The sequence below is a fragment of the Notolabrus celidotus genome, chromosome 11 (assembly GCF_009762535.1).
Source record: "Notolabrus celidotus isolate fNotCel1 chromosome 11, fNotCel1.pri, whole genome shotgun sequence".
NCBI lineage: Eukaryota > Metazoa > Chordata > Actinopteri > Labriformes > Labridae > Notolabrus > Notolabrus celidotus.
In genome coordinates, this window is record NC_048282.1 from 19952666 (window position 1) to 20196458 (window position 243793).

General features: G+C 39.9%; 10 protein-coding genes, 1 long non-coding RNA gene and 3 other non-coding genes across 17 annotated transcripts in view; 6 read left to right on the forward strand and 8 right to left on the reverse strand.

Annotated features, from left to right (window-relative positions):
- Positions 1-59012, reverse strand: part of LOC117821822 (chemokine-like protein TAFA-2) — a 99382-nt gene extending 40370 nt beyond the window's left edge. The window contains exons 1-2 of the mRNA XM_034696336.1: positions 58502-59012; positions 6434-6534 (exon numbers count right to left, since the gene is read on the reverse strand). Of these exons, the coding sequence (XP_034552227.1) occupies positions 6434-6533 (100 nt within the window). The 5' untranslated portion in view covers position 6534; positions 58502-59012. The remainder of the gene's footprint in view (positions 1-6433; positions 6535-58501) is intronic.
- Positions 59013-80900: 21888 nt separating this feature from the next.
- On the forward strand, positions 80901-110179 carry LOC117822078 (rho-related GTP-binding protein RhoA-D). The gene is made up of 5 exons (XM_034696706.1): positions 80901-81032; positions 95800-95955; positions 104745-104865; positions 106664-106794; positions 108162-110179. The coding sequence occupies exons 2-5, from the start codon at positions 95800-95802 to the stop codon at positions 108333-108335; spliced, it is 582 nt and encodes a 193-aa protein (XP_034552597.1). The 5' UTR covers positions 80901-81032; the 3' UTR covers positions 108336-110179.
- Positions 110180-110226: 47 nt separating this feature from the next.
- On the reverse strand, positions 110227-121425 carry LOC117822077 (putative helicase mov-10-B.2). 2 transcript variants are annotated; one of them, XM_034696705.1, is made up of 24 exons: positions 121405-121425; positions 121026-121126; positions 120847-120949; positions 119616-119797; positions 119246-119342; positions 118974-119115; positions 118595-118844; positions 118398-118508; positions 117631-117811; positions 117380-117522; positions 117078-117254; positions 116502-116614; positions 116167-116363; positions 115836-115933; positions 115600-115697; positions 115413-115511; positions 115188-115290; positions 114968-115085; positions 113550-113738; positions 113367-113438; positions 113163-113288; positions 112991-113079; positions 112749-112861; positions 110227-112650 (listed from the first exon to the last, which is right to left on the reverse strand). In XM_034696705.1, exons 1-24 carry the CDS (start codon positions 121408-121410, stop codon positions 112589-112591), a joined length of 2970 nt encoding a protein of 989 aa, XP_034552596.1. In that variant the 5' UTR covers positions 121411-121425; the 3' UTR covers positions 110227-112588. The 2 variants fall into 2 exon arrangements, with proteins under 2 accessions (XP_034552596.1, XP_034552595.1); XM_034696704.1 differs by lacking the exon at positions 121405-121425 and having other exon boundaries at positions 121026-121290.
- A 4350-nt stretch (positions 121426-125775) lies between these two features.
- Positions 125776-137523, reverse strand: LOC117822144 (putative helicase mov-10-B.1). The gene is made up of 22 exons (XM_034696809.1): positions 137357-137523; positions 134706-134915; positions 134151-134244; positions 133802-133949; positions 131886-132108; positions 131652-131741; positions 131227-131377; positions 130974-131128; positions 130338-130499; positions 130104-130213; positions 129800-130008; positions 129396-129499; positions 129014-129111; positions 128832-128930; positions 128097-128202; positions 127857-127974; positions 127587-127778; positions 126662-126730; positions 126444-126569; positions 126205-126293; positions 126010-126111; positions 125776-125882 (listed from the first exon to the last, which is right to left on the reverse strand). Exons 2-22 carry the CDS (start codon positions 134900-134902, stop codon positions 125873-125875), a joined length of 2652 nt encoding a protein of 883 aa, XP_034552700.1. The 5' UTR covers positions 134903-134915; positions 137357-137523; the 3' UTR covers positions 125776-125872.
- A 5623-nt stretch (positions 137524-143146) lies between these two features.
- Positions 143147-208077, forward strand: LOC117822020. Its single transcript, XR_004633109.1, has 5 exons — positions 143147-143348; positions 204664-204820; positions 205722-205884; positions 206543-206822; positions 207122-208077. It is a non-coding gene; the product is annotated as an uncharacterized LOC117822020 (long non-coding RNA).
- On the reverse strand, positions 154482-173188 carry LOC117822019 (protein Wnt-2b-A). Its single transcript, XM_034696620.1, has 5 exons — positions 172556-173188; positions 168796-169016; positions 164434-164711; positions 161797-162061; positions 154482-155731 (listed from the first exon to the last, which is right to left on the reverse strand). Exons 1-5 carry the CDS (start codon positions 172735-172737, stop codon positions 155502-155504), a joined length of 1176 nt encoding a protein of 391 aa, XP_034552511.1. The 5' UTR covers positions 172738-173188; the 3' UTR covers positions 154482-155501.
- A 285-nt stretch (positions 208078-208362) lies between the features above and the next one.
- Positions 208363-208435, reverse strand: trnaf-gaa. The gene has a single exon. It is a non-coding gene; the product is annotated as a tRNA-Phe (tRNA).
- Positions 208436-210136: 1701 nt separating this feature from the next.
- On the reverse strand, positions 210137-211775 carry ebp (EBP cholestenol delta-isomerase). Of its 2 annotated transcripts, none has more exons than XM_034695934.1 (5): positions 211616-211775; positions 211068-211380; positions 210946-210982; positions 210728-210858; positions 210137-210633 (listed from the first exon to the last, which is right to left on the reverse strand). In XM_034695934.1, exons 2-5 carry the CDS (start codon positions 211378-211380, stop codon positions 210413-210415), a joined length of 702 nt encoding a protein of 233 aa, XP_034551825.1. In that variant the 5' UTR covers positions 211616-211775; the 3' UTR covers positions 210137-210412. The 2 variants fall into 2 exon arrangements, with proteins under 2 accessions (XP_034551825.1, XP_034551824.1); XM_034695933.1 differs by having other exon boundaries at positions 211068-211383; positions 211616-211774.
- A 1233-nt stretch (positions 211776-213008) lies between these two features.
- On the reverse strand, positions 213009-213080 carry trnah-gug. Its single transcript has one exon. It is a non-coding gene; the product is annotated as a tRNA-His (tRNA).
- Positions 213081-213447: 367 nt separating this feature from the next.
- On the forward strand, positions 213448-213519 carry trnae-uuc. Its single transcript has one exon. It is a non-coding gene; the product is annotated as a tRNA-Glu (tRNA).
- Positions 213520-214547: 1028 nt separating this feature from the next.
- ccdc115 (coiled-coil domain containing 115) lies at positions 214548-217529 on the forward strand. The gene is made up of 5 exons (XM_034695831.1): positions 214548-214851; positions 215299-215402; positions 215491-215603; positions 215703-215894; positions 217156-217529. Exons 1-5 carry the CDS (start codon positions 214732-214734, stop codon positions 217281-217283), a joined length of 657 nt encoding a protein of 218 aa, XP_034551722.1. The 5' UTR covers positions 214548-214731; the 3' UTR covers positions 217284-217529.
- Positions 217530-217678: 149 nt separating this feature from the next.
- Positions 217679-222938, forward strand: si:dkey-109j17.5 (zinc finger BED domain-containing protein 4). Of its 2 annotated transcripts, XM_034695830.1 has the most exons (6): positions 217679-218794; positions 219799-220056; positions 220187-220446; positions 220543-220663; positions 220796-221143; positions 221516-222938. In XM_034695830.1, the coding sequence occupies exons 1-6, from the start codon at positions 218645-218647 to the stop codon at positions 222362-222364; spliced, it is 1986 nt and encodes a 661-aa protein (XP_034551721.1). In that variant the 5' UTR covers positions 217679-218644; the 3' UTR covers positions 222365-222938. The 2 variants fall into 2 exon arrangements, with proteins under 2 accessions (XP_034551721.1, XP_034551719.1); XM_034695828.1 differs by having other exon boundaries at positions 220543-221143.
- A 1006-nt stretch (positions 222939-223944) lies between these two features.
- Positions 223945-230890, forward strand: apobec2b (apolipoprotein B mRNA editing enzyme, catalytic polypeptide-like 2b). Its single transcript, XM_034695833.1, has 4 exons — positions 223945-225341; positions 226265-226445; positions 229749-230100; positions 230200-230890. The coding sequence occupies exons 1-3, from the start codon at positions 225031-225033 to the stop codon at positions 230088-230090; spliced, it is 834 nt and encodes a 277-aa protein (XP_034551724.1). The 5' UTR covers positions 223945-225030; the 3' UTR covers positions 230091-230100; positions 230200-230890.
- Positions 230278-243296, reverse strand: LOC117821505 (titin). Its single transcript, XM_034695832.1, has 19 exons — positions 243213-243296; positions 243082-243120; positions 241919-241981; positions 240673-240963; positions 240313-240579; positions 239947-240234; positions 238243-238497; positions 236246-236536; positions 234802-235074; positions 234347-234613; positions 233865-234164; positions 233241-233513; positions 233039-233153; positions 232776-232930; positions 232585-232686; positions 232092-232157; positions 231805-231864; positions 231619-231687; positions 230278-231499 (listed from the first exon to the last, which is right to left on the reverse strand). Exons 1-19 carry the CDS (start codon positions 243289-243291, stop codon positions 231435-231437), a joined length of 3318 nt encoding a protein of 1105 aa, XP_034551723.1. The 5' UTR covers positions 243292-243296; the 3' UTR covers positions 230278-231434.
- Between the last annotated feature and the right edge of the window lie 497 nt (positions 243297-243793).

The window sequence follows — 243793 nt, forward strand, 5'->3', positions numbered from 1 at the left end:
ATAGAAGGAAGTGAAGAGAGGATGAAAATCTTTCTGCACCATCTGTAAAAACATTCAGCGAAAATACAACTTGAACCATTAAACTGTGGACTGTCAGATCAATAAACTTTAAACAAATTGAGCATGCAGCAAACATAAAAGCCAGCAAAGTCTATTAAGCTCTTTGTGTTTCCTGTTTTAAGGTACCCTTTAATTGCTGCTTCCATCTTTTTATCTGTATGGTTGGGTCTGTTTTAAGGCACCATCTTGTACCTGTCTTCCTTAAGGTACCCTTCAGATTATGTTTTCAACCTGTTAAATGTATGTTTAGGTCTGTTTATCTGTATGATTAGGTCTGTTTTAAGGTACCATCTTGTACCTGTCGTCCAAATATACACATGTCTGTTTTAAGGTAACCTTCAGATTCTGTTTTCAACCTTTTAAATGTATGTTCAGCTGTTTTTGGGTACCTTCTTGTGCCAATATATGTAAGTATGTTTTAAGGTACCCTTTAGTTTATGTTTTCATCTTTTCAAACATATGGACATGTCGGTTTTCAGCTAACTCTTGGGGTCTGTTTTCTTCTTTTATAAAACATTATTTGGGCTGTTTCAAGGTACCCTCTGGTTCCTGTTTTATATTTTATAAAACATAGCTAGGGCTGTTTATGGTTCCTAAGGTTCCTTTTTCTAAACAAGATTGGTTCCTTTTAAGGCACCCTTCAGTGACTGTTTACTTCTTTCCCAAAACATGGTTGAGTTTGCTTAAGGGTATTCTCTAGTGTTGGTTTTGATCTATTCTTACAGGTGGCTCGGTGTATATAAGGGTATCCTGTAGTGTCGTTTTTTGTATTTTTGATTTTTTTACTTTTAAATCCCTTTTTTCCAACATGTAGTTAGGTCTGTTGTGGGTAAACCTTTAGTGTCTTTTTCTTTAACAACATGATGGGGTGTGCTTAAAACCACCCTTTTGAGTCTGTACTCCTCTTTTAAAATTTAACATTGTGAATTGCTAATTTTTCATAATTTTTTCATAATTTTTAGGAAACCCATTATCATGTGGTTACAAATGTAAACTTAGCGATAACTTTTTTGTATCCAATGGTTGTTTGATCCAAACATCAACTCCTGATGATTTTAGCAGTCCTGATCTCCGTGTACTGAACAGCTAGAGCAGTCATTCTGAGAGGCTCATATAAGTAAACACTGGATTTGAAAGTCTGATTCATTCCATGCAATTGCTTCGGGGCACATTCAGTGGCGCCAAAGGTGTGACAAAGTGTCGGTATCTGGCAAATAGGAATGAGAACATGCTGAACTGCCTTTGCACGATCACACCTGGCCAACAGGAACAAATCAAACTCATACAAGTAGTTTTAAGTTTGGTCTTTCTGTTGATTAAATTGTTCTATTTATATTAAGAATTACTTCAGTAACTCTAAACATCAAATAACATCCAAATCAGATTTTGTTGTACATGCTTGCATATGTGTGTGCGCCTGTAAATATAATTTGGTAAGAAAAAAGGAAAAGATGTATACGTGTGTGAGTTTGTATGTGAGTGGCTGTAGTTTCTGTGTTAGAGCGAGGACCTTGAAGTGACCTAAGGGATTGTATTCAGTAATTATCTGATTACTCGCATGTGTTTCTCCCTCTCAGACAGCCTGCAACTGGATAATGCTGTAATTCCCTGATTACAACTTACTCCACAGTCAATCACCCATTAACAGCAGCAGACAGACGATACACATGCACACAAACACAGACACAATCATAAGCACGTTTTCAGCTGATATTTTCAACGCCAACACTGCTGCTGGAATTTTGAGGATAGTGTAATAAAACAATGATGAGACTTTGCTTATTGCCCTTTCACTTGGTGTTTTTTAGTGTTTTTGTTTCTCCCTGCAGCTCTCCCCAGAAAGCTCATTGATACACCTTAATGTAAAATCATTTCTATCCTCTTCCCATGTCTTTTCACCATTCTCCCATTTATGAAAAGGTTTGCCCTTGCCTTGTCAGGAATAGCTGACAGCTAGAGCAGACCTAGTCATACACAAACAGAACAAAAACAGCGTACACAGACACATAAAGCTATGGTTATAGGTACTCACACCCAGCAAGGACTCACACACAACATTTACTCACACAAAGAACCTTGTAGTCTCCCGGAAGTGATAACATTTAAGAGATTTTCAATTTCTACACAGAAGGCTGAAGGACTATTGTACTATCTTTCCAAGGTGCTGCATTCTATTTTTAAAAATGTAAGACTCTAACCCCATCAGTCATTTTCCCCTCTCAGTCATGCAGTAATGGAACATCAGTTTAAAGCAGATGTGAGATACACAGACTGTAGGAGCATCAGTGACATTACAACGCACACACTTAAACAATGACAAGCAAAGACAACAGGTTCAGATGAAGGGCAGCTGGTGCACGCCACATTCTCACGGAATGAGAGCCAAAGGCAGAGCATAACATTTTCAAGCCATCCCCACCTATCAGATTTAGTCAAAGCAAAGACAAAAGCCACCATCATCACATCTTGTTTTTCTCCTTAGGTTGTTTTTTTCTTTGTCACTTACTTATTTTTTATCATGGTAGTCACATCTTCTTTTATCATGGTCATCACATCCCTTTTTTGGTCTTTTTAAAGTAACAGTCGAAAATTGAAGAAAGATTGCTTAATGATCATGTCAGTGCACTGAGCCCAACCTCTTAGATGTGCGGATATGCATCCTGCTGCCCTTAGAGCAGGGGTTCCCAAAGAGTGGGTCGGGACCCACTGGGGAGTTGCAAGTACAAGTGGGGGGTCGTTTTTTAAAGTTATCTAAAAATAGTACATTTTACCCATTATAGTAAAAAATATCAACAAATTAGTGGACTTGAAATAAAACCTTGAAAATAGAACATGTAATAAGTTTTCTGCCTTTCTTTTTGCCAGATGACTGCTAAGTTTAGAGTTAGTGAACAGTTAATTATCAAAAGCATCACTAGCAGTAGGTTAATTCATTACAGCACAGGAAACACAGCCACATGCTCATATAGGTAGGTTAATTTTCTGCAGACCAGCTAAATGAAGCCACATTAAATCTCTTTGAGGGACAGTGGGGGTCACAAGTCTTTGGCACCTATACTTTGGGGGTCGCAGGCTGAAAAGTTTGGGAACCCCGGACTTAGAGCACCAAAGAATTACATCTTTGTCAATGCCACTGAAGTGTAGATTTAAAGTTTAGCAGACAACACCTATACCTCATAATTATCTTCAAACTCACTTTCTCTGTCACAACGTCTAATGTTTTGTCTTATGCCCTGCTCATTCCTATATTGCATGGGATTGAAACAATTTTGTTCACCAGCAGTTTGGTTATAGATGTCAGTGTTGGTTGCTCAGTCAGCCAACTGAAATATCTCAACAACTATTTCATTGCTGGTCCCATAATGTTGTATAATAATACAACCTATTACAACAGTACAACGTCTGTGCTGTTTTAATTTGGGACGTGAAGGCAGTCATTTATTGGTCGGTTGAATCCCCCTGTAGTAAAACCCGTTCATTTGTTGCATGTATGTCTCAGTTCAGCACCGACAGTACCATTACACAGAGGCTTCACCCTGGCTTACTTCAGCAGTATAAGCCTAAAAAAGAGAGCTACTTTCTTGTTATTTGTTACCATTAACAGATCTTACGTTTTCCAAATATAAAATCATGATGTAGATTTGTTAAGAGTAAAACTGTAATCTTTGTCAGGTCTGTCCTCAAGGAAAAGAAAACAAATGCTTATTTGTTATTCTGAATAATAATTTCTGATGCACTTAGCTAATTAGCTTTTGTAACACGGCGTCAAGCAGATTTGTTCCTCTAGTTGAAATGTTTGATCTGGAACAGATCATCAGATATCTGTTTTTAGAGATAAATACATTTTTGTCAGACTACCACGAATGTGAACCAGGGATGTCATTACAGTGGAATGTGTTATGCCTAATTTTGCTCTCCACATGTACTATCTTTACACCAAAGCCTGTTGATGCGTGATGGGTCAATGCTACTCAAATGACAAATGTGCTACAGACAGAAACCAGAACACTTTCCAGGCTGAGAATTCAGACCCTGAATAGATACACCATTTGTATGTGGAATCTCTATATAAAGATCACAGAGTATTAGAAATATCAATGACAAAATAAGTTTACGACAAATTAAACACTTTATGAGTTGTTAGCATAGACTGTATAAATAATGGACGTAGTATCCGTGACGTCACCCATCTGTTTCAGAGCGCTGTTTTGAAGCCAATCGACGGCGGCAGCCATATTGGAAATACGGAACTCAACCAGGCAGAGTGTGACGTAAAGAGGCGGAGTTTGAGCCTCGTTGACGTCCGGGAGTCAAGTCAGTCATGTCCTTATTTGGGCAATAAACTCGTAATCTTAATATGTGCTGAACTCGCGTTAGAAAAAAATTCACCCCCATGCAGTGTGTGTCGATAAAGAGATTAGCTACCTAGAGCCAAGCCATTTTTTGAACCAGGCTTTAAACATGTTTATTAATGCTGCAAAGATCGTCTTTTTTGAATTGGTGTCTATGTGGTTTCCTGTTTTTCTGCAGCCAGACTCAAGCGGATTCTCGATGAATTGCAGTTTATGACACTTCCGCATGGGCTTCATAGTTTGAGACTAGAGGTTGCCGCTTGGTTGTTGGTGACATTATCTTACGTTTTCATGCTATGATCGGACCTGGGATTGTTTTTTTAATTTGAATTGCTGAGGAGTGAGACATCTTACATTCTTACTATCTTTGCTGAGCGTTGGGCATGCAACACAAAGACTTGAAAGCAGCAGGTAAACAATGCATTGCACAATATATGATTGAGGAATGACACATCTCACATCCTTACTGTTTCTGCTGACTGTGGTGTAGCGCATACAGAACAGTCTGGAAACAACAGGTAAACAAAACACAGCAGCATGGCGTTGACCGATGCAGCACCACTGTGACGTAAACATTTCGAAAGCATTTGATTCAACTATGGAAAGAAAAGAGCTGCCTGTAAGATCTATGAACTGGAACTTACTTTTCATGTAAGCAAGTCAGTATTGTGTGAATGTTTGAGACGAAGGCATAGTGACATTCAACTTAACGGTCCAAAGTTAGAGCCACACTGTGTGAGTTTTACATTTAAACTTCCTCACCTTCAAACCTTTACATAATTACACTTTCTACACACACGTTTTCTCTCCTTCTCATACATCATCCCTCTCCTACCAACAAACACTAGAGCAAAAATTTACCACGCTGCACCTGTGTTTAACATGAATTAACATTTTTAATGGCATGATTTGAGTTAAATAGAGTAATGTTAAATCTTAACATTGATTACTAAACAAGAACTATTACTTTATTGTGCAATTCAGTATCCAGCTTGTTGAATAATCGGTTGGGGAATCGATGACTTGTCACCAATCAAAATAGTTCTTATTTGCAGCCCTATTATATATGGCATTGCATTGAATTGCATTTAAATTTTAGGGGTGTAACTACAAAGACGCAACTGAAAATAAGTTTCATGAATTTGCTATTAATGTAATTTACATAAAGATGGTCAAAATTATTTAAAGCATGTCACAATATATTAAAAGATGCCGCCTATGAAATGCTCATGTGGTTTCATCTCTCTCACTTTCATCAAAATCTAAACACAGAAAGCTCCAAAGTAATGTACCTGCTGTTGATGTTCATATTCCCACTGTGTGAATGTAAATAAGTGAACAGCATGACCTCAAGCGCATATTTATATACAAGAGGCAGGTGCTTGCTCTCTTACAGTCTGTTTTTCCCAGAGGATGGTAATTTTCAGCGTTACGCACAGTTGTGATCCAGAGAAGCACAGATACCCAACCTTCACACAAGAAAAGAAATGGGAAGGAGTAAGAGGGCCTCTGGGCTCAATCATGCTTGTGACTCAGCCACTTGGCCCACATGGGAGGGGGACCACACAACCAGGGATTTCTAATCCATGAGGCTCACTGCGCTCTGTCTGTCTGCGCTATAACCTACAGGCATTTCGAAGAGTCGCCCCATTCTGATAGAACTGCAAAGACATGAAAGCTCCTAAACTGAGAAGACCTTTCTTGTCGGATTACTTGTATTCCCCTTTCTTTTATTAAATAACTTTTTTGGTGTTCTTCCTGGCACACAGCCTCTGTGGTCTTGTATTTCGTTGTGAATCCGACCTCTGCATCCCCTCGGGTGGAACACGGCCTATTCACTGCAACTTTACAACACGGGGAAAGAAATTGGCTGCAAAGGCTGCCTGCAGTGGTAATCCACAATAAATCGAATACCGTAAATGTTGTACACAGACACTGACCAAGTGACAGGAATATATACTGTGCACACAAACAGACACACACACAGAGGCAAATGGACATAAACACACACGTATACATACCTATATGGCTCCTGTGTGCATGTGTGAGGGAGGCCAGACAGAGGGACAGCAGTAGACTCCACACACCTACTCCACAAATGCAAGGACCCCGTTCCCGCATTCTGCAAGAGACAAAATAACACTTGATTAGGAAATACAAATAAACAAATGGATTAGAGTTCACTGTATGATGCATGACTTTTTCAATTATGATATTTTTTAACAATGTTAGCAACATGACTTTCTGGATAGAAATATCTGTGTTTCATCCCTCTGCGCAGAATATCTGAAAAATTATTGGATGGATGTTGATAAAATTTGAACGCACAAATCATGGTTACAACAAGACGTCTAATGAGTTGAGTTATCTGTTGACCTAGCAGGTCAATATCCTTACTTATCCTATGAAATATCTTGATATCTACTGCATCGATTGGGACATTCAAGGTTCAGTGATGATGAATTCTAATAACATAGGGCTATGGTCGACTAGTCAGCAGAAAGTTTATTTCACTGAATTGACAGTACCCTGGGAGGAATCAGTGTAGGAGCTGTATGAAAGGAAAAAGCTTAGACATGAAGAAATGGCTGAAAATGAACAGGAAGAATTTAAAGTGAGGGTTTGTCCAGGTAAAGTAGGATGTATAGGGCAAGATCAACTATATTGTTACTGGGAGAACTGGGAGTGCATGGACTTTGCAAAAGACAGCAAAGGAGATGTCAGATGAAGCAAGACAGTGGAGAAGAAATAGGGGGAGAAATAATGTCAGTTTTGGGCCTAAAACAAGAGTAAGAGAAAACCGTTCATCTCCTTTTTTTTTTCTTTCTCTTATTCAACTCCTCTCATCTCCCTCATGAAAATAGGGTATGTGGAGCATGCAGCCTAACCTGGCTGGGGTCTAACCAGAGCTGACTGTTAAGCCTCTCAGAGGTGTTATGGGTCTAACTTGATGAAATACCGGTGAAAGGTGGAGCCTATTTGATAACCCCAGTGATGTACTAGCTCTTGCTGTCTGTCTATCCTCATCTATCTTCAAGCTTGGGTGTCGGGAGACATCAGGGGCCATATGTTATTTTATGTAACTTATCAGCAGAGCACAAATGTTGGGATGAAGGTGTAATAGGATGGGTTTCTTCACCGTGCACTTCTCCTTTTCATTAGAGCACAAGTAACTTGCGTTTATTCAAAATGTGTGATCCCCAAATTTTCTTATTCAAATTTTAAACTTGATTTTGAACCACCATGTTAGTGTTGTCATTGTTAGCATGTTAGCTCAGCCTCAGAGACCCACTCACATGGCTTGAGACTACAAGACTTTTGACAACCATGCTTCAGGGCTTGTTATTTTCGGAGAAAAGACAAAACTGATATTTTCACACTCACGCCCTACTTGACAAGTTAACATTGCCAAAGACAAATGATTGGAAGTAATTAGTCACTATAAACACCTTAAAATAAAACAAGGGATAGTAGCTAATAGTAAGAGAGAAATGAAGGGCAAAAAGGCAAAAGATTAGAGACTCTTCTAGCTCCAGATGAAGGACAGCTGATGCACAACACTTCACAACATTTAAGCCAAAGGCAGCACATAACATTTTCGAGCCATCACCACCTATCAGATTAAGTCAAAGCAAAGGCAAGATCCACTGTCATCACAACTCATTATTATCCTAAGGTTATTTTTTCATTGTCAGTTACTTGGTTTGGTCAAGGATGCTTGCTCACTGATCATGCCTGTTCCCCTTGGAATCTACTTCTCAGACATGGAGTTTCAAGACTCCTGCCACACCAAAGATCTGCATCTTTGTTGATGCCACCACAGTGCAGAGAACAGGGATTTCTTTTAAGCAGCCTCCTCCAAGAAAAAACATTTAAGCACTTAGCAATAGGTCCTCAAATCCTGCAGCATTTATTGATAGTAGATTGTTTTTTTAGACTCGCCTGCAAGGAAGGGTGGGCGATGTGGCAAAAATATCATGTCACAATTTGCTTGGCAGAATCACAATCTTGAATTTACCACAGCATTGACGGTCATTGTCAGCCCAGACACAGCACTGACCAGCTGCCTCGTGTGTGCAACGATGGTCCAAGAGTCAAGGCGGAGGGCGCGCCTCATATTGGACCCAGCTATATCCTCCTGTGCAATGGCCTGTAACCAATCCCTCTGATTTCTTTGTTGCTGCAGCAACTCCTGATCAATGTCATCATAAGGGTTTTTTCTGCTGGAGTTCACCAGTGTGTTTATTTGCCTCCTCCACCAAGACCTCCAACTCCATGGCTTCAAACTTCATTTTTCAGTCGGGCCACTCTGCTCTCCCAAACTCTCCATGGTGACAGCCTGTAGCACACGCAAAATCCTCATTTAAGGGCGGTCCACACCACTTCTGCACCTGTTATCACCCGCAACACGACCATAATAGCACATGCAATTGTTTTGTTTTCACACGCAATTTAGCGCTCGTTATTTGGGATCTTAGTAGATAAGGCCCTTAGTCTCAGACTCTTAATTCAAAAAATGTCATTGGGTTTTTTCTTTTCAATTGGACTCTGTCTCTGTGTTTGCTATCTTTGCGGTGCACAGCGTGTGTGTAATCTGATGCTGAGATACTTATTTTAGGTATTCTGATCAAAACTGTAATATCTCGTCCACAATTCATTCAGGGTTCACGGAAGACAAATCCAGCTAGTCTGAGTTTTAACTGAAGCTATGAGATATATCTCACAGGTGAGGTTTCTCTACATGGTTCCATAATGATGAGTCCTAACAACTTCAGAAATCATCTGACATTAAGGGAGCACAACTATGAAGTTTACGTTAATAGCTTGTTTAAAATGTCTAACAATGACTGGATGGATTTCCATGAAAAATGACAATCACGTTCTTTTTAGATTGAATTGTCCAGTTTGAGTGATACCCTGCCTGTCAGGTTTAAAATTTCTATTATTCCAGGTCCTTGGTTTAGAAATGTCTACAACATTCTCATCAGCCTCAGCTGCACTATGTCTGGTGCACATAAGCTAATATGATCACTGAAATACAGTTAACCCAGATGGCTAACACATAATACCAGCTTTTTTATGAGCATGTTATCGTTGTACTAGCAAGCACATTAGATTTTAGCTTACAGAGCAACAGAAACATACAAGCTAACATGGCTCTACAGTGTACACTCAGGCTTAAATCTTAAACAACCTAACAAGATAACTGTACATACACTCACACACTGTGTTAGTGTACCAGTCTGCTTTGGCAAAGAAAATAAAGTTACCCTGAGGCAATAACTGTTCACTGTTAACTCATTCAAACAGAAGAGGAGATAGTGAGTGACAGGCAGAGAGGATTGAAGCAATGAAAGACAGAGGATTGGAAACTATCATTACTTTAGAAACTCTGTGTAATTTTATATCTTGGCAGTTGAAAGAAAAACTTCAAAAATAGAGACGATCCAAGTTCTCTGTCTTGGCTGCCCAGTGATTAAGTTACTGCCTGAGTGTTTGTAAACTTTGATGGTTGCAAAATGATGGCATCTGTTACTGTGATGCAAACTAAAGCAGTCCAAAGCTTTTACAGCCTGCTCAGGTCTGATAAATGTCTGCAGAGGACATGCAAATTGTAAATGGGCAGTGAAACCTTATGGTAAATAATAATGAACATTTCCAATTATATAACGAGTCAAATCAAATTAATCAGTAATAAAAAACAACAACAGAAAGTAAGACTTTTAAGCAATATACTTTTAATAATTGATTTCTTTTTTTATTTAATCGTCTGGATAAGATGCAAATGATAAGTAAACACGCAAACACAAATCTCTTGTTGTGTGTTTGTGTGTCTGGAGAAACAGACAGGTGGTGAGTGGGGATGGGAATTATAATAGTGCTTTATATTCTTAGCACTATGCATGACAGAAACTTCCTCACTAGACAAACTCCTTTTGTCCACCAGGGAATCTGTGTTTTTGCAACTCTGCTTGTATACATATGTGTTAGCATGGAAATAAACAACCCGAGGAGGCAAACAAAGACTAAAACATAACAGGACTAACACTTAAAAAGCAGTTTCAGCTCAAACACGCTGTGTTGACATAAAAATTAAACAGGTTCTGAAAGTATCTGAAGTGTCTGGGGGATGGAGATTTGCTTCAAACACTTACCCAAGCTACTTGTACTAACTGCTCTAAACTCTCCACCTACATGAGTAGATAGTCTTTATATATCCTGGCAGGGGGAGCTTTCACCCAAATTGGAGTGAAGAGGATGTTGACTTACTCTTCAAAGTGTGTTTTTGTGCTCTTAAGTGCTGCATTACGAATTTTTCAGGAGGAGGCAGTCGCTACAATGAACACTCAGACTGGGACCATAATGTGCTGGTGGTCTAATAGAGTGGTTCTACATAGAAAATACAAACTCAATAAGTGGATGTGTTAAGTTGACCATAAAGCTCTTGACTGATTATGAAACAAGCTGAAATTAATACAAATGCCTCCATGACCTACAAAAGCAAACAAGATCACAAGGAAGAAGACTGACTAGGGCTAAGTTGTTCTTTTAAATTGATGGTAACCAGCGCTACTGTGTCAGTGTCAGGCAAACAACACAGCACACAGACAAGAAGTGCCTTTTTTACATGTACCTAAAAAAAAGTCAGTGAGTGATACGTTTAAGGAAGCAGGATGGTGTTTGTGTTACAGATTTACATGGCACATGCCCATGGAGGTCACTGAATACCTGATATGAAACAATATAAAGTGTACACCGTTTAGAATGGTTCCAAGAATCTAAGCCATATATGGTACAGTCTTTGCTGCTTAGAGTGGCTCCAGGAATTTGTAAGATGGGCACATAACGCGTTGTCAATGTACGACAAATTGACGTCACGAACAGAATTCGAACCTGTCGACAACCCGTGATGTGCAGATGCAGAAAGAACTTTGTGACACTGGCTTGTCCTTAGAGTAATCAGCTTATTACAAAAAAAACAGCACCAGTGTCAAACAAGCATTCCGGACTGCCTGGGAGGACGACTCAGCCAGATTGTGTCTCTCTCCCGAAGGCTGTTAGACACGTCCTTTACAGGTTTAGGTGATGTCCACAACACACACACATTTCTCTTCTCTCAACATGTGGTTTACATTAATACTGGACTCCAGCTCTGTTCATATAAGGTTGTTGACTGTCACCGTAATTTACAGGACAGGAAAGGGGCTCCCATCTTACAAATTCCTGGAGCCACTCTAAGCAGCAAAGACTACCATATATGGCTTAGATTATTGGAACCATTCTAAACAATATACGCTTCATATTGTTTCATATCAGATACTTCATCACCATAATCAACTTAATCAAAAGTAAGTATTTTCAGCTATAGGGCTATTAGGCATGGTTGGTTCGAGTGACAGGTGGATCCCAAGGCAAAGTCAGTCAACTTAACTTCCTGATGTCTGTGTAATTTGTGTATTTTATTTTCAAATTTGTACAAAGAACCTGTCCCTCTGTGTGGTTTAGTGCACTAACTGTCGGCCCAATAAGTGTGATTGTGCTTGCTATACCTGACTTGTTGTCTCATTAGCTGTACATAATTAAATTGTCAGCCATAGAGTTGGGTTTTGACTATGAGCTATACAAATCATGGACATAGTCTCTTTGACCTCACCCATTGGTTTTATGGCAAATTCTTTGGCGAATAACATATTTGAAATGCTGACTCAACCTTACTTTCAATCAAACTAGACTTTTAGGCCCCTGGCAAACAGCTGTGATGCACCTATCTGCCTATCAACTCAGCTGTGCCACTATTTATGCAAATGTATGATAAATCTTACCCTTAATTACTTTTTTAAAAGATGCATTATAAAAAAATCACAGTGTGTATGAACAAATAAGTGATCTGCATACCCAGAACCGTTTTTTTTTTTGACAGGCTGTAAACCTGTTTAATTTTGCAATATAAAAAGAAGGGCATTTAACATTGGACCGAATGGAGGTTCATTGGCTTTTGCAGACAGCCTCAAGTGGACATTTGAAGAACTGCAGTTATTTGCACTTCAGTATTGGCTTAATATTTCAACACTGAAGGCTGCTGCTTGTTTTGGACTTTTTAGATTTCAATCAACCAATCACTATTTATACAGAGCCATTTCATACTAAATGTTATTTCAATACACTTTACAAAAATAGCAGGTACATCTTCATGTCCAATCTCTCACTCCTCTCCAGCTCCACCCTTTACTAAGTATGTTCACTTCTGGCTCCAGGAAACCAACAAGGTGGCGGCAAATTGCCAATCTCAAGGTTGTAAAAGGTTGAGACTCTAATGAGTGATGTCTATTTTTAATTAAGTCTATGGGTGGGACTCTGTAATGTGTGAGAATATTTTTATGTTGCCTAATTTACTTTTCTAGCAATGACTTGAGAAGAAAAAAAAGAGCTGTAAATACTTTAGAGGAGAGATGTGATGATGTAAGTAAAACAAACCAAACTTTCCAGGTTTGTGTAAGAGTCTGTGCAGATTAGCTTGGTGTGGATAAGATTATACACACACCTGGTCGGGTCTCATTGCGAGTGCGTGCTGGTCTGTTTATTTGTGAACATGTATTTGGGCACATAGCAGCGTGCGTGCGTGTGGGTGTGTGTGAGAGCTTTGCCATGAGGAAGTGCGTGTGTGTTAAGCCCTGGCTTGACTTCTTAGCTGGCTGTGTGAGTCATCTGGCCATGCAGCCAGGCATTTCTAGAGCTTGCAGAAGCCGCAAAGCCAGACAGGCTGAGCCAAGGCTTTCTCTGGTTAGAGGGCATCAAACACACACACACACACACACACATATATATATATATATATATAAGTATTTATATATATTCTATATAGTCTGGGTTATTTTCGCTTTCGTCTTTTCTCTCATTCATCTCTCCTCCTCATCTGCATCTTCCGGATCCTCTCCCTTCTCCTATCCCTTTCCCACTGTCCGCACCTTTGCTCTGCCTGTAACAAATAATTAGCAAACAAAGCAGATACGCCGCTCGCTTCCTCCCCGGCTCATTTAGACACACAGCAGTGTTTGTGATGATGCAGTGCCACTTCATTTTGCCTTGTTGTTTGGTCTGTCTGCTGCAGAACTAGTGGGTGTGTGATATAGAAATGAACTCAGAAAGGAGCAGGGAGAGAGAGTGAGTGAATAGAGATTTTGTGTGTGTGGGTGTGTGTGAGTGTGTGTGTGTGTGTGTGTGTGTGCATGTCTGATTGCTCAGGAACACAGGGTTCTGATCAATAGCTTCTAAATGGCTCACCTCTCCTTCAGTATCAAACTCAGTGACTCATGTTCACTCACTCACTCACATGAACAAACTCACAAGCAAACGCAGCTTTCATCCTTCTTATACAAAAGGATGCTATGGCTGACTGAATGGACATGTCTGTTTTTACATGTGTTTGCATTTTGTTGCAGTTCATATGCATTGATAAAATCCCCCCCATCTGGGTGCTCTGGACGTCTCTTAATAATAATAATATTCCCTCAACTCTTTTAATCACATCAACCTGTTTGAAAAGCAGGAGGAAGCAGTATTGTGTCCTCTGACCTTGCATGATGTAGCTTTTATGAAATGAACATGGAGCTGCAAAAAGAAAAGGAGTAGCGAGAAATGGAGTTGGAGAAAGAGTGGTCTCTGATGGGTTCTGCAGTCTGTTCCATCCCTTTAATTAGTCCCATTGGAATGTCCTCACCGCTCCATCCGGCTGATCAGCTTCCCCTCTATATATATTTCCAGTCTGTAATAGTGTGTGTCGGTGTGTGTGTGTTTGTATGCATCATAGCTAAAGCTGGATGGACATCTCCCGGGCATTTTGAGATCCCCACGGTGGAGGAGAAAAATGTAGTGGCAATGCATCAATATTCAGTTTTTTCAGAGTTTCCATTCCCTGAGATATCTGCCATTCGGAGGCCTGGATGCTTGTACTCTCATTGTCAACTGCAGCAATAAAGATGAGTTTAACTTTCAGAAGATCAGATCATTTCTTAAATGAGAAAAATGAATGTGTGGGTTTAGATATCAAGAATTGGTTTTTAATTGTGTCAAGTAGAGGGGTAATTGTTTTAAGAGGACTAGTGGGTATGATAAGATGCTATTTCACACCTTACCTCTTAGCTTGGGTTTAAGAGGAACTGTCATTTGCCATTTCTTGTGTTAGGATTGGGGGTTGGAGAAGCTGTCAACCAATAAAGAACAAGTCTAAAAGCACTAGAAGAGCAGACTGAGGCTGTTTTCGAAATGGCCTGGTACATACTACCTACTAATGTAGTAGGCCTACTACATACTATGTTTGAATTTAGTATGTAGTATGACTTTTCTGTTCGATCTGTGTTGCAGCATGCTGGGCCAGGCGTCACTGAATTTCCAGTTTTGGAAAGCAGAAGTAAACAACAGCCAAGCTGATCGATGAAGTGCTTCTTTAGCATCACTGATGATTTAAAAGTTAAGAAGTGGTTTATATAGAATTTAATATTGTTCACAGCACCTAAAAACTGAGTTCCCCCCGTCAAAAAATGAAGAAAAAATAAAAAGCGGAATGAGCGCTGTGCATTATGGGAAACAGTACGCGAGGCAGACTGGTCCGATGCATACTGAGACATTTTCCCAAATCAGTAGACATCCGGGGACTTTTGCCGTACTGCAGATTTTGCTCTTTTTCACATACTACTTACTACATACTGAATTTTAGCCAAATCAGTATGTACTGCTAGTAGCCTATAGTAGGCCGTTTCGAAAACAGACTGAGTAATGTGTTAATTTTCTCTGAAAGCAATACAGGGCATGCCGTTTTTTAAGAGTAGGTAAGGTAAGTAGGTAGGATTAAGCCTAACGACAAAATATACACTACTGTTGATCCTTATGCTGACTGGGGTCTGTAGTCTATTGGTTAAGTTATTTCTCTTTTATTAGTACATGTTTGCTCATTATTGAGTATAGAGCGATGTTTTCAGTGATCAAACAAATATTTGATAACAGCAGTGTGTGCAAGCACTCAGGCTGTGCAGCAGTGATGTCATGATATAAACCTCCATTATTCTAGTTGGTAGGGTTTTTTTTCCTCACAGAAGCAATAAAAAGCAGTGTCACTCTCTTGCTTGTCACCAAATTCGTCTTAAACTTTCCAACCAATCAGTTACCTGACAGTCTGTAAAACTTGTTGTTGACACTTCCTCTATTTGCTCTGTATTGTTTAATATTTCCTTGAGTATAATTTTGTCACCATATATAAAAAACCTAGAAAAATCAAACCTGGCTCTTTTTCTTTCTAGAAATTAAAAAAACACAGACCCTCTCTGTCCCTCATTATGTGGTGCCACCACTGAGGTCATTGGTACCCTAATGGTAGCTTGCTGCGCTATGCAAAGTCGCACTATCAAAGGAAAATGGAAGATATTGTCTGATATTGTCAACAGGCAGCAAAGTAGAAAGGAGAGAACACTGAGATGATAGAAAGGATAGATGAAAGGTAAGGAGACGAGTGCATAGAAGCAAGGAAAGAACAAAAGCAAACAAGACAAGGGTGAGGGAGTGGAAAGGAGACAAAGGTCCACAGTAAGTCTATGAAGGGACTGTTTGGACGTCTTGGTAATAGAGGTGTAGAGGAACAGGTATTTGTACCGAACCGTTTCAGTATGGCACCAAAACAGTCTAGTCGTAACAGCGTTCATTCAACAGAAACATGGCATGAGTGATCCAGAACGACAATTAGCTGAAAATCAAATTATTGTATTGTATGATTTTATATACAATTTGTTCATGACAACCGCAGCCCATGAATTGTTCTAGATCAGGCTTCAATTTAAGGAAACGTGGTAGTTGGCCAAAATAACTCAGTGACGAATTGTTGGTGAGAACTTTAATATTTGTTTCTCTGCATAAACCAACACACACAGAAACCAAAAGGGACATCTTGCTATTAGAAGAGAGAATAAGCCATTCAAATTTACAAGTATGTGTGATGTGAATGTAACTTCTGTGGTGGTACAATAAACGTAATTTCCACAGCAGGGAAGGAACACAATAATATGATGATTTGTCAGAGGAAATGTGTGTATTCTTGAGTCATAATGGTTTGTTTTGTAGCCAGAGTTAGGACTGCGTCTCTCCAAACTCTAATTGCAACCTCGGGAGATTTCAGCTTGATTAGGCCTCCCTGATCCTGCCAGGAGCATGTGTAGCTATGTGTATGTGTGTATAGATATGAGTGTGTGCTTCATGTGTGTTTCATTAATGAAATCGAAAGTTTGCCCTTTGAGGATAAATTCAGTCCATGTGACCTGTGGAGAAAGCCTGTGGCTCCAAATTAAGCCTCCAATTTAACAAGCATTGTTGAAACTTAGTGCTGTGTGCGTGTGCGTGTGCGTGTGCGTGTGTGTGTGTGTGTGTGTGTGTGTGTGTGTGTGTGTGTGTGTGTCAGGGGGAAACAGTAAGGAAGATTGTAAGAAAAGGGAGAGAAAATGAGGAGTGGGAGGCTTTAGGTTCCCTCCTCGCCCATTCCCCCGGCCTCTTATCACTCGTTGACTAGTTAACCATATTCTATGACTTGAGCAGAGCGCACATCACAGACCTGACATTCACATCTTTCAAATCAGCTTTTGCCTGCCACTACTCCCACACGTGTGTCCTATCTCTCCCCCCCCTCTCTCTCTCTTTCTCTCTCTGCTCTGTCACTATCTGCCGCCCACCGTGCTAACCTGGAGAACTCGTTAGACCGCAAGGTACAATCCTGATGTCACTACAAATCCATCGTCCCTACACGACACGGCCCTCCCCCTTAAAACATCCCCAGGTCAGACACAAAAAAAGACACGCACACAAACATACAGAAACAACACACGGCTGCAGAGTCTGTCTGCTGACAGTGCACATCCAGGTGGTAAACGCAGTTGTGTTGTCTGAGCCTTTTCTATCGCCCACAAGTCCAACAGCATCAGACAATAAAGAGAAAGGGCCCTCACCTACAGGCGCAGGCTACAACATAAGCTGGCTCAACGCTGCAAAAATAACATCAAAGTCCCTCTCTCTAAAGAATACACAGCACAACGCTTTCATATTTATCTATCACATTTTGACTACACTTCAATTTTCAGCAAGGTTCTTGGGCAATAACAGAAAAAAACACTTTGAACTAAATAAACAAATGCAAAGCAGGGATCTCTCGGAGCTTTGGAATATAGGAAATATATTAAAGCAAAAATGCAAATGGCCTCCACTGCGCGCTCCCTGAGAGCGGATAGCGTCAGGCATGGGGGGAAAGCTGTGGGAGAAAAAATAATCCAGAGGGAAGAAATGGCTTCTTTAATTCAATTTCAATCCAGGCTTTTTGACTTTTTGTAGCCTCTTGGCTGGGATTATTCAAGAGTGAGATGAGCAAAGTGGAAATCCATCCAGCGCTATAAGCCTTTGTTGACAAATGTAGCTGTTGTTCTGAAGCAGCGAGAACAACAGTTCAAATTGAAACAGTTTTACACCAAAGCTCAACATTTCTGGACGAGTATTATGAGGAGCTGAGGCAGTTTAGTATGAGTGTTATCAAAGAGAGCTGGACTATAGCTCAGACACACACAGGGCTCTGCTTCTCCAGCACAGCCTAAGAGGAGTCCAATGTGTTCCCCTCAGATGACAGACAGGTGGAAGTGACCAGCAGTACAGCACTTTCTCTCTCTTTGTCCTCCCCCTCTCTCAATCTCTGTGCTGGAAAAAAAAAATTTCATCACACTGAGGTTTTTCAGAGGACCGGCACTTTATCTCATCTCCAACGCCCTCAGCTGGTATATTTAGAATGTGTACCTCCTCCCCTTCTTTTAATGTCTTTCTCCTCTGCATGACTAACACTTGTTAATTTCGTCATTATTGGTATGAATGCATTATGCGTCATTCCCCAACCTGCTCAGTATAGTGGAGTTAAATTATATTTAAAGTGTAGCTCTTTGTATTGTTCTAGCTTCTAAACTGTAGGATCAGCTATCTCTTTATAGAGATTAATTAAAGTTAAAGCACCATCAAATGACTCAGATGGTATCTTGTTTTCATTTTGGCTGATGTGCTCTGCCTCTTGCTTTCCACCAGGACCAAGTATCACAGCTCGCTAAGAGGCTAGTGGACAAACTCAGGACAAAACCCAGAATATTTTCGATCCCTTGAATCGGATCATTTGCACTTTATATATAGATACTAAAAACTCAGTAGGTGCATCACAGGTATATCTCATGTAAGTATACCACAGTTTTAAATCTGTGAGCATATTCCAGTGTTTGCCCACCAGTCAATATCGATTCATGTCCATAGACTGTATAAAATATGGACATAGGATCCGTGACGTCACCCATCTGTTTCTGAGGAGCTGTTTGAAGCCAATCGACAGCGGCAGTCATATTTCTGCTGTCGAGCGATTGCGATGTAAAGAGGCGGAGTTTGAGCCTCCTAGCCAACAGCTACAGTGTTCCCGCAGGCAGCTGTGCCTCTCATTGGAAGACTCTTAATCTCAATATCTTCCAAATTGCTGCGTTAGAAAAAAATTCACACCCCTCACAGTGTTAGCTGATCAAGAAATGAGCTATTCAGACTACACCCGTCTTTTGTACCAGGCTGTAAACATGTTTATTTCTGCCATTCATGTGTATGTGACTTCCAGTACTTCAGGAGCCAGCCTCAAGCTGATCCTGGATGAACTGCAGCTTTTAACAATTCCGCATTGGACTCATATTTTTAGACAGGAGGTTGCCGCTTGTTCATATCACCAGCAGCGGTTGTTTTTACCACAGCCAATAGGATTGGGCAAATGATAGAATAGAGGGAAATACCTGAGAAGCAGAGCTAGCATGGGCACCAAAAGTATTTTCTATTGTGTTTCATAAATCTGTGAAGAAATCTTGGACAAGTCTTTAACTCAAACTGAATATACTCTACAATTATTGGTAAAGAAAATCAAATATGTATCAGTAGCTCACAGCAGTTGAAATCAACTTAGTGATTCAGTTTATGATGCTGCCTTGGTAAAAACTTAATGAAAGTCTGTTAGAGTCCAAAAAATAATCATACTGTAAATGGTAACTTGTAAATAATAAATGAATGAATAATGAATAAATAAATGACAGCCTTTATTACCCCTGTTGGGTATAACAGTGTTTTGATCACGCTTGTTAATTAAAAATAATGTGATGAAGTTTGAGGTCACCATGCCATCAGTGACATATTTCAATATTGTTTCATTAAATCAACTCTAAGAAGAATTTCTATGTTTTAATCCTATTAAATCCACACCACGGCCGGCTCAGAGGAAACCTCGCATGTTGCTCTCTAGAGAGAATGAACTGAAATGTCCAGTGTGGACCACACACAGACACACACACCACTCTGAGAGGTTGTCCCTACAGGACAACACTCAGACACTCTGAAACCAACACACACACACACACACACACACACACACACACACACATACACACACACACACACACACACACACACACACACACATACACACACACACACACACACACACACACACACACACACACACACACACACACACTTTCCTGAAAGCATACAGTGAGCACTCAGCCGGCTCAGTAGCCAGCTTGCATGCAGTATATTTTCTAAAATCAGCCTGGTTGGGTTTAGAGACTATAGTCGTCGTCTTTTGGGAACTCCAGGAATGCTATAAGCAAACCTCATCCAGAGTTGGAGTGATTCATGTATGTCGATAGAGGACTTCCAAAGGCTGCTGGTTAAAGTTCACTGAGGGGAAAAATGTGATGAAAAAAAAGGAAAAAAAAAGAGAGAGGGAAATAGATGGAGTAGGGTTCAAGTATATCAGGAAGGTCAACAATCTACTCTCTCTGCTGCTGCTGCTGCTGCTGCTGCTGCTGCTGCTTCTGCTGCTGCTGTTGTTGCTGTTGTTGTTCCATTTTAGAGAGAAGGTGATAATAATGATACGTAGGTAATAGGGCTGGATATTGGCAAGGATCTCATGATTTAATATGTTTCATGATACATGGGTCATTGTACGTGTTGTGATACTTTGCAGTAGAGATAGACCGATAAGGTTTTTTCAGGGCCGTTACCGATACCGATTTTTAGTAGTCAAGGAGGCCGATATTTGGAGCCGATCTTCATTTGCAGTAAAAGGGGAAAAATTGGCGTCAAAATTTTGAATGATACAAACTCCAACACTTCACCCTTTTTAAATTCCTTTAAGCATATGTTTATAAAACAGCTTTTCAGATTTGCAACATGTTAAAGGTTTTTTTTTTATCTTAGACAATAAACATCTTTGTTTTAAAATTCTAACACAAAGTGCAGGGAGCTCCCAGGCTCAGCAGCATGTCTTATAAAGTTAAATGAAAACTTAAAAAATGAATAGCTCCCTAAAGTTTTCTACAGTAAATAAAGTTTTCCAAAATGTCGATATAACTGAAATGTTAATCTTTCACTTATCTTTGTTTTATGGGGGTATTTCAGTGTTTTTGAACTGGGGTTGTATGAGTTTTAAATCACTAGTAGTTGTAGGGGCCACAACAGATGCTGCAGTTGTAGGGGCCACAACAGCTCGGCCCCTGTGATGAGAAACTGCAAGGAGAAATGGAACACAACCTTGGCTACGGTTTCTGCAGACGGTGTCGTTTCTGCCACGTGATTTAGTGAATTTTGAAGGATTCCAACCCGAGCACTCACTTCTGTTTGGGTGTATGCTCTACTTGGAGTTACCTGGTGGTGTGGCTGCATCAGAGCCAAAATAAAGCGGTTTAAATTGATCTCTTATTGGCTGTCTGTTTTTTTAAAAAGGCTGATGCCGAAATGCGTCAAAATGCTGAATATCGGCGCCGATAATCGGCCAGGCCGAGAATCGGCCAGGCCGAGAATCCGTCTATCCCTACTTTGCAGTACTCTGTTGTTGAGCTCATAGACATCCTACAGAACAGGACTTAGAAAAAACATAGCACTCAGGTGATGTGAGCTTTGTGCATGTTTATTAGTTCCTTAGAGCGTATCTGCTCTATAAATAAGATCATACTCATTTGTTTTACCCCAATGTTTTCATCAGCAGCGCTAAAGACATTTTGAATTAATTTATGTATCCATGTGAGGGGCTTGGAAATTGTTACTATTCTGAAAACAAATATTGTGATTGATATTTTTGCACAGCCATTAAGTAGGTACACGTAAGTAGATGAGAGGTAGGGGTTAGTTATATGTGTCAAAGCAACTCTTTATCCCTTACAGGAAACATTAAAGAGGGGAAAAGGAGCCTGAGAGAAGCTTGAAATGTAAAGGTGCATCTAAAGAAGTACACTAGGAGGAGAGTTTCGAAACAACAATGCAGAGTTCACAACAGGGCGTCACACTGATGGCTTCAGCCCTCTCTGGTCTCATTCTGTAACTCTCATAAACTCCATGCTTCAGTCCTATTTCTCTGCCCTAAATGCATAATTTTGTAAATGAAGCATCTGCTTGGGTGGTCCCAGCGGGCCCATGTGTAACAGGCTGTGGCTGACACACACAAGGAGCCACAAACACACCACCGCACGAAAAAAAATAGTTTTGCTAATCGTCCCTAAAAATATGCACCTTTGAGGAAGAGTCTTTGAGGGAAAGGGCAGCGCTGTACAAGTTGGTAAAATGAAATATAATAAGTTGCAGAGGGATATTTGCAGGGATGTTAAAATGCTGATTCCCACAAAGACAAGGAATCAGGACACTAAAGTGGTTCGCTGCTGTGGACTGAGACAAATTGTGTATTGAGGTTTTGCTGAATTAGGACAGGCCTTTATCAAAAGTGCATTGTTCTGTGCAAGTCTGCTGCTGCTGCAGCTGCACAGATAAACGGCACACTCTGAGCTGTCAGACAAATAATAAGCTGGGAATACTGCTAAGAATCGGTTGTCAATATTTATTTGCACAACATCACTGTACGCATGAAGTCACTGTTTCTATAGTAACATAATCCTTGGTGTATCGGTATGACAATAGGAATTAAACATGATTGTGGCAGAGAGTTGGAGTGGAACCATATCAATACAAACCTGCTTCTGGGGCAGCAAAGTGTGGTTAAGGCAGCTCTGTTTTATTGTAAACACTAAACACTGTCTTAACACATTCAATTGTTGGGTTTCTTCTTCTTTTTCTTCTTATATTCACAAAAAAGAGATTAAAGTAGCTGCAGCTTTGTTGCTCATAATTAAGGAACGATTTTTCTAATTCAGGGTGCATGGATGTGTTCCCGCATCTATTCAGATCTAGAAAGAGAGAATAATGATGTCTGAGGCATGTTTCACTTCTTGATATCAACACATAACAAACAGTGTGATGCATTACAAACGTCACCTTTTCTCACACCTACACCTTCACCTTCACCTGCACACATCCTTCCTTATTGCTTTCCTATTCCACCTCTCATTCTGTTTCTCATCACTTATGCATGCTGTTTTTATACAGGTTACCATGATTTGCTGTGTGCCTATCTGTACTCTAATTGTGTGTGTGTGTGCGTGTGTGTGCGTGTGTGTGTGTGTGTGTGTGTGTGTGTGTGTGTGTGTGTGTGTGTGTGTGTGTGTGTGCGTGCATGCGTGCATGCATGCGTGTGTGTGTGTGTGTGTGTGTGTGTGTGTGTGTGTGTGTGTGTGTGTGTGTGTGTGTATGTGTGTGTGTGTGTGTGTGTGTGTGTGCATGTGTGTGTGTTGTACTAGCAACCTGCAGCCACAGATAGCAGCAGAGCAGTAATGGTGTATAACTCATCCTAATGATGCAACAGTGAAGCAGCAGGTAAGGTCAGTGCTAGATACTGTGGTGGAAGGTGAACTACCTGGACATCGCACACACAGACACACACATCTAAAACGTACACACACTCTTGGACAAACTCATGAATGAATCAATCTGAGACAAACACAGCTCCAGGCCCATAAACATTTACCCTGCCAGTCTTCATATCACTCCACATTCACCCCCCCATCTAGGCTTGCAACCCATTATTTCTTCTTGTGTCCTTTTTCTTCCCTATCCCCTCCCCCTCCTCCCTCTGTCCCAATCCCTCTGTCTCTTGGTGATATTGTTGGAGGTCAATCGACACCCTGAGGAAGCAGGTTGATGAATAGATCCATGATTACTGCCTGTAATTACAGTGTCAAATGAACTGTTAGGTGTCCAGTATGTGCAGGTTCTGTTTGTGTGTATGTGTTCTTTCCTAATGTGTGAGTCAGCTCCCCACAGATGCACTTGCAATATCAGCATACACAACAACAGATGGGCTACAGTTACACCCACAAACACACATGCAAGTCCACACACAGGCATGCAAAAAAAAATCCAAGGTATCATTTATCATCGTCTAACGAAAGCAGCACGTGCAATCAGAATATTTATAGCTGCATGCATGTTGGTGTGTGTCTGCCAGGGCTAGGCAGGTGATCTTCCAAACATTTAACCACAATACATAACGTCATAGCAAATTCCCCACAGCAGGACCCTCTTCACACTGCCAGTAAGTCCAGCAGATGAGGAGATTTGGCACACACCTCCTCACACACACAGTAACTCCCATCACAAGTTATTGCCAGCATTTCAGGATGAGCTATTGACTTATGCACACATCCCTCCATCAGACATGGTAATAGAGAGCTGCAGCCACTGGGGCAGGCACATCGGCAGCTGGGCTGGCAGGAATCGGAGGCAGACAGACGGACAAACAGTGTTTGCTTTTTCTGCTGGGTGGAATTACGTCTCCTTTTGTTTCTGTCTCACTCTTTTTACTCTGCAGCGTGATCAAATCAGGGCTTGAATCCACGGGTAAGAGGTCTTTATTAGACCTGCAGTAACTGAAATTTGGCAAGAAGAAGACACAGCTTTGCCAGATTTTTGTCTTTTATCTAATAAAGCAAACTTGTTAGCAAACAGCCTGTTATTCACACATACAGCATGCACTGAGCAGTTGTTGGAGGCATGGTTGTGACGACCCATTGTCTAACCTGCTCCCTCAGCTTGGTTTTTGGTCTCTTATAGCACCTGGAGGAATTATGTGCCTCTTCAGCTTTTAAATGTCTCACAATTCTCACCAGCTATTTCCTACTGCATCATTCTGCTGTTAGGCTCCAGACAGGTATAGTTGTAAAGTTGGTTTGTAGTCATTTTACACTGAAAACAGCAACTATTGCTGATTAAAAATCCTAATCTGCATTTCCAAACAGCATGGTGTTGGCTCCTCAGGCTTCAACTCTCCCCTAAATTGGTGCTGTTACTTCTATTGTTTGTTATAAACCATCTAGCAAAGTGTAACCACTCACTGTAGACAGGTTCCTAAGTGAAGTGTTATCTTAACACAGCTTCACATGGCTATGACTGTGATTGTCTCCAACATATGACACAGGCAAGAAATGTATATGATGCAATCTATCAAATCAGTATAGCTAAGTTTATTTTGTATCATGTGAAATGTGTAAATGTTTACTTTACATCTGTCACCCTTTGCAAAGAGGTTGCTCTTGACCCCTCAACTAAACTAATGAGTCGTGTGCAGGCTCGTAATAGATGATGGAAAAATACAAACGGTTGTTTCAAATCAAGGGACAAGAGCATAGACTGTATGAAATATGGACGTGGTATCCGTGACGTCACCCATCTGTTTCTGAAGCGCTGTTTTGAGGCCAATCGTCGTTGTCAGCCATATTGCTGCTGTCGAGCAATTGTGATGTAAAGAGACGGGCTTTGACCCTCCTAGCCAACAGTGACAGTTTTCAATCTGTCAATCAAGTCAGCTGTGCCTCTCATTGGAAGACTTGTAATCTCAATATCTTCAAAATTGCCACGTTAGAAAAAAATTCACCCCCCTCACAGTGTGAGCTGAATCGAGAAATGAGCTATCCAGACTACACTCGTGTTTTTTACCAGGCTGTAAACATGTTTATTTCTGCTGTAAAGATCGTCTTTTTTGAATTGGTGTGTATGTGGTTTCCGGTACTTCCGGAGCTAGCCTCAAGCTTCAGCATTGGACTCATATTTTTAGACCGGAGGTTGCCACTTGGAAAAGAGTCAAATTGTTCAGTGGGTTCAAGACAAAGAGTCAAAGGTCAGATTATTAAAATTAGGTGTCAACCAAGCGGCAACCTCCAGCCGTAAGAAATTAAGCTAATGCAGAGGTGCTAAAAGCTGCAGTTCCTCGACTGTCCATTCGAAGCTGGCTCCGGAAGTACCAGAAACCACATACACACCTATTCAAAATAGCCCAGCTTTACAGCACGAATAAACATGTTTACAGCCTGGTACAAAGAATGATTTTAGCTCAGTTCTCTTTTGGCACACACTATACAGGGATTAATTTTTTCATAACTCAGCAGTTTAGATGATGTTAAGATTACAAGTTTTGCATAATTAGAGGCACAGCTGACTTGACTGACAGGCGGGAACACTGAAGCTGTTAGCTGGCAACCCGCCTCTTTATCTCACACTAGCTCGACAGAAGTTAGTTTGAGTTCCGCCGAGGATAGGCTTCAGAACAGTGCTTCAGTAACAAATTGGTGATGTCACGGAAATTACGTCTATTTACTGTACAGTCTATGGTGTAAACCCAAAACACAGCACTTTTTGTGTTCATAGGAGCAGAAATAAACTGTAGTAGATCATTTTGTTTTCTGCAATCTGATTATACAGGGAAACATTTTCCTGCTCTATCACTACAAGCCGAGTGAATCATTTATACTGCTTTGCCTCTTACACCCGTGTACCTGCAAGACACATGTGCGCAAGCACATACAAACATGTTCCAGACATGCAGAACTCTGTTTACAGGGATGCACGGCATGCACAACATGAAATATTTGCATAGCCAAGCAGTGCACCTAATCAAATTCAGAGCTACTTGCAGAGGACTAATAAACATGGATACACATTCCTGCCACGTGTCAGTCTGTCTGTATGCCTATGAGAGTGTGTCTGAGTATCAATGCATGAGTATGTGTTGTATCACAAAAAGACAAGATAGCCAGTGTGTGTTTGTGTGTGTCTAGTTGGTATTCCAGAGTGGCTTGTTGTGAGTGCGGTTTCCCGCAATTCTTATCAGACTTGTGATCACAGGAAACCAGTCTCCTGAAATGGAACACATCCCTCCCTCGCTGTGCCAGGGATGCACACATACACACACACACACACACACACAGAAACACACACACACACATACACCCACACACACACACACACACACACACACACACACACACACACACACACACACACACACACACAATCATCCCTGTGTTTCTCTGCTCATGACTCGCTTCCTTTAGCCTAATTCAATCTTCAACTTATAACCCATCGCTGAAACGCACGCAGCCAAGAACATGAATGCAATTTTGAACAATGTGAGGTGAGTATGTTTGTCTTATGAATACATAAAGAGTTTTTTCCTGCTCTGAACCAGCAGAGGCATTCAGCCTAGGGATGGATAAAACAACTGCTGGCTTAGAAAAATAGAAAACAAAGAGGGAAAAAGCTTCAGCCAATACAAAGTACCATGGAGGAGAAGACGTGTTATATTCAGTGGGAAAAGTAAAGAGGTCGACATTTTGAAGATGGGTGGGTGGTGAGGAGGTGAGTTAGGAGTAGGGGGGAAAAACAGCAAATGGCTGCCAGCTTCTACTTGACTTAGCCTCTTTCACCCTGCAGTTTATTTCCTGACACTCCGGAAACGGTCTAATTGACAAGCCAGTGATGTAGTGTAGTAACTCAAAGCACATAAGCTGTGTACTCACTTTAAAGCGACGCAGCACTTCAGTAACAGCGAGGTAGATCTGCATGCTGATATGCTGAGAAATGCATCACACAGAGCAGTTCATGCAGGGGTAAAAAAGTGACGAGAAAAATACCCAGATAAGAAGAAACCGTGTTCAAAAAATCTAGCTTTCCTTCAGTCTGGGAAAATATGTCCCAGTTAGCATCCTGCTGCTCAGTTTACACGCACAGCAGCGTGCACGCTCACACGTACACACACACACACACACACACACACACACACACACACACACACACATACACACATTCTCCTGCTGCTAATGAACAGGCTGCTTTCTCACCTGGGATTTCTCACCCTATATGTTTTCCTCTCTCTCTCTCTACCTTCACTACACACCTCCTTCACTTCCTCCTGCATTCTCCTGACAGCTTCTTGTCTCCTGGGTGCAGATATTTGACATGTGCCACTCATCCTGGCACTCATACACCCACATTTCTACACAAATCATCCTAATAAACTCAGTTATGAAGTAGTAATTAAATGCAATTTGTGCTCTCTCTCGCTCCCTCTCTTCCCCCGGAAACAAACCTGTGATCTGAGGTAATGTCAGCCAGTGAATATATAATACATTAGCACAAGCCGGTACCACACCTCTTGTAACTGTGCCGTCGCCTTTGTATCTGCAAATTGGAGGAACAATTAAATCTATAATTATCCAACATCACAGGCTACCTGAAACGTGTTAATCCAAGGAATGTATTCATGTTGTTCATATTCAAGCTTGACATACACAATCCCGTCTTATTCAAATATTTGTTTCCCATCCTCTTAATCAAATTTGCATGGATTCATTTTCAGAATATTCAAAGCAGTGACTTCCCTGCCTGTGAATGACTCCTCTAAAGACTGGCAGTTTAACGCTGTATTGTGTGATGTGTGCGGTACTTGAAGCAACTAGTTATTTCTCTGCTTTTGTTGCAGGTCACAGTTGCGTTTCATCAAAGACTCAAAGCTGCAAGCCTCGGAGTCAAGGAGCCCCGACATTTTGAGGCAGACTTCAAACAGTTCATTTTTAGTCAATCATATAAGCTGTTTGTACTCGGGGGCGTTGTTCGAGCCAGGTTGAAAAACCTTTGAAAATTATCTGGTGCATGCAAATGTGTTGTACAAAAATAGAGATTAGAGTGGAAGAGAAGTGGAAACAGAGAAAGGATCATCATCAGTGATGTCTGTTAACACAAAACAAAGTAAAATCAGGTGGATGTTTAAAACCTGATCTTCAGTTCAGTAGATCTGTGACATGGGGTTTTGGGACTTGTATTAGGGACTGGTATCAGACAACATCTTCCTTTGCAGTGTTTTGATCTCTTTGTTAAACAAACTGGAATTGCTTGCAGTGAAACCTTCACTCAGAATGTAGCTTAATTTGCTTCATACGAGTAAGTGAATGAAAACATTCAAATAAACTTCTCATGTTACTTCTATAGCTAAATGCTGCCCTAATAACAAAATGCTACCTCTATTGCACCTCTGAATACTACTTGGCTAGATGCCTGGCTAACTGCAGTGAAACACATCTCTAAAAACATTGTAAAACTCTTCATAAAGTCAGTATAACATTTGATTGCTTGTTTAGATATAGTTGACAGATTAATGTAAACTTGCTGCTGCTGAATTGGTTGTTGTATAACAAGCTACAGACAGATTTGGGTTTGATCTGTGTCTTCCTTACTTTCTCTTAAAACTCTATCAGCTCTCAAGTATTAAAATTGTTTTAACTCAAATCAATACCACAGACCAGGGGTGTCAAACTCATTTCAGTTCAGGGGCCACATACAGCCCAAGTTGATCTCAAGTGGGCCGGACCATTAAAATCATAACATAATTACTAGGGCTGTCGAAATTGACGTGATAATAACGAGTTAATTCAAATTCTCCTTAACGCCACTAATTTATTTGACGTGCGATTAATGCGCGCACGTTCTGTGTATGACCCTCGGCTCGCCCCGTAGTTTGGGAAATCAGGAATCAATACAGCGGTAACATAACATTGTGGATGACAAGCAGAAATTAATAAAGAGGGTGTTTTGAATGGCAAGTTCAACTTTAAAGCACTGCCAGATGGTTCTCTGGACAAGACCAAAGTTATCTGCATTTACTGTCGATGTGACAGAGACGCATGGACAATGTGTCTGTAGTTGTGATGCATGAGCTCAATCACTTTGTGTTGTGCTTAAAAAAACAGGATGTTTAGTTAGTTGGATATTACATGGTGGTAGTGTAACGCCATAACTTGTTTAATCTCTTCGGAACTGTTAAACTTCAACAGCGTTACCTAGAAACTTAATAATTATACTTAAGGGCTGTGGGGAAGAAAGAGCACGGGACAACTTCTGCTATGCGTCCTGATGCCTTTAATGATTGTTCCTCAACATAGGACAACAGCACATCGAAGTCATGTGACACCTTCACTTCAACTAAAAACCATATCACCCTGAGCAACCTTAAAGAGGCAGTGCAATATATAAAATGGAAGTATTTCAAACTTCATTAAAGAACTCAATGATACAAATACTTAGACTAAAATAAATCTCATCTTACAGTAGTATTACTAAGTAATGTTACATTCCATTCAGGTCAAAATGCCCTTCAGCATATTTTTTGAGCATGCAGTACCTTTGATATTGTGTGGCGATTGTTCTGGACAGTATTTGTCATTGTTTTGGATTGCTGCAATAATAATAAACATGCATTTGCATAAAGCAAGCATATTTGTCCACTTCCATGTTGATAAGAGTATTACAAACTTGAAAATTATATTAATATGATATTATTTAAGGACTGAACCCTGCTGCAAACACACCAAGCACACAGGTTTCCCAGTCACCTGACACAGTAGTGCTAGTGTTAGTAGTGAAGGAGCGCACCTCTGACCCACCCACAAGTATGTTAAGCACATGCCCGATATGAGGCTCCTTTCGAAAATAGTGGATCCACCGCTTCTACATATACGTAAACTTTAGTGTTGATTGGATCTTGAAGAGCTCTAAATACTGTAAATATTATTTTTTCCCCCTCATATAAAAAAGTCCTGGAGCGCACCTCAGGTGCACTCAATCAGCCTAAGATTGTATGCGCCCCCTAGAGGACAAATTGGAAATAGCAGATACTTTTGTTGAAAAATTGAAGTAAATGTCTTCCCTGCAATTTTTCACTTTGCAAAGTCATCCCACGGGCCGGATTGGAACCTCTGGCGGGCCGGTTTTGGCCCACGGGCCGTATGTTTGCCACCCTTCCCCAGACTGTTTTAAAAAATGGATGGCAGGACAGCCAGAAAATTAGAATTAATTTGATGGGTTAGAATACCCATCAAATCAGTTTTTCTCAAACATACCTTCACTCCTGTGATTTAGTTATCTTGCTCGTGTTCATTTTTCAGATAATTTTACTCTTTATTAATTATTTGATGCCTAAAAATAGGGGACGTGACATAATGATTGACAGCACTGTTGACAAACACGTGCTCCTGCAGGTCTCTTTACCAGATAAGTAGACTACAAACACTTACAACCATGAGTGTCTGCTTCAAACAAAGACAAGGATCTGTCACACTGTAGACTGAGCCAACTTGAGGGATCATTGACGTTTCATCAGTAAGTACGATGTGTGCGATTTTTGATTGGTTAGTGGAGGGGTGTATGATGTGTAATCTGTGGCTCCACCATCCAGATCACTTCTGCCCATGCCTTGACTACAAAATATTTCACCTGTATTCTGTATGTCAGCGCCCAGGAGTAGGGTTGCAAAGGGGTGGAAAATTTCTATGGGAAGCTAAGCTGGGGAATTTTGGAAATATTCTAATTTGGAATATTTCCATGAGAATTATGGGAATTAACTGGGAATTGAGGGTAATTTAATGGAAAGGTATCATATCCAAGCATAGATATTTGTTTTGTTATAAGCAGACATCCATCCAAAATAATACAATTAAAACAGATTTATTTGTAAGTAGAACTTTATCAAGTGTTAAATATTTTATTGAACAATCAATTCTTTCACTGAAGAACAAACACATGCATGTTGAGTTAAATATTACTCATCCCGACCCAACCCAACCCATTCAAAAATTAACAAAAATACAATCCCAACAAAATCCCATTCAAAATGTTAAATGAAAAGAGCCGCTCTTCCTCCAATAAGTCCCATTCAACATGTTAAATTAAAAAAGCATCTTCCCTCAAGCTACTCAAGCCTAGCCTCTGCATTTTTGCTAAACCCTTTCAGGAAATGGGCTCTTCCTGCATCTCATGAACATCCTCCATGTCCACTTCCTCAACATCCAATTTCAACTCTTCCACTTCAGTGTCACTGTCCAGCCATGTTGAGGATGGCTCTGTGTCAAGCTGTCAGTGCATGTAGGGGGCGTGGTCTCATCAATAGCCCTGCAGTAAGCAGTGTGCTATGTGCATGTGATTGAGGAATAGCACAGATATTCACTGTACTTGCATGAAATCTGGTTGTTTTAGTCAGGATTATGCTAAACTATATTTTCCACAACTTTATTTAAGTTTCCTATTAAGAGCCAAACTTCAATTTAGTAAAATCCTGGTTTATTCCCGTTTATTCCCATTGAAAGTTTCCAACTTTGAAAATTCCCGGAATTTTGCAACCCTACCCATGAGTAGCTTTTCCTCGCTTTCTTCTTATTGGTTTTTAAGTAGCTAGCGCATCACTTAGCTTCTTTGCACCGCTGTGTGACATCCCGCTAACTTATTTTGGAATTCTGCAGCTGTCGACTTGTTCGGCCAAGTAACTGCATTCCTGTTTCCCCCTTTCATGTTATTAGCGCCACCATGTGGTGTCATGAAGAAGTGAGAGTTGTATTGACATGGAAATTTACTCAATTTATTTGATAGTGCTTACGAAAAGTGCTGTATTATCAAAATAAGAATACTGATATTTAGCCCCAGAGTATCAATACGTGCATCACACAGGTCAGGATGGTAATATATCACTGTGTGGATATTTCTTCCCACCAGTAGCACAGGCCCTGCTGTTGTTTTCTGAATGTGTTGAAAATAGCAAAGGAAAAACTCTAATGTTTTGACTTTACCATGAACTAAAATGTTACGTTTAATGTTATTTATAACATTACTTAAGCAGGATAACGTTTAGGCTTTATTCAGGGCAGACAGGGTCTTGTCTCACCCACAGGATCTGTCCCTTGCAGTTAATCTCTGAAGTTATTTATAATGTTTGGTGTTGTACTGATTTAAGCTGTGCAAGCAGTGAGAGAAGTAGAGCAATTGATGCTTCATAGTCTTTTCAGGTTGTTGGCTACATGAGGCCAGTGATTTGTTTATGAAATGATGGAGAGTTTTATTTGATTTATTGCAGCAATTGTCTGGATTTTACACATTAACAGCTCCCTTATGTTCCTGTGCGGCTGATGATAAACGGATCATTCTTCTGCTCATCTCCACACTTTACTGTCAGTTGCGAGGGACTAAGACAAAAATATATAAAATATATTCACATTTTGGATGTGCTATGTCTCTAATCTTACTATAAGAATAGATCATTTACCTGAGTTTGAGGGAAACCTTCCTCTTAGAAGACTTAAAGGGAGATTTATGTTTTTTCATTACTCCATATGCGTTTGGTGTTATGTGTTTGTGGCAAAGGACCCACATTAGGCATCAGACAGTTAAGGGAATTCCCTGCGGTGGGACTAAACGATAGCATTGCATTCCCCCTCCCTGGTTTTACAATGTAGCAGCTGTAGTTAGCTGTAGGGTGCTATCTCAGAGATAAGACTGCATCAAAAACACGAGCAGACTAACAATTAAGTGATTGCAGAGATATAAGAATTACAAGAACAGTCTGTTATTTAGCAAACAAAAAAGAGTTGGAACACAGTTTAGAGAGATGATGGTGGTCTTATTGGTGGGTGTGAATGCCGATTTGTCCGTGATTAAAACTGATCTTTCATCACAATAACACACATTCACAAACAGCGCACATGCAAAGATACACACTACCTGATTATGCCTGATTACAGACTGTTCTCATCCAGGTGTGACACCAATTCAGATGTACACGCACCCACACAGACACGCACATACACAGCAAGTGTCCTGCTGCCCCTGACAGCATATTGCCAAAATAAACAGCATCAGCCCTGTCAACATAGAGGTCTCACACTGTGAGAGAGTGACTCAGATATACACCTGGTCCTTGCACACACCTACACAAACATACACACACATTTACACACACTAGAAACACATCAGGCGATCAGAGATGTGCAGAAACACACACAGCAGGGAGAAGAGGATCAGTGGGGTAGTGATGATATAAACACAGATGCATACACCTGCTCTTTCTCTCTGTCTCTCACACACACACACACACACACGCATGCACGCACGCATGCACGCACGCACGCACACACACACACACACACACACACACACACACACACACACACACACACACAGACACACAGACAGTGAGCTCCTGACAGAGATACAGACTCTTACTGACAGGCCAGAGGACAAGTGATTTCCTGGCAGCCGTCGTCTCCTTGCCTCTTAATCCTGGCTGTAGGGGGCAGGCAGAGACGACATCTGAGACCAGTGTATGGGATCCTCTCATACCTGACCTTTAACATAGCCAGACCAGAGCAGGTAAAGGTCTACAGCTCCCCAGTGACTTGCATGGATTTGATACTTCACATAAGAGCCAGGAAGAGAGAGAGAGAAAAGAAGAGAGACAGAGCAACAGTACAAATGGAGAGTCCTTGAAAAGGAACCCGTTTCAAAGGAAAGTTGGTTCCGTGCTCTTTTTCTCAAGATCGCTGATTCAGATTCCTATTTTTCTCAATAGAGCTTTGTGCCCATGAGACGATATCAGCAAAAGCTTGAAATGGTGTGACACTTGCTGAGTATCAGCATATCCACTTGACAACACTATTTCTGGTTTGAATTGATATTCATAAACACATAAAAGGCTTTAAATGGGTCAAATAGATTGTGGTAGTTCCTGTCCTATTTGAAAGCCATTCACTACACATTGTTCCATTGTGTCAATGACATATAATTATAATAATCAGCCCAGAATCCACCACTGTGTTATCATTTAAAATGGACCATTCAGCAGTCTAGCACATGTCGTCCATGTGTTTTCAAAGTTAGAGCACTTAAAAACTGCTTCTGGTGAAGCTGCAGTCCAATGTTTATGGGGGAGGTGAAGTGAACTATCAAAGGAATACACTTTGATGGAAAGATATACAAGTAACTAAGAAGAGTGGCCTTCAAGATGGAAGCTTCAACACAAATAATCATCCTTTGAATTCAAGTAACAACAACATCAGTAACATAATTTTTTGGGAACTAAAAGTTACAGGAGAAGAAAATCTACACTCTTGCATATCTTTCCTGCTTTAAATACAAGGATTTTAGATACTCCCCGAAGGGTTCTCTAAATAAATTTTACCAGAAATGGCAGCCCTTCTTAGATTATATTGACTCCCTGTCTATTTACGCAGAAACGGACAGCTAAATGAGCACATTTTTCCCTTTCCCTTCTTTCCCTTTAACACTTCATTTATTTACCCCCCCCCCCCCCCCCCCCCCCCGCCTTTTTTTTTAAAATATTTTTAAAAAAAAATTTCTTCCATTTATTGAAGAAAAATTTAATCTGTGTCACTTGTATGTCTTTGCACTTTACCTCTGCCTCTGAAGCTTGGAGTGACTTCCACAATGCACTAACTTACTTTTCAAGTAATAATCGACTATTTCTGTGTGATCTTGCTTTCCCTAATGTATTTACATGATATTGTTATTTTGTATTTGTTTTGTTTGTTCACCCCTTATTAATGTCGGTATGAATGTGAGGTGTCTGTGTGTGAAGTGATCAGTGTCCTGGGGTGGGTGGGATCTTAAGGGTGTTTTTGTTAATGTGTTTTATAAAATCATTCACAGAACTCTGCTCCAACTGTTACGTGTCACAAAACCTACGGTGTATTTGTCTGTGCATAAAAATCCAATACAAAAACTTTGGAATAAATACAAGGATTTAATTGACTAGATAAGTATCTGCCTGTAATACTGATAGTTGGATGTGAGTGTGCCAGCTAACCCACAAAGAATTCACGAGGCACAAACCCCCTGTAATAACACAACTTTAACCACAGCTTAAGTTCAATCACGCAAGACCTCATTATGAGAGAGCAATTCTCCAGTTACCAAGTTTAGAAAATATGACTCATGAGCACTGTCTTTTGAAGATTAGACACCATTGTGACGTCATGATGGTTGGATAGTATACCTCCCCCCGATGGAGTCTAGACACAGAAGAAAGGATGCAGGATGAGCTGAGGAGCTGGACACTGATGACATGGATTGGAAGTGACTGGGGTGGAGGAGTGTTGCAACAATCAACTGACAGCAGAACAAAGGGGAAGAGATTTCAAATTTTGGCAACAGCAGGATGACTGGTCAGTAGAGGTTGAGCCTAAATCTGATTGGTTTAGAACTTGAATGAGTAGAAGTAGTCATAATTAGCAGAACAGGAAGAGACAGACTTGATAACAAAAAAAATTAATGAATGAGTGTGAAGTAGTCTTTCTGCTTGAACTTATGCTAAGTTTCATTTCAGCCAGGATAGGTGTTCCCCTTTTCAAGTGTTTGTGCTAAGCTAAACTAAAGGCTGATTTATACTTCTGCGTCTCCTTTACGCGGCAGGGGCTGACGCGGACATGAGCACCACATACTTGTGTGTCGATGTGTCCATGTCGCGCAGCAATTCTCTGCCGAAACGCTTGAGGGCAGTGTGGTCTCTCTGATAGCCAGTCGCCGGCTTCTGGCCCGCTACGATCTCTGTTTACTTTGACACAGCGATTCAGAGCGAGTTATGTTAATCTACAGCTGATACATGTTGCTGTTTATCATACAGACATGATTACATGACTAGAGAGGAGATGAAACACACGGCCAATCTGCGGCCGATGTCCGGGATCCTTGAAGTGTTGTAAATGCAGGAAACAATGCCGCCGAGCGGACCAATCACAGGGCTTGCGATCTGTGTTGATTCTATGCATAGTTACATTTTGGAGGAGGTGCACGTCAGCTACGTGCATAGGCCTCTGCGTAGGTACAGGAGCTACGTGGACCCCCGGCGTAGGCTACACCGTGGATTCGACGCAGAGGTATAAATCAGCCTTAACCCTTTGCTAGTGCTATTTGTTTATGAAACCATGTCCAATTAATATCGATGCTCTCATCTATAACTGCACTAGAAAGCTGCTGCACATTTCTCAGTATTTCTTTAGACAATGCTTTTTATTGCCAGACATGAAAATTGTAAAAAGAAAAAAAAAAAAAAGAAAAATGTTGTCATTGAGATCCCAAGTCATGTGACTGAGTATAATCCAGGGATTACTACAAATTGTCCAATATTTGACTGTCTAGAAACAGGATTGAATGGACTTTATAGTCTGGGAAAGTTGTCATGAAGTTGCATTAAGGTTAGGGTTATTCTGTTCCACCAAAGGACCTCCCATGAACACCCATCTCCACAGCCAGACAGAGGAGAAGAGAGATGAAGGGCCAGCTTTGACCTGCCACCCGTACCCATGACACCTGCTACACGGGTCAGTCAGCAAGGGGTGCCAAGTCTGTTAGAGCCAGGGTGAGCTGGGTAGCTGGTCACCAAGCAGTTTAATCTCGAACAGATTCCCACCACCTGGCTCTAATGGCACCACACCAAGCCCTGGAGCCCTCCAATCTGGCAACTCCTACTGTCACGTTGAAGAGAGTTCAACGGGAACTCTGCTGGAAAATGGATGGATGGTTGTATGGATAAATGGACCACACTATTTGCAGCTGGACATGCAGCTTATTTTTTAACCTCCTCTCTTACAGAAAACATTTTTTTACACATCATCCCCTGTATTCACCCGATCAGTCCTGCTGTGTGCTGGATACAGTCAGAGTGATGGGTGGCCTGCAGGCTACACTGTTGCTTAAGTGTATGTGAATACACGAATGTTTGCCTCAGGGGAGGATTTGCTCTTGGGTCTTTCATTACCAGTTTGCAGTCAGGCTTTTCAAATTGACACAATTCTAAGATTTCCCTTCAGCAATAAAGCATGTGGTTTGCAGTTAAATCTCCCATCTGTTGCATGAGGAGGACTTAGCATTTTGGCTTGGCTGTCTTCTTCTTTGTTGGAAATGTGTGCTGCAGAGTTGTTTTATTTCTCTGATGCAGAATGAGGTCAACAATTTACAGTTAAGCTCCACAGGGAGGCTGATTAAGAACAAAAGGAGATGCTTTCCCTCGTTTTGAAAAATAAAAACGAGTAATATTTTGTATCAAAAGTAGAACTGGCTGATCAGGATTACATAACAACAGGAATCTGTGGCAAAATCCGGACATAGAAGCAACGTTTTTCGATCCTTCAAATCCTTTACTTAGAATTTTGTCAGCCTGTGTACACACAAAAAACATGTAAATGCACTCAGACCAACTAAAGCCCTCATTGCCCTGACAAGCAAAAACTACACACATAGCTTTTTGTAGGAACTCTGTTGTAAGGATCCAATCAGTCTGCTACAGAACCTTGTCTTACAGAAATAAGCGAGATGACAAGAATCTTCATGTAATTTTAACCATCTAGTTTGTAAAAGTTTCATGATGGTAACAAGGCAACAGTGCTAAAGAGAGGTGCACACAGGAGACAAAGACGCCATTCAAACACTTGTGTTAGGTTCAGGCACTAAGACTGTTTTGTTAGGTTTGCAAAGAACAATTTGTAATTTGGGTAATAACTATTTCTCAGTTCAGAAAACAACATCATTCAACATCATTAAATTCCGTGTGGGATTAAAGTAACATTAGTGACTATAAGTAAGCAAGCACTGTATGAGACCAAAGGTCATTAATCTTCTTACTGCCCAGCGGTGTTAAATACTTGATTCTGATTGGTCAAAATCCCTTAACAACGTTAACTAATTCTCAATAGCAAAGGCGACGCAGGGGACAACCTGATCATAAACCTCATTTCAAATGAACCCCCAGAAAAGTGTGCAGCGCACTTCCCCTCTGCCTGTTGACACTGTGGCAAAAACATTAGTTAGTCTAATTAGTCTCCCACTGGCCTTGACTAAACTTAAGTGATGTGTCATGATCCAAAGCTCTGAGAGCCGATGCTTTATAGTGAATCAGAAGAGCCGGCTCGCATCTAGAGAGCTGGCTCCCATTTTTTTCTCCCAATTTTTGCTGCAGCCCATCCAAGCTGAGGCATCTGATTTTTCTCAATGACAACCTGCACTGAGGACATTAATAATGTTTGATTGAGTTTGGTTCTGGTTCTGTTTGCTTGAGTTTGGTTCTGGTTCTGTTTGCTTGAGTTTGGTTCTGGTTATGTTTGCGTGAGTTTGATTCTGGTTATGTTTTGTGGATATGTTTGCAGTTTTTTGTTAATTTGTACAATAAAAAAGTTCGATTAAAATACTAAACAAAAGTAAGAATGGTTTTGTAACAGAATAAATGCACAAAATTAGGCAATTATAAGGCTCCTCATAAAAACCCTCTACGTAAAAGGGTTTTCAACAGACAAACCATTACTTTTTGCAAAGCTAAGGTAAAACATACGGCTACAAAAGATCCTAAATTAAGAGCCGTTCGGGAGTTGAAACAGCCGGCTCTTCTTTGGGAGCCGAGTCAAAAGAGCCGGCTCTCTGAAAAGAGCCGAACTTCCCATCACTACTAAACTTGCCATTAAAGTGATCTGTGTCACATACTTAACCTAAAGTTACTCACGTAGGTAACTTTTGAAACCCATCCTACAATCTTTTTAAACTTAAAGTACTTTTGTTGCTAACACATCTACAGTCAGAAGACTCACTTCTTCTTAAAGAGGACGATATTTCTCCTGGCATTGTTTCCATGGTGCTAGCAGGTTAAATCATTTCACATATTTATGTCACACTGTATGTATGTTTTATGTAAGTCATTAGTACATTTATTAGTCAATCAGAAGGAAGAAGTTCTGAATATTCAGGCAAACAGATGACATGGAGTCTTAAAAGGTTCACAGCTCTGCAATAACTGTTGGCTTACTGTGAGGGCAAAATGAACTGGAATGAAACTCAAATCTCACACAGGCAACATAATGACACATGAAGTACTTATATATAGCAGTTTATATAGCAGAAATAATGTGTTCAATTTATGTCACGCACAGTTGCACCAAAAGAAATTGACAAATGCTGATATTACAGAGAGCTGATACAAGTGCAATTATCAGTACATACCACCTACACTTTTCTTCTGGTTTTAAAGCTTTTTTTTTAATTTAGTGTCACTACACATATTCGACTAAATTTAGTTGATTTAAATAAAGACGCGTGCAGAAACAGTAGAGGCAGTCATCACTTTCAGCATCCAGGCTCATTATGAATATCACAAAGTGCACCGTCTGATCCACTCACACTTCTGTTTGCCCACTCTCTTCTGTTTCCTCATTTGGGTGACTAATAATAGTCGACACACTTCCATGAATCATAGTTATTAAGCAGATTGAGCTGAAAAAAGAATCTCACCTAAGTCTCTTGGCTGCTTATTTTTCACAGTCTCATTGAGCAGAGTGAAATTCAAGAGTCGCACACACTCACACACACAAAGCACTCACTGGGAAGACCAACAAAACATGACTCAACATTATAACACAGCTCTGCAAATGAAGAGCTTATATTTGCGCTGCACTCATCCGCCTCTTGAAAACAGAAGGGCAGATCCGGAGAAACAGAGAAACCAGATTGCAATAGATGAAACAAGAAAGAGAGAAGCCAAGAGGCAGCTAGTCGGTAAGAGAGGAAGAGGGACAGAGGAAGAGAGAGGAATAGTTAGTAGGTGGAGACCTTGAAGAGCTTTTGTTTTTTGAACATGATGAGTTAGTGAGGCAGCACTTTGGCAGCAGCTTCAAAGCAACAAACTTTAATCAATCTTTAGAGCTTGTCCAACAGACTCACACAGAAAAGGACGTACACATGGAAGCAAGCAAGCAGATAATAACACACACTCAACAGTAGACCTTTGTTGTGAAAGGGAAAAAGTTTGGCACTTCCTCTGCATGGCAAGCTTGAAATAAGGGAGAGTCACGCTTGATACAAAGGCTGTGTGTGTGTGTGTGTGTGTGTGTGTGTGTGTGTGTGTGTGTGTGTGTGTGTGTGTGTGTGTGTGTGTGTGTGTGTGTGTGTGTGTGTGTGTGTGCAAGTGTTTGTTAGTGTGTGGCCTATGCTGTTTCTTTAATGAGCTCGGTTTACACACTTCGTTAATTGGCTAGCACAGCAAAGGAGCGTCCAAGATCTACAGACCAGTCTGCTAACACACTCCAACACACAAACACACACACACACACACACACACACACACACACACACACACACACGCATACACAGCTCAATTTCACTGTGCTTATTTATTCATGTATTAGTTAGTTTGTTCCACTAGGTTCACTTGCAGGCTGCTGTAGTAATTGCCACTATATTCTCTGCATTGATTTCCCCTCCAACTGCAACGCTCGCACACACACATACAGATACACCCAACCATGCATACACAGCCGCTGACTCCAGAGCCTTTTCCCTTGCAAATCTGCCTTTGCGTGAAACAAAACAAGGGCAAATTGTATTCTCACTCAATTTATCTATCCGTTTATCCTTTTACCTGCATTTCCCCAACATGGGCTCATTTGTATGAGCTAAAAGACAGGTGAGACAGCAAGGCTTGTAATTAAAGTATCTGTGTGGGGGAAGAGAGCGTAGTTATTTCTCTTTTCAGCACACCCCTCATCACACTGCCTGTAAAAATAGCATCAACCCCTACAATCCTGGGCAATGCTCAGTGTGCTTGCAGCTCAGGGCTTGTTTCTGGTGAGCAATAGGAGGTACAGTGGAGAGATTTTGCTGCTGCTGCACAACAAACACACACTCAGTCCGCATAGGCATTCTGGATGTGAAAGTCCATTCAAACTGGACTGTGAATATGTGTGAGAGAGCCATGCTAAACATGATTACTGATGGGAGTGGTGAATGTGTGTGTTTGTGGATATTTGTGTGTTTGTGGATATGTAGCCAGGCAGGACAGGAGGTCTGCTGGGAGAGATAACTGCTCAAATCTGTCCTCTCCTTCTCACTCACACCCTTCTGCTCAGACCTCTAAAAGCTTACCCCTAGGCTTACCCTGCACGTACACACACACATTCACACAAACCACACACACAGAATCCTCATATCAACCCTATCCCTAACTCCATTTTCAGTCTTCACAGTTTTTGCAAGTCCATCGTGGTTGTTTTTTGTTTCAGAGAGATGGACATGGAGAGACTAGAAACAGAAGGATGGACAACAAGTGCATTAGCACAGCTAGGTCCAGGCGGGGGTTTCATCTTTTAATGCTGTGCAGGCTCACACATGCATGCGCATGTATGCACATATGCACTCACTTGCACCAGCAAGCAAACACAGAGAGAGAGAGAGAGAGAGAGAGAGAGAGAGAGAGAGAGAGAGAGAAAGAGAGAGTTGTACAGGGGTCGTTAAATATTTCAACAGGATGCTCTAAAGTTGAAATTGAATTAGAATGGCACAAGAAGGCAGTGGGTTCCCTTTAAAGTGTGTCAGATCTAATGCAGCCTGCAGGTAATAATACTGTATTAGACTTCAGGGGAACTCACTCGCTGCTTTCTTCACATATTTGTATCTTTTGTTTACCCAGGATTGGCTAACTTTCAAGCTTTCCTCTGTTTGTGTAGCAGCTCCTCCTTCACTTTACCCTCTCCTCTTCCTCCCCCTGAACAAACAACTCCCCGTCAGATGGATTTTCTCTTCACCATGCCTCATTGCATTACTGTATCCCCTCTTTTCCAAACACCTTTGAGGGAGGAAAGGACCAGGCTATGTCAAGGAGATTCTTAAGATCCCCATCTCACCCTACTAGGGAAGGTACAACTGTGACCAAATCTATTCTTTAAGCAATGAAGCCCCCCCTTTTTTCCCCCTTATACACACACACACACACACACACACACACACACACACACACACACACACACACACACACACATACACATACACACCTCTGTTTTGAACGCACAACCAGAGGGCAGCACTGACACCATTATATGTGTGGCCGGAATTTTGGGCTGACACACATTTGTACCATGGACAGCTCCCTGTTTGAATCCTGCTGCACTGTTCAGCACCACGGACAGCTCTCTGCTGCAGGCGGTGCACACACAGTGACAAAGGGAGCAGTTTTCAAAGAAGAGGTCTGAGGGCCTTCAGGGACCTCATTAGTGTAGTCAGGGTTATGAAGGCTAATAGTCAGCTAATTTATCATAGTTCAGTCTGAGACTTATTCCTTCTGCGTTCAACATCTGTGGTCAAATCTCATCTGATGTCTCACCCTTTACAGAAACTATCACCTGCTCTGTTAACCTTCCCACTTGAGAAAACTCAAGAAGGATTTACAGAAATCTTTGTAAAAGGAAAAAAATATATAACGCGTTTTGTCCTCAAGGTGATGGATATCATCAACACTTCATTTTTTTTTTCCTTCCAGTGCGACTTCTGGATAATCTACTGCTGTAATCTATATAATGCAAAATCTTTAGCATGTGCACCAACATGCAGACGAAAGTCAAGGAAATGTATTATCCAAATGGTTACTTTTAAGGGCCTTACAAAGGAAACAATGTATAATGTTGACCATGTCTTGTACGGTACATCTTCCAAAGTCCTCCATAAACTGCAATACATTCAGAACTCTGCTGCACACCTCCTTACCTGCACCCGCTCCTGTGACCACATCACCCCCATCCTCCAACATCTTCATTGGCTCCCCGTCCCCTACCACATACAGTTTAAAATCCTGCTCCTCACCCACAAAGCCCTCCATCACCAGGCCCCTTCCTACCTCACTGACCTCCTCCACCATCACACTCCTTCCCGTAACCTGCGTTCCTCATATGCCAACCTCCCTGTCTCCACCTCACAGAACCAAGCACCAAACCTGGGGGGACAGAGCCTTCTCCATATCCAAAACTGCTCTGACCCTTCAGCTTTCAAATCTCTTTTAAAAACTCACCTTTTTAAGTTAGCTTTTAATTTGTGATTGTACTGTTGTTTTGTTCGATCTGTGTTCCTTGCTTGTATTGATCTTAACAGTTGTACAGTGTCTTTGAGTTTCTGAAAAGCGCTGTATAAATAAAATGCATTATTATTATTATTATTATTATTATTATTATTATTATTGTTATTATGTTCACCATTTTAATATTACATTTTGTTGCATTGACATCCGACTGCTAGTAAACTAAAGTGCTAGACAAATTTGATTAATTATTCCTGACGATGGCAGGAAGGGGATTTGAAGATGTTGTGACTCATCCTGTAAGTTATATTCACATGTGTCAATTTGCATTGCAGCTTTTTCTCAAAACCATGTTTCAACCTCATGACAGTGCATGAGGCAAAGTGGGCGGATCACATTGGGCCTCGTCAAATGTGGGATTCATCAATATAGTGTTACTTCAATTTGTTCTTACACTGCGCACAAAAATAGAACATCCTGAGACCATGCATACGCACAAATGATGACAACCAACTTTCTCAGAAAATGTAAACACATACTCTTTTAACTAAATGCATGACATATTTAAACTACTTTCAGTAAAAGAAAGGCAGAAAACTCATCACATTTTCTATTTTCAAAGTTTTATTTCAAGGTTAGCTACTATTTTTGTCAATATTTCTGTATTATAATGGGTAAAATGTACTATTTTAGACAACTTTTAAAAAAATTGTTTTCTTTAGATTAAGTCCCAGGTTGCGGGCACGCGCCTGTCAATTTAGAATGATTCTGATTTACTAATATACGCAAGGTGGTGAGAACAAAATTGGCTGTTAACCATGTGTCATGAATCCGACGGTGATTTTGCATAAGCACTTATTTTATGTGCAGAGTAAGAACATTTCTACGCATTTATTAGTGAATGAGGCCCCTTGTCTGTAGGATTTATTATCAGGGAACCACAAATGTTTATACAGACTTTTATAGCAAACCATCTTATAGTTCTTAAGACATTACAACTGATACCAAAGTGCTGCGGCTTTGTTGCCTTCTATAGAGCCATAAAGCTAGATTTGCTAAACTTGTATCTCTGCATATAGGTATTCTTTAGCCTTTACCTCTTAAGGATGAGATAAGAGCAAAACAGGAGTAGAAAACATATTGACAAAAATAATTGACAATGTCACTCCTTGTGATCGAAACCCTCTCGGTCCTTGGGCATCACAAATGAAGCTCCTCTTTGTGCCCCTCTCTGCCACAGCTGCAGCCGGCGAGAGGACACAGGGCTGGCTCAGGCTCATCACATAAAGGCAGGCGGAATGCTAATAAAGTTGGATTCAATCAAATTGAAAGCAGTCTTTTGGTAATTCATGGCTTTAAAATTAGAATTCTTGTTCTGCATTCAGAGCTCGTCCCCGGCTCTCCCACACAGCCTGAGTCTTATCCTGACTCAAACTGAAGGAATGCTGTGTTATACTGACAAAATGAATAAACCAGAGACATTTGTTTTTATTTATTCTTACAAAAGTGTAAATACTTCAAATGATACATTTCTGAATTACATTCAAAATGATACTGATTGAAATACTTGTTTTCCTTTGTGACATGATCTTTTGTTCGGAATACACTCAGGGCCCGATCTACTAAAGGTTTGCGTGTATAAAAACACGTGCAAACTTGATAGCGCGCGCAAAGCTGACTTACTAACCTGGAGCACCGAGGATTGCGTCTTTCAAATGAGCAAAATAGCACTCGCAAATCGTTTAGCGTGTTTGCCTTCATGAATATGCAGAATACATAGATCATCAGAACGCGCAAAATACTGGGAGGAGGAGATGCAAATGTAATCATTTAGCACACGCAATGTGATTTATCAAACCTGAAGCAGATAGCGTGCGGTGTTTTTGCGTCTATATTTAGTACGTTTGAAAGGCAGGTGCAAACTGGAACAGCGTTACGCACACATGGCTGCGGTCCGTAAAGCTCATCATAACATCGCTTTACAACATGCCCACAACAGTGGGGCTGACAAGTATTACTAAATGTTTTAGTCAATCAAACCAAGAGAACAAAATAATAATAATGATGATAAAACAACACAAATTCAAAGCAGTTCAGCACCACGGATAGCGACCGCATCATTCTGACACCCACTTTAACTTTTTCAACTAATGAGAGCACAGCAGGTCACTGTATCAACATCTATAAAGTTTAGTAAAATTGGCACAGCGGCTCACATGTTCACATACAAACAAAAAATCAATATGAAGTACTCGGCCTACTCACCACTGTTTGGAGGAGCCTTAAGCTCCGCGGACTTGTCCATGATGCGCTGTATGTCCATTTTCTTTGATCTGTCATTCTCAATAGATAACATGACATGTCCACTCAGTCTCTCCTGACCCACAATGCTCATCAAGGGGTTTTTAGTTAGTTTTTACTTTGAGAATGATTGCTCACTGAGCTGCGCCAGGCAGCTCTGCGGAACTCCTAATCTCGTGCTTGCAGCAGTGTGTTGGGGTGAATTAACTCAAACATGTTCCCAGTTCCATTTAAGTTGGTGAATCTTTGGGACAGTTGCTGGATGATGATATCAGGCATTAAAAACGTTCACCCGAAAGTTGCTCCCTGGGACAGTGAGGCGACTGTCTTCATCCAAGTGACGCCTAACTTTTCTAGAGCAAGAGTGGCAGACTTAGCCTCATCAAATCGCTCTCTCAACTCCATCAAAACACTGATTGCGTTTTGGAGTGGAGTAGATGCGTTTATTTTATTGGCAGCTCTTCTGTTTTTTCTCACATCATTCACCTTTTCACAGATGGCCTCCCAAATCGCATTTCTAACGCTGAGATGTCTCTGCTGGAGTTCCCCGATGTGTTTATTTCCCTCCTCCACAAAGACCTCCAACTCCATGGCTTCAAACTTCATTTACCGCTTAAGGCCACCCTGTTCTCTCAAACTCTCCATGGTGACAGCCGATAGTACACGCAAAATCCTCGTAAAATAGGGCGGTCCGCACCACTTTTGCACTTGTTATCATTTGCGCACGCAGTCTTAGTAGATCACCCGCAACACGCCCAGAAATAGCACGTGCAAAATTATAATTTGCACACGCAAATTAGCGCTCATTTTTGGGGATCTTAGTAGATCAGGCCCTCAGCTGATGTTTGTTTGCAACAGTTGATATCATCATCATCATCATCATCATCATCATCATCCCTGTTGCATGTTCCCTCATGTCATTTGTTGATTAAGTCTTGTTTTCTGGAGGCACTGAAACATGTCTTTGTTTGATTGGCCTTGGGGGCTAAGAAACACAGTCCTAGTGAACAACTGCGGCTGTTCACAAGAATATTAAGAGCATCTTTATCTGTCCACCAAATGTTTTTCTACAGAAATGCATAGACCAGTTCTCAGTGTACAAGACGACAAATAAAAAATGTAATAGCTGGATAAATGTCAGGAGTAAGGGAGCCTTAAAAAGCTGTTTATTTTTATGAAAATACTGCAGCTGAATACGTAAAACCTAGCAAAACTCAAAATTCATTTTTTGTGTGCACATGGGCATGGCTCCGGTTCTCTCCCTGTGTGTGCCCTCACAGTGCTGTGGCTAATGGCAGTGTCACAATATTAGTCATATTAGGAGCGGATTAGTGAGAGAAACCATCTTAAGAATGTGATCCCTGGGAGGGGGTGCAGCATACCGCTTGTATTACTGTCAGCTATGTCTCGCACACACACTGAGAGCCTCGCAGCCTTGCCTGCTTTCCTCAATAGGATCTGTAGAGAAACATGACACACTGAAGCGCACCACCTACCGTAGCTCATTCCCTTCTTTCACTCTGTTTTTTTTTTTTTATCTCATCTATTGGAGTGCTGGTGTGAAACATGTCTTGTAGAAAAACAGAGATGCTGCGGCTGTGTTGGAAGGTTAAGGAGTAAGGATTTGGAGTACCAGCTCTTTGCTCTTTACAAGGTGTTTCATATTACCGGGCAGACTTTGTCATTCATGGTTGAAGCCAAAGTGACAAACTTTTCTCTGACTTAAGAGCATGACTCAAATCACAAGATGTTTCTGAAAATGCAAGGCTTAGATGTGGCACTTAGTCAAACATTTTGAAGCATTTTGACAGTTCTTTAAGAGAGGTTTTAAAGTTTGAAGTTATAGATGAGTTTTTATTATCTTTACAGGGATGGCCTTTTCTGGAGCTTCTTGTTTCTCCAGCATTTACTCAATAAGAACATGTGGTACATATGAGGGCAGCAGTAGCACAGCCCATAGGGACTTGGCTTGGGAACCGGAGGGTCACTGGCTCAAGTCCCAATATGGATGGCATGTGGACTGGTGGCTGGAGAGGTGCTGGTTCACTTGCCTGGGCACTGCCTAGGTGCCATTGAGCAAGGTACCGAACCCCCAACTGCTCGGGATGCGCTGGTTGATGGCAGCATCCTCACTCTGACATCTCTCCCTATGTGCATGCCCACTGCATGTTTGTGCATAACATTGTATGTATGCCAAAAAAAACTGTGTGTGTAGCATGACCAAAAAAATTAACACGAGTGGAAAAAATGAATTTCCCCCATGGGGATTAATAAAGTAACTTTCTTCTTTCTCTCTAAAGTCCAACTACAGGGGTGGATTTACCAGGGTTGTGTAGGGTGGCAGACACCACCCTGAAAAGTGCCTTGCCACCCCAGCTGCCAAAAACATGTGGCTGATCAAAACATTTCAAGAGCATACTACAGGGCTAAACAGATTTTGAATGCTTTAGTTAACTTGCTTGATATCAGGCAGAACTAGACATAACTTCCTTACACTCAGTTCGTAATGAGTCAGGTAACTGGGTGGAGTGGACAGATTCTAAGATTTGGATCATGGCAAAAAAGAACCTTAAACACCTTATTAATTATTCACTTAAATTCATTTTCTACAACTTTCCCAAAATGTGTAACATCCGCCATGAATTATACCAAAATGGTAATCAAACTTGTATGTCTTCATTATTGTAGTTTGGTTTGAATTTCAAGTTGTAGCTCACAGGTAAAGTCACTATGTTTTACTGTTGTTTTGCCACTCCGTGGATATTTTTCTAGATCTGCACTTGCCCAACTCACAACACAAGAAACATGAACATAATTGGAGTTACGACAACATCTAAGACTGGACTCTTTGCTTGTAGAGATAAACAAAATGGTTAATTGTAGTCTGATACAGCCAATTGATTCTGAGACCACACGACAGCAGAGCCATTCAGCCTGTTGTGCCTTTAAAAACAAATGGTTTACCTGTTCGCAGCCACAACCTACAAAACTTTGAAGGACTTAGTGGCTTGGCTACAACACCCAAAATCATGTCACTCATTTATCTATTAATAGATATGAGCCTCTTCCTTGTACAGCCTTCATCTTAAACAAGTGAATGGATGTAAAACGCACAGCAGACTGCTCCCTAACACCAGTGAAACAAATGTTCATGAAGAGTGGCAGAGGAGAAAAATAACTCTTAACACAAAGCTGGTCTCTCTTTTTATATCACGCACTGTTAGAGTCATTTTAAAATTAAGTTGATTTTTTTTATCAGTGTGAAAACATTACAGAACTTAGAGCTTCAACAGCACAAAAGAAACCCTAAATGGCAAGATAGCAAAGTCAGTTAGACCCTTGTTATCTGCACTATTACACAAATTAATTGCTATGACATCCAGAAGACTTGAACCATTCAGCTGGATATGACAACCAGGTCAAGACAATACATCATATGAACGAGAAACAGGAACTACATTCAGCTTAAATGTTTAAATTTAGATAAACTATTTTTCATAACACTCCTTCTACAGTTTGAAAAGAAATGGAATAAGTAGCCAAGCTGAAGTGGTGGAGTGCATGCTCAAACACACCACAAAACTGCTCTAATTACTGCTGTGTTTGTGCTCCAGCTCAAATATACCGATCCACTGTATATAAAGCTTCATACTAAATTCATAATTGCATAATTAGATCTAATTGCATGTGCTCACGGCTTGCCTGACAACCTAATGAGGCAGCCATAAAGTAGCTACTGGTTCCACTTATATAACATAATCAAAGACTGCAAGATAAAAGGGCACACAGGCAAACACAGGCAGGCAGGCAGGCAGGCAGGCAGGCAGAGCTACATCCTAACAGAAGAGGCAGAAGAAGAAATGGTTAAAGGAAGGAAAGACAAGAGCGTCTCGTTATTCTCTGTCAACAGTGGCTCAGTTCATCAGTGACTGTGAGCGACTCAGTGGTTCACATGTCAAAGCCTTTGGGGCGTCATTTGCTCCCCACCATTGCCAAAGAAGGGACTAAGGCAAGACTTACACAAACATCCCTCAGGGGAGCAGACACTGGACACACACACACACACAAGGTCAGACTAATTATGCCGCCCTAATGACCACAGTGATGCTGTCTCGTCGTTGTTGTTGATGATGAGAAAAGCTGCAGAGCTGCAGGGCTGTATGTGTGGTTTAGCTCTGACTCCTGGCAAACAGCTCTTCCTCGCCATCACCCATAATGAGTCAGCCCCCGTCACACTGCCAAAGCTACGGAGTCTGTGTCGATGCGTTTATGACCTCGGCTATAAGTGATACCACATTTCAGCCCACACGCTAGTGGACAGTCCTGTCACTGCAGAGTCATTAGCAGAAGCTACAGCCAAGCTGAATTCCACAAATCAAACCGCTCCTTAATAAGATGCAACCTGGAAAAGCCAGGTGCTTGTTACAATGGCAACTATAGAAGTAGTAAGAGAACAAATTATAAGTTTAGCTAATATGATTTTGCAGGATCAATCATAATCTATATGTAATAAAAAACACTGTCAATAACACATTCTTACAGTCGGTATACTCGATCTGAAGGTTAAGAGTTCGATGGGAGTTTGACACTTAACCCCTAACTGCCCATGGTTGTTTTGCCAGCAGTGTGTGAATGAAGAGTAGAGAAAGCACAATATGAAACACTCCAATAACCTTTTACAGTCCAAAAAGCAAAAGTGTAGGGCAGGGTCATGAGTTAAAGTTAACACATTCACATACAGCCGGCTTCAGTGAGTAGTGAGTGCATGTAGTGAGTACAAATATCACCTGTCCTCAGAAGACAGTCAAGTCAAGTCATTTTTTATTTATATAGCCCTAAGTCACAACTCACTTTTTGCCTCAGGGGCCTTTGTATGGCACACGACACTCTATCTTTGGAGCTCCGATTCAGACGAGGGAACCCAAAAGAAAAAAAAAACTTGCACAAAGGAATAAAGGAAGGTACGTCTGAAAGAGCGACAGAGAAGGAAACCCTCTTTAGGAGTATGAGACAGAGCTTCAAGGAGCTCATTAGTTCATGGTTCTCACCATTACATCATATTCCATTCATTGGCTATGTGCTGTCTCTTTTGTTTTTGAGTGAATTGTTTCCAGTGGTTGGATTTTCTTTTACATTTGTATACTGTGGTGTAATGGTGTAATGTGCACACGGCTTGATTTCTTTTCTGTAAAATGAGTGATACTTTCTCAGGCATGTATCAAGAATCTTTAATTCCAAGTCTTCACTGTGAACTGACTTTGCTGAATCATCATTTTCCTTGGATGAATTCGTAGCTTTTAGAAGAAGAGCTCCACTCATTATGAATAATGGCCCTTTTCCACCGGCCCGTCTTAGCCCTACTCTACTCAATTTGACTCAACTCTACTCGTTTTGTGTTGCATTTCTACGGGCGCGGTACCTCGTGTCATGTACTGTTTTTTCGTACCTGCTCTGCTCTGGTTCCAAGCGAGCTGAGCCGATACTAAAAGGTGACATCGACAGACTGCCGGCCACTGTTTGGTCAGAGAATGTCATCACCGAAGAGTTATGAGCACGACGCCCAACACAGGAATCAAACCCGCCATTTTTAAAAAAACGACATCAGTACTGTACAATGTCTGCACGCAAAGTTTCTTTGTGGTTTCTCCTCTCTCGCTCAGCCTGCGACAAAAAGCATCAGACCGAGCAGAAAGTACACCATTGCCTCCATGTCCTTCATTGTTTGTGATTGTTGTGTTTGTCTCACGTTCAAAATGACGTGAACGCAGTTTCACGCAGCTGTGTTATGAAGACCCCGCCCACCGTGAGTCGGTATTCGGGCTGGTTGTAAAGGTACCCAAACCGAGTAGAGTCGAGTCAAGTAGAGCTGGAACTGTGTAGTGAAAAAGGGCCATTAGAGTAATGGGCTCATCTCAGACCTGTTAGGCAGTTGTTTTCTGGTTTAAAATGCAACGTAACCTAAAACACAACAAGGAGCTACTAAATAACTTCAAATTTTAACTGGATTCAACAGTTTGAACCAGCAGCAGACTGAATGTGTTAATAAAGTGAAGCATTGATGAGTGCTGAACATTACAGACTGATTCATCTACTGTACATATTGGGACCAATGGGGTTTCTTTTCAGCCACAGTAACTCCTGCCTCCTTTGGCTCATAATCCCCAGTTTATGGCAGATAAGCAGAGCCTGCTTACATGAATGGTTCACAGCGCAACCATTCACCATCTCGCTAGGTACGCTCGCCTATTCACCAGACTACCTGTTGGCACTAAACTGCTTTTCAGTCAGGACATAAGCGAAAGCAAATCCAAAGAAAAAATGGGCCCCGAGGCGGAAAACGAAACTGGCTGAGGAGAAGAGGTGGCCGACTACCTTACCTATCTGTTGAAGTGTATTGGATTTCAAAGGGAAAACATAAGCAAACAAGACATTTGGTGACCAAACTTTGTCACAAACTAAAGAAAATCCAGCTGGTAAATGAGTTTGTGATGTTTACTTCTGTTTGAGAGTGAAAGTTAGATTTCCAGACGCAAACAGTGAGAGCGCACTGCAGAAAGTTTGGTCAACAGAGATGGTCATTAACAGTGTAAATGAAGGGAAACATGTAATGACAGGACCTCAGAGTCACTGATGAGGGTGATGGATGGAGAACCACTGAAATATGAGGCAGTCCATCACTCACTTCACACAAACACACACACACACACACACAAACACATTCTGATAGAGCATTTTCACAAACACAATCACACACTCACTCATGCACTCTCTCTTTCTCTCCCTTATTAACCATCTGCAGAAGCACTCACTCTGCTTTTGCACATGCTTTCAGCATTGTACTGCTGGCACTGCAGTAAAGCCTTGAACACTCATGTACACACACACATGCACACACACCAAACATCACACATACACAGAGCATCACTCACCGTTGCCCTATCACAGAGCCTCATTAGTCAGAGAGAGCATCACCATGTTCTCCTGACTGCTCCGTCTCTCTGCCACAAACGATTATCATTAATATTTATCACCGATCATTTCCAGGATATTGATCATCTTTTAGCACCCAAAATGTCAAAACTAATGAAAATAGTTATCGTAGAGTAACAGAGTTAAAAAAGATATCTTAAGACTTCTTATTTTGATCAAATCAACACAATATGGCGCTTACTGGTGAAGCTTGATGTTTTTCTTCATTAATGATGATGACTTAATGCCCCAGTTGCTCATATTTTTTAATGTTGAATGATTTTTTGATTACTTAAGCACAAACAGCCTCCCTCTATGTTTTTAAGGTAAATAGGTTTATCATTTTGTCAACAAAACTTCCAAGAGTTGATTGATTTCACCAAATGTTTGTAGCATTAATGCAAGATTAATTATCTTAATGATTACTGAGTTATCAAACCTTTTGAAATCACTGTATAATGAAGTCCAAAATAGTGTCTTAAATTATTTTTTAATATAATTTTACTGTAGACCAATTATTTAGTTTTTGAAATTGCTGTCAAATTTGTTTTCTTCAACAAATGGTCCAACACATGAAGGCATTCAATCAGAAAGAGTGTTCGATGTCAAAAGCAATGAATCCCCAATTCTGAGAAGAACAAAACAGACTTTTCTACAACTTTCAGGTTATAGATGAATGATTTTGTTTTCTTGTACTGTCTCTACACTGTCTGTTTATTATTTTTGCCTTGCATTTCATGTCATCTGCATTTTTTTTTTGCTCAGCTTAAGTGTTCAATGTAGCACTACTAGCCTCTGAGAAGCTAAACTCATCCCTCATATATCTGCACTTAAAAAGGAAGGGTAAAGTTCTCTCAAGTCTTGAGAAAAACGTCCCTTTATTATTAGCTTTCTCATCAGTGTTTTGTCATTACGCAGGTCAACACTTGTGGTACACTTGTGTCTATTTAGAGATCTACAAAAAAAAACAGTGCTGGATTTTGCAGTCCTGGCTTCTATTTGTGGTCCAGACAGCATCTACTTGCACTTCAGCTGGTTTTAAGGGTCTGTGTCCATTACAGGCATTTTTTTTTTTGCCCTTGCAGTGTCTATGTCTTCTACAAAAGCAATGCAGTTCAGTGTTTCCAATGCTTAGTGTCCGTAGCACAAGATTGCGCTGACATCAGCAGTTTCTTGTTATTGCACTCACAGCTCTCTCACAGCAGATTTCTGGTATCAGCCTTGTCAACAACAATAACAGAGGACTTTGCAGAGGAGAACCCACTATACTTTTTTTTATTGAGGGTACTATTCCAGGTCTAGAGCCACTGCTAATGTTAAGACACTATTTCTATTTTTTTTTGGGTGTATTTAATACCATTCCTTTGAATTCATCTTAAGTTGCCAGTTAGACTGGAGACAATGCAACACATGGAAAAGGAAGTCAGAGCTGGACATCTCACTTCACCTCACCAACCACTGGCTATATCCAAAACCATGAAAGTTAGCCATGACTTCCAGAGGCTGTAAGACAATAACTGAAATATGTGCTTCCTGTATTACCCCCTACACCTCCCTTTTTACCACTTCTCCTCTCTCTCCCTCTAGTCCTAACCTCTTCCTTGAGCCATAGTCATGGAAAACAGTATGCGGGGCACTAAGGTGCTGGGTAAACAGGGGTTCTGCAAAGTGCTTTTTCCCAGCCTGTGTATACCTGGGTAATAGAGGCAGTAATGGAGTTTGTTCAGGCTAAGGTAATCCTGAAGCTGTGAGCGCAGCATCTGCCGCTGTTTCTGTCTGACGCTGTTCTGTTCCACAGCAGGGACTGATGTTGATGTAGCTGTCCCCGTTACTGTCCCACACAAGCGGTTTGGGGTAGTAAAGCACAGTGTGTATGTTTCTGTGTGTGTGTGTGTGTGTGTGTGTGTGTGTGTCAAGAAAAAGTGTAAGAGGAAAAAAAAATCACACATGTAGAGAAATTGAGGTTGTGCTGACAGATGTGTGTCTGTTTGGGGGATGGCAGGTGTCTGTGTGTGTGCGTTTAGTTTGTGTGTGTGAGAAGACGGAAAGAATCTAAAAAATATATGTGTTTGGGTGTTATAGCTCACCTTTGGGAGGTGGGATAAGAACAGGGCTGGCAGCTAGGAATGAATTTACGGCGCCCGATCTCCCAGAAACAATTTCTTTATGTGGGTTACACACATTTAGAATGGCTACTCGCCCCCCCTGGGCCTCAGCTCACCACACACAGCTACTGGAGATGGCCAATGAAATACAGAACACCTTTTGTAAGACACATGCTTTTTATTTATTTCTATTTATCCCCTGTAGCTTTCCTCTTTTTCTCCCCTCTCTGTCTCTCACTCTCTCTTTGTATCTGTCTGTCTCATTCCTGTTTCTCATTCGTGTTCCTTTTTTTCATTCCCTCCTGTTCTCTGCTCATCAGGCACAGCTACAGGAGGTGGCAAATGAAAAAGAGATCACTTTTTATAGGACACATACTGTACTTTTTATTTCTTCATGGCTGCCCTCTGTCTTACTCTCTCTCTCTCTCTCTCTCTCTCTCTCTCTCTCTCTCTCTCTCTCTCTCTCTCTCTCTCTCTCCCCTTCTCTCTCTACGGATAGGAGCTTTGACGTTATTCCCAGCACCCTGAGGGCTTATGGGTAGAAGAGAAGGATAAAGGGAGTGAGTGAGAGAATAGGAAGGAAAGCTTGTTAGAGGTGCATGTAGGGAAACATTAAGAACTTATTGAATATGGGCAAAGCTTGCTGTATTTTTGACTTTGACACTGTGTGTGTGTGTGTGTGTGTGTGTGTGTGTGTGTGTGTGTGTGTGTGTGTGTGTGTGTGTGTGTGTGTGTGTGTGTGTGTGTGTGTGTGTGTGTGTGTGTGTGAATATGAATGTATGTATGTGTTTGCTTTTGGTAAATTGGAACAGGAAGCACGACTAAATTTCCCAGACTGATTAAGCCCTTTGGCCTGCAGTATCCTCCAATGCAAGAGGTAATGCAGTTAGGAGTTAGGTGTGTGTCTGTGTTTATGTGTGTGTGTGTGTGTGTGTGTGTGTGTGTGTGATTGCAGCATCAAATTTGTTAAGGAATGAGGTAACAGAGGGAAAACATGTTAATAAGTGTCATTTGAGCGCTCCCCTGTTTGTGATCGCCTACATTGCTGTTCCTAAACAGCCATTCATTTTCCACACACACTGGGGCGTCCATGTGGCAGAGGGATTAAGATGCTAACCATGACCTTTGTTGCATCATATCTCTGCTTTATTTCCTGTCATCTCTCCAATAATCACAGCATAATAAAGGCAAAGGCAAAAAGCTAAAATACACACTCATCCTCATACAAACACACACAGTATTTTTTCTTGCACTGGGGTTTAGTATCTTTCTTGACCTACAGTAAACAGGACCAGTCACTGCAATGTGACCTGAATTTCTGTAACTTGAGCAATAAAAGACACACACACACACACAAACACTATCACTTTTTTTACTTTACTTTTTGACATAATATGACTCATGTCAGCCACAGAGAGGAATAACGTGAAGGCGGGTGTGAATGTTCAGGTGTTGGTGGTAGTGTTTTAGAATTGATGATTTATTTTTGAAGACTGTTTGAAGCTCCTGTGTTGATTTTGGCAACCCCTGTGGACAGAGTTGTACCTCCAATCTCTTTGTTGATCCTGTCCTGTGGATGCCAAGGTTGTGTTTTCTGACCCAAAAAAATCATCATGCTTTTTCTAACGGTCTAATGTTGAACATTTTTTTCAAAAAATGTCCTTACGTCTGTTGTCTGACACCTACACACCCCCAGCAGCTGTTTCAGGTACAATAAATTACTTTAAGGACAGTCAGTCTTGTTACTGATGGTCTCATTTACATTTGTAGATCTTAAAGAGGCATCAGACTTAATTTCAGTCTTTTCTATAACTAGTTAAAAACTTGTCAAAGGAGGTTTAAGAAGTTTATCCTTCAGCACAGTTACTAAAAACAACTACAGCCTGATATGTAATTATTTTTAATTAATTAATTAATACATTATTTCATAATCTGTTTACGAAATTATTAATTAATGTTGATGTTTATATCCCTATTGTGCTGTTAAATTACTATATATCATTCACCTCATTGCTTTAAATCTTGCAGTTTAAAGGACAATCAGTCAAATTAGTCGTCACCTGAACTTAATCTAATCTAAAACACAACTTCTTTACCTCGAAAAATTTTCAATCTTACGTTTAAAACCTTTAAATTGATAAAGTAAAAGATGGCATCTCTGTCCTCTCCACCATGACACACTCTGTCTCTGTTTTACTTTTAATGTCGGCCTTATTTTGGAGATAAAATGTGATTAAGAAATGTATTACAACTTGTTTTGACCTGGCACATAAGTCAGTTTAAAATGTATGACTTACATTGAGGAGAACAACATTTGAAAGCTTTGAAATAAATGCTCATCCAAACCTGGTTCCCTCCTCCTCTGTTTAATGAGAGCAGAAGCCAAAAGTGCTTTCTGAATAAACGGCTGATGTTACAACGTTTTATGATGTTGTGCATCAGCCTGTGGCCATATTAAGAATATATTTCACAACAAATTCAAGGAGCAGCTAATCAGAAACTACGCACTTGATGTTTTTATATATATATTTCTGTATCTCCAAATAAAGCCTGCCACATCCACTCTATACCTCGCTCCTCGATACTCGTCATCTCCCCACATCTTCCTCTCCTGTCAGTCATGTCTCACTGTCAGCTCTCTTCCTTCTGTTTTTGTAACTCCCTGCCTCTGCTTGCTTCTCTTCCTCCTCTCTTGTATGCTCCTCACAGAGGCCCGGGAAAAAAGAGGAAGAATATGAAGAAGGGGCATTTCGGAAACATGTGTTAACCATTTTTTTTAATACAAACCAGCACGCATGCACACAAAGTTCATTAAGCCCCTAAATAACCATCAAATGACTCAAACAGGAGACCTCAATGTCACAGTGTGTCAATATTTCAAGAGATCAATCCAACCTATATGACACTCTAACTTCTTAGGCCTTTGTCTGATTCCAACCTGCTGCACCATGTCGCCACTGTCACCATTAAAGGTCATTTCATGAATAAACATCGACACTCCATCAGGTGATCTGTGGTGCTCTGCAGGAGACGCCCAAGACTGATCTCATGAAGGTTTTTCCCACAAGCTTCCACACAAATGTTTGCATTTCAAACTTCACTAGCCCCCTATTATTCAAGACTCAACAAACCATTGTCAAATTCAACTAATGTTAGACTGAACGACAGGGCCGTTATCTGTCATGTCTCCTTGAAATAACGTGACAAGATACCTATCATGTTGCACCAAAGGACTAACCACAGCTCATGCAATTAATCAACACGATGGAAAACCTCAGCATGTCAGCATTAAACACTCACTCCGCCTAAAATAGCGTGCTTCACTCGGCACCATATGCCCATTTACGCACAGATTAGACCAGTGTGCCCCGGTGTGTGCGTGCGTGGGTGTGAGAGAGAAAGAGAGAGAGAGGAAGAGAGAGAGAGGGGCAGGCCTATATATGCTGTGCAACACCTGAAAACACCGCAATCATTTGTCTTTGCTGTAAAATCCCAACCGTGATAATGAAACTGATCCCAGAGCATGATGGGGTATTACCAAAAGCCATCTCTGTGCATATAACTCTCATGCCTTCATGAAACCAAATCCTTGTGAATACCGTAAAGATAAAATACAATCCATTCTGTGCGTAAATTAAAAAAAAAACATGAGTTAACCAATCTGCTGTGAAACTGTCATGTTCATGCGCGTAGGTGGTGCCACCAGCTCACTTTTATAATACGCACACTTTTTAAACACCAACGTGAAGAGTTAAACGGGTGCACCAGGCTGTGCTGTGCAGGTGTGAAGTCAATCCAGAGAGCCATACCTGTTGGTGCAGTGAGCTCTTGTTCTGTTAGCCCAGCAGGTGAACCTCTCTCCTCATAGCCGCTCCGCTATCCGACACGGAGGAGAGGCTCGCATCCCTTCTCCACGAAACCATAAAACGGCTCCTCTCAGGTTCGGCTGCAGCGGAAAAGTTATACCATACCATCCACCTCCGCAGACGGGCTTTAGGGAGATCCGGAGCTTGTAGAAGGTGTGAGCTCCAGGGTATAAACCTGCGCGCTGCCCCCGCGGTTACTCCGGAGCGAGGAAAAGGTCCCCCGAAAGTTCCGCTATACTCTCCTCCTCTTGTGCACAGCGAGTGAGACAGGAAACTTAGTTTTAAGCCTTAAAAGACATGATGAGAACATCCAACTTCAACCCCTCCGAGCTGGTCTTTGACACCCGTGAAATATCTTCTTTTTATCCTCTGTCAGAAGAAGCGAGGAGAAAGTAGCCCTGCTTTGGCGGGACAGAGGTGCGATGCGGTCGGGGAGTCACGCAGACTGTTGTTGCGCTCCTGTCTGCTCGCCTCGAAGATGGAGAGCGCTCCTGGACTGTCAGCTGTGAAGTGGAGGAGCGCCCCCTAGCGGCTGTGGGAGGGAACAGATGGATGGAAAGGGGCATGCATAAACGTAAATGACGCTGTACAGTAATGTGAAGGAGGACATATGGGCTGCGCAGAGACCTGTTGGATATATGACACCAGTTATCGTTTCTCTGCATCGGCTGGCAGGCTAACAGAGAGAGGCATGGACTGTTTATTCAAACACAATCAAATTAGACCCAACACACACACAGACACACACGCACACACAGAAAGAGAGACACACACACACTCTGGATGCGTCAGCAAGGGCTCTTAGGGGGCTGGATGCTGGATAAAGTCTGAAATGTTTGTGTCATTTCAAGAAGGACAAAACAATATTGGCTCTCCCCTCCCTCCTCCCTCCTCCCTCCTCCCTCCCTTCTTCATCTCTCTCTCCTTTCTTTCTCTTATACTCTCTGTGAAGTTCAAATTAAATTGAACCCACTTCAGCTGAGCTATGGGCATTTCCCAGCGGACCAAGCCAACAGGAGCGGAGGGTGATCGACACCATGCCACGACCGAGCTGAACTGCATGTCTGTGTGTGTGTGTCAGTTGATGTGTGTGTGTGGTCTCAGTGTCTCCTACTGCCTGAAATGACCTGAGCTGCCCAAAGAAGTTTACTCACAACAAATGACTTTGTCCAGTCTCAGTCACTCTGACCAGTGGAGTTCATTTGAGGAGGCAGTCTCAGTGGCTCTGGGGTGCAACTGTGTGACTGTGTGTGTGTGTTTGTGTATGAGTGTGTGTGTGTGTTTGCCTGAGCATGTGCATTCCCTGGCTGCAGGAGAAACAGATAGACAGTAATAGGTTTTAAGGCCACAGAAGTCAGGCAGCTGAGAAACCTGCTCGTAAAACACGGCACACAAACATCAGTAATACAAAGTGCTTCTGAGGTTCTAGTAGTGTGCGTATGTGTGTGTGTGTGTGTGTGTGTGTGTGTGTGTGTGTGTGTGTGTGTGTGTGTGTGTGTGTGTGTGTGTGTGTGTGTGTGTGTACAGTATATATTGAGGTCAGACTACGAGTGCTGGAGTTTGCATTTGTGTGTGTGATGTAATCGAGGTGATGATGTATGGTTGCACACATGGCTGACAGGGTAATTGATCCATAGTGTGGGTGCGATTGTGCGCGTGTGCATGAGAGGAGGCCCGGTGCCACTCATACATCATTTCACCCAGTGAGCTAATCTGTTACTCTGACAAACAGTTTAGATTACTTGTCTCTCCTCTCCTTTCCAAACTTCTCCTCTCCTCTTGTAAACTCCACTCCTCTCTTTTTTTCACCTTTTCCCATGTTGTTTGTTGCTTCTCTTTCTCTGATTCCCCTCACATTATCTTCTACAGTCTCCCTCTCTCCTTTGTTTCTATCTCTGTATGCCTTCTCAAGTAACCCCAGTGAATCATGGGTAACCCAGACATGGGATTTGTCTCCTGTACCATTCTCTGGCAGCACAGTTAGACTCAGCATGTGGACTGCAAGATAACAAACAGAGACACACATGCATGCAAGATCTCAGGGCTGCTTGGAAGCTCACAAAAATCAACCTAATACCTCTGGGACCTGTGGCATTTGCACACATGCTACATCCTCACCCACCCACCCACCCACAAACACACACACACACACACACACACACACACACACAGATGCATACAAGCACATACTCCAGTTGGTGGCCTCCCGATGACACAGTGAGGGATTTAGCATGTGCCAATCAGAGACATTTGTGCATTTCTGTCGCAGAATAGATAGTCAATTCCCACAGAGATCGAGGCTTTACAGACCACATGACAGCCTTGGAGAGGCGTGTTGTGTGTGTATGTTAGCACACACACAAATGCAGTCACATAGAGTGGGTATTAGGGCAGCTGGAAATAGTCTAATCACATTAATTTGCCACATGTTTCCTTCAGTCACTGATGGGAATGGCAAATCAGCTGAAGTTGAAACAAATCTGCTGGAGTTTATATGTCTCCTTTAAATTTTTTTGTCTATGTTTTTTTTTCAGATCTGTTTCTATTCATCAATGATTTTTAATTTGTTTGTTTCTTTTCTCTTTCTTTTTCTTTTCTCTTTCTTCTCTCTCTCTCACGATAATCTACCCTCAACAAAAAACATTCACAAGACAAAATGATATCCTCAGTTCCTACTTTTCATTAATCCAAGTCTCCTCTCCTGGACCTGTCCTACATGAACCATACGCACTGTAACCATTAATATTGGTACTGTATGTCTGTGTTCTGTTTTTTTTCTTTGTTCATTATGTCATTGTCGTATTTTCTCACCATTAAAGGTTATTAGAGAAAAAAAAGAGAGAAAATGTTTATGACCATAAGGAGTCTTTACGTGGTTCTGTATGATAATTAGATATGTTAATAAGCATCAACACTGAACCATGTGGCAGCTTTCACATGCAAAACCTCATAGAGAAACGGGTTTATTAACTTAAAGGAAGTTTCTGTGCCAGAAAGTGTGTTCTTTTAAACTGGATTTAAGATAGGTCCCTTCCAAGGTACAATGGCAGAGAGTTATACTTGAATATGTCCCACTGGACTACCTAACATGTTAACTACATTCCAGAGACGATGTTTTCCGTTGAACATGGGAGCCGTTCCTGGTAAATATTGGGCTAAATGTTTCCACTATTCTTACAAGAGGTTTTGTGCTATAGACATAACTTTTTATTTTATCCTGTGCCTGACACCTGTATTAACATAACTTGAATGTTGACCATGATATGTGAGCCAAGTGTATATGTTTTTTTTGAACTGTTAAAAAGAACCAAATAAATATATTTCTAAAAAAAAAAACTTAAAGGAGCAACTGCCAATGTTGCTTATTTTCCACACATCTCATGAATAGAAAAGAAAAAGTGACATGTTTGTCTTCTTTTAATATTTTATGACTTATTGACTCTCAGACTCAGACAGACTCAAAATGAAGATCAATTAATATGAATATTAGAGAACGAAAATGTTTGCCTTTAATTTATTTGCTTCAACGGTTTTCAGGACTCTTCTCTTAGCAGTTCCTTTTCTACCTTGGATATGTTTTAGTTAAGTTGGACTGTCTTTAAGCTTGGGAGATGTGCTCTCATATTTGTTGTATTACTTTTACATGATGTTACTGCTATAATATCCTGGTGTAAATATTTACATAATCTCCTGGTTTGTGGCTCTGAGCCCTCAGCCTGTTGACTCCTACTGAGAGGAAAACCATTGAAAGACACTGAGGAGTTTTAATGTGGACTCTGGTGAACCCCTTTTGATGAAATCAGGATGAAGACTGAATTTCCCATGAGCACCATTAACCACTGTTGTTAAGATGTGGCTCTTGCCTTCACATACAATTGTTGTGGAGGCAAAAAAAATAGAATCTTCTTTGTAATGCTATTTTTCTTTGCTCAAGGCAACTTTTTGCAGGATGCAGAGTTATGATGTAATGCATTGGTTTGTAGATACATATCATCTGAAGAAAACAAATCTCCTCCTGCTTGCTTACTAAGTTCTCACTGGCAAACTTTACCAGCAGAATTGTACTCATAAACTGTATAAAATATGGACGTAGTATCCGTGACGTCACCCATCTGTTCCTGAGCACTGTTTTGAAGCCAATCGACGGCGGCAGCCATATTGGAAATGCAGAACTCAATCAGGCAGAGTGTGACGTAAAGAGGCGGAGTTTGATCCTCTTAGCCAACAGCTATGTGTTCCCGACCGGGAGTCGAGTCAGTCATGTCCTTAGTTGGGAAAAAACTTGTAATCTCAATATCTTCTGAACCGTCACGTTAGAAAAAAATTCACCCCCCGTACAGTGTGTGCCGATAGAGAGATTAGCTATGTAGAGCCAAGCCGTTTTGTGAACCAGGCTGTAAACATGTTTATTAATGCTGCAAAGATCATCTTTTTTTAATTGGGGTCTATGTGGTTTCCGGTGTTTCTGCAGCCAGCGTTAAGCGGATTCTCAATGAATTGCAGTTTATAACACTTCTGCATGGGCTTCATAGTTTGAGACCCGAGGCTGCTGCTTGGTTGTAATATAGCTACTTCCGGTCAAGTGCAGAAAATCTGACCAGAACAAAGGCTCTAAAATTCAGTTTGAGGAGGTAACCAATCTTGTAGCTGCTCATCTCATTTTACCATTAGTCATGAAGAGGCATCTGTATAACAGTGAGACTATTTCAAAATGAGTTAAAAACCGATACTGTGCCTTTAAGTTTCTATGATGAATATTTGGATAGTCAAACTGTATCAGTCGACCTCAAGAAATCAAAATGAGGAATTTAATCTGTCTTATCTAGAAACATATCAACAGGCATTTATAACCCAAATAAACAGCTCACTTCAGTTTAAGAGTTTTAAAAGGACTTTCCGCTCATATTTCTGCAAACTATACACCCATACAAGAAATAGGCAACTGTTTTCAGTGAAAAAACACAAAAAATCCACCTGCACCAAACACCATCATCACCAAACATCTGACAGACATAGTGAGAGACCAGTTTGTAAACATAGTTCAGCTTTAAGTAGCTAAAAGTCATATATTTACCTAATTGGTTGAGACCAAAAAACGTATATAAAGAAATCCAACATTTAGGTTGACAGTCTTTAGATGGCCAGAAACATTGCTCCAACTGAATGATAATTTTTCACCTTCCGCTGTTTTAATTCTTATGATATGATTCTGATTCAGTTTGTCTGCATTATCTCTGTTTACACATGTTCAGGCTACAAAAGCATTAATCGACCCCTCGAACAGTGAGTCAACTTAAATTAGACATCATGTTTATCAGTAACTGATAGTGTGAATAGACATGAAGCATCCTATGTAGATATAAAGGCTCATTCTTTGTTAGTAATATTCATATGTAGGTGATTATACAGCAGTTTAAATGTATGAATGTTATATTCTGTTTCTACAAAGTCTGTTCCGCTGAATGCCACTAAATACTACACACTGCACCTTTAAGAACATGAAAATGGGACACATGTGCTACCCTGTTACTTCACACAGTCCACCCCCCTAAAAAACAACCACATTATTTGCAGCAATGCAAACTTATTCAGGAGAATGTAGGGTGTTTTTGGAGGAATTATTGTCACTGTGGATTCGATATACTGCTGCTGCTGCTGCGTGTTCCCAGCAGCAGAAATGTGTGTGAAGCATAGACTCAAAATAAACCACAGAGCTCATGTTAATTGCAATGCAGGAACATTTAAACAATGGAATAAGCTACAGGCTCAGCTCTGCAGGCTTTTCATAGAATCTGTTGCTGAATGAAAAATATAGATCATCATTTCCCATGGCCACCAACTGTTACGATATATTCAAACTGGCATCATAACACCTGCCTGGTACAATGCTGTATAACATTTATATTTCATGTAAAAACATCAAAGTCAAGATGAAAGCCTTTTACACAGTATTATATGCGCACATGTGTTGCCAGATGACTCTTGTTACCGATACCATGTGGCACAGAGTGCTGAGTGCATCGCTTTATTTCAAATAGACACATGCACACAAGCACACACACACAAACACACACACATTGTCTCCTGTGCTATGCTGGCAGCCAGTTATACAGGCATTAGCATATGAAAGACAGCAGCTGGAAGGTGTAACTGTCACTGTTGTTGTTGTTGTTGTTTGTTGCTTGTTGTGTTATCCATTTGGATGGCAGCTCCTGTGTTCTTGCCAACCCTTGCCTTACATAGCGTTCACTGTGGTACTATGTCTTCCTGTGAGTCTCCTGGCTGTCACTCATGCTCCTTTTTGTTTTTGTGGGACCCCATGTATGACTCATCACATGGTTTTTGGATTATCAGAAACAGTCAATGTGTTTATGTATGACACAGTTGCATTTTTATTATGTTTGGGTCAGTTTCCCTGTTTTAAATTCAAACATTATTCCAGGAAGTAGTTATCTTTATCTATCAAGCTCTGTATTCATCTAGAAAATTGCTGAAGACTCCAGTTTCTACTTCAAAAGTGCCTCACTGGAATAATGTGAGTTACTTAATTTTTTTTAAGATACTGTAGATGACTTATCACAAACTGTAAGCTGAGTTGAAAGGCAGATTTGCCCTCAGCAAAGAACACTTTATCTCACATCGCAGCAGGGTGCCACCCACCAACTCAGCTCTCTCTCCTCTTGTCTGCCTCTTCCTTTCTCTCACTCAAACATGTGAATGTTCAAACGGACTAATTCCTTCAAAGCTGGATGAGCATGAAAGACCAGTTTTTTCACCCTCATTGCTAATTGATGGCCTTGCATTGCGCCGTGAAAGCCAGATAAGACCTGCTTGAGACTCTCATTAGCAGTAACTGTACTACAGTTGGCGCCATAAAAACTTCATTAACACCATCCTAGACACACCTTCCTCTGGTTTCCTTTCAGTCTAATTCTTTCGCTTCATATGTCACTTACAGTAAGAAATGGGCCAAATGATCCCACCGGCAGGATATTCCATTCATATGGCCATCTCATTTTACAACACGCTAATAGATAGAAGAGTGTTGTAACTTACTAAACATTCAAAGCAAATGTGATACAGTTAACAGAGATAACTCGTTTGATGGTGAGTGTAACAATATTATAATCTCCAGATCTCTTCAATATATTACAGTGTTATACATCAAATGTACAGCTGATTGCTACACCAAACCACACTCACAGACATCTTTGTCTAAATGAGGGATTAGATGCAATAGTTGGCTTTGGACTCAAGAGCAATGTGACAAAGGCACTGACAGCCTTGAAGAGATGCCAGAAAAATGAATGAATGCAGGTTAAGTTGCATTTATCATCAGTAATTATTCATCAGTTGTTTGTTTTCCTTCTGCAGAGTGATAGAACACACTGTTAATGGGTTACAAATGTTCACTCTATAAAGCTGGTATATCATTTAAGTTTGAATACTTATGCTTACCATAGACTGTAAATAAAACATGCCTACACGCTCAGCAGGCACAGGGTTCATAAGGAATCTTTTTCTATCCTTCTGAAAAATCTAAGTCTAATAGTCACATCTTCTTTTAGCTCTTCAGCTGTTAACCATTTGATTCTGAGCAGGTAATGTACTGTAGAGGGAGTTTTCTCAACTCAATTCAACTCAACTTTATTTATATAGCACCTTTCATACATAAAAACATGCAGCCCAAAGTGCTTCACAGAATAACAAAGAGACAGAAAACAACAGCAATGGTAAAATTATAAAAGGCATGATTATAAACAAAATACTTAGAAATAAAAGAAAATCAATACAGTAAAATTAATAAAATAAGTAAGAGTGGAAAGAAAATTTGAAATAAGGCAGAGTTAACAAGATCAGATGAACACAAGAAATAAATAGATAAATAAATAATTCATTTTTATAAATAATCTAAATAAATGTTAAAACAATGATTAAAATGATAATGATTAAAATAATTAAAATAATAAAAAATAATAAAAAATAATAATGCAGTCCAGGGCTAAAAATAAACTACTCCAAATTAAAAGCTAGATTAAAAAGGTAAGTCTTAAGTTTACTTTTAAAAACACCCAGAGAGCTCGCTGTTTTAATGCCCAGAGGCAGAGAGTTCCACAGCTTAGGGGCATAAAAACAAAAAGCTCTCAGAGCATTTCTTCTATAAACTGCTTCTATCAAAATCAGCTTATGAAAATTAATTCATAAGCTCATTAACAATGAGCTGAAAGAGGCTAAAAAGGTGAAAGAATCTTGGTGACTGTAAGTCACTACAAGTGACAGTCATTTGATCAATTTTTGAGCTTTGAAATCTTCATAAGAAGAAAAAGTAATTGAGATTTTAAGAGTAAAGTTTTACATTTACAAGGATTAATATGTACACTTGCATGGGCAATTATAAATGAACAAGAATTAAGTCATAAATGTACAAACATACAGACATAATATTACAACAATAAAGCTGTAAAATTATGCCAAAAAGTCAGACATTAGGCTGCAGTTAGCCTTTATGTTATTTTGAAGGGACAGATCAGAAGAGCAGCCAGCTGCCGCCTTAACTAAAATGAGGAACATGGAGCATCTAGTGAAGTTATACTTTGTATAATGTTTATACAGTTTTCATAAATAACTGAATACAAATCTTTTAGCACATAAAGCACCACATTATCATAAGAATCAGGACTCTGAAGTTATTGTGTAAAGCTCTGGGTTTGTTATGAGGAAGGCTAAGGCAGCCCTGCATGCTTCTACAATCTCTGTTTTTCCTCAGCTCTTCAGTATAACTTCACAAAATGATCAATGTTCCTCATTTTAGTGCAAGGTGCTAGCTGCTCTTCTAATATTCACCTTTAATAAGATTTTAAAAAGCCTGAAATCATGGCCTTTTCTCTCATAAAACTACAACTCTATTCTTTAACTTTAACTTTACTTTATGGCTTTAATCTCATAAATTAACGGGTTCGTTCTCATAAATTAAAGACTATTACTCTTAATTATTTTAATTAAATCTCCTACAGTTACAAGTTTATTCTGGGAAATGTATGACTATATCCCATTATGACTTAAAGCCCATAAATGAAAACTTTATTCTAATTAATTTACAACTTTATTCTCAACATCTTTTTTTATTTTTCATTAATCGATGTGGCCCTAAATCTCTGTTGTAAAAACTTTGTGTGTAACACCATCATTCATATAATGAAAGTTAATAGTCTAACACTGAGTTGTCTTAGCATTACTTCAAACACAACATACTCATCCAAATAATCTTATGGAATGTGGGTAAAGTATATGTCTGCTGTGCATTTGGTACATCATCATTTCACTGGAAAAAATGCCCCTCCAAAAACAAGATTAAAAAACGTACTTTAAGGTACTTTTACCTTGAATTACGCAAAAAAATCTGCCAATAGAACAAGTGAAAATTTTCTTGGTAAGATTTCTTAAAATAAGATGCAATATTTAGAAAACTGTGATCTTAAAATTAGCAGGGAAAACTTATTTTAAGCAATGTTTAAGTATTTTAAAGCTTAGTGTCTCAGAATAAGCCAGGAATGATAACAATTTGTATTTTTTCACTCAAAAAAAGATTTTTGCACGAATAAATTTCATGTCAACTTCTTCATTTGAGATATATTCACCTGAATTTGAGTTGTGTTATAGCAGCACTTCTCTAGGTTTGAGACCGTCTTGTAATTGAAATAATATTACAAAGTTTAATTTGAGCATTTTGAGATATGTCTTCTCATAGTGAGCTGGATATACTAATATTCAGTCATGTTGTTTTTTAGGACAAGCCAGCTATGCTCAAAAGTAGGTGTTTGATTGTGTGCATGTAGTTTGAGGATGAATATTTTTATCTGATTTAGAAGAAACAGTGCCTGAAAACTGTAGCCCACCCTAAAAAACAACATAGATAGATTCTGATAGATTCTCCAATAAAATGCATGTACTTAAATCAAGTAAAGTGTTTGTCTTAAATCAATATTATCCGTCTTCTACAAATAAGATCTCAGTTTGAAAAATGTATGAAATGTAAAATAAACCTTGTTTCTTCTAAATTACAACTCAAAACAAGATCATTTCAAGATTGTTTGACGTAACACGATATTTAAGATGCATTGTCTTAAAACAAGTCCCTCTATCTTGCTCAAATTTTACTTGTTAAGTAAATTTATCTTAAATCAAGTGGGATAAGACATTTTGACTAAAAATGAGAAAATTTCACTTGGTAAGATTTTGAGTTTTTGCAGTGTGTACATCTGAATACTGACCATTATGACAAATCATTTAACTTCTAAACAATAACACTCCAACAACCATACATATCATTATCCTTATAAAATAATCTACAAAATATAACTTCCCAAAAATAAATCTCATCTTCATTTGACTATTAATCTACTGCAGTCTTCAAGATACAGTGGGGCAAAAAAGTATTTAGTCAGCCACTGATTTTGTAAGTTCTCCCACTTCGAAAGATGAGAGAGGTCTGTAATTTTCATCAGAGGTAAACTTTAACTATAAGAGACAAAATGAGAAAAAAAATCCAGGAAATCACATTGTAGGATTTTTAAAGAATTTATTTGTAAATTATGGTGGAAAATAAGTATTTGGTCAATAACAGAAGCTGAACTCAATACTTTGTAATATAATCTTTGTTGTCTATGACAGAGGTCAAACGTTTCCTGTAAGTCTTCACCAGGTTTGCACACACTGTAGCTGGTATTTTGGCCCATTCCTCCATGTAGATCTCCTCTGGAGCAGTGATGTTTTGGGGCTGTCGCTGGGCAACACGTACTTTTAACTCCCTTCACAAATTTTCTATGGGGTTGGGGTCTGGAGACTGGCTAGGCCACTCCAGGACCTTGAAATGTTTTTTACGGAGCCACTCCTTCATTGCCCAAGTAGTGTGTTTGGGATCATTGTCATGCTGGAAGACCCAGCCACATTCCATCTTCAGTGCTCTCACTGATGGAAGGAGGTTTTGGCTTAAAATCTCAAGATACATGGCCCAGTTCATTCTTCCTTTAACACAGATCAGTCATCCTGTCCCCTTTGCAGAAAAACAGCCCAAAAGCATGAGGTTTCCACCCCCATGCTTCACAGTAGGTATGGTGTTCTTGGGATGCAACTCAGCATTCTTCTTCCTCCAAACACGACGAGTTGAGTCTTTACCAAAAAGTTCTATTTTGGTTTCATCTGACCACATGATATTCTCCCAATCCTCTTCTGGATCATGCATATGCTCTCTGGCAAACTTCAGACGGGCCTGGACATGTACTGGCTTAAGCAGGGGGACATGCCTGGCGCTGCAGGATTTGAGTCCCTCTCGGCGTAGTGTGTTACTGATGGTAGCCTTTGTTACTTTGGTCCCAGCTCTCTGCAGGTCATTCATCAGGTCCCTCCGTGTAGTTCTGGGATTTTTCTCACCGTTCTCATGATCATTTTGACCCCACGGGATGAGATCTTGCATGGGGCCCCAGATCAAGGGAGATTATCAGTGGTCTTGTATGTCTTCCATTTTCTTACAATTGCTCCCACAGTTGATTTATTCACACCAACCTGCTTGCCTATTGTAGATTCACTCTTCCCAGCCTGGTGCAGGTCCACAATTTTCTTCCTGGTGTCCTTGGACAGCTCTTTGGTCTTGGCCATGGTTGAGTTTGGAGTCTGACTGTTTGAGGCCGTGGACAGGTGTCTTTTATACAGATAACATGTTCAAACAGGTGCCATTAATACAGGTAATGAGTGGAGGACAGAAGAGCTTCTTAAAGAAGAAGTTACAGGTCTGTGAGAGCCAGAAATCTTGCTTGTTTGTTATTGACCAAATACTTATTTTCCACCATAATTTACAAATAAATTCTTTAAAAATCCTACGATGTGATTTCCTGGATTCTTTTTTCTCATTTTGTCTCTCATAGTTGAATTGTACCTCTGATGGAAATTACAGACCTCTCTCATCTTTGTAAGTGGGAGAACTTGCAGCATCAGTGGCTGACTAAATACTTTTTTGCCCCACTGTAGTTCAAAAGAAGGACAAAACTGAACTTCGTCAGTCGCAATCCCAAGTAAAATTACCAAACTGGTTCAAACATTCACCATAAATATGAGTGGAATAGAAAATGACATATGTGTTGTTGAGAAACCAAGTGACGCCTACTTAGTCACCCATGGGCAGCTTTGGAACAAGAGTACGGCCGTGAGTGATGACACTTAAACTGATCAGATATCCATGTGTGATGGGAGTCAGTTCTCCCAAACACGGAGGATGATATACACACCAGCTGGCACGCTCTCCCTGTGGAACGAGAGAGGGAGACTTGTTTCCATGGCTTTTTAAAATATTCAGTGGTCAAGTGGTGATGATGATGGCACGGGCTCACCAGAGCAGTGTAAATAGAAAAACTCTATTTCCTAATGTTTGTTATAACAGCTCCTGCAGACCATGAAAGAGCAGCAGAGAAAACGTCTCACAGAAAAATAATTCCAACAGATCCTTTAGACAAAAACAAACACACTAACACTTCTTCCTCTGACCCATGTCTCTCTCCTCGCCTAGTGTCTCGACCTCTCTGCTCCGCTCATCTGAGCAGCAGCAAGGCCACAGTGCCTTGTTTGTAATCTTCTGAGCACAATGAGATACAGGCGTTATAATGCAACAGCCACACATAATCCAAAAGCTTTTCAGGAAAAACAACAGCCATAAAAATCCGGGATTAAGTTGTTCTGGGCTACTGGTTCAGGGATGAGAATATCTGTTGCTCCTTCCTATCTTTCTTTTTGTAATCCTCTCACTCTCAATTTTTCTGCTTTTCCCTCTTCCAGCATTTTTTTATTCTCTCTTTCTCTCCCTCTCCCTCTCTAAAACTCGTAAACAGCTTTAGCTCTTATCAGGATGGGATCACACAGAGAGGGCTGTATTTGGACGCTGAAGAAAAAAGTTTACTGCAAATGTATTTGTCAGGTTTATACGGTACTATCACACAGTTAAGAGGAACAGAGCAGAGAGAGAGAGAGAGAAAGTGGCAGATAGCATATAGTGTCTCAGGGTTTAGAGGCTGCTCCTCTTTTAGCATTGAAAAGTATTAGCAGATATGGTGCCCTTAACCCATCCCTGCATGCAGCTCCAAGCTACACTGTGGCTCTGTGTACATAAGCTGGATTAGAAGGTCTGACAGAAACAGAAGCATGGAGGTCTTTAGCTTTACATATTTGAACAGCACTGTTGGATATTTGGCCCAAGTGAAATGGGATCAAACTTTTACTTTCTCTTAAATTCCTTGTGTTTTTTCAGGTTTGCACGACTTGCTTATCCCTTTAAAGCCCTATGAAAGAGCCAATTGTTTTGAAGCTCCTTGTGAACATTGTCTTCCAAACAAGTTTGCCCAACCTGGATTCCAAATTCATACAGGTTCAGATTGCCCTGAAAGTCAGACAACACCCTATCCATACAGATGTGTGTCTGTAACTCCATAGAGGCATCGCTGTGCAAAGCACGGCTGCTGAAAGCAATTCAGTCTGTTTGTCTACCCTGCCAGTTGGACTACACTGCACTGATTCATCCATCTCACCCCTCTTTACCCACCTGCTCTACCCTCTCTCCTCACTTCTTTCCTCCGACCTCCTCCTTCCCCGCCGTTGAGAACACCTACACATGATTCATGATAATCCATGCCGGCCATCGGCTGCGATTTGGGACTATTTTCTGCAAGAGGCAGCAGGAGGAATTTTCTCTCACTCTCTCTGTGTTCCCAGCAGTGTCTTTTACTCAACTGACTCCAGCTTACTGAGGAAAAAGACACCAGAGGGAGCCGAGATAAAAGACACTTTGGAGAGGAGGAAACCAGTGAGCCCACATTCTCTGCTTCTAATAGCACTGTTTTGAAGAAAAATCAGCTCCGAGCATGAGTAGGTGGAGGCAGACGAGGTCGCTGGTTATAAATGTCATCGAGTGGAGAAATATAATTCTTTTTATTTGGTTTTGGCCTAGTTTAAAATCCCAAACTTATCCTCTCAGGGGAAGAAAGAGCAGGAATAGGAGGCAGAGCTGGTTTGTAGTATGTCAGAGCAGGTAAAAGACGTCTGTTAAAGAACCTCACAGAGATAAATTATCATGTAATCATACAGAAAGCAAGAATACAGAGGCCCGGAGGACTCGTTATACCTATTCTATATTATGTGTGTGTGAAGGGCCCTCTAGTGGTCAGTTTTGACAGAACAGAGGATTCTCATTAGTTTGCATTCTCACAGATCAATTATTTAGTCATTTTGAAGTGTTTGTTATGATAAGTGTCTTACAAAACTACATCTGTCTGACAGGAGTGCTAGAAAAGTAAGTCATAATCAATTACCATGGGCCTCTTTACATTCCCAGTTTGCAACCAAACTTTGATCTAAGTCTCAAAACACAAGACGATTAACAGGCCAACAAAGGGCTTTATCAGGTTGATAAACATTTGGCCTTATATGTTCTTCATATTGCATCTTTGTTTTACATTTCCAAACACAATACTTTTTTTAATGGTTTAAATGTTTTTTTTCTCTAAGCGTTCATTGACACAATTCAGTGTTGTGGAATGACAGCCTCTGCTGGTGACTGTTATTCAGAGGACTATGACTTAAAACTAGCAACTGATACAAGATTTATCTTCTTATATGAAGAATTTCCCAATTTTGATATCAGGCAATTGATTTGGCACAAACCACAAGGCCCCTTATAACTAATGGTCAATTATGGTCCTAATTAAGCATATGATGAAAGAAGAGCAAAGACTTGTATATGCCAGAACTGAGTTCCCAGAGCTCATTTGGATCCTTTCCAACATCTAGTTTTGTCAGATCAACCTTCAAAAACTCAGAGAAATATAATTAATTGTCACAGAAGATAAAAATCCAGACAAATTGCACTCAAGAAGTTTGAACTACTGAGTATTTGCTCAATTAATGCATCAATTATACATTGCCACTGACTGTCTCAATTTATCTTATCACTGAAATAGCTCATAATTAAATGTTATTTTGTTTTATGATTGATTTTATTCTAAAGGTTTTGGTCATAGGCTGTTTGGACATGAACAGTACAACAGCTCTTCAAAGTGAAGCCAAAACTATTAGAGCTCCCCCTAGTGACGAGCTGCAGTATGGGCTAAAAGCCTGCTTCCTCTATTTGTAACAAATGGAACGTGAGTCAAACTATAAAATCAAAAAAACATTTAAATCTGAGACCTGAGGGATCTTCAATGTTCTATTGGTATTTTGGATAAGTGCTTTGTTTAGTGGAAGGGATGTGACATCAGTCCTGCGGCTCCACTAGCCTGATTGTTTCAATGCATGCCTTGGCTCCAATTTACGACACCTGCACAATATTTTTGTGCCAATAAAAGCAGTATTTTGGTGTCACTTCTTCCATTAGAGGGAGATGGAATGCATACCATATATATATATTATATATTGTTTTCAGACAGTCTGAAATTTGACTTACATCACAGCAGCTCCATTTACAACACAGAAGACACAACAAGGAAACACATATTAGAAATATTTCAAACACCAGACAGCAGAGTCAGAGGCCTTTAGATGAATGTGTTGTCAGCAAGCGGCAACCTCCGGTATCAAAATATGAAGCCCATGTGGAAGTGTTATAAACTGCAATTCATTGAGAATCCGCTTGAGGCTGGCTGCAGAAACACAGAAAACCACATAGACACCAATTTAAAAAAGACGATCTTTGCAGCATTAATAAACATGTTTACAGCCTGGTTCAAAAAACGGCTTGGCTCTACTCAGCTAATTTCTCTATCGGCACACACTGTACGGGGTTGAATTTTTTTCTAACGCGACGGTTCAGAAGATATTAAGATTATGAGTTTTGCCCAAATAAGGACATGACTGACTTGTCTCCCAGACGAGAACACATAACTGTTGGCTAGGAGGCTCTTTAGGTCACACCATGCCTGGTTGAGTTCCGAATTTCCAATATGGCTGCCGCTGTCGAATGGCTTCAAAACAGCACTTAGGAACAGATGGGTGACGTCACAGATACTACGTCCATATTTTATACAGTCTATGGTTGTCAGCCAGCCTCAGCATTTTTTTTTTATTGTTGGCTGATTCATAAGGTCTCTGAAGTGGCTGATCTTTAAACATATTGTCATCTGATGGAGCAGATTCAATTTTAAAGTACTGGACACACACACACACACACACACACACACACACACACACACACACACACACACACACACACACACACACACACACACACACACATACCATTTGGTGTTTCAATACTGTAGGACACTCAGAATCACAGAAGAAGAAAAACTTGCCTACTGATTTTGATGCCTGACAAAGGTTCCACAGTCAAAACACGGTCCATAAATTGTTCCATTCTATCCAGACCACTCAATATTTCTCTCTAGTGCTTTATATCAGCATTTAAAAGACTTGTAGTTAACAAAATACTGATGTAGAATTCAATCATATCTTGTTATAAATATTTCCTCACCTAACCATCAAAAATATATCCATTCAGGTTGTACATTGTCTTGTATACCACTAGGTGTCACTGTGTCCTCTCCTTTTAGCTGTGACAGTAACATGAGGGTGAAGTGAGGACATGTAGCCCGCCTCTACTCTTATGAGTAAGCTTCCTCAGGGACATGAGCCGCCTATTCTCATCATCTCTGTGTTCACTGATCTATAATGACCAGTGTGGGAAAAAAGATGAGAAATTACACGCCTGGCTTTCACAGAGTTATTTTGATATTTTGATGTTGTGTCCTGAGGGGGAGGCTAGGGTATTGCCTCAGAACTGAATTATAAAAGCTTTGATAAATCAATGAAAGGCATAGGTCATTGTAGCTAGATACTTAAGCTGACTAACAGGCCCCTCTACAAGTATTACTTTGTGAAACCTGAAATGCAAACGTTGAGTTATTGTATTTGTTTGATAACTTAAAAATGTGAGGTTCCCTCGTCTCACATTGGTATGATGTAGCCCTTTTATTTCAACAAATTTAAAAACGTATTCTCAAGAAAAGAAAACATTTTGTGTCCCTTTCAAAGCTGTATAGAAGACTGAAAGACATGTCCATTGTTCTTGTGTTCTGAGTGTTTCTACAATATTCACTTGTATATGTTTGAACTTTATAAGTCTTCTGGATATTGGGAACTCAGCCCAATGTGTGAATTGTGTGCTCTTCTCTGTCTCTGAACTATCATCTACGCTGTTGTGGTATCAGCAATGTAATGCACTGTATAATGGCCATATGTTGACAGTGGAGACTACAATAGAGCATTCAATTTCATTTGATATGGCTATCAAATATATCACACTGCTACAAGCCTGTCTACAATTTGCATGTATGGATTTGTAATGCATTTGCAGCGTTTAATCATCTTCTGGCTGTGCATTGATTTCCAACTTGTTCTTTTTCTCCCATTTGACATGCATTTATTGACAGTTATATTAATTTAACACATACACGCACAACAAAAACATATGTATGTTTCTGGTAACCTGTTAGCAAATGCACCCCTGAAGGTCAAGACACAGTTCATTTCTAGAAGTTTGTATGAGTTGTGAAGGCAGACTTCTGCATCATCACTCAGCCTGTGGTAATGGCATTTAAGATAGTGGCAAGGCAAGGGGAGTTTATCTATAAAGCACCATTCATACATAGAGCAATTCAAAGTGCTTTACAGAGGTCAAAACAAAAAACAGAACAGTACGATCAACAAAAACATACAGCAAACACTTCAAACATTAAAATTTTATATGCGGCCAGTTATGTTTGATCTACTCTCTCTCTTGGTGTGTACTTATGTTACTTCACGTACATAGTAAATAGTGTTGGGTCTTGTTATTTATTTAAATTAGGAGGGATTATTATAAATAATCAGCCCCCCTTTGCTGCTCTGAAGTCCATAACTTGCAGAGTCTTACTGTCCCGCCTGACACAGAATCACAACTGGTCTTTTCTTAACCGAAATGAACCTGTAATCATTCAATTCACCTCAGAACTTCTTCTTCTAGTGCTGTACAATAGGACTAAAAAGAGTACAGATGGAAGCTTTTTTGCCTAGAGGGGTCATTGATCTGCTCGAACAGTAAATACAAGGTGATGTAGTAAAAATTGACTTAAGGGTGTAACCCCAGAAGTTGTTCTATAACTTTTCTGCCTGTCCTGCTCCTGCACTGTGCTTCTGTGTTCAGCTTTAGATCAGGTCCTGCAGCCCACACTCAGTACTCATCTCATGACAGCCTGAAGGTTTCTATAGCTCCGTTGTTTATGTTAACGTGTTGAAAATGTGTGACACTGAACGCTTTCTGTTTGCTCTCATGATAAAAAAAACCCACTGAAGTGTTTCTGCATTTCACTGGGATAGTGGTTTGCTGATGTAGTGAATACTTCGGATCTCAGTTGTTTACATTTCAAGGGAACGTATTTGTGCCCCTTCCTTAGTTTTAAGTTAAATTATCATAAGAAATGTATTCATTTCAAATTACACTGACTATGTGAAAGAATCACTCCACTTAAATCTAGAAAGAAAGAAACAAAGAAACAAAGAAACAAAGAAACAAAGAAAGAAACATACTTTATTAATCTCCAGGGGGGGAAATTCAATTTTTCCACTTGTGTTTTTTTTTTTATTTATTTGCTTTGGTCATGAAACACGCACAGTTTGGTGTATGTACATACAATTTTAAGCACAAACATGCAGTGGAGATGCACTTAGGGAAAGATGTCATAGTGATGGATCAACCAGCGCACCCCGAGCAGTTGGGGGTTCGGTGCCTTGCTCAAGGGCACCTCTGCAGTGCCCAGGCATGTGAACCAGCACCTCTCCAGCCCCCAGTCCACTTGCCAAACTTTGTCCATGCTGGGACCCTCTGGTTGCAAAGCCAAGCCCCTACTATGAGTTTCAAAATCACGTTACAGTTTCTTAAATCAGTATTTATATTTGATGTTATCTCTGGAGCCTTTGAGGCCACCTTCACACTGTTAATAGTTTTAGACACTTTAGAATCTTTTCACATTGCATTTATGGCACGCCCTCTTTGTGAGGAGAAGCATCTTTAATAACCAAGTCTTTTATGGTGACACAAACTATTTAAGTTATGGTCAGAATACCTTTTTAATTGCAAAAAGATTGCAAGAGTTGTCATTTTATTCTGAAATCAAGTATGTACAGTTTTGAGCCTATTTGCTTGTCCTAAATAGACATAGTGCTCAGTACTCCTGGAGTTCACACTGTATGTATAATATATAAAAGGCACCTCTTGGATGTATTATTGAACATTTTCAAGAGATCAACATGTAGAATAAGATACCAATAGTTTCCTCTGAGAATCCCTGTCGGATTTATCTTAAACTCATATTAAAACAATATTTGAGAGGCATTTAAAGTTAGCTGGTGCTATAAAGACTGTGGTGTGTTGCAGTTTCTTACATGCTATACAATAAGCATTTGATAATCAGCCTGTAACTTCAGTTCAAACATTCATCTGTCTCCAGTCATCACACACCAGCCTGCAGCTCCCCTCCCCACCCCTGACATCTTACAGAAATAGCTCTTGTATTGTATGGGACTGGGAGGTGCCAATCTGCAGTGCTTTATCTGGAACTACAGTATGTGGGTATTACCATGGAAACTGCACTGAACTGTCCACATTATTGCCAAAGAGCTGAGATATAGAGGGGCAGAGTATTTAGTTTGTGGTGAAAGCTTGTGGTTATACAGCATATGCTCAACAATTAAATGTTTGTTTCAGATTTTCCACCAATAAGAAGCAGTTTCATTACAATCACATTTTGCCAATGGGTGTTTTTCTTTGGGTACAATAAAACTTTCTGATTTGACTGCAACAAAAAGTTTGTTTTGATCAAAATCTTGGGCTTATAAAAGGCTACTGTGGAAGAATATGATCACTTCTGTAGATCATGAAATGCTTGTTAACTTCAGCTGCTGTGTTTTTACAACATGCTGCACATCAGGGGGAATGAACTTAAGACCTCACTGAGAGAATGCTATGTTCAAAAGCTCAAATCCCTGTTGAGTGACTTCCTGTTGCGCTGTGGGAGAAAAGAACTGGGGTCAATGTCCATTTCCTGTTACAAAACAAAACTGTAACAATAATAATAATAATAATAATAATAATAATAATAATAATAATAATAATAATAATAATAAATTATTATTATTAGTAGTAGTAGTAGTAGTAGTAGTAGTATTCACTGTGGCAAATTACTTTACATATAAAGAAAACGTAATAACACTCAATCATTGCTTGTAATAAAACAAACAATATTTGATATTTTAACCGTAAAGGGGCGGTGACCTAAGACAGTTAAATCTTTTCAGCCAATAGACTGCAGCCCTGCAGGACTCTCAAACAAAAAAGACCACCGTGCTGCATTCTGGTACAGTCGTGCAAAGCAGTTCTCCAGTGGGAGAATGTGTTTTTTTTATTGATGCCTTCTTCCAGGTGTACAGAGCAACAGCTTTCCCAATTATGTGTTTTCATTGTACTTGAACACTAGTAAAGTGCTGCATACAAATCCTTCAGTTGTACCAACATCTAAGGGACCCTCTCATCCAAAAGCAGCAGGAATAAAGAAGCCTGTCACAGCCGGAATTAACCTGCAAAAAAAGATTAACGGGGTGTGCCAGATCTGAAAAGTAGATTAAATGTTTCTTGAACAAACTCTTTTCTTGTGCAAAACAAACAACCACACAGTTGTATTATGTAGTATTATTATATAGAGACATTAAATAAAAAACTAAAATATTAACTTAGACAATCTTTAAAAAGAGATGATTATTGTATATGATGGAATATAAAAGGAAAGTTGACTTGATCATTAATAATAATGATGGAGAAGGAGTGGGGATCAATAAGTGTTACTTCTTCCCATTCCTCTTTTTGTTAAAGTTGTCTCAGTTTTTTTGTCTGTCTTTTTGTTGGTTGAAGATTGTAATTATTCAGTTGAAATGAACACTTTCCGTTCAATTCAATTCAATTTGTTTATTTGCTTGTGTTACATTAGGGACACAAAGCAGAGTAGTTTCATAGGCTACCCTTTTTGGAAATTTGGGTAGTTCTACATTTCGAAGCCTTTGGGATTAACACTGTAAAATAAATCCCCTTTGTAAACGAAGTACAAAAATTAAACAGAAGAGGATTAATGCCACTGGAATTTTTTTTTTTTAGAAAAAGGTCAAAATGAATTTTTAGTATTATAATTCTTAGAAAAAAAACAGAATTCTGAGATTAAAGTCAGAATTCTGATCTCATAATTCTGACTTTAATCTCATAATTCTGATTTTTTTCTCAGAATTCTGACCTTAATCTTAAAATTCTGATCTTAATCTCGTAATTCTGACTTTAATCTCAGAATTATGACTTTAATCTCAGGATTCTGTATTTTTCTCAGAATTATGACTTTTTTCTCAGAATTATGACTTTTTTCTCAGAAATCTGACTTTAATCTCAGAATTCTGATTTTTTTTCTCAGAATTCTGACTTTCATCTCAGTATTCTGTCTTTTATCTTAGAATTCTGACTTTTATCTCAGAAACTGTCTGACTGTAATCTCAGAATTCTAATTTTTTTCTCAGAAGTCTGAATTTAATCTCATAATTCTGAATTTTTTCTCATAATTCTGACCTGAATCTCAGAATTATGACTTTAATCTCAGAATTATGACTTTTATCTCAGAATTATGACTTTTTTCTAAGAAATCTAAGATTAAAATCAGAATTCTGACTTTAATCTCAGAATTCTGACTTTTTCCCAGAATTCTGACTTTAATCTCATAATTCTGACTTTTTCCCAGAATTCTGACTTTAATCTCATAATTCTGATTTTTTTCTCAGAATTCTGACCGTAATCTCAGAATTCTGACCTTAATCTCAAAATTCTGACCTTTTCCCAGAATTCTGACTTAATCTCAGGATTCTGACCTAAAATTCAGAATTTTGACTTTAATCTCATGATTCTTTCTTTTTTTCTAAGAAATCTGACTTTTTCCCAGAATTCTGACTTTATTCTCAGGATTCTGACCTTAATCTCAGAATTCTGACCTTTCTCAGAATACTCCCTTTTTCTCAGAAGCCTGACTTTAATCTCAGGATTCTGATTGTTTTTTCAGAACAATAATTTTTTCTTTTAAATTCACCTTAATTTATTTTTATTTCTCTGGTGGCCCTAATCCTCCTCTGTAAATGTACATTTTAAAACGTGAGTCTTTTCTCATGGAGATCTGGTGCAACATGCAGAACAACGTCTGGTAAGACACTGTGAAGGTTTTCCATGCAGGCCTTGAATGCAGCACTATGGGAGGGTCTTGCTCGTACCAGTTTGGCCGCTTCCTCCTGCTCACACTCTGATTACAGCTGCTTGAAGGGACGGGCGACAGCGGGAGGGAACACGGAGGACTTTGGTATCTGAAAGCACATAGTGGGAAAGGTAAGAGAACAAACTGTCCTTTTATGCTTACTTGGACTTAAATGAAAACCTGCCTTCAGAACTAAAGTGGTTAGAAAAAGCGAGTCTGAAGTTTCAGGTCAGAGTAGTCAAACGAGCTCTCAGTTCAGTAGACGTTCATGAGCCGAGAAACGAGCAGCAGCAGGAGCAGCTCGGTGAAATGAAACCTGTTACTCGTCTTACTTGTTCAGAAGTTTTCGGCTGATTCGCTTCGTTGTTTCGACGTTTGGTCGGTAGTATTGTGGAAGACAATTATCATGAACAGTGGGCAATCCTGTTTGTTCTCTCGCCTACAGTTTCCCGTCGAGGATCTGGGTCATATCGAACCAAGCCCTGTCTCTAAACCCATAGTGTACTTCATTGCGTAATTAAATGATATGGACTCCAGCTGTGAAGATAGCTGAAGGCTGTAAAAACTTTATGGCTTCTTTCTCTGTGAAAACCTCTTTTTATTAGTAGTTGACAAGACTAAATTGTGTTCCTTTCGTGCGAACATGAATAGTTAGAAAGCAGAAAATAATGACCAAATACAGATAAGTTACCGAGGGAGTGTCTCTTTATTTAAATCATGGTTTAAAAAAGGTAATGTCCTCGTCCTCAGTTCTGGAAAGAAAACACTAAAACGTTGCCCTGTCCCGAGGAAATTCCTCTCTGAGTCACCACACCCTTGTTGTGCTGCTCGGCTACTGTAGCACAGACCCTCATATCTCACAGGCTTGTTCCCTGTGTCTTGGCTTGTTCCCGACTTAAAAAAAAATGCACTGGGAGCCAAAGGGAACCTGCAGAGCTCTGTCATAGATCAAGTGGACAACTCCAATTTGTTGTTTTTTTTGCAGTCCCACACAATGCAGAAATAAGAAACATATACTCACATATCTGTATACCTTGTGTATTTGACACTTCAGTGTTTGTGCATTCACTACAGGAGATGGTATGATGTCATTGTAGCTGCACAGCTGACTGCTGACCATGCTGTTTGCAGGTAGTGGTCAGAAGAGGAAGTGATACAAACACAAAACACAAATCTGTGCCAATGCAGTGAAAAGAAATGTTATGCAAATCACAGAAGTTATCAGACAGTGATATCTCACCAAGTGATATGATGCATAAATGCTCAGGTTTAGTGGACTGCTTAATGTTTCTAGAAGTTAAAATGATCTTTATGTCCCGATGGCAATCAATACATAATGTGTTCTTAAAAAAAAGGGAAAAAAAGCTGCTATCTACAGCCGGAGTAAACCTGGGAAAACACCAACCAATCCCTGCCATCAGGAGCCAAATTATGAAACCAATCAAATCCCGTCCTGCCGTTCTGCCCGCCTCCTGCGCATACATTTCATGTTCGTTTGTGTTTTTAACTTTCACTATGATAATGTTTTGGTGTTTTTCTTACCGCTGAGTGAGACATGAGTTGATGTAGTGCCAAACACAAACGATGTGCTGAGGACCGTTTTTTTAATCAGTCACGATCATATGGTCGCAGAGCATCGGCGCTCATGTATTTGAGCGGGGGCGTCACTTTGGAGGAGCTCCGAGGGGAGGGGGGGAAGAGTTAGACGGGGTCCTGAGGAAATGCTACATTCAAATTTATGCAAATTTTCCGTGACTACCAACCCTGGCTTTAAGTGGTGATTCAAGGTGGAACCAGTGTGTGATCGAAGTTATCCATAACATAACCATGAAACAGTTACATGTTGATCTTTCTGGATTTGATTAATTACTAAATTAATTCGTTTTAATAAAATCAGATTATTCATACTATATCAGTCATTTAAGCCTTTTAATGTTATCTTATACCAGAACCCTTTTTGATCAAGTGGCTTATTGAATATTATTCAGGCTGAACTAAGACTGCTACAACTGTCAACGGTTCAGAAATAAAATTCATATTCAGGTACATAATGATTTGCAGATCCTCATATCATAGGACTGGGATAAATCATAACCAACAAATGGATCAGAAGCAGTCCTAAAAAAAACAACCTGACAATCTTAGATTGTGTCGCATATTGATACTGATGGTGGTCCCTCTATCTCCAGCATGTGTGCTCTACTTCTTTCCCTTTGTAGTATCAAGGTCAACTCATAAGACCGATGAATAGCTCAGTAGGTCAGGATGAAAGCCTTGATGTAAAACCATTATTAAGCAAAAGCTCCATATTTAGCCAGGGGTCATTTCTCCATGGTGCTGCTCCTCATTCCTCCATTGCTGTGCTCTCTGCTACACAGAGTCTTCGGGGACGGTGATCACAGGATACATGTTTACAGTCGTTCTTCCAAAGCAAACACTGAGTTACTGCGTACAGCAGGTTTTCCATTCCTCCAGCGTGTACTTGTAATGATATTCTTTGGGTGATTTTCAGTCAAGTTTGTCGAAAACAAAACTGGATCCTGTCGCAGAAGCGTCTGGACACATTTCCGTCAACAGGAATTTCCAGAGAGACCAGTGACATATTGAAAGTAATCCAACTGTGACTTCTTGAAAGCCCGTATCACACAGGAAAGTGCTTAGTTCAGGGTTTTCAGTGTGACTGTTTTCCAGTAATCTGATAGTGACCGACAAACATGTCCACATGGAAAACTGTGTCTGGAGGCTGCGGGGTGTATCACACACAGACAGCATGCAGACAAGAAAAGCAAGTGGAAAAGAGTTAATCTTTGGGGGAGTTTCCTGTTTGGATCTCAGTGCTTACAGTTTCAGGAACTTCTTCTGAAAAGGACAATTTAGAAAGCTAAACATTTCCTCTTCATCACATTGGCAGCAAAGCGCTCAGGGATGCTTCCATTTTCAGATACAGCTTCTGCTTTGTATTTGTGAGACTGGAATGCTAACAAAGGTCATTTCAAACTCCTGTGTCACTTGGTATTTTATGATACACCTTATCTATTTTAGAAGTTTGTCACTTCTGAATCAGGTCTGTCAGTTCTTGAATGAAGTAGGCTCAAACTTTTAATTGAATATGTCTGATGCATATAATTGGCATTCATATTTTTCTGCTCATCTTATTTTCAGGTTGTAGGTACAGGCTGTGAACATTAATAAGGCTGCATACGAGTAAAACTGATCTGTTTCTGTCTTTTAACCCTCCTGTTATGTTTAGGGATGAACTGATCCTACTTTTTAGGTCCCGATACTGATATCGATACCTGGGCTTTGGTATTTGCTGATACCGATACTAGCTGATCCATCGAAACATTAGCGCTGCACATGTTGCAAGTTTCCGGTGGAGTTATTAGCAAAAGAAACATGCACCTAAACTGCAAAGCCTCATAGTCATCTTCCATCATGCTCCAACCGGCAAAAATGCACAGACCGGCCGGCGCTGATGTAGGAGACGCACATGGCTGTTGTAAACACAGAAATGCATAGAACTAAGATGAATAGATCTGCCATATGGATTGGCACTATATATCGGCCCCTTGTCATCGATATCCGATCTAGCCTTTTGAGTCCGATATCCGATAGCAGGATCGGATCGATGCATCCCTAGTTATGTTGAGAGTCAAATTGACCCATTTTAAAGTTCATAAATCAAAAAAAAAAATTGTTAAAAGTATTATTTCACATTTCTAATGTCACAGTGGATGAAAGGCTAGTGTTATTCGGAGGTTCCCTCCATCTTACGTAATATATGCCTTCCAAACCAGCTAAATGCAGCATAAAAACCTGGGCAGCATGTGACAGAAGAGGTGTCATGTTAATTTATCAACATCACTCCATAAAAAGAAAGAATTCTAAATGTAAAATAAAATAAACAAACATATGTCATGTAAAACTATTGTATTTATATTTAGGTCTTTCAAATGTACATTAAAAAAGTTTAACATGAATATAAAAAAGAAACAAGTGAGTTATCCTCATTGAACCATGATCTGTGAGAATTAAAGAACACCATTGTACTAAATATTGATTTAAATGGTTAGTAATGGAATTTATAATGAGATTTAAAAAATATTTATTGGGATTTTTTTGTGTTCGGACACTTATGGATCATTAAATATGCCCTGGGTCAAGTTAACCCAGGAACATTATTGCTGTCCCTAAGAAACGAACATAACAGGAGGGTTAAGCTACAAAAAAACATGTTGGATATCTTGGAATTGTAGTGAAATGAACCTTAAGATTCTACCTAATGTTAAAAGGCAAACCTTGTGTGATTTAAAAAGATTGAAAACCGAGAACAATTAAGATACTTTCCAACCCCATCCCTGGATGCTGTATCTTCACATAGCTGTAAGGCACAGATGGACTGGAGGGATAAGAGAAACGGTCGTGGTGTTGGGGGGCGTGTGCGTCAGCGAAGGCTTTCATTTGTGCCGTGTGTGAGTCGGTAAGGAGGAATGCAGCACCCCAAGGATACGGAACATTAGCTCTCTGGTGGTGACATCACACTGCAACACAGGAAGAGAGAGAGCGAGGGGAAAAGGGAACGGATGAGAGGAGGATGGAGTGAAAAAGCCTGGAGGAGGATGGGTAGAAGAGAGAGGGAAAATGAAACATGGTACAGCTGACTTCTGCTAACAGTGTGTGCCTGTAAATACGCATGCTTTATTATTTTGTTACACCAGCCTGGATGAAGACTAGAAAAACACAAGTTCATGATGAGCTGCAGTCCCAGCCCATTCCATGACTAATTCATCCTTTTTTTTAATGTTGTGCTCATGCAATATTAATCAGTCTTTTTTTTTCACTTTGGTATGTGTCACATTTCTGCATATCTGTTGCTTATGCAAAAAGACACTCTTGGTTTAGTTTTGAGAACCACACCTCTTCTTCTTTGCCCCCCTCTCTCTGTCCGACTTTTCAGTCTGTTTGTACCGCTCGTGGAGGCTTGGGGGTGGATGAAAGGATAATTCTGTGATATTTCTCTCTTTCGCCTCTGCTCTGAGCTGAGCTGTGAGCACTGTGATAAATTGGGCTGGGGGAGTCTCAATGGCTCTGTCCTATTTTGGGCTCCAGTGAGGTTCTCTGACTTTAGCTGCTTCCCTGGCCTGGATCCTGAGCAGCAGCTTCTCTTCTCAAGTTTGAGTCAACCTTGAAACTTTCCCTAAGGTTCAACTTCTGTAAAACTTTAGAAGGGGTGTAACGATTCATCTACTACATTGATGTATCGATTTATTTTCCTATGATCCGACTACATCATAGGCCTTACGGACGACGTATATCAATCTAACAACGTTTTAAAGGTCATAAATCGATTGTATCTATACTAGGAAAGAACACATTGGATTTAAGCACGGCAGACTTAATATAGATGTTGTTTTTTTTTTGCATTTTTAATCATAAAGACGTTAAACGTTACTCAATTCATGCTGCCTGTCTGTGACGTCATCACCACGCGCGGATGGCAGAGGAGAAGCCGGCGAGCAAGAAATGATCAAGCCACCATTGCAGTCCAGTGTGTGGAAACACTTTGGCTTTTGCAAAGACAGAGGTGTTCTAAATAAGTCGCTCACTGTTTGTAGGATATGTAAAGGTCAAGTAAAGTACCACAGCAACACGATAAATCTATCCAACCATCTACTAATGCGCCATGCTGCAGCGCAAGGTAGCATCAGCTCTGCAGAAGCCTCAGGCCTCGCCAGCATGTTTAGTCAGAGACTAGGACAAAACTCAGCTCGGGTGAAAAACATCCCGGCAACAACAGGAATCTAGGACTGTCCAGTATCAAGGTATTTATTTCACAGTCACGAATTTTTGAATTTTTGGCTTAAAATGTTACTGAATCGATTTCAAGGCACTGAATCGTTTCGGATCGTATCGTTCTAAATGAACCAATATTATCCTCAATATTGTAATATCGGCAACCACGAAAACAATCGTTACTCCCCTAAACTTTAGTGATCCCACCTCAGGGAAAAGGTAATGATGTTGCAAGTGATGCCATCTATCAATTAAATCATTGTTCTGCATCTTGTAGCTCCTAATCAGATACAAGATTTTAAGAGGTAAAGCCAGTTTGTGTGTATGTTAATTGAAGTTTGAATAAAGTATTTACTTATGGTTAGGCTAGTTTTCCTCTCCATTTTACAGCTCCACAGCGTACACTTATCTTTAAGTAGGTCCACTTTAAAATGAATAAAGAAGTCCGGGTATGTTAGAGAACAAAATAGTTCCACAATAAGCATGATCTAATAGTTTTGTGCTGATGGCTACACTGAATTTACAGTTTCATATAAGTTACATTCAGTGAGAAGAGCTGTGTCTGCAGCTATATGGTCATATGCAGAGTGTCAGAATGTGGATCTGACGTGACAGAGAGGGTTGGCCAGAACTCTGAAGCTGAAACCAAAACTATTAGTTGACGATTTGGCTGAAGTCCAGTCCATCAGCTATGCTTTCTCTTTGAATTTGGCCGTGCTTCTCCAAAATATTTTGAACCAGCAAGCATTTGAATTCATGGTGTGAGAACTGGAGCAAGTGGTATACTTGTGTAAGCAGCAGCAGCAGCAGCAACTCTCTGGCATTTGGTAACAGTAATCTAAATATTCATGATCAATCACACAAGTTATCAAAAACTTCACAGTATTTCTCCTAAAGAGTGAGCTCTGTGAATTGTCCTCTTAATGTGTGTCACTGTTTTCCAGGACACTGAAGGGGGGGGGGGGGGGGGGGGGGGGGGGGGGGGGGGGGGTTGATGTGTATTTGGAGAATAAGGATGAGGGCTGTTGAAAGTGGGTGAGACATTCCTCAAAGCTTACGTCCTCCCACATTTTTTACACAGTTGGACAGGCTTGTATCCAGTGAACCGTTATTAATCATCATGTGGAATGCATTTTGCTGCTTTGAACAATCAGTGTGTCAGGACTTGAAGTGCCAACAGTCTGTTAATATTTGCCTTTAACAACTCTGGCCTTTGTTTGGACATAAACTGCATCTGTGTCGCTGCAGGGATGCTTTTACCTCTTAACAATAAACATATACATGTAAAGAGACATAGATTAATTTGTGGTCATGTTCAGGTCTGCTGAGCTTCTGAATTGCTGTTTGTTTACCTTCTGATAATAGTGAACTTACTTGTTCTGTCTTTAGTCAGAAACTTCTGGCAGCATCGCTAAGAGATATTGTGCTTTGTCCTGTGTTTTTGGCAGATTATGAGAAAATGAATTCCAGCAACCTGAAGCTTCCTTTAAATCAAGGCCTTGTCTTTCCGTTCAGTATAGAACCAACACTTGAAGTATAGTTGTGACTCTGCATGCTTACATTTGGGCAGTTTCTCCTTTTGTCTGTGTTGGACTGTCAAACTGGGTGTGAAAGTGAAACAACATCTTGAGGTCTCTTTCTATGTTTTCGTCTGAGTTCAAGTCAAGGCTTGACTTGGCTGCTAAAGCACATTTACCTGCTTTCCTGAGGGCAACCCAGTATGAGCTAGCCAATGTTTTTAGGGGTGTTGTTGTACAGAAAAGTTCTAATCTTAGTCTGCATCATTGACCAGGTTGTCTCAGAGGAGCTACTTCTTTTTTTTGCCTGTTTATAATTCTCTCCTGACATCCATTAGTTCATTCAGCTAAAGTCATTTGCATCCAATCCAATCCATTTTATTTATATTGCACATTTTAAAAACAACAAGGTTACTAAAGTGCTGCACAACAAATACAAACAGTAGAAATGAATAATAGTATAATTTAAAATACAGTAAATTAAAAGACAAACAGAGATCAACATAAACTCTTATAAGGCGTTTTTCCACCGCAGGAACTTTACCCCGGAACTAGGGAATTTACCCCTGAACTACGTGCGTTCTGACCGGAGGAACCAGGGTCTAAATTTAGGTAAGGGGTAGATAATCTCCCCCCTGAAAAGCTCCTGCTTGGGGGGTGGTACTTTTCAAAGGTCTTGGGACTTTGGCAGAACGTAATGGTGTTTGTGGAGTTTACACAGTTGTTGAAACACAGAGGGAGTTCGTGGGAATGCATACTAGTTTAGTTTTTTATTAAGATTTCAAAATATTATTTAATATAATCTTTTTTTCTCCATGCGTCACTGGCCTGATTTGCACAATCTACCCAGGACTTCAGCTCGTGGTTGAAACACAGACAACAATGGGGGCACAGGAACCTTTTAGTTCCGGGGAAAGTAGTTCTTGGGGCTAAAAGACCCCGGTACTATTGGTCGAAATGCACCTATGCTGTATTAAAAGCCACGGAGTAAAAATTAGTTTTAAGACGTGATTTAAAAGTATCCAGGGTGGGGGTCATTTTGACTTGGGCGGGTAGTTCATTCCACAGTTTAGGAGCTACCACTGAAAAAGCTCGGTCACCCCTCGTCTTTTGTCGTCTTTTTGGCAGGACGAGACACATCTGATCAGCAGACCTCAGTGCTCTGGAGGGGGCGTAGATGTGTATGAGGTCAGAGATGTACTGATGTGCCAGACCATTTAGTGACTTCAAAACAAACATTTAAATTAATTCTAAAATGGACAGGGAGCTAGTGAAGGGAGATGAGAGTGGGCCTGATATGTTCATGCTTGTGGGTTCTTGTTAAACTCTGTCTTCACATTGAAGTAGCATGTTTTTTTTAGTTTCCATGAGTCCAATAAGTGTTCCATGAGTTTGGATGGAAATCATTTTATCTTTAGTCAGAATGATCACAAGGTAAATAGAAGTATGCTATTCATGTCACAGGCTAATCCTCAGGAATGTGTGCATACATGAATTTGTTTGGTCACACATGATGATGTAACATTACATTGCAGCAAATGTTCAGGCAGGTTACATTTTTGCTGCATTATTCTGCATTTCTTGTGTGAACCATTAACTTGGTGATGATCATGGTTTAGGATATACTTTGATGATGATAGTGTGTTAGATTTTGTATAATATAGTTTCCTGTTGGGAGAGTGGTTTCTCTAAGTGTCGTGCATTTTTGTAGCCTCAATAGCTTCAATCATTTCTGAACGCTAGAGAGGAATTCATAATGTTTATAAAGTTTGAAGTCAGAATCTAATCGCTATCTTGGTATTCATGGATTACAGTGCAAAACACCTGAAATTTGGTTTCACTTTATATATTTTGAATGAATTTGATTGAAGTTCATTAGGGTTGCATGTTATATCAAAGGCAATACAACTTCAAAGATTGTTTTTATAGACTGTAAAAAAAAAATTGATGTCATCTTGCTCGGCTCAAAGTGAGGCCGCTGCAAAGAGCTGCTCCCCCTGGTGGCTGGCTGCAGTATAGGTCAAAAACTCTGTCTGCCTCATTCATTTGAATGGGGCTGTGGTCAAACTTTAAAAAATAAATACAAGTTGTACGAATGTTTCTCACATCCTTATGCTGTTGTGATATGTAGTTATTATTTGACTGTTTTGTGTTCAAGGTCTCTTTTTTCTGAAAAGTTTATTTTTCGTTAGTTATCAGAGGTTAAAAAACAGGGTTTTACATCCGTGTTTACTTTGATTGACAGCTGCTGTAGAGAGAAACTCCGTAGGACCTCGGGACAGTACGCTGTAAGGCGGAGCTTGTTACTGTGGAAACACACACATTTCCTACTGCGCAGACTCTGGCTGCAGAAAAGGTGTCAGCGTTCTGGAACGGGATATTTTGGCTTCAAAACCGTTCAATGGGAAAAGGCGGAGCAACACTGTATATATATACAGTCTAGGGTTTTTACCAAAGGCATCTCTGATTTCAGTTCTTCATGCTGCTAACGGGGGGTGGGCAATATGGCATAAATATCTTATCTCTAATTTTATACTCGTTCACCATTCTCTTAGTGCTTATTTTCAAGACTATTTTACAAATTATCAACAAATTCAACTGAACTTTTTCCCTTGTCTAAAAAAATGTAGTCCTCAAAGAAAACAGAATAATAGACCACTGAAGACAAAGTTCCTTCTAAACAAATTAAATCTGTGAGTGCAATTGAACAACTTGTACCAAGTGCAGTCGACAACACGGTCAGTCTTGCAGCTCAACTGTTTAACAAAGGACTGTGGAGCATGATTCATTATCTGGCACGTCCACAACAAACCATAAAATATACTTATTCTTTCTTCACTACGAGGAATAAAAGACCTAATATGAGTGGTTTTAGGCAGTTTTTGATCTATTGAACTAAGAATGGTCTAATATCACACCAGACCTAAACTTTATGGCTCCACACCTTGATCCATCACATTGAACCTTTTCTATTTTCCCTGTTACTGAGGTTAAAACAATCGAACCTCGGCTAACAAGCCTAGAACACATTAAACAATACAAGTGACATGTCTTGAACAAACTCAATGAAACGGTAAATATCATATGATACATAGTTTGATTTCAGACTGACTAATATGTTTCTACTGTAGGTGTAATCATACCAGGGAGAAATGAGGGAGAAATGAGTGACTGTGCTGCCAGGAATGAGAACTTTGTCCTCTGCTACCCCACATAGGGACAAACATTACGCAAGACAGGACCATTTATCCAAAGACACGTGTGAACACAAGTCTACAACAAAACTGCCTCTGAGGTCAGCGTGTGTGTCATAGGTGTGTGTGTGTGTGTGTGTGTGTGTGTGTGTATGTGTGTGTGGGTGTGCAGATGTGCTAAAACTTTATTGTCCTTTTTTGGATCTCGCTTCTCTTTAAAACAGATGTCTGCTCCTGATTTGTCATGTGATTGGCTTGTTCTATAGTCGTCCATCCAATCCAGTGCTGCTTCTATGAGTGGTTTCAACACCAAGCAGATTCTTATTCATACTTTTATTATTCATAAGCACATTAAGACAGTTTTTATTCTTTTAGAATAACTTTCCCGGAACACTGAGTGAGGCCTACTTACCAGAAAATAAAATCCAGGGTCACTTAATTATTGATTGTTGGATATAACATGGAGAGTGCTGTTACACTAAAGCAAATTGCAAAACAATGAATAGCTGTCAGCACTTTCAGATGATATTCTGAGGTGTGTTTAATGTGCTTTTACGAGATTAATGCAGCTTCAGTTAAAGGCCATGGATGAAAATGTCCTTGTTAGTATTGTATCGTTTATCAATATTATCTAAGGAAAACCGCACAGCAGCCAGCCCCTGTGATGTGGGTGTTTTCTCTCCTTGAATCCTATCTCTTGCTATGGCTTCCCACAAAGTATATCATCAAGTTAACGTGCTATTTGTGCATCTCTGTCTCCTGTGCTAATGAAGTGTTTTTGGAGTGACCTGAGAGGAGAACCTCAAAGAGGAAAGACATTAAGTTGGGTGATTCCAGTTGTCTTCCTGTGTCAGTTCATTCACTCCCTCAACTGTGTTTACGTCTTGTTAGGAATATACGGAAGTGAGTAAGGGGATTCAGGTCAGAACAGGTGTGGGAAAGTCCCCAACACACAGAAAGCAGATCTTCATCTTACACATTCTCTGTCGTTAGGTGAACTTGAATTTCCTTCTCGGAATTTCAACTGTTTATCATAAGACAACTTTTGCACAGTTGTCCCAGCTGAAACGGTTGTAATGGACATGGATAAATGCACTGATACATACTTAATGTTTCCTCAAAATCAAATAAGATAATACTTGGCCTCTTAACTCTCTTGTCAGTCACATTCTTTTCTTACAGTTAAGTTTCAATCTATCTCAGCTCAGTGAAAATAGGTAAGGAATAATGTATGGTTAGCAGGTTGTTATGGGAAAAAGAATCCCTTCAGGGTGGTCAAGACCCCTCCGCTTCCCGTCGTTGTCTTGTCTCACTCAGTCTGGATTCTTTTTCCCATAACAACCTGCTAACCATACATTATCTCGCTTATTACCTGGCTACTAACTTAAAATACAAACACGTTGTCAAAAACATCGATTCAAATATAATTTTATTGATTTAAATGTTTTATGTATACAGATTTTAGAAAATAGTCCCTGTGATTCAACTGCAGTTAGCGCTCCATGGTGATGGATTCTTATCTGCCTGTTGCGGTGGATTGAACATGAAACTGTCCTCATTCAGCTCTCCTTCTTCTCTGAGCTCTGCGGTTCATACACCTTTAAAAACAAACAAATGTCACAACTTTGACACTGCTGCTATCATCACACCGCTCCTGGTTTCAGTTTCTTTGTAGAGATCGCTAACCTAAAGTTTCTCTCACCTGCCCCGCTGCCGTTGCTAATATTGCTGGACAGGACCAAAGACTGTATAAAATATGGACGTAGTATCCGTGATGTCACCCATCCGTCCCTGAGCGCTGTTTGGAAGCCAATCGACGGCGGCAGCCATATTGGAAATGCAGAACTCAACCAGGCAGAGTGTGACGTAAAGAGGCGGAGTTTGAGCCTCCTAGCCAACAGCTATGTGTTCCTGACCGGTAGTGCAGTCAGTCATGTCCTTATTTAGGCAAAAACTCGTAATCTTAATATTTTCTGAACCATCGCGTTGGAAAAAAATTCACCCCCAGTACAGTGGGTGCCGATAGAGAGATTAGCTATGCAGAGCCAAGCTGTTTTTTGAACCAGGCTGTAAACATGTTTATTAATGCTGCAAATATCGTCTTTTTTGAATTGGTGTCTATGTGGTTTCTGGTGTTTCTGCAGCCAGCGTTAAGCGGATTCTCGATGTATTGCAGTTTATAACACTTCCACATGGGCTTCGTAGTTTGAGACCGGGGATTGCCGCTCTGACAGGATCCAATATGTGGACGTCCGTAGCTGTCCGATTTAGCATGCTAACCGAAGCTAACGTTTTAGCCACATTGTTTACCAATATGATGCTAACGGAAGCTGACAGTTTACCCTCGCCCTACGTCTATGGTGTCAACAAGCAGAAGCTAAATGTGCCGGAACTCTTTTCTGTGGATTGTGTTATGTGGAATGTTAACAACCGCTGTCAAGGCGTTTTGACCAATCAGAATCAAGCTTCTTACACGACCAGAAGATCAGTAAGAAAGCCGGGTAATAAAAGATGATAACATCCTCTTCTTTTTTTCTGACCAATGAGTGTAAGTGTAAAGGTTTTGAAAGTTGAGCTTTACCACAAAGTACTAGTCGGGGATGTATTCCTTAGAGTCTCTGTTCTTAAATGTGCACAGTGTTTGAGTACAATAATGCAAAGGAAAAGGACCATTATTCCCACTAAGTGCCATGTGCTGCCACTGCCACAGTCCACATGCTGTGATAGCTATTGTCATCAATAAGCTGCATTATTCTATCACAGCGCAAGATCTGCAGGACGAGACCCATTTTTTCCAAGCTTTACAGGGCAGCACCGCAGTTTGCCTCTTTGTGGGTTGTGGAGTGTTTGTGTGTGTTTGTGTCTTCCCTCTGGCAGTGACAGTATGATGTATGGAGTAGCAGCAGCCTGCTATCACAGAGAACAGGTGGCTCTCTCCAGAGACAAACTGACAACACACACGCTGGCCTGATTTAATGTGTGGGAGAAAAAGGCAATCTGAACAATTGTCTTTTCATTCTTGTGGTGAAAATGGAAGCTATTATAACAGTTAGTGAAGGATGAAATAACTGAGGCCAATACAAGCAGAGGAAATCAAATGAAAGATGTGGAATCACACTTTTATAGTTTTGAACAGTCACAGACTTCTTGGTTGTCTTTAGGGCTCATTGTTTATATCACCATAAAGCTGAAGAATACCCAGCAGTGACTTCTCTGTAATGGAACAGGATCGGTCACTTAGCTCAGTAAGATCACAATGCTGCCTGTAAATTAAATGTATCTGTTGTAGACACTATTTGTACGTTTTTACCATAGACTGTATAAAATATGGACGTAGTATTGGTGACGTCACCCATCTGTTTCTGAAGCTCTGTTTTGAGGCCAATCGTCGGCGGCAGCCAAATTGCTGCTGTCGAGTGAGTGTGATGTAAAGAGGCGGGCTTTGAGCCTCCTAGCCAACAGGAAAACTCGTGCCGATCGAGAAATTAGCTATCCAGATTACAACTGCTTTTGTACCAGGCTGTATACATGTGTATTTCTGCTGTAAAGATCAGCTTTTTTTGAATTGGTGTGTATGTGGTTTCCGGTTCTTCTGGAGCCAGCCTCAAGCGCTATCATAATCCATAGAAGGTTACAAGTGGTCTATTAATTCATTATTATTGTCAAACATTATTTGGGGCTGCTTCATTAGAGGACAGTGTGCTTCTCCACCTTCTGTCTTCACTCTATGTGTGATAGCAGAGGTGCAGATCTTTATTAGGTCAACGTTGCCTTAGACGTGTGAGAGCTGAGCAGCTGGCAAGCAGCCAGCATGTGGTCTCATCACCTACTGCCTTCTCTCCATTATTGTCAGCTTGTGGGAGATGGCTATTGATCCCTGTGTGTTTGTGTGTGTGCGTGGCCACATCTTTTCTGGGAAGGTATGATTCACTCACTTTTATACACACACACCTCTCAGAGATATAAGCAGAGAGAAATGAGGCAGAATACAGAGAGGTGTCAGGTAAAAACAGAAGTAGCTATAGCGCATGTAGCCACAGGGGTGTAGAGAAGACACATAATAGACTGTTTTTAATGTGTTTGTGTCAAGAGAGTGTAGAGCACAGAGGCTGCAGCAGACTGTGGCTCTCCTACTGTTCCCTTTCCTCCCTCTGACTTTTCTAGACCAGCACTGATCCCTCAGCTCTGCTCTGTTTTTCACCTCACACAGGACACAGCCCAGGAAAAGGAAGAGGGTGCGGCTCTAAAACACACTTCCATCATCACTTTTTTTTTCCAAATGTGCCCACTCTTGACTATTTCTGGTTACATTGTTCCTCCTCCCTTCTCTATGCCAGCTTACAGGCACTTTGGTTATACTCATACAGACTGTGTGTTTTCTGTTGACTCTGTAGATGGCAGCCATACGAAAGAAGTTGGTGATAGTAGGGGATGGTGCCTGCGGGAAGACATGTCTGCTCATCGTCTTCAGTAAGGATCAGTTCCCAGAGGTCTACGTCCCCACTGTGTTTGAGAACTACATCGCTGACATTGAAGTGGATGGCAAACAGGTACTGTCATTTATTTTGGTTAGATACATTTGAACAATCAGTGGTGGAAAGAAAACTCAAGCAAATTTACTGAAGTGTAATTTTATGTACACAGACCTGACAACCGACATTTATTGTTACTTAAAATCTCTGCACCACTATATTTATGACCACTAGTTACAGCTACTTTTGACTTTGAATACTTTTAACTAGGGATGTACATTTGAACAATTTTCCGTGATCGATTTTTGGAAATGTTAACGATCAATTAGCGATTAATCAAAAAAAAAAAAAATAACATTATTATTCTTAAGTCAAAAACAATGCCAAATACAGTTTTTCCCCTAAATTATATTTTCTACTGCAACAAAATGCAAATAACTGACAGTGTTGAATACAGGTAACATGTTTAACACTGATTATCAACGATCTCCGCGTACATAGTCTTATAAAGTGAAGGTTCATAATACTAACAGAAAAGTACTTCAGACTCACAGTGTCCAGTTTTCTGTTTACTCGTCTTATCTAGAAAAATAAACATATGTATTCGGTCAGGTGTCAGCCGGGAGCGCAACTGGGTCATAATCAGTCCAGCTGCCAAAAGACCCAGACGGCTCTGATGTTGTTGGTCTGCAAACATAACGTACTAGCAATTCCCACCAGTCTGTTGGCTTTGTATCCAAAGGTAGGGAAATGTCCTGTTTAAAGTTGTGAACCTTTGTGTCGTTGTTGGCAGCAGTTGCGTACTTTTTAAAAAGCGAACATGGAGACCTGTCACTCAGTCGCAGCCGCCAGCTGAGCGTCTCCGCTGTGCGTAACACCTTTAACAGCTGATTCACATCGAAACATGCTCTAAACTTAAAACACCTCCCTGATAGCTGAACGAAATATGAGACCATATGTTTGTTCCACGTGACGGAAAATTGAAAACAAAAATGCGTGTTTCCAGTAATTTCTTAATCAATTAATCGATAATCGATTAATTGAGAACATCCCTATCTCTACCAATTCACTGAGTTTGAGCTGGCTGTCAGGATTCAAATGTATATGAGCTGTGAGAAGCTCCTTTAAATCTCTGAACACAGAGGCTTTCAAACAAAAATAACATCTGAAAGCCTGAGGAGGTCAAGTTATCCAACATTTCATCACAATGCAAGAAAAAGATTTGTTAAATGCATGACTCAAGTGAGCAATTCTAATCAAAAAAGGCTTTTCTCTCAAAAGGTAACAAGTACATTTTTCTTGATAATACTTCTGTAATTAAACTTAAAATAGCAATGTCCATTTTTAAGTGTCCCCTCCAAGTGTGTAGGACAATCTGTTGTGAGGGCAACACTCGTGGAGAAAAAAGGCCCTTCCCTGGAAAAGTATATTTTCAGATTGTATACTTTTCAATGCATACTTATTAAAATTATAACCAAATTTATCTGATGGATCTCCCAGGGTTGTGATTAGGGTTGGGTTGTGATTAGGGTTAGGGTTGGGGTTAGGATTAGGGTTGTGATTAGGGTTAGGATTGTGATTAGGGTTAGGGTTATGATTATGATTAGGGTTAGGGTTGTGATTAGGGTTAGGGTTATGATTATGATTAGGGTTAGGGTTGTGATTAGGGTTAGGGTTAGGATTGTGATTAGGGTTATGATTATGATTAGGGTTAGGATTAGGATTAGGGTTGGGTTGTGATTAGGGTTAGGGTTTTGATTAGGGTTAGGGTTGTGATTAGGGTTAGGGTTGTGATTAGGGTTAGGGTTGGGTTGTGGTTAGGGTTGGGTTGTGATTAGGGTTAGGATTAGGGTTAGGGTTTTGATTAGGGTTAGGGTTAGGGTTTTGATTACGGTTAGGGTTGTGATTAGGGTTAGGGTTGGGCTGTGGTTAGGGTTGGGTTGTGATAAGGGTTAGGATTAGGGTTAGGGTTTTGATTAGGGTTAGGGTTGTGATTAGGGTTAGGGTTGTGATTAGGGTTAGGGTTGTGATTAGGGTTAGGATTAGGGTTAGGGTTTTGATTAGGGTTAGGGTTGTGATTAGGGTTAGGGTTGTGATTAGGGTTAGGGTTGGGTTGTGATTAGGGTTAGGGTTGGGTTGTGATTAGGGTTAGGGTTGGGTTGTGATTAGGGTTAAGATTAGAGTTAGGGTTTTGATTAGGGTTAGGGTTGTGATTAGGGTTAGGGTTGGGTTGTGATTAGGGGTAGGGTTAGGGTTTTGATTAGGGTTAAGGTTGTCATTAGGGTTAGGGTTGTGATTAGGGTTAGGGTTGTGATTAGGGTTAGGGTTGTGATTAGGGTTAGGGTTTTGATTAGGGTTAGGGTTGTGATTAGGGTTAGGGTTTTGATTAGGGTTTGGTTGTGATTAGGGTTAGGGTTAGGGTTTTGATTAGGGTTGGGTTGTGGTTAGGGTTAGGGTTGTGATTAGGGTTAGGGTTGTGATTAGTGTTAGGGTTGTGATTAGGGTTAGGGTTGTGATTAGTGTTAGGGTTGTGATTAGGGTTAGGGTTGTGATTAGGGTTAGGGTTGTGATTAGGGTTAGGGTTAGGGTTGTGATTAGGGTTAGGGTTAGGGTTTTGATTAGGGTTGGGTTGTGATTAGGGTTAGGGTTAGGGTTGTGATTAGGGTTAGGGTTGTGATTAGGGTTAGGGTTGTGATTAGGGTTAGGGTTAGGGTTGTGATTAGGGTTAGGGTTTTGATTAGGGTTAGGGTTGTGATTAGTGTTAGGGTTGTGATTAGGGTTAGGGTTGTGATTAGGGTTAGGGTTGTGATAGGGTTAGGGTTGTGATTAGGGTTAGGGTTTTGATTAGGGTTAGGGTTGTAATTAGGGTTAGGGTTAGGGTTAGGGGTGTGTTTAGGGTTAGGGTTAGGGTAGTGATTAGGGTTAGGGTTGTGATTAGGGTTAGGGTTAGGACTGTGATTAGGGTTAGGGTTATGATTATGGTTAGGGTTAGGATTAGGGTTGGGTTGTGATTAGGGTTAGGGTTTGATTAGGGTTAGGGTTGTGATTTGGGTTGGGTTGTGGTTAGGGTTGGGTTGTGATTAGGGTTAGGATTAGGGTTAGGGTTGTGATTAGGGTTAGGGTTGTGATTAGGGTTAGGATTAGGGTTAGGGTTTTGATTAGGGTTAGGGTTGTGATTAGGGTTAGGGTTGGGTTGTGATTAGGGTTAGGGTTGGGTTGTGATTAGGGTTAGGATTAGGGTTAGGGTTTTGATTAGGGTTAGGGTTGTGATTAGGGTTAGGGTTGGGTTGTGATTAGGGTTAGGATTAGGGTTAGGGTTTTGATTAGGGTTAGGGTTGTGATTAGGGTTAGGGTTGTGATTAGGGTTAGGGTTAGGGTTGTGATTAGGGTTAGGGTTAGGACTGTGATTAGGGGTAGGGTTAGGGTTTTGATTAGGGTTAGGGTTGTGATTAGGGTTAGGGTTGTGATTAGGGTTAGGGTTAGGGTTGTGATTAGGGTTAGGGTTTTGATTAGGGTTAGGGTTGTGATTAGGGTTAGGGTTGTGATTAGGGTTAGGGTTGTGATTAGGGTTAGGGTTGTGATTAGGGTTAGGGTTAGGATTAGGGTTAGGGTTAGGATTAGGGTTAGGGTTAGGTTAAGAACCAGAACTAAACTTAAGCATACAGAACCAGAACCAAACTCTGCATTAATTGGTTCTGAAATCAAACACAACCAGAACCGAACAAGAACCGAACCAGAACCGAACTGAACCAGAACCCTACCAGAACCGAACCAGAACCGAACCAGAACCGTACCAGAACTGAACCAGTACCGGAACCGAACCAGAACCATACCAGAAACGAACCAGAACCGAAACAGAACCAAACCAGAACTGTACCAGAACAGAACCATACCCGAAACGAACCAGAACCATACCAGAACCGTACCAAAACCGAACCAGACTTGAACCATACCAGAACCGGAACTGAACCGAACTAGAACCATACCAGAACCAAACCAGAACCGTACCAAAACCGAACCAGACTTGAACCGGAATCGAACCAGAACAGAACAGAACCAGAACCATATCAGAACCAAACCAGAACCGAACCAGAACCGAACTCAAGCAAACTGAACCAAAACCAGAACCAAATTCAAGCAAACAGAACCAGAACCAACTCAGGTAAACAGAACCAGAACCAAACTGGAGCAAACATTATTAATGTCCTCAGGTTGGCATTTAGAAAAATCAGATGCCTCAGCTTGGATGGGCTGATCAGGTTTCTCCTCTCAGTGAGTATTTGCCCGGTCTTCAAGAAGAATCTCTCTGAAGGAACAGATGTAATCACGATACACAGCCTCCCCTCCATCACCTGTATCCTATATCCTCACATATGATTGGCCGAATGGCCGCCATGCTGACCAATCAAAACAAAGTTCTGCTGTGAGCAGAGCTGGGGCTGAGCACTGTGAGGGCTAAGCAGCGAAAGAAAAAAACTGGGAGCCGGCTCTCTCTTGATGCGAGCCGGCTCTTCTGATTCACTATAAGCAGCTTTTGATAATGACACATCACTAATGTGTTTCATCTGTGTTACAATTATGAGGGGGCCTTGGACAATTTTCTCACCTGTAAGGGGTCCCTGGCTCCAAAAAGTTTGAGAACCCCTGCTCTAGCTAGTAGGAGTGCAAACTCCCGATAGTGAAAACAAATGGAACAAAAAAAGCGACACAGCTGTACAGAAACTCCACGTTGTAGACATCGCTGACCATAATAGACATCACCATGCAGGAAGACAGTTTACATTTTTTTAAATCTCTGAGAGATTTTCAAATACAGAGTGCGTCTTTACACCGGTACGATTTTTTCAGAGTTTACGGTAACTCAAATAAAAAAACGTGACATTTGCTTTGTTTTATATCGACCACTTAGCAGGATGAATATCATGATTAAGAAGGTATATTTTGAGTTTGAGTTGAGTTGAGAAACATTTGTGGCCATTTTTGTCATTCAGTTCTCTTTAGGTCATTAAAGCACTGATCCTCTGATCATTATTATTATTTCATTATTTCAGTAAGGCAGCTTCCTGATTCCTTTTATTGGCTCTTTTGTTTTTTTCTTAGCTCATTTTATATTTTTTGAGAAAAGAGAAAGCTGAGATGTTGCCCATCATTGTTACTTGGTTGCACTAATAAAGTGAAGTGCTGTACATCTGTGGTTGCATTATTCTATTATCAATTTGCCATCATTTTTAAGTCTGTAAGGGAGGATTTCATTGATAGCCATAGACTACATGTCTTTCAATTTATACTTCCACTGAGAGGAACATATTAGACTATTTAGAAACTAAATTAGGAACTAAATTTAGACCGTCATACCAGCTTGATCATCAATGAAAATGTCCTGGAAATGTCCTGGAAAATGATCTCTGGAAAAGAGTGGGAACCCTTATCTCCTTTTGAGGCGGCTGTGGCTCAGTGTGTCGGAGTCGGTTGTCCCTCATTTGGAAGGTTGGCAGTTTGATCCAAGCTCCTGTGATCACATGCCAAGTGTCCTTGGGCAAGACACTGAACCTGTTGACATAGTCATCAGCATGTCAACACATAAGAATGGAATTAGTCAACATTGGTGGTCCCCCACAATAGCATCCTCTGCTATCAGTTTACGAGTGTGGTGTGAATCAGTGAATGTAATGGATAAGTAAAACTCCATTCACTGTTCAATTTGACTTTAATCCTTCACAAGGGTCCTTTGGGTGGATTTAAATGAAGCTCTTGGACTCTAAATGGTGTACTTAAGCACTGTTAAATGTGTTCTTTTACTTCAGACAATCTGAGTGTCTTTCATCACTGATGGTTCACTTTTTCAGACCTGACAGGTTTATTTGACACAGTAAAGTCGTTGCCTTCATGTTTGAAATATGACCCCATTGGCCCTGCTTGGTGAGAACCACATGCTGCCTGGGATAAGTGCTTGTTTGAAATTTGCCTGAGTCTTTTCATTGTTATGAAGCAGCAGACCTCCAGCCAATAACAGGAAATGGATCAGTGCCACCTTCCTGCCTTGTTGAACATCCACCACACACACACACACGCAAGCACGCAAACACATCATCCCTCCTCATGACTAATGTCCCATTTCCTGTTCCTGTTTCCTGTGCTGTGTATTACAGAGTTGTCTGTACTCCAATCCTCTCAGATGTGTTAGACACAATAAAGTAAATGATGTAGTGAGTTTCTCTTAACTAAGTATTTTTACTGATGAAAACTCAGCTGCATCTTTGTTATCATTCCTGGATCATGTTAAAGCTGTGGTCGCAATAGCTGGACTAAAGGGTTGGGCAGGCCGACTCCTGAGAGACACCTGAGGGAGTTCAACATATCCCAGATATCTTCTCTTGATCCGGCTTCACTGAACCTGACAGAGGAGATCACGCTAAACTTTTCACACGAAGCTGGTTATCAACATGATGAGTCAATCTAGAATTATCCTGAGCTCGTTCACATGAACGGGGTGGAGAAGGCAGCATGTGACCGATCACATACACAGACAGTCTGCCGTCAGCTTATCGACATATTTTTAAACTCAGAGCTCTGATATTTGAAAAATATGAAGTTAAACACATAATCCAGATTAACATCAACAGAGCTGTGTTTCAAACATGAAGTAAGAACTGAGAGAGAAGACAAAAACACAGTGAATGATCTAATGATGTCTTCTTTCTCATCATTAGTGTGAGTTAGATCTGACTATAATAACTCTGTTTATTGATCATTAGATATTTCTGATAATAACAACTGTTTATTCCCTGACAGTTGTCTCTCTCTCTCTCTAATATAAACTTGTTTAGTGTGTGACACTTTTAGACCTAATGTTTCAGCTGCAGCCCTGCTGGTATCAAACTAAGCGCTGTGGAGAAATCAAAATGAAGATTCAAGATTTAAGAAAGCTTTATTGCCAAGTGAGCTCATACACACAAGGAATTTGATGTGGTGAATGGAACACTGGTACTTTACAAAAACAAGACAGTAAGGACACAAGAAGACAGTAAGGGCAATAAATATATAAACCTAAACACAAATCCAAAAATTCCAAATAAAAATAGAAATACTATCTGTACAAAGAAAGGTGAATAAGTACAGAAGTACATGATTCAAAGTGATAAGCACCCGCAGTTTTATATTTAATGCAGTACAAAAATTTCATCTGAATAATCTGACTTCAGACTCTGTTTAATGATGTCAGGAAAGATAATCAATAACTGTCATCAGTATATTATATGTAAAATCATACAGGTAGACAAAGTGTCCTGCCCGTCTCCCCCATAGACTGTAAAAAAAAATGGATGTCCTATCGTTTGGCTGGAAGTGAGGCTTCCATAAAAACTGCTCCCCCTGGTGGCTGGCTGCAGTATAGGTCAAAAACTCCATCTCCCCCATTCATTTGAATGGTGCTGGATTCAAACTTAAAAAAATAAATACACGTGGTACGAATGTTTCTGTGCTGATATGTAGTTAGTATTTGACTGTTTTGTGTTCAAGGCCTCTTTTTTCTGAAAAGTTTCTTTTTCATTAGTTATTAGAGGTTAAAAAACGGGGTTTAACTTCCGGGTCTGCTTTGATTGACAGCTGCCATAGAAAGAAACTCCGCAGGACCTCGGGACAGTACGCTGTAGGGCGGAGCTTGTTACTGTGGAAACGCACAAATTCCCTACTGGGTAGACCCTGGCTGCAGAAAATTTACAAGATGTCTGCGGTCTGGAACGGGATATTTTGGCTTCAAAACCGTACAATGGGAAAAGGCGGAGCAACACAGTCCATTATACAGTCTATGATATCTCCCTGCTCGTGATCAGCTCACAGAGCTCCATGATGGAGCGACCTGATTGGTCAGTGGGCAGAGTTTTCTCCAAACTGATCTCTGATCCTGAACATAACCTGACCCCTGGATCAGGTTAGGAGTTCAGCATGAGTAAACATGGTGATCTTCCCAGGTAAGACGGGAACCACCTTGGTAGTCCTGAAGATCCAGAGTTAACCCTGAAGTTACCTCTATAACCGCAAATCCGTCTTTATAGTAAACCCCCTGGTGGTAAAAGCAGCAGAAACTGAGATCGGCATGTCTTTGTGTGCTCCTGCAGACCATACCCAAAATTAATATGTGCTACAACTCAACCCACTATACTGTGGAAAATGTCCGGACTCTGCTACACTATAAGTCAGACAACAGTGTGGCTACCCAGTTTTGCCAAGGTAAGCAGATGGTCGGCCAATAAGCAACACCTGGCAGCATGTGAGTGGAGGGAGGTGTCAGAAATGTCCAGATTAACTGCACAAGTACTGTTCCTGCTATCTGGTGGATATTTCAAACCGGCCTGTATGAGACACTGTTTTCCAGCTGGGATTGTAATGTGGGTGAGGTTACAGTACAGTTAAGTCAGGGGGTGGGAAACCAAGACCAAATATTTGAGTTTTTAACACAGGCCACATGATGCATGCATGCAATGACACTTCGAGGCCACTGTGTACAAAACAATCCTTTCTGTGGCTTTGAGGTGAAATTGTTGTTTGCCACCTCTATTTCAGCTCAAGTAAAAAGTTATTTGCCAGGAAAATGTTTTATCTGGAGCAGGCCTGGAACTGGGATTGCCAAGAGTTTGATTAACAGCTGAAGTGAAGCCTTTGGGAGCCATGTCCCCCTCTGGAGAGTTGCTTTTTAAGCCTGAGAGGAATTCATTTTTGAAATCCCCCTTTTTTTTTTCATTCATTTGTGCCACTTGTCTTGTTTCCCATATTTCCTCTGTCCATGATTACTCGCTCCCTCTTCATCCTGATGTCAGTGAAGTGAGAAAGTCCAACCTTATTTCAATAATGTCTTTTTCTTTTCGCAGGTGGAACTAGCGTTGTGGGATACAGCAGGTCAAGAAGACTACGACAGACTGAGGCCTCTGTCTTACCCCGACACAGATGTCATCCTCATGTGTTTCTCCATAGATAGCCCAGACAGTTTAGGTAAGGCTGGTCAAATATTGCTTTGCATACTTAGCCTGACTGAAGCTAGTCTCCAGAAGTTGTTTTCCTGGGTGAAGTGATTTTGATTGAAATAATCAGACAGAATTTGCAAACAACACAAAATCAAGACAGCACACAGACAGTGACATACTAAAACAACAACAACAATAATAGTACATATTATATTTAAATGTAAATGATATAGAGCGTATACAAATCAATATGTAAAAATAAATAGCAGAATAAAGTAAATAAATAATTAAGTAAATAGAATTTGTTGTTTTTTCTTGATGAGAATAATACACACATTGCATCTTATCCTAATATGACAGGCCAATGATACTTGCATGGGAGTTTCCAATGGACAAACAGAGTTACTTATAAATAATAAACAAACATGCTTGCATTATTAAGGTGTTATTACCTTGCCTGTAATGGTTATCAAATGTCCACTTTTTCCACTATAAGGTGTGCTTTCTTGCCAGTGCACCTGAGTCATTTTTTGTATTTAACTTTTTATTCATTTTTGACTGATTTTGCAGGTGTACATTGTCCAATATTCTGTCAGTACAATTCATACAGTCACAGATCCCTCGATCTCAGTGAACAGTTATAGAGCACTGGTGTGCCGGCATGCCATTTAATTTTTCAATGGTACAACTTTTCAATTTTTCTCAAATTTTCAATAGCATAACTTGTGATTTCACCATACATCATTCCATATTTACTAATTGAAAGTTAAGTAAACAATGTCTCTCAATGCAACTTGAGCCACCAAGTCAATTCAATTCAATTCAGTTTTCAATTAAATTTGCTTTATTGGCATGAACAAAGACATGTTGTTGCCAAAGCACATACAATGAATACACATACATTACATATATATACATTACATTTATTGCTCATAAAACCTTCACCCAAAATCAGATATTATGGAATGGTGTGTCCCTCAGGCTGTGACAGGCAGACACATATTTAGCAGCCAGAGGAGCTGCTGACCCTTCCCCCAGGAGAACTGACAGTTTCTCTTCTGGGGTTAATGTTGGGAAGTCTGTTACTATTTTATTAATTTCTCTGTAGTGGGAATCTCTTAGTAAAGAGAACTTGCTACAGTCTCTATTTTAATCCAGGTTGTGGAGGTGTTGTCACTTAACCTACATTTTTCACTACAGTCCTGTTTGCACAATTTAGAAGTAAAAGATCAATTTAAGTTAATTTAATAGTCCCGCTTATGGCTGTGTCTTGGCTGCAGTTTACACTAATTGAAAAGTTGTAAAGAAGAAAAAACAGAGATGTAATGGTCAACCCAAAAAATATCCACCATATTTGAAATCCTAATGTTTGAATTCAGTTGTTTTAACTTAAAAAGGGGACAAGATGTAGAATAAAATAATTTAATAACTTTGTTGTCAATCACCCTGTTTTCCTGTGGGGCTTCAGAATATGTCTGCTGTTTTGAAAAGAAGCTAACGCTGATTATGTCTTATCGAGTGCTCTTAAAGAAAATGTCTTGTTTAGATAGATTTGATCCCTCAGGGCTTTCTCCCACAGTTTTTTGACCCAGGCAGTGCCACAGATGGTGTTCCTCCTCTATCACAGCGTGGCATCTCCCTCTAGACAGCACAGATTTTGGCTAGCAGACCATGTTTCTGGGAGGGGTCAGCAACTCCTCAATGTTTATGTCTGTACAGCCGCAAGGGAACGATATTGGCCTCCCCCATCTGTCCTTGTAGGGAGTAAAGTCAGGAACTTTCTGTGCAGAGACTAACTTTCATTTCTTTTTTTTTCGTTCTTGTAGAGAACATTCCTGAGAAATGGACGCCTGAAGTGAAACACTTTTGTCCCAACGTCCCGATCATTCTCGTGGGTAATAAGAAAGACCTGAGAAATGATGAGCACACACGCAGAGAGCTGGCCAAAATGAAACAGGTGTGTTCTACTCTCTAATGAGTCTCCATATATGGATATCTATACATGGGACCATACATATTAATGTCTTTGTTTGACATGTATCTTTTTTTTTTGTGTGTTGTTTTTTTTTTTGTTATTGTTATCATTCTTTTTATTACACTTTATCTGTCATGATCATCTCATTTGCTGTTTGTTCTATATGAGTGAGGCCATGTCATGTGTGTTTAGCTGCAGCGGTGAAAATATTCACCTTTTATCGTAAAACTACAGTAAAGTTTTGAAATGTTCTTCTTCCTTGAGGTATTTTTTCATTTTAACTGGTTGGATTGTCTTCCTATTCGATTCATGAGCAGCATACATGTTTATTATTAAATTTTGGCTTAGAGCAGGGGCATCAAACTCTTTTCAGTTCAGGAACCACATACGGCCCAAGTTGATCTGAAGTGGGCCGGATCAGTAAAATTATAACATGATAACCTATAAATAACGACAACTCTAAATGTTTCCCTTTTTTTTAGTGCAAAAATAACAAGTGCATTCTGTAATTGTTCACAATTAATTAACTATCTTCGGAAAAAAAAAACAGCTGTTGTATTTTTGGCCATGATGAGTCTCATAGTTGGGCTGAATATTTTACTCTTTAAGCGCTGAAACCTGCTGCAAACACACCAAACGCACAGATTACCCATTCACCTGACACAGAATGTAATGTTTACTGCAAAAGAGCAGATAGATTATAATAATGAAGAAGGTAAAGTTGATTGTTTTGGACCCCTCAGCTCCAGCAGGAACAGTCTGCTTACTGGACAGTGTTAAGATAAGATAAGATACTCCTTTATTCGTCTCACAACCGGGAAATTCATGGAGTTACTGCAGCAAACAAAAAGGTGTACAGTACAAGAATTTAACAAGAATATATATATAGAAAAAAAATGTCAATCAGAGACGACGGCTTGGCCATAATTCTCCTGTCAGCCACCACCTCCACAGGGTCCAGTTGTTGTATGCAGGGGTGTAGTGCTCGTGTTAGTAGTTGGTGGATCATCTTATAGTGCTCTAAAAAGTCTTTTATGAATCTCAACCAGATTATTCAAACAGCAAGTAATCTATTTTCTCACTTCGGGCAAAAAGTCCTGGTGTGCTCCGTCAGTACTATGATTGTATACGACCCCCGGAGGACAAATTTGAAATATTTGTTACTTTTATTGAGAATTTGCAGTTAATGTCTTCTCTGTAATTTTTCACTTTGCAAAGTCATTCCACAGGACGGAGTGGCTTAGAGCAACCAGTCATCTCTCTTTCCTAACCAGTCTAACCCCGTCTAACCTTTTTTTTTAAAGATATATAGTACCATTTAACCAACTGTCTGTACCCTGAACTTTCAGGAGCCGGTTAAGTCTGAGGAGGGCAGAGACATGGCCAACCGCATCAGTGCCTTTGGCTACCTAGAGTGCTCCGCCAAGACCAAGGATGGTGTGCGGGAAGTGTTTGAGATGGCTACCAGAGCGGCACTGCAGGTCCGCAAACGCAAGAAGAGGGGTGGTTGCCAGCTACTGTGAGGGGGGCAGAGTTTCCGGGCCAATCAGCTCCTGAGGGTAGACTCCCCCTCTCACACACAGAGCATCTTAGAAAAACCTTAAAATCAATGGCTTCCGTGGACTATACTTACTTCACAGATGCAGATACGCCACAGGAGAATATGACAGACTGACACGCCTGTTTTAAAAGCAAACAAATCAGTCTTTTTTTGAAAAACTTTAATTTCCTCTACTACTACTACTACTACACTGTTTAGTTTCTTAGTTTTTCTGTACCAGCACACCAGCCTGTATGTGTGAAGGACCTGCCCCCTTCTCCATTATGAATGTATGTTTGTATTTATATGTGCATATTTACAAATATATCATGCGTCTGCCTCTTTGTTGTGATGGTTTACAGAAAAGGGGTTCTAAGCGTACATGCTCTCTGCTCACTGTCTTTGCTCACAGCCTCAATTTTTTTTCTATATGTTTTTGGTTTTGCATTAACAGTTTGGAACATTGCTTTTTCCCGCTAATATCACCTCGTCTCCTTCATTCATAATCAATCTACTTTTGTACCATTATAAATTTAAACCCTTTAAGTCATATGCCCTACATGCTCAGTCAGCAGAGCTCCGTCTTCCCCTTGTTTTTTCTGACAAAGAACCAAATTTGTACCCTCTTTTTCTCTGCGTGACTCCCCCTGAATTATACCTACATAAACTGATGTAGCACACACTACTTGTAAGGAGAGCTTTGGACTGCACCTCTGCCTCTCCCTTGGCGATGGCTTAAACTGGCACTGGGGACAGAGGTCTATTGTCACAAAGAATTCTGTCACACTCACACTGAATCTGACAGACTCGCCTCTTAGCAAGACGTAACCATCAGCCTCCTGTCTGAACTCGGCGCGGCTGGTTCACATCCAGTATGTAGCCACAATGTGTCACTATGTACTTGGTTTTCTGAGGAAATGTGTACAATGTGCACAAAATGTAACCGATGCCCACTGTGTGCAGCCATGTTCACTTTCAGCCCAAAAGTCAACTGACATCTTTCCTGACTGCTCAGTTGTCTTAACCGATGTGCCATCTCTTTAGTCGTCTCTCCAGGTCGTAAGTGCTCATTCCTCGTTGAAATCAGGGCTTTAACGTTGTATTAGACCGTAACTTGGCACACTAAGGACATTCCTTGAAATGTGTTTGGAAAGCTTGAATGCCGGAGTGTGGTAACTTGGACTAAAGTTTGTCTTCATTGGCTAAATATATGACATATCGGACCTGACAGAATTCATCAAGTACACAGAACATACATTTATCTTAAACATCTGTATTGAGCTTTAAAATGAAACAGTAACTTTGAACATTTTTCACCAATCTCCCACTTTGGTTAATGATCACAGGAGTTCTGAACTAAAAGTGACTACAGAAATTGGAGAAAACAAAACCTGAGTGCAGACTTCGTTTGTGGCCAAAACTAGTTTCATTTCCTCCGGTTGAGTATTCTCATTACTCAGCGACAGAATCATCAAACTAATTTTCTTCCAGGCAGCACTTGATGCAGTCAGTGTGTACATCTGTTCATACACAAAACAGGTCATGTGATGTGAGAGCCCTGAATAAACATTATCAAAGTGGATCTAATGGTCCCTGCATTGATCTTACCATCATAAGCTACATCTGAGGTGATCTTCCCTTTTTTTTTAGATCAATAGAGATCTGAAAGTTGTCGGCTTGGGCTAATTCCTGGACAGTGCCTCTTTGTAATGTTGAAACACTAGTTCAAGAGAAAATGTTGATTGTTATGACACTTTTCAAACAGGGTGGGGTGTGTTGAATGTCTGAATGAGACAAACATGTTAATAAAGTATTTTTGAAATACTATGTAATATGTAACTGACGGTGTTTCTCAAAACATGACCCACATTGCAGACGCTTTTTACTTTTTTATTCATATTCTGACAGTCTATACAGCTTTCTGATTATCAAAATCACATAATTATACACATCATGTGAGTATAATATTTCCAAAAACATATGCAATTGTCTTAGGTTTGATTTGCTTACAGTGTTTCACATTAATTTCCATGTGGCACAAAAAAAACTTAAATTAACTTCACACAAAAAAAACACCACTGACATCAATCAAAGTCAACAAATCAAGTTATTTCCAGCTCTGCAGCTTGTTGCACCAGCTGTGCATAAGTTGAGTCCGAAGTTAGGGTGTAAAGTCCACCCTAAACCAAACGTTGAAACTAGTTAGTTTGTAACTTAAGTTGTGTCGGTGTTTGATTTCACCACAGAAACATAAGGTTCATCTTAACTAGTAGGCCATAACGTCCAAACTAACCAAAATATTGTTGCAGATATGACGTTTACACTTCCAGCAGCCAATCAGAGGAAAGCACCAATTTTGATGAATTGTTATCTTTTGTGCCGAATCTTCTCGGAGCTGACCAACAGCTGAAACAAACTAATGTAAGGTGATGACTATAGCCTAAATCCTTCATCTACAGGGCCTATAATAATAGTGACATCAAGTGGTGAAATTATCAACTACTACATATGTTAATACTCAGGAGTGCAAATCTTGGTCATCATATTTTTCCAAAGGATGTAATCTCTCTCGGATATCGTGCTGCAGACATAATCTATTTGGGAGAACCCTCTGTATCTCCTCCTCCAAATTATCACACCTTTCAAAACGACGCGCCATGGCAGCCGATATACTCTACGGAGGACTTTACACCTACTAGGAGGTAAGTGTAAGAATTAAGTTGTAACTTAGGCTGACGTTGGAACTATCTCAGCTGACGTTAGTAGAGTGTAAACTCCTAAATGAGAAATTGTGTTCAAACTAGGCTACGTTTGAACTTACACTCAGCTGGTGCAACAGGCTGCAGGTTTGTATGTCACAGGATCAGCTGAACATTTACTGTGCTTCCATTTAGGGTTTCATTTTTTTTTAACAAGAAATACCAAACCGTTTTAAAACAGATCCTTCAACATTTAAATTAGGTTAATATCAATCAAAATAAGTTGAACCGAGTGACGATTTTACAATAGGAAAGAAACTCTTATGACTTGTGGCTCAACTTGGACTTGAGCACTGATGACTCCGTCGTTGACTTGGGAATTGACTGCATCGGGACTCAGAAGATGAAGGGGAGGATTCTAATGTATTTTATCATTACAGACTTTTATTGTTTATGTTAGTTTTTTTATTAAAAGGCCCTAAAAATGTATTAAGTTTCAGAGTTTTTAGACACCTGTGAGTGATCCCACCAGAGCAGGATCAATGTGTCTCCCCTTAAAGAGAGGCGCAGTGCACGTTTATCCCTGACACACCACGTTAACTTCACTGTTAATTCAAATCTCCAGACATGCCAACAGAATCAGTCAGCATGTTAACTGGAACTTGTTGTCTGCACATCAGAAAGGTCTCAGAGTCAGTCCAGGTTCATACAGTGAATAGTTTGGAATGAAACAGTGGTCCTACCTGTAATGAATAATGATTAAAGTGACGTTTTAACTCAGGCTGGGACTCAGGTACTGAGGGCTCTACTCAGATTCTTCTCTAGTGACTCAGTGACAGCAGGAAAGTATGAAGCAAAGAAAAGAATGATGTCATCACCCTTCTCACTCAGTAGCAGTGATTTTTTTTCTGCTATTACAATTACATACTGCGTTCTCACCTTTACTTCTTGAAGACTTTTTACCAGTGAGCTGGCAGGTATACAGTAAGGTTGAAAAATCTGATGTTTGCGTTCACACATGCAGCCAACCAGAATACAGCTGGGTGATTTTTTTCAAGTGCAGTGCATATAAATAAGGGGTTTCAGTTACTGTCACTATCTGTTGGAAATTTATATAAAATAGAAAAATAAATCTGTTAAATAAGTCATTTAAAACAAATATTTACTGTCTACAAATAGTTTATAATCACTCGGTGTGAAACTAAGGTTTGCTCCTCTGAAAGTGTTGCTCTTGCAAACCACTGAGGTAGCTGGTGACGAGCTTCTGCTCTTAACCTGATTCACCTCCCTGATATTACGCATCTTTGGTTAAGTCCAGTGTTATTAAAACATTACAAACCTGTACATTCATATTTAGGAATGTTTCTGTATTACAAATATAATATGAATAAGAGCTTTTATGGGAACTTGATACAATAAATGTAGAAATCTTGTTTTGAAGCTTTTGTTTCAAGCCTCTAGGATATAAATTTACCCAACAAGAAGCTAAATTAATCCTTTCAAGTGCTCAGGATGGAAGTCTGGGTTTTCCTTTCCCTCACAGGTCATTCCTCCACTCAGGGTCCAGGAGCTGCTGAGTGCCGCTCTCTGCGGTCTCCACTGGTAAGAGGAAATTCAAAGACATACAGTTTTAACATCAACTTAAAGAGTTAATTTGAAGGAGAATGTCAATCAAGAGAAGGATCTGTGTCCGATACCTTGTTCCTTGATCTCAATGTAGAGGGCAGAAAGCCTCGTCACCACATCCTCCTCGTCTTCTGTGGGGACATAACCAGTGTAACCTTCTTCATCTTGGCAGTACTGGATGAACCTACGGACAAGCACAAAGGGAAAATATAACAACATTAAACAGATTACTCTCTGTAGTTTTGAATTGAATTTAAATGTTTATGTTTGTATGTTGACAGTGAGAGACCAGAGGTTGTCCCATGACACATACCGGTCCCAGGTAGGATCAGTACTCAGCACTCTGGGGTTTCCCACAACAATCAGCAGGGCTTTAGCTCGAGTCACAGCGACATTGAATCTCTGAACAAAAAAAGCACAGTGTCAAAAAAACGTATACAGTTCACAAGAAAGTGTTGATGCATGTATTGTATTTTGATATTTACCTTCTCGTTCTTGACAAAGCCGAGGTTGAACTTTTGGTCTATCTCAACATAATCAGGGCTACTGCGAACTGTGGACACCATGATCACTTTCCTCTCCTGACCTTGGAACTCCTCGACAGAACCAACCTGACACAAATATGTAGATTTTGAATAACTGCCCCTGCTGTTTGTTTCTCAGCACTTGTTCATGAAATACTCTGTTACCTTAAGGCCCTTCATGTCCTTAAACTTAAAGTCTTTCTCAACTTTTTCCAGTGCCTTTCGGATTTTCTGCACCTGTGTAAGCGCCAGACAAAACAGTTACAGCATCAATGTACCATGTAAACATAAATGAATGACAATCAGCTATATATTGTTCTATTGTGTGTCACTTAAATTCATTCTGACCTGTTTCCTGTAAGGTGCAATGATGCCAATGTCTCTGGGTGCGAGGGTGCCCTGACTCTTCCCCTGTGTCTCCAGTAGTTTCCGCACGTAGCTCATGAGCACCTCCACCTCTGCCACATTGAAGAATGAAGGACTGCTGGCCTCACGTGCATCGATACCCATCACACCATGGAAGATCACGGGAAAGCCCTATAAGATATTTGAGATGTAGGGGAGAACAGGGTTGGTTGTCATACGGGTTGGTTGGCACACTCGTTATATCTCGCCACCAGAGGGCACTGTCTCTCAAATTGGAGTATTGACATTTCCAGAATTAGGATCAGAGCTCACCTAAATAGTCTTCTCTGGAGTAAGACAGCTTAACTTGAGGTGAGAGGACTTCTTGTGTTTTTCATGTCAAATTGTAAATATTCAGCTCCTCAGTATTTTTCTTCTAGGATTTTAAACGATGGGTTTATAACAAAACAAGTGTTACCCTTACAAAGTGTGAGAGGAAAGCTATAGTTTATAGTTTTATTAGCTAGCTAACTAGTTGTTAGATGGTTGTTAGCCTTGATGCTAGCAAAAAATTCCAGTTGGGGTTGGTCGTCACATTCTCTTTGGGGTTGGTTGTCACATGTAACAACCAACCCCTATATTGGCAAAATCATGCATGGTGAAATGAGTTGGAGTGTGCAGACCCTACATTTGCCATTACTGTAACTCAGACAGTGACTGCATGTAGCCTAGTTGAGTAGACCATTATTGTTACGCCTATTTGTTTTGTTCTTTATGTTGTTATATAGGCTGGCCTAAAGATGTGTTTCCTGTTCATGGTCCTTGCTCATTTTATGTTAAAATGCATTAAGTTATGTAGGCCTATCACTTGTCAGTGTAATTAAACTTTCAAATTTAGTTCTGCCTTCTTGCCTTTTTTAAAAGATTATTCCCATTGAAATACCATTGTGACAACCAACCCCATAGTGTGTGACAACCATCCCCATAGTGTGTGACAACCATCCCCATAGTGTGTGACAACCATCCCCACAGTGTGACAACCATCCCCATAGTGTGTGACAACCAACCCCATAGTGTGTGACAACCAACCCCATCACAGGGATGGTTGTCACACACTATGTGTCAGAGTGTCTTTGATAGTTAATTGCCACTTTGTTACAATAAGTGAATGTAGGAATGACTATTGAAAGATGTTTTGAAGATGAGCAATCATCAAAACAGTAAAAAGTGTGACAACCGACCCCGTTCTCCCTACTTAAGGTATAAATGTGGTTTTGAAAATATTAGGCTTTAGATGTTTTCTGAGAGAACCTTTTCATGACGTGTGTGTGTGTGTGTGTGTGTGTGTGTGTGTGTGTGTGTGTGTGTGTGTGTGTGTGCGTGTGCGTGCATGCGTGTGTGCTGAAAGGAGGCATCCGTACCTTCTTTGGGAGATATTCCCATCTGCAGTAGGAGTTGCGCAACATTTCATCCGCGCAAACCTGCAGCTCTCCATCATAGAAGAGCTCGTTGGGAACTTCCAGAATGGCAGGATGGGACCTGAGAAGGATAAAAAAATATCAAATAATAACAGAGCAAAGAGTCTAAAAACACCAAACATTTCTGTCAAGATATGACTCATCACAATCTCTGCCACCACACCTGTAGTTGAGAAGCAGTTTTGTGACAAAACGGTTGTCAAACACGCCCTCGTTTTTCTCGTACAGAGGGAAGTTATTCATCAGTCGCTCCAGAAGGGACACTCCTGCAGCAAACAGAGCCTTTTAACTCCAGAAGTTCACACAACAGTAAAAGCAAACATAGGTCTTCTGTTGTAATCAGGGAGTTGATAACAGGACAGAAAATATAGATGACAGCTTTTCTCACCCATGCCGTATTTCAGAGCGAAGGGGGATCGAAGAATGGGCCCCAGCTGCTTGGGATCTCCAGCAAGAACGACCTGGCAAGTGTCTGCACTGAGTAGTCCTATGTGTCCCAGGGATAACAAAAAATTAACCAACATATAAAACAAGATGTGCACAGTTAACAAAGGTCTTTATTCTCTTTCTTTTACCTGCCAGGGGGACTATGCATTCAGTCTCAATGGCATGTCCTGCCTCGTCCACGAACACGTGAGTGAAATGACCAGCAGGGATGTTTCCGGAGACCATCCTTCATGGATCAGAGGGTAAAAGAAACGTATTCCCTTATTCACTGGTTACTTCCAATGGCAAAGTTTGTATGTCAATACTGTAGTTAACGGTGAAATGTTTTTTAATGGTGTCATGCAGATGAGCAAACTTTCTCTACCTTCCAGCAGTTAACAGTGTGGTGACCATGATCTTATACTCCATCAGCTTTTCTTTTGCAGGATAAACATAACATTCCCCAACCAGGTTAGTGCAATCCTGTGAAAGTGGAAGTGTCCATGCACAAAAACTCAGTGAGACGATATAATACAATAGTACCCAACACGTAAACGAACAGCAATGCAGCGTGACAGCTTTATAATGCTTCCTGGATCATTTTATCTTCTGTGCTATGCTTCTCAAGTCCACTAGGGGGTATAATATCACTGCATCAAACATAATCCCCTTTAAAAAAAAAAAAAACCTCAAGCATCAAATACACCAGCACTGACCTTGATTTCTACTGGAACATATCTTGGATCCCTGCTGCTGGCGTACATGCGGAACACTTTATTCCTGTCCACATGATCCAGAATCTTCTTGCAGAGCAGATCGGCAGCACTGTTGGAGGGAGCACAGGCCAGGATGTGACAGGAGTCCTGCCTCTTCTCTATCTGTTTGATGGCCTCCACCACAGTCACAGTCTTCCCTGAACAGATAATCATCAGAATCAACTGGTCTGACTTGATGGCAGGCAGATGGTAGATTGTACATCAAACCCAAATAGCTAAAGAAGTGTGTCTCAATTGAGTTTGAAGACAGAGTAGTATGTTGAGGCTTGCTGTACCTGTTCCAGGAGGGCCAAACACCAGGTAAGGGGCAGGTTTGGATGTGCCAGCTACAATGTGTTGAACAGCCTTGTACTGCTCTTCGTTTCTCTCTAGTTTTGAGTCAAACAGCCTGTTAGGAGGAAGGCAGAGGGACAGACCTTTGACACCAGTGCTTGGTCAAATGTGGAATAAGTCATTATGTGTATGTGCACAGTAAATCAAACACTGTCACGCAGGTAGCTGGTGTAGGGCTGACAATTTAACTTCCCCCTAAGATTTTAAAACCAGAAAAACCCAATAAGGCAATATCCTTCTATGCTGTCTGAAGGCATACGTCTGACTCTAATGTGTGCATAGAGGCTGTTGGACACCTTACGAAGCCATCACTCTTAAATTAGCATTGATTTCAGATTCTGTCCTTTACATTTCAAATCAATCTCCCAGCACAAGTTGGATCAGGAAATCCTTTCTACAAATATACCTGCAGAAATATGTTGAGAGAGGAGCCCTACAGACACCTCTGCCAGCTAACACATCGCACTGAATAAAAAGATGCACCAGTATACAGTCGAAAGTACATGAGTATGTCTAACTTTAGAGGGGGAAGCTCGGGTTGCAGAGAGTAGAGGTTGCCTGCTGAAGGGAACAACACCTCTCGAATGCCGTATTCAACTGCCAGCTCAGCCGCTCTGTGCTGAACACGCATAGTCAGGCGGTTCACAGTGAACTCGACGTGGAACTTCATGCCATCTATGAAACGAGACAGCAATCTGTAGAAAAAAAACACCCACAAAAAAATCTGAGTGAATCTCTGTTTCAAAAATGTTTCAAATGAGTCAAAGAAATACATTTTTAGTTTTATTTACTGCATGTTAATGTAATGTGATGAACCTACTGTGAGTTGAAGCCGAGTCTGACGCTGTCCAGCTGCACACTGTGGACATAGCCGCGGTATTTCACCTTTGTTTCTCCGACAGGATAGGCCAGCAATGAATCCCCTCTGAGCACAGATGGGCGGTTCTCAGAGACACCAGGTACCTGACAGGTAAACATGTGGCAGCGTTTAGTAATAATCCATAAAGAAATACAGCTAAAAGAGACAGAATAAACAGAACTGTTTTTGCAAGGGAGTCAGTTAATATTAACCTCCAGAACAAGAAGTTTGCTGTTGGAACGATCTCTAGTCATGACAGCCGGCTCTCTGTCGTTGTTGGGGATGTTGTATTTCTTGATGTCAACCTCCATCTGTTGCTCCTCCAGAAACAGCTGCAGCTGAAACTTCTCATGGTAGTTCTCCCAGCTCAAGTCACTCTCCAGCACGTTCTTTCTAAATACAGTAGAGAAAATTGAACGTACTGGCATTTGGTTAGAGTTCACGCAGGTTTTCCTGTGATTGGAAAAAACACATCCTCATTATTTTCTATGTTTGGCTTCAGGCACTGCATGAGGACAGGGAAAGATCCAGATCTTAGTTAAACATCAATAATACTGTTGTCATGTAATTGATACAGGAGTTGGTGGCATAAAACAAAAAGCATTAAAATGCTATCACAAAACATTTGATGAAGCTGCAGTCTCTACCAATCAAAATTGTGTTGCCAGATCAGATTTTTTTAACCACCAAAAAAGTGGTTTATAGACATTTTATATATTTATTATCAACATTTTCACACTGAATTAATTTTTTCTTTTACCAAATTAGATAATTAATTACATTTCTTCATTATGTTTAAACAAAACCTTTTCCATCTGGCATCAAAGCTAATAGGCTGTTGCAAGATAGTTGAAATACTTGAGTGTGTAAATGTGACATTTAATTTAGCTATATGTTCGTTTAGTTCTTTCTGTATCTATTAATCCAGTGCTTTCCTTCACTACTGACCTAACAAAGGAAATAACAGTACTGAACTGACCTATCAGAGCAGTAAGTGGGGATGTTCAGTGACTGGATGAGCTGGTCCATATACCCTGGGATTCGATATGGTTTCAGCTCAACCACATTTTGTAGCTGCATTACTGACAGCCTGGACAGAAATCAAATGCACAATGTTAACACATCACACAAAGATTTACAGCATCTTCATTTCTACTGTATATTCAACAGCCATACCCTTCAGGTCTCTGTCCATCCACAATGTTGTAATCAACTTTAGGAGTCCAGGCAGGGAGCGGGAGAGGTCTGTAGGGGGCTACAGGTGCAAGCTCCAGTCCTAAGGCAGTTATGCACTGGGCCTCAATGTAGCGCACAATGTGGAACGCAGTGGTGGACTCCAGGTCTGGTTTGAATTCAAATGCAAGTGCGGCTGGATAGAAACCAACTGTTTCGCAGCGGAGGAGAACCTGGACATTATAGCTTTGACCTATAAGCAGAAATCAAAAGGTGATCAAGTTTTCTTCTTATTGGTAGTTTACTCCGTCTATCATTTCTCTGAGATGTGAAACCATGATTCAAGACATTAATGCTTCAGTTCCTTATTTGCATGTAGTACCTGGTTTTAGACACAGAGGGTTTGTCTTGGTCACTTTTCTCTCATCTCTCAGTGTGAAGTGCCTGAGCCAGTGCAGTGGGGTGTAGTAGGTGAAATACACAGGTTCTGTTCCAGTGTTTTCTACTGTCAGATTAACTGTGCACTGTTTAGAAAATAGAGAAAAGACTGGTCCATGCAGTGGAGCTTGACATTTGTACCAAGAATGACATTGGATTTATGTGATAAAGCACATGACCATTACGACAACAGGCAGTTTTTATTAAAATGTTTACCTCATACGTTTCATCCACGCGCAAGCTAAGTGTCCCGTTGTCAAACTCATGGTCGGAGCTGATGCAGATGCCACGTTTGTCAGAGATGAACTGAGTCCTGTGGGTGTAAAGACAGAAGTTTATGACACTCTGTATCCAAGAGGGGTGTGACTTTGGAGGAAAATGTAGAGTCTGATATTTTATATATTATACTGTATATCCTGTTGTTCTTGGACTGTAGACAATGTAAGGCAAGTTAAAGTGTCTACAGTTAAGAGCACAAAAAAAGCAGTATTGTGACTCACAGAAAGGGCTTAAGTGAGCATGAAATTAGATCCATGAATCTCTACTATAGGCCGTATAAGATCACTACTAATATCAGTCATTTTACCTGTGTGTCTGCAGGCTGGTCTTCAGAAGACATGCCAGTCTCCTACGAGCTCGAACTCCTGTCTCTGCTTCATCTCCAGAGATGGCATTCTGTACATCCTGTGGACTAGCTGCTCCCCACTGGACAGGCTCTGGTCTACGAACACTGTGCGAATGCCACTGGTCCACGTAAACGGCTTTGACCTGTGTAGAGGATCACTTCCTGTCAGGTTTGTTCTCAGATCTTAAATTATAATCCAAGTATCTAAATGTGCCCTGTGAGTCATTGTTATAGAGCAGATTAATTAACAGCTTCAGCTGTTACAGTTGTAAGAAAGTGACTCCACCCTGCGTCCCACAAACAATGATTTTGTAAGAAACAGAAACTCTTTTTTTTTTTTTTTTTTTTTTTTTTTTAAATTGACTCATTGTTGTGAGCCAGACAACCCACATCACTCCAGTTCTATCTTCCATACATTGGCTTCCAGTTAAATTTAGGATTCATTTTAAGGTTCTTGTTTTTGTGTATAGAGCTCTGCGTGGTCAGGCTCCTGAATATATTGCTGACCTGCTCCACCCCTACCTCACCAGTAGGTCACTCAGGTCTTCTGACCAGGGCTTGCTGGTTGTCCCTTGAGCTCGTCTAAGGACAAAAGGTGACCATGCTTTTGAAGTGGTGGCACCAACATTGTGGAATGCTCTTCCTGTAAATATTCGCTCGGCTGTCTCTGTTGTGACTTTTAAAAAAACTCTTCAAGACACATTTATTTAAACAGGCCTTCGACTCAGCTTGTACAGACTCATGTTTGAATTATGCTATTGTCTGCTTCTTTTACTGTTTTATGATTTCATTTGAATATTTTTCCTGTGAAGCACTTTGTGATTCTATTCTATGAAAGGTGCTATACTAAATAAAATGTACTTACTTACTTACTTACTTACTTACTTACTTATCTGAAACATCCAATGTCTGAAAATGTTAAATTATTTTAAACATTTCAATCACATAAATAATCCTGTTTAAATAAGCAACGATTACACACACACACAGCTTTTTAAGATAAAAGCATAATACAATGTTTATTTTCCAACAGCCAGGCATAAACAGACGTGTGTGTGAGGTTTGATGACTAAAAACATGCAGTAAAGCTGTGTATTGACATATCTAGATGGCACTGTAACATCATTAACTGAATTGTTGCATTCAGATATTATTACATATAAAGCTGATGTGTCAATAGGACTGTGCATACCGTGGCGTTGAAGCGGATCTTGTCTTTTCGTCTTGTTATTTTGCGAGACACTTTCAGGGCATGAAGAACTGAACCAAAGTTTGGATCTTTTGACCCTGGAGTCCTAATATAAAAACACAAACATTGATTTTAGACAAATATCATATTTAATTTTCTGCATACTGAAAAAGAAAACTTACCTGCTTCTGAACTCATCGTTGTAAATGTCCCTTAGTTCAATTCTCTCTGTGATGGATGCTCGATTAGACTCCTTCAAAAACTCATAGAAGTCGAGTCCGATCTGGCAAAGAGAAGTTGTATTGAATCTCTTAGACAACATGGTACAGGACTGATATGACTACTGAATAATCAAACAAAACACGACTGGGATATTCGTCAAAACACGCATATATATATACAGCTCATCAGCAGATGGGTGTGATATTAGTAGGAAACACCGAGAATGGTTCCCTTTCTACTCCCGGACAGCCAACGAGGGCGGTGTCTCCGTGTGTCATGTTACAGCACTTCAGCAACACGGCAGCGAGGCTCGGGTGTATAAAGCAGAGACACACTTACCGTCATACAGTCCGAAGAAACGAAACTTAACTAAATGAAGCCTTGAGGCCATACCAAGGGAGTAAACGAAACTGTATTCAAACGAGGTCAAAATAAAACCATTAAAAAAAAAAATCCGATGAGTCAGTCAGTGAACTGAACAACACCAACACGTGTCTTATGCGTGTCAGCAGAGGCGTTTCTAGTCCATTTTTGGGGGTGCTGAAGCACCTCTAAATTGAATCTCAGCACCCCTAAAATTTGAGAGATTTTCCTTTTTTCCCTTTTTTTTTTTTACTGTATGTCCTTTTTAATAGAAAAGTTTCAAAAACATACAGTACTCAGTTGAAACACAATATTTTAACAACAAAAATACAGCAGCTCCACCACCTTTTAGATGTTGTGTATTGCATGTCAAATGAAAGTCCAAAAAATAACTCCAATGTCAATTTTTGGTATTTTTGGTACTCACTATAGGGGGCTGGTTTACTCCAGAAACATGCATACTGTTTATGTACAGTTGTGCTCATAAGTTTAAATACCCTGGCAGAATTTGTGGTTTCTTGGGTAGTTTCTGTTGTCTTTATGATATAAAAAGAGTAAACACAGTTGTTTGATAGAAATTTTACTTCACCCAACCACTAACCATGAATGATTTTTTTTCCTCTCTTATCATTCATAGTCTCTGAAAAATGGCCAAAAAAAATCAAAAATTCTGCCAGGGTATGTAAACTTATGAGCACAACTGTACATGTTGAGGAGCTGCTGTATCAAAATGAGTTGTCTTTCCCCAGAAATTAGGGTTACCATATGTTTCTTTTATTATTCCAATCCATTTCTCTTTTGCTGTGGCTCAGCATTTAAATAACCTTTATCGATGGTTGATGGTTTAGTCACAGACTTTCCCAAAAAGTGTTGTACTTCTCTTTCACAAATGTGGGAATGAAATTGAATTAAAATGCACAAAACAATGAAAATTATCTTGCACGGCTCAGCACCTCTAAGCATCCGATCCTAGACTCGCCCCTGCGTGTCAGCATTGTTGATAGCCTGCAAATGCATGATCCTCTATGACAGGGCTATTCAATTAAATATTTGGGTTTCATTTATTTTAATTATTTTCAACATTGTAGATTGATACTGAAGACATCAAAACTATGAAATAATCTGGTTTTGCTATAATATGGGTTACAAGAGTAGTCAAATAGGGCTATCCATTGTGTGCTAACCCTACCTCTGAACAACAGAACTGATTGTCTCAAACACATTAAGAAGGCAAGTCATTCTATAAAAGAACTCTTGACAAGGCTCATGTAAATTAGAAATCATTCCAGGAGACCACTTCATGAAGCAGACAGAGAGAATACCAAGAGTGTGCAATGCTGTCATGAAGGGAAAAGGGGGTTACTTTGCAGAATCTAAAATATAAAACGTATTCTGGTTTGTTTAACACTTTTTTGTTAAGTCAATAATTCCATATATGTTCTTTCATAGTTTTGATGCCTTCGGTATTAATCTACAGTGTTTCAAATAATTAAAATAATTAAAATAAATACAAACCCTTGAATGAGAAGGTGTTTCCAAACTTTTGGATTTTGGTAAGTGAAAAAAATAGTAAAGATGTTGGGATGACTACAAGGACATCCTGATGATGTGGATGATAAGAACTTAGCAGGCATTTCTCCAGACAGGTAAAGCCTTCGCCGCGAAAGGAGCAGCATGAACTCATTGCATAAAGAGCCCAAGGCGTGTCTCCCCCTTTAAACAGCCCATGAAGATAGCACAGTGTATCTCTAAGATAACGATCATTCAGATTACACCATTAACTGTGTGTCACAGTTTCATTTACCATGTTTTCAAAGCACAACATCCTGTAACAATTCCACCACTCCAGCCAAATGATTTTACATTTCTCTTTTAGTCTTTAACTTTTGTTATACACATTTCCTGATGACTACAGCATTTGATCACATCAACAATGGATTACAATAATAATTCTAACTGGTAACAGTACTCATCATTGTCATAATGCTGACAAATTACAAGGCGCTGTGTCCATTGAATAGGGCTAAACATTAAAATACTATAAAAGGTCTGTGTTTCACTTTGTGGGGCTTAGGGATCTCATGTTTTAAATTCTCTCCAGGCAAGGGCTAACATTTGTCACTTTCAAGGTTTCTGGTATGTTGTGTTATGTCTCTGTTTTAATTCCTCTCTTCTTCTGGCCTTGGCACAGAGAACAAATGGGTTGTACAGGAAGTAGTGGGTTAGAGGTTAACAGATAAATGAAATGATTTTCTCATGTGGTTTCCTTAGATTATATGAAGAGCTGGTGCATGAAACTTTAAGGAAATGGAACCAAGTGCTTTTTCGATCAAAGGATACGCTGCTTAACCTGTTGGCTGATGAACTGAGTAAATTAGGGCATCCTTTGAGAAACAAATCAAACTATCTGATGTTGCCCTGCTTGCTTGTTTTCATTGCTTACAGTAAGAAGTCTATGTGAGGCTCTGCTTTGCATCTAAGGAGTTCTCAGAAGGTAGACTACTTGAAGATGACAAATACCATGTACATATAACTAATACTTATTGACTAGGAGTTGTAAAGTCATGCTACTAAAAATGAAACCATGACACAGGGCTTAGATTAACCATATGCAAAGTGCATTTAGTAAATGTATTTTCCCATTTCCTGGCAGCTGTCACTTAGTTTAACCACAGAAACATAGCTCCACTCTGCTTATAAGTCTGAAAAAATTGGGCTTTCTGACTGAATTGCAATTGCATTTCGTCACCCTATTAAAAAAATGGCATACATCATTTTTTTTAAAGTTTTTGGGAAAACACAAAAAACCTTACCAAATGCAGACCATATGAAATTCATTTAATCATTTCAATCAAAAAGGCCTTGACAGTGGATGACTGTTGACATACATAGAATGTTGTGTGTCAATTATGTAACATTAAAGAATAAAGTGACTTATGCCAATTTTCAAACATTCTAGTTTGGCTAAGGCGACTTTAAACCTGGCTTAAACTGCCCTTTCATTCCATAGTGCAATCTCAAAACTGAAATTACCCTGAGTTAAATTAAACAAATGTCAGGTAAATCAAATTGGTCAGGAGGCAGTCCCTTTCCTCACTTCTCCAGGTCTTCTTTGCAGGCTTTTTATTGAACTTAACCCATTTCCAACATCCAGTTTTGACAACTTGTTGAAACCTGACTATAAACTGTCCTTTAATTCCATAAAGCAAACTCAAAACGTTAATAACTCTAACCTAAATTTGGACAAAAGTCAGGTCGATAGTAAACCTTATCACTCACCGGTAGAAACTGATTCAAGAATCATGTTTAGAGCTTCTTCTGCACTATAGATTCTGTTGCTTCTTGAAGCAGCTGCCATCATGAAAGCTTGTTAAATTGCCCAAGTCAGACATTTTATCCTAAGGAATCAAAAATTTTGACTTAGGACAAAAATAAAATGGCCTTAGTCACCCTCTTGACATAGGCCATTGTCCTATAGGGCATAAAGAGCATAATCCTTTTAACTAAGGATTAAGGCGATTTTACCAGAGGTGGCCAGAATCATGAAGAGATGATTTAGGCCAAAAACTCATTTTCAAAAAATGACATAGGCCATTATTTTAATAGGGTAACAATTTGTATAAATTCAAAACTCTCAACAAACATTTTTATTTTTGGCCAATGAGGGTTTTCTTTTTTTATTACTTTATTCATGTACATTCTGCTGTAAGCACAAAGACGTGGGGGGTGGGGGTTAAAGCGAAATTAAATGCTCTTTATGACATCCCCGCGACACATTTTTCACCTTTGTCTTGTTTGTTGTCGTTGTTATCTGTCTGTTTTGTTTACTATGACGTGTGTTGCTGCCTCTCTTGGCCAGGTCACCCTTGTTAAAGAGGTCTCAATCTCAATGGGTCTTTTGTCTGGTTAAATAAAGGTTAAATAAATAAAATAAATTAGATATTTGTTCACCTGCCTTTTCGCTTGTTGAAAAATTGTTCTGGAATTTTGTATAATTGTGGAAGCCCCAAAAGTATTTCCAGAAACAAAACTTGACTGAAAGTTGTTCCTATTGGTTTTACAACATTGGTTGCAGATACCCTTTTGTATGTCTAGGCAAGATTCATAAGCCCACTGCAGCACATCTTTCTAGTTTAAACAGGAAGCTGGGGCTGAATTTAAAAAAGAAAAAGAAAGAAATGGGTGGAGCTAAGTCAGCCGTTTGACCAAACAAACATAAAACTTTTTATTGCTCTGCTGAAATCCTAGTTACCTTATCATGTCACTCTACAAGTCTGTATGGAAATGCTGCATGCAGTTCGGCCTTGTCTATGTTCTTGGGAAAAAAAAAAAGAAGATATTTAGCTGTACGCTTCATAGTCATGAGTTCTTTATTATCACCTCTGGTGTTTCTTGTGTGAGTCAAAGATGACTGTTGCTGGTGTTAGCTCTGTCCATCCTCTGACTACTCCTCACTATGGGGCACAGAGCAAAAGTGGAAATTAAACCTTGTCAGTTTTTAAGTTTCCAAGATAGTTTCAGATCATAGAGACAGACACACACTAAGCTGTGCATGTGAGTATGTGTGATTGAGTGTTTTACCTGGTACTTGGTGAGTCTTGGTCAGACGGTGTTACTTTCTCTTCTGCATCAGACAGTGTGATGCCTCTGTAACCCCCTTCTTTGTGGCAGTAATGGATGAATCTATTAAAAAAAAAGAAAGAGGTTAGTGTTTTAGGAATTTAAGGTGTTGACTATGTGTTTGTGTAAATCTTGTGATTTAATGGAGAGCCTTACTTGTTCCATATCGTAACAGTTCTCAAAGCTCTTGGGTCTCCAATGACAATCAGTAAGGCTCGTGCTCGGGTCATGGCCACGTTGAATCTCTGAGGAGATAGTTTCAGTTAGTATGCATGTCTTTTTTAGCTTTGAAAAGCATTGTGGACCCTCAATATTATGTTAATCTCTGTGGCCATCTTGCACAAATGCTGTATACAGTTTTTTGAGTAGTTGTGAGTTTATGTAGTGACTTTTACCTTTTCGTTTTTGACAAAGCCTAAAGTGAATCTCTGGTCTTCTTCAGTCATTTTGAGATTGCTGCGCACTGTAGACACAAGAATCACTTGGGACTCTTTACCCTGAAACGCCTCCACTGTTCCAACCTATCAACAAAAAAATAAAGTTTGATTTTTTTCATGTTTTTTTTTCTTTCTTTTTTTCATGGCAAAAACACAATAATTTTGTATCCCCATACCAATATGTTATCCAACTTTTGCTTCTTGAGTTCTTGGTCTGTCTTAAGTGCTTCCTGTATTTTCTCCACCTGCAAAAGTAAAACGTTCATCAGTTAGTATTACTTTTTGGGTGCATGGATATTTACTTAGAAGAGACAAAAAACTGAGCTTCATGATAAAAGCTCTGGGAGGAATAAATGAAAATACACAACAGGACAATGTCTTCTTAGTCTTTCCTGCTTCCACCTGCACTGACTTGAAAGTGGGTTGAAATCATGAAGATAGGAACACATTTTCTAGACTTTTTGAAAATATTACTCATTCCAGTCCTGGTTTTACAGATATGTTTTCATACTTGCATACCATAGACTGAATAAATAATGGATGTAGTATCCATGACATCACCTATTTGTTTCTTAAGCGCTGTTTTGAAGCCAATTGTCTGAGCTCAACCTAACTTCTGTCGAGCTAGTGTGAGGTAAAGAGGCTTTGAGCCTCCTATCCAAAAGCTACAGTGTTCCTGCCTGTCAGTCAAGTCAGTCATGTCCCTTAATGGGCAAAACTCATAATCTTAATATCTTCTAAACTGTTAAGTTATAAAAAAAATTCAACCCCCATAAATTGTGTATCAATAGAGAAACTAGCTTTTCAGACTGAACCGAAGTTTTTTTAACCAGGCTGTAAACATGTTTATTATTGCTGCAAAGAAAGAGTGGACGCTCGATGAACTGTCGTGTATAACACTTGTGCATGGGCTTTATATTTGGAGACTGGAGGTTGCCACTTGTTGCAGACAAACAGAAAAAAAAACTTGTGGGTAAATCTGCTGGATTTTCTTTGTCCTGGATCTTGTTTTGCCTCTTTTGGAACAAATGGCTCCAAATCTGACCTACAGTGCCACAAACATGTCTATTTATCTATCCATAGGCTATTGTTGATACATACTTGTTGTCTGTATGGGGCAATGATTCCAATTTCATTTTCACCAACTTTGTCCACACCCTTTTTGCGAAGATGGGCAAGAAGGGCTTTCAGGTATTCCTTCAAGACCTCCACCTCTGCCATGTTGTAAACAGAAGTACAGTTGGCGTCACGTTCATCAGTGCCGGCCACTCCATGGAAGATCAGAGGGAAACCCTGTGACACAGAAAAATGATCAGAGTGGGGCAGAGAAGAAGAGAGCGTTGCATTTGCATGTCTGTGTATTTGCACTACCTTCTTGGGGAGGAGCTCCCATTCGCAGTATGAGCTGCATTCATCTTTAGCAGCATACGGCTGAAGTTCTCCTTTATAGAACAGCTCATTGGGGACTTTTAGGATTGCAGCATGGGACCTGAGAGAGAGTGAGGAGGAAAAGGAAAATGTGTTAAATTAGGAGACGGCATGGGCAGGTAGACAATGGTATCCCACAGCACTTGAAATTTAAGAAGATATAGCAACACATCAGGGCATCACCTGTAGTTCCTCAGTAACTTGGTGACAAAGCGGCTGTTGAACCCTGTAGTACTGTGTGCCTTGTACAGCTCAATGTCCCTCATCAGACGCTCCAACAGGGACACACCTGCACAAAGTAAATTGGAAAATCTTGACTTGATACAGACAATAACAGACCGAACTAAAAGCAGCAGTAATCAACATTCACATTCGAATGGAGAAAACCTTCTGCTTCTCCCTCTACTGCCTTGTTTCAATCCGCTAAGCCTCTCCCACTAATAAACACACCAAACATACATATGCAAACTGTTGTCACGCAAACTGTCTGTTCCAATTAGCTAGTTAGACTCAGAGGACAGACACAGACAGCCGATCAATACATCCCTAACAAGTTACAAAGAATGAACTGGTGAGTGGTGCACTGACAAGGCTCTCTCAGCACCACCACTCACAGGAGAGGGGGAGAGAGAGAGAAACCAAAAGTCATGTTGAAGCCTGATGAAACAATTTCTGTAGTCACAGTGATTGGCTAGTAATGTGGAAGCTAATCCTAATTGGTTGTTTGTGTCAGACTGGATTAATTATTTAAGAAATTGATAAAAAAAAGAGGCGTGTGCTCACAGACATACACTTTAATTAAAGGAGCATTTCAATTTAGCTCTGACAGACTTTTAGATAACAGCACTCCTTAGTAGTGTTAACCAGTGTTAACCCATGTTTGTATTCATACGTAATAAAGCTACACTCAAAGCTTACCTAAGCCATATTCATCGGCAATCCTTGATGTGATGATAGGGCCTAATTGTTTAGGGTCTCCGGCCAGCACTACCTGGCATTTCTTTTTGTCAAATAAGCCTGAGGAGCAAAGACAGAAATATCAAGGGAACACCTTCCATAGTATGACAAACACTAGGTTTGAACCTGCTTGTTTTTGCCACCTGCTAAAGGGATGAGACACTCTGTTTCAGTCGCCTGGCCTGCCTCATCCACAAAGATATACGAGTAAAAACCTGGAGGAATCGCTCCTGTCACTAGCCTTCAGCGAGAGAGTGAGACAGAAAAAAAATCTGAGTATTAAAGAAGTGAATATTTCACAGTGTGTTTATTTTGAATATGAACAGACTTCAAAAAAAAATATTGCTGTTCAATTCTACTAAGCATGGAAATTACAGTTTAATAATACAAAAAAAAAGTACACTGTACATAATGTTCACTAATTATAACACTGCCTTCATGACAAAGACTGGGAAATGTCAAATAATCAATATGACATGAAGAAATAACAACATAAAAAATAATTCAAATAGTTATCTACAATACCTTGCCGCAGTCTGCAGAGTGGTGACCATTATCTTATACGTCATCAGATATTTTTTTGAGGGAATTATACATGGTACGTTGTCTTTGTTCAGGTTGGAGTAAAACTACAGAAAGCCATAAAGCATGTATGTCAGCAAATACATATACACCATATAGAGATGTACAGCTACAAGAATGAAGTTTGAAAGCAATTAAGTGGATTACAACAAAGTAAGGATACAGAGAAGAGATGAAAGACCTTGTCTTAGTGCAGCAAAGCAACAGGACTCTTCATACTTATATATAGTGTATCAGTATATCTCTATTTCTGTTACACTACTTTAACTATCTTTGTTAGAAATTAAACCATGTGTAATTAACTTATGTCCAGTCTCATTAAAACAAAAACAAACAAAAAAACAGACCTTTCTTGTGGAGGTTTTGTCAGCCTTATAACTAAGGGCATACAAGCGATAAATCTTGCACTCTCCTTCCTCTCCCTCAAATATCTTCTCACATATCTTCTCACAGAGATGATCAGTTGCACTGTTGCTGGGAGCGCAAACCAGGATTTTGCAAGAGGCCTTGGTCATCACTATCTGCTTAATGGCTTCCACTAAAGTCACTGTTTTGCCTGACCAGGACATTTAAGAATAGATTATGCTTGATGTAAATACAGTAAATATTACCCATGAGAGAGCATTAACACACATGTATGATGCAGAGTACCTGTGCCAGGTGGACCAAAAACAAGGTAAGGGGCTGGTTTTGCAGATGTAGCTAAGATGTGTTGAACTGCGCTGCACTGCTCTGGGTTGCTGCCCTCGTTTTGTACCAGCCTACTCACAGAGACACGGGTGCCGAGGAGAGATTATTGAGCTAAGTCACTGTGAGGAGAGTCAGTGTTGACAAGCAAGTGTGTTGATATTGTTGTGATGTATTTTTGTAATGTGGTGGTCTTACCTGTGCAGCAGTGTATGATGGGCAGAAAATTTGCCTGTAGGGAACAGCAGCTCTCGCAGCTTAAACGTGGTCACCAGTGATGCTGCTCGGTGCTGGACACGCAGTGGTATACGGTTGATGATGAACTGTACGCGATATTTGAAGTCCTCAAGGTTTGCTGGCCTGCAGTCAAATTCACAAGAAGACATTTGTGTTCTATGGACTTAAATGTAAAAATGTCACAGATTCCGTTGTTGAGCAATTTTCAAGGGAAAAAAAAGCAAACCTGTAAAAGCTAAGAAATCTATCTCCATAATTACCAAACAATGATGCAATCCCTGGGACAGAAATAATCTATTTAATGTATTTCATATTGCTAAAAATGCAACTCCATTGTGGCTGTGCTCAAAATGTCCCTCTGTATTATTACAAACTGGTCATACAGATTTGACATTCTTAGCCCTATTACTTTTTTTTGGGGGGGGGGGGTTGTATTTGATTGAATTCTGTTCCAATACCAAGAAAGGTATGCAGATATATTTTACTCAAATAGAAAAAATAGACATAACAACAAACAAATGTTTCCTAAGTCTTATTGTAATTCTTAATTTGTATGTGTCTGACTTTTTCCTTTTATATACAAGTGTGCTGGCTTACCTTTCCATAAGAAAAAGGAAGACCTGCTCTTCTTTCACATATTGGACCCAGCCTTTGTAACATATTGTAAAAAATACTCCTGGCTGCCTAAAAAGAGTCACCAGTACGTTGCACCCAGACAGTTCCATTGATGAGCTCTTGGAGAGATCAGGGATCTGAAAACACAAGATGTTACTCCATAGTTGGCAATGTTATTCTGAGCGGTTCCAGGCAGCGCAACAACATTTACAGTACAGTATGTTGGATGCATTACCTGAAGGCCAAAAAGGTCTCTGTGTTCAAACAAGGTCGCAGACTTCTGTGTGTATTTGTTGACTACAGACTGCTCCTGGAGCTCTTCAAGATGCAGTAACACCTGAAACCTACTGAAGTAGTTCCCCCAGTTCAGACCTGTCTCAAGGGTCCTAGATATGAAAAATGTGATTACTTTACAGGCGTAGCAAGCATGTGAAAATGATGTTATTAAGCATCTATCAGATTGACATTGCTGTATTAGCTATACAATTAGAGATGACACTAAAAGTCCATAAGAACTTCCCTGAAAACAGACTCACTTAACTGTATAACTACATTTACTAATCAAAATTAAAACTAGCCAACAATATTCCACAGTGCTTAACACACAGCTTTTATAGTTTTATTGACACAAATGTATTCACACATTGGAGAGATACAAACCTTTCAGCAATTGTTAAGTCTCCTATATTTTGAGGCATCCCATACTTCTTCAAAGACCTCACGATCTTAAGCAATATTGTACAAGAAATTCTGAAAAGGACAAATAAAAAACACACAAAGAGTAGTACAATTTAGGATGTGACACAGGTTTCTTAATAAGCCAGCATAGTAAACACATTTATCTTAATAAGTATTACTTAAGATTGAATATTACTTCAAATTAACTCATAGTACCTTTCATCTCCCGGATCCTCAGTCTGTTGTTCACACACTGGCTCCCTGTCTGTTGTTGGTTGAGGCTCTTCAGTAACAGATGTCAAATATGTGATTTCCAAGAGGCGCATAATCTCAAACATTTCTGACGAGGGCTGCTGTGTTTCAAACTTAAAAACCAGCAACTGTTCGTAGAAACCTGCATGGCTGGAGGAGAAATGGACTCTGATTTGAAAAGACTCTCCTAGAAAAGAATGTGAGAAAAATGAAGAATAAAATAAGGTACATTTGCAGTGATGCTACTTTTCATTATATCGAAAAGATGGAGGCAGCATGTCATTTGTTTGATTATTTTTTTTTGTCTGAGTGGTTGAATTCAGAATTTTCTTTTCAAACAAGTCATTGTGTTGTTACAGTAACTTGTTCTGAGCCTAACCTAACACTTAATTTATGATATATGGCTGTTGTTCTAATTCTGGTAAATTTATATTGATGCGTACTGCTGAATTGTTGATCAATATGTATTGTCCTGATTAAATAAACTGTATAAACCAAACTAAAGCTGAAAACAATCTTTAATTAAGCTGTATGGAAAAAATTACTTCACCATGACCTGTCGGCATCTATTTTCTCTCTAGTGGCGACAGCTCAAAGTTTTTGTCACGCACTCTATGACAGACATTGACTTTTCATGGTGTTCTGTACTGTGCTTGGAAGGTAAGTCTGTTTTTTTTGGGGGGGGGGGGGGGGGGGGTTTAATCTCTTTATTGGGGTTTTTTTCTTTTCCCACATACAAATTGCAAAAGTCTGAGACATTATTATCCATGCCTCAAACTAACATACAAAAAAACTAAATAATGCATAAATGAAAACCAAAGGATATACAAACACAAGTAAAATAAAATAGAATACCAAAACAATAACAAAATCATTAGATTTAAATAGTAATAATACACAACAATACAACTTGGAGGATGTCAAGCGCCCTAGATTTAGCTTGAAGTTATTATTTTTTCGTGGGGTTGTTTTTGTTATAGTGGTGCATAAACGGCTGCCATATGGAGTAAAACATATTTATCTTTCCTCTCAGGCTAAGTTTTATTTTCTCTAACTGCATATGCTTCATTACAGCATTCATTAGAGCTAGATAAATTGGTGTTTTCTTTTGTTTCCACTTCAGCAGAATTATTCTTCTTGCTAACAGCGTCACAAAGCGTATCACATTCTTCTGGTTGTTTGATAAAGAGAAGTCCATAGCATCTGTCCCAACGGTAAGTCTGACCTTTTTAATCCAAATAGTCAAGGCAAGAGAAATGTATGCACATTCCCCACACATACTGACTGTGTTCTTTCTCCTTGTGAATCTACAATTAATAATTAATAATAATAGAATAATAAATAAAATGTATAATCCAAAATATCTTTGGAGTGGTCTTCTGGGGAAGCAGCATCTCTGCTGCTGACAGGAAGAAGCTGAACAGACTGGTGAAGAAGGCCAGCTCTGTCCTGGGCTGCCCACTGGACCCTGTGGAGGTGGTGGCTGACAGGAGGATGATAGCAAAGCTATCTTCTCTGATGGACAACACATCACACCCCCTCCAGGAGACCATAACAACACTTCTTCACCCGCGGTGTCTCATGGAGAGATGCCGCAGGTCTTTTCTTCCTGCAGTGGTCAGACTCTATAACCAATAATTTATATATATATATATGTTGTAAGATATGCTTATTTTTTACCTCTTTTATTTTAATTTTAATTTTAATTGCTAATAACTTTTTAATAATTGTTACTTTATAGTCTCCTGTTTGCTTGATATTTTTTGCACTGTCTACTTTGTTACTATGACACTTGAATTTCCCCGTTGTGGGACGAGTAAAGGACTCTCTTACCTTATCTTATCTTAATACTGATGTACTGTACATGTGATTCTTCATACCTGGTCCAAGAGTGTGTTTCTGGACGGAGTTGAAATTGTTTCCATGACCGTCTTTGATGGTGAAAATGTTCTTGACCAAGTCAGAAGCCTGGAGTCTGAAATCAACAGCTATGGCACCGTTATTCTTCACTGTTATTGGCACCACTTTCTGTTGAGTAGGAATAATGTTACATAATAAAAAGTATTGTCACTGGAGCCATAACAAAACACATATGTACATTTGAATTGACAAATGACGAGAAATCAATGATGGCTGACAAAGATAAAATCAATCCACACTACTTCTACTTTGACTCAATTAAATAATGCGTAATGATTGTATCATAACTTTCACAATTCAATATCTGACCTTTTTTTCATGTGAAGTGAGGGAGATCATCTCTTCTTCTGATGCAGGCTCTGAGGTTACGATGACATCATGTCTATTAGAAGTCCGTTTTGCCCTGTGTTGTTGGACGCCAAGTCATATGAAAAAGGACGTTAGAAAGGTTGGTTACACGGGTTTGATGGACTTTCAGAGTTACTTCTTTATACATTATTTTGAAAAATCACAGGTTGTGTGGAGTTGTGTTAATGGACTTTCTAAGAATTTGAACCACCAAAAAGTTGGAAAACTCTAAGAAAAAAACAAAACAATTTTTGCTTCAACACAAACAGTAAAGCTACCTTCAGAAATAAATTATGTTTTACATTGACAAACTACTGCCCTACTGTTATTTTTAAGATTTCAATTTTTAAGATTTATTTACTTGGCACTGCAGAAATTGCAGAACAGCAATATTAAGGGCAGTAATTAGTTAATTTTCTGACCATACTGTGCGAAATCGATCTTAAATATAGAATGCCATGAATATGGTAACTTTGAATATGAGCAAGTATAACCTTGAATTTTTTTCTACTTTACCTCCTGTATTGCTGAAAGAGTCGTGCCATCTTTCTACGGGCTAAAACATTTAGCTGTGCTCGATGAGCCATCTGTTCTTCAACATCAGATGCATTGTGTGCTCCTCTAGGAGAACCAGATGGTTTTGTTTTTTTAGCCTTGACACGCCGTGGACCAACTGTAATCCAGGGCTGCTCCTGCTGCTCGGGTGAACTCATGGTTCCGACGTTACTGGAACCAAACAGAACCACAAAGGATGATTAGCTCACTCCTTACAATCAAGGGACAACCTGTGGAAAGGATCAGTTGTCTTAAATATTTAGGCACCTACATTGACAGCTACCTTAAATTCACAGACAACACAAATTATGTTTTTAAAATAGCAATGCAGATGCTACACCTGCTCAGGAAGCTAAATGACTTTGGTGTCAGTCAAAAAATCCTTGAAATGGTGTACAAAGATCTGGTAGAAAGTATTTCATTTTTTAATATGATCACATGGTACAGGCACTTTGATGTCAAATGTAAAGGTAAATTGACTAGAGTGGTTAATACAGCCAGCAAGATTATAGGGCAACCACAAGTTCCACTCAGTGATAAGTATGCCCAGATCAGTAGGAAGAAGGCCCTGAACATCACAGGTGACTCGTCCCATCCCGTCCCATCCTTTGCACTACCATTTTGAACTGCTCCCATCAGGTCGGCGTTTTAGACTGCCACGAGCCACAAAGAATGTTTACAAGACCTCTTTTGTTCCAAGAGCAATTCAATTATTAAATTTGTAGATTGCAAAATCCAACCTAACTTTTTCATCTTAGTAAGCTCTTAAAATAACAAACTGTAGCATCCCCCCTTTACAGGGGCTTTCCTAATTTGAATGACCTTAATTGTAGGATGTATATGTATGTATGTACATGTGTCTATGTGCATGGGTATGTATGTGTATAGTATATATACATGTGTATCTTTATGTATGTGTATTTTATATTTTATGTCGGCTCCTTTAAGGAATTCTGCTGGAAACCTCATGTGCTCTCTCTGTTTTTGTCTACAAATGTTGTATTGTCTGTGTGAAGACGAAGACAATTTTCCACATTGTGGACAAATAAAATTCTAATCTAAAAAAAAAAAAAATCTAATCTGATCCCAAGTTAGCAAAATACCTGAGACCCTGAGTCCTCTTTGCTAAAAATTGGCCCACAAAACTCTAATCTGGACTTCTAACCCAAGGGAAGCTGAAAAGAAACGCTCCTGCTTAATGATTAACTAAAAAAATATTACTGGAGGCAAAAAACAGTCATTTTGTTGTCACTTATTACAACACGGTAAAACAAACCTAATTCACATACTAGTTTCACATACTCTGCCTCAGTCTACACAAATTGATCAATTTAATTAACAAATAAAGGTAACACTTTACAATAATGAAAAAGTTGTATTCACAAAGTAATGCTTAATTCATGTTGAAGTAATGCATGACTCATGATGAATTTCTGAAAGAATTAATTTTAATTCCTGTTGTTTACCATGAACAAATTATCCTGTCACTATGACTTCATGTAATGACATGCTGTTAAATACATCATTAGTTAAAAACTCCTCATAGCCCCTTTAAGGTATGGTAATTAACAGTTACTCCATACATCAGTTCATATATGAACAAATTTGCTGGACATACAAGGTTGTTTTTAGGATAATTGCATATGAACAGCCTCTCAGGCGGAATTTTGAAACGTCATATTTCTGAGAACAAACTGAATGGTGTGTGTTTATATATACATACATATATATGTATACATTATATATATATAGTATATAAATACAGTATATAAACACACACACACACACACACACACACACACACACACACACACACACACACACACACACACACACACAAACACACACATATAGTTGATAAAGCCAATTACAGAGGAGGAACTGACAGAAACCATACAAAAGACTAAAAACGAGAAATGCCCAGGTATTGATGGCTTTACAAATTAATTTTATAAAGAATTTGTAAAGCCATATATATCTGTTCATATGCAACTATCCTAATAAAAAACCTTTTATGTCCAACAAATTTGGTCATATCTGAACTGATGTATGAAGTAACTGTTAATTACCATACCTTAACTAATGATGCATTAAACACCATGCCATTATATGAAGTCATAGTGAGAGGATCATTAGCTCATGGTAAACAACAGGAATTAATCATGAGTGATGCATTACTTCAACATGAATTAAGCATTACTTTACTAAGAAAACTGTTCCATTATTGTAAAGTGTTACCCAAATACATATGGATATAGTGCATGTCGTTGTACTAAACATAGTGTGTACATGGATATATTTTAAGCATAGACATGAACTCTAATTATTTAAAAAAAGACATGAAGACATCACTGTGCACTGTGTGCAGGTACTTCATCAACTGGAGGGTTGATAGCTAGTTGTTGGAGGAACAGTTCACCGCTAGTTGGCAATGAAAGACACAAATAAAGAAGCTACATTTGAACAAGCGACATGACACAGCTTGGTGTAAGGATGACTGCCTAAATGCAGCGATGCATTCAGACCGGTTTAAACCTTCTAAAATTGATTGAACTAAAGAGACGGTGGTGAAACGCTTATTGATCATATATCAGACGTGCACAGTGACTTACCTCTTGGGCAGACGACAGGTGAGCTAGCTGCATGCTAAACTAACTTTACTGAAGTTTGGATTTGAAGGTGAACAGATTGTCTCGTTGTGTCCAAGCAACAGTAATGTTTGTGTATATTTTAATCACAAGTGATGTTTTGAATGAGTGTGTTCGTATCACCTGCAGACTTTCTCACTGATCTTCCGGCTGTGTAAAATACATGATTGTGATTGGTCAAAAACCCCTTTGATAAAAAAAGAAGTTAGTATTTTGAATGTGTCTTAGAAACAATTGTTCAGGGTACATTTGAGATTGGTTTGGTAGGGAGATAAATCCAAGAATAGTCTTAATACATAAACACTTTTGAGCAAATCTAAGAGTTCATATTATATTTTATATAGTTTTAGTTTTAGTTTATTTATTATTCATTGTGTCCTGCACCATAAAGGTGCCCAGCCCACATGGACTTACAAGACACTACAAAAACAAAACAAAATAGGAGCAACAACATAAGAAGAAAAAGAAAAAAGAAGAGAGCAGTTACAATACTGCACATGTCCAGCAATGACTTAAAGTAATTCAAAAGCATAGTGGTACACTTCAGACATTTGACAGTGACAACAACTAAATCATACATAGAGTGTGCTCCTACGATGCTGAACAGCATTTAACACAAACTGAGCAAACTGAAACACTTTGTGTGTAAACAGGAACTGAAGTCTATCTTCATCAGACATGGAAAACAAATCAGGACAGTTTTCTGATATTTTGTTGAAAAGGAGGCACCTGAGATCATGATATGAAGGACAGTAGAATATAAAATGCATTTCATTTTCAACTTCCTCCAGATCACACAAGGAACACTTTCTCTCCTCCTCTGGAACAGAGTGGAAGCGACCTGTTTCTAATGCCAGAGGAAGGATACCACATCTCAGCTGAGCACAGACAGACCTCTGAGCTCTGGTTAGCTTAAGAGTGACATAAAGCTCTGGCTGATACATTTGTTTGAACAGACAATATGTTCTTAGTTTTGGCTTACACAGTAATTCTTCTAACCATTTGTGTTTGTAAGTGTCAAATAGTTTTGTTTTAATCTGACTCACACTACAAGTTAACTTGATTCTATAAATATATTGGAGACCTACCTTATCAAATATTTTCGCAAGCTCTGAGGTCCAGGTGTAGCTGTTAGAATAATCCCAGTAGAAGATTTGTTTAGTTAGCCGGTTGTCTGGCATATTAATAAATCTATTCCACAGTCTCACCATGACGCCCATACGCCGTGTGTCACAAGGTTACCATCCCATGTTACTATACAATGCAAGTTTGGGGGCATTTTTATGCACACCCAGAAAATAACACATAGCTCTGTTCTGAACTGCTTCACACTTGGATTGCTTAAAATAACCCCAGACTCCTGCACAGTAATCTGAAATCAGACAAACACATGATTTTTATATACAGTATATATATTGTGAGTTAAATGTGTGTTGGAGTAATCCCAGAATGAGACTGCAGGCAGCTCTTAAAGCTGCTGTTGGTGGGAATGGTGTAAAAAACTTTACTTTTTTTCTGCTGGGTTTGGAGAAAAGGTCATAATACCCATCAGTACTCATCTGTAAGTGAAGTAATTTGAGATTATGGGGAATCCTCTGTGTTTTCCAATGCCTTTGTATCAAGCAATTTTATTATTCACCTCGTTCCCGTTATGACAAACCAATCAGAGCTACTCCGGGACCCTCTGTCACCCTGATTGGCTGGGAAGCCACTTTTTCCTCATAGAACCATAGGCATTTTAAAAATATGCAGGCGTCCGTGTTTGAGCATAGGAACTGTCTATTCATTATTTTGTATGTGTGCACACACAAATCTTCTGACACATACAAAATCATGCATATTTTTAAAATGCATGCATACTCGTCTGTAGCTGTGCATAAATAAAACATTTGTAAACTCTTATTTGAATCAAATCATATACACAATGTGTTGTGTATTTTCTCTGTGAGAATACAATTTATGAAGTTACAACTAAACAAAATTACAAATACGGATTGCATCTTTGCAATTTGCGTTTCCTTCATTGTTGTTTTGATTGCATCAATCAATCAATCAATCAATCAAGCTTTATTTACATAGCACCTTTCATACAAACAAAATGCAACCCAAAGTGCTTTACAGCGATTGAAAAACAAGAAAGAAGCAGAAATTAAACAATTGCAAGACATATTAGGGGAAAATAATAATAATAATAATAATAATAATAATAATAATAATAATAATAATAATAAAAATAAAAATAATAGTTTTTTTTTTTTAAATAATAAGAATAACATCAAATAAAATAGAGACTAATGCACACCAAAAAATTAAATATGTGTAATTAAAATAAGTTAAAGCATAAAAATTAAGAATCAAAATACTTAAAATACATAGATTTCAAAAAGGGTAAGGATAAGAGTTGAAAAATATATACTATGGCTAAAAATATCAATAAAACTGAGTAGATAAATAAAAATTAAGTAAATGAATTAATGAATAAAAACATAAAAATAGAATAAGATAACAGTTAAAATTACTTAAAATCAATATTATTAAAAAGTAGGTAATAAAATTGTTAAACCCTACATAAAAGCTAATCTGAATAAATACGTTTTTAGTTTATGTTTAAAAGTCTCGATATCTCTATCAGCATGGCGGCAGAATGGACGGGAATGGACGTAACCTTACCCCATATTTAAACGCTTTTTTAAAAAAAGTTCCTCAAGATTTCAGTGCTATCAACATGAAATCTGCTCAAACTGTGACATCGCCATTGGTGAATTTCCTTTAAAGAGCATGGATAATTTAAAAAAAAAAGAAAAAAACACAGCTTTGTTGTCTGGCAACAGTGAAGGAGGCTTCAAGAATTATGTGTTCTCAAATAGGGTGCTGGGTGCTGAAATGAAGCTTCACTATCTGAAACGTTTCAAACAGAGGCTGAAATGAGGGGTTTCAAAGGCACCCAGCTTGAGATAAGAGATGTAAATAATGTGAAGCTATACAAAGCCTTTAAAGGAACAATATAAAGCCTGTAAATAGGCATAACAACACGTCTTTAAACAATTGGCAGCCTAATGTGTTTGTAGCTCTGCATGGTCTTTCAGTTCAAGCTAAAAGCAATGTATCTTTAAAACGTAATAAGCCCCCTGTCTTGTCTCATGAAGTCATAAGACATAAGAAAACTAATTTTGTTATTGGTCCTAATGGGAGAAAGAGCTGTGATGCTTGTACTGTCTGACCAGTGCTTCAGTGGGTTACCTTGTCATGCTTAGGCCACAAGGGGGCATTGCAGATCAGTTTTTGCTCTTTCGGTATAGCAGACACTATCAGCTGACCAATAATAATATTTCTGATAAAGTTTGGACTATGGCTTATCAAGTTGTTTATTATAGTATTTGAAAAGTTATAGTCTAAGTGATTATATAAAAAACACAGAACCCCAGCATATAAGTGCCAGAAAATCATGTTACATTGGTTTTATGCGAAGTCATTTAACAGTGAGTGGAGGGGTGATTTAATGATGGGAGGTTTATTACAGTGACAGTTGTGATTACATTTTTACTTTTAATAATAGATTATTGTAGGTTTTTGTAAGATTCAAGGTTTCTTTTATCATCAAGTTGATACAAGTCTGTATAAAGCTGTAAGACTGGTAATATTTTTTATAGACTAGCACTAAGAAAAATTTACTGTTCTGGACATCAGAGTGCCTCGATAGTAAGAGTATATTGAAATATAAGTTATTTTGGAGCAAATTTGGGTTTGATGAGTTTTTATGTTGGTTGTCTACATTAAGGAGGCGTCTGTGTCTGTGTCTGAGCATAGGAACTGTCTATTCATGATTTTGAAGCAGCCAAATGAAGAATAGGGGAACAAGGGTTCCACTTTGTTTGACACGAAATCTTCAGAGCAACCAGAGGTGTTTGTTTATGAGGATCTCTGTTTGTGTGTGTGTTTCTGTCAGCCTCCTATCTGTCTGCCTGTCCATGTTTGTGTTTGAAGCCAGACCACATATGGCTCACCCATTCACATTGCCTGACTCTACAATCTGTCACAAGTCCTGCTGCGTCGACAGTGACTCAGTGATCATCTCGCTGTCCTGTCGGCTATGACCCCACATTAGCCACAATCACACCCAGACAGGACAGCAGAACTTGTGTGTTTCAACTTGTGTGTGTGTTAAAGACATGAATACCCTTGATAGTAATGTGCATATGCTCAACTGTTTATCAGACGACACTTCGATTGTGTGTGTGTACATTTAGTGTGTTTGTGTGAGTGTGTGTCAATGACCCAGAGAGACAACATGGCAGAGAAATTACTTAAATGGCCACAGCTGCATTGCCATAGCAACAGGGTGTTTTAATGGAGGGACATTATGGGCTGGAGAACAGGGTAATGACCGTTCTGGCCGTCGGAATGCCTTGATCTTATCAACATAGCGAGAGGGGATGCTCCCACTTTCTGATGGTCTAATAGCCCCCTGCTCTGATAGAGAGGCAGCCTGGGCCACTGAGGTCAGCCGGAAACACACGACCGCCACCCCAAGACTCTCACACATACACACACAATCATGCTCACTGAACATTACCAGCTCATCTTTTTTTTGATGAGAATTTTAGGCCATCTTTGACGGTAGACAATTAGGGCCAATGAAAAAAAAATTAAATTAAGGTCCAATATATTTTTTTATGTTTTTGTTCTGAGAAAAGTCAGAATTCTGAGGAAAAAGTCAGAATTCTGAGATTAAAGTCAGAATTCTGAGAAAAAATAAGAATTTTAAGAAAAAAGTCAGAATGCTGAGAAAAAAGTCAGAATTTTGAGATTAAAGTCAGAATGCTGAGAAAAAAGTCAGAAATTTGAGATTATAGTCAGAATTTTGAGAAAAGGTCAGAATGCTGAGATTAAAGTCAGAATTTTGAGAAAAAGTCAGAATGCTGAGATTAAAGTCAGAATGCTGAGAAAAAAGTCAAAATTCTGAGAAAAAAGCCAAAATTCCGACTTTTTTCTCAGACTAATAATAAAATACAATGGACCTTAATTTTTTTTTTAGTGGCCCTAATCCTTTTCCCTAATCTTTGGATCACAGACAAAGAAACAAGGAAAGAGCAGTGGAGTGATATGAGTCTGTTGGGCCTCCTTACATGCTTTTGTACTTGCATGTGCTCCAGCTTGTGTAAAACAACATTGTAGAGTGTATGGAGGAATCCTTTATATCTGTTTAAACGCTACAACAGTCTTTTTCTAATCTGCTTGTTTGAAATTTGTGATGAATCTACATTTTTTAGACCAATTTAAAGCAGGCCTTATCCACACCTATTTGTCCATGTTAAGGGTTGAGTTATTTCTCAACATGACTTGTGCATGTTAGTGGTAGAGATGTGTGTGGATGTATGTGTTTGTGTATGTGTGTGTACGTCTGTCCTTATCACTCAGTGAGTGAGTGAGTGAGTGAGTGGAGGTTGGCTATCTGTCCCTCTCAGACACCCAATTCGTCTCTGTCGCTGTGCAGCTGCCTGCACACACAAACACTCACACAAACACACACATATACCCACAGTAATGTCCCTTTTTTTAACACTGGTATGGAAAAAGCATTGCGTTATGTTGTATTTGATTTTTGAAGAACAAATAATGACAGACAAAGGTGTTTAGTTTGAGAGAGACTTTGTTGTAATCAGATTGAGAACTATATTAAAGTTGCATTGATCAAACTCCCTTCTTGTATATCCTGACAGCCAGACAGACTCTGCTCAGTGTGAGAGCTGTGCCTGTTGTGAAGTGTCCCCTCCTTGAGTTTGAAGAAGTGGACTTATCTCCTACCATACCTCCCAGCATCTCACGCTTTCTTGGATCCAGAAGCACTGAGAGTGACACTCATTCTGCCGTCCTCACACCAGGCTCAATCCCACACTCAGACCTGCTGATCCTCACATCTTCCATACAGTTGGTAGAGTGCTGCCTGATACTCAAGGTAATGATCATGTGTCTGGGGACTAGACAGTTGATAGTGATCGTGATGATGTTGAGAAGAGTATCGTAAATCCATGCTTGCTGCTACAGCAATCATACTATACACATTTAACCCTCCTGTTATGTTGTGGGTAAAATTTAGCCTTTTTAAAGTCTATTTTAGGCAATATATGCCCTCCAAACCAGCTAAATGCAGCATAAAAATCTGGGCAGCATGTGACAGAAGAGGTGTCGTGTTAATTTATCAACATCACTTCATAAAAAAATTCAAAATGTAAAATAAAATAATCAAAAATGTATGTCATGTAAAACTATTGTATTTATATTTAGGGCTTTCCAATGTACATTAAAAAAAATGTATCATGTATTTTAATGAGAAACGAGTGAGTTATCCTCATTGAACCATGATCTGTGAGAATTAAAGAACAGAAATGGACTAAATATTGATTTAAATGGTTAGCAATGGAGTTAAAAATTTGATTAAAAAAAATGTTTTGGGTGAATTTTTGGGGTTCTGACAATTTTGGATAATATTTGACCCAGGAACATTATTGCTGTTCCAGAGAAACGAACATAACAGGAGGGTTAAAGATCCCTTCCAGTCATTTTTTAGATATATTATTTGGGCTGAAGAGCTTGTTATAAGTGCATATGCTGGAGGCTTAATGTATGAACACCATACTTGTGTCATTGCATGTTAGCTGACGATTTGCTACTTATCTGTGATATCAGTCTTTGACAATTTTAAGTGGAAGTGTAACTGAGGAAGGACAGCTTGTTATATCAGACTGTATGCACCTGCACAACAGAACCATTGCAGGTTAAAGCTTTAGTAGAGTAAAATAACTACATACAACTGGGTATAACAAGTTATTATTAACTGATGACTACATTTTTAAAATATTTTGCTAAGTGAAGTCTAAAGCTATGTTCACACTGCAGGCAAAAATGGCCCAAATCGGATTTTTTCAAATCAGATCAGATTCAAATCCATGTTGAGTTTGCTAACATAAACTTGCATCCTATAGTGGTCACACCAGAGAGAGTCCAGCTTTAACTGCAACCCCCCCAAAAAAGTGAATTGTGCAAATTCTAGGTATATTTTTCTGTTCTGTTAATGAATTAAACTTCTCCTTTCTGAAATTTGTTCTGTCAAAGTTGCAAAGTTGGGATTTAATCCCCTGAAACATGTTGCGCATGTTTGAGCATCTTGCGACGGAACACTGCTCCTCAAATCATTTACACATAAATTCACAATGTCAAAATCCTCCATATACACCGCCCCTCTTTTCCCAGGGCTCCTCCTCCACCGTGAAAACTTCCAAAATTCTCACTTCTGGCTGACCATGGTGCGTGCGATCAGCTCTTTCATGATCTCGTTGGTGCCTCCGTAGATGGGCTCAATGCGGGTGTCCACAAAGGTCCTTGTCGGATTCTTGACGATCATGACTGTAAGAGCAACAAAATAAGGACAGAGATACAGTGCATGAAGTAAGGATTCTACTCCAGAGTATACCACTGCATATATGTAGTACATTTAGCCAACAAAAACAATTCATTTCAGCAGGGAGGAGGTGCAAACCTAAATATTGAAAGCGAGCGCCATCCAGTGCAGCATACAAAGTGCGTCAGAGCCTGTTTAGTGATTTGATTTGATTCCTATCTGTTTTTGTTTGAGGTCAAAAAGGCAAGATGCAATTTTCATGTCTTTGTGTTTGTTCCATGGGCAAGGACCTCAGGGAAGGCCTCTCCCAGCTTTACTTTTTCATCCCATATGTTCAACCGAACATAGGTTTATCTGGCATTGTATATTGTTGTGAACGAGACACATGTTTGTTGATTTGTTCATCAGAGTAGGGCTTTTGAATAAACTTTTCTTCTTCTACCCTAACTCTCCCTCTTTGATTCTAGACTATAGGATGAGGGAGTGCTTGCATCAGCTGGTTGTTGACATGCAGGGTGGCCATATAGTCAGATTCTCAGTGCGAGTCATCACACAAACCCCCGCTCAATGTCACTTTCCCCTTACAGTGTGTAACTTTATCAGATTACATGTTCCTGTTGCTGTTGTTGTTGTATGCGGCTTGGCTCTCTGTGCGATAAACAGCTGTTGGTGTGCGCTTTAGTGTTTGATAAACACATTAGACCGCTGTTTACTCTTCCCTAAACTATCCCAGTTCAAACACTTGAAAGAGACAGAGCTGAAAGCCAATAATGGAGATGTGAGCAAAGTTACCGTGAATTGAGGGAACACAATCATGCTGTCTACAGAATGAATGTGAACACATTTGTGCTTAATGATGATCATCTTAGTGGTTGAGTACAGTATATATGAAGTAATTTAAGCAGTTGGCCTGTTGGTAAATTAACATAGGTTTTTCCCTGCACATGTGTTTTCATGGGACCATGGAAAATATCCAGAGGTGTCAAAAGTATTCACATTCATTACTCAAGTAGAAGTATAAATACTAGGGTTTAAAAAGACTTCTGTAGAAGTTGAAGTATCAACTCAAGCTTTTTACTCAAGTAAAAGTGTAAAAGTACTGGTTTCAAAACTACTTAAAAGTATAAAAGTTAAATGTTTAATGTAAGGGGAAAAAAATGCCATTAAGGACAAAAGCTTAGGCTGTGCCACAGGGGCCTATGGTGCACTCCCCCCCCCCCCCCCAAAAAAAAATGTCTAAAAGCCATAATGACTATAATGTTACATTAACATGTTAATGTATCATGTTTATACTTCTCATCCAACCACAATCAAATTCACTCTTTCAGGATGGCGCGATTTATCGGGATAGGTTTTCTGTTTTTTTGAATGATGACAAGCCAAAATGAAATAAGAGTAATTAAGCTATTTTTAAAATATAAGGAGTAGAAAGTACAGATAATTGCGTGAAAATGTAAGGAGTAGACGTAAAAAGTCAACGGAAAAATAACTACTCCAGTAAAGTATAGATACCCAAAATTTCTACTTAAGTAAGGTAACGATACCTCTGAACATATCAGAGTGGAATATGCTTCCCAGCCTCTTCTTGTGTACCTGGTGTGGATAGGGGATTGCATGTACAGTGTGCATATGTCTGAATATCTGTTTTGTGTTACATATATGATGTACACCTAGTAAAGAACAGTTGTTGCTGCTGCCAGCCCCTACTCTCTGCAGGAGGAGGAGGAGCAGATTCCTAGTCTGAGGTGTTCAAAACACTGTGAGTAAGTGGTTTAAGTAACTTGAGGATATTGTCACGGCATGATGTTGCAAAACAGAGTGTGGTGTGTCACTGAATTTGTAGCTTACAGTTAGTACAGTTTTAATATCACCTGTTCCGTTGGCATTGTGACACTGATATGATGAGACTGATTAGTTTTTGTCTGTAATTCAGGAGATGGTTGTAAGTAAGTAAGTAAGTAAGTAAGTAAGTACATTTTATTTAGTATAGCACCTTTCATAGAATAAAATCACAAAGTGCTTCACAGGAAAAATATTCAAATGAAATCATAAAACATTAAAAGAAACAGACAATAGCACAATTGAGTGAGTCGAAGGCCTGTTTAAATAAATGTGTCTTGAAGAGTTTTTTAAAAGTGACAACAGAGACAGCTAAGCGAATATTTACTGGAAGAGCGTTCCACAATGTTGTAGCCACCACTTCAAAAGCACGGTCACCTTTTGTCCTTAGACGAGGCTCGAGGGACAACCAGCAAGCCCATCTACCTCATCAGTAGTGACCTACTGATGAGGTAGGGGTGGAGCAGGTCTGTGTTATATTCAGGAGCCTGACCACGCAGAGCTCTGTACACAAAAACAACAACCTTAAAATGAATCCTGAATCTAACTGGAAGCCACTGTAAGGAAGATAGAATGGGAGTGATGTGGGTTATCCGGCTGGACTTGGTCAACAGCCTTGCAGCGGCGTTCTGGACTAATTGAAGACGATGGAGGGACGACTTACTGAGGCAGGTGAAAAGTGAATAACAATAGTCCAGTCGGGATGAAACAAAAGCATGAATGATCATTTCTAGTTCAGGATGTGACACAGCAGACCTAAGTTTAGCAATGTTTCGTAAATGGAAGAAACATGACTGGGACACTGTTTTATGTGGTGATCGAAATACATGGACTGATCGAATATAACTCCAAGATTTCTGAGGTTAGACTGGACAGCAGAAGAGAGGGAACCAATACACTCAGCAACCTTGGAAGCTTTAGTATCAGAACCAAAGATAAGGACCTCCGTCTTGTCAGCATTTAGCTGCAGGAAGTTGTCAGCTGTGTTATTCACCAATATACATATACATATTTGATGTACCTGTTATTGAATTATTATTATTTTGTTGTTGTTTGATGTATCTAATGTAGTCACTTCATTTCCTGTTTAAATGCATTGATTACTATTTTAAGTAATATGCTGCCTTTCTTTAATTCAAAGTAACACATCTAAATTTACCTCAGATTTCACTTTGTAAACAAAGTAACAGTAAACATACTAAACATGCAATGAAATGCATTTTTGGTTATATGACAATAAGCGTGTGATGTAGTTGTCGTAGCATTTGTATTAAAGCTGGATTGAGCCCTTTTAAAAACGATTCAAACTTAATGAAATGCTCTCTATACGTTGGGTGCGAGGCCGAAGCATTACCAAATCTCTCTGAGTTTGCTCAGTTGTTTTTGTTATACCAGCATTTGATTGTAGAACTGAAATGATATTGTTTCCCTGGCCGCTCTATGTAAATGTTTTGTGCACAGTATTCCACTATCTAACGCTGAGGGCTTGCTCTGTTTACCAGTGTTTACTGAGCGACTGTGGCTACTGTACTGTTTCCTTTCTCTCCATCGGTCGACTCACTCCTGGAGAGAGGTAAAGCCCAGTGAAGGGACTGATGCAGAGGCTTGTCCCCGCTGCACAGGGCTGTAGTCTCTCAACAGAGTGATTGTGCAAAAGTTGATCAGAATAATCCCAGGTATGTATTATTCTATTTCTGGGACACTTTACAGGAACATAAAGTATATACCCACTAAATGAGCCAGAAGATGAAAATTAGAGGGAGTTGCACCTCGAAATTAAAACAAGACCGTCTCCTGCATTCCACACAGAGAGTGTTTGTTTGTGTGATGTGAGTCTGGGAGTCTGTATGAGTGAATCTGTGTATGTTTTGCTGTTTGTGTTTTTAAAGGTGAGGAGTCTGGGAGGCTGGGAGTGCAATGTTGTGTCCAGGGATGGAGTAAACACATGTACTCCACTTTAAGCGACAATAAACACACAGCTGTGAAAATGTTTGAGTACAGGTAGACACCCTTTTTAAGATGCTCTGGCTTTAAGTGTTGTTTTTGTTTTCTTCCCTTGATGCAGAGGTTTAAGGAGACGGGTGAAAGTTTGTCCAGAAAGGTGCAGGATGTGCTGAGTAAAAGTGAAAGAGATGAGCTTAGTTTTGGTTTCATTGTGTGTGCACACAGGGATGGCTCAGCTCTATCCATCAATGTCACTCAGGTAGCCGTGGTATCACACTGTTAGTGTCAGCATCAGTGTGTGTCAGCTGGTATCACTCACTGGTATCTATGGCTATGAGGCCTACGCTATTTGACCCTGACCCTGTATCTCTCCTGTTTCCCACACCTCTGTCTCTCGTTGTCTGTGTGTGTGTTGTCAGCCCAAACCCCCAGATCCCCTGGTATGTAGGTGGAATTTCGACTATTTTTCCAGGTCACTGTTGTTTGTGCCTCGTGAGGTGTGTCTGTAAATTCCCACACAGTGAGGCAGATAAACACACTCACACTGTCACATGCATATACAAACCTCGTCCCATGGCAGCCCACACCTTGTACGGTGAAGTAATTACTCTAACAGTCTGAGTGATTAACTCAGGTTCGGCACCAACACCTTTTAGTGACTGTCTGTGAGCTGAAGCTGCAGGAAATTCTATCCAACCTTAAGCTGGATGTCTGGCCTGACAGTGAGAGAGATATGCCAGTTAATAAAGGTTGACAAATTATTGCTGTGTCAGGTCAAACAAGGCATTCTACTCGCAGTAAATTCATTGAGGTCAACCTGCACGTCATTATTGGTAATTATAGAAAGCAATTGTTTTCACTGAGAGTAGTCAGTGCTGAAATACTGCTCTGCCAATAAAGGGGTATGTCAGGGGAAAATGTAGTTGTCCTGCTGTGCTAAAGAATTGTTGAGTTTTGGAGAAAAAAAACTGCAGTACTTTATCATTGGGCACTGAAATGTAGCAGTGGTTTATAAACCATTGTGTTAAAGTTATAAACTTTGGGGCGCTGGTGGCCTAGCGGTCTAAGGGCTCCACATAAAGAGGCTATAGTCCTCTTTGCAGAGGATGCCAGTTCGACTCCCGACCGCTACCATCTACTGCATGTCTTCCCCCCTCTCTACTCCCCACATTTCCTGTCTTTCTTCAGCTGTCCTATCATAAAGGCAAAAAGCCCAAAAATATAACTTTTAAAAAAAAAAAGTTACAAACTTTGCTGCATTTAACAGTGATGTTGTAGTGGTGCTGTTTTCTGAATCACAGATTATATAACCTATGCTCAGGGGATCTTGTAATGAGAAGTGTTCTGATTTCCATTTGTAGTACATTTATAGTCTGAGTAATGCTGTCCAGTCACATATCAGCAGACTTTGGTGTGCGCAGGAAAAACAATCCATGTGTGGAGCAAATGCAGGCAGAACACACACCACGATAAAGACATCCCGACTTATATTTATGGACAAATTATTTATCTCCATGGAGGGATATCGTCATGCAAATGCATGCATATCAATAGCTACATTTTTGCACTCCCTTGAATGCATCAAAGATGATTTGACCAACCTCCCACAAACAAGCCTTTCAAAGGGTCTTTTTTTTCTGTCTTGAAGACAGATCTGACAAAGTTGAGACCCATACATTGCAAGTAAATGAGAAAATAGGTTTTGTTTTCGTCTCATACTGCTGGAGTGGCCAGAGTGAGGCCCATTACATCGAATACGTCCCTCTGCTCCACAGATGTGATGGGCAAAAAAATATATTGATATGACTGAAAAATAAGACTTGGCTGGAAGCTGTTGAATGCTAACCCCTTGTTATGCCAGAATTACAGAAAAGTTGAGCCAGTTGTTAATTTATACCATCATAGGGCAAAATTATTTTCTTTTATCAAAATAATTTGATAAAGCTATCTATTTCAGTACATTGTGCTTATTACATATAAACCCCGTGATAGTATTAGTGGCTTGAAATAAATTGGTGCTCAGAGCATAGCTCACCCAACACTGATTATAGGACATGACAGAGCGAATGGGTCACTTAGTGAGGGTAGGGGTCTTGGAGGGAAATTGATTGGGGGTGGTGATGGGTGGACAGTTTTTGTTGTATGTCTCAGAAGATAAGTGATTTGTGTCGTAATCCCAATTTTCACTTGGAGCAGACTCTGTGCTTCAGAGCCATACTTTCTCTCCCTCTCTACACCCCTCAGGTCCTGGCAGGTCATGTAAATATTAGTCTGAGCTCCCTAATAAATCTGAACCCACAGCCTCCCAACTAAGACCTGTTCCCCACAAAGCTGCCCCACCTAATACCTAATGGCTCGCACCCACACCCATCGCAGAGAAAGTGAAAGGATGCAAGATAAATGGACGAGTTGACACTGTAGGCAGCTATGCGTTGGCCAGATTTTAATCCAGCAGAGCAGGTGTTCTTCTGAATATGTTCAGCTCTTTGCTGGTCAGCCAGAGAAGAGCTTAGATACATGAGCAGGCTGTTAATGTTTAGGAGGTGTCAACAGGCGATGGATCAGATGTGGTCTTTCATAGCACTGAAAGTTCTCTGTTGATACACCTAAACTTTAGGACCCCTGACCTTGTTAGACTCCCTTTTCAACCTCTGCTGAAAAAAAATGGCCCAGGTTTTACCAGCCCTAAGGGCTCATCCCACCATACTCTAACACACACATTTGTATGTTTGCATGCACCTTCTGGTCACAAACATTGAGTGACAGATTACAAAGTTCTGTTAACATACTGCAGGGGATTACCAGACAGGTGATAGGTGAGCTCAGGGAGCACTTGTTGGGGTTTGGTTCTTGCCTGCAGGCATGTACATGTGAATGTGAGAGCACAACAGATCGCATGGCTGACACCCAGACCACCCTAAGGTGAATGTTGTCCCCAGCTAGTTTCCCACAGACAGAAGCCCATGTTGGAGACAAGAAGCAAGAGGGAGGTGGCCAGAAGGAAGTGGCAGGTGGGGAGAGTAATGATGATGAATTGTGGGGAACGTGGTTCTTTCTGCTTTGGTTAAGATCTGCTGATAAACATGCCTGCTAGGTCTCCAAGTAACCCTAGAGATTTTTGTCTAACCTTCATCCATCCATTTAATTGGCTGTCTCCCTTCTCTGTTTCACACTTTTATATGTAAGTCAAAGACGCAGTTTTGATCTAGAAGTTAAAAACAGCTCTAAATCAGTCGAGGCGTTGGTCTCAGTCCTGTCAGAAGTAGTGTTCATCCTCTATTCTGAGGGTTGTAGTCATTTGGCAACCAGAGCTCAGACTGATATCCAGTACAGCCTGGACATAAGGTTGATAAATCCACATGACTGTCAGTGAGAGAGAGAGAGAGGAGATATAGAACAAGTATAAAAAAAATGATGGTGACACGGTTTAGAATAACTATGATGATATTGAATAAATGATTGAGGCCATGTGCATTGCTTGTGTAGCTAATAGTCCAAAGATACGTATGTGTCAGAGAACCAGTTTGTAGAGAGCGGCTGTTATACAACTTTCAACAGGAAATACAGAACACTCAGCTGAACAGCTTGTACAATCTGAACTACTCAATGACTGATTAATGATGTCAGTCAGATTATTTTGCCTTGTTATGGAAAGGAAGGATGATTGAGGTATAATTTGATAAGGGTCTATTTTTTTTTTTTTTTTTAGCTTTTTACATTTTTTGTATCATATTTATAAAGTTAATTGATGGAAAACATGGAACAGAGGGCTTGATTTAGGAGCATAAAAAAGATGCCCAGAAAGGAAATCGGACAAGCAAACAGATTATCCAAATCCTTTCAGGTGATGGTCAGTTATTTAAGTACATCTGTAATGTCCATAAATACAGAACAGTACCCTGTTGCACAGGGAAGCTGCATGCATGCAGTTCAAATATGATTTATCTGCCAAATATCTTTGCGTTCATTTAAAACCTCTACAACTTTCTGACTGCTTGTGTTTCTTTCTCTCTTCTTTTTGATAATTTAGTTTTTCAATCAGTGAGCCTATTGAGTATAAATTACGAAGACCTAATAGTCAAATGTAAAAACTGTGATCTTCTATTGCTTAAAGCCATGAAGTAACATTTATTTGCCTGCAGCTGAGAAGACTGATGGTTAGCCTTTGATACTTAACAGGAGCGCTCTCAGCCTGGCATCCAGGACACAGATAGGCTCTGCTATAGGAAGCTGGCACTATAGTGTAGTCTCCATGACTGGAATGACTTGATAATATTACCCAGAGGGACAATAAAGCTTATCTTATCCAATGAGGTGGGCCTCTTGTTGGTTTTTTTACGACTACTTGTAGGGTTTTGAGGGCCCTTTTTGGGGCTGATACAGTTGGTGAATAATGGGTTGCCTGTTACTATTGTTCCATAGAAAGCTTTGATTGTAAAGCAGTGGGAAAGGATTTCCTTTCAGCTGTTGTATATGTTTTTGTGTCTTTTTCCTGCATCAGGTAATCCCTGTGGCAGACACCTTGGTTTTTATGTCATGGCATCAGTGTGGGCTGTCAGGCCATAACACGGCTGCATTATCTCCAAGGCTTTATCACTGGCATGCATTGACCAACACAGGTTACAGGGTTTGAAGTCTACAGCAATGTGTATCTGCAGGTTTGTGTGTTGGCCAAAAGAATAATAGCGTAAATGATTTGCATTAGGAAAAATGAGCTGCAGAAAAAAACTACACATTTTCCCAAATCCATGTAAAGTCCAAAATAATTACAAAAATGCTGCAATTAAAAAACATGCTGCAGAAAGTGACAATTAAGGCCTTCTGTTGTGATGACTAACTTTGATGCTGTTCTCTGTTGCATTAGTTTCCTGGATTTGTAGTTTTTTATTTTGTATCATTAATACATTTCCAGCACTGTTTTTTCTTTCTGCAGCAAAATAAAATATGTTATGGTTCTTTCATTGTATTTGTTTGGGTTAGTTGGATGTTTTTTTTAATTTGCATAGTTTCTGTATTCACTGAAATGAAACTCGTTTTGGACGTTGCAATACATCAGCTCTTGTCGGTCTCCTTAGGGTTGCTGAGTTAAGGGCAATGAATCAATGCTGCATCATTCCACCTCTCAAAAACAATTTTGTGATCTTTGTGCCGGTGAAATATCTTTTTGAAGATTTTTTTCACATTATCAGGAGTCTCTGGTCTGTAATATAACAGAGACTAGAAAAGGACTGAGAGTCTGGGGAGCAGAGGGGGCCGAGGCAGAGAAGATTGCTGGAAAGTATTCCCTTTGATAAGCCGGCCAAGAAGCCTTTGATTAAATGTGGTCCCAGCAGGAACCCACACTAGGTCCTCTGTGGCACGACCATGTCCAATCACCAGCTATCAACAGCCCCTGGTAATTACAGCCATCTAGTCATTAGCCTGGGACCCACCTGGAATTCCACATAGCGAGGGGTGGGATGAGGCCAGCAGGGGTTGGGGTTTAGTTTGGGCCTTTAATCAAACACTTCCCTCCCCTGGACTGATATAACTCACCCCACCCTAACTCATATATAATCAGCCTTTGTTACCAACATAGATTGTATTATTACTGCCCCAGTGTCTCTCAGCTCATGCTGGTTGAAGCAGCGATGGTGAGTTTGTGTGTGTGTGTGTGTGTGTGTGTGTGTGTGTGTGTGTGTGTGTGTGTGTGTGTGTGTGTGTGTGTGTGTGTGTGTGTGTGTGTGTGTGTGTGTGTGTGTGTGATGGGAATAATACGGCAGCTTATGACAGCAGTGCAAAGGAAACTTACTCACTACCCTGCTTGGTCACACTGATCAGTTCTGCTCTGTTGGCACTATCTAGTCTATTTTTTGTCTTCAACCCTTCATGTTTCATTTGCCTGAACAAAAAACAAAGATCACAGTGTCATACTAATGCACCATATATTTCATATGAACATCTGTTTAGATAAGGCAATATACACAATGTTATACAAGCAAGCTGGAGAGCAGAGAAGTAAAATCTGTCTGATATTGTGGTTATGTGTGACTGAATGACCGTCCAGGCCTTCGTTCCTTTCTTCTTCTTTTTCAGCAGCAGTTTGTATTCTTACACACCGAAAGCTTGAGTACACTGTTGAATATAATAGTGGGATTGCTCTTCTCTCTCTTCATATCAGCCAATGTAGTGCAGTCTCATCCGCAGATGAGAAGTTAAACAACACTTAGCAATTTAAATAAATCACTTAAACAACTTTTTCTACTTTTTACAGTTGCATTCAAAGTTCCGTTGACCATTCATTAATTCATCTAATGTCCATCATCTCCTTGTCCTTTCACAGTTCTCTTTCTGGACTCGTTTGGCCACATAGAGCGAAACTTTACACATAGGTGTCCACTTCTCAAAGTGCACTTGTTAAGCTAGTCCAACCAAGATTTCCTTTTTGGTAAATGAAAGTGTCTCCCCCGAAAAAAGGAAAAAAACAATATGTGACTATATGATGAAGATGTTATAATACTGGATACGTTTAGAGGCTCAGTTCATGTAAAAATGTGTCTTTATAGCATCATGAAAGCAGCAAACTATTTGTGACCCAGTACCATTTGCTAAAAAAGGGGCCTTCTAGATCGAGACTCTCATTCAGACCCGATCCACTCCCTCCAAGTGTTCACCTTTCTTCGTCTGATCCCAGTGGTACAGTTAGAGGGTCATTCACAAAAAGAGGCTAATGGTATTACTTCATATTGATGGGTACCAAGTTGTAGTGCTTTCACAGAAACAGGTAGAGAAGCCATGCAATGATGAACCGAGGTGGGGGCAGGGGCGGGCGAAGATGCAGAGCACTTTCGGACAAACTTTTTTTCCCAGAATGCCGTGTTCCACAGTATGTCCTGTAAAGGGGTAAGGGGTGGGGCTGAATCACATAGGGTGGAGTGGGTCATGTCCTCATGTCTGGTCCAACCATTCTGCTCGTTTGGGGGCTTTACATGTGTGTATGTCCACAGCTTCCTCACAGTCCTTACACTCCACTGCGCAGCACCACTTGAACTTGCACTCGCACTTGGTGATCTGCTTGACTCTGGTGGTGTCGTAGCCCCGCCCACAGCACATGACCTCACAGCCATCTGTTCCACGTGATGTCTTATTACAGACCCGTCCTGCAGTGCCCAGGGAGCCTATACAGAAGAACAAAGGTGTTAGCAAATGAAAACTAAAGGTGATTAAACTTCTTTAAGTGTCATCTACATCTGCTAGCCATGTCTATGGAGAGAAAAATCCTTGCTATAACTGCAAGTTGAACAGTAAACCCTCCTGTTATGTTGCGGATCAAATTGACCCATTTTAAAGTTAAAAAATCTAAAAAGAAATTAGTGAAATGAAAGAAATTCAAAATGTAAAATAAAATAAACAAAATCTCTGTCATGTAAAACTGTTGTATTTATATTTAGGGCTTTCCAATGTACATTTAAAAATGATTTAACATTAATTTTAATGAAAAATTAGTGAGTTATCCACATTGAACTTTGATCTGTGAGGATTAAAGAACACCATTGCACTAAATATTGATTTAAATGGTTAGTAATGGAGTTAATAATGAGATTTAAAAAATGTTTATTGGGATTGTTTTGGGTTCTGACACTTGGATAATCAAATATGCCTGGGTCAAGTTGACCCAGGAACATTATTGCTGTTCCTGGGAAACGAACATAACAGAAGGATTAAATGATCTAATAGAAATTAATTTCGCAACCTTTTTGATAAATGATTGAACCCTCAGTGGACTCATAAGCTAAATATATGCTGAGACTATAAAGAAGTGTTGTGGGCGCGTTAATATTTTCTTAGCAAAACAGCCTTTAAAAGACAATGCCTTAGACCAGTGATTCTCAAACGGGGGTACGTGGGAGTACTGCAAGGGGTCCGTGATAAATGTAAAAAAATAAAAATAAAAGTTGCATCACAAAGAATTAAAAGAAATCTCATTTAAAACAGCTTTATCAACAGCATTTGATTTGTATTTCAATGCAACATCAAATAGAGGCACTGTTTCCAAATTGAGCATATTCATTCATAAAATGGACAGGTGGTTGAAATGCTTCTTGTTTGACAGAAATAACTCAGTGTGCTCCTTGGGCCATCAAAGGTTCTAGCTGCCTCAATCTTTAATTATTTCTGAAAATATTGCACTACAAAAGTATAGAATTTGTGTCATCTTTCATTTCAATGTTATTATGACACTGTAAAACCAAATGCATATATTTATTCATGTTATTTTTCCATACTATTTCCTGAAAAATGTTCTCGGCCATACAAGGGGGTACTTGGCTGAAATTGTTTTTGAAAGGGGGTACACAAGCCAAAAAAGTTTGAGAACCCCTGCCTTAGACTTCCAGTCTATTGTCATGAAATTTGTTCTTATTTTTATATTTGAAAGACTGAGTAAATGTATCGAATAGCTATGGAAAAATAATATATGGATCAACCCAAGATCTATACAGCTCTTGCAATTGAAAGCTTTTCTTAATCCCACAGAGATATACAAAATGTTAGCCTTCCAAAAAGCTGCAACCCCCATCATGTATCATGTCCATCCACCCTCTACTGGTGAGTTTACAGCATTCACATAATGGATATTGGAATTTGAATACCAGTAAATATAAAAAAAAATTGTTACCCACTTTGATCTACTCTGTGGATCACTACAGTATTATCTTTTCATAACAAAAAGTTGACTCCTTGGTCCCCTGCACACAGTGCTGGTAAAGAAAAAGTCAGTCACTACCATTTGACATACTGTTAATAGTAGTTAAAGGCAAAATACATAACATTTTTTCCTAAAAACAATATATAACAAATTATATTTTGAATCAGCATTAAAAATACAGAGGAGTTGCGTGGTCGTGTCTGTATCAGTAAAGAGTATTTCTGTAAGTTTTCATACTAATTAAATCATATTATAGATGTCAGTCCTCATGCAGTGCTGTGCTGTGACGCTACCTGTTCACAGTCAATAGTCAAGACCAACAGAAAATATAAAGGGACCATGTTACATCTGTTTCTCTCCTCTGCTCTCTCTGTCTGCAACAGACATAAATGTTACGTGTGTCTTTATTAGATACTAGAAAGACCAAACAAACCTTAATATTTGTCAACTTATGAATGAGGAGAGATATCAGGGGAGTGGCTGTGAAAGATGCCAGAGCAGAAACCCACACAGCAGGCAGGAAGAAGCATAACTTCAGCTGCATTCAAACCACATCCTGCACCTTTACACAGAGGTGTGGACATGTTCTTAAAGGGATAGCTTGTTTTAGTATAGTTGTATGAGCTACTTTCCAATAGTAAGTGTATTAGCCAAAGGGGATCCCGATCAGCTTAGCCCCTTGGTTGAGAAAGTGTCTGGAGTTCCTGTAACAGTAACTATCAGACACTGCATGTGGGATCAGCTCAACAACGCGGCATACATGTTCTTCCACCTGCAGTGCACTAATCAGCTGCTCTCCCATCTGTGCCCAGCAGCAGTCATTGTTACCTGAGTCTCAAGACAGCCTGAGATGGGAATTAACATTTTTGCCACAGTGTTACTGAACGCCGTCAATAATTCATATTTTTGCCACAGTGTCAACAGGCAGAGGTGAACCCATAGACTGTATAAAATATGGACGTAGTATCCGTGACGTCACCCATCTGTTCCTGAGAGCTGTTTTGAAGCAAATCGACGGCAGCAGCCATATTGGTAATGCGGAACTCAACTAGGCAGAGTGTGACGTAGTGTGAGTCTCTTAGCCAATGGCTGTGTGTTCCCGACCGGGAGTCACGTCAGTCGTGTCCTTATTTGGGCAAAACTCATAATCTTAATATCTTCTTAACCATCACGTTAGAAAAAATTCACCCCCGTACAGTGTGTGCCATTAGAGAGATTAGCGTTGTAGGGCCAAGACGTTTTTTGAACCAGGCTGTAAACATGTTTATTAATGCTGCAAAGATCGTCTTTTTCCCATTCATATCTGTGTGGTTTCCGGTGTTTCTGCAGCCAGCCTCAAGCAGATTTTCGATGTATTGCAGTTTATATCACTTCCGCATTGGCTTCATCGTTTGAGACCGGAGTTTGCCGCTTGGGTGAACCGTGCTGGACTCCTTTACACTGATTGATTTAATATGATGTGTGATCATGTTGTCCCTAGTGTTGAGAACTAACCCCTGTTGTTACAGAGTTTTGACCAATCAGAATAAAGTATTTGACACAGCTGGGTAATAACTTAGTTGAATTATCTCTGTAGTGTGTATATAGATATAATGGACTTGTTGACACAAGATATCTTTAGCTATTACAGATTGACATTTCTCAGAGTTGATTGTTAATTATTTCTTGCCCGGATAGTTAAAATGATGTGCTGTTGAACAGTGTGAGGCTGTTTATTTCAAATTCATCACGATTAATGGAGTGAGACTAAGGCTGTACTGTTTTGTTTTGGTGCTGGCCCATGTTGTTGAATTATAGCTAGCTCGTCTTAACAAAGATATTGCCTGTGTGAGGATTGGCCAGCTTTTTACGGTTTCCAGTGTAGCCAGGGGGATAAAAGACCTCTGGCCACGCCTTTCTTTTCTGTGCGTTGCCCTTGTTTACAGTCTAACTCAGACCTGGGCATTTTACGGCCCTTTGACTGGAGAGGTTAATGGGTGATCAGATTCAGAAATAGAATGTACAGTAAAGAAGCATACACCATGCACCCAATGCAGTGCTTTTATTGAAATGCTTTTATTTTGAAGGCAACTTTTTTTTGGTGAATTATGTGCGGCCGCATGCCCGACTTGACGTGCGTGGCAGGTGGCAGCGTGCCAACATAAATGCTGCAAAGCACACAGCACGTGATTGGCTAAGTAGGCTAACTGCTACCCCTCAAAGATGTCCGCTCCCGTTAAAAAAAAGAAAGATTGACACCGAATGTAGAAATTTTAACAAGACTAGGACAGTTAAGTATTTATTTTATGAAGTCAAAAGGTAAAGCTGTGTGCTTAGTTTGTGGAGAACAGATATCTGTGTTTAAGGATTACAATTTAAACCGCCACTACGAGACAAAACACGCCGAGTTGATGTTACGATTGAAATATTGTAAAGATGTGCACATTTCAAATCTGTAAATACTTATGGAAGAGTGTTACAATATTGGTATTTTCACAATGGCTGTTTTCATGATACAATTCCTCAAATGTTTTGGGTTTCTAGTCAAAACCAAAAAATTCACTGCTTTTAATAAAAAGCTACAATTTATGTTGAGCAGAGTTCAGTTTTTTGTCCAGCCCTCCTAAACAGTCCCCCTGTCTCTCCTGTGACCCCTTGGGAAAATTAATTGCCCACCCCTGGTCTAACTGGTAACTTGAGAAGCAAATATGGAGTTATTTTCTTTCATAAAGCCAATACCCACTGAAATATTAGCAGACCGCACTTCTCACTGAATGACTGTAACACTTAGGATGCCAAAATCTAGTCCTGCACCTACAGATTCGTATTTTTCATGCACAATCTGTAGATAGAGATAATAACAAATGTTACTGCTTTCAATTGAGTTTTCTTAATTCTGGAACATCACCTTTAACCCTCCTGTTATGTTGCGGGTCAAATGGACCCATTTTAAAGTTAAAAAATAAAAATGATAAAAGTATTTTTTCGCACTGAAACTTATTCTGCTTGGCTTGTTTAACGTGGACAACATAGAAAATGAAAATGGTTAATTTCACACATTTGCGACCCCCCTGCATGTTTATATTACACAGATACTGTTCATGGACCCTGCAGTCAAAGTGGAGGCTAAAAGGGGTCAGAATTGTTAAATATTAAATGTTTCTTTGCAACTGTGTTACACATTTCACCCCAATCACTTTCCAATGTACATACAAAAAGTTTTAACATGAATTTTTGTAAAAAACAAGTGAATTATCCTCATTGAACTATGATCTATGAGAATTAAAGAACACCAATGCACTAAATATTGATTTAAATGGTTAGTAATGGAGTTAATAATGAGATTTAAAAAATGTTTATTGGGATTTTTTTGGGTTCTGACACTTTTGAATCATTAAATATGCCCTGGGTCAAGTTGACCCAGGAACATTATTGTTGTCCCTAAGAAACAAACATAGCAGGGGGGTTAAGTTTTAGTGTCGACTTAGCTCTCTATCTGTTTCAGTATTTGATCTGCAGTAGCCTTGCATAGAGGTTACAGTTGTTGAGTGTTTAGCAGTGTTTATGTAGTGTTTAGTGGTCTGGCTATTACCTAATGCAGTGGCATATTGTCTGTCTTATGTGAATGTCATCCCCACAGAGATTAGTTTTGGTGCTTCGTGTGAGAAGCTCCCTGTTTGAACTGCTACCTATCACAACAAGCTGCCCATAGAACAACAGACCCACACACACAACTATGCAGTGTTGGTAGAGTGGCCTATAGTTACACTGCCTTTCCCAAGCCACTGCTCCCTTTGAAGCCACTCTATGTGTGTGTGTGTGTTTGTGTGTGTGTGTGTGAGTGAGGGTTAAATGGACAGTGGAGCGTGACAGACAGACAGGCTCTCACACTCTGAGGCCCATTCTGCCCTCCAGCTATGCTTAGTTCAGACAGACAGAGAGGGAGAGACTCTGACAGACAGACAGAAGTGACTTTTTTTTTTTTTTTTAAATTAGCTGCTTGTGTCCCTAGGCTATAGATTCCACTGGGAAGGTGAGAAAGAGGGGGAGGATAGATGAAGGAATGAAGAAAGAGGTAGATGAACAGAAGAAGGATGAGGAAGAACTGGACAGAGCTTCTTAGTGATGTCAAACATCGTAACAGTTTGCAAGACTGCGTTTCATCCATCAACCAACCAATCAGAGCAATCATGACTGAATTGTGTAAATGTTGATCATTGCATTCTCTTTGCAAATGTGTGTATATGTGTTTGTGTGTGTGTGTGTTGACAGAGACTGATAGAGGTCAGTTGGTCACACAACGACCATGCCCCCAGGGTACAAGGATATTAGCTTCCATAGACATCACACGGGAGGCCTGCTGTGTTATTTGACCATCTTTTCACACACACACACACACACACAGACACACACACAAACACACTAGTCATGCATGAACATATGCACAACATACACATAACATCCCCTAAAACATAAAAGTCAGGGCGATCCATCAACACCCATGAGAAACTGCCATTCCAACTTTCAGTGGAGTCCACCTTTTTCTTCCTCTCTCACCTGCTGATTTGTCTTGTAGGCAGTAATCCGGGGAGTTCTCAAAGTAGACCAGGTCATTCTTGGTGGCCTTCCTGAAGGCTTTGTTTGCTACTGCGAAGCCTGTCCCATCCTGATTCATCGTCACCTCGATGGCGCCATTGTATTTCCTCCTCAGGTAGTCGCCAGTCTTCCTGAAGTCTGACATGGCCATCCAACACGTCCGAAGCGTACAAGAGCCGCTGACCCCATGACATTTACACTCCAGCTTCATGAACCGCTTCACTGCCTAAAATACAGAAAGAGGAGGAGAGATTGTGTGGAGATTGTTTGTTTTCAGATTCATTTTGCTAGCTCTATGGATTTGGTAAATGGACTTTCTGACCACTCAAAGCGCTTTTACACTACTCGTCACATTCACACCCATTCACTCACTGATGGTAGAGGCTGCTATAGTAAGGGACCATCAGTGTTAGCTAATCTCATTCGTTCACATTCACACACCTCTGAACAACAGAGGGAGCAATTTGGGGTTCAGTGTCTTGCTCAAGGACGCTTCCGCATGTGACTGCCTGAGCTGGGTTTGAGCTGCCAACCTTCCGATTGATAGACAACCGACTCTACCCACTGAGCCACAGCTGCCCCAGAAGGCTGCTATAGTGTTGTCTAATCTTGCAGATAAGTTTGGCTTATCTGCCAACGTTTTGAGATAGATTAGATTGAGATAGATACTTTTGTGCAATTAAATTTCAAACTTCTGATAAACATGATGTCAAAGATCACCCATTTTTAGCTGGTTTGAAATACATGCTATTTGCTAATAAGCAAAGTTAAGTGAAAACCCTGCCAGTTTTACTCACTCTCAGCTAAATATACCTGTCTATGGTGCCACCACCGCTTCACTTGGTTGATTCTTTCAAGTTATTATCTGAAGACTTTGACGTCTGGTGTGTCACTATATGGTGTCTGGTGTGGTTGCTGAATTGCGACTGAATGATTATCTTGGCTGAATAACAATAAATGATCATTAAACTTCACAACCCAAAGAAAAATAAACAAATTCATTATTCACATTCACATTAGGAACTAGGCAGTCAAACTGTCATTAAGGAGGCTGTTTGAATCTCTTTTTGAGTAAAATCAAAAACTGCACTATTACTGCTGATCTCCACTGATGCCACCAAAGACAATTGATCTAAGGTCTTACAGCTCATTACTTTGTTGTTTGAAGTCGGCTTTGTTACACAAAATCAATTATCAGACTAACAGTTTATCAAACTAACTAACCCCTGCAGAGAGCATGGCTATGACATGTATGTAGAGACAATTCTTAAATTGAAGATATGATTATAGGTCAAGTTTTTATTATTTCCCAACAGTCCAGGGGTTGCGTAAATTTCAGAATCCAGTCCAGTTTGGATTGCTGTCAGGTTGGAAATTAGCATCCGCCTCCTGCCAAATGCAGATGTTTTTGTAAAGTGTGAGGTGAATTTGCTCAATTTACCAGCCACAGTGGAAGGTAAGTTAAAACAGTGAAACAGAGTGACATATGACAGACATCCATGTAGATTGAATCCGTGCTCACTAACCAAATGGCACTGCCTCCTGCCAAAGTAGGCGTCATACAGTCGAAAGTGAATAATTGCACAGCAGTCAGGTGTTCTCTCTTTTCCGAAATTTGATGTCAGTAAATAACAGCAATGATAAGTTTGCATTCTCATGGTGAATCTCTTTTGGTCCTTCTGGGGCTTTAATACAAGCTATGTGCTGGAATGTATTGTCAATGGCATGATAATATTTGACATGTAGATTCAAGATTCAAGATTCAATGGTTTTTATTGTACAATTTTCACCATATATACGAAGACATACAGGAAAATCGAGATGCTGTTTCTCTCTTCCAACTCTTAAATAGCAAAGCTGGGATTTCAATTGCCATTACAACAGATCTACCTCCCTGAAAGTGAGCTTCAACTGGTGACCCAAATGTCTGAAGTCCAAGATTATTTGTAGAATCAACCCACCTAAAACTCATTGTAATCCTTCATGAAACCCATACAGGCAATGGACATGGGGCCAATATTAAACCCATGTACAATCCCACTTATGACCTTTATTTCAACCCATGTTGTCCCTATGTAGTACCCACATAGGAATTAAAGTTGGGATACTGATGGGTTTTGTGTATTTTGCCCAACACCAATTTTATAATCCCATTTGGGACCCATCTTTCAGAACCCACATGGGCCCCAGATACAAATGTGGGCTGGGAAGGAATGACTGGAAATACTGTTACTTCGCAAAGGGTTAGACTTGACAATGATCAAGTCTGACAAACTTTAAAAAAAAAGTCCCAGGTATTATGTTGTTGTTGAAATAGGCCTGGCATGTTTTCAGCCACAGCAACATAACAAAACTCCATAAACCATAAAATGAAGCACCTCTAAAAATACTAAGATGGATGTAGGAAAGTGTCAAACCACGAGGAAGCAGTTAAAAACTAAAACATATCGAGAACTTAACACTCATTGGAAATTTGTATCTTCTAAAATATGTTCCAAAAGCAAAAATCTGCAAAGCTATAAATACTGCTAGTTGTAAGTCAGTGTTGTGTTTTATCTGTATTTTGGTAAATGAATGCTGCAGTGATTAGACACTTACTGTTCTGCCACAGCGGTTGTTGTGTAGGTTCATCAGCGCACGTGCATCTCTGACTGTCCTCTCTTTGGCATCTATGAAGGCTTTGGCAAACTTTATCCCATAGTTTATATTATCACTACAGCCACCCCAGTCGAACTCTCCTCTCTCGTCACTCGCTCGTCCACGCTTCTGCGGGTCACAGTTACATGTCTTCAGCTCTCCCTGGCTGCAAGCACGGGTGAGCGCATACACTACACCAGCTGAAGAGATGGCGTAGACAAATGCTGCTTCACGACTGCCTGAGAAATAAAGAGAAAGCACAAAAGCAAGAAAAGAACAGAAGTGAGGAAAAGGTTAACACATACTGCAATACAAAGGAGTCAGATGACCTAAAAACTTCGAACTGTGCAGCCCATATGTTAGCATTCATACACAGATAATCATAATGCCATGGCCAGGTTTTGGGTTGGAGCCATCAGGACATTAAGGTGCAGCTGACGGGGGCATATCTGGTCCGACGTGGAGAATAGGACAGCTCTGTTTAAATATTATCATGGAAATAATCCGAGCTGTGGGGCTCTCCACTGCTCACATAAATTGTTTAAACACAGTCACAGTGATACCCCATTAATCAGCACCAGGGTTAGGTCATGGCAGCATTTTATACCATTGCTAAGCCTTTCAGGTCTCTCAGTTGCGCATTACTTATCTATTATGTAATTTGGCTCATTCATGTTTAAAGAAGGACAATTCAATGGAACTGTTCACTGGGATTCATATAAAATACAGTTAGCAGGCTCGTGTTTTAATTTGACTGTGAATTGAAATGGAAAGCCCACTCATGCTCCCCAGATTTTAAACTCTCTTTTTGATCTTTGGTTAATCCTTAACGTCTTCAAGCAGCATCCTCAGGTTGGAGTGTAGCACTGTACACACAGTATTTCATTATGTATTAGGGAAATAAGTACATGAGGATATTTGGCTCCCCATAGGATTAACCATTTCTTTAAAATTCAAAATATGAACGTAGTATCTGTGACGTCACCCATCTGTTGCTGAGGCACTGTTTTGAGGCCAATAGTTGACAGGAGCCATATTGCTGCTGTCGAGCGATTGTGATGTAAAGAGGCGGGCTTTGAGCCTCCTCGCCAACAGCTACAGTTTTCCCGCAGTCAGCTGTGTCTCTCATTGGACGACTCGTAATCTCAATATCTTCGAAATTGCCGCGTTAGAAAAAAATTCACCCCCTGTACAGTGTGTGCTGATCGAGAAATGAGCTATCCAGACTACACTCGTCTTTTGTACCAGGCTGTAAACATGTTTATTTCTGCCATTCATGTGTATGTGACTTCCAGTACTTCCGGAGCCAGTTTTTAGCACTTCTGCATTGGACTCATATTTTTAGACCGGAGGTTGCCGCTTGCCCCAAACCTAATAAATATTTAAAATTCAATGTTTAGGGCCAATCAGTCAGCCTCAAGTTGTAGTAAATACTTAAATGGTGCAGAAAACTATTTCATCAATTATCTTGGCTACCACACATGGAATAATTATGTAAAACATAAATGATTCATGTTTAGAATCTAAATTCACACATCCTAAAATGAACCCCCAGAATTTCACAGAGCTGTATGATCAGATTCACACAAGTACCAACACTGCAAAATAACACCACAAAAGTAACTGATACAGTCCAGACAATAAATGACAAAGAGCTGGATACTTCTCTTTCTCAAATCAAGACACACTTCACTGTCTCTGCAAACCAACCGGAGGCCTAAAGAGGTTGTGTGATCCAACCTGCTTGCACTGTATTCACTGGAATGTCCTATTCCATCTTTGGGGTGAGGAGAAGGGGGCAGTGGGTGCTGTGGGGGTGTGTGCGTGTGTGTGTGGGGGAGGATAAAGGAGGGCATTGCTGGTCATCGTTCAAACCTGCGCTGTTTGTCTGACAGTGAGAATATCTCTCCAAATATTTACATCTGCATTACTGTTTATTCATTTCCAACACACACACACACACACACACACACACACACACACACACACACTCTCACACACACACACACACACTCTCTCACACACACACACACACACACACACACACACACACACACACACACAGACACACACACAGCCTGTATCTCCATATCAGCTCCTTTTTTCCATACACCGTTGGCCCCCACACATGCTCAAGATAGAGGAGGGAGTGACGTCATGCTGAGTCTGTGGAGACAAGCATCTTAATTTGTGCAACCTGGGCCCAGATATACTCCAATGATCTGCTATAAACGCAAGGTGACTAGCTGGATAAAAGCAAAAACGTAAAGCAAGGGCTTTTAACTTGTTGCCTTGAATGCATCATTGACTTGGTGATTTGCATTTTGAAGCAGCAGTTATTTTATAGAACACTGCAATGAAGAAACAATCATCATTTCATGTTGCATTTAAAATAACCGGACAGGTACAAAATGAGATTTGTTATCAGGATGCTCTCCCTCTATTATTTAAAGTTACAGTGAGTAACTTTTGTGTCAATTTCAGCAGTCGCTGTGGACAAATTGGTACATTTTATCTCCTGACATTTTACTGTAATTGCTTAAGTAGTGTTTTTTACATCTCATCCTGCTGTCTTGCTTTTTTAACTTTCAAACATATCCCCCACCGTGAAACATTTCCCTGGAAAATATCAATACAAGCACTTTTAGTCTGTGTGAAAAAAAATCGCCTTTTGCAACTGCACTGTAAGACAATTCAAGCTGGTTTAACTTGGAAATGTAAGTTCCCTTGCTGCCTTGAAAATGTAAGTTCATTCAACTTCAAAACTAGCTTTGTCTTAAATCCAAAATTAAAGTTCAAAAAGATGATTTAACTATAATGTACTAGTTGTCACAATATGGTAGTTTTAGTTATGTATGTTAATTCACTTTTGATATTTCATTGATTCAACTTTATACTGCAAGTTAAAACAATGCATTATACAGTTTTATTGCAGTTATAAAACTTGTCTTACCTAGTTGAACAAACACACATTTCTCTGTTGTTTCAATGTAAAAATGTAAGTTTTTCTTAAGGTAAATAACTTGACTAAATGTTTTTTACTTGTCTTTATAAGCTAGGAGAATTCCTGTTTCTAATTTTTTTTTTTAACTTGGTTGTATCAGTTATTTTTGACACATTATTGTAAGTATTTATACCAGTAGGCTATGTAAAAATCCACGAACCACCAACATCGTGGTTTTTAAGCTAGCATTATTGACCGAGCTAGTATCAGGTAAAACAGAGATAGCTTCCCAAAGAAAATAATATCGTGCACCCTTTTACGTTTTTTTTTTTTCATATGATACAAATGTTAAAGGAACCAAACCAAAAAGGTTGTGGGCAGGATGGTGGACGAAGAAGAATTGGCTTAACTTAAAAGTCTCCAACCTTTCCATTCACTAAACTATCAACATGCAGCACTACATGCATCCTCCTACAGCCCAAAGAAAAAGTGTCAAAGAACATAATAGAGAGAAAATAGATTAATCTTAATAAATAGATATTGACTTATATCAAAATCCCCTATTCCTGCTTCTTTTGTTCTTTTATTTTTTAAACTTATAACTTGAAAAAGCTAGTTCATTGAACATGTTCAGGTATGACAAAATCTAAATCATTCAAACAATTCATTCTTGCAATTTTTACATTCGAAAACTCATAAAGCCTAGTTCAAAGTGTAAACTTCTTCAGGCTATTTGGCTACCTGGCTGCTGGAATCTGAATTTTCTGAGGGAACCTTCCCAAAGGATTAATAAAGTTTCTATCTATCTATTATCTATCTTAAAGAAAAACGTTAATGGATATAACTAATTGGGGCTATAATGTTTTACAGTGTGGCATTGTAAATGGGGAAAGGAGAAATAATCTTATTGCTGATTGTGTGCTAATGTAGGTTACAGAGGCATCCGTATAAACAGCAGGCTGTCTTATAACCAGTTCAAATATCCTCTCAGTAAGTTTAATAAACAGGATTTAGACTGTCTTCAGTTTTATACCCTTTCTTAAACCCTTCAGATTTTTTTACGATGACTTTCATATGTGTCTGTGTACATATGCCTGTGGGTATGAATCTGTTACAAAACAGAGTGGTCTGGCAGGAGTGGGAAAAAAAATAGTGATAAGCTCAGGTTTCCAAGCTAGTGTGTTTATAATGAGGAGTAAGAAATTACAGCAGCCCATGGAACACCAGCATACTGTACATGAGCAGAATGTACGACTGGATGAAGACCAGGTCAAGGTGAAAGGAGAGATAAGACGGCAAAAGTGAAGAAGAAGATGAGTGAAAAGAAGTAGTGAGATAGTAGCAGATGGTCACAGAAACAGGCAAACAAATTGACTTACTCCGCAACAAGACACGCCCAAACACAGTGTGGTCACGGTCAAGCGTGCTGCAGTTCCAGCGATGGTGCCTGAACTGGTGCTGGCACTCTCGGATCCACTCCTTAGTGCCCTCGCCAATGGCCTGCATGATGTCAGGGTGGCGCTGGCAGAGTTGCCGTTGTTTATTAACCAAGCCAGGGATGTTATCGCAGATCACACGGGCCCCAAGTGCACCAATGTACCTGCAGAACATACAAAGAAAGTCATGGTTTGAACTGAATCTGTAATAACTTGGGTCTATTTGTATGATTTGCATTTGGAGAGCAAAGCACAGCCTTGAATAAAAGCATGATGCAGTTGATTAGTACACAAAGGCTGCCTCATGATGTAGGTGTATTCAAATGTGAAAACACAGTCTGAGGTGGTGAGTGGTGCAAAATGTATTTATTTATTTATTTTATTAACCTTTATTTAACCAGGTGAGTTAATTGAGAACCAATTCTCATTTGCATAACTACCTGGCGAGAAGGCAACACAGGTGGCATGACAATAAATAAAACAAACCAACAAAATAAAAACAGAGAGGACATACAGACAGACCTAGAGACAGTACAATACAAACAGATGACAAGCAGTGAACAACTTAAAGCAATTAAAAAGCAAGTGCAGTGATGTTGAGTTATGGGGTGTATTAGGTTTTTGAATGTGGCGAATGGAATGAGAGAGGTCAGCTTAAGGGATTGTTTGCAGGTGATTCCAATCATTGCAGCGGAAACTGGAAGGAGGTGCAACCAAAGGAGGTCGGGTTTGGGTGGGATGATTTTATAAGGCTACTTGAGCGCAGGCTCCGGTTTGTGCAAAAGAGAGCTGCAGTAACAGTCCTCAGTGAGTCAGAGTTCACTACACTTAACAGTTTAAGGTTTGTGAGCGGGAGGGGAGTGGAACCATTTACCTCCGCTCTCCAATAAATAAGCACTTAACCTCTCCCCAGAAGACCCGTGTGTGTATGGTGTGTTTAAATGTTCCCCAATGGGATAGTTGGAATTGTGTCGTCACAAATCAGGGGCACCAAGTCTGGGGCCTCCAATAACCCGTCAAACTAAGACTTCAATTTACTCACTATAGTCCTCTCTGTCTTCTGTCTGCTCGCTCTCTTTCTCATCTTACTCACAGGTCTCCAGTGTGCTTCTTCCAATCTTTCTCCATGATGGTAATGAAACAGACTCAGTATTCTTTAAATATACATTTTGCACCGAGCTCACCTGGGATAAACTCTAAACCTAATAACATGCCCTCTACGTGTGTGTGTGTGTGTGTGCAGCTCGGTGGCTGTAGGGTGCTTGCCAGGTCAGCGAGGGGGGGAGGTCAGGGAGCGTGTAGCTGTGTGGTCGAGATTTTACGAGGCCAGGTTAAAGGATGGAGGCTCTCTGCTCCCCAGAGTGGGATTAGGAAGGATGAATAAGAACAGAAAGTGCTCATCAAAGGGAAGAGCCAGAGCAGCAATTCACACTTAATTCTCTCTGAGTCAGGAGGACTTGTGGATTTTATAGGACAGTAAATCACTATCCACAGGTCTAAAACAACATGCTAAAGCCTCAGGTTCTACTGTGAATCACAGAAGAAGCAAGAGAGGGAGACGAATAGGGAAGGCTCCTGATGACGCAGCAACCTGTCATCTTCTCAAGTCCTATTTGATCGTACAAAAATACTTCTTCTTAAGTAATTTCTGTAATAAATCCTCTGAGATTCTCTTTCAAATTTGCTGCAAATGACACACTTAACACTTGTGCAGTCAGTGTTTTTCCATCAGTAATTTAAATGGAACTGAGCCACAACAAACATAAGACAAACTTTGAACAATTCTGTTTGGACTGTTGCCCTTGACAAGTTTATAAAATCTGTTTCTCCTCTATCCATAATTTATAAAAACAGTTACAAAATGCATTTGTTATGATATTTTTGTAGTGCATAATACATACTGTTTCTCATTTCTTAATGGCCTTGTTCACACAATTTTTCCACAATCCCTCAGCTAAAGCATTAAAGCTGCAGATCTGTACATATCATCACTTATCATCACACTTTACACCCACAGGAACTTGATAAACAGTCAAATGCTGTATCTGCTGCACTCAAATCCCCTCAAAGCCAATAATGCCCAGCTAAAGCCTCCACACACACTCTTCCCACTACTCCCCATAACTGCTTTTAATCTACACAAACTATTAGGCATTCCATCACCCCCATACCCGCCCACACACAGACACTTCTCCTATAAACACACTCTCACACACGGACATTTTCACGTATGTTATTGCGCAGGCAATGAGACATTTTTTCACCCCTCACATATGCTCTAGATGGCTGGTTTTGGGGTATTTTTGGTGATGTGTGTGTGTGTGTCTGTGTGTGTGTGTGTGTGTGTGTGTGTGTGTGTGTGTGGTACCTGGTGAATTAATGACTGCTCTGCCGTGTTGAATGCTGCCTCCAGCTGAGCTGAACACGCGCTCAGCCAACAGCGCCGACATAAATTAGGTTTATCGCTCTATTATTATTATTGCTGAATATGGCAGGCCAACAAAGTGACAGAGAAAACGCATTTTACAAACACAATCCTGAAGTCGCTTAAATCTAGTTCACAAACTCGTATTCTGGATAATTATCACTATTAGTACTCCAATAAATCTTAATTTTTTTTTGTTTTAACTTAAATTAATTGATGACAGAATAAACATTTCAAGTTTTTCTTTGCAGGCATTCCCTCATAAAATCACAAGGCTTTGCACTCATTCGTGACGAATAATAACCTCTGAAACTTTCCTAAACTCCAGTGCGTTATGATGATTACCGCAAAAATGCACAAATTGGAGAGAGAATTTACTAAGCTAAAAACGTTTGCAACATCATTGCGCAGCAAAAACATCAACGAGATAGCATTGTAAATTAGTTGATTAATTGCAACGGGGGTGCTTCTGGAGAAAGGTTATTAAAATAATCATGGGGTTAAAATTCGTTGACAGTTTCAGCCTCTGAAGTTTCTACCGAAAGACCAGAACTTGGCTTTAGTCCTAGCTCGGTTTCGAGTATCTAGATAAATAATGATGGCTGTAATGTTGTGATATTTACTCAACGCTGATTTACTTATAATAATGATAATGATAATGATAATGATAATAATAATAATAATAATAATAATAATAATAATAATAACAATAATAATAATAATAATGTCATTTAGCAGATGCTTTTATCCAAAGCGACGTACATACGAGAAAAAGAAGCAAAGCTCTAGACAAAAGGAAACAATATCAGTAAGAGTAACAAAGTGCTTCAAGTCAATTTGGGTGCAGGTACTGCCAAGCAGTGTAAAGACAATGCACAAAAGTAAGTAAGGATTTTTTAATTTTTTTTTAAATTTTTTTAAATAAGGAACATCTACAATGAGGCAACCAAACAATTTAAGACCTTCCATTATCATCATCAACAATTAACTTGTCATCACCACATTAATGACCAAAGTACCAAGTGCTGGGTCACTCAAGAGCTGAACACAGATTCCCAGAGTAGAGCAGGACAGTGCGAGTCAACTGTAGCTGGAAGACATGATCTGCCACTGGGGACAACAGTGGAGAACAGTCTAGCTAAGTGCATAGTGCTTCCTAAAGAGCTGGGTCTAATAATAATAATAATGATAATAATAATAATAACAGCAGATTCAGCCCTCATAAATCTTGTTGGCAGGCAGGCCTGTTTGTGTGATGGATGCAGACAGTAAACTCACCACCATGAGGAGTCCACCCGGGGCGTCACCAGCAGCAGCAGCAGCACACACACACAGTAAATCCTCGAGCTGGCACCGGGGTTCTGGCATGAAGAAGACCGGGATGACGGTCTTGCTCCCGGCGAACCACAGCTCCGAATCCGGGCTGGCCGTGGGCTCAGAATCCTGTTTAGACCCAGCATGGCTCTGCGCTTTTATTAAGTTTTCACTCCCAAAAAATCTCAGGTTTCAAGTGAAATTCCCTACTTTAGCAGATAAGGTTTGATGTGGCGTGGGTCAGCAGCAGGTAGGTAGGCCTTGTTATCCAGTGTGGCTTCATAGTAAGCGCAACTGTCAGGAGTGTGAGGAGGAGCGCCTTTTCTGTTCCATGTGCGCACCAAATTCTGCGCTGAGCTGTCCTGACTGCAAACAGAAGCTTTACCTGACAACACGAGCAACAAGTGTCGGCTTCTTTTTTCGCCTATTCAGTCGCTTCCCCAGACACTTATCCTTGTTTTGTTTTTTTTTGCTCAATTCAGAGGCAGAAATCCGTATCACAGCTGGAGTAAAAGGTTGGCAGATGCGCTGCAGTTTTGACTCTGTGCTGGGTCGGATGCTCGCACCGGACCTCTCCTTTATCAGTGCGCCGTGGACAGAGTCAGAGCTGGGAGGGGAAGAGAGAGAGAGAGAGCGAGAAAGAGAGATGAGGGAGGGCTCGCTGCTGACAGCTCCTCTCTCGCCCATTGGGCAGATACAGAGGTTACAGAGTTTGAAGAGAAAGGAGATATTACAGAGGGATGGATGGATAGGTGTGTATGTCTGTGTGGGGATGTGGGGTGAATGATGCTGCTGTGAAAGATCTTAATGTGAGTATTTTACTTGTAACCAACGACATATATTATAACTTTTATCTGGGCCCCAATTTCCACCCAGTGGTGTGGGATAACTAAATCACAATAACGTGTCTTTTTTTTCACATTTTAGAGGATTTTTAAAACAAAAAAAGTTCTGTGGCAAACTTAAATAATCTAGATGTAAGTGATGAGAAACAATAATCCTGCTTATATGTGTACTGATGCCTTTAGATTAAATGAGCGCTATCAGTTTATATCAGATATTTTACACATAAGATTAATCTTACATGTATTGCAATTGTCAGTTATATGTTATTTTAGCATCAAAATTAAACTGGATTGTTCCTTAAATGCATCTTTCATATACTGTACTGCATGGAAAATGATTTCTAATTAAATCTGTTCTTATATTATACTCTTGTGAAAATGAAGTTCTCAGTATATGCATATCTATATCTAAAGTATATGAAAATATGTAATTCTGTTATATTTATTTATCCTATACATATATACCCATATAAATGTTTCGTCATCCGTGTAGCCACGCACCACCAAAAACTCAAACTGAAAGTCAGAGAAGAAGCCGGGAATGTAGACTGGGAGAACAGAGCCAAAAATCAGCCAGTGGAACAGCACTATGTCTTAAATATGAACCACATGTGTAAGAAAGACAGAGTGCTGAGACAGCGCTCAAATAAAGCATGCACAACACACATCGGCACTCACACATACACACATTGTTCATAGTCCCTAGAGAGCAATCATCCTTACTCTCTTCCCATGCGTTTGTGTGCTCGTCTCCAGGATGTCTCAAGGCGTTGCAGTGAGTTGGTTATCCATCATCAAAATCACTGATACTCTTCGATGTCCTTGAATGGCTCCTGATGGATTGAGAACCATCTTTAAGTTTTGAAGCACCTTTTACCAAACTCCAAATGACCTTCAGCTTCTTATAGACATCTATTCTCACAGCCTTCACCAGTGTTAGACTTCAACTTCTGTGGGGGAAGTTGTGATATTGGATTAAGACTTCTATACTTGATTCAGCTGACCTAGTAGTACAAACAAGTAAACAAATCAGGGAAAATCCCTATTGGAATTGGACCTATTAGAGTTAGCGTTAGCTGTCCCAAACTGTTATTTCATCAAAAGCTGAGAAAGCAGCTCCAGTGTTATGCCAGAGCTGCTCTTAAACCTAAGCTCCTTTTAGAGACGTTTATTTTCTGCTTACAGCTCAGCAGGCCGGCCGCTGTCAGAATGGGACACAAACATATACACACACTGAACACTTCTAAATGTTTTCAGAGACAGGCACATGCGCAATCACATAGACCAGAGTGGCCACAGTTTTGTGAGAGGCCGCAAGGTGAGGCAAAGAAGCTAAGCTGTGGTGAATATTTGTGCGGAGCAGCTTAGCTCACAATTTTCTGCTAAATCAAAAGGAATTAGGGAAGCACAAACATGGCTGAATTATGCTCCCTCTCGTGGGGCTGGAGCTGGAACAGGCTTTCTCTCTCTCTCTCTCTCTCTCTCTCTCTCTCTCTCTCTCTCTCTCTCTCTCTCTTTCTCTTTCTCTCTCTCTCCAGCCTGTGAACTTGACCTCAGTTTTCTCCTCGTAAACAATAACAGAGTCAAGCGCCTTCTTGTCAGTAGGAGGAAAAAGTTTGCCCTGATGTGCAAAGTCCAATCTGGCAACCATCTTCTCTGAGGGAAAAGTACTGACATGGGTTGCTATGTTTGAAAGCTGCACTGGGTGAAAGGTAGGGATAAAGGTGAGATTTACAGAGGCAGCGTGGTTTTCCACTAATCCAATTGATTTCTGTGTTGATACATTATAATCACTCAGGATTATTTCTGAAGGAAAAAGTTGCAGGGCTGAATGAACCATGGGGCAAGCTAGAGCATGCACTCAAGGTGGAAGAGTTGGACTAATGGCCCAGTAATGTGTCCCCTGTGAGGGTTATTCTGTGGGCTGCCACCAATCAGGCAGCTCAGGGGTGAGCTCAGTGTGTATTCTCATCCCCTGGCAGGCTGGAACAGGGAGGACGGCCTCTTGTCAGACCTGGACCGGTGCCCATACTGATGGGACACGCATGGGCAGACTCACACTTACAGAATAGGAAATAGGGACAGGTGGAAATGGACAGACCAAAAGGAGATCTAGTGAAGTAAGTTAAGGAAAGACATGTTGCATAAGCTTACTCTATGTAACACCATTTCTTCAGGATAGAGTAAGATTACTATCCACCAATGAGACGGCTTTGCCCTGATTTCTGAAGTTTGTCCCTGTTATTGTTAAGTGATTGTTTATGATGGATGAATGACGAGACTCCCGATCATAGAACCCATGATTGTCATATGAAGTGATGGACAACTTTTTGGAGTATCTAGTGTAGCCAGAGGTTACAAGAAAGGGCTTATAGCCCAGACTTTCTTTTCAACGCTTACCTCTGTTTACAGCCAGACTAGGAACATGATCAATGACAATGGACCAAGTGGGTTCCCTCCAGTCTTGAAAATATGAAGCCAATGAAGAAGTGTTAAAAAACTGCAGTTCCTCGAGTGTCCACTTGAGGCCGGCTCTAGAAGCACTAAAAGCCACACACATACATTGAAGAAAGCCCATCCTTAGAGCAACAACAACAAAAAAAGTTTACAGCCTGGTACAACTAGCTCACTGCTCTTATTCAGTTTTGCATAATTAAGGGCGTGACTAACTTGAGTGAAAGGTGGAACAATGTAGCTGCTAGCAAGGAGGCCAAAGACCCTCCTCAACTCCATCTCTTTACCTCTTGATAGGATCACCAAAAGTCAGCTTTTCCAATACAGCAATCACTGTCAATAGGCTTCAAAACTCCTGCTTCAGAAACCAATGGGTGATGTCAAGGAGACTATGTCCATGTTATATACAGTCTATGCAATGGACACTGACTTTAGAGATACAAATGATTTGCTGCATTTGCATGCAGATATCTGTTTACAGGCTTTCATTAAAGCAAATTCTTATAAGATGACTGATTATAGTTTGGAGGTTGCATTATGCTGGATTTTTTCCTGCCTCATTGCTCTCCACACTGACTGTTTCCTGTTTCCTGCACAGCCAATGCCTGACGAAATGCTCATGGACAAACTACAAACAGATACATCTATCAACTTCTGATACCAAAAGCTGGTCACACAGAGCACTGGTTTAACTCAGAGGTTAAATCACATGCCCTATGTACAGAGGATATAGTCCTCAAAATGGGCAGCCTGGGTTCTAATCCTACCAGCAGTCCATTGTTACATGTCACCCCCTACTCTTTCTTCACAGTTTCCTACTCTATCCATGCCTTGTTCTCTCAATAAGGCATAATAGCCCCCCAAAATACCCCCGGTCAAAATAGTCACAAACAAGATTTAGCAGAAAAACACTTAATGCAAACTGCAATATGAATTAGATCTCTCTAAATAACATAACAAAGGTCACTATAAGGAAAATGTCAACCATCGCTTTTTTGTGTTCAAAGCACATACCCTATGCTGTCATTTTTTTTCTGAAACTGACTGTTTCCACAACATATTTTTAATTTCAGTCTTGCTGGATGTCTAATTACAAATGGGTTAACGCTCTAATCATTTCTTCTTGTATGTATTTGTGAGGATTAAAGGACCAGGCCTGAGTGCCTGTTTAAATAATAATCAGCTGAAAATCCGAAAGCATTATCTATAAAGCTAACAAAAGGTCAGAATACAACGCAGACCCTAAAAATACACCGTCCTCCGGGGACACACAAGCCACAATATGCGTGTATGTGTGTGCGCACGAATGAACTAGATCTGTGATAATTATCGTCCTGTTAAATATAGATCTGCCGACAGATATGAGCTGCCTTCAGCAAACACAGCTGCAATGGAACTCCAAAAGCTTCTGAAACATTTGGCTAGCTGTCAAAGAAAGTGTCGGGGGCCGAGGTGTCACCACCTTCCCTTGATGTGTCGGATGCAGTGAAAGGTACTGAATGTACACTGAGAGATAGTTAGGGCTTAAAAGATGCAAAATGTTCACACACGTAAATCCCTAATCGCTGCTACAGTATGTCCCCTTAGAGTCTTTGCATGGCAAAGCATAACATACCTGTGACCCACTGCTTCTTTATCCCCAAGATGGCCTGTCATTAATAGATTTTATAGCTCCAGCATGTGAACAAACTAGGGTCCCTCATATGTGATGGTGATAACTCTGTAATAGAATGTTTACTGGGTCGCAGCAGGATGCTGTCATCTTTGACAAATCCAGAGTATGCACTCACATGAATGCACACACATAGAGCGCACACTCAAAATGTGACTGTAGAGCAGGTGATTCAGATGACATCAAAGGGATATCCGGGGTAGCATGGCCTCTCTGATGTCTAACACATCTCAGACACTTCTGAGGGAAAAACAGCATGCTTCACTGGCAATACAGAGACAATGATACACACTGCAAACAGTCACACAGACAGAAATAATCAGGCATACATCATTCATATTAAAGAGATAGACTGGGATATACAAAGTCCAGCTGCTTTCTTTTTATCTTTACATTTTTCTAGTTTTGCAAAGGGAAGTTTTAAAACAATTGAAATGTACCTCTGTGGATGCTGGTCATATGTACAGCACAGTGTCTCCTTACTCCCTCTTGGTGGAACTGAGTTTGTGCTGAGTAGTTTCCTGTTTAGCAGGGAACTGTCTGTGTGACATACAGAGCTGATCACATGGTGATTAGCTGAGGTAGCATAGTCAACCCTGAATCAGTGAATTGACCTTTGAAAAAATAAATCATTCATCATCACATAAATCATCATTCCTGGTCTTTCTCCTTTTATGCAGACAGAGTGTACAGTAAAGTGAGCGAAGTTCCCCTGTAATCTAACACTGCATGTTTGATTGGCAGCCATAAATGTTTGTGGAAGATTGATGTAAAAGATTTAAATAATCACAGAAGTTAGTCCTTGACTGGTTATTCCACAAATTGGAAGCCACTTCAGAAATAATACTTGAATAAACTTACCTTGGTTTGGGGTCGAAACAGGAGATCTTCATGGGATTATGATTGTGAAAAGTGTGCAAATGCAGATGAATGCGAAAGAATTAGAGCTATTAGTGTCAGGGGCGGCTGCTTGTCATCATTTCAGCACGTCAGCAATATCCTCCCAATGCCTTACACTCAAAAACCTTATGACTGACCACAACATTTACAGCTCATCTGGTGTTATCTAGATTTGTCAATACCTTATTAGGAAGAGACAGTTGACAACACTTTACTGTTTCTACTAAAAAGACATGATTACACATCAAAGTCAATCACATTATTCTACAGTTGTATGTGGTTCAGTCATTTCTGGTGAGACACTGCTGTGAAATGGAGCAAAAGCTGAACATAGACTGTATAAAATATGGACGTAGTATCCGTGACGTCACCCATCTGTTTCTGAAGAACTGTTTTGAGGCCAATCGTTAGCGGTAGCCATATTGCTGCTGTCGATGTGATTGTTATGTAAAGAGGCGGGCTTTGAGCCTACTAGCCAACAGCTACAGTGTTCAATCTGTCAATCAAGTCAGCTGTGCCTCTCATTGGAAGACTCATAATCTCAATATCTTCAAAATTGCCACGTTAGAAAAAAAAACAAAACAGCACAGTGTGTGCGATCGAGGAATGAGCTATCCAGACTACACTCGTCTTTTGTACCAGGCTGTAAACATGTTTATTTCTGCTGTAAAGATCAGCTTTTTTGAATTGGTGTGTATGTGGTTCCGCAGCCAGCCAACAGATCAGAATGTAGATTTGAATGCTTGTATATGATGATTTAATCTCCACATTAAGATCTGGATATAGGCTGTATACAAGACAAAATATGAGTTCCAATGCGAAGTGCTATAAACTGCAGTTCATTGAGGATCCGCTTGAGGCTCCTCCCGTAGTACCGGAAACCACATACACTCCAATTCAAAAAAGACGATCTTTACAGCAGAAATAAACATGTTTACAGCCTGGTACAAAAGACGAGTGTAGTCTGGATAGCTCATTTCTCGATCGACACACACTGTACGGGGGGTGAATTTTTTTCTAACGCGGCAATTTCGAAGACAATGAGATTACGAGTCTTCCAATGAGAGGCACAGCTGACGTCACAGCTACGTCACAATCACTCGACAGCAGCAATATGGCTCCTGCCGACGATTGGCCTTAAAACAGCGCTTCAGAAACAGATGGGTGACGTCACGGATACACCGTCCATATTTTATACAGTCTATGGCTGTATATAGAAAATGTGATTTTTAAAGCCACATTGAAGCACTTTGTCTTTTTCAGTACTGGGTTAATTTTCAATAAGAACAATCCATATTACTGCAAATGTAAGTAGGGGTCAAGGATGCAAGCTTTAAAATTACTTTGAGCTGTCCAAAAGGAAATCATATGAATATGATGTATATGGTAAGAGAGACAATCATTGATTTTTGTGAGCAAGTTTTTTTCCAAATGAAAACTGAATCAGTGTCAGCTTTTATATGGCTTTATCTGAACACAAAAAATGACTTAATTCACAGAGAATGTGGTTTTAGTTACAGTCAATAGAATACATTGAGAGTCAAGTCTTTAAATACAAAGTACTGTCAGAGAGAAAATATTCCTCTGTGAGCTATTGTATCATATTTCCTTTTCAATTACTCCCTTTAGCTGATACAATAGTGTGTTAAAATAAGCCATATGTGACGTGATGAAGGTGGCATAGACTGTGGGCTTGTGGCTGCAGGGCTGCAGGGGGCCTACTGTTTATGTACTGTGAGAGCACTAACACTATGTGATTGACGTCCGAGTCTGTAGTGAAAGTTGTACGAGCTACCCGGTGTTTAAGGTTGAATTCCTGAGTACAGGCCATTACTGCTCTTTGGCAAATGTCTTTGTGCTGAGGGCTCGAAGTTGTAGAAAAGGTCCCTCCACGCCCTGAGTGATGAGAGCAGGGTTTAACCGGCTGCAGGTGCGCTCAAGACAGGCGGGTAAGGTCTTTGAAGTGAAAGCCAACTGGGACCTCGGCCCATCTCTGACCAGCAGCCAGCACAGACACATTCGCTTTCAATTAACACTCTCCCTTCTTGCCCAATCGCTGCTCTGTTTCTCTCTGATCTTTTTCAATACTCATCTATGTGTATGTTCAGAGGACAACAGCTGAAAAACTGCGGTGCAGTAATTTAATATCCTATTTGTCATTACTTTTAATGAGCTGATGAATTCACTGCAATCAACATGCCAGGATTATTTTTCAGAAGTATTTTCACCATTGATGTGCCTGTTTTTTCTCAGTCTGTGTGAGAGAAAATGTGTGCTCAGATCTTACTTCACCTCTCTCTCAGGCCTCATGATGTGTCTCAGGGCCAGGCAGAGCATCCAGAGAACTGCGAGTCCTCAGACCTCTGACACCCTGATCTATTGTTTCTCATTTATCTTTCTGTTGAAATCCCAGATCTCTTCTCTCTTATACCCTGCCATCTGAACACATCCTACTTCTGGTACTGCCAAACAAGCAAGCAAGTCATACAAGCTTTACAATTTAAAATACTGTGAACACTTTTGCAGCTCCTTTTATTTAAATGCATTTTCACACATATACTGTATTTATGAAAGCATGCATGTTCACATCTCATTAAAGAGAGTGTAAAAGAGAAATAAATGGCTGTTTCGATGGTAAGCTCCCCAGAGGCAGCTACATCTGGCTCCTGTTAGCCACAAGCGTATAAAAATCAAATGTGGTTTTGTCCCAGGCATTCTGCACTAAATACACCCACCCACCCACACACATATATACACACACACGTTGGGGGTTAGGACTCCAGCATGGTGGTCACCCCCACCAGTCTATCCAGTACCCAGTGCTCTAGTGAACTCAGACATCAATGGGCTCAGACAGGGACTAATACTCCTGGCACAAACACAAACAACAAACCATATACTGACCCTATACAAAATACTAAACTCGTAAAACCCTGTGGATACCTGTCTGCCTTGCCTTGGCTAATATGTCTGAGTGAGAGTGGGGGGTGTCAATTAGAGAAGAAGTTGAACTCATATTTTTTTTCTGTGGCAACAGACTGTATTTGTACAAATGTTGGGACAACAACCATTTTATAAAAACGCAATGTGAACAAAAGACTTAAAGAGGACATTAATAATTGATATTAGCTATAAAAGTATGGTCTTATGTAAAACCCTATCATTTGTTTAAACAAAACTTGTGCATACAAGTCAAACATTAACTTATGATTTTCATTTATTTTATTACTTATGATATCATTTTTACACCAAAAGCTTCAATAGTTTTTAGCCATCGCAGTAGGACTGTGCTGTAAACAGATACTAACACCAACATGCTAACATGATCACAGCGAGGATGCTGTGACTCATTGATTGTATATAAAAGAGACAATGGCTAGGTTTACATGAGACTTTTAATTCCTCTTTAATTCAGAATAAAAATTAAATCCTCTTTAAAAAGATTAAAAATGACCATGTAAACACCAAATTACGAATGAAAATTACCATTCCGAATTAAAGTTAAATCCGAAGTAAGTGGCTGGTTTATCCTGATTTTAAATCCGAATTGAATAATTCCTTGATCATGTATACGTTCATTCCACTTTAAATTAATTCTGGTCATTCTGCGCATGCTCGTTCCCTTGTCCTGTCGCGATGACACACATATTTCGCGCAGGTCAAAGATTCTACAGGAAGTCTTGTGTTGGTTTGAAGCGGACACTCATGGTTGTGTAAATTTTAATGACTCGTGTGAGTGTTCGTTACGTTTTCTTCCACCATATTCCTCCTCTACTCTGGGATAGCTTCTGTTCTTTCCAATTTTTCATACAGCCTATGGTATGGACTGATATTCTGTTTATACCATGGTTGCCTAGTTTAGCATGATAACAATTACTTATTTGTAATAAACAGGAAGTACATCAGCTGATGATGTATGAGATGTTAAGATTATGTAAAAAAAAATGGTAAATTGTAGCCCTAAATGACATGCAATTCTCTGAAAATTAGAAAGTAAGGAGTCATGTAATGTTTTTTTCCTTTGAACCAGTGACTTTTGATTTTGTATGATGAATCATGCCCCTGTGTCACACAGTGAAATGATGCAGTTTTGTGCTACTGTTTAAAACAGGAATGCTACAATGAGTTCATCAACAGGATGTAAGAGACAGTTTTAGTGTAACGTAAACAGACACTCATGGACAACAAGTGATTAGACTACCGCCACATGCCAGACGTCCAAACAAATCAGCGTTCACTCTGTGACGCATGGCAGTGCAATGCTTCACTGATATCCTGACTCATTGATTGAGGAGTCATCCTCATCATTCTGGTGATAGTGCGATCGCTGCCTCACAGAGACTTGAACCATGTGCTCTTCTTGTCTCTGAGTTAGTGATCAAAGTGTGGTTGGTGTAGCATTGTACAACAGCATTAGGACAAAATAGTTCATGAGGTTCAAAGAAACATGTTGAGTTTTTACGTGATTTCTCAAATTCTCTGGAGTTCGAATCGCATCTGAATGTCACTGAGGTCAACGTCAGCTCATCCTGTGTGTTCCTCCAGGCCTGGCAGGCATGTCTGACAGACTCTGCAGCCCTGTGAGTCTGTCTCTGGCCTTCAATTTCCTGCCAGGTTAAATCCTGGACTAAACATCTATCTCATTGCAGGCTTGGGTGGGATGGACAGCACTCCAATAACTTTTGTATTATCAATATTAGCCTGTAATGTCAGAGTAATATCTACAGCACATACAGCACTGGTTCAGAGCTATAGAAAGAAAGAACTAGTGCTTTGAGTGTATATTACAGTCAAGTGTGTGTGCTTCTGTCATGGATGTTTGAGCATTAGCATCATCTCATGCTTTTGTTGAACACACTGCCCTGAATGTGTGAAACTGTGACACCAGTTGAATCCATAGATAAAAACCTTTGGGATTGCCAAGCTGATGTCAAAAAGCTGCTTGAGACTGTCGGCATCTAAAGAAAACATTTTCTTGGTGAAGAACACTCAATTTCACGCCATATTTTAGCAATAGTTGTGTTGTGGTCGGCAGTTGGAGGCCAGTAAAAGTTGGCATCTCCTTGGCAGCAGAGCTGGCACTCATCCTGGACTGTCAGAGTGAAATGTTGCCTTTATGTCAGCTCTCAGTAAACTCCACTATCTGACTGTGATGGCGGGCCCTCTCGTGGTCTCTGGAGATCTGACTCAGCTCGAGATAGACCAGGGCTTAGATCAGCTTCTGGACCACTTTCAGGACCTGGAAGCATCGTCTGGCCTGTTGCTGCAAGGTGTCAGGAGAGGGTGAGGATCACAGTGCTTCAGAACTGCTTTTTTTCACCTTGTTGCAACATACTTAAGGCTGTGGTGGAAGAAGTAATCAGATCTTGTACACGTGAAAGTAGCAACACAAAAATATGCAACTGCATCATCCAAAGTTAGAGTCCTGCAAAGTTTTGAAATATTGCTCCAGTGGTTTCTAAAGCTTCTTCTGCGTCAATTCTACACTGTAGCAAACGCTGTTGGTCCGCATAGCCTTTAACTTACGTAGAAGCCTACACATGTAGCCAAACGTGCACCTTCTAAAAAATGTAGGTAAAGCACCAAAACACGAAGACCACAAGCCCCGATTCAGAGTGTATTATCCAACTCTAACATACTACGCTCTGATAATACACTCAGTCACCATGGTTTCCAAACAACCAAAGAACGTAGAGGGACTGACAACTGCTAACATAACTAGCATAGAAACTACACTGCCAACTTGCATTTAGGCTGGGTGTTGCAGAACAATGTGGACACTCCAACACACAAGTATGTAGTGCTCATGATGGCGTCAGCCACTACAGAATAGCTAGGCGTAGGGTCAACAGAGAAGTATAAACCAGGCTTAACTATGTGCTTATGCTGTCTCAGAAGTGTGACCTGATAAGATAAGATAAGATTAGATACTCCTTTATTCGTCCCACAAGGGGTAAAGTCATGGAGTTACAGCAGCAAATAAGAAGGTGTACAGTACAAGAATTTCAACAAGAATATATTTAGAAAAGAAATGTTCATCAGAGCTTGGCCATAATTATCCTGTTAGCCACCAGCTCCACAGGGTCCAGGACTGAGCTGGCCTTCTTCACCAGCCCGTCTAGTCCTGGTCTCCTGTATCCTGTCCGCCCACAGCAGGTGTAATCCTTCCAATGTGGCGTTCGTGTCCGATGTTAGCTCTGTTAGCATGATGTTACTCTGCCAGTATTCCTTTTGGTGCTGGGTTAGCTCGTCCACCTTATCGAAGATAGATCTTACATTCCCCATAACGGTGGGTGGAAGGACAGGTCGATGTCGTCTTTTTTAGCTTGCACCTCAATACCAGCACGTCGTCCTTGCCTCCTCCTCCTCAGCTCACAGGGAACATCGGGCCTAGCATCGTTTAGCATCAGCATGCTACAGGCTGCTAACAGCTGATCTCGCACAATGCAACCATGGATACATGCAGGATCTTCGGACACACAGGTACAAAAATAGAAAAAACACCACTGTAAACGTAGCCAGTTTGGTGTCTATGGCCAACAAATGAGCCATTAAAAGACATGACAGGCTCCAAATGCAAAGATAACTAAACAGATATGAAAAAAAGTCTAAAAAAGAACAACGAAGAGAGCTACTGCAACAAGCAGCCACTCGAGCGGTGCTAAGCAACAAAGACTAAGTACAATCGAGAAAAAGTTCCTATTAGTAAAATAAAATAAGAAAAAATAAATAAATAAATAAAGATAGAATAAGATAGAATACAATTTAGATATATACAAATGGATTAAATAGAAGTAATAACCAACCCAAACAGCACTGCCACCTTTAAAACCAGGTATTGACAATGCTGACACTACCTCCCCTACCACTTTGCCTCTACTGGCCCCCACACCCTGACCTTGGATATGGATGGGCTGAGGGATTTAACAAATCACCAAGTGATCAAGTGAGCACCTCCTTTCACCAGTGTTTCATCAAGTTAGGCCCACAACACCTCAGAGAGGCTCAACAGTTAGCTCCAGAGTCACGGGACCATCCCCTCCATGCTAGCTCTTAACCCCCCTTCATACCCACGTGAGAGAAGAGAAAACAAAAAGAGAAGAACAGAAGAGTCTGTAGCAAGATGTTAAAAAGGGAAAAGGGGAAGGGAGGGCCAGGGCAAGAAGCCTGTTCAGGCCAGAGCTCATCTAACAGGTTAGGCTGTACGCTCTACACAGCAGTATGTCTTTGCTGGTTTTGTTCTATACGTGTGGAGGTAGTTCGTTTTTTTTCTGACCAGAATCGCTCACCTTTTTTTTGTGTTTTTCTGACAAACACACCACTCATTGAGAAACATTGGGGTTAAAAAATGTTTACACTCACCCTCCATTGGGACATTTAATGGAAACAACAACTTAGAAATAATAACTCTTGTCTGTTTTTTTATGATTAGCTAAACCTCCTCACTGGAGCTTGTCCCACTCGGTGTATCTCTGTATATACATAAATATTATTGATGAAAACACTGAATTCAGTTTCAGACTTCAATTATACAAATATATTTGATATAATGAAAAAAAAAATGTGTCTCTTTAGAAGTTCAAACTGGACCTAGATACATAAGTAAATTTGCCTAGTCATATTTTACTTAGCCCTACTGATATGTTCGTTTCTCTGGAACAGCAATAATGTTCCTGGTCAATTTGAACCGGGGCATATTCAATTATCCAAAAGTGTCAGAAAAAAAAAATTTTAATCTAATTTTGAACTCCATTACTAACCATTTAAATCAATATTTAGTCCATTGGTGTTCTTTAATACTCACAGATCATGGTTCTCTGAGGATAACTTGCTCGTTTTTCATTAAAATTAATGTTAAAACTTTTTTTAATGTACATTGGAAAGCAAGCCCTAAATATAAATAAAATAGTTTTACATGACAAGATTTTATTTTATTTTATTTTACATTTGATTTTTTCTTATTTTTATGAAATGATGTTGATAAATTAACACGAGACACCTCTTATGTCACATGCTGCCCAGATTTTTATGCTGCATTTAGCTAGTTTGGAAGGCATATATTGCCTAAAATAGACTTTAAAAAGGGTCAATTTGACCTGCAACATAACAGGAGGGTTAATTGTGGCATCTGTGGCATATCTACAACAAGTTTATCCCATCCTCCCCTGTGAGTCTCCTGATGCACATCTGACCTGCTCCACCAGCCCTGATCCTCACACACAAATGTTGCAATACCTGGACATCTCACCATGTGCTTCTAATCCAACTCTGGGGTCCTCTTTGGTGGTCTCTTGTACCGCTCTCTCACTGTCCTTCAGGGTGCTGCTGTAACTGATCTCTCTCTTTACCAGATTTTACCTAGATAAACCATTACTAGTGGGTTATCCTGTTTTTTTTTTGGGAATCAGGAAAACTAAAATGGATTGATAAAGATCAATAATAAATGTCTACGTTCTTGTGAAAGATGCACTAGTTTTACGTTCATTAGAAATGTCAAAGAGGGAATGAACAAGTTATATTTTTTCTTTTGAAAATTTGCTATCTTTTACTATTCACTGCCGCTAAGTAAAAGCAAACACAGGTATCCAGGTATGTGACTCTTACCATTTTGTTTCACTGTAACAGCCATACCAAAGCTCTGCAGGGAAGGAAAGGTTAAAGTAGACGGAAGTTTGAGTGCAGCAGAAAGGGATTGCTGCAACTTGCGACAACGTTCAGATTTGGCTACTACACCTCACCATATGACAAGGGACTTGCAGCTGCATCCTCACGTTCTTCAGACTAAAGCAGTGCACGAAAGTCACACCGGGGCAAACTGTTCCTGTAATGGTATAGTCATCCGTTCATGTAATACAAACTCTTTAGTTTATCATGTGTATGCAACCTGTGCTTCAGAGTTTTATCACAGTGTTGGTCAGTTTGTGTGCTTGACTTCCTTGTTTAATGTCAAGTTCAAAAAGGTAAACCTAACTCCTCCCTCCCACCCACTTCCCTCTCTGATTGCCAACAGGAAATTAAAAACCTGGTTCCCCTGCAACTTTTTCAAGAACTGCGCCGCTCGCATCATCACCAGAACCCCCTACATTAATCACATTCCTCCTATCCTTCAGCAGCTTCATTGGCTGCTTGATTTCAAGATTCTGCTCTTTATCTCTAATACCATCCATAACCTTACTTCTCTGTATCTCTCTGAACTCCTCCACATCAACATCCTCTTCATATCACTGCACCACCCTCATGCTGGATTACCAAGGGGTATATAGCCTTCAGCCACTCACATGCATCCTCTTCATAATGATTTTAGCTTATCTTGTTCATTTTATGAATGTATATACAGTAGATGTATTAAAAATCTGATTCTGTTGGCACATGACCAGATTTGTTCTGGCTTCCATTTTTAGTCTGATTTGCATCATTAAATAACACTTTCTTGTAGTGCAGTCCTGGGAAACAACTACAGCAACAATTTTCCTGTACATGCAAGTCCAGAAAGCAATCCACTCTTAAATGTTGTTTCTTAGCTATTCTCCCTTCTTGCTAGTCAGACTGTTAACAGTGGGAACTCACAGAAAAGGAAGTTTGGGACAGGAGTCCTTGAAACAGGAAGCCCCAAAAAGTTGTGCGTCACTCCCAGAGTTCATCATATGAAAACAAATGAGTTTAGAATGTTTGTCAATCAATCGTTTTGTTAGTAAAATGTAAAATTGGTGAAAAGTTTCCATCAAAATTTCAAAGAGCCAGATTATTAACTTTTGAGAAAATTAGTTTTTACACAACAAGAGAGCTGTAAACAAGACTGCAGACCATGACAGAATTTACATGGTGCTGTGCTTGAGCGACAAATTAAAGGTCTTGTAAATCCCTCAGACTGCCTTATCAGCCTGCTCTCTGTGGGATTTGAAACAGGCAATCTGGTGCGTGCGTGTGCGTGTGAGAACAATGAACAGGAATGAACGGGAAGGAGGAGAGTAGAGGAGTGACTGATTGCAGGGCATGGGACCAAATGGAAACCAGAGACTGTGAGATGTCAGAACTACTATAGATTTATACTTTACCTGCTCCCCTGAGACCTGCCACACATACACCCACTCCGAGCAGAACAAAAGAGGGTGGGGAGATATGAAAAAGTATGGGCACAGAGTCATAGGTCAAACGGTGCGAGAGGATTAGTTAAAGAGGCCTACAAAGATGGGTGAGAGAGAGCGAGAGGACTGGGTCTGAGGGAAAAAAAAACACTAACATCAGCTGGGTCTTATTTAGATCAACCTTTTGTACTCTGAAAGGAGCCCAGTGCGCACGCCTGTACATCTGCCCTCCGCATGTTTGACTGCAATGGGTGGGCTGCCCTATTCTGTCTTAGCCCAATCCTCACACTGCCCTAAAGCTTTCCCTTGGGTTCAGGAGTGGTCAGATAGCACAGAATTTATGGGAACTGAGATAGTTATTTCAGTGGAGATCCTGAATCCTTCAAATTGTTATTGTAAAAAAGCCATAAACAAAAGTTTTTGTTGACCCTATGGGCTAGGTCATCTGATTTTGCACAATCATGCAGAAGAACATTTTCAGTATCATTGGTGCATTTCATCAGGCATTTAGGCTACTGGTACTCGTCATAAACATCAAGGAGACACAATTTCCCAAGCAGCAGCCAGTACAGCTCTAACTGTTCTAACACGGACAACACAAATTTAGAAAACATGAATGCATACCTTCAGATTTGACAGTGACAAGAAATATTACAGCGTATCAGCAATGCCAGGGTTCAGCACTTGAGAAAAGTTTTGTAGATGTTGGACATGATAACCTGAATGACTGATTCCAAGGTTCTGTTCTTCAAACAGAATTGTACTGAAGAGAGGACTAGAAAACCAAGGGTCCTTAAGGGTCCTTAAGGGTCCAAAATGACATATATGATATATGATATATATATACACATGATGGACTGTGCCATTGTATAACAAAACTGTATTGAGAATGTCTTGAATATCACCTTTGAGGTGAAGATTCATTTTTGTCTCTCTTTATTTTTGTAACTTTTTGTTTTTGTTTTTCTATTTTTGTTATTTTGGAACTACCTACTGTCTGGATTTATTCTGTAATATTAACTTATTTCATACAGTAGGCTTCCTTCTCTTCTTTTCTGTCCTTTATATATGTCTATTTTTTGTTTGTGTTTAAATCTAAAAAGCAAAATAAAATATTCAAAATGGCATATATAACAAGTTGAAAACTAATATGAAAATGCATTTCTACTGCTAGAAAGGTCCAATACTGGTTATCAGATCAGAGACAACAGTTGTACTTAGACGTTTGCGTCTTGATTAAGGCTCGCCACACACTAGACGACTTTTGGATCTTAACCAATTTCAAAACAGTGGAAGACCACACACAGGGGGACAGTTCTGACTGATTTTTAACACCACAGTCCTCTGAACACCAACACTAGATCTGGGGTTCCCAACGTGTGGGTAGGGACCCCCTGGAGGGTTGTGAGACACTAATGGGGGGTTGCCAGATATCTTCCAGATACATAATTTTTTAAGTAATCTAAATGTGCTTATTTCACCTATTATTGTAAAAATATAGACAAAAAATGGTTACATTTGAAATAAAACCCTGCAAATAAGTACATTTCAGTAGTTTTCTGCCTTTACTTGTTGCCCGATGACTCCTAGGGTTAGGGTTGGCTAACAGTTCATTAACCAAAGGATTAGTTGCAGCAGGTTAATTTACAGCAGCACAGGAAACACAGCCACATGTGCATGTAGGTAAAATAATTTTGAAGTATGAAGTAAATGAAGTATGAAGCATGTTGAGGGACAGTGGGGGTCACAAGTCTTTGGCACTTATATTTTGGGGATCGTGGGCTGAAAGTTTGGGAACCCCTCCACTAGATAATTCCATAAGACCACTAGACCACACACTTCAGGTTTATGGTAACGCTCCCCCAGTGGCAATTCTATAGACACAAGATCTCATGGAAACATACGTGATCAAACGTGAGTTCAGAAGATAAACAAACATGGGGTATGAACAACGTCGTCAGCGAGCTGTCCTAGCATGTATGTTTTGCAGCGAAAGACATTAACTGAGGTAAAAAAACATTAATGCATCATTCCACAAGCTGGTCTTATTTTTCAATATTCCACTTTGCTCGGGTTGTTTACGTTCACTGACATGTTTGTGAGCTGTAAAAGTACACAACATCCAGTTGCTGATGCTCCCCAGTCTGCTCCTCTTATTGGTTAGTGGATATTGGATACTCATTGGACACAAGTATACACACACGTACACAAAAGAAGCCCCCAATCTCATTGGTGCAGCTCGTCCCACCACAGGCAGGTTGTTGAGAACCCTGCATGAAGCAGCAAGTGTAACAGACAGACACACATGATAGCTAACAGACCTCAGAACTGCTAACTGTTACTTTGACTCGAGGCTGGTCTGAATTAGAGCCCCTTACCTCCTTCACAGACCTCAGACCCTGATCCAAACCTAACTCTTGAATAAATCACAGCAGGTCATGTGATTTTTGAGTCATGACGTGTACCTTCACCAGTCAACTAAGCTTATCTTTCTTTCTTTTCTATCTCTGAATGATTTATCTCACTTTTTCTGAAGAGTTGCAAGTGGGTTTGAATCATCTGTGCATGCGTACATCACTACGCTAAGCCCCCCGGCCTAACAGGCAGGGTCTCTCCTGAACACAGCTGTAAAATATTTATAGATATGTCTACCAAACTTTAACATAAAATCCTCTGCAAGGCTAAACATCAGTGATATGGACTGCCTCTGCTGTTTTCTTTGTAAAAAAAAACTGTAGATTAGCTGTTTGGAGATTCAGCAGGTGGCAGATGTTTGTGCATTTGTGTGTATGCATGTATGGTGGTCAGTCAGCGGTGCCATTCACCCGCTAAATGCTCTAACTATCTTTGATGGTATTAAAAAGCCACATGGACTCTCAGACCGAATGGAGGTATGACTGTTCGAGGTGGAACATATCCAGATGTGTTCTTGCATGCATGCGTGCAGAGGCTTAATGGCCCACAGTGACTTTCTCTGATCGCAGGACAAACACAAAAGAATACAGTCCAAAGAAACTCCTCAGGCCCCCTCACAGGAAGACTCCATTATAGCATGTGCAGCGATAAAAACGGTCCCCCCATCTGCCCTGTGGCTTTGATAGCCATCTCCTCCCCTCAATGGGTTCCTACTCAGGCTGCGCAGCTCCTACTTTATAACTGGCCCCAAGAGAAACAACATAATGGGGTTAACTCTCTTTATGCCCCAGATAAAACAAATTTACCTTGACGTAATGCCAGATTCCGCTCATTGCTGGTGGGCCCACACATATTAGCATAATGAGTTTTAATGTGGACAGTTTGTGAACTTATGTTCATACGAGTGGGCACATTTCATCTGATCACATGACAGACAATAAAGTGCAACAGAAGTTGTATCCAATCTTAATGTGTGAGGTACAGTGATATGAACTCAATACTGAAGTAGTTTGACACTCAGAGAACACAAGGACACTAAGATCACAGTTTTCATGTTCATTCATTGTTTTCATGAGTGTCAAGTCAGACATGTCTTTATTTGGGCAAAAAGTCGTAATCTTAATACAGGGTTCCCACGCGTCCTGGAAAACCTGGAAAACAGTTGACCAGTTTTCCAGTACTGGAAAAAACCTGGAAAATGGGAGAAAAAGTAAAATGTCCTGGAAAATCACATATAGTCCTGGAAAATTATTCCAACATGGCTGAGTGCGACCTGACCCTATTAACAAAACACATCCCCATTCATTGAAAGTTGAGTGCACGCTGTGCTGGAAAAGACAGCGACACTGCGCAACTTTTTTCACATCTTTTCTCCTTCACTTCATAATCATGCATTCACAGAAAACGGGAGTATATTGTCTAGTGTTATGGTATATTAACCTTGTAGAGTGCTCTTTTGATTCAAAGAGTCTTATATTTAAGTTATAGTGTGACCAGTGGAGTCGGGCAGAGAGCTTGGGGGTCTGTGCCTCACAACTTTCTTGGGTTGTGGGTTGTGATTAGGGTTAGGGTTAGGGTTAAGATTAGGGTTAGGGTTAGGGTTATGATTAGGGTTAGGGTTAGGGTTATGATTAGGGTTAGGGTTAGGGTTAAGATTAGGGTTAGGGTTATGATTAGGGTTAGGGTTAGGGTTAGGGTTAGGGTTATGATTAGGGTTAGGGTTAGGGTAAGGATAAGGGTTAGGGTTAGGGTTAGGATTAGGATTAGGGTTAGGATTAGGGTTAGGATTAGGGTTAGGGTTAGGATTAGGGTTAGGGTTAGCATTAGGGTAAGGGTTAGGGTTGGGGTTAGGGTTAAGATTAGGGTTATGATTAGGGTTAGGATTAGGGTTAGGGTTAGGGTTAGGGTTATGATTAGGATTAGGGTTAGGGTTAGGATTAGGGTTAGGGTTATGATTAGGATTAGGGTTAGGATTAGGGTTAGGGTTAGGGTTATTATTAGGGTTAGGGTTAGGGTTAGGATTAGGGTTAGGGTTATGATTAGGGTTAGGGTTAGGGTTAGGGTTAGGATTAGGGTTAGGGTTATGATTAGGGTTAGGGTTAGGATTAGGGTTAGGGTTAGGATTAGGGTTAGGGTTATGATTAGGGTTAGGATTAGGGTTAGGGTTAGGGTTAGGATTAGGGTTAGGGTTATGATTAGGGTTAGGGTTAGGGTTAGGGTTATGATTAGGGTTAGGGTTATGATTAGGGTTAGGATTAGGGTTAGGGTTAGGATTAGGGTTAGGGTTAGGATTAGGGTTAGGATTAGGGTTAGGGTTAGGGTTAGGGTTATGATTAGGGTTAGGGTTATGATTAGGGTTAGGATTAGGGTTAGGGTTAGGATTAGGGTTAGGGTTATGATTAGGATTAGGGTTAGGGTTAGGGTTATGATTAGGATTAGGGTTAGGGTTAGGGTTATGATTAGGATTAGGGTTAGGGTTAGGGTTATGATTAGGATTAGGGTTAGGGTTAGGGTTAGGGATAGGATTAGGGTTAGGATTAGGATTAGGGTTAGGGTTAGGATTAGGGTTAGGGTTAGGGTTATGATTAGGATTAGGGTTAGGGTTATGATTAGGATTAGGGTTAGGGTTAGGGTTATGATTAGGATTAGGGTTAGGGTTAGGGTTATGATTAGGATTAGGGTTAGGGTTAGGGTTAGGGATAGGATTAGGGTTAGGGTTAGGATTAGGGTTAGGGTTAGGATTAGGGTTAGGGTTAGGGTTATGATTAGGATTAGGGTTAGGGTTAGGATTAGGGTTAGGGTTAGGGTTAGGATTAGGGTTAGGGTTAGGATTAGGGTTAGGGTTAGGGTTATGATTAGGGTTAGGGTTAGGATTAGGGTTAGGGATAGAGTTAGGGTTAGGGTTAGGGTTAGGGTTATGATTAGGGTTAGGGTTATGATTAGGGTTAGGATTAGGGTTAGGGTTAGGATTAGGGTTAGGATTAGGGTTAGGATTAGGGTTAGGGTTAGGGTTAGGGTTATGATTAGGGTTAGGGTTATGATTAGGGTTAGGATTAGGGTTAGGGTTAGGATTAGGGTTAGGGTTATGATTAGGATTAGGGTTAGGGTTAGGGTTATGATTAGGATTAGGGTTAGGGTTAGGGTTATGATTAGGATTAGGGTTAGGGTTAGGGTTATGATTAGGATTAGGGTTAGGGTTAGGGTTAGGGATAGGATTAGGGTTAGGATTAGGATTAGGGTTAGGGTTAGGATTAGGGTTAGGGTTAGGGTTATGATTAGGATTAGGGTTAGGGTTATGATTAGGATTAGGGTTAGGGTTAGGGTTATGATTAGGATTAGGGTTAGGGTTAGGGTTATGATTAGGATTAGGGTTAGGGTTAGGGTTATGATTAGGATTAGGGTTAGGGTTAGGGTTAGGGATAGGATTAGGGTTAGGGTTAGGATTAGGGTTAGGGTTAGGATTAGGGTTAGGGTTAGGGTTATGATTAGGATTAGGGTTAGGGTTAGGATTAGGGTTAGGGTTAGGGTTAGGATTAGGGTTAGGGTTAGGATTAGGGTTAGGGTTAGGGTTATGATTAGGGTTAGGGTTAGGATTAGGGTTAGGGATAGAGTTAGGGTTAGGGTTAGAACCAGAACCAAACTCATGCAAACAGGACCAGAACCAAACTCAAGCAAACCCAACCAGAACCGAACCAGACCTGAACCACAACCGTTTCAGAACCGTACCAGACCCAGAACCAAACCGGAACAGAACAGAACCGTACCAGAACCGAACCAGAACACAACCGAACCAGAACCGAACCAGAACCGAACCAGAACCGAACCAGAACCGAACCAGAACCGAACCAGAACCGTACCAGAACCAGAACCAAACCCAAGCAAACCCAACCAGAACCGAACCAGACCTGAACCAGAACCGAACCAGAACCGAACCGAACCAGAACCAGAACAGAACCGAACCAGAACCGTACCAGAACCGAACCAGAACAGAACCGTACCAGAACCGTACCAGAACCATACCAGAACCGAACCGGAACAGAACCAGAACAGAACCGAACCAGAACCGTACCAGAACCGAACCAGAACAGAACCATACCAGAACCGTACCAGAACCGAACCGAACCAGAACCGAACTCAAACAAACAGAACCGGAACCAGAACCAAACTCAAGCAAACAGAACTAGAACCAAACTGGAGCAAACAGAACCAGAACCAGAACCAAACTCAAGCAAAAAGAACCAGAACCAAACTGGAGCAAACATTAATGTCCTCAGGTTGGCATTGGGAAAAATCAGATGCCTCTGCTTGCATGGTCTGATCTGATTCCTCCTCTCAGTGAGTATTTGCCCGGTCTTTGAGAAGACCCTCGCTGAAGGAACAGATGAAGCCACGAGACACAGCCTCCCCTCCATCACCTGTATCCTATACATGGGATTGGCCGCATGGCAGCCATGCTGACCAATAAAAACAAAGTACTGCTGTGAGCAGAGCTGGGGCTGAGCACTGAGAGAGCTAAGCAGCGAAAGGAAAAAACTGGGAGCCGGCTCTCTCTCGATGTGTGCCGGCTCTTCTGATTCACTATAAAGCATCGACTCTCAGAGCCGCAGCTTTTGATCATGACACATCACTAATGTGCTTAATCTGCGTTACAATTATGAGGGGGCCTTGGACAATTTTCTCACCTGTAAGGGGTCCCTGGCACCAAAAACTTTCAGAACCCCTGCTCTAGCTAGTAGGGGTGCAAACTCCCGATAGTGAAAACAAACGGAACAAAAAGAGCGACACAGCTGCACAGAAACTCCACGTTGTAGACATCGCTGATCATAATAGACATCATCATGCAGGAAGACAGTTTACATTTTTGTAAGTTCTATTTAGGTCATTATTGCACTGGTCCTCTGATCATTATTATTATTTAATTATTTCAGTAAGGCAGCTTCCTGACTCCTTTGCTGGCTCTTTTGTTTTTTTCTTAGCTCATTTTATATTTTTTGAGAAAAGAGAAAGCTGAGATGAGAGTTGCCCATCATTGTTACTTGGTTGCACTAATAAAGCGAAGTGCTGTACATCTGTGGTTGCATTATTCTATTATCAATTTGCCATAATTTTTAAGTATGTAAGAGATGATTCCATTGATAGCCATAGACTACATGTCTTTCAATGTAGACTTCCACTGAGAGGAACATATTAGACTATTTAGGAACTAAATTAGGAACTAAATTTAGACGGTCATACCAGCTTGATCATCACTGAAAATGTCCTGGAAAAGTCCTGGAATATGATCTCTGGAAAAGAGTGGGAACCCTGTTAATATCTTCTGAACCGTCGAGTTAGAAAAAAATTCACCCCAGTACAGTGTGTGCCAATAGAGAAATTCGCTACGTAGAGCCAAGCCGTTTTTGAACCAGGCTGTAAACATGTTCATCAATGCTGCAAAGATCATCTTTTTTGAATTGGTGTCTATGTGGTTTCCGGTCTTTCTGCAGCCAGCCTCAAGCGGATTCTCGATGAACTGCAGTTTATAACACTTCCACATGGGCTTCATAGTTTGAGACCGGAGGTTGCTGCTTGATTAAACCTATTAACCTATTAATTCACGGATTAAAGCAGTTTTGCATTTACATTTTTTAACGTCTTTGACATTCATCAAAGATGACAGGACAACAGGAGGCGCTGCTAGCCGTGCTAGCTAGCATGTTTCTTGGGTGCCTAGCATTTTTTAGGTTGGGATTCCCTCAGTGTTTATTATTCATAATCCTTTTACCAGGAGCTTTATCATCTGTTGAGGTCTCCATTTATCCAAAAAAGCTGACATAGTAAATAAACTGTCTATTTGTGTCTCTCCTGCTTTAAGCTACGATTGGAGGTGATGCTCACTATTTTTTGACATATGCAACCATCTTTTCACCAAAGTTCTTCTGTCCTAATGTTTAATGATAAGGTTTAATAAACCATAATCACAATATTAAGTAGTCTGCTAGTTGCTTTCATGTCCCTGCCTGATGCAGGAGTCCATGGAAAGCAGTGCATCTTAATGGCATTGCTCTGTTGCTGAAGTTGCTCCTATGATCAATCTGAAAGCCCCAACAGAAGCTGAGACATGTTGTCCTTGTTAGCTTTTGCTGTGTTGTCAAAACACAATTTGTTCCCTCTTAAAAAAAACTAAATAATAAATTTAGTTTGTAGTTATTGACAGCAACCATTTCACATTTCAGTTCACCATGGGTTTAACCGTTTTGATAAGACTTTGATGTTCAAGTAAAACTTGCAGCAATAGTTTGATTGCTTGATACCCTGGGAGCTGAACTGGAGGTTGAAGCGATCTCATCATGACATTGTAATGTAGATGAATAGCCCTGACCTGGCAGACTCTGCTCCATCACTGCTAATCGAAAAGCAAACTGCACTGCTTGTGCAACTCTTCTGGAAGTCAGTGTGAACCACAGAGCCGTGCACTAACACAGGCTTTATTTAATTTATTGATCGGTCTTAATCACATGACAGCGATAGATAAAATATGCCATACATATCAGTCCAACAAGTGGTTGAGGGATACTTTTCGGCCTCATTAGATCTGTTTCTCTTGACTGTTTCTTTGGCTCTCCTCAGCCTCAGGATCAGTCTTGATCCCCACTTGACCTGGAAACCACAATGAATGAAACTTCTCTGGGCTGGCAGCTTATTGGTACAGAAAAGCACTTTTCCAAAGTCTTCACAGTAAAAAGCGAAATAAATAAATCAGATCTGTATGGCTAACATGAGTTTTGTGGAGATTTAATACTGATGATTGAGAGTTTTGAGAGTCTTTTCAGCTTAAATTTTAACTTTAATTTTTGAACACAGTCTAGTGGGCGAGTCTAAATGACCTGAATTGATCCTTTTCTTATAAACAAACAGCCCAGAGGAAGTAAAACTAGCTAAAGTTAAAGCGTGCACCACTCACTAACATACATGTCCGGACAACATAGTCTGCAGCTCTCCCTCTCACTGTGAGGGGTAAACACCCTGTCGTGTGGCCCGATCTGTTTACGAGTTAGCCTCTGGCTGGCACAGGGTCGTGGAGGTTATGTGTGCGTGTGTGTGTGTGTTACTGTCTGAAAGTGTTAGGGAATGTGCGATAGAGGGATTACAGGCAAGCTGGCCACTTCTTTTATGAGTGAAAAACAAACACAGGCAGAACTTTAGACAAGCTGGATGTGAACAGTTTTCAGAGGGGGGGAGTGAGTTTACTATTAAACTGAACTTGCTTGTTGTACCATTGAGTTAAGACCAAATACAGATATTCAACAGCAGATTACTTGAGAGTCCTGCCATCACGTCTGAATTTGGCACAAAGACTATGCCACGAAGGATGCATCTGCTGCATCCTTCACTGCCAGAGGAACCTTTAAAATGGGACGACATTGATGCACCTATGTGATGTAATTGGTCTTAAAATGTGCCCTTTGAAGGTTGCAGCACCTGAATTGGGACGCACTTTATAATTTTTTTTTAAATCTCTATTTATACCAATCTATCGATATACTTTGTTTCAAGATGGTTGGATGTACGGTAGCAGTGGCACAGTGCTCTTCAAGGGCAATATCTTCTTTTTTATCTTATCTTTAGTATTGTACCTTGATCTTATTTATATTCTGTTATTTTAAATGTGTAACTTTTTAAGCAAGCTGCTAATGTGAAGAGCTGCTAAACTGCCTTTCATTGTTTCACAACAATTATAAAACAATCTATTCTACCCTCCAAGAATCACCAACCTTAACGCAGTGAAGGGGTTTGTGTGTCCCGGTGAACCTGGGAGCTATGTTGGCGGGGGAATCGGACACTGATAGGGACTCCCATGCCAGATTGGTCCCGGGGGAGGGGCCAGACTAAGAGCTATTCAGAAAACCTCCATGAAACTGCAAAAAGGGATGAGAGCTATTTCGCCCGGGAGAGGGAAATCCAGGTACCCCCTTGGAGCCAGCTCACGAGCCCCTGGCTGAGCGCCTCTGTGTTTTTTCCCGGAGAGCGAGAGGGTCGCGGGGAGGAAGGCTCTGACTGTCATTTGTGCATATGCATCGAATGGCAGTTTGGAGTACACGGTCTTCTTGGAGTCTCTGGGTGGGGTTCTGGAAGGGATCCCGGGCGGGGGACTCCATTGTTCTTCTAGGAGACTTCAACGCCCACCTGGGCAATGATGGAGACACTTGTAGAGGGGTGATTGGGAGGAACAGCCTGCTCGATCTGAACCCAAGTGGTGTTCTGTTATTGGACCTCTTTGTTAGGCATGGACTGTCCATAACGAACACCATGTTTGAGCATAGGGTTGTTCATAAGTGTACCTGGTACCAGACCATCCAAGGCCAAAGATCGATGATCCACTTTGTAGTCGTATCACCTGATCTGCGGCCGCATGTTTTGGACACTGGTAAAGAGAGGTGCAGAGCTGTCAACTGATCACCACCTGGTGGTGAGTTGGAACAGATGGCTGTGGAGGCTGCCTGACAAGCCTGGTAAACCCAAACAAGTAGTGCTGGTGAACTGGGAACGTCTGGTGGAGGCCCGTGTCCGGAAGGTCTTCAACTCCCACCTCCGGAAGGACTTCTCGTGCATCCCGGGGGAGGTTGGGGACATGGAATCTGAATGGACCATGTTCAAGGCCTCCATTGTGAAGCAGCTACTAGAAGTTGTGGCCTGAAGGCCATCAGTGCCTGTCTTGGCAGTAACCCTCGAACCCGGTGGTGGACATCCGGAGGGAGCTCAGAGTAGAGCCGCTGCTCCTTCGCGGCGAAAGGAGTCAGCTGAGGTGGTTCGGGCATCTGATAAGGACGCCTCCCTTTAGAGGTGTTCCGGGCACGTCCAACTGGGAGAAGGCCTGGGGTAGACCCAGAACTCGGTGGAGGGATTATATCTCCTGCCTGCTCTGGGATCACCTCAGGATTCCCCAGGAGGAGCTGGAAAGTGTTGCTGTGGAGAGGGATGTCTGGGTCAATTTGCTTGGACTGTTACCTCTGCGACCCGACCCCTGATAAGCAGAATAGAAATGGATGGATGGATGGATGGGTCTATTCTACCCCTCTCTCTCTGTCTCTCTCTTTACCTGTCTGTCTCTCTCTCTCTCTCTCTCTCTCTCTCTCTCTCTCTCTTTATCTGTCTGTCTCTCTGTCTGTCTCTTTTTCTCTTCCAGTTTATCTTGCTTTATCAATCTATCTTATCGCTGTCTTGTTCTATCTAGATTCCTATCTCTGTTCATGTGTTAACGTCTATCTATCTCTGTCTCTGCATCAATCTATCAACCCATCTCTCTGTCAGTCTCTCTTTTCCCATCTTTCTCTCTCTTTTTATCTCCAACTTTCTCTCTCTTTTTCTATACCAATTTATTTCTCTTTCTATCATCCATCACTTTCGTTCTCTTTTGCTATCCTTCCATCCCTCTATATCTTTCTCTATTTCTCCATCCATCCATCCACCCATCCATCCATCCATCTGGTTGCAGCTGTTCCCAGGATCAAACCTCTGGCAGGTTTCAGCTCGTCTCTGGCGAACGTGGAGCTCCCCTCCGTCAGCTCTGGGATTTCTGCTTCTGAACTTACCCACTGGGATGTTTCACAAGAGGCCAGCTGGGAGGACTGAGGGAGCCAAGAGGAAGGTAAAATGTTTGGAGGAGATGGTCAGCAGGAGAATCAGAGGAGAAGAGATGATATTGATAACACATGGGGAAGGATTAAAGAAGTGATGGTCCTGGTTTGTTTGCAAGGAACAGAGAAGGGCGTAGGGTTGTGAGATACACAGAGAAACACATTATTTGCTTCATCTTGTTGTCATAAATCATTATTGATACTGGAACTATTTTTTCATTCAATACATATGTTTAATCGGCTGAACTTTCCTGAGCACCTGTATTTATTTAAGTGTCACATTTAGAATGTAATCGCAAGCCACTCAGAAGTTTCTTTAACACAAGTTCTTTACTGAATCAGTAGAATATTAGAATCAGTTGTTGATATAGAAACCAACAAATATTTACTCTTTCTCTTTAGTATTAAATAACACTAGTACCATACATAGATTGTATATATGATGGACAGCGTTGCTCCGCCTTTTCCCATTGAACGGTTTTGAAGCCAAAATATCACATTCCAGAACGCATATTGTACATTTTCTGCAGCCAGAGTCTGCCCAGTAGGGAATTTGTGTGTTTCCCCGGTAACAAGCTCCACCCTACTGCGTACTGTTACGAGGTCCTACGGAGTTTCTCTCTACAGCAGCTGTCAATCAAAGTAAACCCGGAAGTAAAACCCCGTTTTTTAACCTCTAATAACTAACGAAAAATAAACTTTTCAGAAAAAAGAGGCCTTGAACACAAAACAGTCAAATAATAACTACATATCACCACAGCATACGGATGTGAGAAACATTTGTACGACGTGTAGTTTGACAGCAGCGCCATTCAAATGAATGGGGGAGACAGACCTATACTGCAGCCAGCCACCAGGGGGAGCAGCTCTTTGTGGCGGCCTCACTTCAAGCCAAGCAAGATGACGACCATTTTTTTTACAGTCTATGGTACCATATCAATGCTCACTGACCAAAGAATGTTATGCCGGCCTCACTTCAAGCCAAGCAAGATGACGACCATTTTTTTTACAGTCTATGGTACCATATCAATGCTCACTGACCAAAGAATGTTATGCAGTCCGAAGCTGGAGGTCTGCAGTGAATGTCATTGACAAGGTTTTGATTTTAGACATGTTACACTCAGTTGCAATTCATGTATCATAGTTTGTTACCAGTGTTGGTCACTGCTCCTTTAAAATTCATAACACAACAAAATTCTAATTACATAGTAGTAACATATGGATTTATACAGAACACTAACATGATGACTTAGTGTGACTGAATTTCCATTAAGAAATCCAACAGCTAAAAAAGCTAAAAGAGACATTATGTGTTTCTGTTTATTTTATTCATACTTACCCATTACATAGATTTCCAGATGTTACAAAATTTGTTTTTCAGAGTGTTTCATCATCAGTGTTACCTCTACAAGTTCAGCTGAGGGCTTAACCCACCTTTTCTCTTCAGATATAAAATATTTTCCCCTTTTCTTTTGACCTTTTTTTTGTCTGTAGTTGAGTGCATGTGTGCGTTTGGGAGCATATGTTTGCAACAAGCATCTTAATACACATGCTGTAAAGCTGGGATGTACGTTTTAAATTCCATAAGTTTCAAGATATCTGGCACTTGGTTACATCACCCATTCACTCATCCTGACTTTATTATACAGTGCTGTTTCTGTTTCTGTTATGTGTGAATGCTCCTAAGGAAAAAGAGAACTCTACAGAACAGTTAGTTAGGTCTTGAGCATCCGGTATGATAGTGCAACTATAAAAGTATGTCCTAGTTCTTGTTCTTTTTGTTTATGTCATTTATTTTGACATTTTTTGGATGTGCTCAGCAGCAGATTTCACCACTCCTTACTTGTTGTTATTATTGATGACTCTTAAAGAGACTCTCTTAACTGTGAGAAATGTTGATGGCAATAGTAACAATGGTTGAGACAAACTTGATTCTCCCAAACGGCTTTAATGTGTTTCACTGTCGCACTTGTGCTTTATTTTTACATTTTTTATCGTAAGTGCTGATATCATTATGTTGTATACCAATGCTCTTAGAAGCGAAATCATGTATTAGTGATGTTAAGCCTGGATATTGGCTTCCTAGTACATACAAATGCTGATTCACAGCTCGTTTTTTATTTCATTCTAGCAAAATGTAGCCATAAAACATCAATCTAATCTGAAGGCACATCACTTTTTTCATTTAATTTTTTAGAAGCCATGCGTACACATGTGCATACACATTCACAGATTTTTTTTTTCTTATGCAATGTGTGTTCGGTTGCAGCAACAGTTTGCCTGGTCAGTCAGAATGGCAACTTTATATAGTGGCTAGACACCGCCTCCTACTGACATAAAAGAGCATTACAGGGTACAACATGAACAACATGAGTGATGTGGTTGCCACCTTGCGTTTTATTAAGACAAACAAAAAGGACTTAATCAAGGCATACTTCATCTGACAAGTAATATTCTATAAATATTAAATTAATGTTGATTGGTTTTACTAAAATAATGTGTTTTGTAAGCATAACCTAATGTGATGCAATGATGCAATCTTATTATTAGAGCAAGTTTGTTACCTGGACTCATCAGAAATGAGACCCGGTAATAAACACAGAGAGCATATTGCATCACAGATTGCCTTCTTCCTTTTTTCTCTGTCTCTGTTTCTCCCTCTGTCTCCCCCCTCTCTCTCACACACACATGCACACACACAGTGACTGTTCAGTGTGGTATTCCTCTGATGGACCGTAATGTTTTCTAGTGTTCCACAGATAGTCCCAACTCGAACTGACAGACAGTTTAACACACAGGCCTTAAACATAAGTGCTGCAAGTCAAAGGTCAATACACAAACGTGTGTGTGTGTGTGTGTGTGTGTGTGTGTGTGTGTGTGTGTGTGTGTGTGTGTGTGTGTGTGTGTGTGTGCGTGCGTGCCTGCGTGCGTGCGTGTGTGAAATGTAAATATTTTTCCAACCATAACTTAAGCTTTGGCCCCATTCCCAAAGTATTATTAAAACTCACCATTCAAAATATCCAAATATTACATTAAGCATTTATTATATACAAATATTGTTTTATAGTTTCTATCTTCATAAGAGCCACATCAAACAATGTGCATTAGTGTGCTTTTGTATAGCCTACCTTTGACTGTATGTGTTGTCTTGTCTTTCATCTGGACCTTGAGTCCATATTAATTTATTGAAATTAATTGAAAAACACAATCACAGCAGAAGGTATTTAGACTGCATTTATGTTAAAAAACAAACAAAAAAAAATAATCTGATATGGTTGTATATGTTAATAGACATTTTTTCCCTTTATTTTGAATTTGATATCATAGTCATCAGAATCTGACAAGACAAGAGAGAACAGCCCCTTTCTTGTTCCTTTTCAAGCAAAAAAAAAAACAGCCTCTTTTCTTTTTTTAATAGTTGTCATTGCTTTTGTTGCCACCTGCTTGTTGATGCATAACTACATGGGTTAGAAGACCTTATGAGCGAGTAACAATTCTGTGAAAGAGTTCAGAGTTGGGTAAAGTTATTTCACTCTGCATAGAACCCTGGCAGTAGAAAGTAATGATATGAAGCTTCTTCACCCGCGGTGTCTCACAGAGAGATACCGCAGGTCTTTTCTTCCTGAGTGGTCAGACTTTACAATCAACAACAATAACCTCACCAAAAAGGACTCAAGTGCAATAATTCCCCCGTCTATTTATTAACGTGCAATAATTACTCATCCCTCTCTTCTTACATGTGCAATACTTTTGTTCTACTCATCTTCTCAGTTCTGTTCTGTACATTGTTTATACCTATGCTACAAGTCTGTGCACATTTTTCACCGAGTCACTGGTTTTGTAAATATTTGTAAATTTACTTTTTTAATTGTGTATATAAGATATGCTTATTTTTACTTATTTATTTTTAATTGCTAATGTTTTTTTTTAATAATTGCTATATATGCTCTTGTTTGCTTTATACTGTTTTGCACTGTCTACTTTGCTGCTGTAACACTTACATTTCTCCGTTGTGGGACGAATAAAGGATTATCTTATCTCTCTCTCTTTTAAAATAATTAGAGTTTACACTCCCGTCCACTAGGTGGCGGTAGTCAACCACTAACCTGGTGAGAGGCGTCATGCAGCAGCAGGAGAAGAAGAAGAAGAACCAGGAAGTAGATTGAATCGTTTGTTTATAATGGTGCTGATATTTAACATGATCAAGGGAAAGCTCTCCTATTGACTGACTTGTGTGTGCGGTAAGTATTATTTAACCTAAGCTTGGAACTTTACAAAATACAATGCAAATGCTAAATATTATGATAGTAGACTTGTAAAATGAAGGTATTTTGGACTGATGCCATAGCTTTCTATCTGATGCTAAGACTGCTTGTTAGCCGCTGTTTTTCTTTAGTTTAACGCTACTTTCAGGCACTGTACATTCATGTCTTGATGAAAAATTGATTCAAAATAAGATTAAAACTATTGTAGTGATTACTGCTGCTTCTTGAGTTTGAATCACTGAGTGCTCACAGCTAGTCTCGTTTAACTTTGAAAGAGTGGTTGTTGATATCTGATTATTCTTGATGTTTAGCTTTGCAAGTCTACATTTTATTTATTTATTTATTTATTAACAACTTTTTATTGAGTTCAAACAAAGAAAATTACAATACACAAAACTGTGCACAGTACCCCCCACCCAAAACAGCTATACAGTACATCCAATACAAACATAGAAAATTGACTGCATAACATAATAGTAATAAAAATTACAATGACAATACTATAATAAATTAAATGAAATAAATACGTAGATACAAATAAAATAATAAAATAAATAAGCAAATAGAAACAAAAAAAAGTAAACAACCATGGCATTGAATCTAAATAGACAATGAACAGATATGTTCACAAATAACTTAAGATAGAGTAAAATGTTGTTTCCAGTCCACATGTGAGTTTAGACCACTCATCAGAAGCCATGTCATGTTGTGTTTCCCACTATTGGGGTAGTAAGAGGGGTCTTCCACTCAGAAAAGTGCCCTCTTGCAGAAGTAGTTTCTATAGGTAAGTCTACATTTTAATCACGTTTAGGACAGATCATTTTCCATGAGACATTAATCTTCTTTTTATGTTTGTCTTTGTAATTTTCTTTTTTAGGAGATTAATCGCAGTAACCCTACAGAAATGCTGCATAACAACGGTGATCACACTGATGATGGTGACTTCACCTGGGTGTCAGTGTGCCCCAGAGGCCTCTGGAAAGTCCAGAAAACTCCAACAGGAGAGAGGAGTCAGCAGGCTGTCACCAATGCTGATGCATGTATGAGGTTTTCCTGTCACTTCCATTCCAATATACACTACCAGTCAAAAGTTTGGACACACCTTCTCATTCAATGGTTTTTATTTGTTTTAATTATTTTCAACATTTAAGTTTAATACTGAAGACATCAAAACTATGACATAATCTGGTTTGGTCATAATATGGATTACAACAGTAGTCAAATAGAGCTATTCATTGTGTGCTAACCCTACCTCTGAACAACACAACTGATGGTCTCAACACATTAAGAAGGCAAGTCATTCTACAAATGAACTCTTGACAAGGCTCATGTTAATTAGAAACCATTCCAGGAGACCACTTCATGAAGCGGACTGAGAGAATACCAAGAGTGTGCATAGCTGTCATGAAGGAAGAAGGGGGCTACTTTACAGAATCTAAAATATGAAACATATTCTGCTTTGTTTAACACTTTTTTGTTAATTAAATAATTCCATATATGTTCTTTCATAGTTTGGATGTCTTCTGTATTAATCTGCAGTGTTTACAATAATTAAAATAAATACAAACCCTTGAATGAGAAGGTGTTTCCAACTTTTGACTGGTAGTGTAATAAAAAACTTTCATTCTGAGTTTTTAGAATAAACACAACTCAATATCTTCTAAACTAATGCACATTGTTTTCCCCTTTTTCTTCTAGCACTCAGTCACAGTCCGGGGATAGGTTCGCTTTGCAGAGTACGGGTGCGACTCAAAGCTAACACGGATGAAGCAGATAGTGTAGCATCAGAAAACAGGAATGAGGAACCTGACCAGTCGCTCAGTGAGATCACAGATGCAGAAGCCACAGCATTCCTGAGGTGTCCAGACTCTGTGCTGCAGGTCCCATTGGGTGACTGGATAACACTGAGGCTTGGAGAGGGTCAGTGTGATATCACAGAAGCATGTTGGAAGAGATGAGGGCAGGAGAGAAATGTGAGGTAAGACTTGGAATTAGTTCATTCCATCATTCATGGAGGTCACTGTAATAATGTATTTTGTCATTTCTCATCAAGGTGTTTGTTAAACATAGTATAAGTTTTTCTTTCATTCTATTTTATAATTTCTTGACGGTTTAGGGGCATTTGTGCAAGGAGGGTTTTCTTTGGGGATGCTTAGGGTTTTGTTGTATTAGATTTGGTAGATTAGAAGTTATGCCTCATGTTTCTGTATTTTTGTTAACCCTTTATTTTATTCAGGCATGAGAAAGTCCAGCAAATTGTTATGCTTTTCTCCCCAGACGCTGATTTCTCCAATGGAAAATGCACCTCATAAGAAAAACGCACCTCTGTGTGCCACAGTTGAACTTGGAGCTTTCACACCTGGCAAGGAAACCTGGGAGATGTCTCCAGGAGAAAAGTTGGAGTGGGTGAAGTTACACAAAGACAGAGGTGGAGTGAGATTCAGGAGCGGAGATATATGGGGAGCTGCAGACAGCTACAGCCGGTCCCTGAAGATACTCATCACTCTCTACAATCACAGAGAGGCAGAGAAGAAAGAACAAGAGCAAGAAGTGGAGGGGCAGAGAGACACAGACTCTAGTGATAAAACACAGCATCTGGAGTTCAAACCACCAAAGCAGAGCTCCACTCAAACCTTTCCCTGTGCCAGCTCAAACGAACCAACCACAGCGGGCTAAAGCCAGTGCAGCTAAGGCTACTCAGCTGGAACCAGGTGTGCTAAAGCCTGGTACCGACTGGGCCAAGCCTGCCAGATGGTTAATGAGTTGGAGGAGGCCAAGCAGGCATTTCGGAAACTGCTGGAGCTACAGCCGGAATCGACTGCTGCCTTGAAGGCACTGAAAAACATATCAAATAAAGAGAAGGAGACAAACACACAGTTGGGACTCAGACTCAGCAAAATGTTCAGCTGAACTTCTAATAATATTCATTTATTATCAGAATTTGTCTGTAACTGGGGCACTGGTGGCCTAGCGGTCTAAGCGCCCCATGTATAGAGGCTACAGTCCTCGTAGCAGAGGTCGCCGGTTTGAGTCCCGGCTGGTCGAGCATTCGCTGCATGTCTTCCCCTACGCTCTACTCCCCACATTTCCTGTCTCTCTGCAGCTGTCCTATCAATTAAAGGCAAAAGCGCCCAAAAATATAACTTTAAAAAAAAAAAATTGTCTGTAACGGTGATACTTATTGATCTTTTTTCCCCAATTAAATGGACGTGCTTCAACATCCACTCAGCTCACAAGTTAACTCATTAATGTGTGAACTCAATGATGCTTTGTGTGAGCGTAGTGCGTGTAACTCAAAAGTAACAATTCCACGTCAAAAACTCATTCAGGTGGGAGTGTTTTACTCACCTGGGAGGTATGAGTCTGGATCAAAGTGGTACTGTTTTTGTGCGCTCAGTATCAATATCTCAAACCCTGTAGATCCTTTGGTTGGCCACAAGGTGTCAGTATTTACTAGTCAGTCACTCTTTGTCTACACCCGCTGGTGCTCGGGTTCATTGTGTTTCGTGACGTCAAAATGCCGAAACCCGGGATCGAACCAGGGACCTTTAGATCTTCAGTCTAACGCTCTCCCAACTGAGCTATTTCGGCGGGTGATAGCAGCGTGGGTCTTCTGTTCGTCTTCAACCAAACCTGTATACCGATATAACCGATAATAACGTGTAAAACATCTACATATAGACCACGGCTGTTTCCGAAATCGCCTACTATACTAGCAGTACGTACTGATATGTCCAAAATTCAGTATGTAGTATGTAGTATGTGAACAAGAGCAAAATCTGCAGTAAGCCAAAACTCCCCGGATGTCTACTGATTCGGGAAAATATCTCAGTGTGCATCGGACCAGTCTGCCTCGCGTACTGTTTCCCATAATGCACAGCGCTCGTTCTGCTTTTTCTTTTTCCTCATTTTTTGACGGGAGGAAATCTGTTTTTGGGTGCTGTGAAAGTTATCAAATTACATATAAACCACTTCCTAACTTTTTAAATCATAAATGGATGCTAAATAAGCATTTTATTTATCGGCTTCGCCGTTGTTTACTTCCGCTTTCCGAAACCGGAAATCCAGCGAAGTCTGGCTCAGCATGCTGCATGACAGATCGGACAGAACAGTCATATACTACATACTAAATTCAAATGCAGTATGTAGTAGGCAATACCTACTGCCTACTACATTAGTAAGTAGTATGTAGCAGGCCGTTTCGGAAACAGCCCACGTGTTGTTCATTACTTCATCCTCTTTGTAGTTCTGCCTCGGTTGTACTAATACTAATGCCTTTGGTATTGATAGCATAGTTTAGGGGACAAAAAATGACATAATTAGAAATGAATAAATAAGTTAATGCAGAAATAAATGAATACTTGAATGAATACTTGAATAAATAAATACATTTTTAAATAAATACATAAATGAATAAATAAATAATTCAATGCTTATATTCTTTGTTCTCATTTCCACATTTTTAGAGGAGCCTTCATCTGAATCAGTCTTTTCCATACATTTAATTGCTTGCAGTCTAGCAGCTGTTCAGGGATTTTACTTGTTACAAGTGGCACAAAAGCAAACAGTCTGAACTGTTTTGCCTGAAGCGAATTAAAATTGCTAAACTGCTTGAAAATCATAAAAGAACCCACTTACTAATTTAAAAACTGTTTCTCCTTCAACATTATACAAATATAATTCCTGAGTTTCACGACAGAAGCATTTTATAATATCTGAACGATTGTTAGCCTCACCTTTAAGGACCTCCATAACCTCGCTCCTCCGTCCCTCTCTGAACTTCTCCATATCAACACACCCAGCCGTACTCTCAGGTCTTCTTCTTCCATTCACCTCACTTCACCACCCGCCCGCTTAACCACCATAGGGTCCAGAGCCTTCAGCCGGTGTGCCCCTCGCCTCTGGAACTCCCTCTCCCACCAGACATCCGTAACATCAACTGTCTTTCCATTTAAACTGCCATATTCACTCTGGTTACACCTCTTCACTGCACTTCATCTTATCCTGTTACTTTTATTTATTAATTATTACACTGTATAATGCCTTGTTGATTTTATCTGCCTAATTTTTATATTGGTCTTTTTTAAACTCTGCCCTGTACAGTGACATTGAGTGCTAAGAAAGGCCCCTTTAAATAAAATGCATAATTATTATTATCAATATCTCAATAAAAAGTCATCTCAAAGCACTTTACAAAAAATAAGGTATTGAACATACGCTTTAGTTACCTGTGTAGACTAGCTATTTGTTTATTCATGAAAAATCATGAAAAATATAAACACAATAAACATATTAGGAAAAACATGATTTATTTTGCTTTGTAGAGGCAAAAAACAGAACAAAACAAAAAAAAAGGAAAAAACTGCAATTTAAAATAGATTTTCTTTGTTGGCAGTTATTTGATATTCACGTGTGAAAGGGACATAATACAACAAGGAAAAAAAAACATGCCACTCCAAACAATCAAACATTTCTTCTACTGCATCTTATCTTTGAACATTGTTTTTAACAATAATGTAGAGTATGCTTATCCTTATTCTGTTCTTTTAGCACCTGTTTGTCCAGTTATCAGTTCCTTTTAGACTTGTTTGACTTTGTGTTGTCAGAGTTTGTCTGTGCTGCTGTGAGCTGTTTCCATGAATCCACGATGAGCACAAATGGTATGCCTATCCACAGCGCATTCATGAACACAAAGTAGAACCAGAAATAGATGGGGTGTCCCAACTCACTGTGGGCATAACCATCTCTGTGCTCTGTGAAGAAGTAAAGCACGGCTCCATACAACTGACCTGGAAATAGATTATTTAATTAGCATCATTGTGTATGCAAGACCACCAGCTACTATAAAGATCCAGAGATAAACTTGAGTGAAAATCTTCTTACCCAGTGAAATGATGAGCTGCAGAACAAATCTGTAGGGCTTGTTGGTTAAGAAGGCAAACACAGCCCAAAAGCTGAAAGGGCCCCATAACCATGCAGTTACAGTCTCCATACACACAGTGAAATTATCCGCTCTATATAGGACATAAATAAGCATGAGTGTTAAGTTATAGATTCTTTCTTGGGCTGGAGTTCAGCATTCTGTGCAAAAAGTTACTCACATTACATATCGACTGTCTCCTTTGGAGTACTCTTTCCCTGTGAAAACGTATAAAACACATTTATTGAAAAGCACTTCCTGCTTGTAGACTTTTCTGAATATGTCTTTCTTGTCTGTACTCACACAGCTGTGACAGGAAGCTCTGGTCTCCTGGAATGACCTCATAATACAGTGAGAACCAGCCTTCAATGATGCCATGGATGAAACCACAAACAGCAAACCAGCACACTGCCAGACGCCTCAAGGTACTCAGTCTGCCAGAGGCTCCTTTCTGCCCAGAAATGAGCCAGGTCACAAGCAGAAACACCCCAGACACAGAAAACAGGAACACCAGAATCTCTGACATTGATCGGTCATTGGCGACATAGGTGGGAATCAAAAGGTCCCGCGGCCAGTAGGGATGTAGAACTCCATTTGATGTTGTGGCATCCATCATCTCCTTCAAGAAAAGTAAAAGCACTATTCAGAGTCATCAGAATAAAATACACAGATTCCATTAATATAATTCCACTCATATGTCAGATTAATGCATTGTGCTTTTCTGCTGCACTTTCAAAGACTCAATGAAACATAACTTATTTTTCATATTATAAATAGTGTGTTACGGTCAGTTTTTATACACACACTTCAAATACAGACAAAAATAAATAATCATGTGTCTCTGTTCTTACCAGTAATGACTCCAAAGTGTACTTTGTACCACGTATTACTTGTGTATTAAACAGAAGCAACAACTATGCATATATTTTAAAACCAAATCGTTGTCTGCTGTCTAACCACACGCACAGTGCAGATCAACTCAAACACGGAACTCTGCAATGTAGGAAGTGGTTTCTGGTGATATAAAGACCAATCAGACGATGGTATGCATAGAACTAGCAGCACATGCGATCGACCGGCCTGACGATTGGCTCTTCAGCTCGGAACATGAACGCAACCACCAATGAAAACGTGTCTCTCACTCCCTCATGCCGCCCCCTTTGGAGGATACACAGATATTGAATCATTGGAGTTGGTGAAAGGTAAATTATGACAGATACATTAAACTTCATTTTCTCCTCGGAGTACTGTGCCCAAACGAGCAAAAATCTAACTACAGTTACCAGTTTGAGTGCTTTAATGCTGAGCATCATCTTAGCTCAACACAGCTTTATTTATATAGCACCTTTCATAAATTAAAAACATGCAGCCCAAAGTGCTTCACAGAATAAGAGAGACAGAAAACAATAGCAATGGTAAAATTATAAAAGGCAGGATTATAAATGAAATACTTCAAAATAAAATCAATCCAGTAAAATTAATAAAATAAGTAATAGTGGAAAGAAAGTTAAAAATAAGGTAGCTTTATTTTTGATGAACACTAAACCATAACAACAATTCTCCAAGCAGAATTAAATATTTCCATTTATTTTATTATTTAACTACTATTTTTTTTAATGTAAACACTACCTCTGCTACTCACCACTGCACTGTTATCATATTATTTTAGCCTGTACATATTAGTCATGCCTATTTGTTTTGGGTTTTTTTGTATTTATAGCTGATGTTATTGTTATTATATTTTTATTTTTATTTGTATGTCTTATTCGTATGCCTTGTACAAAGAGAGCACAGTTTACCTAAGTCAAATTCCATGCGTGTTCAAGCAGACCTGGCCAATAAAGCTGATTCTGATTCTGATTCTGAGCTTTAACAAGATCAGATCAGATGAATACAAGAAATAAATAGATAAATAAATGATTAAATAAGATAAATTAAAGCAATGATTCAAATAATAATGATTTAAATGACAATACAAATAATAAAAGTAATAATAATGCAGTCCAGGGCTAAAAATAAATGACTCCAAATTAAAAGCTAGATTAAAAATGTAAGTCTTGAATTATAATGTCATAATCCTAGAAAAAAAAGATTCCAAAATATCAACTGTAACATTGGCCATGTAATATCCAGGTCGAAATTGTATATTCTAACGGAAAATGATGTTATTATTATATAATTGATTATGTCTATTTTATACAGGGAAGAAAACAGTCCGCCCAAGCCGTGCCAGGGTCTTATCCCTGCCGTGACCCGGATTCGAACCGGGGTTGCTGCGGCCACAACGCAGAGTACTAACCACTATACGATCACGGCGAGCTACCGGGGGACATGCGAGCGAGGGGCACTGGAGGCATTATCAATGGCAGCTGTTACATTTTCTATAGTTTTATTGCTATTGCTAGCTTGTCTGTTATCTTATACTCAACCTGCAGAATCCTGGACATCTTCTGTATTGCGTCAAACAGATCAGATCGTGAGAAAGCTACCTGAGCTTTCAAGGAAACTCACCAAGGTTAGCAGTGGTCCATTTAATATCTGCAGTAACTCCGCCAATGTAAACTGCTTTCTTAACGTATAGTTGGCTAAAGAATTTTCTAATGTCTGCACGAGGAACTTGACTGAAACGGACCAGAAGTGGCGTCAATTTTATTTTTCTTCGTGTTCTGTAAGAATGTAACCTTCCCATATGGTCTAGCGGTTAGGATTCCTGGTTTTCACCCAGGCGGCCCGGGTTCGACTCCCGGTATGGGAACACAGTTTTTGTTCGGATAAAACACAATTCAAAGCATACTAATCCATAGACTGTAAATACATAGATACTAACCCACGGAAAAACATGAATCTCTGTGTACTGTGCGTTAGTTGTATGTGAGTAAGGAGTAAAGTATTTTGTCATATAACTGATATAAATATCTACGGAAGAGGATTAGGGCCACTGGAACAAAACATTTTTTGTATTATTATTATGCGAAAAAAGTCAGAATTCTGAAATTAAAGTCAGAATACTGACTTATTTTCTCAGAATTCTGACTATAATCTGAAAAAATGACTTTAATTTTAGAATTCTGACTTTAATCTCATAATTCTGAATTCTGACTTTTTTCTCATAATTCTGACTTTAATCTCAGAATTCTGACTTCAATCTCAGAATTCTGACTTTTTTTCTCATAATTCTGACTTTAATTCTTACTTTTTTCTCATAATTATGACTTTAATCTCAAAATTCTGACTTCAATCTCATAATTCTGACTTCAATCTCGTAATTCTGACTTTTTTTCTCAGAATTCTGACTTTTTTCTCAGAATTCTGACTTTAATCCATTGTAGATGTTCCTTATTTTATTTTAAAAAATTAATAATAATTCCTTACTTTTGTGCATTGCCTTTGCACTGCTTGGCAGTACCTGCACCCAAATTGACTTGAAGCAATTTGTTACTCTTACTGATCTTGTTTCTTCTTGTCTAGATCTTTGCTTGTGTTGTTCTTGTTCTCGTATGTACGTCGCTTTGGATAAAAGCGTCTGCTAAATGACATTTTAACATTGTAACAAATTTTAGAAGTCAGAATTCTGACATTAAAGTCAGAATTCTCACATTTTTTCTCATAATTCTGATTTTTTGTTTTTCTCTGGTGGCCCCATCCTCTCCCGTAGTACATCAACAGCCAGCTTTGTATATTTAATAATACTCGCACACAATCTTGTGATGCACTAAGTAACGCAATAAGTAACGACGGAGCCTCTGAATTGGCTCTGGGTATTACGCTTCTTCTATTGGATTGCTAGTAATCACGTGGTTTCATAGGGTCACATGACGCTACACGGAAGTAGTAAACATCCATAGTACTCTGAACTGATCGATGCAGTCTGTTTTAAACAGACCGTTTCTGTTAAACATTTGACTCGTTTGTTCTTGTTCAGACGACAGCCTTAAAGAGTTGTAGTGATAGTTATTGAAGCATCGTTATGGGTGTATCAAAACTGGAAGAATCGTCTCTGTTACTGGACGAGAAGCTTCTCCGTTTCATGGATCAGCTGGAGTCACTGGAGGAGAAACGAGCCACCCTTAACTCTCTCATCGAGCAGGTGTTAAAAACAACATGTAGACCTTATTATCTAACATTTCCTTTTCACAGCTTCTCTTATGTCGGGCTGGTTTAGAACCAGAAACAACAATTCTGATAATGGTTCAGTGTTTAGCTCTACCCTTGAAACGTATTGGCACATGGGTAATCTGTGGTAGTTATTATAATGTATATGGGATTACTACTGCTGATCACATTATTTCAGAATAGCAACAAACGGTTATGTTTTTGAAAAAAACTGGAATGGGCAGTTTTCACCATTTTAAATATTACACAGTCCATAAATACCAGATCATTTTACAATCTGTCCTTAAAATGGGAAGTCTTCTTTCTTTAACAACCAATAGAAACTCTGCCAAAGTTGTTCTTTACATGTAACTCCTCAAATGAATGTTTCCTTACTTCCTTGTCACTGCATCACCTACATGACCTTGTCTTGTTTCCTCAGGGATGGTTTTCCATCTCAAAGGCTCGGTATTCCATGGGAAACAAACAAGTCTCTGCTCTTCAGTATGCAAGTGAAATAGAGCCTGTAGTCTGTGTTCATGCAAGGTGAGGTATCGCTGTTATCCATTTTCTAAGTACATTGTTATTCATTGCATTTTACTGGCTGTCATTTTTAAAATTGTTCCTGTTACAGAACACTAGAAAATGGTGAAGTGGATTTCTTCACAAGAAAGGTTGAACAGAAATGTAGCAACAACATTGAAAAAGATGCAATGTCCGTAGAGGATATTGGACCCCAAGAGGAAGGTAAGGCTGCTGTTGTTTGTGTGGTGTAAGAAACACAATGTTGTTTACAGTTCTGTTAAACTTACCTTTTTCTGTTCATTGAACTATGTGATTTTAAAGGTGTCAGGAGAAGAATCAAACCAAAAAGCGACACAACACAAAAGGACGCGTGTGAAGAAGCAAGTAGTGGGAAATCTCCTGAAGTAACTCCAGTGAGAAAAAATGAACACAATCCACAGCAAGATCCACTGAAGTGGTTTGGGATCCTGGTGCCACAGTCTCTAAAACAAGCACAGTCATCATTCAAGCAAGGTATGATGTTGCTTTCCCAGAAAAGTCACAACTCCAGAATCTGATATCCTCAGCTCCAAATGTCAGCAAATTTCAGTTTAAAGCAGAGGTGATGCAACACAATGATAAACATGCCCCTGTCCTATAGTTTTTTTTAAACATGTTGCTGGCATCAAATTTTAAATGAGCTAATTTTTCAACTACACAAAATGTTTCAGTTTCATGACATGATATGTCCTTTTTGCACTATTTTCAATTTAACATAGTGTTAAATGATTTGCAAACCATTAAAATCTGTTTTTAGCAATATTTTAAACCGCGTCCCAACCTTTTTGCAACTGGGGTTCAGCTTTTCCTGGCATCTGTTATGTTGTAGCAATAGACTGCATAAAATATGGACGTATATCCGTGACAACACCCATCTGATTCTGAAGCGCTGTTTTGAGGCCAATCACTCGACGGCAGCCATATTGCTGCTGTCAAGCGATTGTGACGTAAAGAGGCGGGCTTTGAGCCTCCTAGCCAACAGCTACAGTGTTCCCACCTCTCAGTCAAGTCAGCTGTGCCTCTCATTGGAAGACTCGTAATCTCAATATCTTCAAAATTGCTGCATTAGATATAAATTCACCCCCCCGTACAGTGTGAGCCGATAGAGACATGAGCTATCCAGACTACACTTGTCTTTTGTACCAGGCTGTAAACATGTTTATTTTTGCTGTAAAGATCGTCTTTTTTGAATTGGTGTGTATGTGGTTTCCGGTACTTCCAGAGCCAGCCTCAAGCGGATCCTCGATGAACTGCAGTTTTTAGCACTTCTGCATTGGACTCATATTTTTAGACCAGACGTTGCCACTTGGCTGCAGCACAAGGAAAAACAGTGAAACATGCCTTTATAAATAACCCAAAAATCCTGGAGTTTATTGTCATAACGTCAGAAGTCAGTGGGTTCTTGTTTTTAATCAGCCTTAAGGATACTTATATTTTGTATAGGAAACATACAACAGTCTGCAGTTAGTATTTTCTTGCTACCACTGATAAAGTAATTTCATTAAAGGACTAATTCTACAAAGTGTCATCTTCTGTTAAATATCAAACATGCTATGTTGGACAATATGTTACTAGAAAAAACAGTTTACCAATAATACGATATTACTTGAATCACTGTTGTAATTTAATCAGTGGTGATGCATCGATGCAAGAGGAAACCTTTGGTATGTTTCCCATTGTGCTAAATCCTCTACCTCACTCCTCATCAGCATTGTCTCCTTGTTTTTTCCAACAGTGATAGAATTGTCAGCTGAGATTGCCACCCTTCAGACTGCAGTGTTGAAGACCAGACAGGAGTTTATGGATGGCATGAAAGACAAACGCATACTCCAGGAGGAAGCCTCAGACAGTGGGGCAGAGTGAAAAACACTGTTACCTCAGAGCTGGAGAGGAACCAAGAGCCTGTGGCTCCAGAGAAGGACAGATTGGACCTTGGTAGATTATTCTACAGGGCGGACTTGTGGATTTTAAAGAAGGTCATTTTGACTGTCTTACTGATAAATGTTTTGCCTGTGTGAGATGAATGTGTTAGATGGCTGACTTCTGAAAAAACTTTGACTCATTAAAAGCTGTGTTGTAGATTAAAAGAATAACTTATGAATAAAAATACAACCTGTTTGTATTGTTCCATAAGACAGCGTCACCAAACAGTTTGTTATAAACAATCACCGTAATAATTAATATTGCACTAAAGATCAATGATAAGGCATTAATTGGACTTACTTGGTAGCCTTATTGTTTAAGTTTTTCTAAACTAGTGTCAAGTCTTTTCATTTAGTATTATGTGTTCATTCAAATACTAAAGGCTGCTAATAAATGTATTGTGGTCCAGGTCCTCTTCAACATTTAAACAATTGTTAAGATAATGTTAGACTCATTCAGTAAGGTTTTTTTTAACAACCTGGCAAATATTCTCCTCAGTTGTTTATACATGTTTGAATAACAAATAAGTTCATAATTTACAACTTATGAACTTCCAACTTTTAGACTCTTTTATAACTGGGTCCTGTAAGGAGAGAAGCACCTAATATTCTTCCATGTGATATTTTTATTAGCTTTTTTCTTTTTCTTACAGAGCAATGAACAGAATAGAAAATTAATTAGATCAAATATGAATGCATAACAAATCAGTTTTATTTTGGAAGAAGTAAAGTTTAAATTCCAAACCTTGCACGTATTGAATTAGAGGAAAATAACCTGCTTTTATTACACTGACTCAGCAAACGGTGATTGAAAACATCTGACCTAGCGACACCACCCTCATATTCACGCAGCTCGAGTGGGGACAGCCGATCATCACCGTGCACTGTCGAAATGTTGAACGAAACTCTCTCTTATCGTGGGTACTTCCTGCTCCAATCACAATACCGCCTGTGCTCCAACAAGCAGCACCGCTGAGCCTCCTCTCATACGATTTGACGACGGATGGGAGCGCGGAAACGACGTATGTAGCTGCACGGTTACAATATAGATGTTTTAGACATACGCAGCTGCCCGTGCACCCCGAGTTTGACTGATTCCGGACGTGCAAGACACAAATATCAGGCTTGTAAAGGGGGATTGTGTTTCTGCAGCGCAACATTTGTTTGATGTGTGATCAAGGATTGGGAAGTAAACACGCCGGCCTGCGCTCATGATCAGAGGCGCGGTGAGATTGATGCCACAGACGATTGTCCTTGATTGCAAGTTGATTTTACATTGGAGCAGAGGTACTGTGGGCTCCGATGGCGTCAGCTGCGAAGGTTTCCATTCTGGACTACTTTAATATTGTTTTTGAAGGTGAAAATGGTAAAATCGAGTCCAACTGCAAAGCATGTGGCACCAGAATCCAGGCGAAGCGGAGTGTCACGTCCAACTTCGTTACGCATCTCAAGGTAATGATTGCAAAATTCAATTATGTGTAGCCTATCCACCATATATTTCCACAGCATCAGCTGAAAACTGCTAACCCTGCAGCATCTTTATAGCTCAAATTGCCATTGTAAACATCCCCATGTTGACAGTGTGTTGCTTCTTTGCAAGAAGAATTCCATATTTTTATTTATTTTATTATTTAACTACTATTTTTTTAAATGTAAAAACTGCCTCTGCTACTCAACACTGCACTATTATTATATCATTTTAGCCTGTACATATTAGTCATGCCTATTTGTTGTTCTTTTGTATTTATAGCTGATGTTATTGTTATTGTATTCCTTTTTTTTATTTGTATGTCTTATTCTTATGCCTTGTACAAAGAGAGCACCGTTTACCAAGTCAAATTCCTTGTGTGTTCAAGCATACCTGGCCAATAAAGCTGATAGTTAGATAGATAGATAGATAGATAGATAGATAGATAGATAGATAGATAGATAGATAGATTTTTGTTGTCTGTTGTCCATTGTCTGTTGGATCAATACTCTCTGTAAATATGCATGTAAATATACAATACAACAATTCTCCAAGCAGAATTACATATTTCTATTTATTTTATTATTTAACTACTATTTTTTTAAATGTAAAAATTACCTCTGCTACTCAACACTGCACTATTATCATATTATTTTAGCCAGTACATATTAGTCATGCCTATTTGTCGTTCTTTTGTATTTATAGCTGATGTTATTGTTATTATATTCTTTTTTTTTGTATGTCTTATTCTTATGCCTTGTACAAAGAGAGCACAGTTTACCAAGTCAAATTCCTTGTGTGTTCAAGCATACCTGGCAAATAAAGCTGATTCTGATTCTAATTCTGATTCTGAAAAGTACCAGTAGCTTATACTGTTTTATCTTCTACTGATATTTAAATTTCGGTAGTTACTTGCACCTAACCAGTGTATTAACCGTTTTCTCTCTCTCAGCCAGTAACAGTATTGTGCTCCACACTCTCTCCTCAGAGGAAGCACCAGGCTATGTATGATGACTTTGTGAAGAGGAAGGATATGAAGAGAGAGGGTTACTCTTCTGCCTCTCTGCACACTTTCCCCTCAAATGGAGGGAATACCCGCTACACTGTCCCCATCACCATCAGCACAGGAGGAGGGGGAGGCGGAGGTGGAGGTGGAGGTGTTGGAGGAATGGGAACTGTTGAGGGAGGAATAGGAGCAGGTTCTGGAGGAGGGATTACCAAGTTTGACAGACATGACCCACGTCAGGTTTGCATTATAGTCCATCATTGCTTGAGATGCTGAGAAACTATTGATGAGATCCTGCAGGGGTTGCATCATTTAATGTAATGATTTGCTATAACGAAGGTCATTTAATCTGATTGTTTTTGCCCCATAGGTTCTGATATCTGAGGCTATAGCTAAGATGATTGTGCGTGATCTGCAGCCAGTGTCCATTGTAGAAAACCAAGGTTTCAGAGAGTTGCTTCAGCTCCTAGAACCACGTTACACACCTGAGGCCCAGCATTATATCCAGAGCCAGCTCCTCCCAGCTTACGCCTACCAGGCCCAGCTGGCAACCCGTCAGGCCCTGGCCTCTGCGCATGCCCTCACTCTCAGCCTGGATATCTGGAAGGGCTTCACTGGAGCCTCCGCAGGGTAAGGAGGTAAAATCAACTAGAAACAGCACCATTTCCAACTGGTTTGATTCCCTCAATAATGAGTCCACTCCTCTCTGTCTCACTCTCTCTGTAGGTATCTCGGTGTCACCTGCCATTTCCTCACATCTGATTGGCAGATGCGGTCTGCTCTCCTGGCCTGTCTTCCCCTGACGGGAGGCAGCTCTGAGAATCGTGTCCTTTCAGAATTTGATGAGGTGTGTCACTCTCACGGGGTGTCAGGGAGAGCCTTTCGTGTTGTGGCAGACCCTTTCTCGACTTTAAAAACAGTAAAGCCATGTTGTCTCCCTGGCTTCCTGGTCTCACCTCCTCTCACTAATGCGCTGCAGGGAGAGAATGAAGACGGGCTGGACAATGGTAACACTTTGGAGGAAGGGACGAGGAATGGCCTCGGTGACAGTGGAGGAGAAGGAGAGTGGGAGGACTTGTGGGAGAAGGGTCTGGGTGGTTGTCGGGTAGACTGTTTCTCTCGCTGTCTTGAACAGTGTGTCAGAGAGGGGTTATGCTCCTGTCCACAACTCTCCCCAACGCTAGCCAAGGCTGCCTGTTTCTACACCTACATTACCTCTGCTGTCCCACCTGAGAAACTTAGCCAGGTGTTTGACGGTCCTGGCTTGATGATGGGAGGATCAGGAAATACCCCACCTGCAACAAGGGACTGGGCTGCTCAGCTTAAGGTATGTAATATTACATGTGTCATACGTCAGTGACAAAGCATTTCGGTTCAAAAGAGAGCCTATGAAGTTTTCTTGTAAATTTCTTTCTGTGTTTTATCATTTTGTCCATCAAAAGTTGATTAGATTACAGATTTAACAGAGTTCTCGAATACATCTAAAAACACTTAAAATGCCAAAACTTCAGCTTCACTTCAACATTTAAGTGTCTAAAATGCCAATTAGCTATTTTGTTATATTGTTATTTGAATTGCTGTGTATGAATGCTAAAATTCTTTTTTGATGAGAGACAGATAAATTCTACATTTTCTGCTAGGCAAAGACATAATTCAGAAAGTTTCATTGGTTTGAAATCTAAATATTTTTTCGGCGTAGGTGCTTCGGCGGCTGCTGGACTCAGTGGAGTTCCTAGAGGAGGTAAGCGGTCCAGGGGAGCTAGCACTGGGTTCATCAGAGAGAGCCCTGATAAGGGAGCTCACTGACACTTTGGAGCCTTTCACCGAGGCCTGGGACATGGTGCAGGGTGAAAGACATTCAGATATACAGACAGACAGACATGTCTCTATCAGCCTTGCTCTGCCGTGTGTTCTGGGCCTCCGGAAACATCTCTCCGAGACATCAACCCCACACTGCCCCTCTCTCTTGGCCGGCCTCAGCCGTGCTGTAGAGAGTCGACTGGCCCCTATCCTCGATGACCCCCTCTACATCAGTGCCACCACCCTGGACCCTCAGTTCAAGCTCACATGGAGCAGCACCCCTGATTGGCACAGACAACTTCTCATAGAGGAGTTATCCAAACATTCAACAGCCTCCAGCCCAATAGACCCAAACACAGACCTACTTCCTCAATCCCAGACCCCTCCTGACCCAGCTCCGTCGCCGGTCTCTCACCTCTCTCGGCCCTGCAAGCTGTTCTCTTTCATCAAGCAGAGACCAACCACACAGGCCAAGAGCCTAGAGCAGGAGCTGGCTGTCTACCTGCGTGAGGAGCCCACAGATGAGGAGGCTCTTCATTACTGGCGACGTAAAGCCATCGACTTTCCTCTGCTTGCACAGGTTGCCAAGAAAGCGTTTACTGTACCTGCTTGTGGCACTGTAGTGGAGAGCATTTTTACCACTGCTGAGCACCTTTTGCGGCCAGAGAGAGGCCGTGTTTTACCAAAGAACCTGGAGACGCTTATCTACCTCAAAGCCAACTATAGATTATTATGGACCTATAGCTAAACATCAAGCATTCCCTCTACCTAAAAAGCAACTGAGACTTTATTCATGCAGTGAAGTTATTGATTGTATGCTAACCTCTAAGATAGCAACACAATCCAATCCTCATACTTCAAATAATTTGACATTTAATTGCAAAGTTTACTTGTTTACATTCTTAAGAAGGGTTGTGCAGACTGCAGTAGGTATGGATTGCTGTCTGTGTACTATGTAGCATGCAAATACAGTGCTGTGGACCAGGGGGAGCAGAAGTGGATCAATACTGAGACATTTCCTTGGACATTATTTGGCCTGATCAGGGTTTCCAAACAACCACAAGACTACAAAGCCCTTTTTTGATGCCCCCGCCCCTCAAGACAGCTTTTGTGCATAACTACCAAGACTGACATTCCAACAATCACTAAATGGTCAGCTTTTGCATTGTGTAGCAAAGAATCTATTTCCACAGAAGGACTTGTTTATTTTGTTGTTTCTGTTTTGAAGGAAGGCATCAGCTGATAAACAATATCTGTGCATCATTTCTTATTCTTTTTTATGCCTCATCACTGGTAAATCAAAATAAATGAGTTTCACTTCAGAAAGCAGGGATGTGTGCAGTTTGCAGATGTTAGTGCACCCATGCATGAGGTGTTCACATTACACACCCTTTTTTACCCATCAGAGAAATGGTGTAATCTGCCTCATATATCTTCATCTAATTTTTACCTCGAGTCAGTTTTATTTTCATCTGCCAGTCCTTTATATTTCCTCGTGTGCTCTTATATAGTGAAGGTCAATCCCAGTTTCATGTCCCCTATCAGCATTTTTTCTCCTTTTTTTATTTTATGTCTGATTCTACCTCCAAACTTTTAGGGATATAAATGGGTTTGACCCTGCTTCTTCCCCAGGAAACTAGCAGAGGATGTGTGTGTTTGGCACCAGAAGTGATTTTACGCTCTGTGACATAATTTAAGTATTTTGAAACCCCATTTCAGGGCCTTGCTTTAATGGAGAAACTGTGAATGTTGCAATGTGTGTATGCCTTTATTCAAGGACTCTGTTACTGTGTGCTGGGCCAGTGGGGAGCGAGAGTAATTCTATGTTATTCCATTACGGTTTAATTTGAGTCAGCAGGAAGGCAGCAGTCACATCTACACAGTCATTTTCTTTCTTCAACACATCAGAAAACTACACGTAGCTTCTGTACTCTTGTTCTGTAATGCTACATCAGAAGGCGCAAACTGCCTCAAAGCATTAATTAATGTTCAGGAACAGCAAGACAAAGCTTCAATCAATTGGAAGATGGCTGTTTATTAGGATTTTTTAAGATCCAGCCAAAGAGTGTCACAGTGATTACATCTCCTCTTCATCAACTACAAAACAGCTGCATCCAAGTGTTGCTATTTTGTTGTTGAAAATCACTTCAGAGGAAGTGTTTTAGTCTGCGTGGGATTCAATGAGATTTCCTTCATAGATCATAATTATCAAAGATTGCTGTGATCTTAATGATTATCACCCCGGGATGTCTCTGTGGACTTTGATGTCTTGCCTGATATCTCTGTGGATGTGTCAGTGTGTTCATCTTTAAAAAAAAGTGGGCTCTTTTTTAGCCTATCCCCATGGGGTGTGTTGTTGTTTGCCAGTATATGTAGAGCAGCTTGAAGCCTCCCTCCCCTCTCTTCCTCCCTCCCCCTCCGGCTGTGACAGCTCATCCATATGAGTTAGATGAGCAGGCTGGGCTGCAGTCCTGTTGGTAATTGCCTCTGAAATGAATTACTTGGCAGAGAGCGAGACTGAGGGAGGGGAGGAAATTGTAATTGAACTGCCCCCACTCTCTCCCTGTCTCTCCCTTATGCCTCAAGTTATTACATCTGCAGTGCAGAAAGCCATTTTCGGTCCGCACATAGACACACATACACACAAAAAAATCACACTCTCACAAACCAATTTTTTCCCTCCCCCATGCCACGGCCTCTGCAGAGACCCATTTGATGCGGGGTGATTTCATAGATTGGTGGTTCACAGTCACATACACACTGGACTACACTTCCAGTCTTATTCATAGCATGAAGCAAATACTACAAATACTCTCTCACACTTTGTATTTGCTTGTGTTTACTTTTGTTTGTACCGCACTCTTCCCAATCTGCCCCTATTTTGGGTGCCCTTTGGCTGGCCTTGGTGTATTGCTCAGGCCTAATGGGGTGCAGACTCTGCAGCTGGCACAAACAAAAGTTGTTTTGAGTTGAAAGAGAGCCCTGGTAACCCCGTACACAGACACACAGCCAAAGCTCCGTTATTAATAACTTGCCTGTTGCTGGCCTGTTGACAGTTGAAGCCTGATGGATCAAAGAGATAACCTTTCAGTGTTTGAGGTTGAACATTAATACATAGAATATACTAGTTTCCTTTCTTTATTTAGTGGCCCTACTTAGAGCGGAAGGGCCAGAAGTCCAGTTTTGGCCCACCTTTGTCGCTCGCACTTGTTTTGTCCTTTGGCCTTTTTTACAGCCAGGGCATGGACTGACAGGGGGGAGTGAGTCAAACGAGCCCCAACCAGACATGCTCATGTTGTGACTCCAGCCACAGCACACAATGGGGATCTATTTCTGTAAAGCACGGGGGTTATCTCTCCACTTACAGGGAGTTCTCTCTCCCTCCATCTCTTTATCTACCCACTTGCACAAATCATGGCCGACAGAAACAGCCGGTTGAGCGTTAAGAAGAAAGACAAGAAGGTGGAAAACAAAACCAACGAGGAGAAGGACAAACCAAAAGAAAAAGAAAAGGGGAAGGAGAAAATTGTGAAAAAGCCTGACAAAGTTGCGAAGAAGCCAGGAACACCGTCTAAGGCCGATGAAGAGCCAAAGAATGAGGAAAGCGGAGAGGCAACAGGAGCGGAGGCAACAGGAGCTGAGGCAACAGGAGTGGAGGCAAAGAACGGTGAAGAGAACGGAGAGTTTCAGCCCATTGAGCTGCCACCATTTGAGATTGTCACAGGGTGGGTGAGATATACTTTATTCACAATGAGAGTTAGAGCCTGTATGTCACTTACAGACTTCTTTTGCTCTCGATTAAATTCACTTACTGGTTATTTTGTTGTTGAGACTGTTTTTAATGTCTTTCTCTGAGTTGTATTATTCCCAATGCATGTTGTTTAGATTATTTCAGTTTGAGAGGATACAAATGACTTGCACCTGCCATATTTACTAACCCCACAGTAAGACTAGGGATGAGTCACAGAGACACAGGCAGAGATGCCGGCCCCTGTTATATCACTCCACCTAGCATCTGTTCCCCAGCCTCTGTGTTTTGAGAATTAGCTGTTTGATATCAAAGCAGAGAGAAATCCTTGCATGATCCATCTGGCAATTCAAGTCAAATAAAAATGGATTAATACAAAAGACAGGAGGGCTGTTTTTTCATAGAGGGGGCTGAATCATAACAGGCCTGGCACGTCTGATTGTAAAATGATGTGAAAGCCTTCATATTCATAGAATCATCGGTTTATTCAGTGTTAGCCTCTTCAATATTCTGTCCACTGTATCACTGTATAGTCATTACTCTTTACTGTGTCTTGGCTGGTGGACAAATTCATCACAAAATGAGTGACTCATGCTCTGTATTAAGGAAGCAAGTGAGTGCCTTCTCACCTAAAGTAGCATTTCCAGTAAAGCTGTCATGCACTAAGATTAAACGTGACAGACTACTTTGAAAGCACTCTTGATGGATGTGTTATGCTGATTGTTTTGTCACTGTTTATTCTACTCTAACCTTCATGCACTTAAAAAGACAAAACACTGACAGCAGTTGGTGCCGTTGAACGGAGTGTTTTGCAAAGTGCTTTGGCCGGATTCCTATGAAAAAAAGTACAGGCGTGTCTGCTTTAGATTTATGGATACTTTCACTTTGATTCTCCACCAGGGAACAGATGAGCCCGTTCTACTTCAAGTTTCAGTTCAGGAACGTTGAGTACTCATCAGGGAGGAACAAGACCCTGCTGTGCTTTAGAGTGGATACACCAGGAGGCGACAGCGAGCCTTTGAAAGGTTATATGGAGGATGAACATGCCACAGCTCATGCTGAAGAGGCCTTCTTTCAACAAGTAATTAACTCACACTCTGCTCTTTTCTTCTTTTTACTGTAATATCAGGTTGCACATATTTGAGTCTCATTATCAAGCATGTTCCCTTTGTTTTCTTTGTATAGTGCCAAAAGCAGTCAGATTATATCACCAGTGTCATAATACATTTGCAGATGTCTGTCAACATCTTCCACCACTTACTAGATGACATCTATGGACATATCATCATCTATACACAAGCATTTTGTGCTATTATTATCATTAGCATGTCTATATATTTAAACATTTTAGTTTATATGTACACTACCAGTCAAAAGTTTGGACACACCTTCTCATTCAATGATTTTTATTTATTTTAATTATTTTCAACATGAAATAATCTGGTTTTGCCAGTATCTGGATTACAACAGTAGTCAAATAGGGCTATCCATTGTGTGCTAACCCTACCTCTGAACAACACAACTGATGGTCTCAAACACATTAAGAAGGCAAGTCATTCTAAAAATGAACTCTTGACAAGGCTCATGTTAGTTAGAAACCATTCCAGGAGACCACTTCATGAAGCAGACTGAGAGAATACCAAGAGTGAGCAAAGCTGTCATGAAGGGAAAAGGGGGCTTCTTTACAGAATCTAAAATATGAAACATATTCTGGTTTGTTTAACACTTTTTTGTTAATTAAATAATTCCATACATGTTCTTTCATACTTTTGACGTCTTTGGTATTAATCTAGAGTGTTTACAATAATTAAAATAAATACAAACCCTTGAATGAGAAGGTGTTTCCAAACTTTTGACTGGTAGTGTATATAAATCATACTGTGTGCATGTGTGTGTATTTACACAGTAGTTGCATAATGATGCCCAAATCATGCTCATCTCAAATACTTAACACAAACCAAGTCAAAGTGGATCTTACCATCTAAAATGTAACCTTTGGGGTACCAGTTTAGCTCAATGCTCAGAAGCTGTACTGCATGAACAGAGGCTTTTGAAGTGGATGGCCCTGGTTTGTTGTGACCTTTGGCCTTTTACTGCATGTCATTCCCTTCTCTCTCTCCTCAGTTTCCTACTCTATCTACGCTCCTGTCTCAATAGATAAAGGCAAAAAAATAGCCCCAAATAAAATGCAGCTAAAAAGTAACCTTTTAGAACTGAATACAGGTCACCCATACATTTATACAGAGGGAAATCAAAAATTACTTTCATTACATTTTTGATATTTGCTTTAACTGGTTTATGTGGGGTAAAAAGAAAGTATCTAGTTTTTATAATTTATTAATAGTCCAAGGTTCCCAAACTTTTCAGGCCGCGACCCCAAAATATAGGTGCCAAAGACTTGCGACCTCTACTGTCCCTGAAAGTGATTTAATGTGGCTTCATTTAGCTGGTCTGCAGAAAATGACCCTACCTATATGAGCATGTGTTTGTGTTTCCTGTGTCGTTATGAATTAACCTACTGCTACTAGAATAGAATAGAGTAGAATAGAAAGGTGCAGTCCTCATTAGGTGTCAAAAACAATGCACCTAACAACGGAGCAACCAGCTGCAGCGTCCATGCGTGCAGCCATCTTGGATCAAGAAATTTCAACAAGAATATATATAGAAAAAAATTTTTCATCAAAGACGACAGCTTGGCCATAATTCTCCTGTCAGCCACCACCTCCACAGGGTCCAGGACTGAGCTGGCCTTCTTCACCAGTTAGTTCAGTCTTGCTCTCCTGTATCCTGTCCGCCCACAGCAGGTGAAATCCTTCCAATGTGGCGCTCGTGTCCGGTGTTAGCTCTGCTAGCATGATGCTACTCTGCCAGTATTCCCTCTGGTGCTGGGTTAGCTCGTCCACCTTATCATGGATAGATCTTACATTCTCCATAACGGTGGGTGGAAGGACAGGTCGATGTCGTCTTTTCTTAGCTTGCCCTCAGTACCAGCACGGCGTCCTTGCCTCCTTCTCCTCAGGTCGCAGGGCTTTTGATAATTAACTGTTCACTAACACTAAACTTAGAAGGCAACAAAGAAAGGCAGAAAACTCATTACATTTTCAATTTTCAAGGTTTTAATTCAAGTTTAGCTACTGTTTCTGTAGATATTTTTTACTCTGATAGGTAAAATGTACTCTTTTTTTAGATAGCTTAAAAAAAAACATTCTGGAAGACGTCTCACGACCCCCAATTTGTGCCTCACGACCCCTCAGGGGGTCCTGACCCACACTTTGGGAACCCCTGATCTAAGTAAACAGAAATAAGTGCATTTTCAACTGCATTTTTAACATTCCATTGTTTTCCTTTTCAAACAGTCCATAACAATTATTGCCTGTGCCTTGATTTGGGAATCAAAAACATTCAATGTACTTTATGGTCTTAATGATCAGATGTATTATTATAAGTAAATGCTGCACTGCCACACCAGTGTGGTCTTAAACCATGATTTTGAGGTAGGAGACAGCTTCAAAGTGTTTCATTCACAGGTCTGTTGCTTTTTCCACACTCCAAAATAGTGCTTTGTGGCTTTTGTGATGCTGTTGCCCACTGACATCAGTTTGATTTAAAGTTCAATTCAATTCAATTCAAAACCTTCATTTATTCTCGAAAAGACATTGAGTTTTCCCTCATTTCCAATGTCATCGAGATCACAGGCACATTAGAAACGGCAAACAAACACAAACAATCATTCACAAAATAATAGATTAATTAAAACAGATACAATTTGAGACACAGTGGTCTGAGATCAAAGTCTTAAATTCTGCAAAAGAGGGAATGGATATCAACTTTAAAGTCTGTTGGAGGGTATTCTATGATTTAGGGGCATCAATGGAAAATGCTGATCGACCCAGTTCAGTGTTAACTTGAGGGACTTTCAAAATGAGCCAATCAGAAGAGCGAGTCCCATAATGTACCTATATGCTAAGCTTGTAGGTGGTAGTATGACGGTGATATTTTAATTCTGTTTGGCACAAAGTTCATAATACTTTTGACTTGTCAACCGAGCCACCATAGTGGAGCAGGAAGCAGGTAGATCCTTGACAAAAAGACAAATTAGCATCTGAAACCAAAAAAAGTGTTAATTTCAGACCTTAATCACTCTTTGATTTACACATTAACGCTGACAGCCTTCATTTTTGTTCATAAGTAGCATTATCATTTTGCTGTTATTATTTGCTGTAATTGTTAGTATGTCAACCTATCACTGCATCAGCTTTTTATCTTTACCCTGACGATGCCATAACAAGCCAATTTTCCCCACTGGGAGGTCATTTATCTTCCCAATTATAATGCACTTCTCTCTCCTTTCTGCTTGCACAAACCAAAACTCTTTCTTTTCCAGGTGCTCCCTAACCCTTCCCAGGAGTATGAAGTCACATGGTATGTGTCATCCAGTCCCTGTGTGTCCTGTGCAGCCAAGTTAGCCAACATCCTTATGCAGCGCAAAAAGCTTCGTCTCTGCATGTTCTGCTCCCGTCTCTTCGAGTGGGAGCAGCCGGAGATAATAGATGGGCTCCGGGCTCTGGTGAGTGCTGGCTGCAAACTGCGGATGATGAAGCCGTCTGATTTCAAGCTTGTTTGGGAAACGTACGTGGAGAAGGAAGACCAGACCTTTGAACCCTGGGAGGATTGTCAGGAGAACTACAGCTACTATGTAGAGAAACTGGCTGATATCCTCAAGTAGAGAGGCGTCAGTGAGTATTGTGTATGCTGTAAACCCACATGCTTCTGCTTGGTCAATGTTTTTCTGGATCATGACTGACCCTCGTCTCTCTCCTTGTGTCATGTTACAGGTGGACAGGTGGTTGAAAATGTGCTTCCTGCAGTCAAGTCTGATGTTGCAGATCAATATTAGTTTGAATGAACACTCATTTTATTTTATATTTTTTATTTTGATAATTTCATAAAGAGACACAAAATGCTTGAATGGCATTACTGTAGCTGTACTTTGGATAAAAATCCTACCATATGCAAACAGTCAAGCTTTTGTGAAGACTAACTTCTATCTACTGACCTCTGGTGTTTGTTACATGAATTAAAACATTAACTAAAGGTTGATTGCTATATTCTTCTACACATCAACACATACCTACAGTGCATACATAAAAGCTACCTATCAGCTACCTATTGTAAATGTTTATTACATAAATAATGTTTGGTTCTTTAACAGTACCTTAAAAAGTCAATCCATACATAAAAACGTTAATATGTACAGCAGCATTGTGATATGAAGAAATGTTCAGTGCAGACAACAATCTTGTCACATTTATGACACGTTTACATCATACATAAGGTCTATGAGTTCAATTGTAATATATCCTCAACCATCTGATAAATTCTGACATTTACAGCCCTAACAGGATAACTACAATAAATGACCTTAAAAGCTCAAATTTAATGAAAATTGGTTTTCAACACTTCTGATATAAGTTTCTGTTAATATTGTGCTTTTACAAAACATATGCTTACAAAATAAACTATAAATCTCTTTATATTCATGTAAAAAGCCACTATTATTTCTCCCTGTAAAAAACAGGCTTGAGGGGCGCTGTATGTGGGTCTAAGCGTCCCACATACAGAGGCTAAAGTCCTCGTCGCAGGGGTCGCCGGTTCGGTTCCCAGCCGGACGACCATTCCTGCATGTCTTCCTCCACTCTCTACTCCCCACATTTCCTGTGTCTCTTTGGCTGTCCTAACATATAAAAAAGGCAAAAAGGCCAAAAAAATAAATAAAAGAAAAAAAAACAAACAGGCTTGACCAACATCAACCAATAATATCACAACATCCACTCATTACGCATCATCAAGCTAAAATTCATTAGCTAGCTGGTAAGCTAGCTAGTATCATCATGGTGTGTCAATGCATCACATGCTTTTCAACATTCAAACTAAAACTCTCAACTCATTTCTTTCTCCTTCTTTTTCTTTAAATGTCAGGATACAGATCTTGGTCTAACACCCCCAAAAATGGTTGTCCTCATGTGATGGCCAGTAAAGGCTCACATGGTTTTCATCAGTTAACAGAATGTCAATGTTTGAAGGAAACCAGCCCTCCGTTGTTTTCTGCTGTATCAGGGCCCTCAGTCGCCACAGCTAGAAAGACAAGAGTGGAGAGATGTGGAAAATGAAATTATGTGTCAGTTACTAAGCAATCTGACATCAGACAGAAAGTATTTTATTTGAAAAGTGTATTTGTTATATAACTTAATTACCTTGGTCTTCCTGTGAGGTTATTGGTAATGGTGTTGTTTCATTGCAAATTGTACCATTCTCTTCCCCTTCTGTGGGTTTTACAAAAGAAATCAAAACAAAGCTTAGATAACTTTTAACACACATGCATAGGAATTTAATTTCTATATCATCATCTTAAATCATCTGCAGGGTTTTTTTTTTTTTACCTTGAGATGAAGCTTTCAGTGCTGCATCTGTGATGAACTCAACCAGTGGACAGGGCACATCTGCAGGAAGCAAAGAGGAAACTTTAACAGAGGGGAACAAACACTGGGTGGTAGCAAACAGGATCTCAATACGAATAAGCCTGAAACTTGGAAGTGTCAGGAAACAGTTGTGACAGACAGTTATTTCTAATATAGCTCAGATGAGAATCAGTAGTAGGGGCTGCTTTTGCAGCATTCACGGAAACTGCACCCAAAACCACAAGCCATATTAGGTGGTATCAACATACCGACACCCTTTTGACGAGACATGGAGACGAACAGGTCTGCCTCTTCCGGTTTGTAATCATCATCAGCTATGTCGTGAGAAAAGATAACAGGCTGATTAATCGTCTGATGTTAATTTTAGATGAAATATTTTCTCAGGGCAGCACAAAGAATCTGAATACATCATCAATATAAAATCATAAGGCAAGCTGATATTGTGATCTTTCTATTTCATACATCTAGCAGTTTAGGAACATCCTTATCATTATTTGAAGTTATGTTTGGTCATCTTGAGATACCAAGTTCTAATGTTCAATCTGTGTTTAGCCCTGTTTTTGTCATTATACGGCTTTTCTGCTGAATGCTCCTTTTTGTTTACTATCTAGTCTCTAAGGAAATCACAAAAGGAGCTGAAATTGGCTGATGCATTTCAAGAAAAAACAACACACAGGAAATGCATCAGGGGGAACTAAAAGAGTCTGTGCTAAATATAATTCAATGAAACTTAAGAAACACCTGGTTTGCGGAAGACTTTGAAGGCGATACAACCTAAGAGGACGGCAATGATCCCAAAGAAGAGTAAGCCAGAAATGGAGAGAAGCACCCTTCTTTTCAAAACTTCAAAATTAAAAAGAAAAACAGAGGTTTTAAGTAAAGGCATACATTTGCAGGCAAACTCAAAACGTGCAGGTTTCAGTTGTACTCACGAAGGTTCTTGGTCTTGAAATGTTCACTACGCTTTGAATAAGATGGTCTACCGTTGCGAATGCCCATGCAGGTGTACTGACTCTGCTCAGGGTCATTCTGTGGCGTGACTACGTATTTCTCAGACATCTTTTGGATTGGTTTGTCTTCTCTGAACCTGTGCAATTGGTGTGTTTGGATTTTCAGAAAGTTTATACAGCAGACAAATGGATGCACTTAAAAAAAAAACTGATTCCATCGTAATGATTGATTTGTTCTGTATTACCATGTGTAGTTCCACGTGTCCTGACTTTTCTGCACACCACATTTGAGCTCCAAGGTGACAGCGGAGAAGACCTCTGCCCAGCCAGTTAACAGGATTATACTAGCCTGTGGGCGCTCTGCAGAAACACATTCACATCTAAGATAAAGAAGTTCAATGTTTGTACACATAGAAAAACATTACATGAAAGTTAACAAAAGCTTACCCTGGATGCTGAGTCTTGGCACCTCACTCTGGTCTGACTGTAAGACTGAGTCCTTTCCTCTTCTGACTTGGCATTTGTATGAGCCAGAGTCTGATTTCACAGCAGACATGATGGTGAAACTGTTTCCAGGTTTCACGAGGGTACGGTTATCCTTGAACCAAAGGTATTCCCATCCGGATGAGATATTAATGTGACAGCTAAAACTGACGGAATCTCCAGTGTGCATTCCATTGTACACAGGCGTCTGAGTCAGCATGACTTGAGGTTTTGTATCTAAGGGGTGAAAAAATGTAGTTGTAAAAACATAACGGCACTTCAATTTATAAAACCACACAGTCAACAGTGAGGAGGTTCAGGTGACATCGAAGTCTCTAGCTAAGTGTTTGATTGCAATTTGATATGCCAAAATATATCAAATTACCTAGTAAGAAAAATTAATTGTTTTAGTTTCTTGAAAAAAAAATCATATTTATTTGCTTTGTCACACTTGAATGAAAAGATTGATGCCACTCCCTTTTTTTGGTTAATAAAGTGCAAATATGCAGCGTGTGAATAATCAACATAAAACTGAAACCAAAAATTACTCTTATAATACAGTGTCAAAAAACAACACAAAAACCTCACCATAAACAACAAGTGTTTGTCCAGAACTGTTGCTGCTGTAGACAGATCTGCTCTTTAGTTTTGCTGAGCAGCTGTATCGTCCTTGTTGTGAAGCTGAAGCAGATTTAATGGAAAGTGTTCCATCTGGCTCAAGAGATGTAGTATCATCAGCCTGGACCTTTTGGTTGTCTTTGTACCATGTGTACATCCAGTCAGAAGTGACTTCCTTACTGTCATTCATCCCACAGCTCATGTTAACCCTCTCAGAGGGGAACACATCAAGCCATGTTGTTTTTGCCTTTGTAGATGGGAGAGGTATTTCTGTGAAAAGACACAGACAAATCAAACTTTTTAAACATCCTTACGATAAGATCTCATATTTGCATTTTTGATTACAATTTAGAGCATGAAATTAAAAAATATGGATGAAGGCCATATGTTTCTTCTATATAATACAGATCTTGACACATGCACACCTTTTTACATCACTTGTGTTGGCTCACCTGCAATGTCTACTGTCCATCCTTCACTGTGCTCAGTGGAGTACATTGTTTTGTCTCTTACGGCGCAGCAATTGTAAATGCCACTATTTGACAAAGTGGCATTAAAGGTCAATCTGTCTGTGTCAATATGTAGCTGTGTTCCATTTGTGTACCAAAGGTACCTCCATCCAGTCGAGACTTCAACTTTACATTTGAAAGACACAAGCTCTCCAACATACAGCTTGGTAACATTTGGCTCTGGAGTCATCAAGGGCTTAGGCTTGTTCTCTAAAACACAAAGAAGAAGTGTCCTAGTGAGTATATTGTTATACTCACTGTTATGATGGTTTAACCCTTCAATAGAACATTTAACCAGCCTCATAGTTAAATAAATGACAAGAGATGTGCTGCAGAAACAAAAGAGAAAATAAGAAATAGTATCTGCATGCTAATTATAAGCACTAAAAGTAGCCTACCTTGAACTTGAAGTTGAACAGCCTGACTAGGATTGATGAAGGAAAGTTGCGCTGTGCCTCTCTTTGCTTCGCATCTATATGAACCGGTATCTGTTTTGCTGACAGAGGTGACTGAATACTTTTTATCAAATACAGGAAGTTGCTTTGCATCTTTGTACCACAGGTACTCCCATCCAGAAGAGACATTAATGTGACAGTTAAAGGAGACTGACTCCCCAGAGAACATCACCTTGTAGTCAGGCTCCTGGGTCAGTGTTACACTGGGTTTCTTATCTGAGGAAAGAAATACTTCATTACTACACTGCAAAAACTCAAAATCTTACCAAGTGAAATTGTCTCATTTTTTGTCAAAATGTCTGATCCCACTTGATTTAAGATACATTTACTTAACAAGTAACATTTGAGCAAGATAGAGGGACTTGTTTTAAGACATCTTAAATATCTTGTTCAGTCAAACAATCTTGAAATGATCTTGTTTTGAGTTGTAATTTAGAAGAAACAAGGTTTATTTTACATTTCATACATTATTCAAGCTGAGATCTTATTTGTAGAAGACGGATAATCTTGATTTAAGACAAACCCTTTACTTGATTTAAGTAAATGCATTTTATTGGAAAATCTATCAGAAAACAGCTCCATTGATAAAAGAAAAAAAGGAAGGAAGAAAGAAAAGTTGTTTTTATAAGGGTGGGTTACAGTTTTCAAGCACTGTTTCTTCTAAATTAGACAAAAATATACATCCTCAAACTACATGCACACAATGAAACACCTACTTTTGAGCGTAGCTGGCTTATCCTAAAAAACAACATGACTGAATATTATCCAGCTCACCATGATAAGACATTATATCTCAAAATGCTCAAATTAAACTTTGTAATCTTATATCAAGTACAAGATGGTCTTAAACCTGGAGAAGTGCCGCTATAATACAACTCAAATTAAGGTGAATATATCTGAAATGAAGAAGTTGACATGAAATTTATTATTGCAAAAATCTTTTTTTGAGTGAAAAAATACTAATTGTTATCATTCCTGGCTTATTCTGAGACATTAAGCTTTAAAATGCTGGTAAAATATTGCTTAAACTAAGTTTCCCTACTAATTTTAAGATCACAGTTTTCTAAATATTATGTCTTATTTTAAGAAATCTTACCAAGCAAATTTTCACTTGTTCTATTGGCAGATTTCTTTGTTTATTTCAAGGTAAAAGTACCTTAAAATACTTTTTTTTCTTGTTTTGAGAGGGGAATTTTTTCCAGTGTATGTTCAATTAGATTTCCCTGAGTGAATAAGGAAAACTTGCATTTAACTTGATGTGCTTTAACAGAAAGGTATCCCCACCCTAATTTTATTTTTCAGAACACTAACACAAAAATACAATTTATTCTAGATTTACCCCAAAAAGTATTTTACTTGAATGTAAAATGAAAATTTAAAAACTCACTGTGCACTGTTAGAGTTAGTCCAGAACTAGAGATGCTGTTGACAGACCTCTCTTCCAGGTGTCCTTTGCACTTATACTGTCCTGCATGTGCAGGTTTGGCAGACTTGATGGACAGAGTAGCCCCATTCTGGTCGAAGGTCACAACACTATCAACCTGGACCTTCTGTCCATCTCTGGACCACGTATAGGTCCAGCTAGATCCAATGCCCATCCCACACCTCAACTGCATGCTCTCATCAGGGAACACATCCAACCATGATGATATATTCTTCAAAGATGGAACAGGAATTTCTAAAGAGAGAGAAGCCAGTCAACATCAGCCCTTCTTTCTAGCAGGTAATTCACCATCAAATTTAGAAGTATTAATAGTATTATAGTAGTATTTTTTTTGTTATTTATACAAAACAACATAAAGCGTAAGACACTGTTGGGAATCTAGGAGTTCTGTTTGATCAGGATGTGTCCTTCAACTCCCACATTCAACAAGTTTCAAGAACAGCCTTCTTTCACCTTCACAATACCATAAAAATCAGACACATCCTGTCTCAGGGCAAAAATTGATATTATCATTATCAATGTAATTAATGTGAATGCTTAAGGACAAAATTACATTTCAGAAGTCCAGCATACCTAAACACTGAATTTATTATTATTTTTTTTTAACTGATCCTCATTGAAATTGTCATCAGACTTAATTTTTAACCCTCCTGTTATGTTCGTTTCTCTGGAACAGCAATAATGTTTCTGGGTCACTTTGACCCAAGGCATATTCAATTATCCAAAAGTGTCAGAACCCCAAAAAATCTCAATACACATTTTTTTAAATCTTATTTTAACTCCATTACTGACCATTTAAATCAAGATTTGTTCCATTGGTGTTCATTAATTCTCACAGATCATAGTTCAATGAGGATGACTCACCCGTTTTTCATTAAAATTCATGTTAAAACTTTTTTTAATGTACATTGGCCCTAAAATATAAATACAATAGTTTCACATGACTTTGAATTTTGTTTATTTTATTTTACATTTTGAAATTATTAGTTTTTGTGAAGTGATGTTGATAAATTAACACGACACCTCTACTGTCATACGCTGCCCAGATTTTTATGCTGTATTTAGCTGGTTTGGAAGGCATATATTGCCTAAAATAGACTTTAAAAAGGGTCAATTTGATCTGCAACATAACAGGTGGGTTAATCTAAACAAGTAAACACCTGTAGTTTGTTGTAAAGATATAAAAACACTTACAGGCTGAGGCAATATAACAATACCTGTTAGATAAAGATTCAGGGTTAAGGCTACACCCTCCTGTCAAGCAGTAAAAACACACACAGTTCATTAAGTATTCATCAAGATGGCCACTGAGTTGTGTTTCTTTTCTTTTGTGTTTCTGTTCAAGTCAAAAACGTATACACGGGAATATAACAGCTGTTTGATACTAAAATAATAGCTAGTGAAGACAGAGAGCATAAATGCTGTCAGATTGTGGGTGTGTACTCACATACCCAGGCCACCCCTGCTTAAGTCAGTGCCACAGCTGTGCCACTCCCGTCAAAAAAATGTGGACACTCCCCTGTGTGGGAGGTAGTGGGTAACAGTTCGCCAATCAGAAAATACCTGGGGCACTCAAACTTTGTTCTTTGTAAATTCAAAATAACATCTATAACTTTCAAACCACGTACAGCCCTCTTCTCCTTGTACAATACATCTCCTCTCTAGAATATGCCACTTTCGCATATGAACACACGCAAGCATGTCTTGGTGCCTCACCACAACATCCTGTTTCAATAGAAAATGTGAAAATTGCATTCCAAAAGCTGTTTCACTGCATTCAAGAGCAGCTTGTTTGGTTTATTCTCCATTTAGTGGCCACACCAAGACATCAAAAACTGTCACCCTATTATAAAAGAATAACACTTAATTTACATCAAACAGTTGTTCATAAGCTTGCTGAAACTTAATGCAATAAAGGCTGCTTTCCTTTTTTTACCCACCGCGCACATCCAGTTGCATTTCCTCGCTGTTTTCGGTTGATGTTATTTGGCCTCTTGTGGCCTTGCACGAGTATTTCCCTTGTTTAGAGAGATCAACGGGAAAACTGTTGGTGATAGGCAGATCATCCTCCCCCTTGTACAACTCATACTCCCAGCCAGTGGACACGTCAACATTGCAGGTGAAGGTCACTGTTTCTCCAACATACATGTGTTTAAAACCAGGAGCCTTGTGCAATTTAGCTTTTGGTACGTTATCTGAAACAAAAAGAGAGTTCACACCATGTTACTGCGAGACAGTAGAAAGTCTGAGCCAGTTTAAATGAATTATTTGTATGTATAAATATATGTATGTGGCATCTGCGAATCTCTGAACTTAAGGGTGGTAGCATGGTAAAATCCTGGTACTTGTTAACCCTCCTGTTATGCTGCGGGTCAAATTGACCCTTTTTAAAGTCTATTTTAGGCAATATATGCGTTCCAAACCAGCTAAATGCAGCATAAAAACCTAGGCAGCATGTGACTGAAGGATACGTGTTAATTTATCAACATCACTTCATTAAAAAAATCAAAAAATCCAAATGTAAAATAAAATAAACAAAAATCTGTGTCATGTAAAACTATTGTATTTATATTTAGGGCTTTCTAATGTTCATTAAAAAAAGTTTTAACATTAATTTAAATGAAAAACGAGTGAGTTATCCTCATTGAACCATGATCTGTGAGGATTAATTAACACCAATGGACTAAATCTTGCTTTTAATGGTTAGTAATGGAGTTAAAAATTAGATTTAAAAAAATATGTATTGGGATTTTTTGGGTTCTGACACTTTTGGATAATTGAATATAACCTGGGTCAAATTGACCCAGAAACATTATTGCTGTTCCAGAGAAACAAACATAACAGGAGGGTTAAGCCTTTTGTTTAGCGCTACCCAAGTAGGGAGGCTCTATAGGTCCCAAGGCAGGCTGCTCTGGGTCCGATTTTACCCGCTAACTTATGTCGTATGTCCATCCCCCACTCTCTCTTCGCAGTTACTATCTGCTGTCCTTCGAACATTAAAGGCATAAAAAGCCCCAAAAATATGTTCCCCAAATAATTTAGGGAGATCACAGCCACAAGCCGAAAAGTATGCCTTTACATAAACCAGACCACAAGTTGTAATGTTTGTGCATTGATTTGTAAGCAGATTAAACAACCAAAAATATTATACATACATTTACCAGCTTTAGAAATGCTGACAGGAAGTGTATTTTTTCCACTTGGGCAGAGTTAGGCCAGCAGTGACACGTTTTTGTGCTAAGTTAAGCTAAGGTAAACTTAGATGCAGTAGCCTCATACTGAATGTAAAAATATTTTGTCATGCTCTTGCAAAAAGCAAAATAACTGTTGGCTAAACATACGTGTCATGTTAATATAATACTTAATAAAGGTCTTGAAAGGAACTTTTGGGGTTGTGTGGATTTTGGAGCCCCCTGTGCTTCTGATCTCTTTGTTGTTTGTTAACAGTCACATTGTGAATCGTTGCTGTGAAAAAGTAAATAAATTATGTTTCTGTAGCAAGTGTGACAACATAGAAATAATCAGTCTTGTTGATGATGGTCTCGTTTGCTTTTGTAAGTTTTTTGTAAGAGGCAGACTAACTTCAGTCTGTTTCATAGTGAGCTAAAAACTCCTCACAAGAGCTTTAAGTTGTGAAACCTCACCATATACTGTGACAGCAACTGTGTTACTGAAGCCAGAGCTGACAGCCCGTGATTCAAGTTCAGCTTTGCAGGCATATTCTCCTTCATGGAGTTTGGCGACCGAAGTGATGTTAAGCAGTGTTCCCTCATCATCCAGAGTCAGGGGGTAGTCATCCTGAAGCTTCCTGTTATTCTTGTACCAAGTGAATGTCCAGTCAGAGTTGCCAACCTCACAGCTAAATGCCAGTATCTCTTCCTCGAACACATCCGGCCACTGAGTCAGCAATTTCAGAGAGGGTGTAGGTGGATCTGGAAAATATGATGATATAGAAATTGAAGACAAAACCTGGTGAAACATAACATAGCAGAGTTTAGAGGTATGCTTACCAGATACTTGCAGGGTTATTGGTAAGCTCTGCTCTGTGTAGAATGAGCTTTTGCCTCTCTTGGCTTGGCAGTGATAGCGTCCATTGTTATTATGGCTGATTGGATTTATGGTAAAAGAGTTGGATGTTTGAATTTGTTTTCCATTGTGAAACCACAGATACTCCCATCCAGATGACACCTGGACTGTGCAGTTAAAGGTGGCAGACTCTCCAGGATAAAACTTGGCAAAGTTTGGTTTCCTGCTCACAATTGGCTTGGGCTTGTTGTCTAATCAGAGAGTAATCAGGAAAAGTTCATTTTCAGTCATTCCATGTGTTCAGACATTCAGCCAAAAAAGAGGTTGAACAAAACAATACTCACCATGAACTATGAGCCCGACTGAGTTACTTTCTGCAGTAGTAATGCCTTCGGTTTTGTGTTGAGCTGTACAGGAATAAAATCCCATATATGTCTGATCTGCTGCAGTGATTGTAAGAACTGATCGGTCTGCATTTATGGACACGTTTGGATCTGACTCTCTGATTTGCTTCTTATTTCTCTGCCAGATGAAGGTCCAGTCTGAGCTGCCAGTAACATCACACCTAAACTCCACTTTCTCGGAGGGGAACACTTCAGGCCAGGGCGACTGTAGCTGCATTCGGACGTGAGGCACTGAAAAGGTATTTGACATAATATTTATTCAGTTCATGTAATAAAAAAAAATGCTGTAAACGGATGTGCATCTAGGTCAATTGACATTTTCTCAACTGCCCCCTCTTCAAAAAACTCAATGAATAAATATATAATAATGTATCATTTCAACAGCTTTTTACTTGTCTTCTTGTCAAGGCCACTTGGAAAAAATTGCAGTAATGATATCATCTCTGCAAACAAGTGCAGAAAGTAGAAAAGGAAACAACTGTGAGAACTGTGACAACGCCTATGCTGATTTCACAGTCATCATTTCCCAGTTAAGAGCCTTGATTATTTTCTCTCATATTTAGTTATATCTATTCTGTTGCACACGTGTGTGTTGGATTTTTTTTTTCTTGGAAGTTATGTCTTTGCAAGTTAAATCAGCAACACATCAAGATTAAACCTTTAGATATTAATGAGATTAAGGTGTGGGATCATATTTATAATTTCATAGTAGTCTTAACCCTCTTGTTATGTTTGTTTCTCAGGAACAGCAATAATGTTCTTGGGTCAATTTGACCCGGGGCATATTCAATTATCTAAAAGTGTCAGAACCCCAAAAAATCCCAATACACATTTTTTTAAATCAAATTTTTAACTCCATTTCTAACCATTTAAATCAAGATTAAGTCCATTGGTGTTCTTTAATTGTCACAGATCATGGTTCAATGAGGATAACTCACTAATTTTTCATTTAAATTAATGTAAAAACTTTTTAAATATACATTGGAAAGCCCTGAATATAAATACAATAGTTTTACACGATAAATTAACACGACTCCTCTTCTGTCACATGCTGCCCAGATTTTTATGCTGCATTTAGCTGGTTTGGAAGGCATATATTACCTAAAATAGACTTTAAAAAGGGTCAATTTGACCCACAACATAACAGGAGGGTTAAAGCAGGAAAGGTAAAAAGTTAAATTCTCACCAGCCTTTGTGATCGCTGCAGGCAGAGTTGTAGGTGGAGGGGTATCTCCCGGCTGTCTGGCAGCTGATGGATTGAAGTGTGGAGATCAGAATTTATAACATTTACTTCAGATATACCTTCATCTCAGGTATATATTTAAACAGCTATAACAGCAGTTATGAACACAGACAATTTGTCATTCAGCAAAGAATGTCTGAGTGTCTACTTTCGACTCATTAAATGTCAAGATCTGTTGTCCTCTGTTTGTCACTGATAACCCTAAGTTGAATATTTTAGGTCTAGACTGTTGGGCAGATCAAGAGAAGCAAGTTGAACACATCCGGACGTCATTTTTTGACCTTTCTCAGACAAAGCAAACAATTAATCGGATTGATGGATAGTCAAATTAAATCAGCTATACTGTAATGTCTGCTTGTATAAAACTGCTACAAAGAAACCACCTTGAATGAGACATTATACAATTATAGTTAGGTAAGATGACAGCAGTATATGATTATTGAATCACAGTAGTGTTGTGAGAATGTTTCACAAGGGTTTGACAAAATAGCAGGAGTGGCCTGCCCGCAAATTTAGATATGACACAAACAACTTTCTCAGACATTTACCAGCCTTATAATGAATAAGTAGTGCACACACACAACATGAAATTCAACTATAATTTGCTAGAAAACAAGATGTCATATGCACCACATTGTTTGCATAAGACTATTCATGTGATTTTTACACTCTTACTACTGGATGACACATGAGCAGGGACATTACATGGATGATAAGGCTGAGAAAATATAATGTAAAAACAACATTTTGGTACCAAAAAGACGAAAATATGAAGTCGTACTGGTAGGTGATCAAATGAAGGAACTGTCCGACTCTTTGCAACAAAGTACTTCATGTTCCTCATGCTGATTTAGTCACGTTGTACTTCCTAAATATTATGCCTATCCCATTCTGAATAATAAAACATAACATGTTTACTTCTTATTAGAAATAAAAAAAACTGGAAGCATTAATCTGACTATGAAGTCATTACTGTCTGTGTATTTCTGGTCAAAAATTAAAGTATTATTAATGTAGTTCTTGTTTAAAACAGTGGAAATAAGCTTTATGATGCAGTTTTAAAATGACTTTAAAATGAATCAACACTTTTCAAACATGTCTCTTACCATCTGGAGGACCCTGAGCTGCACAAACAGCAGTGAGATCTGTCAAATTAAATCAAGAGAAACATTCAATCACATTTAAATCTAAAAGCAAACATTTAGATAAACCACCAAACAGATTCCTTTAAACTTACATATAACACATAAGATCCCGATAAGCCTCATTTTCCATTGAGCTGCACATGTAGAGGCAGTGTCTCTGGGGTGAGTCATAAATCTGCTGTGTGGTGAAGTTCAGAGAAGGAAATAGGTTTCAGACGTGATGGGCGTATGTGACAGGCTCTTTACTGAGCTCACCTCTCTGTTTCTCTGACATCTGCTTTTTTTTCTGTTTTTTGTTGAAGCAACAGGAAACATGTTGGTCAACCACACTGTGATGTTTGTTCTCAGCGTGCATTCGGATTGCTGTTTTAAGCTGAAAAGTGTAAAAGGTTTTAGGGAAGTAGAACAGAGTGCAAGGATGTTAATTTGGATTCACAGTCGGGTTGCTTTGCAGATAAACAGGCCACGTTTATTGTTCAGGGGAAGGGGGAATTCTGTGTGAAAGATAGTTAAACCTGCACATTTGCAAATAAAAGAACTGGTTATTTTTCTTTGACTTCTTCTTTTTGTGCAGAAGCAACAGCAGAACTAAAACCAGTTGAGTGGTAAATGCTACAAGCCAGAAGCTAACTTTGCAAAGTTAAAAAGCAGCTTTTCAGTTCATCTGGGGGCG

What these genes read in the sequence shown, in the direction of transcription:
- LOC117822144 (XM_034696809.1), bottom strand. Translation starts at nt 134,902, where the DNA reads ATGAGTTCACCCGAGCAGCAGGAGCAGCCCTGGATTACAGTTGGTCCA. An exon ending in TTCCTTTTTCTTATGGAAAG is followed by an intron (nt 130,500 to 130,973) that starts GTAAGCCAGCAC and finishes ATTTGACTGCAG; the next exon opens with GCCAGCAAACCTTGAGGACT. An exon ending in GGGAGCTCCTCCCCAAGAAG is followed by an intron (nt 127,779 to 127,856) that starts GTAGTGCAAATA and finishes TCTGTGTCACAG; the next exon opens with GGTTTCCCTCTGATCTTCCA.
- ebp (XM_034695934.1), bottom strand. Translation starts at nt 211,380, where the DNA reads ATGATGGATGCCACAACATCAAATGGAGTTCTACATCCCTACTGGCCG. An exon ending in GAGCTTCCTGTCACAGCTGT is followed by an intron (nt 210,983 to 211,067) that starts GTGAGTACAGAC and finishes ACGTTTTCACAG; the next exon opens with GGAAAGAGTACTCCAAAGGA. An exon ending in GCAGCTCATCATTTCACTGG is followed by an intron (nt 210,634 to 210,727) that starts GTAAGAAGATTT and finishes ATCTATTTCCAG; the next exon opens with GTCAGTTGTATGGAGCCGTG.
- ccdc115 (XM_034695831.1), top strand. Translation starts at nt 214,732, where the DNA reads ATGGGTGTATCAAAACTGGAAGAATCGTCTCTGTTACTGGACGAGAAG. An exon ending in TATTGGACCCCAAGAGGAAG is followed by an intron (nt 215,604 to 215,702) that starts GTAAGGCTGCTG and finishes GTGATTTTAAAG; the next exon opens with GTGTCAGGAGAAGAATCAAA. An exon ending in ACAGTCATCATTCAAGCAAG is followed by an intron (nt 215,895 to 217,155) that starts GTATGATGTTGC and finishes TTTTTCCAACAG; the next exon opens with TGATAGAATTGTCAGCTGAG.
- si:dkey-109j17.5 (XM_034695828.1), top strand. Translation starts at nt 218,645, where the DNA reads ATGGCGTCAGCTGCGAAGGTTTCCATTCTGGACTACTTTAATATTGTT. An exon ending in ACAGACATGACCCACGTCAG is followed by an intron (nt 220,057 to 220,186) that starts GTTTGCATTATA and finishes TTTGCCCCATAG; the next exon opens with GTTCTGATATCTGAGGCTAT. An exon ending in TTCACTGGAGCCTCCGCAGG is followed by an intron (nt 220,447 to 220,542) that starts GTAAGGAGGTAA and finishes CTCTCTCTGTAG; the next exon opens with GTATCTCGGTGTCACCTGCC.
- LOC117821505 (XM_034695832.1), bottom strand. Translation starts at nt 243,291, where the DNA reads ATGACTCACCCCAGAGACACTGCCTCTACATGTGCAGCTCAATGGAAA. An exon ending in TGCAGCGATCACAAAGGCTG is followed by an intron (nt 240,964 to 241,918) that starts GTGAGAATTTAA and finishes ATACCTTTTCAG; the next exon opens with TGCCTCACGTCCGAATGCAG. An exon ending in AATGCAACTGGATGTGCGCG is followed by an intron (nt 236,537 to 238,242) that starts GTGGGTAAAAAA and finishes CTCTCTCTTTAG; the next exon opens with AAATTCCTGTTCCATCTTTG.
- LOC117822077 (XM_034696704.1), bottom strand. Translation starts at nt 121,165, where the DNA reads ATGTTGTCTAAGAGATTCAATACAACTTCTCTTTGCCAGATCGGACTC. An exon ending in ACCAGCCTGCAGACACACAG is followed by an intron (nt 119,343 to 119,615) that starts GTAAAATGACTG and finishes TTACACCCACAG; the next exon opens with GACTCAGTTCATCTCTGACA. An exon ending in AGACTCGGCTTCAACTCACA is followed by an intron (nt 117,255 to 117,379) that starts GTAGGTTCATCA and finishes TTTTTTCTACAG; the next exon opens with ATTGCTGTCTCGTTTCATAG.
- LOC117822078 (XM_034696706.1), top strand. Translation starts at nt 95,800, where the DNA reads ATGGCAGCCATACGAAAGAAGTTGGTGATAGTAGGGGATGGTGCCTGC. An exon ending in TTGAAGTGGATGGCAAACAG is followed by an intron (nt 95,956 to 104,744) that starts GTACTGTCATTT and finishes TTCTTTTCGCAG; the next exon opens with GTGGAACTAGCGTTGTGGGA. An exon ending in AGCTGGCCAAAATGAAACAG is followed by an intron (nt 106,795 to 108,161) that starts GTGTGTTCTACT and finishes CTGAACTTTCAG; the next exon opens with GAGCCGGTTAAGTCTGAGGA.
- LOC117822019 (XM_034696620.1), bottom strand. Translation starts at nt 172,737, where the DNA reads ATGCTGGGTCTAAACAGGATTCTGAGCCCACGGCCAGCCCGGATTCGG. An exon ending in TGGGCGTGTCTTGTTGCGGA is followed by an intron (nt 164,712 to 168,795) that starts GTAAGTCAATTT and finishes TTTATTTCTCAG; the next exon opens with GCAGTCGTGAAGCAGCATTT. An exon ending in CCTACAAGACAAATCAGCAG is followed by an intron (nt 155,732 to 161,796) that starts GTGAGAGAGGAA and finishes TCTTCTGTATAG; the next exon opens with GCTCCCTGGGCACTGCAGGA.
- apobec2b (XM_034695833.1), top strand. Translation starts at nt 225,031, where the DNA reads ATGGCCGACAGAAACAGCCGGTTGAGCGTTAAGAAGAAAGACAAGAAG. An exon ending in CCATTTGAGATTGTCACAGG is followed by an intron (nt 225,342 to 226,264) that starts GTGGGTGAGATA and finishes ATTCTCCACCAG; the next exon opens with GGAACAGATGAGCCCGTTCT. An exon ending in AAGAGGCCTTCTTTCAACAA is followed by an intron (nt 226,446 to 229,748) that starts GTAATTAACTCA and finishes TTTCTTTTCCAG; the next exon opens with GTGCTCCCTAACCCTTCCCA.